The sequence below is a fragment of the Leptopilina heterotoma genome, unplaced genomic scaffold (assembly GCF_015476425.1).
Source record: "Leptopilina heterotoma isolate Lh14 unplaced genomic scaffold, ASM1547642v1 Lhet_135, whole genome shotgun sequence".
Classification (NCBI taxonomy): domain Eukaryota; kingdom Metazoa; phylum Arthropoda; class Insecta; order Hymenoptera; family Figitidae; genus Leptopilina; species Leptopilina heterotoma.
In genome coordinates, this window is record NW_025110854.1 from 3,678,250 (window position 1) to 3,966,607 (window position 288,358).

At 30.0% G+C, this 288,358-nt stretch overlaps 2 protein-coding genes across 4 annotated transcripts; one reads left to right on the plus strand and one right to left on the minus strand.

Moving 5' to 3' along the window:
• Positions 1–56,834: 56,834 nt before the first annotated feature.
• On the minus strand, positions 56,835–181,622 carry LOC122497674 (LIM/homeobox protein Lhx9-like). 3 transcript variants are annotated; one of them, XM_043604922.1, is made up of 7 exons: positions 181,384–181,622; positions 176,522–176,752; positions 170,982–171,295; positions 138,037–138,210; positions 137,227–137,453; positions 59,322–59,557; positions 56,835–57,318 (listed from the first exon to the last, which is right to left on the minus strand). In XM_043604922.1, the coding sequence occupies exons 3-7, from the start codon at positions 171,260–171,262 to the stop codon at positions 57,061–57,063; spliced, it is 1,176 nt and encodes a 391-aa protein (XP_043460857.1). In that variant the 5' UTR covers positions 171,263–171,295; positions 176,522–176,752; positions 181,384–181,622; the 3' UTR covers positions 56,835–57,060. The 3 variants fall into 3 exon arrangements, with proteins under 3 accessions (XP_043460857.1, XP_043460856.1, XP_043460858.1); XM_043604921.1 differs by lacking the exon at positions 181,384–181,622 and adding an exon at positions 180,853–181,176; XM_043604923.1 differs by lacking the exon at positions 181,384–181,622 and adding an exon at positions 180,853–181,176 and having other exon boundaries at positions 170,982–171,323.
• Positions 181,623–272,276: 90,654 nt separating this feature from the next.
• On the plus strand, positions 272,277–273,056 carry LOC122497641. Its single transcript, XM_043604883.1, has 3 exons — positions 272,277–272,354; positions 272,417–272,578; positions 272,838–273,056. Exons 1-3 carry the CDS (start codon positions 272,277–272,279, stop codon positions 273,054–273,056), a joined length of 459 nt encoding a protein of 152 aa, XP_043460818.1.
• Positions 273,057–288,358: the final 15,302 nt, after the last annotated feature.

The window sequence follows — 288,358 nt, forward strand, 5'->3', positions numbered from 1 at the left end:
TTTTTTTTTGAAAAAAAAATTAAAAAAAAAATTTTTTTTTAAAAAGTTTCTTAAATAAATTTTTTGTCGTCAGACTGTAATAATACACCAGGATACCAATTTCCAGCTTATTAGGTCAAATAATGTAAAAGTTAGGGAAAACAAATTTTTTTTTTTAATTTTTTAGTTTTTCCTTGACAACGCTATGGCCATCATTACATATCAAGTTCTCTATATTTTTCCTGTAATATTTGAGTAAAAATACACCAGCATGCAAAATTTCAGCCCTCCATGTCGAATAGTTTAGAAGTTAAGGGGGGGGGGGGGGAATGGTCACTTTTTATGCATTTTTGGCCAAAAATCTTGTTATTTCCTTGACAACGCTATGCCCATCACGTCCAATCACATTCGCTATATTTTTCCTGTAATCTACGAGTGAAAATACATATCTGGACCAAATTTGAGCTCTTTAGGTCAAATAGTTTAGCCGCTAGGGGGGGGGGGGGGACACGATTTTGCTACGGACAACAGAGTCTCACCAATAGGGTTCCGCCGATACACCGTAGGTGTACGGAACCCTAAAAATGAAATTAACTTTCCAATTAATTGGAAATTTTGTCAAATTTCATTGAATTTTAATTTATATTTCAAAAAATTTTATTGTTTACTTTTAAAAATTATTTTTAAATATAATTTATAATATTATGTACTATAAATAATTATGTTTAGGCCAAATAAACTACTTTTTTTATTTGCCCCGTCTTGAAATCCATGGAAGTGGGGTGACGGGCCAAATAATAAAAGTAACTTATTTGGCCCGCTGACGGGCCAAATAGACACTCCGAATTACGGACACTCCGAATTATAAAACAAATTTCTATCAACATTCCAAAGTACTACTAAAAATTTTGTTTTTCAACAGGGTTGTATGTATATAATTTGGAAAAACATACTTTTGTACTTTTTGAATATGGGAACAGAAATGGATCGGACACTAAACCAGAATGAAAGTTCTACGAGTGAAAATGTTACAAATTTTTCATCAAAGAAGGAAAATTCACCTTCAAATTTAAAAAGAAATTCAGTAATGAAAAAAATTGAAGAACTTAAAGACTTAGTTGATTCAAAAAAATTTACAGGCATTGTAACCTCCGAGGGAAAGGTGAATCCACCGTCTTCGAAAGTTTTTACTGAGTTGTCGAATGCCATGAGCAGTGAAAATAGAATGCAACCTAAGTATATTTACACAATTTTCTTAGAGAATCGTTTTAGTGTATATTCAGAGCTTCTGTCTTCTTTAAATATTGAAATTCCCATAACGAGAGAAGCTTCTGTCTGTGATACGACTTTAAACGATACAGTTACTCTTTGTGAATTTCGACTTGATGTTACTGAGATTTGGCCGTCTATGAAACCAGAAAATGTAATACACAAATTTAAAGATTCAGATAGACGAGTTCGAACATTACGGAGACAATGCTGGACCCATGTGCTTTATGAAGAAATTCAAAAAATGACTAATGTACCTTGTGCTTTCACTTTCAAAAATTCAAAAATTTCTGAAAGTTGCATTTTTGCAACAATTAATGCTACATGTTCTGAATATTCTTGTGAATTTGACGGGAAGATTATTGATGAACCACAAGAAGGAAATCCCTCACATTTACTTATATCAAGGAGTTGTAGAGGTTAATGGTAAAACTGTGCCAGTCTTTCAGATGTTGTCATCAGTTCAAACAACAGTTGCGATTCTCAATTTTTTACTTGAGTTTTTAAGAGTTGGTGCACTCAAAAATAGTAAATATCCTCTACCAAAAGAAGTGACGATCGATTTCGATAAAGCATTATTAGGTGCTTGTACTAGAGCTTATTGTTTAGGATTAAGTACAAGAAAATATTTAAATTTATGCTTTCAACAAATTATAAACGAAATAGTTGATAATTCCATCTGCATGATACGACTGGATATTTGCCATTTCACTAACATGATAGCAAAATGGAAATTTTATCCGAAACAACAGCCCGGAGTTCGCCTCACTTATATACGGTCGATGTGTTTGCTACGAAAGCAAAGATAACTTTAAGGACTTTCAAGAAATAGTCATTGCAATATTGGTGCTCTCTCTCGCTGAAAGCGGAAAAGCGGAAGTCTTGGATGCAATGCAAAGGAGTTTTTAAGGAAAAAAATTAAAGGTATCGATGAGCATATACCTCAAGAAATAATAAATAACCCTGAAAAATTTGAAAAGCTCGAAGAAATTGACTTAAAATTCAAACAAGATGACCGTGATGAGTATACCTCTCTGGAAGAGTGGATTGAAGGCATTTATAGGAAAGTTATAATGGACATTGAGAGTGAAGTTGTATTGGATGATGATGAAATCAACGGGTATAAATTACCAGCTATTTCAAAAAAAGTCAAAGATCTTCTGCCTTATTTTCCGCTTTTCAGTGAAATAATGCGCAAGTTACGAAACTTCGGGTCAATAAATGCGACGTCAGCTGCATCTGAATCTTTTTTTAATGATTTGAAAAATCGACAGTTCAGATCAATCGGTCTTCCATTATCCTTAGAAAAGTTTGTTATTGTGCATATACGAGAAATTACAAAATTATTGAAAGAGAGTGCTTCCGGTGCAATCAAAATTACTGAAGATGGAGAAATGCATCCTGTGGTCAAAAATTCTACAAGAAAAACGACAAGAAGAAAAGTGAATCACAATGAAAATGTACCTATTTCAAAAGAAATAAAAAAAAATCAGATAATGGATTAAATCAGAAATGTAATTTACAAGAACTCAATGACGAGCACAACTGGCGTAACAAAAATAAAAAAAAATTAGTCGTTGAAGAAGTTTTCACTGATACGTCATATGAAGAAATATCCAGTACATTGAACGACGATGAAGACAATGATGTATTACCAACTTCCATGGAAATTCCAAGTAATTTGAATCATGAATTCGATAATAATTCATCTACCTCAAATTGTGCAAACGAAGCAAATGTTAGTAGCTCAGATGATATTGTTAAAACGGTTAAGGAATACAAAGATTTTCAAAAATGACGCAAAAGATTTAAATCAAAGGGTGCGAATTATGGAAATCCTTGCCCTGAATTTGAACCATCTTTAAAAAGAACTACGTGGTTACCAGTTTTAAAAAACGTTCGTGAATATACTTGTGTCACCGTTTTGTCAAATACATGCGCCTTCGATAGCATATTGCATATTTTGAGTATGACTGTTACTGACCAAGAGCATTACAAGGAACTAGTTAATAATATCACTAGTGACATATTCGCTTGTGCCAAGATCTTAGCAGCTAATAAAGACGATTCAATGACTATGATAAAGAAGGAACGAGCTAGGATATTACGCTAATCTCCTGTAATAGCAACAGAAATTAAAGAATACGAGCGAGGAAAAAAAAAATCAATATATACAATTTTTAAAGTCAATTCACTCTGCAACTTGTACGAAATTATGGATAGCTTGTTCGACACGACGCCAAGTTACAGCATTGAAAGAAGTTGTAGCATTTGCAAAAGTTCTACAATTGACAAATTCTTTCATGCTCACATAGACTTGATAGCCTTAAGAGAATTGGGAAGGGAAAATTTAGAATATGTTCTGCAAGTGCCACCTAAACTTAAAAAGAAATTATGCTGCAACCAGGAAATTGATGCGAAAATATCATACGGACCAACACTTCTTATTTCAACTGACTTTGGAATGAGTGAAGAAGTACTTTTAACTGATATTCCAAATTTAATTTCAGTAGATTCGATAGAATACAAACTAGCCGGTTTGGTAGAGTATCAAGGAACATATGATATTCCTAACGTTCCGGGGCACTATGTTGCTTATGTTCAAATTGGAAGCCATTGGCTTCTGTATGACGATCTTCGGTCATCGGATGCTCCTCAGAGAATAGAAAATTGTAATAAAGTTGATCCACATGCACTTTTTTATGTTAAAGTACCTCCAAAAACGTAAGTTTAAGAAAAAAATTGATGTTTTATACATATATAACGCGAAGAATTTATTGTTTTTTATATTAAAAAGAAGTCGGAATTTTTTTGCTCTTACCCCCCGGAATTGAAGTTTGTAGGAAAAAAAATACCCCTGTTTTTTTTCTTCACAATAAAATAATATTAACCCGTGCCTCAAAGCCCCTTAAATTTTTTATGTATTTTAAATGAGAAAAAAACCATTTTTCGTAAATTTAATATAAAATCTAGAGAAAATTTTTTTTTCACTCGGTTAAGGATGTTTTTCTTCTAGAGTGTTTAAGTGATAAAATCCTTTTACATATTTAACAAATTTTTTATTTTTTTAGCTTTGAAAAATTTTCAAAAAACAAAAAAACGGTAATATATTATTTTTTATTACTTATTATAATTTTTTCTTATCTATTGTAATTCAATTGGCATTTATAAATCTATCAAATATTAAATTCATAAAACCATTGTATTACAATCAATGAGAAAAAATTATAATAACGAATAAAAAATAATAAATTACCGTTTTTTGCTTTTTTGAGAATTTTTCAAAAATAAAAAAAAATATTGAATATAAAAAATTTGTTAAATATGTAAAAGGATTTTATTCCTTAAACACTCAAGAAAAAAACATCTTAAACCAAGTGAAAAAAAATTTTTTCTTTAGATTTTATATTAAATTTACGAAAAATGGTTTTTTTCTCATTTAAAATACATAAGAAATTTGGGGGGCTTTGAGACACGGGTTAATATTATTTTATTATGAAGTAAAAAAACAGGGGTATTTTTTTCCTACAAACTTCAATCCTGGGGGGTGAGAGCAAAAAAATTCTGACTTTTTGTTTTTTGCACTGCAAAAAATGGCATCTCAAAATAAGACGTTTAGACGTTTATAAACGTCTTATGTAAATAAGCGTTTTATTTGAGCGTCTTAAATGAAAAACATAACCTCCAAATACATGCATTTTAGAAGGCAAATAAGACGCTTATAAACGTCTTAGAAGTGACCACGTAAACGTCTTAAACCAAGACGCTCTTTTTTTACAGTGTGGACCACCCTAATGAAACATACTGCATATATTTTATGGAAATATAAATTTATAGAAAAATTTCAAATATCAAACTAATTTTTTCAAGTTTCTAAAAATAGTTCAAGGTTGACACGTAACCTGGAAACCTGTAACTGTCAGGGAATTTTATAATAATTGAAAAAATCCGGATAAGTCAGGGAATTTTAATCGAAATCCTGGAAAATTGTTGTTTTCTAATTGTATTTAAATTTTTGAAATCTAATTTTACTTAAATCTTTTCAAATTAATTCAATTTTAAAAGAGTTGCGTTTTCGATTTTGATAATTAAATGAACTTGAAAAAATTTTTTCAAATTTTTTTTTTTCAATTCAAATTTTGTAAAATTTTAATTTTAAATGAATTTGATAAAAAATTTAAAAAAAAATTTTAATAACTAAAATTGTTCTAAAATTAGTTAAATTTTTTAATATATATATTTAATTGATTTTTTAAAATAATTTATAGAACGAACTTTAGTTAAAAACACTAAAACAAACTGAATTTCTGCAGTAATTAGACATTACTGCAAATATTCAATTATTTTTTAAAAGTAGTAAAATTCTTCTCAGAAATTCAATTATTTTATTTTATTTTTATTTATTCTTCAAGGAATTAAATTATTTTCAAAAGTATTAATGAATTTCTTTTGTAACAATTTAATTTTTTTTTAAATAATTATAATAAAATTCTTCACAGAAATTTAGTTAATTTCAAAAATTTGTCAAAATTCAATTATTTTCAATGTTTACTATTTTAAAAAAAATTCACAAAAGAATTAAATTATTGAAAAAGGAATTTTAATAAAATTAGTCTCAAGAATTCAATTATTTTCAAGAGTAATGAATTTTTCGTAAAAATCAACTTATGTTCAAAAATTTACTAAAATTTTAGTCAAACTTTCAATTATCTTAATAAATAATACAATTTTTTTACGAAATTCAATTATTTAAAAAAATTTTAATAAAATTCTTGGCAGAATTTGAATTATTTTTAATATATTTTATAAAATTTGTTTTATCAATTTTCTCGAAAACTGAAATTATTCTTAAAATTTTTATTAAAATTTGTTAAGAGAATTTAATTTTTATTTAAATTTTAAGAAATAATTAAATTTCCAAAAGGTTTTAAATTAAAATCTTTGAAAATTTGAATTTTCTATACTTTTAACGAACAATTCTGTAGAAATATATTTTTAAAAAATGTTTACTTGCTACTTTTTCACTGTAATTTCTTTAAAAATTATTTTCATCATTACGATTATTATTTTTAGAATTTTTAACTAAAATTCTTCTTTAAATCAATTAATTTTAATAATTTTCGAAAAAGTTCTTTAAAAATTTTAAATCCATTTGTTTACAGTATTGAATTTTATGAAATTTTAATTATTTGTAAATTCTTCAATTAAATATATAAGGAAATAAAAACTTAAAATTTTAACTAAAATTCATTTTAAAAATCAATTATCCGAAAATTCTACGAGAATTTAATTATTTAAATACAAACAAAGAGTGTTGTTTTAACACCAAATTTGGTGCTAGCAACACTTTTTCTCCAGTGGTGTTATTTTAACACAGCCAGGTATTATTTTAACACTACTGGGAGTTAAACGACATCATTGTCTACAATACCAATTTCAAATAACCAGCATCATATTACAACTTCTTTTTCTGTGTGTTAACTTCGTTGCAATTCTAATTGGAAATCTCGAATCAATAATTACAAAGACTAGAATTAAAAAAATAAATTATATCTAAACCAAATTACAAATTATATAAACCAAGGACCAAAATAAATTTATAATATTTTGTTAAATAATCAAATCATTTTTCAAAAAAGATAAATTTTCCATAAATACTTAATCCACAATTTTTTTTTAAAAAATCCGGGACCGAAGTTGCCGAAGAAAAATTTCGTGACTGAGTATTAATCGATTTCTTAGGAAAATTAAATTTAAATAAAAATTTCTTTTACTGATATTTATTGTGCTAGACTAGCACAACTCAGCACAACTTTTATTTTTTCGAAATTTCAATTTGTATAAAAATCAGGGACCAAAGTTGCTGAAGAATGTTTTCGTGATTGAGTATTAATCGATTTTTTAGGAAAATTAAATTTTAAAAAGAATTTCTTCCATTGATATTTATTGTGCTAGCCTAGCACAACCCAGCACAACTTTTATTTTTTTGAAATTTTAATTTTTATGAAAATCCGGGACTAAAGTTACCGGAGTAAATTTTCGTTATTGAGTAATGATCGATTTTTAAGAAAATTAAATTTAAAAAAAATTCTTCGATTGATAAACATTGTGCTAGACTAGCACAACCCAGCACAACTTTTATTTTTTCAAAATTTTAATTTTTATGAAAATCCGGGACCACAGTTGACAGAAAGTTTTCGTGATTGAGTATTGATCGATTTTTTAGGAAAATCAAATTTAAAAAAAATTCTTTAATTGGTATACATTGTGCCAGACTAGCACAACTCAGCACAACTTTTATTTTTTCGAAATTTTAATTTTTATGAAAATCTGAGACTAAATTGGCCGGTGTACGTTTTCGTTATTGAGTATTGATCGATTTTTTAGGAAAATCAAATTTAAAAAAAATTCTTTAATTGATATTTATTATGCTAGACTAGCACAACTCAGCACAACTTTCTTTTTTTCAAAATTTTAATTTTTATAAAAATCCGGGACCAAAGTTGACAGAGAAAGTTTTCGTGATTGAGTATTGATCGATTTTTTAGGAAAATCAAATTTAAAAAAAATTCTTTAATTGGTATACATTGTGCCAGACTAGCACAACTCAGCACAACTTTTATTTTTTCGAAATTTTAATTTTTATGAAAATCTGAGACTAAAGTTGCCGGTGTACGTTTTCGTTATTAAGTATTTATCGATTTTTTAGGAAAATCAAATTTAAAAAAAATTCTATAATTGATATTTATTGTGCTAGACTATCACAACTCAGCAAAACTCTTATTTTTTCCAAATTTTAATTTTTATGAAAATCTGGGACTAAAGTTGTCGGTGTAAATTTTCGTTACTGAGTATTGATCGATTTTTTAGGAAAATTAAATTAAAAAAAAATTTCTTTGATTGATTTCTATTGTGCTATACTAGCACAACTCAGCACAACTTTTATTTTTTCTAAATTTTAATTTTTATGAAAATCCGGGATCAAAGTTGCCCGAGAAAATTTTTGTTATTGAGTATTCATTAATTTTTGTTGAATATTAAATTAAAAAAATGTTCCCTGCTGGTACAACTCTTAAAATCTTCCTAGTTTTTGAAATTTCAATATTTTAAATAGCAGGTGCACAAGATTTTGCTGATATTTTGGGCCTTACGTGAACGTTTTTTTGGGTTTAAGTCGAAGAAATTTAATTTTAGAAAAAAATTTATAGAGGCTTTTTTACTTTACTCGTCTAGCACAATTTAGCACAACTTTTATTTTTGAGAAATTTTAAGTTTCATTTTTTTAAGTCGATTTTTAATTTTCGGATTTTTTCCTTAAATTTTTATTTTTTAAAAAAGTTTTGCAGCACAATGCTGAGGATTGTTAGAGGAACCCAGCACAAGTGAAGTTTTTTAAAAATTTAATGATTACAGTTTTGGGCCTTATAATTGTTTTTGTCGATTTTTGGAAGAAATATAAGTTTTTTCAAAAAACTTTTTGCGGCACAATTGAGCACAAACAAATAATTTAGTAATTTAGCACAAGTTTTGTTTTTTTTTATAATTTTTGTTTGCGGTTCCAACTTCCCGGACATATTCATCAGCTTAAACAAAACTGTTTAATAGTCTAAGAGGGAATAAGAGTATAAAAAATTAGAATGAGAAATTACTTTCTCATGTAATTGTTAAAAGAACGTGACAGTGTACAAAACACAAGTCAATGATAAAAGTGAATGTTACACAATTTGGTACTCAGTCCAGTTCTTTCGAAAAATCGACGCAGTGCACATAAAGATAGATATCTACAAGTTTCTCTCTCTCTCTCTCTCTCTCTCTCTTACCCTAATGGTCGTTCAAGTATCTAACCGTTTCACTTATTCTTACTACTCTGAACTATTATGCAGTGCAATTAAGTTAATTAAATTGTTAAATAATGCTTTGAGAATAATTAATTATACATTTCATTCAAGGTCAATTCATTATTATTTGTATAAACTCTATAAATGTTAATTTTACTGAATTTGTTATTGAGAAAAATTATTATAAAAGTATTAATTGAATATTATATTACACTCCAGTTTTCAATAACCGTATCAAGTTTAAACTAGTTGACATTATTATTTATTCAATATTATGAATATTGTTAACATGCATACTAATCCATATCTAATTTATTTCATTGGAAAGGGATGTCATTTAACTAAGAAATTTCCCCTATCGATTGCGATAGCCGAGAGGCTTAATGTAAAAGCGTGCATCTTATAGAATTATGCGAAATGAATTAATGTACTTTTTCTGGACTGAGTCCTATTTTTTCAATATTGACTCCCAGTTTTTCAAACTCCATTTTTCTTAGATTGAAATTGTGATAAATAAATTTATTGAACATGGACTAAAGAGTAATTAACAATTATAATTAACTAAAATTGTTAAATAATTAAAATGGAGGTTTATTTTATTTCCTATGAAAGTAATTAGTTAATAAAATAAAATGTTTGAATCTTTTGGCAGCCAAATGTTAAGGGATTATTTTTTCTTTGAATGAAAAAGGTGTTTGCTGGAGATATTCTTGCTTTTCGTGCAAATCAGCACTCACGTACACAAATATACGAATTTGTTCCGTATGGTTAGATACTGATGCAGGAAACATGGCCACCGTTCAGTTATCGGCTGATCGGAAGGTAAGGTCCCGAAAACCTTGGGTCCGTTCGACACTGCGATGCCAAATTAACTTCGAAATAACTTTGGTCCTCTAGGAACTAATAAATTCACAGCTTCCCTGTTTACAAAGTGAATCTCGAAATACCTTGGGGTGTCTTTTACCAGAGAGAAAGAGAGAAGATACATGTTTGAGCATTAAGGATCTTTTCGCTCAGTTGTGTTTTTTAATCATAATGTATAAATCTCTACTGTTCTTGAACTCTCTACTTTTGATAAGGATTATTATTGAATTAATGATATTTTTATTAATAATTATATTTCAATGGCTCTTAAATGAGAACATATTATTTGCGAGAGCAATTATAAAATGGCGTAACTCACGAAAACAAATTGAAAAAACAGTAATTATTCACCTGAAATATTTTTTAAGTTAATGTTTTAAAATTTTTGCATTCATTTTAAGCCAATATAAAAAACCAAATAAACAATTTTAATGATATAAAGTTAAATTTCCTACATCAAACAATTTTTTCTAGGTATTTGTTTTCGTGAGTTGCGTATTTTATGATTGCTCTTGCGAGTAATATATATTTTCATTTAGAAACCATCGATTTTTTCCACCTTTTTATTTATAATAATTTTACATTAAAACATTGTAAATTTTAGATTTAGTGATTTAACCTAAATAGATTATTTTAGCAAAATGAATAATGGACTTAAGATGAAATTTTCCAAAAACATAAATATTGAACAGTAAAAATGATCTTTTGTGAATCAAAAGTAAGAGATTTGGAGATTTTTGTTTTGATACAGAAACAGTTGAGAAAATCGTTTGACTTTATATACAAAGACGTGAAATTAGCGTATATTTTATCAGTTCTTTGTGGGAGAGAGGAAGAGGCAGGGAGTAAGAGAGATATAAATCAGAGCATTGTTTCACAATGAAGAAAAGATTTTTCGATTTAAATAAGTCGCCATTTTCAATTCACCTCGAATTCCGTCGCTATGGCGACCTTTGTCCAGTTCGTGCCCACAATGGCTACTATCTTTACCAAGACTATACAAAAAACGTAAAACAAGAATGGAAATCGTTCGCCGCAGGTCTCTCGAGGACATAAAAATCGTCTTGCTGAGGGGAGAGAAGGATTTTTATGACAAAAATTCTAAGTATTATTTTCTCGTCCATTGTTTCGTAATTTCTTATGTAGTTCAGCAAAATTAACAGAATTTCATGACAATAATTGTTTATTGCAAAAATTAACAAGTTTTCAATGTTTTTCTTATTTTCCAAGGCAAAAAATTCTGTTTTATTTACTTAAATATATATATATATATGAAAAAATCGTTTCTGGGCCACAAGCGGTCCAAGGAAGCTTAAGATTTAATTTTATCGAGTCAGTGAATCCGAAATTATTGTCAGATTTTAAAAATTCAAAATGATGGATTGAATATAGTGACAAAAAATTTTCAAAATTATCGTTTTTGTCTTAAAATGTTTACTTGGAGGGTTTTTGGAGTAACTAAATTTGAATTTAATGTGAGCTTTCAAAAATTTAAAATAGCGAATCTAATATGGTGGACTTGGAGGTTTTTAGAGTCGCCATCAGATTCGGAATTAGCGACCCCAAAACGTACGAATATCGAGTGATACTCGAATAGAAGTAGATTTAGAACTTTTTGTCGTCCAAAATGCCACACATATATATACAGTACGAAAACCTACCACGTCAGTCACATCCCATGAGTGGGAGTGAGACAGACTTATGCGATTCCCATACTTTCCTATGACTGACGGATAGCTTTTCTATATTCCAAGGACAATAGAAAAGGACTAATAAAAAAATTTGATCCTACAAACCACAAAATCTCTACACTAATAAATAATAATAACTATCAAATAATGTTTACGAAATTGGCTAAAATTAACAATGTGAAATTTTTATTTTACTGTAAGATTTGTAAAATTTTTGGCAAAGTTTAAGTAAAATTATTGTGAAATTAGCAAAAATAAGTCTCATGTTTACAAAGGTAATGATAAAGTTGACTTAACTCTGAAGTAATTAAAAACTTTTTTTCCCGTTGAGTTGAAAGTTATTTCCAACAAGTTTGAAAATCTACGTTGTCTGACACTTCCTATTTTTTCTACTTCGACCCTTTTGAATTGTAATTATATAAGAACTTACTATAAACTTAATTTTGTCTCTTACTTTTTTCTTGAAATATTGAATGAATAAAGCTGATTTTTTGTAAATGAGTCTAAAATATTGTCTTTAAATTTAGTTACTTTGAATCACTTTAAAATATGTACCTAGGTGAAAAGAAACTGAGGTTACGAGCCTCTATAATATATGCTATAAATGCTAAATTAGAGCTGATTTCGTGTATAACACCCTGATGCTTTAATGCATTCACTAAATAATTAAATTGAAATAGAAAAAGTAAAGGGGGGGAGTAAGGTCTAAACGGTGAAAAAAAGCATGTTTTTAAGAATTTTTTTTTGGTGATACGCAAAATGTTAATTTATTTTATCGCTTTGCATATAATATTGCAACAATTGAACAATATTTCTCTAAATTTTAATCTAAAAGTATTAAGAATTGATCGAGACAATGAGATTTTTCTTAGGTGACTCAAAAAAAAAATTGATTTGCGGTGTACGCTCTAACTCGCAACAGAATCATCCAAAACAAAAAAATCAAAGTGCATTTATTAAAGGAGATGTTTTTTGAGGTAACGCTGGGAGGAATTTTTTTTTCAATTACCAATTTTACAATAACAAATTAATCGATTTTTTATAGCGAAAATCGACTTTTTGGCTTTTAAGTGCTACAAGAAATCGAAAAAAAATCCTCCCATCGTTACCTCAAAAAACATCTTCTTTGGCAAGTGCACTTTGATATTTTGTTTTAGATGATTTTATTGCGAGTTAGAGTGTACACCGCAAATCAATTTTTTTTTTGAGGCGCCTGAGGAAAATCTCATTATCTCGCTTAATTCTTAATATTTTTAAATTAAAATTTAGAGAAATATTGTTCAAATGTTGCAATATTATATGCAAAGCGATAAAATGAATTAACTTTCTACGTATAGCCAAAAAAATGTTCTTAAAAACATGCTTTATTTTCACCGTTTAGACCTTACCCCTTCCACCCTTAAGAAACGTAGGTTAAATTTTAGCTTATTTTACTTAAATTCTTGAATTTTTCCTAAGTTTATTTCATCCCTATAGAATTATAATGCACCTTTGACGCCAAAAATTTCTTTTCGCGACTCTCTTTTCGAAAAAAATAGAAAACATGTTTTTGTATAAGGTTGAATTTTTTTTTAATCGATCCAAACCCTATACCTTCGTATAGAACGCTATCGACATCGACAACAGGGCCACGGGGCGATGGTGAATCCAGTCGCAGTGTGAGTTCACGTTTCGCGCTCTTTTTTCTCGGATTATCCAACCAGCGCATCGCTTATTCGTGTATCAACTTTTTTTCGATCTTTTTACTTTTTTTATTTTGTTGTGCGACGGACGCAGGGAAGATTCTTTGTTTGCGATGGTTTCTCCAGGAAGAATGGTAGTCGTTGTAGAGGTTCACACACAAACGTGTGGCGTAGAGACAAGGTGCCCTTTCCAGAAAACAATTATTTTTATTTTATTTCCAGTTAAAAACTGGCCAGTAAAAAATCTATCTCTTTTACTTTTTGAATCTTTTTATTTTTATTATATTTTCTTATACGGGAGAAATCGAATTTAAAAATTAGTTTAAAAATATTTTGTCTATTTTTTTATTTTGAATTCATTTTAAGTTTTTCAATATTTAGTCTCACTCCTCTCCCACTTACAAGCATTTATTGCAATTTTTTTAAGTTTTTATGATCTTTACCAATAGTACAGTAAACTTAACTGCTAATTTTGTAAATTTTGTTAAGTTTGTCAATTTTGGGAATAAAAAAGAGGAAAAGTTGAATGAGAAAAAAAATGTTACGAAACTGTTTTAGGCGATAGCCATTGGAACGGTTTTATGTGCGACAGGTTCGAAGAGACGACAAACTAAACGGGGGCCAACCTTAAGGTTGCGGTTAACTCCAACCTCTGTTCGCCGCATCGCATCGCATCGCGCGCGGAGACATTATTTACAACGAAGTCGACGGTAGACAATGCCGGGGCCAGCGGCCATCTTTCCTTCCTTTTCTGTACTCCATATGTAATAGCATCTGCTCCCGACGACCATCCCATCGCCATCGTCTCTCTTCCCATTGCCGATCTACCATACAACAAAACTTTAAAACAATATATATGCTGCACTTGGTTCTCCTCTCTATCATTATCATAAAACTCTTCTCTCAGGGAACACACGATCCCACGATTTTTTCTTCATTTCTCATTCAATCATTTAAATAAAATAGTTTCGTCCCGTTTTCTAAATATATGACGACGCTATTTATCCTGAAACTTGTCCTTCGATTGTTGCTTCAGATATTTATAAGTTGCGATGTCGATTTTTTCGTAAAAATGTTTTGTTGATTAAAAAAATTTTGATCTGGAAAATATAGTAATTAAATAGACAATTGTTAATGTTTTTTGGTTAAAATGTTACTGCGAAAATTACCAATAGGAAATTTTAGTCAAATAACTAAATTTTTTAAAACTGAAAGCAAAAAAATTTTGAAATATAGGTATGTCAATTTCTTTAAGTAGTTTTTCTGTTTTTATTGCCTACTAACCACTTCTAAATTATTTATTTTCGACTAATTCAATAGTGCTAATTCGTTCACCAAATGAATTAGTAGTAACCACTTTGAACTAATTTGTAGTCAAACAAATCTAATTGATTGCACCTAGTAAACTAATTATTCATTTAGTACGATTAATTAAGCCGCTGGAAAGTACAACCGCACATATAAAATTCTGACTGCCTTACTAATTCAATGGGTGTTAGAATTTTTTGAGTGGTTATATTTTCCGGAGACTCAATTGATAAGAATTTGCAGGCCAGTGTTTTGCATGAATCCGTAGAGCAGAGAATGAATTTGTGACCGAGGGTCATGTAATAATTAAACTTATCCTGGGGAGTTTAAACTTAAAAATCTTGACACTCCTAAGGTTAAGTTCTAAACAGAAGAGTGTCAACTTTTTCAAGTTTAAACTCCTCAGGGTAAGTTTAATTATCCTTCTTTCTCCGTGTAGAAATAGAAAGAAAATGTACCTTTACTAACCTATTACTGAAAAATTTTCATGATTCATAATCCCATAAAGAATTTTTCTACGAAACGTTTTGCTTCAAATTCTTGATTGCAAATTCAGAGAAGAAATTTCCCTGTAGTTAAAATAGATAAAAATTGTCATTTTGTTAAAAAAATCTTAATAAGTTACTTATATAATTACTAATTGGTAAATTTAATTAAATAATGATAAATTAATTGCAAAAAAAGAAGAATAAAATAAATTTCTGTTTCAGTGCGTGTATATATTGCGAACGCAACACTAAATCACTAAACAAATTTAAAACAGCGCGTACTGCTTCAAAAGCAACATAGAGAGGCCTTTTACTACATAACATTTTTATAAATAATTTATCATCTCGTTTCAGAAACAGCCATTTTTGTAGAATTCCAATATATATCAGAACTTGTTGGGTTTTGCACGTGTATACTTATGTAATTCATGTCTCGTCATTCCACTCATGTCTTAAAGGAAATTCTACTTATTTTATTGGATTGTCTCTCTCATGCGTTTTCATAAATGTAGATTCCGATGACGAGTTATATGGTTTATGGCAATTCTAGTGATCCAGTTTCACATGAAATGGACTCGTGTTCATTCAATGCACGTCTTTGCAAGTGAGGTTTTCCCGTTTTAAAAACATTTCGCATTTCTTATAATTCAACAACTGTCTTTATTTCATCTACTTGGCAATTATTATTTGTGCAAAAGAAAAATTGTCTTCTATGTATCTTATAGTATATATATATATATTTGATTCGAGAATATACCAGATTCGAAGGATATATTGAACGCATGATATCTCTCAGACGTGCTTGTAAACATTTTTTTTTAAATTACTTTATAAGAGTGGTGTTATGTGTACATTTCGATAAAAGTTATTTTGCATCTGAAGTGATTGTATAGAGAAAATATTGTGTCAATATAGACAGATAATCAAATATGCAGGAGGTCTTAATAATAAGGAAACGTCAGAAAATAATTTATTCAAAGCAAATAGTGCCGATTTTCTTGTGACTATATTAATGTTTGATTATGATTTCTTAGCAGAAGTTAAATATTTTAAGAATGCTTTTGTTTATGACATGCTCATGATGTCATTTATTGACGCATTTATTAATTCTTTACTTAATCCATATTTTCATTGTTGCTATTATGCAAGAAAATTCGTTTGATTTAGTACAATATCTTTTCATCGGAGTAATATTTAATTGGAGAATTTTTTCATTTCTTGCAAAGAATTCACTCCTTTAGGAGTTGTCAACAGACTAGGACTGGGATTATGGAAGCTAGCAATAACGATTTGTTAAAATTCGACGAATTTTGCTTTACAAAGGACAATAGACACTGATCTACGTCTTGACACCAAGGTACACCCGGATGACTAGGAGTCATCATCTTCAGAGAATTTTGTTTCCTCTCGAGAAATCATGCTACAAGAAGCAGTAATTCTCTGAAGGTGAGGTTCAAGTGGCTCCTAGACATCCGGGTCTAGCTTGGTGTAAATCTAGAATATGATTATTCGATGGAAACCAAAATTCCTTGAAGATAATGTTCAACTGACTCCTGCCCTGTAAAAAGAAAGGTACTAATTTAGTACCAATTTTGTACTGAAACGTTATTTAATTCTATTTTAATACTGAAATCATCTCTAATTTAAAACCTTTTTTTTACATTGTGGACATCAGGGTATACTTTGGTGTTAATCAAGAGGTATAATTATTCGAAGGAAACCAAAATTTCCTGAAGATGATGTTCAACTGACTCCTTGACATTCGGGTACACTTTAGTGTTAAACTATAACTATGATTATGCGATGAAAACCAAAATTCCCTGAAGATGATGTTCAACTGACTTCTAAGTATCCGGGTGTTCTTTAGTGTTAAGGGGACCCGCACCTGAATTTGACTGTATCAAGACAAAACATAATTTAAAACACTGTAACATTTAATATAATTAAAAATTCATAAAACCCATGCCCTTAAATGTAAAAGAGAGTGTAATAAACACAATGAAACAAGAACAATAAAAAAATATTGAAATTTGTGGAAGAAGAAGCAATTTTTAGTAAATTAAAATTTTTAGGTACTAATTTTAATTTACTAAAAATTGCTTCTTCTTCCACAAATTTCAATATTTTTTTATGGTTCTTGTTTCATTGTGTTTCTTAAACTCTCTTTTACATTTAAGGGCATGGGTTTTATAAATTTTTAATTATATCAAATGTTACAGTGTTTTAAATTATGTTTTGTATTGATACAGTCAAATTCAGGTGCGGGTCCCCTTAATATGGAAGAACCATTACTTGAGAGGAAACAAAATTCCCTGAAGATGACTCAAAATGAGTAATCGGCAACTTCATGTGACTCAAAATGAAAAAATGTCATGTTCTAGTTTTTTTGTGTGTTATGTTGTCAACAACTGTAGACAATGTATGTTGCGCCTTGCGCCGTATTTTTGTGTCTCGCATGTTTCGTGTTACATGGTTGCCATCCTTGTCAGTCAATTCACAAGTCTCTAACCTAAAAATTTGTTTTTCCTTTCTCATAAATACAATAAATCAAGTCCAAATATTAATGTTTTGACAAATGCAACGTATTTATTCATTATAAACAATTATTTTAATTCATATTTTTATGAATTATTCACAGTTATTTCAATGTTATTGTAATTTTATCATAAACTCAAAATGATACCCCTTCGACTCATTTTAAGTCTTTTCCCAAAAAACTAAGAATGAGTCAAAGGAGTATCATTTTTGTTGCACTTCAAAGTGAGTATCATATGCTACACGGAAAAAAAAAGTTCACGAATCTCTCGTGAACTAGTATATCACTTTTGGATGGGACACAAAATTCTTGAAAATCAACAAACACAGTTCGTCAAAATTTCATCAACTCCTTCACTAGAAACATAGTACGGTTTCCGAACTTTTCGTCAAAGTTAACGAAAAATTCGTGAACTTTTAAAAAATGCTAAAAACAAGAAAAAATAATTTCCAGACACTACTTTTTTATAGTATTTCACTTTATTTGATAACTTGACGCCTATTACGCACCCAACTACACAGAATACACAATTTTATCGCCATTAAAATTCGTAATTCGCTTCACGGGATTCGAACCTAGTACCTATACCCTGGCTGTTTTCGGCATGGTCATGGATCGCGATCCGGATCACAAAGTAACCAATCACAGCATAGGAAAAGTGATCTGGATCACGATCCATCGCGATCCATGACCATGCCGAAAACGGCCCCTATAACATAATATTTCTAACAACTAACCGCCACGGCTAAATCTAGATACACTGTCCTTCGACAAACAAAACGATTAGCTTTGTCTGCTGTAAAACTCAGGACCGTGCAAAGTAGAAAAAGTCCCTTATCGTAACTTTTAATTCATTTTATGAATTATTTGTTTCATAAAGGAAATTAGCAAACAAAAATATTCACTAAGTAATAAAAAACACTGATTCTAAATAATAACTTTCATCAAAGAATTTTCCCGAATGTAAACACCGATGACACCGACTGAATGATGAATGCTTGATCAGCCATATTTGATGCGCATTACGAACTGCGCATACTACTGACACTCGCGAGTTCACGATTTTTTCGTGAACTTGTACCTCTACTTTTGACGAACTACTCTTCATTAACAGTTCATCAAAAATTCATTAACTTTGTTTCAGTTTTTCGTTGACGTTTGCCATTTCTAATCAAAAGTGAATGAAAATTTTGAAATTTTGTGTCCCATCCAAAAGTGATATACTAGTTCACGAGAGATTCGTGAACTTTTTTTTTCCGTGTATGCGTCAGCGACAGTCAACGGGTTAACACCGCTGCAGTTTGATTTTAGTACAGAAACAACCACCTGAAAAATTGTTACTTGTTTTTGTCGATTTAATTGCACAATTGTATCAATGCAGTTATGTATATACTCTTCAAATCACTCATAGCTATATAGTAGGGGAGACCGGGGCGTAATGGCTAAGGGGCGTAATGAATAATTGTAATTTGTTTAAAAACCGTAAATCGTAATAATTTTGCACAATAGACAAGTTATTGTACTTGGTATACTGCAAGTTTGTCGGAAGTTTCATTAATATTTATTCATTATTGTAAGAAATATAGTAGAAAAACTATTTTTGACATACGAAAGTAACTTTTCAAAATTTTCGTTTTTTCGTTCTATTTTTTTCAAAAATAGATTTAAAAAAACTGAAATGAGGTTTCGATCTTGACACGTTTGTTTTTAAGGGACAATTCGAGATTTTTGATTCACACTTCCGGTATTGTTAAAAAAAACCAAATATTTGCCGAGTACCCTCGGGGCGTAATGGATAATTTTTCCCGGGGCGTGTTGGCTAATGCAATACGCTATTTATAAAGAGCAACCTACCATTTCGGCGAAGTTTAGGTTGGTTTCGCGGTTACTTGTCTGTTTTTATCAAAATTTTTAAGTTTTGGTCTAAAATTTACAAATAGTCAGGTTATTATTGAAAAAGCGAGAGGAGTAGTATTGATAAATAAAAATTGCACTCACGGAATACCCAGGAACCTTAATTTACAATATACAATAAGATTGGAAACTGTAGATAATAATTATAGCAATCATTATTCATTACGCCCCGGCTCGGGCCGTATTTTGGAGCTCTGCATTGCTCCAGAAAAACTGTTGTAGAATAAAAAGTAAGAGTCATATCGGGACGTTTGTAGTCTTAACCCTTTAACGCCCAAATGGACAAAATTTTGGCATGAAGTTTGAGGACTTATTTCGGTACTTAAAAATCAATAGAAAAATTCACGAATCATCATTTCTTATGTTTTCATATGCACTCTATCGAATGGCGTTAAAAAAAAAGTCAAAAATTTATAAACAAAAAAGTTATTAATGTTTTTTATAAAAAAAGTCCGATTTTTTTCCAATTTTTGTTTAATTTTTAATTTTTTCTACTATGAAATAGCGAAAAAATAATTCCAAATGTTACAAATAACGTGACATAGATATATAACCTAGAAGATAGGACTATAGAGAAAATTAAAAATTAAAATGGCGGCTCAAAAATGGAGTTTGAAGTTCAAATTTTTTTCAAAATTTGATTCGAAAGTACGAAATTGTTAAAAGTGTTTAGAACAGCTTGAAATTTGTTACTCGGGGGTTTTAGGGGTCGCTGATCACGAATCAGAAGTCCAATTTTCAAAATTCAAAATGGCGGATCCAATATGGCGGCTAATTTTTTTTAAAAACTAATTAAATTTGCTTGAAACTTGTTACTCGGGGGTTTTTGGGGTCGCTAATTATGAATATGAAATCCAATTTTTAAAATTCAAAATGGCGGATCTAATATGGCTGACAGATTTTTCAAAAATTTATTAGGTTAGCTTGAAATTTGTTTTTCGGGGGTTTTAGGGATCGCTGATCACGAATCAGAAGTCCAATTTTCAAAATTCAAAATGGCGGATCCAATATGGCGGACAATTTTTGTAAAAACTCATTAAATTTGCTTGAAACTTGTTACTCGGGGGTTTTTGGGGTCGCTTATTACGAATATAATATCCATTTTTTAAAATTTTAAATGGCGGATCTAATTTGGCCGACAAATTTTTAAAAACTCATTATATTAGCTTAAAATGTGTTACTTGGGGATTTTAGGGGTCGCTGATCACGAATCTGGAGTCCAATTTTCAAAATTTGAAGTGGCGGATCCAATATGGCTGACAATTTTTCTAAAAAATCATTAGATTCGCTTGAAACTTGTTACTCGAGGGTTTTTGGGGTCGCTGATTACGATTATAATGTCCAATTTTTAAAATTAAACATGGCCGCTTCAATATGACAGACAAATTTTCAGTTGAAATTTGATAATCACAATCTTTAGCCATTAAAATATTAAAAATATTTTTAATGTTTTCCAACTTTCACCGCGTAGAGGTAAACGTGAACTGATAAGTCTTTTTTTAAATTATTTTTTTTTCGATTTAATATATGATAAGTAAATTTAATCGAATTAAAACTATGAAAAATGATTTTTGAAAGGTTTTACAAGAGCTTCAAGCTGGAGATAAAAAAATTGTTTTTTTCAATTTGACCCTGAAATAAGTAATGATTAAAATAAAACATGCATTTCTATTTTTTTACCTTTAAATTCAAAAATTATAATAACAAATAAAAAGAAGAAAAATACATAAAAAAATAAAACAGTAAAAAAAATATATAAAATTTAAAAATAACAAAAAAGATTTTCCAGTTCACGTTTACCTCCACGTGGTGAAAGTTGGAAAACATTAAAAATATTTTAAGTATTTCAATGGCTAAAGAACGTGATTATCAAATTTCAACTGAAAATTTGTCGGCCATATTGGATCCCCATTTTAAATTTTAAAAATTGGATATTATATTCGTAATAAGCGACCCCAAAAACCCCCGAGTAACAAGTTTCAAGCAAATTTAATGAGTTTTTACAAAAATCGTCCGCCATATTGGATCCGCCATTTTAAATTTTGAAAATTGGACATCTGATTCGTGATCATCGACCCCTAAAACCCCAGAGTAACAAATTTCAAGCTAATCTAATGAATTTTTGAAAAATTTGTCGGTCATATTAGATCCGCCATTTTGAATTTTAAAAATTGGATTTCATATTCATAATCAGCGACCTCAAAAACCCCCGAGTAACAAGTTTCAAGCAAATTTAATTAGTTTTTTAAAAAAATTAGCCGCCATATTGGATCCGCCATTTTGAATTTTGAAAATTGGACTTCTGATTCGTGATCAGCGACCCCTAAAACCCCCGAGTAACAAATTTCAAGCTGATCTAAACACTTTTAACAATTTCGTACTTTCGAATCAAATTTTGAAAAAAATTTGAACTTCAAACTCCATTTTTGAGCCGCCATTTTAATTTTTAATTTTCTCTATAGTCCTATCTTCTAGGTTATATATCTATGTCACGTTATTTGTAACATTTGGAATTATTTTTTCGCTATTTCATAGTAGAAAAAATTGAAAATTAAACAAAAATTGGAAAAAAATCGGATTTTTTTTATAAAAAACATTAATAACTTTTTTGTTTATAAATTTTTGACTTTTTTTTTAACGCCATTCGATAGAGTGCATATGAAAACATAAGAAATGATGATTCGTGAATTTTTCTATTGATTTTTAAGTACCGAAATAAGTCCTCAAACTTCATGCCAAAATTTTGTCCATTTGGGCGTTAAAGGGTTAAACCTCCTACTGACACAAAAAATTAAAAATCATTTTTTTGTGTAAGACATTGAGCTAAGAAAAAGTGTGACCCACAATACCCCAATCTCCCCTACGACGAAGTGCAGATGCTGAGCTAATGTTCTCTCAGTGTACCTATGATACCGCAACGTGTTTCCGTAGCCGCGAGAGGCATTAAGACGGTGATTTTATGTAGTCTCGAAGGGTTCGAGTACTCACATAGGCAAATTTTCTTCTCGCAATTAACATTTTTTGAAAATGCAAAAAATTGTTCGGAAATTCAGCATGCAGTTCATCTTCAAAAGCTTTCAATAATATTTTAACCTTCTGCATGTTATTTAGGAATAATTCTTGAGCAAAGTTTTTCCGTGAAGTCAAAAATGCTGAAAATCTAAATACCTATTTATTTGAAGGAAAATAAATAAAAAACTTTTAAGGTATAAGAGTGTTCAACAAAACATCACTCAGCAGATGTAATCGATGCCTGTCCTAAGTTAGAATCTAGAATGATAGAGGATGAGAAAGGATATGGATAAAAGTGAATAGAATAGAAGGAACAAGAGAAAATTCCTGTAGGAATGGCGATGTCAATGATATCCACAGTGAGCTGAGGTAGAATTCTCTCTTTGCAATGGCGGTATGTATATATACACAAGTGGTACGAGAGATCAAAGAGAGTGGAGAGAAGAGCAGCTGGTCTCCTTATACCCTTCTTGTACCGTGGACACCACGCAACGCACAGTCACGGACCAGTCGTACGTTATATCGATGGAAAGAAAGGGGAATAGCGAGCAAACGATTGCCAGGCTGGAAATCAGCAGCGGGCAAAAGCATTGGCAGCCGCCCCAATAAAAACTCGAGCCTCTGTCTCCATCACCGACTCAACGAACGAACGACGATCGCTCTCAGAGTCTTGAAACAGCAGAAAACCGGGCGAGGTCCATGTTCCCAAGTTTGACAGAACAAAAGACTATCGACCAACCCCACCTCACTTCACCCCCTCCCCCTATTCCCTTTTTCTCTCTACATCTACTTTACTCACGTGTTGTACGTGAGCTCTCAACCTTTTTCCTTCTTTCTTTTCTGCCAAAATAACCTGTCCATACGTCTTTTCCCCCCTTTTATTTTCGAACGCGTGCGCATGGGACATTAATGGTGACGAAAGTCCAGCTACTCGGGAAGCCTTCCCCGTTTCGTTTAAAAATCCTCAAAGAGACACGACAAGATTCCAATGTGAAATTACAATTTGATTCGCAATTTTTGCTGTTTTGAGATTCTTGGAAAGAAAATAATTTGACTTTTGTTTTCTTTAAAATTGAAAAATAATTTAACATAATTTTTGTTCTGCTAAATATAATTGTGCCTAATACAATTGCAATCCAGTCGATATGATATATCAAACAAATTTTTTCTAATATTATTAAGAACCTTTCCCTAGTAGAAAGAACGACGCACAAAAAGTACATAAATTGGTTGCCGGTCAAATTTATTAATACTTATTTATTATTAATATTTTTTTTATCCCATATGCACAAAAATGGCGCTTTTAGATAGCTGACGACAGGGAGTAAAGTCACTCATTTGTTCGACCATATGAAAATGGTATCCATTTTCATATAAGTCGAACAAGTGACTGACTTATTCCCTGTCGTCTGCTATCTGAAATCGACACTTTTGTGCATTAGGAATTAAAAAAAACGTAAGTAACACGGAAATAAAGGCAGCCATTTGTTTACGTTGATTTTTGTGACACGAGTGGAGGTCTCGGGGCGTCCTCGTCCTCCACTCGTGTCACAAAAATCACCGTAAACAAATAGCTGCCTTTATACCCTTGTTGCTTAGTATACTATTCCTCTTACATATGGGCACTAAAGTTTTCTTTTCTAATTGGGAGGATTTTTCTTTTTTATATTTGCTAATAACTGTCACTTTTTAAACAGTTACCCAGTAAAAAAATAATTATTAGACAAGCAAATAGTAGTGTTAAGAAGTAACAAATAGATAATTGTACATTAAGAAAGAATGAAAATGACATGACATGACAAGTTGTTAATAAAGATGAAAAAAAGAGTTATGAAAAGTTCTACGTTATCAACAGTGGAATTTTATCCGTATACTGATAATTGTAGATAATGAAAAAATAAATTTAAAAATTCAAAATTTATAACTAATTAATAATAACAATAATACGATCAACAATAATAATTATTATTATTTTAATTTTTAAAATAGATTTTACTTCTCTTAAAATATTAATTTTTATTTTCTTTCAAAAATTAATTTTTATTCATAAAAATAATTCAATATTCGTATTATTAATATTATTACTAAATAATTACAATAATTTATAGTGAAGATATTAATTTGTTGTTTTTCTTTACAACAATGTTATAAAATTCAAACTAACGAACATCTACACTTCTGTTAACCCTCGGAACTACCTTCCGGCCTTAGATTTCGCAGATGAGATTTCCTTTTTGTCGCTTGCGCGACCCTGCCGTTCCACTCTTGTTCTTGCCCTATTTTCTCCGCGTCTAAGACAAAGTCTTCTTTGCTTCCTCTAGGGAAGTTTTGAAGACCTTGCAGCTTCTCCGCACTTGAAGCACGCTGACTTATCTACCGATTTACATTCTTTGCCTATATGGCCGTAATTCAGGCATTTATGGCATCACACAACCATAATTCTCTTCCTCACTGGACAGGACAAAAAGCCAACCCGTATATGGCCGAGATGTTTTAGCTTTACTGCATCTTTCTGTGTGGTTACTACAATAGAGAGCTTTACACCTCGCTTATTAGGTTCTAGGACCGTTACTTTTCTGCTTCCTATTGGCATTGTCAAAACTCTATCCATGGCCTCCTCGATATCTGCTGGCTCTGTAAGACAATCCAGATCGCGGATCTCCAAAGTAGTTTGCCGGTCCCCAATCTGCACCTTTCCTGGGTCACCAATCACTCATGTCACCTCATTAGTGAACGTCTTCCTATCAGAAGAACCTCAAAGTTTGATAAAGAGGTCTCCCTTCTAGGTGGGTCTAGCTCCCATACAGATTGTATGGCTATTCTCTGGATTCACTTCCTTACAGATCTTTCTCAGAACTGCTGCGAACGTCGAAACATCAGCCACCTTAACGATCATTGCTGACGTTCTCTCCGGACTTCCTTTTTTGTTTGTTTGGACTTTGGATTTTTTTGAAGATCCTTCATCCTTCTTTGAGATTTTAGTCAACTTTCGCTTCTGACCTTCCAAGACGACATTTCTTAACACAACAGCTTTAAAAAGGTCACGTCTAACTCTTCAATCTTGTCTTGTTTCCTCTGACCACGCCAATTGTTGGTAGCACCTCTCGTCTACTTTTTTGCAGCTGCGTGCTTTTCCTTGATCTCCTGTATGAGCATTGTTATACTTTTCAGTCCGTCCTTGATCGTCATATTGACGTTTTTCTGGAAATCTTGCTGACCTTTTCCTCCGTTCTTTGAATGCAAGCTGCTTCCTCCTCCCGAAGCTTTATAATTGGTCTCGATCTCTATTGCAGCAAGAAATGTCATTAGCCGAGGCATATTACTGAAGAAAAAAATGCCGTCCTCACGCTAACCGTTTGACGATCGGAACCAGTGAAAGATTACCCCGCAGGTACTCTTCCATGTTTTTACAATCGCTTAAACTTGATGTTTGTCCCGTATCATAAACATTACAGCATTGTTGAAGCATTGAAGCGACGTCTGAAGTATCCAGTGTTAGGTGAACTCGGAAGCTCAAACCTTGACGGATGATGTATCTCTCACAGGACCGAAAGTAAACTTAGGGTGCCGTGCTCACTGTGTAAACACCTTTTTTTAAAAACTTAGAATAATAATAACAATTATTGATAAATTATATTTATATCCTTCCATGTTTATTTTAGTAAGTTACAATAAATTAAATTAAATGATCATAGGGAAGGTTACACTAGAATAAATTTTTCAATTTTTTTTTATAAAAAGCGACATTTCGTCGGATTTGTTTTGCCGACCTCTTCAGGCTTAATAAATTAAAATCGATATGTTTTAATTTATTAAGTCTGAAAAGAGGTCGGCAAACCAGGTCTGACGAAACGTCGCTTTTTATAAAAAAAGAAAAATTGGAAAATTTATTCCAGTGTAACCTTTCCTATGATCATTTAATTTAATTTATTATAACTAACTAAAATAACTATTATTGTTATTGATCGTATTATTGTTATTATTATTAATTAGTTATAAATTTTTAATTTATTTTTTTCATTATCCACAAATATTGTCAGGTCACTAGAACTGTACAGCGAAGCACATTCAACATTTTCATAAGGATTTTACTATATACTTGTATTTTTCTTATTTTCCGCTTATTGTAAGAATTTTCATACTTTTTAAATTTACATTTATCTATTTCATTTAGTTCTTAACACTACTAAAGCAAAATTCATCTTTTTTAAAGCCCAAAAAAATTTCAGGATAATTGGACCTATAACAAAGGCTAATTGAACTACCAGTCCAATTCGACAAATGTAGCAAAGAGAATTGGACAGGTCAGGCCGCCTGTCCAATTCGTCATTTCGCTTGCTTAAGAATTCTTTTTTTACTGGGTATATTTTTTCTGTAATATTAACGTTAAAGTACACCAGTATGCCAAATTTTAGATCTCCATGTTAAATAGTTTAGAAGTTAAGGTGGGGAGAGATGGTCAATTTTTATTCATTTTTGGCCAAAAGTCGTATAAATTCCTTCACAACGCTATGACCATCACCACCAATTACATTCGTTATATTTTTCCTGTAATCTACGTGTGTAAATGGATAATATCTATATTAAATTTGAGCTGTCTAGGTTAAATAATTTAGCCGCTAAGGGAGAAAAACTGTCCAGAAACTTGTATAAATCTAGTAGACCCATAACAAATTTCCACCTACTAGGGTTGTATATAATTCGGTAATTATTTTCTTACACTCTGGTAACAGAATGCACTCTACGCGACTCTTACAAAGATAAATGAAGAGACAAAGAATTTGATTGGAACTAATGATTATTGCCCGAGAAAGTACTTTGTGCTTATTCAAGTCGAAAAAGCGATTCGTTAAAATAAATTTTCGCTATTTACACTCCAATTAATTGCAGCTGAGGAACAAGGACTCTCAATTCTCAATTTCACGCAAGAAGGCGTGTGCTGGAATACCGGACTCTCCTTCTCGAGAGATGGTTGACAGCATTAAAAACTGGACCAATTTTCAGTAATTTGTACACAGTAAAACTGTGCGTGAATGTGCACGCACGTATTAGCGGCATGACGGCCTTTAGAGAATATGCAACGTGTAACATTGCATATATCAACAAGCGATTCCATGTCAAACGACGAATACACACTAAAAAAAGTCTTACTTTCAGCCTATTTTTGAGGCTGAATTTCAGGTGTAAACGGAGTCAGCCCCGTTAGACAAGGACAGACTTATGTGAAATACATGGGCTGAATTTAAGGTGTAAACGGAGTCAGACTTTTTTTTTCCTGTGTATAAATTAAAAAAAGTTTAGGTGGAAATTTGAGATAAAAAACGAATCAGAACTAAAATTTTAGGTTATAGGACCCACAGTTCAAGATGCCAATATAATTAAGAATAACTTTAAACTCTAAACTACAATTTGCAGGTCAAAAGACTAACGTAACTTTAATTTGTACACAAAAAATCAAGGATCAAATTTTCAACATAACTTACTCATAATAGGTTCAGTTCAACTGTCTAGAGTTAATTAAGGTTTTTATTATAATTATGAGTTTTTTAAAAATTAATTATAGTAATTATTATAAGTATATCCATACATTATAAAAAGATATCGCTCCGCATAAAAAAATGTTGGCTTAAGTCTTAGAAGAGTTTTTAGCTTCAAACAAGTCTGCACTAAAAAAAATATGTTTTTGTTACTGACATATGCAATTATGGCTAATTCTCACATATTGTATTGGTGGATATGGTACAGGCATATAGTATTTCTGTTTCCACCATACGCAGTATGTAGACTAGCAATCTGTATGTGAGAGACAGTAATATGTATGTGAAGAACACCAATACTGTATTTGAAGAACAGCAATACTGTATGTTTATTTCAAAGAAAAGTCCTAACCAAACTCGTACGTCAGAATTAACAATATCATTTTTTTCAATTTGAAGCCTTAAGTGAACTTTGGACGAGTACTTTTGTGCAAGTGACTGACCAGAAAATCTGATCATAATAGTGATAAGAATTTCTTTCCAGACACTGGCCAGTCACTGATTTGAAGAATTATTTAAGATATTCCACCTAGAAAATCTGGTCCACCACTGATCAGAAAAACTTGCCGAATCCTATTAAAAGAATTATTCTAGATTTTTCCAAATCTGTAGCCAGAAAATCTTGAGACTATCAAAAAAAGAAACTGCGAACACAGAAACTGACCAGTTACTATAAGGAAAAAACAAAGCACCAGTCCCAAACTACTAAAAATTAGTAAAAAATGTTACTAATTCAAATTGGTAAACGAATCCGCACTAATTCAGATTTAGAGAGTAACCAGTGACTGCTAAAGTAGCGCGTTACATTTCCAATCATATTCCTGCTAATTATATAATATATTAATTATATAATTAAGAGAGTAAAATAAGAAAACACGTGTAATTTTTTAGTTTCCATTTATTTATGATACATTTTAGTTTCATTTTATTTATCAAAATTATTAACGTGCTTGTTTATTATATTATAATAAACCGGGTGAATTATTTACAAAGAATTATAATTTTATAGGGGAATTTAGTTTGATATCAGAGCACTCATACGATACAATAATGATGATCATTATTATTGTTTATAAGCTACTCTAAATAATCATGTATATTAATATAATACATGTATATATATTCGATAATTAAACTGTGCGAATTACACGAATTGATTATTTTGTATTTTGAATTTAATCATTTTTTCTTTATTTAAATGCAAATCATTTTTCCTATTTATTCTGAGTTATTATTTTACCATTTTTTTAAAACTTTCTATGTAGGTATGCTTATAATATTACGATTCACTCAAATAAAACACTATTAAACACAAGTGCATTAGTAATGTCAAAAAATTAAGGATTAAAAAATGTAATGAGCAAGGAAATAAAATCTTTTTAATTAAATAATAAATTTCAAAAGTTGAATTTCAGATGCTCATTTAAAGAAGAATAACAAAAAATTATTGTTTAAATGTAACATTTAATTGAATTAACAAAATAGTTTATTCAATAAATCAACTACTTCACTTAATAAACTAAATATTAAATTAATAAATAAAGCGTGTGATCTAGTAAATAAAAACTTTTATTGGAATAAAAGTTAGATCGTTTAGATCCAGTAAATCAAACATTTTGGTTGATTTGACGAATTATTTTATTAATTTAACAAAACAAATTTGCTATTTGAAATTTATTCAGTTAGTAACACTAGATTTATTCTGACTAGAAAATTTTCGTTGTGAGCAGGTTGTGAGTTGCAGTTTTACAATAATGAAACTTTGAACAGAAAAAAGAAAGAAAAAAAATGACAATAAATTTTGACAATTAATCCGTGATGTTTTTATAAACATTTCTCATCATTCTGGCCCTTCATTAAACAAGGTAAACGGATGCTCTTGCGTGTTACTTAACGAGGCTTAGCTAATTAACGTAAAATTTCATCGGTCATGGAAGACTCTCCTTTACACGTATTATATTCCACTAGTTCATTTAGCATAAAACGAAATATTAGTTTTCTCTGAGTTCTTTAAATTCATTTAAAAAATTTCAATTTAACTTTTTAAATACCTCTAGCAAATTTTTTCCCTACCTATTATTTTTCCCTCTCTATTTCAGTGCACGAGAAAATTAGTATTAAAAATTTTTTTTTTAAATTATAATAAAAAAATTTAACAGGAAATAATTATATACACCATTTTTATACTGCGCTAAAAATGTAAAACTCTTATATTAAGTACGAAAAATGCAAAGCATGGGTATGACACCTGTTTTAAGAGACAGAATAAAAAAATAAAAATATCGAAAATCCATAAAAATTGAAATATTTCGTTCATAATATTAATGTAGGAAATAAAAAATTGCGACACTGACAGCGAAATTTATTAAAGCGAAAAAGAAAAAAAGGGTAAAACGTGAAGAAGTCATATTATGCATGTTCGAAAAATATGAGACAGATATTTATCGTATTCGATGTGTGAGAGTGTATATCGATTACGTGAGAGGCTCTAATGCAACTCTTTTTCTCTCTTCCTCTCGTCGTATATGCAAAGAGGTGATATTTCGACGTTAGCTCTGACCATTGTATCTTGAGTTCATTAAATATTAACGAGAGTCTCAATTTCTTCATTTCGTTGATGAGTCGCCGCGCGCCATCCTAACCCGCATATAGATTGAAAATTAACTTATATGAGCGCCGACAAAATATACGGCATGCGGCCCTGAGACCATATACTGGTTGCACTTATAATACCAGCTACTCGCATATACATATAGCCTACAATTTACACGGTGCCCCAATGTGGGCATAAGCTGAGTAAATGACTTACCTTCTTATATATATATATATGTCTAGTGTCTTCCATAACCTCAACTTCTACTAATACTTCTACTAATTTGATGCTAATTTGATGCTAATTACCAGTCAGTTATATATATATATATATATATATATATATATATATATATATATATATATATTCTTCTCTCTTTTTTCTCCCTCTTTCTTTTGCTTGTTGCTTTTTCTCCAATTTTCGTTTCTTATAAATTCTTAAAAGTTAGAAAAAAATTACCTGGAATTGCACAGTGGGCCAGTACGCATTCAAAAGCGGACACTTTAGAATTATAAATTTTACATATAATAACCTAAATATATAGTATTTTATGTAACTTTTTGTAGAATTTTATAGTTATTTGGCAAATATTACAGCGGTGATTGTATGTTTGTTGTAAAGTTTGATTAAAAAATTTAAAGGACTCTGCCGACTAAAATATTTATTTTTATATAAATTATTATTTTTTTACTTTTAAATTATATGTATTATTATGAAAAATATTTATAATCAGCGACTCCAAAAACCACAGAGTAACGTTTTTCGAGTAAATTAGATTAATTTTTAACATTCGCCTCGGCCATACTGAAGCCGACATTTTGAATTTTGAAAAACTGATATTGGATTCGTAATCAGCGACCCCGAAAACCCTCCAGTAACGAGTTTCAAGTGAATCCGATTAAATTTTGAGTTTTGGTCGCTTTTGTCTACCTCCTGGCCCACTGTGAATTTACAACATTTTTTGTATAGGGTAAGTCTGGGGGAGATGGACATATTTTTTTTAAAGGATTGTAAAAATTATAAAAAAACGTTTCTTGTCTTAACTTTTATTGATAATTAAACATTGAACACTTAATAACTTTAAAATGACGAAAAATAAAATATTTTCATAGAAACAATCTTAAAATTTACATTTCTCTCCCGGAATGTCCGGGTCAGATGGCCAGTACTTATAATTTTTGGCTTTTAACTTAAACATAATTTTTAATCGTTAACACTACTTTCCTCTTTTTCTGGTCGCATTTTGAACATTTTTAATGCAAGCAGTTTTTATATAGTCAAAAGTGTCGAATACTATCTTCAATCAATATCGTTTGGTTGTAACTTTCGGCACAACCTACGAATAGATCTTCATCTCTGGTGTCAATTGGATCAATTATTTTGTTATCAGAAGTTTTTTAATTTGTTTTTCTGTAATATTTCTTGAATATCTAAAATTAACATAAATAATAACCCAATAATACATGATAGAAGTAAACATCAAAATATTAAATAAATAAAATAATTTCTCGTTAATTTTATGTTTATATCAAAGCGTAGGTTTTGTACTACTCAAGGAAATTTAAAATTAAAAATTATCTTAAAAAATATAGGGGAGATTGGGGTATTGTGGGTCACACTTTTTTTTAGCTCAATATCTTACACACAAAATATTTTTTTTCAAATTTTTTGTATTAATAGGAGGTATAAACTAACATATATCATAGTCAGTTTCCCAAAATTATTACTTACCTTAAAGAAATTTCAGTTTTACCAAAGAGTGCAATTTTATGACTTTTAAAAATGTTGGGGAATTGTGGGCCACTACCTAAATTGAGTTAAAAAAAGAATAACGATGAAATATATTTATTAAATGGTTAGAAATATTAAAAATGTTTAATTATTAGTTTAAAATTAGAAAAGAAAAAGTAAGAAAATAAAATTAATCGGAATCACAATTAATTAATTACAAATTTTTAATTAAACAGCTTTATCGCATGAATCGCAATGAAACGAATTTTTTTTGTTAAATTGATATAACTATGAGTGATTTTAATAATATGTACCTGCATTGCGCAATTAAATCGCCAAAAACAAGCAATAAATACTTCCCTAAAAAAGTGGCCCACAATTCCCCAAATGCTTCATTTTACAAAAAGCTTTGTATTATTTATTCATTTTAATTTGATGCAAAGTTTCTTTTAGGAGTCAAAGTACTAATGCCACACAATAATTTAAAAAATATTTTTCATAATTTATTCTTGAAAATCCTTGTAAAAACAATAAAAACATGAAGGCCCAAAATAAATATTTGAATGCAATTTTTTAGCTGATTTTTGTTTACGGTTTATAGGTAACTGTAAAGCGTAGGATGATCAATCTTATAAATATTATTAAATAATTGAGGTGGCCCACAATTCCCCAATCACTCCTAAATATAACAATAAGAAATCTAAATTTCTCAAATTTTTTTGGGACAATGCAAAAAAAAATTAAGAAGGATTCTACTTAAAATTTTATTATTTTTTAACAAATTATTGTTTACATTCATTATTAGTCACAAAAGGTTTAAGAATAACCAATAATAAGTGATATTTTTTTACAAATTTTGTAAAATATTTGAAATGGCCATATCTCTCCCGTATGGTCATCTCCCCCGAACCTACCCTACTGTAAGAAAGATGTTCTTCTGTTTTGTTAAGCAATTCTAAATTATACACGGAGAGAGAATATATGGGCAATTCTACGTCAGATTTCAGTTCACATTTTAAATTTGTCCAAAACAATTTTTTTTCATTCTTTAGTGAAAAAAAATGGATACGTATTTTTTTATTTTTTTTTTTTTGTAGCAAAATTTTCGAGTTACGAATTTTTGAAAATTTGGCTTTTGAAGTTTTGGAAAGTATACATTTTTTAAATAGCCTACAACTTGAAAATTATAGGATTTACAAAAATTTCGTTAGGACAAAAAAAGTTCAGTTTTTGTTTAACCCGTGGGTCGTGTTCACTATCACTCAAAATAAATATAATTTGTAAAAAAATTGATAGATATTTTTCTTTATATCGATATTATAAGACATAGTAAAGGGTCATTAATGATATTTTTTACAATAATTGAATAATTAGTTATAATTTAAATATATTATACTATTATTTGAAAAAGCATCAGATTCCGCTAGGCATTTTGGGACAATCATGTTGTATTTTCCTCAAACAGTTAAGGGGTTAACTTTTAATAAATACTGTTAAAAAAAATGCCAAGCAGTTTATATTGGTCTAACTGAGAGAATTTTAAAGACTAGAGTTAGTGAGCATAAAAATAATCTAAATAGAAATGTATACTATCATAATGTGATTTCGAAGCATAGGAAAGAAAATGATCATGACTTTGATTGGGAGAATGTCAATGTATTGCACATCGAGAAGAATAAAACCGGACAAGTACGAGTAGAACTTGTACTAAAACCGAGGGTTCCGTACCCACGTTTAAAACTTCTACTTTTTTGCTGAAAAAATATAAAGATCAACTCCAATATTTTTCGCTGTATTTTTTCTGTAATCTACAGGTGAAAATAAATAAATAATTAATTTTCATCTCTTCAGGTAAAAAACTGTGGGCGCTATAGTAAAAAACACGCATTTTTGACGAAATTTTTAAAAACTTTGAGTTTTTCGCTAAAAAAATATGAAGATAAAATTCAATCATGTTAGGTTTATTTTTCCTGAAATCTACACATGAAAATTCATAAAATAAACAAAACTATAGTCCAATAGGCCAAGAATTGTGAAACCCAAGGGGGGGGGTACACACTTTTTTCTAAAACGAAAAAAAATTTTAGTTTTTCGCAAAAAAAATATAAAGATGAACTCCAATAATTTTTTATGTATGTTTGTTGAAATCTGCACAAAAAAATAAATAAAAATGTATAACGCCAGTCCAGTAGACTAAGAATTGAAAGAACTACCATAGGTATAATTATTATCAAAAATTGGAAAAAAAATTTAGGTTTTCGCTCAAAACGCAATGAAGATCAATTCTAATCATTTCCACTATATTTTTCCTGTAATCTACACGTGAAAATACAAAAGTGTACCAATTTTCAGCTCTTTGGGTAAAAAACTGTTAGTGCTAGGGTGAAATACACGCTTTTTTGACGAAATTTTTAAAAACATTGAGTTTTTCGCTGAAAAAAATATGAAGATCAAATCCAATCATGTTCGCTATATTTTTCCTGAAATGTACACACGAAAATACATAAAATAAGCAAAACTGCAGTCCAATAGGCCAAGAATTGTGAAAACCAAGGGGGGGTACACACTCTTTTTTCTAAAACGAAAAAAAATTTTAGTTTTTCGCAAAAAAAATATGAAGATGAAGTCCAATAATTTTTTCTGTACGTTTGTTGAAATCTACACGAAAAAATAAATAAAAATGTATAACACCAGTCCACTAGATTAAGAATTGAGAGAACCACCAAGGGTTAAAGGATTTTCGAGCTTGCAAAAAGACATTTTAGTTTTTTGATGAAAACACCATGAAAATAAATTCTAATCACTTCCGCTATATTTTTCCTGTAATGGTGGGGGGGGGGTACATGGTCATTTTCCGTAACCGTTTTAATAGGGTTCCTACACGGAAAAAATCAGTCGCTGAAGTTTTCAGCTACTAATTAAAGACTCTCGGATATGAAAAAAAACTTTACGGACTTTTTGAAATACTCTTCGCTTTTAGCAGAAATTCTCTGAAAAAAGTTGAGGACTTTTTATAAACCTAGTAGCGGAAAATAGTCGTAGAATTATTGTAACACTTTGATAGAAATTTTCGTCGACGAGTCGCGGAAAATGATGCGCAGAAAAGATGCACAAACTCTCAGGCGGTAAACGTCACGTGAAATAATTTTGACTGACTTTGTTTACGTATTTTTTATTTTTATTTATTTTATTTCTATTTATTTTTTTTTATTTATTTTTATTTATTTTTATTTTTCTTTATTTATTTTTTATTTATTTATTTTATTTTTTTCTTAGCGATTTCAAATCAATTATTAAATATCAAAATTATAAAAAATAAAACAGTTTGTACAGGTATCATTACTTTTCAATAAGAAAGTGACTATTTTTATTTTCATTGGTATCGCGCACCTTTACGATGGAGGAGTTTGAAAATCCGGTAAGAAATTTAAAATAATTTATGACAATTAAATACCAACTTTAAATGAATATTTTTTTTCATAAAAAAATATAATCACTCTCGAGCTTATTTCTTTATAATTAAATTGTAAATAATACTTTTAATACGCACATTATAAATTTATAGAAATCGTAGAATTATATTTTAATATTTATTTACATATTTTATATTCAAAATTTTTTGGATTGTTTATTATGAATTATTATAATTTATTATTGATTATTATAATAATATAGAATATATCAAATCATATTATTCAAAATAATTAAAAACATAATAACATACAATAATATAAAATATAGGGGAGAGGTACGCACGTTGAGACGGGTTCTGTTTTTCAGTTATAATTTTTAAAAAACAAAATTTAGCGAAAAATTCGAAATGCTTTCTTAAAAGTATTGTCCAGGGCTACAACATTGCCAAAGAAAGTTATTTTTTTGGACAAAATTGAAAAATTTATAGCTGATTTTTTAATCATGTTATTTTTGACCAAAAAAAAAGTGGTACGCACGTTGAGACACCCATAGTAATTTATTTTAAATTGAAACAAAATGAATAATTACGTCAGATTCTAATTGTTTGTTGTTTATTTACTTATTTTGATGGTCTTAGCTTAAAGAAAAAAAATTAAAACATTAAAAATTAACTTAAAAAAATAATCAAAAAATAAAATTTTATTTTGCACAAAAATAATTAATCGAAATTTTTATATTCGCAATTTTGACAGGTGAAGAACATGTAAAACGCTTAAAAATTGTGGATTCAAAATCAATTTTAATGACAGTACTATTTTCACACCGTGAGCGTTTTAACCTGCGTACCCACAGTGTGTCTCAACGTGCAGACCTTGCCGATATTTTTTTAAAGCTTTGAAATTATTTGTAGATGTTAACGTATGTCTAAATTTTTGTCGGAACTTTAAAGTAGAACCAAAATTGATATGTAAATGTTATCCGCAATTTTTTCTGCCACTAAAAAATACATGGTAAATACACTAAACAGAAATTCTGAAAAAAACTTTTTTTAACTAAAAAATTGGTTCGCTCTAGTTCTACCGGAAAAAACAGGAGTTTTTGCGCTTTTTTTGAATAAAAAGTTTGGTATTAATGATACGACAAAATGCCAATAAAATTTTTGGTATAATCAGTTACACAGGTTATAATATCTTAGTGTCTCAACGTGCGGACCGTCTCAACGTGCGTACCTCTCCCCTAATTATTAATCGTTAAAGAAGTTTTTACAGCTTAATTAACAGAAGAAAATTTGTTTGGTTTAATTATTATTTTCATTAAATATTATAATTCTTCTATACATGTGATAAATTAAAAATAATAAAATGGAAATAAGTGTAAAATAGTCCTTAACGCATACTGAAATACTTTTTAAAATTCTAGAATATGTTGAGCAGAAATATTTGAGATTTATAATTTTCAAAATATTGCACTTTTTCTCGCAAGCGGTAAAGAAATATTTCATTTAATATATAAGGACGATGAAAAAGTAGATTTGTAGCGTGCGAAACTGCGAAAGCATAGGGTAATATGCGTGTTAGTTATTTAGTTTGACGTAGGAAATTAGTGTTTAAATAATGTTCGATTACATGTGATAAGTGTCGTGATTATGTATAAATGTACGAGTGTAATTAAATATAAGGCATAATAAGAATAAAATAAATAAGAACTGAAAGAATTTTTTTTTCATTAGTCAGCCGAATTTTTCATTTTCCGCGACTATCGATGAAAGTTTAGAATACTACAGAACAAGATTTCCGCGACTGTCGCCAAATCGTTCGCGCGCTGGCTGTGTTTTCATTTTCCGCGACTGACGCTGAAAGTTTCAAATCCTTTTTCTAAATTCTCTTCGAATGTAGTTTATTTTTTCTGCAACCTGTTAATATGATTTTTAAAACTCAGTGATTTTAAAAATTTAAATACTTTCCACTAAATCCGAGAGTCTTTTACAAAGTCGCGGAAAATTTCAGCAACTAATTTTTTCCGTGTACCGGGTACGGAACCCTAAAAAGAGGAGAGAATTGATGGAAATGCTCTACATTAAGAAAGAAGAGCAAAATTCGATTAATCTAAAGTCTGATATTTCTAACCTTAAAAAATCTTTGGAATGTGTTGTAGAATATTTGTAAATGTGTTTAAAATTCATATAATTTTTATAAACTTTTCAGAGGTTCTTAAAAAATAAAAATAAAGATTGTAAAAATGAGTTTTAAAATTTTTTTTTACTTATTAATTTTTAATTATTTTTTATTTATTATGATTTATTTTTTTTTATTTTTTTTATTTATTTTTTTTATTTATTATGATTTATAAATTCTAATGGTAAAATTTTTTAATTTCTAAATTTAAATTTGGCGCTTTTTGAGCAAAATTGAAATCAAATACAGAGGTTGGTTTATACTAACCTTTTCTTACTTTACAAAATTAACCTCTATGAATAGTTTTTTGTGTCTTGAGATTTTACAAATAACAAAATGTAATATTTTTTGAAAAGGGACTGTCCAAATTTGGGCACGTCCTTGTGTTTTTTATATTTCATAATTTAAAATTAAGTTTATGATTTTGAAAAACAGTTGGTGAGTACAAACTGTAATGATTGGGTTTTTATTTGCTGGGAATTCGCTCGCCGGATGGAGTCCGGGTTCCCTTAAATATTAATTAAATAAATAATTATCCATAGTTATTGGCATAAAGCGCCATCTATTGAGCTTAATTTGATTTCTGTGATTCTGAGTAAAGGTGTAGTCAATAACGAGTCGAGAATTAAACCTTCGAAAGAAAAGTATATTAATAAAATAATAATATACAAAAAATAATAAATAATTAGAAATAACAATAATAAAATAGAAAACATAGAAAATAATAATAATAATTCAAGTACGACGAAAATATAATAATGATCGAGAATCTAATCGAGAAATATTAATAACAATATAATTTCGAGACGCGAGTAAATTAACATTTACTAATCAAATAATTATTAACAATAAAAATAACTAAGATTGCGAGTAATAAAATATTCGAAACTAGTTTACATAGGTTTTCCTTTTGTCTGAAACTATCGCATACTATCGAGTTTATAATTCACGAAACTAGTCTAGAATTCGTTCCATAATCTATCGTGATCGACGCGACCAAGACGTGCACTCTGATGAAACTGAATATGCTCTTCGTTAAGGCAGAAACAAGACGCGAAAGATTTGTGAATTAAGAACTCAACGGTCGATTCCTTTTCCAGGGTGGTCCCTGAGGGAAGAAATCGTCTCCGTAGCTTAGCCTCAGGTGTAATAAGAGCTCCTATATACACCTGGGGGGCAGAGTATAGGAAAAGGAAAACTTTACCACGAGGTCCTCTCGTGAGAGCTCCCGCAGGGAGGTCCAAGTGGTAAAAGGGCTAGGGAGTGAGTTCGTAACCATCCTTCCCAAGGAGCTCCTTGAAGCATGTCAGGCTACGAACTGAGGAGTTTGAATCGTGTCGCGAGAAATAAGAGTTTTGCTCTGTCGCGGTACGAAGAGAGCGAGTGGTGGGGGGAGCGACTGCCGGCGGCGCGAATTACGTGCGCGTTCGCTACTCTCTCCTTGCAATCACGCAGAATACAACGACGATGGCTGTACTGTACAATGCATGCTATTTGCTATATTATAGCCCATCGTTACAAAACAAATCCAAACCTTGATCTTTGATCAAACATGTGTTTAATTTTTAGGTCATAATTGAAAAAATTAATTTTTTTTTGAAAATGATTTTATAAATTTATATTATTGTTAAAAGTTGTATTTGTTAACAGATTTGCACTTGAAGAGGGTACCCAATGTTGGTGCCGAAACGTTGTGCCAGACATGTGTATAAAATATAAAAGTATTGAGCATAATGATGTATATTTATTATCCAGTGTAATCCTGAATTTTAATTTTCTTCTTGAAAATAATTGTTAAAAAAATTTTTCTTAAAAAAATAAAAAATTTTTATAAACAAATTAATTTTTTTTAAATTTGGACGTTTTAAAAAATTTTTTTTTCAAAGAAAAACATAGCTAGCTGTCAATGATAAGATTAGTTTGCAAAATGTTTCAGAGTGGTCTTCTTGAATTTGATGGTTAAAATAAATTTTTAATTTTGGCGTGTAAGTTTTACGCGCGCTGCACTGTGCACGTTTTTTGAAATTTTTTGAAAAAATTAAAATTTTTCAACATCTATGCGATTGATTATTTATTATCGTAAGAAAAGCATACAGAAAATTTGGCAACAAAAAATTATAAAAAATGTGGAATTAGTTGAAATTTTTAAAAACTACTAGTAACATTTAAACCATTCAAAAATGACCATTTTTAGGGGTATCAAAATTTTTTTTACATTTTTCAGTTACCTGAAATCATATTACACTATAGAAAATTAATAAAAGTAATTTTTAACTGATTTACAATTTTTATTTATTTTTTAAAAAATTTGATTTTTCAAAAAAATTAAAATTTTTGAAAAATACAAAATTTTTGAAAATCCATATGATTGATTATTTAGAATTATGAAATAAGTATATATCAAAATCGGCAATGACAATTAATAAAAATTACAAGAGAAGTTCAAATTTTTATTTTTTGAAAATTTTGATATTTATTAAAAAAAAATTTTAACTAATTAATTTTTTTTAATTTTTACGCCTTAAATTGAGATTAAAACAAGACCAAGAGCGCTAATAAAAGTTAATTAGTTTTCGAGAAATTAATAAATTACAAAAAGCATGCAAAATCCAGTATTTTTTCTGTAGCTGACAGAATAGTCAACGAAAATTCTTTGATCAGGTGTCAGTCTTTTCATAATTTCATTAGCTTTCAGGAAAAAAATACGAAAAATTTTTGTCATTCTTATTTTCTACGTTTTAAGCATTTTTCCACTCATGAAAAAAGGGGCGTCCTGCGATACTCTCGGACGGTAGTGTACAATACACGGAGAAACTTTTGATTACAATAATTACTTTATTGTATTTCGATATTTCTAATAAAGCGTATTTTAAATACATAACTTTATTAGAATATTTTCACGAAGCTTTGCGAAATGTTAAGTTTTCAGCCGAAGACCAGAAAAAGTTAGACAAACTTTCGAGCGTCATCATCACCGTCTTCAAAATATTTTATTAAAGACAATTTATTAGTTCGTCAATTGGGTGCAGAAAGGTGCCAATTTAGACTATAGTCGTGAAAAACGTGCCGTTTCAAAAAACATTTGAGAAACCTGCCATTTCAGCTGAGATTTGAAAAACATGCCAACTCAGAATTGACGTTCTTTTTTTATTTTAGGTTGACACTTGTCAATACAGAAAAATTTGAAGCAAAGGTTATAAAGTTATACAAAAATGATTTTTCTAGTTGCATTTTGCATAATTGTTATTTTTCTGTGAAAAAGGAATATTTTTACTAATTTATTGAATTCATTTGTTGATTATTTATTATTTGATGGACAACTTCTTTCTTGTACCTAAAATAAAAAAAATGAAAGTCAATTCTGAGTTGGCATGTTTTCCAAATCTCAGCTTAAATGGCAGGTTTCTCAGATGTTTTTTGAAATTCTTTTCACGACTAGTCTGAATGGCACCTTTCTTAACTCAACCGATGAGTTATTGGTAATTAAACAATTGAACTCTATAATAATATTAGCTAAAATAACGCGCGTGTAGTTTCTGTTTCTCTTGTCAATGGATATTTAACAATAATGTCTATTAAAAATTATTATTTTCTTATAAAATAAAAAGAACTTATTATTATATAATCGGATTCGAGAATGACAAAATCCTGTTCAGAAATTCTAAATCTGATTCAGAAATTATTGTAGATGTGCTTTAAATAATAAAGTTATCAAAATTAAAAAAAATCATTTTTGAAATTTTCAAATCAGTAATTGTCGAATAATTAATAAGGGAAAGACTTGCAGGTTGCCACAGAAATTTGAAAACAATATCAGTTGCGTTTTTAATTATGACACTTCTAGAATAAAAAACATCACAAGTGCAAAAACCTGCAAGCCGAGACAACCTGCAAGCCTTTCCCCTAATTAATTAGGGTTTATTAATTTTTAAATGTTTTAAATAAACAGTGTTGAACCATTGTTTATTTTGTTTAATAAATCATTCGAGTCAAATAAATTCCCTAATGAATAGAAAAAGGGATTTATATCTCCGATATTTAAGGATGTCAATAAAAACAATATTGAAAACTACAGGCCAATAACTTTACTTAAATCAATATCAAAAATATTTGAAGGTCTTATTTGTGAGTCATTGTATCTTGCGGTTTCTAATATTATAATTGATGAGCAACATGGGTTTGTTCGTGGTCGCTCTACGATTACTAACCTCAGTATTTTCACAAATTTTCTGGAAACAAATTTAGAAAATGGACATCAGATTGATGCAATATACGCTGATTTTACGAAGGCCTTCGATACACTGTAAAAACAAAGTCTTCCTTTAAGTCCGAAATTTGTCTTTTTTCAAGGTGTAAACGGAAGTGGACCATGTTGGCTGAATGTCAGTAATGATTAGAAGTTTAAAAAGAATACTCCCCAATTGATACAAGTAAGGTGTTAAATGAACTGAAATTCAACTGTAAGCTAGTAAGAAGGCAAAAATTTAGCCAAACCATCTAGCTAAATTTCAGCCTTCTTACAAGCTTACAGTTGAATTTCAGTTTATTTAACACCTTACTTGTACAATTGGGGAGTCTTCCGTTTACACCTTGAAAAAGGACAAATTTCGAGCTTAAAGGCGGTGTCAAAATCGATGCGATTTTTCGATTGAAGCTCAATGCAAAAATCCAATCGACTTTGACACCGCCTTAAAGAAAGACTTTGTTTTTACAGTGTATGTTCATATTCTTGAATTTTATTAAAATAAACATATGTCACATTTAATTTCTTATAACAAACAACAATTATTAAAACTATCAGTGGAAATTTCTCTCTTTAAGATAAAGAATTAAATGCTAATGCACATATATATTAGGTGAAATTAAGATTATAAAATGTTTATAAACTTGTTTATAATCGAATTAAAATATTAACATACTAATAAAACTAAACTTTCTGTCTTAGATTCACCAATTATAAATAAATTTATGGACTTATATATTATTAATAAAACACGAGTCAAAAGTAAACCGGCGACGCGACGCGCTATTCAGACTTTTCACGTTTGCAAATTGCGTCCCTTGTGACGTCACAATCAACTTTTTCAGCCTCGCCAGACTTACAGTCAGCTGTTAGCGTACCTTATTAGAAGTTAATTTCATCCAACTTTTTATTAATACCATTGGATCTGAAATTAAGTCCGGTGTATTACAAATAAATTACAAACTGAGTTTTATTTAAGTAAGAGTACAAATAACTTTAATTTTCAGTTAGTTTTTATGATTAAATAAAGTTGATAGCTTAAGATAAGTCAAAAATTAAAACTAGCCACCATTAAATTTAAGACTTTGTTTTTACTGTGTAAATATTGACATGTGAAGTTTTACACATAAAAAAATACACTCTTGAAGTGCAAAAATAAAACTGTTTTAAGTTTTTTAAATATTTTTTTTTAATTAAAATAAATTATTGAAAAATATTTTTTAAAAGTGCGCTATTGATGAAATTTTTGGCATAGATGTTTTGAAACAAAAAATCCAAACAGTATTTGATTCAGCATGTTCATAGATATAGAGCAAAATCAATGGATTTTAAAAATTTTGATTTTAAAATATTTTCGGGGTCCAAAACGGTGAAAAAAACGATTTTTTATATTTTTTCGAAAAATGTCCACCATTTTGTCAATTTTGCAAAAAAAAAGAATCATATGATATGTGCTATAGCTATTATATGCTGAATCTAATACCGTTTGGATTTTTTGTTTCAGGACCATCCATGTCAAAAATTTCATCAACAGCGCACACCTACTTTCTTTTTATTAATATTTTTTATTAATTATTTTAAAATAAAAAACAATATTTAAAAAAATTTAAACAGTTTTTTTCTTGCACTTTGAGAGTGTATTTATTTTTGTGTAAAACCTCATATGTCAATATTTATAATTATTGAACCTGAAAAAAAGTTTACAAAAATAGCCCTTTTTAGCGCGTCTAAAGTGTGTAGACCCCTTAATGAAACTGCTAAGCTAGGAGTTAAAATTTTTTTAATTTTCTTAACATTGAATTAATAGCGCAAATAATAATTAAAATTTTGGAAAGTAAATAAATAAATTCTTTATCAGTTTAATAATTTTGTTTACAATAAACTTTCTTAATACTTAGTACCTAATTCGTTCGCTTAGCAAAATAATCTTTAGAAAGTATTGGTACTCAAATTAGTAAATTAAAAAAATTCTTTTCTTTAAATCTAATTTAGTTACCCTTTTATTTAATTTAATAATTATTATAATTTATTATAAATATAAATAAGTTATCTAGATTATTTAAATAATACTGCATACATATTGCTACAACTAGTTTAAATGCTTAACTAAAATTAGTAATCAGTTATCAACTAATAACAAATTATTGCTTTTAATTCTAATTTTAAAAAACGCTTACTAACCATCAAATAGAATCTGAAAAATATAAGTAGTTCTCAAAATATTAAAACGTCAAAAATTTAGTTAGTTAACAGTATAAAATTAAACAATTTTATTTTTTAATTAATGTCCATTTTAACAAAGTTTTCATATTAATTAAAAATACCGGTGATCCATAAGTTTGAATAAATAAGGAAGACAAAAAATATGAAAATTAAAATAGGTTCTTTGTTTTTTTTCACTATCGGCAGGGAATCGAATATTAATTTTAAAGTCCAATAAATTATAACCTCATAATTTGCAAGTTGAAGAAGATTCTGAGAGGTTAAACTTTTAAATATCACGGCAAAATCATTAATTCTATGACTCCATAAATCGATGATGGAAGCGTGTCATTGGATTTAATTTAATATCTACCTATTTATCATTTATATATACGAATATATACATAGTATATTTAGAAATATATATATTATACTAGCTGTCGTACCCGTCTTCGACGGGTTTTAGTTTCTACCAATACATTTAAGTTTCTACCAATCTGGAAAATCAGGAAATAGCTAGGGAATTTAATTTGACCGGAAAAAAATAATAATTAGTTACCATTATAGCTATTTTAGTAGGAAAATATTACTATTTGAATCAGTGATTGACTTTTTGTTATCAAATTAGTTATTTTAACCAATTCAAATGCAGAGAACAATATTTATCAATTTGTAGTACTTTAATTAATGTATTAAAAAAATTAAATTTTCCATACAGTTTTTGGAGTTATAGTAGAGTCTAATTTGAACTAATTGTATCGCAAGTAGACCCTACGTTACGACTGCTAAAACCTAACATAAGACCTAAATTTTAGGCTGAAAGTAGGGCTTAAATTTTGACTCGGGTCTGTTTTCATAAATATTATACATCAATAAAAATTGAAGTAAAAAGCAATTTTTTAAAAGCGAATTAATATAATGAAACTTTTTCTTAATTTGATAGGAAAATTCCCGGTTCGGCATATTCCCAGCTTTTTACAGTTTTTCCCGTTTGGTAGATACCCAGTTAAATGTATTAGTATAAACAGAAAACTGTACGACAGCAAGTAATACAATCTATATTTATATGAACTTAAGAAACAGTATTTTCATAAAATAAGTAAATTTTTATAGCCATTTGTAGATTTATTTATGGATAAAATCAAGTAAATTTAAATTTGACAAAAAAAAGATAAACCGTGAAAAGTTTGGACAAAGCAGGGAATTTTGTTAAACAAAAATAGACACCGTGTTAACTTTTGTCTTTACATTGCTCAAAACATCTCTTAAAGTTAAATCTAGAGTTAAAATGAAAAAACGTTTTAACATGTAAGTTTTTGCCTAGTGGCATAATATGCTTGTATTGTATCACAGGTGACTTACAATTCTTGACATCCTGCGAAATCATTTTAATCATAAAAAATTTCCATTTTCAATATTTCTGAACTTCTTGAAAATATTAGATTGATTTGATAAATAATTTTGAATTGCACTATTTTGACATCAAAATATTAATCAGAGACTCCAAAAATACTACTGAATTATACTTCATATAGTAATTAGTATCGATTTTTTGATATATTGAAAATTTTTTTATATTTCTTGTAGGATAGTATTTTTTGCAAAATTATGATAAAATCTGACTAAATAACATATAATATTCATTTTTAGAAAGTTTAAAAGCTATCCATTAAAAATTGTGAAATTTGGAAATTTTCCATTTTTCAAGTTTTTGAAAATATTTTTATATTTACATCTTAGTTGTAGAATAGTATTTTTTGAAAAATTATGCTAAAATGTGACCAAATAACATGTAATACTCAAATATAGAAAGTTTAAAAGCAATCCATAAAAAAATGTAAAATTTTGAAATTTTCGATTTTTTGAAAACATTTTTATACTTACATATTAGTTATAGGACTTTATTTTTTGCAAAGTTATGCTATAATGTGACTAAATAACATATAATACTCAAGTATATAAACTTCAAAAGCAATCCATGAAAAATAAAAAATTTTGAAATTTTCGATTTTTTGAATTTTTTGAAAAAATTGAATATCTCCCGCTCTAATTAATATTTTTTAAATCTGTAAATTTATAAACCTTCCTTGGGTCAATACCTAATAACCTACCAAGTTGGACTTAAATCGATTCACATGTTTTTGTGTGATTGGGGTACAAAGTTTTTGTGACAGACAAACATACATACATACATACATACATACATACATACATACATTAAATTTTTTAAGAACATTTTTGGAATCTCTGATGTCCATAATAACTAATCATGTTAACATTTTGAAGTTTTAAGCAATGTACAGACAGACATCTGATTTTATTAATAAGGATATACATGTACATATTGCGTATATACACATATATATTTTATATAATTATAACTATTTATTAAGCGATAATAATAGCGTAACACATTGATATATTCATACAATTTTACAAGATTGATTCATACTTTATAAAGTTGACATACATTTATAATTATTTCTGTGTAGGGGAGACTGGGGCGAAAAGTTAAATTTTGCATAAATGATTTTTTTTAGACAATATAATCCGCTTAGATGCAAATATTTATACATCAATATTGTAGGGCAACTTGTCCCCTACAACTTTCAATAAAAAAGTTTCTGATATTTTCGCATACAATACATGTTTTGTCCTTTTTTGAAAATTTTTTTTTTTACTTTTCGCCCCATGCTGGGGCGAAAAGTTACATGGCTGGAGCAAAAAGTTAAATTCCAATTTGAGCCTACTAAAACTATTTTCTGATAGGTAATAAGTAGTAGAAAAGTTAAAGTATACGTAAACAAGTAATTTAGTAAATAAAAGATCTTTGTTTATTTGACAAAAGCTTTAAAATAGTTGTAAAGTTAAAAAATTAAAAGGACCCCGCACAGAATACATTGAAAAAAAGTTTCGTTCAAATTTGTTTAAACTCTGTAGTTTTGTAGCTGATAATCTCCTGAACAAAAAATGCTAATGGCAAAATTCCCAAAAATCAATAGTATTTTAGCTACATGCTGATGAGCCTTAAAAAATAGGTCAAAAATAGCAAAGCTTGTTTAAGGCTTGGGAAGGCTTGGCAGTGGCTCAAGGCTCCATTATGGCTAAAGGTTTGATTGATTATTATGGCTCAAGGCTTGATCATACCTAAATGCTTGATTATGGATCAAGGCTTGATCATACCTAAATACTTGATTATAGATCAAGGCTTAGTAAATGGCTCAAGGCTCGATTACGGCTCAAGGCTTGATCATACCTAAATACTTGATTATAGATCAAGGCTTGGTAAATGGCTCAAGGCTGGATTATGGCTCAAGGCGTGATCATACCTAAAAGCTTGGTTATAGATCAAGGCTTGGTTATTACTCATGGCTTGATCATAGCAAAATCTTAAAAATTAAGGCTTGGTTATGGATCAAGGCTTGATTTTTGCTCAAAGCTTGGTTATGGATCAATGTTTGATTATGACTCAAATCGTGATTATCGATCGAGGCTTGATTATAGCTAAAAGCTTGATTTTGGATAAAGGTTTGATTATGGCTTATTGCCATGATCAAGCCTTGATCCATAATCAAGCTTTGAGTCACGATCAAGCCTTGAGCCATAACCAAGCCTTGATCTATAATCAAGCCTAGAGCCAAAATCAAGTCTTGATCCATAATCAAGTTTTGAGTCATTATCAAGACTTGAGCCATTACCAAGCCTTCCCATGGAGGCGCATGAAAAGTCTCCAATTTTTATTTCCCGAATCTTTATTTTATCGAAATTCTTCTTATCTAATAAGAATTAATTATAATTTCTTTTAATCGAAAGAATAATTGTCAAAAACATTATTTTTTTGTCTGACTAATTAACAGAATGTTTAATACTGCGAAAGAAAATTTTTTATAATCTTCAAATAACTGAATTATCATTTCTAAAAATTATTATTTTTTATATTTCTTATTTACACTAATATTTTCATTTTCGAAATGTCAATTTTGATAAATATTATTTCACAGATTTGTTAATAATTATAATAATTATATTCCCAAATTATTATTCAATATAGGGTAAGTGCGGGTATAGTCGGACAGTACTAGTAGTCGGACACTTTCGTGTTTTTTGACAAATAAATAATAATGCATTGTGATAATCGATTTAAAAAGTATACTAGACGAATGTGTGAAGTTTATATTTTATTAAAATAGTGTTATTTTCGAAAATAATTAAACAAGAAATATTTTATTTAATGTTTTAAAAATCATGGTGTCCGACTATAGATACAACCATTTTCGAGTAGCGCGATGAGTGGCACAAAGTTTTGTTGATAATTAATCATAAATATTAAAATTTATCGGGTTTAAATATTATATTAATAACTTCTAATATGCTTTAATTCCATTTTCCAGCAGATAGCAATTAAAAAATTATCTTTTTTACTTTATAAATTCAAAATATCTGACAGATGTCCGACTATAGAAGCAAGGGGAAAAAGTGTCCGACTACTAAAGCATTCGTAATTTTTTATTAAAATGTTTATATTTTATTAAATACTCAACTATTTGTAACAAATTTATATGATTTTTAATCCTGAAGAACTCCTTTAATTAATAATGTGCTTATAAACACAGTAGATATTTGCTATTTCAAGAAAAAAAGCATAATTTAAGATTATATCCTTAAGTGTCCGACTACTAGTGCATTTACCCTAATTCAAATATTACCGAATTACCAATTCTTAAAAAATTTATTGTTCCTAATAATATTTTTTTATAATGTGTAAATGTTCTAAATTCTAAAGTCTCTAAATTTTATTTTTTCGAAATATCATTTGTTATAAAACTTTTTTCTTATAAATGTTTTTCAAAATAATTTTAACTTTTTCGAATTAACATTACTCATAATTTTCTTTACTTCTAATCATTCTTCTTTATAATTACTATATTTTCTAACATGTATTTCTTCTAACTATAACTTTAACGAATTGTCACTTCTCATAATTATTATTATATCGAAATATTATTTTTCAAAATTTTTGTAATATCTGATAATTTTTCATACAAATTTTTTTATTGTATACCCAGGAAAAAAAAACCTATTAATCAGGCCTTCTAGTGAATCAGACATTTTAAGAATGCGGATTTAAGCGACTTGCTTTTAATCGGTTTCGGGAAATTTGAATCAGAATATTTTTCAGACATTTTTGAATCTGTGTTTTCCCATTGACTAAATTGTCAATTTTATACACCTGAATAGTCTACGTTGGAGAAAATAACCTTTAATTTTTCCAATAAGCATCTTCCAGTTAACAGCATAATAAAGCAAATGAGTAAAATTATTTTTGAAAGGGCAGTATGAAAATGTAAAGTTTAATAAGAATGTTTCGATACAGACTGAATCGTGTTAAATATTATTGAATAGGTACTATGAAAAAACGCGAATTGGAAGTGAAAGAAAAACTTTTGAAATCTATACCTAACCTAACGTTGTGCGGCTCTCTGTATATTATATCAAATGCATGTGGCTTCGGTTTGTGGCGTTTTTTGAAATACGGTTAATAATATAATAAATAATGTGCAATAGTGGACAATTATGGTATCGAGTGCTTAGATTCGTGAAAATTAAGTCAGCTTAGTAAAATATTTAAAGATATTGAACAATTTTTATTATTGAAATTGAAATCTACGACGTTTGATGAACATTTTTAGCACTTGAAGTGTTTGTATATTACAGTGCGAAAAAGTTTTCGGGTTCATAATACTTTTCATTTTTCTTCTTGTACATATTTAATAAAACATTTATTTTGAAAATAATTAACATTCGTTAATTTATTTTGAAAAATGGTATAATATTTATTTATCTGTAAACATTTTTATCATACATATACTATTCTCATTCGACGCCACCTCCGATTCATGTCACATTGTGAATCGGATAATAAAAAGTTTGTTATCCCGATTCAAATTATTGACGTCCTATTCAATAAGTAGTGCAAATAATCAGAATTAATCTGCCTTCGCCTTTTAAGAATGCGGATTCACTAGAGCTTTCGACCGATTCAAAACAAGCGAATAGGTTTTTGTTTCCTGGGTAATAACCAGTTTTTATAATTTTATTTTATTCGAATAATTATTTCGTATAATTTTTTTCTTACCGAAATTATATTTTAAATAATTTTGTTTAATCGATTTTTTATTTTTCCTAATATTCATTTTTCCAAATAATTCTTTTTGATAATTTTTATATTTCCTAATTCGTATTTTACATAACATACAATTTTTCTAAGATTCAAATTATCTAATTTATTATTTTCCTAACCTATAAATGTCATAATAAGAATTGCACCGAATAGTTATTACACCTACAGAAAATACGGTTTCGACGTTTCCCATCTCTGAACAATATGGCGCCAAATTTGAAAAAACTTTATTATTTTATTATTTAAAAATTATTAATTATTACAAATATTGTTTAAACCAATTAACTACGCTAAATATCATTAGAGAGATTGTTTTTAACAATATTTGTAATAATTAATATATGTTATATAATAAAATAATAAACTTTTTTCAAATTTGGCGCCATATTGTTCAGAGATGGGAAACGTCGAAACCGTATTTTCTGTAGGTGAAATAACTATTCGATGCAATTCTTATTATGACATTTATAGGTTAGGAAAATAATAAATTAGAGAATTTAAATCTTAGAAAAAATATATGTTATGTGAAATACGAATTAGGAAATATAAAAATTATGAAAAAGAATTATTTGGAAAAATGAATATTAGGAAAAATAAAAAATCGATTAAACAAAATTATTTAAAATATAATTTCGGTAAGAAAAAAATTATACGAAATAATTATTCGAATAAAATAAAATTATAAAAACTGGTTATTATACAATAAAAAAATTTGTATAAAAAATTATCAGATATTACAAAAATTTTGAAAAATAATATTTCGATATAATAATAATTATGAGAAGTGACAATTCGTTAAAGTTATAGTTAGAAGAAATACATGTTAGAAAATATAGTAATTATAAAGAAGAATGATTAGAAGTAAAGAAAATTATGAGTAATGTTAATTCGAAAAAGTTAAAATTATTTTGAAAAACATTTATAAGAAAAAAGTTTTATAACAAATGATATTTCGAAAAAATAAAATTTAGAGACTTTAGAATTTAGAACATTTACACATTATAAAAAAATATTATTAGGAACAATAAATTTTTTAAGAATTGGTAATTCGGTAATATTTGAATTATATTGAATAATAATTCGGGAATATAATTATTATAATTATTAACGAATTTGTAAAATAATATTTATCAAAATTGATATTTCGAAAATGAAAATATTAGTGTAAATAAGAAATATAAAAAATAATAATTTTTAGAAATGATAATTGAGTTATTTGAAGATTATAAAAAATTTTCTTTCGCACTATTAAACATTCTGTTAATTAGTCATTCAAAAAAATAATGTTTTTGACAATTATTCTTTCGATTAAAAGAAATTATAATTAATTCTTATTAGATAAAAAGAATTTCGATTAAATAAAGATTCGGAAAATAAAGATTGGACACTTTTCATGCGCCTCTTCCCATGCCTTGAGCAAGCTTTGCTATTTTTTATTATGGCCTTGACCCATAATCGAGCCTTGAGCCATTACCAAGCCTTGATCCATAACCAAGCGTTTAGCTATGATCAAGCCTTGAGGCATAAACCGTACAGCACAAGACATTCTATGGATATCTTACGGATATTCCAACAAATATCTTAAAAAAAGGAACTTTTGATATCCTGAGAATGTCTAGGGGATATTTATGGATATTTGTAGGACGTCCTGTGGATATATGTGGGACGTCGTACTTGTGTCCCAGTAATATCTCTAGGATATCTTTGGATATACTTTAAATTTCAATAAACAAATCTCGAAAAGTTGTCAAAACAGCTTGTCAACAAATGTATGTCACGAGATTAATATATCAGTGTTTTTGAACATTTGTTTTTGTTGCATGTTTAGGCAAGTAAATTGTTTTAAAAAAATTATTATACACATAGGATATTAATTTCTACTTGTATTGAATCGAGAGGATTCACATTTATTAATTCACAAAACTTATGAGACCTTTTAATCTTAAAGAAAATATTTTGTGTTTAACTATAAAGTTTACTCTCTTTTTGAACAATAGTAACTTGTCTCATGACTTGTAAATGTCTCATAAAAAGATTTATGTAAATTAATTTTAACCCGTTGACTGTCGCTGACGCATATATGCGCAAAACTAAACTGGCCAATAGTGTTTCATGCGACGCATATATGCGCAACTAAAAAAAAGTGATTAAAAACTTCTTAAATGTTCCTGAAACCGGTTACTCGGGGGTTTTCGAGGTCGCTGATTACGAATATAACATTTGTTTTCCAAAATTCAAAATGGCGGATCCAATATGGCGGACAACAAAATAAAAAATTGATCAGATTGACTTGAAACGTAGTACTCGGGGGTTTTTGGGGTCGGTGATTACGAATCTGACATCAGTTTTTTGAAATTCAAAATGGCGGATCCAAGATGGCGGAAATTTTTTCAAAATTCGTCGAATTTGTTGAAACTTGTTACTCGGGGGTTTTAAGGGTCGCTGATTACAAATCTAACATTAGTTTTCCAAAATTCAAAATGGCGGATCCAATGTGGCGGACAACGAAATAAAAAATTGATCAGATTGGTTTGAAACTGAATACTTGGGGATTTTCAGGGTCGCTGATTACGAATCTGTCATTATTTTTCTAGGGTATTTATCGAAATTCGATTTCACCAAAAATTATCATACTGATGTCATATTAACCAGTTTCAAACAAATTCAATAAAATTTAAAAAATTTTCCGCCATATTGAACCAGATATTTTGAATTTTGAAAAACTGATTTCAGATTCGTAATCAGCGACCCTGAAAATCCCCAAGTATTCAGTTTCAAGCCAATCTGATCAATTTTTTATTTCGTTGTCCGCCATATTGGATCCGCCATTTTGAATTTTGGAAAACTAATGTTAGATTCGTAATCAGCGACCCTTAAAACCCCCGAGTAACAAGTTTCAAGCAAATTCGACGAATTTTGAAAAAATTTCCGCCATCTTGGATCCGCCATTTTGAATTTCGAAAAACTGATGTCAGATTCGTAATCAGCGACCCCAGAAACCTTAGGGTACCAAGTTTCATAAAAGCCATTAAAATTTTTTTCAACACACTTTTGGCCCAAACAGTGGAAATCTCGTTGACAGCCAAGGGGTTAAATGTATTATATTAAATTGAATTAATTTTATCAGTTGATACAATGAAATATTTTTAGTAACATTTAATTTAAGTGTTTGACGCGTAACCTAACCTCTACATATAAATATTTTCAGAATTACCAAAAGTATACTCTAAAATATTTATTGTAGTACGTACTTGTTAAATTGCAATTATACATTTTTGAATTTATTAAAATATATTATATTGTTTTATTTGTAATTAGAACCTAATTTTGATATGTTTCAAGATTTTTTAGTATATGTTTATGGAGCGAATATCCCACAAATATCTACCATGGATATTTTAGGGATGTCTTAGATGAGGGAACCTTGAGCCATGATCAATCCTTGAGCCATAATCAAGCCTTGAGCCATTACCAAGCCTTCCCAAGCCTTGAGCAAGTTTTGCTATTTATGATTATGGCCTTGAGCCATAATTAAGCCTTCATCCTCAATCCAGCCTTAAGCCATAATCAAGCCGTTAGCCATAATCGAGCCTTGCTGCCTTGAGCCATAACCAAGTGTTGAGCCAAAATCAAGTCTTGATCCATAATCAAGCTTTGAGTCATAATCAAGCCTTGTTCCATAACCAAGCCTTGAGCCTTCAGGGGACCCATATAAGGATCTAAAAAAATCGCGATGAGAATAAATTCAAAAAATATACTTAAAAGTTGATATTTTCTTTTTCGAAAAAATTTTCAAAAGTAGGTTGAAAGAAAACTTTCAATATCGACACCACAAAAATAAACAGAATTGCACACAACTCCGGACATTTATTTAGGGTGATGACACCCTTCTATAATTAAAATTGCAATGCTCTAACTATTTTCGTTCGAAAGATAATGAATTTTAACGGTTTTGGCAGTTTAACTTTTCGCCCCAGTCTCCCCTATATAATTCAAAAATTTAGTTTTTAACAATCTCTCAGACCGAATAATTGCAAAATATTTAGTTCGAACATTCAATTTTTATGTTTTCATTTTATTTGACACTTTTTAGAGTTAACTTTAATAATAATTAATCAATTATAATTTTTAATTACAATTTAAATGTTTTAATTATAATTTTAATTATAATTTTTAAATAATAATAATAATAATAATTTTAATTATGTTTCGAGAATTTTCGAAATTGAAATTTATAAAAAAATTACAGAATAAAATTTTGTGCTTGAAATATATTAATATATTAATTATAATAATATATTTTAATAATTAATATATTTAATATTATTATTAATATATTTTATAATTTTAGTCATACATAATTTGTAAATAATATTATTATTTCCTTTCATTTGTGATACAAATAATAAATAATAATAATTATCTATAATATTTATTACTAGGTATAAAATGTAATTAATATAATATAATTACAAAATTATAAACTGCAAAGAAATAGCTTTCAATTAGGAATTAATAGAATGTCGATAATAAAATTGTTTTTTGCTTTTGATAGTAAAATGAATCATTTGTCACGAACAAAAATATTAGAAAATCGTTAAATTGCAACATCGAATAGGAAGATTATTAGTTTCTTTTAATACTTTTGCTAAAGCACTCAATCCTTGTGTATTATACTTTTTTTATCGATTTATATTCATTCGTTTTTTGTGCTTATTATAAAATTAGTTTCCAGTCTTAATTAATTTCCAACTAATTTTTAAACATTCGTAATAAATAATAAATCATAAAGAACTGAAAATGTCGTTGAATCTGAAAATTTTTTTCTATTCAAACTTAATCGTAAATATTTATCAAAGAAAGGATATATGTTATTTTTTTCATATATATTAATACTAATATTATTATTTACATAAATATTATAGAAAAATCTTGTGATTAATATATTATCAAGATTATTATTGGTAAAAATTCTAGAAAGAAAATTTACAAGTGGAATATTTTTTTGGCAAAATATACAAAGAGATAACTTAAGTGCATATATTTATTCATATTTATATAGATATATGTATAAATCACAGAAAGGGGTTGAAGGGGAGGGGTGTTTTTAAAAAAATATTTTCTCCTCAAAGTTTCTCCGAAGAGATGGAGATTAATGAGTTAATTGCTTTCGTGTTTGCAAAAAGAAGATTTTATCGATTGATGCAAGGAGTTTTTTACAGCAACCATCTGTGCACTTAAGATTGTTAATCTCAACGTGTTAGTATCAATTAGTCGTCTTTATTGTTAGTTACTCGCCCACGTATCTACAAAACGAGTAAAAGTGGAATAAGACCTTTTATAAACTTGTTTCAATATTTTACATTCCTCCCCCACTATTTCAATACATGTAAAACGCTAAAATGTAGAAATCATTTTTTTCTAAATTCTTAAATCAGAAAATATTTTTGCAAATAGAAATAATAAATGGCTGATTCGATACATTTTTTAAATAAGTTTTTATTTTAATTACCTATTTTTATGAACTGTTTTAAAATAAAATAAAATTTTTTTTATTTTTTAATAAAGGAATTAATGTTTAATGTAATTACTCTCTAAATCTGAATGTGTGAAATTTCACTTATTACGAGTTATAAGTCGTCTTCTCGATCAATAAGTGAATTTTTTACTTATTTTGAGTGTTTCACTTATTACAAGTGTATATATGCACTTATTGAACGAGAGAGCGGCTTATAACTTACAAATAAGTGAATTTTTACATATTCAGATTTAGAGAGTAATTTCGCAACAAATTGTATTCATTATTCATAAGTATTCACATCTTTGAATCTATTATTGTAATTTATTTAATTGATTAAAAAAAGTTTTTCTGGTCTTTTTCCTCTTCCTCGTATTTTTTATGCAAACTATTATCTAGAACTTTGGTAATTCGGATATGCTTGGAACTATTATTTTATTATCACTGATTCGACTTAAAAGCAATCTTATAAATATTTTCGGAGTTTTCTGAAAACTTTCATCACTGCAGCGAACTCTTTTCTACATTTTTCTGTATAATCGATCTTTTAAATTCCATGTAAAATAGCACAAAATTGAAAAATAAAATAAGAAATCTTTTTGTTAGAATTGAAAGAATTCGAATAAAACGAATATAAATGTTATCAATTTGCATAATTAGGAAAATTTCGAAATTACTTTTTAACTTTCAAGTCGTTTCTCTAAATCTTAAAACACTTTTCTTTGAACGTAATCTTTTTTTCTTTGGGTTTCGATTATGAAAATTTTAGCACTCAAGTGAAGAGTTTTGTAAGCACCGTTTTTTCTGTTTCTTTTTTTGACTACAATTAATCAAGATGATTTGACGTTGAACGAAAAGATTTCTCTTCCACTTGTTGTTGTCCTCGTCAGTAAAGATCAGAAAAAGATACCTGAGAAGAAACACCGGAATGTAAATGATGAAGTGCATGTAACTCCTCAATGGACGTTGATGGCATACTGTTGCTGTCGCCTAGAATACCGGAAGTTGATCCCACTCCTGGCGAGTCGACTCCAGTGCTCAACGACGCTGGAGTACCTGGACATACGACATTATTCGAACTGCTGTTACCCTCTTGACGCATTATGTTTCGTCTCCATTTCGCCCTCGCGTTTTGAAACCATACCTGAAATTCGAGAATTATATTTCTGGGACTCTAAAAAATTCAACTCCTTTCGTTTGAATTTCAGAGTGGAAAATAAAATTTGTAAATTAGATATGAATTTTGAGGGAAAACTCTCTAAATTTAAATATGTGAAAATTCACGTATTTGTAAGTTATAAGTCGCTCTCTCGTTCAATAAGTGCATATACACTTATAATAAGTGAAATTCCATTTATTATAGTGACAAAAATGTAATAAAAAAATGGTATTTAAAAAGAAATTAAAGGATAAAATGAAAAAGAACTTAAATTAAATAAGAAGATTAAAAAAGAAAGAGAATAGTTAAAAAATATTCCAAGAAAAAATCTTGTATGAAGGAAAGAAGCGTAAAAATCCAATTGAAATACGAAAAGAAGAGTCCAAAAATATTCCAAGGAAAAATTGTGTCCCAGGAAATAATAGCGTAAGAAAAATTTAAAGAGAAAATTATCCCAAAGAAAAGTTAAGCGACAAGAAAAAAGCATAAGAAAAATTCACTTACAATCACTTAATCCGAAAATATTAAAAGTTACCAGAAAAGCACAGAAGTTCCTGACAAAAGGGCGATTATTTAATTTCATTTCTACTTTCATTTTCATTCTCAGTTTCATTTTCACTTTCACATATTTTTATTTTCACTTTCATTTTCATTTTAACGATGACAAATTTATTTATTTTATTTTCACTTTTACTCTGAAAGATTTTTATTTCCACTCTCATTTATAATTTGCAATTTTTACTTTCACTTAAACAGAATTTTATTTTCACTTTCACATATTCATTAAAATTTTAAATGAATAGATTTAACATTTTAATGAATATGTGAAAGTGAAAATAAAATCAATTAATAATATCAACTATTAAAGTGAAAGCGAAATTAAATGTGAAAAAAATTTCTACTAAAGTGAAAATAAAATTGCAAAAAATAAAAGTGAAAATTACAGTGAAAGTGTAAATATATTAAAGATGAAAATTAAAGTGACAATAAAATTCTGTCAAACTGGAAGTGGAAATGAAAATAAAAATCCTTTAAAGTAAAAGTGAAAATGAAAATACAAATTTGTCAAAGAGGAAATGAGAGTGAAAGTGAAAATGAATGTTAAAATAAAAATCAACGTAAAAATGAAATTACGTAATCCACCCCCAATTGAAGTTTTACTATGAAAGTAAAAGCAACTCTATTTGTTTTTTCCGCGTAGAAGAAATTTTATTTAATATTTTTTTTATTTATTTGGTTTATACACCCGTCTTAAGCTTATCTAGCTATACAAGTGTATTTACATTTTCTCTTACATAATATTTCTTATATACATTTTCCTAATACTAAGTTTTGCGCCTACAGAGCGACTTGAAAATTAGGAGTACTCGCATTTGCCTGGACCACCCGTCTAATGGGTTTTCTCGCCAGTGGAGAGGGAAACTGTAGAAAACCTCTCCTGAGTACAACCGGTTTATCGACAGTCGAGATCTAATGGTGTGTACTGGACAATAATCGACGGTGCACATCATTATACCTCGACGTCAAACCTCCCGCTCAGATTGTCTCACGTGCCGTAAAAATACCAAGCCAAATGGGCGCGAACCAAGGGTACTATACCCTTGGTCCTTAAACGACCGCCAAGCGAGGCATCTATCCGACTGAGCTAATCTGTCGGATTAATTAATATTGAAAGAGAAAAGTAAAAAAAATTCTCAGAGGAAAATGTTTTTTCCAGAATAAAAGATTAAAATTCTGTCCTAAGAGAGAAAAGAATAAAAAAATTTTATTGAAAGGCGTTAAAATAGATTGAAAAACTGAAATTAATTCTATAAAATGAAAAATTACTGGATGTTTAAAAAATGTATTCACGTTGAGTTTAAACATATTATCAATTTATGTCAAAGAGTATTTTTTGTGCTCATCGTATATTTTCGAAGGACATAATTCTTAATCTGAAAAATTTCTTTTTCTCCTTGAATGTAGGTATTCTTTTTTTGCTAAATTACCTGAAGGACTCGCTTGGATAATCCAGTTTTTTGCGCCAACTGTTTGAGGTCTTTGGCGTCTGGATTTTGATTAATGGCAAAGTAACTTTTCATCGTTCGCAGTTGATGATGTTTAAAACTTGTTCGCATACGTTTGGTTCTTTGATTTTGGTGCACGGGTCCAGGAGATCCTACTGATGCATCATAAGCGGCCAATGACTCCATCGATGAAGAGAGTTCATTTGGATGAAGTAATTCTGCAAATTGTAAAAAGAATCAATTATTGTAGATATTTTTTATTAGTTTAATTTTATACCCTGTAAAAATGTATATATGATTTAAATATTATAAATAGAAATAAATGTTTATTTATGACAAATAATATTTATTTGCATTAAGGGCATTTGAACTGTTATGAAGTATTAATTTTGGAACACATGCTTTGCACAAATTGCGACTTCATAACTGTCCAAATTTCCTTTAAAGAAAATTGATCGATCTTTCCTTGTTGATGACAGTAAGCAGGATTGTTAATCAAAGTTTTAATAACAGATTTTTACTTTATTGTTATTAAAAATATTGTTTTTCTTCTCTTTTTTTTAACAGAGCATATTTTTCTGAAGAGGATAGCCGATCGGTTATCGATACGTCAAAATAAATGCGTATAGAAATAACCTAAACTTGATTTCGAAACTTTTCTTTTATTAAAACACCCTGTGCAGAAAATTTCACATTATTTGTTCCTGATTTCCGACCTAGCTCCGGTCCGATTTTCTGGTTTGGCTCCAGGTTAATAAATGGGAGTGTCCCCGGCCAGGGCCAGACCGGGTTGACCTTAGAAAATAGATCAGAAAAAATACTTGGTAAATTACTGTCAATGCGTTTGAGCAACTACAATAAATAAGTTCAATTTTTAACATTTTGAATATATTTGATTTATTTTATATTTGAATAGTTTATTTGAGATCGTTTCTTATTGACAGAAAATTGTACTTATTCTTCAATTGCAATTTTTACTCACTAAAAATGATTGAAACTAAAATAGTAAACATTTTACTATTAAAAAAATTTTGAAAAATTTTTTTCTTTGCAAAATAAGATTTTTAAAAATAAAATAACATGTACGGTATGTAGCGCTGAATCAAAATAATAATTTTCAAATATTGTTTATAGGGAGCGTTCACAAATAATGTCACGCAATTTTTCGGGATTTTAGACCCTCCCTCCCCCTGTCACGCAATTTCACATGTAAAAATACACTGTGTCACGTTTAGAAGAGTCCCCCCCTCCCCCCAAAAACGTGACATCATTACAACTGTACTAATGAAATATTTTGATCTATTGATCAACTGTTAATTTGTTCATTTGATATAATTATTCTAAGTTTCATATAAGTTTTTTCTAAATTTTAGTAAATTTTATATTAACCCTTAAAGCGCACACTTACGAATCCATCCTCAAACCGCACACTGGGTGTGCGACACCTGGGGACTTTAAAGGATAAGGTGTTAGTCTTTATCTCTATTTATGTACTTGTGTATGTTTACGTGTTTTTATGCCTGTAAAGGTTTTGAAGATCGACAACAAAGGATGACGAGTCAGTCTGACGTGAGCCCTTGCCAAATAGGAGAGACTGGGGTAAACCCGCTCACTAGCGATTTTACGCTATGAACTCAACTTAAGATGGAGATATTGGTACTGTGAATAGTACTTAACATTCAACTTATATTAACGAACTTTCGTTTAGTTTCATGAATTCAACATAGAATCAGAGGCGATCAAATGTTTTTAGAGCTGTCAGAAAAAAACGTATTTTGGATTTTTAAGTTTTTCGATAATTATTTTTGACTTTTTGAGTCTTAATTTATCTGGCAAATTTTTTTTGTTGCTATTGGATGTCCTTCTTCGAAGTACATATTATAGTTTTGTCTTATTTTAAAAAGATTTAATTGAATTTATTCTGAAATGTGAGAAATACACTCGGGGTAAAGTCGCTCACGTGAAGTCGGGGTAAAGCCGTTCACTTAGTTTTAAATTTAAAATTTAGAATAAAATAATTTCACGTATTATATTTTAACAATAACACAATTTATGACTTATTAAAACCAAAATTGTAACTGGGCGAATCTCTCAAAAAGAACAAATTCTAAATTGTAATTAAAAAAAAAAAGTTTTAAAAACATTAAAATGACTATTCCTATGAGAAGAGGAGGACTATAGTAAATCTCTAAAATATGTGGTTACGATCTTTATAAACATTATTGTTTAAAAAATAATTGTTTATTGTAAAATAATTGTTTAATTTTTAGTCGCAAATACAATGAGTGAATTGGCTTGAAAATGGTTACTCTAGGGTTTTCGAGGTCGCTGATTACGAATCTAAGGTCAGAATTCAAAAATTCAAAATGTCGGATCCAATATGGCGGTACAATTTGTAAAAATTGATTGGATTCTTCTCAAATTTGTTTTCTAGGGGATTTTGGGGTCGCTGATTACAAATCTGATGTTATTTTTTTTTAATTCAAAATGTCGGATAAAATATTTGAAAATTAATTGGATTCTCTTAAAACATGTTACTCGGGGGTTTTTGGGGTCGCTGATTACAAATCTGCGGTCATAATTCAAAAATTTTTAATGGCGGATCCAATATGGCGGTCAAATGTTTAAAAATTAATTTTATTTCGTCCGCCATTTTGGATCCGCCATTTTGAATTTTAAAAAACTAACATTAAATTCGTTATTAGCGACCCCAAAAACCCCCGAGTAACGTAATTTAAGCCATTTCACTAATTTCTGAAATATTTCGTCCGCCATTTTGGATCCGCCATTTCGAATTAAAAAAAACTAACATTAAAGTCGTAATCAGCGACCCAAAAAACCCCCGAGTAACGAAATTTAAGCCATTTCACTAATTTCTGAAATATTTCGTCCGCCATTTTGGATCCGCCATTTTGAATTAAAAAAAACTAACATTAAAGTCGTAATCAGCGACCCCAAAAACCCCCGAGTAACGAAATTTAAGCCATATCCCTAAATTCTAAAATATTTCGTCCGCCATTTTGGATCCGCCATTTTGAATTTAAAAAAAACTAACATTAAATTCGTAATCAGCGGCTCCGAAAGCCCCGGTAATGAGTTTTAAATTTATTTATCATTTATTTAGCAAAAAACGAAAAAAGTACTGTCGGTTACGGAATGGAGTTTTTGCTCCCTTGGACGACGCTTAAATTGATTACTTATATATTAAAAAATTTTCTAAACTTTGAATTAAAACGTTAAATGTCGTTAAGTTTTATAAAAATAAAAAATTATTCTAAGAATTATTAATAAAAATTTTCATTTACTTTCCAAAAAAAGGAAAAGCCACTGGCGGTAACGGAATGGAGTTTCTTTCTGTCGATGCCGACTACTCAACTGAAAATCTAATTTATATTGAATATTTTCTTTTTTTTATCCTAATTCGCACTGATCTTTAATCACACTAGTATTCTAAATACTATTTACCTCTGTATTGCTCCCCTAACATGTTTGTTTATCTTTAATATTTATATTTGTGACCGCTAACGGAATGGAGTTTTCAATGGCGCACAAAACTAATTTAATTCTAGAAAATAGAATTTGAAATATTTTGCCTTACCTTTTCCGGATTTAAGTAAAATAAAGAATAATTAATAAATATTACTAAACAAGAGATGAAATTAGATTTTAAATGGGAAGTAATATTCATTCTTTGAGTAAAATTAGCTTCATGCACGGTAACGGAATGGAGTTTTTGCACCATATGAATATGAATATTTCAGATAATATAAATTTTTTATTTTTTTTCACATATGACCTGATTAAATCGTGTTAAATACTATCATATGGCAGCTATTATTTTTATTAATTTTAAATATTTTTTAGAAAAATGTCTTGAACGTGTCATTTGTCCTTTTTGAGAGATTCACCCAACTACATTTCACTTTCTCTTAATAAAAGATAACACTATTTAAATCCATAGTTGTAATTCATTAAATCTATGTTCATTATTTATTAAACCAATTTCTTGTTTATAGAATTGTTTAGGGGAGAGTAGGCTACATTGAACCAGCGTCAACAGTGAACCACTTCAATTTTCTGAGAAATGACTGAGTGAAATTTTTTCTTATTTAATATATAAGTTAGTTTTACTGAAACAAACTATGTCCAAAAATTTCGGGCACGTAGGTTTATTATTTACAAAGAAAAACTAAAAAAACTGTTTTTCACGTACAAAACAAAAAATTTGGTGGAATTATAATGACGTTTTTTTATTGAAATAGGAAGTTTTAAAAATTAGTAAACTTGCGATTTATTTCGCTTAGGGTGTCAACTTCAATATTCCGATGTGATAAAGAACTTTAAATCTTACACAAATTTATTATAAACAATTTTTGTTGTGAATGTCATGTGAATACAGTGAGTGCGGCATCATTGAACCACCCGAAAAAGCAAAGAATTTTCAATTTTAAGAGTTGTAAAATTGTCTGCTCTACTAATTAGTAAGAAAAATACTGGAAGACATGCTTTCATCACAATTGTGAACGAGATAAACTCAAACTGTCACTTTACCTACCTAACCTGACATTAAAATACATTAATCTCCTATATTAACAAGTAATAACAATTAAATAACAATTTTCTATTTTTTTGAGTGGAAAATAAGATTTTTTACAATTTGTAAGTGGAAATATTATTTTTGAAGTAAATTGTAGTGTTTTATTAGAGGTGGTTCAATGTAGACACACATCCTTCAAAATAAGAAAAGTGTGACTTGTTAGAAAAAAATTAAATTTAATTATTTAATCATAATAATTTGTGTTTGTAACGTGTGTATTAACTAAAGGAGTACTTCAGCTTAATTTTGATACAAAAACCTGATCGAAATTAGTAAAATTTTATTAGTTCTTGGACTTTATAAAATACCCGGTTCAATGTAGCCTACCCTCCCCTATACAACTCATAAATTATCAATAATAAATCATACTTAAGACGGGAATAAGACGAATTTTAATATTTAAAAAATAAAACTGTTCCGTCTTGAAAAGATAAAGTGAGCGGGTTTACCCTGGAAAATTGTGATTTCGAAATTTGGTATATGTTTATTAAAAAGTTTCTCTAAGTAAAACTAAAAAAGATAAATCAAAAACTCTTTTTTATTTTTTCAGTAGAAATCATAAGCTTTAAAATGATATAAATTAACTTGGATTTAGAGAATAATTTCCTAGATTTTAGCCGATCTGAAAAAAGTGTGCGGGTTTACCCCAGTCTCCCCTATATATCATAATAATAGTTGACTTTTAATTAAATGATTTTTATATATTTTATTCCGTTTTGTATTACTTTAACCTAAATACCCTTAAAAACATCCCTTACAGTATCAGAAGTGGGATAATGCTCATAAAAGCCCTATTTTTTTGCAATTTGTCCATAATCGAAAACGGTATTGAATAATAGCGTCGAAAACCGAAGCCGCGAACATGTGTTGAGAATTTTTGATTTGTAACTTAGTGATTAACGAAGACTTGGAAATAAAGTTATAATTTTGGTTATTTCACTAGTCCAAATGATTTAGTGTTTCGCGATTACGCTTCTTGAAATTTCGAGCCATAAAAAGTTGAATTATATTCAATTTGAAGAGATGGATTTTCAGTTGAGGTTTCTGTTTGTGAAAAGAAATCTGATTTAAACTTCGGTACGTGCACTCGTTATTGGTGAACATTTTCGTCGATTGTGTAATAGTACATTTCGTAACAAGTGTGAACTGATGGCTTTTTTTAATCTCGCGCAAGTTACGAACGATACCCGTGCAGAAATTTTGACCGGGGCCAGATCGGGGCCAGATCGGGACAAACCGGGCCCCGATCTGGCAACCCGACCTGGCCCCGGTCTGGTTGAAACACTAAAACCGACCGGGGCCATGGCACTTTGCCCGATCTGTCCGCCCTGTCGGGACCCGGTCGGGGCCATGGGATTTCCCCCGATCTTTTCGCTACCCAGGTAGAAATCCAATACTGACTGCATTTTATTATATTAAAGCTCGTTATTTGATTATTAAAGCATGGGGAGTATTTACTTCAATATTAATAATTATTATTATTTTTGTAGTAAATAAACTTTTATGAATGTCATTAAAAATGTAAATAATTATTAGAATTGCTTTTATTGAACTAAGTTTTTAAAAAAAATATTTTTCTTATTTTCTTTCATTAATTTAGACAGACTATCTTATTTAAATTAATGCCTAATTTATTATTATTATTGTTAATAATTATTTAAACCTATACTTTATGTAACATTATTAAGAATTATACACAAAACACTTAAAACTAAGACGGAAAAATATCGCACGCACGGGGGATCGAACCCTAGACCTCGAGGACGCAAGTCAAATACACATACCGCAAAGCCACGCAAGCTTGGAAGCGACCTCGCTTAAACTTCCTTTTGAATCATGGGACCGTTATATACAGTATTATCATAATAAATTGACTGTATCATATTTATTTATAGAAAAATTATTAAAAATGTATGTTATATATATATATATAAATTAATATGTTTATCATAATAATATGGTAAAAATTATTAATTTAATTATTTATTCTCTATTATTTATAATTTAACTATTTTTTAAAATAATAAAAAAATTTTTATTATTAATAATTCACAATAATACTAAAAATTATTAATTAATAATAATTTATTTTTTTGCCTTAAACATGGAATTTCAATTTAAGTGTGAAAAATAATTGGTGCGTTTGTCCTATTGTTTTAAATTAAAGGAGAATAAATTCCTAAGACATCCCTCGAGGCCAATTTTTGAGTTTTTAATTGTTTATAATTTTTATTTTCAAATTTCAATCAAAGTTAACAAATTAACACAATTTTTTAAAAACGGACGTTTATTTTCTTATTCCGTTACTGCACATGCTCTAAATCAGTTCAAATTAATCCAATATTACCAGCAGACAATTAAAAACCTATAAAGTAATATATTTCAATTGTCATAAACAACATTAATTAACAAATAGTTAACTTTGATTCCTCTCCAATAAAAAATATTAATATGTCTTTTTTCTTATAATATAACTTATTTAAATATTTAATATTATATATCCGTGGTCTTTTAACATTATCCAAATAAAAAAGTAAACGTGAAAAAAAAATTTTTGGTGGAAAGGAACAAAAATTAACTATTTGTTAATTAATATTATTTGTAACCATTTAAATAAGTTATTTTTTAAACAAAAAGGACACATATTTTTAAAATGAACTTAAATTAAAAAGTAGATGTGAAAAAAATTTTTTTGGTGGACAGGAACGTAAGTTACATAACTATTTATTATTTAATATATTGTTTATAACAATTTAAATAAGTTATTTTTTAATCAAAAAGGACAAATATTCTTTAAATAGACTTAAATTAAAAAGAAAATGTGAAAAAAAATTTTTAGTGGAATAGGAATCAATGTTAACTATTTGTTAATTAATATTGTTTATAACAATTTAAATAAGTTATTTTATAATCAAAAAGGACAAATATTCTTTAAATGAACTTAAATTAAAAAGAAAAGGTGAAAAAAACATTTTTTAGTGGAAAGAAATCAAAGTTAACTATTTGTTAATTAATACTGTTTATAACAATTGATATAAATTACTTTCTGTTTTATTAATTGTGTGGTGGTCATATTGTATTAATTTGAACTGATTCAGATCATATGCAGCAACGGAATAAGAAAATAAGCCTCCTTTTTTGAAAAATTGTATTAATTTGTTAACTTTGATTGAAAATAAAAATTATAAACAATTAAGAACTAAAAAATTGACCTTAAGGGATGTCTTAAGAATTTATTTGCCTTTAATTTAAAATAAAGAATACTGAAACCGGTTAAGAATTGTAGGCTGTAGACAGTTTTGAACAGTAAATTGTAAAAAAAATCCCATTGTGCGCTGTTTGTAGATCCTTGGGCAAACCCGGCCTGGTCCTGGTCGGGGCCACGAAGTCGGGGCCAGATCATGAAAACCCGACCGGGGCCAGGGCGGTAATCGGGAACAAAAGTGGCGATTTCTGCACGGGTACTTTTTATAATAAAGTCCTAAAAATAGGTGTTAAAAACGAGCCCCCCGACTGCAAAAAAACCGACTTAAAAGATTAAGCACGGTGGTCTTCAAGCACTTTTAGGTTTACCTAAAATGAGTCAAAATTGTGCTAACGCAGTTTTATCTGGAATCGTTCTAAGATTCCAAATTTTCATTTCCGAAAATCGTAGCTGATTCTTTTTTTGAAAAAAACATATATATGGGCAATTCCACGTAAGATTTTAGTCGACCTCTAAAAATCGGTCAAAAATATTTTTTTTCTATTCTGTATCGAAAAAAACAGATATACGTATTTTTTTATTTTTGTTTCAATTGTCCAAATTTTCGAGATATGAATTTTCGAAATTTTGGACTTGTAATTGTAGACCTATATTCAGTAGCTTATAAATCCGAAAATATTGAGTTTAGGAAAAAGTTGTCAAACAACGAAAGTTTGAGTTTTCTTTCGACTTTTAAGAAATGTAAACGAAAAATTTTTTTAAAATTTTTTATTAAAAATTTTTTTTTATATATTTAAAAAAAAAATTTTTTTTATTAACAAATTAATTTTTTTTAACTTTAGGCCAGATTTTTTTTTTATTTTTTAAAAATTTATTTATACCTTATAATATAGTGGAAATTTTCCAAAAAGTCCCGAAATGGGCCTGATGTGTTAAATGAGTTTTAAAACATTTTCAAAAATCACTTGCAAGCATCACAGAGGGATTATTTTACAATTAACTTTTAAGAATGTCTACAGCGTATAATTTTATATCTATTTGAGTGTTTTTTGTCTTAAATTAAAGAGTCTACGCTGTAGTAAAAGTTAATTGTAAAATAATCCCTCTGTGATGCTTGCAAGTGATTTTTGAAAATGTTTTAAAACTTATTTAACACATCAAGGCCATTTCGGGATTTTTTGAAAAATCTACTCAATATTATGAGAAACAAATAAATTAAAAAAAAATAAAAAAATCCGGCCAAAAGTTAAAAAAATTAATTTGTTTATAAAAAAATGTTTTAAAAAATTTAAAAAAATTTTTTGTTTACATTTCTTAAAAGTCGAAAGAAAACTAAAACTTTCGTTTTTTGACAACTTTTTCTTAAACTCAATATTTTCGGATTTATAAGCTACTGAATATGGGTCTACAATTATTACAAGTCAAAATTTCGAAAATTCATAACTCGAAAATTTGGACAATTAAACAAAAATAAAATAAAAAATAATAATTATTTTATAAAAACAAAAATAAAATAAAAAATTATCACTCAAAAATAAAAAAATACGTATCTGTTTTTTTCGATACAGAATAGAACAAAATATTTTTGGCCGATTTTAAGAGGTTGACTAAAATCCTATTATAAAAAAACATTTCGCAGCCGCCGCAGAGTCAGGATTTCTAAGGGCCCCTTATAGTAGAGGGAACCTAGTAAAGGTTGGCCCACTGTTAAGGTAGGCCCACAGTCAGAAACAAGTTACATTTGACCTAAATTCAGGTCAATTTTAAGGGCAGTTTTAACCTACAGGTCAAAAATTGACAAGCTAATCCCTCAGCCTTCAAAATTTAAATCAATTTTAAAGGCAGATTTAACCTACAGGTAAAAAATTGACATACTAACCAATATGCCCTCAAAATTTAAGTCAATTTTAAGGGTAGCTTTGACTTAAAAGTCAAAAATTGATAAACTTATCGCTCTGCCCTCAAAATTTAGGTCAAATTTAAGGGCAGTTTTAACCTACAGGTCAAAAATTGACAAACAATTCCCTCTACCCTCAAAATTTAGGTCTATTTTAAAGGCAGATTTAACCTACAGGTCAAAAATTGACAAACTAATCCCTCTGCCCTTAAAATTTATGTCAATTTGAAGGACAGTTTTAATCTTCAGGTAAAAATTGACAAATAATTCCCTCTGCCCTCAAAATGTAGGTCAATTTTAAGGGTAGTTTTGACCTAAACGTCAAAAATTCACAAACAATTCTCTCTGACCTCAAAATGTAGGTCAATTTTAAGGGCAGTTTTAATCTACAGGTCAAAAATTGACAAACAATTCCCTCTGATCGCAAAATTTAGGTTAATTTTAAAGGCAGATTCAACCTGTAGGTCAAAAATTGACAAACTAATCCCTCTTCTCTTAAAATTTATGTCAATTTGAAGGACAGTTTTAACCTACAGGTAAAAAATTGAAAAACAATTCCCTCTGCCCTCAAAATGTAGGGCAATTTTAAGGGCCCAAAAAATTTAAGCATTTAAAAGGGTCTTCAAAATTTAGGTCAAATTTGACATATTTTTAGGGTTCCGTACACCATAGGTGTACTGACGGAACCCTTATGAAATCACTCGTGTGTCCGTCCCAGCCACGCAAAATGGGCTGTCCCCCCCTTAACTTTTACAAATCTTAACCTGGTGAGTTGAAATTATGTAGGGATCTTCAGTTTTAAGTGCAGATTACAGGAAAGATATAGCGAACCCGATTGACAAACATATTTGAGAAATAGGAGGAAAAGAAATTCAATTTTATCGAAAAAGTTGCAAAAAATGACCCTGTCCCCCCCCCTTAACTTTTACAAATCTCAACTTTATGAGCTGAAATTCGGTAGGGATCTTCAGTTTCAAGTGCAGATTACAAGAAAAATATAACGAACCCGATTGACGGACATATTTGCGAACTAGTGGGGAAAGAAATTCAATTTATTCGAAAAAATTGCAAAAAATGACCCTGTCCCCCCCTTAACTTTTACAAATCTTAACCTTATGAGCTGAAATTCGGTAGGGATCTTCAGTTTCAAGTGCAGATTACAGGAAAAATATAGCGAACCTGATTGACGGACATATTTGCGAACTAGAAGGGAAAGAAATTCAATTTTTTCGAAAAAATTGCAAAAAATGACCCTGTCCCCCCCTTAACTTTTACAAATCTTAACCTTATGAGCTGAAATTCGGTAGGGATCTTCAGTTTCAAGTGCAGATTACAGGAAAAATATAGCGAACCCGATTGACGGACATATTTGCGAACTAAGAGGGAAAGAAATTCAATTTTTTCGAAAAAATTGTAAAAAATGACCCTGTTCCTGCGGTTAACTTTTATAAATCTCAACCTAGTGAGCTGAAATTCGGTAGAGATCTTTATTTTTTAGTGAAAATTGAGGTAAAAATATAGCGAACCCGATTGACGGACATATTTGCGAACTAGGAGGGAAAGAAATTGAATTTTTACGAAAAAAATTGCAAAAAATGACACTTTTCTCTTCCCCTTTTGAACTTTTAGGAATCTTAATTTGATGAGCTATAATTCGGTAGGGATCTTCATTTTTAAGTGAAGATTAAGGTAAAAATATAGCGAACATGATTGTTTGAGATATTTGCGAAATTTAAGGGCAAGAATTTGAACTTTTTGAAAAAATTACAGTGTCACTAATTTAACTTTTATAAATTTCAATGTGGTGAGTTAAAATTCAGTTTGTATATTTTTTTTAAGTGTAAATAACAGAAAAATAAAGATAATGTGATTGGCGAAGATAAAAATAAAAATAAATATATATATGTGACGCTCCACGAGAAAAGGGACCTTATGACTTACAGACGAATTTTGCAGGAGAGGCATTTAAAGTGGAACCACTCTGATTGGTCAAGACGTTTCATTGAAAGTCAGTCCCACTACTCACTTCACATTGATAGTTATCCATGTTACACGAAGCGCATGAGTTGTACGTACATAACCTGTGTAGTTGTGTTAGAAAGTAGAGGGGCTGATTTTCTAAACAACCAGGTGTAAACACTCAAAAGGTTCATTTTTAAACATTGATAACAAAAAAACCTGTAAGTAGAAATTATTTTTGCCTTTTGTATATGAAAGAGCAACTCAAAAAGTACGAAATGATATAAATAACTCAAAATTAATTTTTTTGCAGCTAAGGTCCTTTTTCTCGTGGAGCGTCACATATATATATATATAAAATAAATTAAATAAATATATTATATATGTTAATATTAATCAATCATTTTTCTTATATATATATATATATATGGGTCAGAATTTCTCAAACGGATCACTTTAAAAAAAATAATTTTGTTTTTTATCTAAAATAATTTTTTTTTACTCCTCGTAGAGTAAAAAATAGACCCTGAAAATTTTAGAACAAAAAAAAATTTTTTGTGAATGTTATTAACAATTTAGTTTTTTTGCAGTCTTAAATTAAAAAATTTTTTTCTCGTAAACTATTTGACCGATTTAAAAATTACGATATGGGTTTTCTTCGTCATGAAACAGAGTATTTAAAAATAATTTTGTATTTTAAGAAACTTCATTTTTAATAGTTTTTTATATTAATTGTTTATAAAATGTTAATAACAAATTGTGTTCTGCGCCTCCAAAAAAAAAAAAAAAAATTGCCTAGTATTGCCCACATTCCCCTAAAAACAAAACCGTTTTGAAAAAAAATGTACGTTAATTACGAAAAAAGTTATTAAAAAATAACTGTGGCGGTGCACAGCGATTCATGACTCGCAAACATGGCTCTCATGGCACCTGTGTGCATTGGCGCTACACTGCATGTTTGTATACGCTGTATCAGTCTCAATATTTAAGAAAAAGCTAAAGTTTTGAATTATTAGTATATATATTTTTATTTATATAAAATTTCCGTTTAAATAAATTAATATTACAATATAATTTAACATTTTATATAGATACATTTGACATAAATGACAAAATAAACAAATCTCTTAATTATTAATATCAATAAATTTTTTACGAACTTGAACGATTTCAGCTTATTTTATCTTACTCTATATTTTACATTCAACAAATTCTTGAGAAGCAGAGAACATTCGACATAAAACGGTATTTTTGTCAACAAATTCAAAAGAATGAAACTGGCGGGTATTTTTGACTGCAATTGCATTTCGATATCTTTTTTGTAAAGATCTGTACTCTGCGTTGTATTCAGCTGTTGTCCCGAAAGCAAAATCGATTTTTTTAAAAAATCCTTGTGCCCATTGAAAAAAAATGTTAGGGGTGGTTATTTGATTTTCCACAGGACGCTGAAGGCTGGCTTTTTTTGCTAAACATTTTATTGACCCACCAATACCGTCGCAAGGGCCTTTGCCGTGTGAAGTGGCAAAGAAGTGCCATTCAACTGTTATTCCTAATGTTTCTTTGTAATTTGCAACGTTAGAAAAATTATATTTATTTTTATACTGAGACCCAGCTCCGTCTGAAAAAAATATTAATTTTCTAACATTTTGCTCCCCGTGAATGTTTTTTAAATATAAAATCATTTTTTTGTTAAACAAATTAACAGCAGTCGCGTCGTGTTTATTACATTCTGAAACAATCACAAAGTTGTGATGTTCCAGATTATTATTACGCCGGTAATATAAAACGTAGGGATGAATTGTCACTTGGTCATTATTCCAGTGATGAGCCTGAATAACATCTTGAATACAAAAAGTATAATTTTCAGCAAAGTCAAGCAATACGATAAATTCTCCCTGCCCAATTGAATTTTGTAATTGCTTCAAGTGATCGCCTTGTGAATTGGCAAGAAAATCATGCTTTTAAAGGATACATAATTCATCATCCAGAGTCTCAACGAAGTCTTTAATCGATTGCGTTTCAATAGATAGTTCAGCCCTAGAATTATATTAATATTAAATAATAATTAATAATATTCAGAGTGTCCTGCGCTCAGGAAAGTCATGGAAAAGTCAGGGAATTTCATTCAAAGTCTGGGAAATTTTTATAAATTTATAAAAAATTTTGTAATCTAACAAAACTAAAAAAACTCTGGTAGTAAATATTTATTTTATGAGTATACGATAATCTTTGTAAACAATTTTTTTTTGCATTAATAAAAAATAAAAGTAAAAATATAGCACATAAAAAAAATAAACAAGTTGTTCATTTTTGACCATTTAGCTTCCTTAATATATAAATAGATATTCGTGACGTAATTCAGGTACAAAATTTTAGCGTAATTTAATATTTAATATTAAATAAATGATAAAAAAAATACAAAATTTGAATTTGTGAAAAAGAAAAATATCTACTAATTTGAAAAATTTTGATAAAAAATATACTTTGTATACATCAATCGATTCGTTTTCTTGTCAGGAATGTAATTTTGAAAATAATTAATAAAAATATTAACAAATAAAAAAATTATTTCCAAAAATACAAAAAAAAATTTTTTTTGAAAAAATTTTATAAAAAATTCATCCATATAACCTTCTTTTGAAAAATTGAAAATCGTCACGAATGCAAAGCTTCCTCATGAGGAAGCAAAAAGAGATATTCAAAAAGTGAAATTATAAATAATAATAAATAAGAAACTATCCTTTTCTTAAACAAATTCTAAAAAATTTTCCAGTGTATTATAGTATAAAATAAAAATTTTTTACCTGTCGGTAGACTTCCACTGTGTGAAACTTATTTCCTGAATGTTACATTCATGAAATGATGTATATATTGAATCACGAAATGATTTAGTACCGGGGCAATTGCCACAAGTCGAAAAATAACAAGCTGGTGTTGGATTTTCGCAAATCATTTGTTTAAGAATAATAGTTTTTGTAAAATCACAACGACCCATTACATTTTTTAAAGCACCATTTATTGCATTTAATTTAAGCTTCATATTCTGATGTGTTTTACACACACAGACGTTATGGCTACCACTACATCCCATGGGAATGCAATTTCGTGGGCGAAGCTTGGTAAAAAGGGATAGACTTATTTTATTGTCAGGATATTTCAATGAAAATTTTTCATGAATGATTTTAATATCAAATAGCAATAATCGTTTTGGCACATATTCCTTTTTTCCATTTTTTACAATAGGAATACAATCTTTTTTGCCCGGCATAACTCGACTGCAATCATCTAAGGCGTAAAACTCTTCGACTTTTTCAATAATATCAGAAGAAATTGGACGACCTTTTTTCGACTGAGGTTGAGACCCGTAACCGGATGACTTCCTTAATTTTTTTGCCATTGAAGCCATTCTGCGAGAAACATTGAATTCATGTTGCATTTTTCGAATACTCCAGTCGCTTGGCAATGTAGTTAACAACATGATTTTTTCTCTTCTTGAAAGGGCTTTCGATATAGCAAGTCGAATGTCATTAATTTGCTTCGATTCTACGTCAGATGTTAACTTCCTTCTTTTAAACTTTACATTTGCCGCTTCATATGAAAGATCGCGTAATTCATTGTCAGAATCCGAACTATCACTTGAACTACTTTCGATTTTTTTATTCGCAGGAATGCTAGGTGCATGCACTGGTTTCGTCATTTTCTTCTTTCTAAACAATTGCCTACACGGATCACAAACATATTTTCCAACTAGCTTAGAGAAGACTGCACTCCAATTTTCGTTCACTTGTTTTAAATTTTTGTATACACGAGAATGATTTTTTTTCCCACATGGATTGCAACACTTATTAGGCTGAACCATTTTTAAGAAAAATACCCCTAAATTATTTCAAAAAATTTTCAATTTAAAATACTTCGCGATTTACTTTATAGGTAATGTCCTAACTATGTTAACCATTAAAAAGCTAAAAACACTGAACGAACGTTTCGCGATTCACTTGTTTTCTGGTAAAAACAAAAAAGCATCGATCTGAATCCTAGCCATGAAATTAGGAAAACCAAATATTATATATTAAAAAATATATAATATTGGAGTTTACATTGTAGTATGTTATGTTTAATTGATATTTATATAATTTATACATTTATGATATTGTAATTATTTAATTGCTTTCTTATATTATTTTGAACCAAAAAAAAAGAAAGTAGCATGCAACAAATATTTTCTGTCTTAAGACTTTTTGTTAAATGTGACATATAACTGCAATAATAAGTCACTTAAACATAAAGAAAACAAATTATTAATTAAATAATTTAAAACTTTAGCTTTCTCTTAAATATTGAGACTGATACAGAGTAGGGTAAACGTACCAATTGTCGAGGATGGTTCCTGTTGTCGAGTAAACAAACTTTGAATTTTATTTAAACAGTGTAGCACATTGTAAATGAAAAAAAGTAATAAATTTTAATTTTTTTATGCGTTATAAATGTGAAAAAATATATTAATATTATATAAACAAACAAATGAGACATTTTAGACAATATTTTTTGGTTATTACCATGGTAACATCGACAAATGGAACACCCTCGGCAATTGGTACACTTACCCTATACAAACATGCAGTGTAGCGCCAATGCACACAGGTGCCATGAGAGCCATGTTTGCGAGTCATGAATCGCTGTGCACCGCCACAGTTATTTTTTAATAACTTTTTTCGTAATTAACGTACATTTTTTTTCAAAACGGTTTTGTTTTCAGGGGAATGTGGGCAATACTAGGCAATTTTTTTTTTTTTTTTGGAGGCGCAGAACACAATTTGTTATTAACATTTTATAAACAATTAATATAAAAAACTATTAAAAATGAAGTTTCTTAAAATACAAAATTATTTTTAAATACTCTGTTTCATGACGAAGAAAACCCATATCGTAATTTTTAAATCGGTCAAATAGTTTACGAGAAAAAAATTTTTTAATTTAAGACTGCAAAAAAACTAAATTGTTAATAACATTCACAAAAAATTTTTTTTTGTTCTAAAATTTTCAGGGTCTATTTTTTACTCTACGAGGAGTAAAAAAAAATTATTTTAGATAAAAAACAAAATTATTTTTTTTAAAGTGATCCGTTTGAGAAATTCTGACCCATATATATATATATATATATATATATATATATATATATATATATATATATATATATATATATATATTTATAAAAAATGAGTTTAGTTTTGGTGTACGGAACCCTCGATCTTAGTGCGAGTGCAACTCGCACTTGTCCGATTTTTAACCTACATATCAAAAAAGCAAATTAAATAGGATTCTTCAAGAGGTCGTTACCTTATATTAAAATTTGACGAAATTTTTTACCTATAGGTTAAAAGAAGTTTGACCTAAATGTTAATAGTATGTTACAATCAATAAAAGATGTTATAAACTGACATGTATTTTTAAAAATTCTATTAAAATTTATTTTCTTTCAGAGAGTAAACATAACCTCAAACTTAGTTCAAAAGTTATGAGTGAGAGAGTGAAAATAAAACGTCAAAATTAGGTCAAAATAATAGGTGGGAAAGCAAACATAACTTTAAAATCAAAAAGAGTCAAAATATAAGTCAAAATTTAATCTAATTTTTCACATAAGGTTAAAAAAAGGTCAATAACGATTGTTCCATTACTTCAAAATCCATGTGTACTTTGTCATATACTTATTGTTATTTATTATGATGCATTCATATTAAAAAAACATTATTTAAAATTTATAAAAATTAAAATAAATATAAAAAATACAGATAGAGGGTTGTATGTAATTTATTATGATGCATTCATATAAGAAAACATTATTTTAAATTTATAAAAATTAAAATAAATATAAAAATAGAAATAGGGGGTTGGCGTCCGAAACCCGCAGGGGGTCAAAGCCCCCCTAGTAATATATATATATATATATATATATATATATATATATATATATGTTTTTTTCGAAAAAAGAATCAGCTACGATTTTCGGAAATGAAAATTTGGAATCTTGGGCTGATTCCAGATAAAACTGCGTTAGCACAATTTTGACTCATTTTAGGTAAACCTAAAAGTGCTTGAAGACCACCGTGTAAGGGGTTACACCACTTTGAAATTTTCAAACAATTGAAAAAAATTTTTTTTGGTTAAAATACTCCTTATGGTCACCAAAATGATATGTCATTAGTTATATATCGATATCTCAAGTAAAAAGACAATTTTCGAACTGTTCAAGCAGGGTCGCGCGCCAACGTTTACATTGTAATGAAAACTTTAAACGCGTTTTTCTCAAAACTGTATTTTAAAAATCGGTGGAAACTCTGGATGCCACAAATTTCAATCGATCCTCTTAGTTCTTTTTTTATTTTGTTTGTGATATAATTATCTAGCGAAATACGTACGGATTTTTCGAAATATTAATATTTAAGTTTTCTAGACAACTTTAAATAATGAAATTTAGGCAAAAATATGGACTTTTTCCTTCAAATCGATGCCATTTTGCGAAGAATAAATTTTTTTTAAAACGGATACGTATTTCGCTAGATTTTGAGCTACAGAAACTAAAGCATTTTTACTTTTTGGTCTAGCTTAATTCTGGACCGAGTTATAGTGTCCACCGTATGGCGATACATTTTTAAAGCACTTTAACATATCATCTGTCAAACCGACAATTTAAAAAAAAAGAAATTTATATATATTTTTTTGTAGTTCAAGAGTAGTACAATACCGTACTGTAATTTAATTTTCCTAAAAAAATTTCTATTCTTCAATAAAAATTGTTGAAAAAGCTTATGTTTTGAACGGGTCAAAGTGGTGTAACCCCTTAATTTTCATTGACAATTTAAAGGTAAACAATTCATTTCAGTATCAATGTTGAAAAACCTTTGGTGTCGCCTACAAGGAGAAGGGTACTTCGAGGGGCGAAGCCCCCCGTTCTTAAATAACCATCTCCAAATCATAGGCTCCAAATATTAATTATTCTGACAGTTGATAAAAAAAGTGAGGTTATGTTGAGAAAATGTTTTGACAATGATAGCGAAATCATAGAGATTTTTAGATTTCTAGCGAATCTTAGGTTGGTAGTGCTGTCTATAACTATTGCTATATATATCTACGCCTGAGCAAATGAGTTTATCGCGACGCGTTTTTGCAGTAGTCTTTGTGCTACTATTCTCGATAAAAACGTCGACTCATGCTGTCCTTCTCACTTAGTTCATCGCAGTCGTTACATTATTTTTCTTTTTCTTACTGTGGGGTAGTCTTATTTGCACTCCGTATGAATAAGAGCTCTTATGACGCTCTGTTCAAGAAAAGGCAGTTTTCTACTTATCTCCGGAGTACCAAAAAACGCCGTTTTTAAGACTGAGTTATAAAAAATGAATTTTTATATGTGACTTGCTGATAAAGTGAAGTCTTGAGAAGAAATATTGAAGATTTGTGTTGTGTATGGTGAAAATTTTTGCAATTTCGTTCAGCCATTTTGTATCAGAATTGTACAGTCATTCAAGTTTTCTTCTGACGTCTTATAATTTTGACGTATTGTGCTGTGATAGTGTTGTTCGTGTAATCATTCAAAGTTAAAATTATAAATCGTGAAGGAAAAGAAACTTTGTAAACACTCGTGTTGGACTAGTCTCGAGAACACTTGACCTTCTGATAGTTTTGTTGGAAACGTATATTTTCATTCGAAATCATGGTCTTGAAAGAGGCCCACTCATTCACTGTGGTTGAATTGAAGGATAATTACAGGCCTTGAGTTTGTCAACTGCTGGATCAAAGTTGGAGTTAATAAATCGATTGATGGACATAGACCGAGCAGGAGAATGGAGAAGAGTTATTGATGATGATGAACTAGATGATGATTCGACGAACAATTCACATGTAGAACGGCAAGATTCTGAATCTTCGCAAAGGGGAAAAGACCAGCAGAATAATCAAGATATAATGCAAAGAGAAATTAATCTTTTACAAAGAGAACAAGATTTGATGAAGAGGGAGTTAGAGTTGGCTCAAAGAGAGATTTCTCAGTTGCGAACGGGTAGCGATAAAGACTCTGTTACTACACAAAATTCTACTGTCCAAGGTTTTAGACATTCACAGGGTAACCTACGTGTAATCTCTGAGATGTTACCAGAGTTCACTGGGGCTCGCGATGATTTTTGGAGGTGGGAAAAGCAGCTGGAATTGTTGAGAACGTCTTACAACCTTGATGAAGACTCTTCACGATTGCTGATTGGTTTGAGATTGAGAAGTAGCGCACTGAAATGGTTCCACTCTACAGCAGAGCATTTGGAGATGACTTTAGTTAATTTGTTAGCAGAAATGCGCGCCATGTTTGATCATCGGCCTACCAAGTTGAAACTCAGACAACAATTTGAAAATCGAAAGTAGAAGGTCGGCGAAACGTTTATAGAATATTATAAAGATAAATTGATATTAGCAAACCGTACTAATACTCCTGAAGATGAGCTTGTCGATTATTTAATTGATGGAATTCCGGATCTACAGCTTCAAAATCAAGCCAGAATTCAGAATTTTAGTTCGAAGCTTCTACTTTTGAAAGGTTTTGAAAAAATAACATTGAGAGGTGAAAAGAAAAACAATATAGTGCCTCGCTCTCAGTCTGGTGGTAAGGACTCCAGTAAACCATCGTCAGGAGGGGGAACGGAGCTGTCTTCTTCTAGGATAAAGGTGGGGAAAAATCAGGAACGCGGGAGACTCGCACTTGCAATTATTGTAAGAAGCCGGGTCATTTGAAGTTTAATTGTCTATTTTTGCCAGCATCGAAAAAAGCATGTTACAAGTGTGGTAAAATCGGACATGCAATAAAGGATTGTCCCAAGAAATCAGCGCAGGTGACGAATGTGGAGAACAACGCATCAAGGAAGTCGCATATACATGAGTATCTTAGAAATGTTTTATATAGTATGCATGTTAATGGTAAAGTAGAAAATTTATATTTAGAAACTTTGATGGATACGGGAAGTTCTGTTAGTTTTATTAAATTAAATAACATATCTGGTGATATTATTCAACCAGCTAACGAATATTGTAATAAATTTTTTGGTATTAATAATAGTAGTTTGACAGTGTTAGGTATGGTTAAATTGGATATTGCGATTGACGGTAAACTCCCTGTATGTATGCGACTGCTTGTTGTACCTGATAATACAATGAGTTCTTCAGTAGTGTTGGGTAGAGATTGTTTAAAGAAACTTGGCCTTACGCTGAGAGAATTAGAAGATCCGATTGAAAGTCACATATTTGAAATAATGAATATCGATGTTGCATCGGTGGTTTGCGATAATGAAATTTTGTTTATTAATCCCAAGATACCCCAAGAAATTCAAAATAAACTTAATTATATTTTTAAAGAAAAGTATTTATATTCCGAACACTCAGATGAGCCAAAAATTCCTGGAGAAATTAAATTGACATTAATAGATTCGCAGCCATTTAACTGTCATCCTCGTAGATTGTCGTACGCGGAGAAACGTCGAGTCGAAGAAATTATTAAAGAATGGATAAGGAAGGGGGCTATCAGGCCGAGTAGTTCCGAATTCGCTTCGGCAATCGTGCTCGTGCGAAAGAAAAACGGGGAGATTAGAATATGTGTAGACTACCGCATTCTGAATAAAGTCACACTGCGAGACAATTTTCCCCTCCCTCTCATCGAGGATCAGCTTGACGTTCTCAACAGTAAGAAATATTTTACGATTCTCGATATGAAAGACGGGTTCCATCATTTTCGTGTCGCCGAAGACTCAATAAAATATACCTCGTTCGTTACTCCAACTGGGCAATACGAATTTTTAAAAATGCCTTTTGGGTTAAAAGGGGCCCTATCCGCTTTTCAACGTTGGATAACGGAAGTCTTAAAGAATTTATCGCGAGAGGTGACGTTGTTATTTATCTCGATGATATTTTGACAGCTACAAAATCCATTGAACATCATTTAGAAGTATCAGAGTCGATTTTTGAAGTACAGTAAACCGTCGTTAACACGAACTTGAAGGGACCGAAAATTTAGCAGTTCGTGTTAAAATAATTCGTGTTATCGAGGCATTCATAATAAATGACATAAAGTACCATAATTAATAATTTTGTTTTTAGGTCGATATTCGATTGTTTTTTTTACTCATTGCAATATAAACACTATTTCTTGTATTATTTGATAGAAATATGTTTTCATACTAATTGATCAAACGATTAATAGAATTATTACATTATCAAAAATATTTTAAGAGGTGGAAAAATAGGTGGAACAAAGAACTTTAAGTGAGATGTTAAACCAATTTGTACGCGTTAACCAAGCTAAGAACGAAATAAGGACCGCAAAAACTGTTCGAGTTTCGTGTTAACCGGGTTTTGTGTTAACCAAGGACGTCTCTATACAGTTTATATGCATTTCTGCCGGGACCGCAATTTTTGTTCGTGCTAAGAGAGAATTCGTGTTAACCGAGTACGCGTTAACGAGGGTTTACTGTATTAGTTTAAAATAAACTTCAATTGCGCTTAGTCAAATGTAAATTCTTATGTACAGAAATTCAATATCTGGGGTACAGAGTAACCGAAGAGGGTATACGCCCGACTAAAAAGGGGGGATAGAAGCAATCGAGAATTTTCCTGCTTCGCGTGATGTTAGAGGTGTCAAACGTTTTCTGGGAATGTGTTCCTATTTTAGGAAATTTATTGAAGGTTTCTCTATTTTAGCGATGCCTCTAACAGATCTGACGAGAAAGGAGGCTGATTTTAAATTTGTCGAGTTGGAATTGAATGTGTTTAATGCAATGAAATTAAAACTCGTTGATTCTCCTATTCTCGCTATTTATAGTCCTCACGATGAAACAGAGCTACACTGTGACGCGAGTTCTCATGGGTTTGACGCCGTGTTAATGCAAAGGAAATCAGATCGCAGGTTTCACCCTGTTTTTTATTTTTCGAAGCGGACCACCGATGCAGAATCGCGATATCATGGCTTCGAACTTGAAACTTTGTCAATTATTTATGCATTGCGTCGATTCAGAATTTATATGCAAGGAATAAAATTTCGAATTATTACCGATTGTAACTTATTGAAACTTACATTGAATAAGAGAGAGATAAATCAAAGAATAGCGCGTTGGGCATTAGAGTTTCAAAATTACGATTATGAGGTCGAACATAGAGCGGGTACACGAATGCAACATGTTGATGCATTGAGTCGTGCGGGTGACATTTTGGTTATTGAGGAAAATCCGTTTGAATTGAATCTTTCTCTTAGTCAAGGTAGGGATCAAGCGATAAAAAATTTGCGAGATGCTCTGGAAAAATCAGAACACAAATTTTTTGAAATGCGAAATGGCTTTCTGTGTCGTAAGGAAGGGAGGGAATTACTTTTTTATGTGCCTGAGGCTATGATTGTGCATGTGTTGAGAAAGTACCACGATGACATGGGACATTTATCCGTAGAAAAAACATTTACTGCGATTAAGGGTACATATTGGTTTCCAAAAATGACTGAAATTGTAAAGAATTACGTAAAAAATTGTTTAAAATGTATCGCTTATAATCCCGTCACAGGTAAGCAAGAGGGATTTCTCCACTCTATTCCAAAAGGAAATGAGCCATTTTCGATAATCCATATATAGATCATTTACGTCCTATGGAAAAAGCGCGCTTAATAAAAAAGTATATTTTGGTTGTTGAAGGCTCATTTACAAACTTGTAAAATTGTATGCAACGAAACCAACATCTTCCGATGAAGCAATTACAAGTTTTTAAAAGAAAATAATGTTAAGGGGGAGTGACACCTTTAACCCGAAAAAATAGTATATTACGATACTAGGCCAGAAAGTTGGATTTCCTGGCCGGCGTGATATATAATGCCGAGGCGAAGCCGAGGCTTTATATATCACGCTCGCTAGGGAATCCAAATTTCTGGCCGTGTGTCGTATACAATTTTTCTGTATCCCCAGCCGAAAGTACGTTAAATAATTATTGTTTGAATAATAAAATAGCTCAATAAGTTGCCCGCCCGACTTTTGCAAAGTCGAGGCGAAGCCGAGACTTAGCTGGTCGGGGCGGGCATGAAAAAAAAATTATAAGTAAAAAATAATTGTAAGTAAAATTTAAAAAATAGTAAACAAGAAATTTTCTTTTACAAATAAATATTTAATAATTAAAAAATAATAAAAGAAAATAAGAAATTTCATGCATTATTTTGATGACTGTCAGTTGTTTTTAAAACGTGAGCTCTGTATGTAACGTGTCTGTGTGGTTGCTATGCTAACATGTACGTGTGTTGAAATTCTTGTAACCAATCAGAGCGCTCGTTGGGTCTGTCGAGCCGGCCACAAAAGTCGCTATTCCCGGAGCCAAATCAGACCGGGAAGACAGTACTTTCGGCAAAGGGATACAGAAAAATTGATTTTATTTTTTTTGCTTAAACGATACTTTATGAGGTGTAGAATAGAAATTATATCATGAGAAGTAATTTCGAAGTTATTTTATGTGAAAAAAATCGAAATCTGTAAAAAGGTGACCAAGAGCGCTTCGAGGTCTTTTTAGCGCTATTAGCTATTTTTTCTTTTATCGTAGCAGCTCAAGAATACTGAAGACAGCTTCAAATTGCTCTAAGGGATGTAAATGAAGAAAAAATTAATGTAGAAAGTCACTTATATGGTGCAGATATCGTAGATTAACAGTCGTTTCATTTTTCATGTTTTCCCATTACATAAGTTTAAATGCGTTTTTCTCGAAATGACATTTTTCAAAACGGTGGGCAGTCTAGCCAGAACAGTTTTGATCAAATTGACTTCGGCCAAAGTTTTTTTGTTCGTCATTTACTAATGATTTTGAGTACGTAGCGGATTTTTTTTGGTTTGTTTGTTTTTTTTTGTCAATAATTATTTTGAAAAAATTTCGCTCTAAAAATCGACTTTTTTCGTCAAACAGCTGCCAAATACACAAAAATTAATATTTTTAAAATATCCTACGTGCTCGAAAGCTAAATCTATCACAGATTTAGAAAAACTTTGAGTTTTGGTTTTTGATTAAACGGTCTAACCAGAATATTGCCCACCGATTTACCCTGCATAGAAACGAGACCAACTTCGGCGCCCTCTGTAGGCAACAAATTGAAACTTTTTTTAAGTATAAATATATTTTCGCAAACTTAAAAAGTTAATAAATAAAGTCCTCGAAACCAAATTTTGTTTACTTTATTCCTGTGTCTTAAAAAAATTCATGAGAAACAGGTTCAAAAGGCACCTCAAAGGTGTCACTCCCCCTTAAACATGTATTGATTGCAACCGGCTCACCTAAGTCTAATAGTCAGGTGGAACGCGTCAATAGAGTTCTTGGTCCAATGTTGGGAAAATTGACAGATAACGACACGGGTAAATATTGGTACAAGGTACTGTCGAAAGTAAAATTTGCGCTTAATAATAACATTCATAAAGCTACAGGTGAAACACCTGCAAAACTTTTATTTGGAGTTAACGAAAGGTCAAAAACACCTAATGAAAAAAAAGATGATGTGGATGAGACTGTTGCGACCGGTACACGTGATTTAGAGACGATGCGCACGAGAGCGTCAGAAAAATTTGAAAAATTACAAAATTATGATCAAAGTTATTTTGATCGAAAAAGGAAAGAACCGAACAAGTATGAGATAGATGACTACGTAATGTTAAAGAATTTTGAGAGCACTCCCGGAGTCCCTCGAAAATTAATTCCTAAATATAAAGGTCCATACCGTGTCCTCCGTGTATTAAAAAATGACCGGTACGTTATCCCAGATATCGAAAACCATCAATTCAGACAAAAGCCATATACTGAAGTATGGGAAGTAGAGAATTTGAGGCCCTGGTGTGCTCCCGAAAATTCAGTACATCTTGATTCGACAGAGTAGGAAACGAGAGGGGAATTTGAGTGAATGTATGTTTGTGAAAATTTTTTTTTATTTATTTAATATTGTACTATTTAATGGTATTAAGTCTGGGACAGACTTGCGTCAGAACGGCCGAACTATAAGGTGTTAGTCTTATATCTCTATTTATGTACTTGTGTATGTTTACGTGTGTTTATGCCTGTAAAGGTTTTGAAGATCGACGACGAATGATGACGAGTCAGTCTGACGTGAGCTCTTGCTAAATATGTATCATAATAATAGTCGACTTTTAATGAAATGATTTTCATATATTTTATTCCGTTTTGTATTACTTCAACCTGAATACCCTTAAAAACATCCCTTACAAAAGTGTTTTTTTTTTTTTTTTTTATCATCCATTTGCAATTTTATCTTTTGACTGTTTACACTTAACATTAATTAAACATTTTTTTTAATATTGTTGTGCTGTTAATTCCGCTTTTATATTGAAATAGTTTTGAATTTTTAACTATTAACGCAGGATGACCGCAGAGAAAAGCAGAAAGTCGCATTAGCGACAGAGTTGGAGCGCCACCCTCGAAGGCTAAAGTCTTACGACAGTTCCGAGGGAGGGTAAAGGGCTCCAAAAGAAGGGTTACGGGTTTCGGTGGGTCGGGCTGGTAGTGGGTCGCCAGTGTATGAAATTTGATTTTTTATAGATTTATTTATTTATTTATTTATTTTTTTTTCCTTTTGTTTTATCATACCAACCCCACATAGCCTTGGAGTGCGGAATCCAAGGTATCTGTAGGCAGATTTCCCAAAATTTCCTAAGCAAAAAAAAAAAAAAAAACTTAATAATTAAAAAAAAGTTTTTTAAAACAACTGAAAGTGCCTTAACCTGAAAACTGAGTGTAAGACACCCAGAAATTTATCGCCGTCAACTTTATAAAGTGATCAAATATTTAAAGACACTTCGGAGACTAATGTCACTCACAGATAAAATTAAGTACAAAATGTACTATCCAATAGCGACACATGTTCAATTTTTACGAATTTAAACGATATATTAGAGTAAAAAGCTGGAATATGGGTGTCGCACACCCAGGGTGCGATTTAAGGGTTAAAATTTCTCTTTGTCGCATTTTTTCCCAAAATTGTAAAATACTTTTACAAAATTTAATATTTTTTCTCTTTTCGTGTATAAATCCTTGATATTTTTAGTAAGTCTTCAAATTTGAATCAAAAGCTTGAGACTGTTAGATATTAAATGTTAATTTTTCCACCATTTTTTTATAAGCAATGTTATGTAAAGGAAGCTCATTATGTATTAAAAAGTGTTGCAGGAAGAATAGTAAGTTAATTAGTTAATTAGTAAGTTTGTAAGTGGCTGAGTTAGTAAGTTACTTGGTAAGTTAGTAAGTTAGTTATTTAGTAGTAAGTTATGTAAGATAGTAAGTTAGTGAGTTAGTAAGTTAGTAAGTTAGTTACTTAGTAAGTTAGTAAGTTAGTGACTTAGTAAATTAGTAAGTTAGTAAGTTAGTAAGTAGGTTAGTAGGACAAGAATAGGTCAAATTTGAATTAAACTTTGACATCCTCTTTTAAGATGGATGATACTATTTTTCTATCTTACATCTTATTTTAAGATATTAAAAAAAACACATATTTACAGTGTACTTTTGTTTTGAGAAGAAAAGTTGAAAGGATATTAGAAGATGATTTTTCCTCTAAATATGAGATTACTTTTCTTAGGGTGCTTAAAGTAATTGAAGCCATGCAATTGTTTTAATGAGATTTCGGAATACTTTAACGATTTGTGAACAATGTCATAAATTATATATATATATATATATATTGATCGAGATTTTATACGGTGTTTAAAAAGCCTTCCCTTTCAAAGAAGAAATTGTCACCGTTTACAGAATCGAACTCTTTCTCTCGCTTCTGTGTATATGTGAAGACTTCTTAATCAGATTGAAGGAGAATGTGTCGAATGGTCCAGATTGAACTTGTATTGAAAAAATAGGGATCTTGTGGATAAGAAAAAGATTATTCTCACTTTAAATTCGATAAGAATGGTGAGAAGGAAAGGAAAAAAATTAAAAAATATAAAAAGAGTATAAACGAGAGTGGAAGTCACTTTGAATTTTCGTCGGTGATTCATCAATGATTACACGCGCGTCCTATCGAACGTTTTTGGTCAATTCTATCAAACAAGCGGATCTCGTTTAAAAGTGGGTATGAAACGAGATTTCATTCGCTTTTTTGTTTATATTTTATATCCAGCACACCTTTCACATCATTTATTATTCATCACCGTAACTTTATGTCGATTGCACATTATTTAAAAGACAAGATAATTGAAACACCTGTAGGAGATGAATATTTGATGAGGCAGTGGATATATTTCATTTATATTCAGCCAATTTGGTTTGTATATATTGCTTGGTAAAAACAGGCCAAATGCCAAACAATATGATCTGCAAGAAGATTTTTACTAGTATTTTAAGTGGAAAAAACGTGTTTAGTCAGACCGTGGGAGAAGGTAATTTCTTCTTGATTCCAAGCTAAAATTCACAACTGGCGTAGTACTGTGACTGCATACTGTTCGCCGTGGTTGAACCAGGACTGGAATTTGACCAAAATGATAACGCATTTCAGTACTGATTTGACATTATTGGCTTAGTACTCTCTAAATCTGAAATAGTAGTTTTCTACAAATTGCTAGTAGAATACGGGATAAAAAATCACAACCAAAAATATTATTTTCTTTTATAATGAGAAGTCAACCACGAAACCAATTTTTTTACCTGATGCCCCGCTGATCAAGTATTCAGGTCACCTAATTGAAAATGGAAAAGTGTACCCCTCACCGAGTAAGATTTAAGCGGTCGTCGAATTTGCTGAAGAGATAAATGTTAAGCAAGTACAAAGTTTCTTAGGCCATGCAGGCTATTTTAGAGAATTTGTGAAATCTTATTCTACGATTGTCAAGCCAATGAGTGATTTGTTGCAGAAGGATAAACCATTACCGTTTGGAGAAGAAGAGAAAAAAGCTTTTTCTAAATTAAAAACGATTTTGACAAAAGAACGTGCGTTGAAAATATTTCATCCTTCACATTAAGGGGTAACACTGCCCTAGAGTCAGAAAAAGAGACCTATATCTTTGATGATTTGTTTTGAGAAAATGGAAACTAGAATAGGATTTCTTTTTGGAGGGTTTATTTAATACATATTGAAGAGTAGAAAAAAAATTTTATTAAAAATTTTATAACAAAATGGCGGCGGTAAATTTCATAGTAAAAATCGACTATTTTTTTACGGCCGGAAAGGTTTCTTGAACAGTTTAAGTCCTAAAACATAAAACAAAGAAATTTTATAATCTATATAATATAAACTTGAAAAGTACATAGGATTTTTTTAATTGGATGTAAACTTTAATTTTTATAAACAATTTACTTTTTATTTTTTGTCGAAAAATTGATTATTTTACTAAAAAAGAGCACCATTTCTACAAAAATTGATATAAAAAAAAACTCCTATGTACTTTTCAAGTTTATATTATATAGATTATAAAATTTCTTTGTTTTCTGTTCCAGGACTTAAACTTTTCAAGAAACCTTTCCGGCCGTTTTGGTAAAGAAAAAAATAATCGATTTTTCCTATGCAATTTACCGCCGGCATTTTGTTATAACATTGTTAATAAAAATTTTTTTTCTACTCTTCAATATGTATTTAATAAACCCTCCAAAAAGAAATCCTATTCTTGTTCTTGTTACGCCTAACTAAAACTTGGTGTTGGATACAAGATTTGTAACAGTTGAAGTATATGATTGAACATCGAAAAGGTTCTCGAATGAAACACACTGATGAATTAAGTTGAAACGCAGTAATATCATAGGCTTTTCATTTGGAAAACTTACATTTGAATAAAACGTGAAAATAATTTAATTTCTTAATGTTCTTGTGTGCACCCAAAAAGTATATACATATGCTCATCTCTGGAAAGCTAGAAAGAAAGCGTGGTATAAGTGTCTTGCGTTTACGAGAGTTGAAGAGTGGGAAATTTTACGAATCTTGCAATGATGAGACACGACTATATTAGGTTCATGACGTCTAAGATTATAAGTTTTACGGTTCTCTTCCTGAGTTTTAAGAATCTGCTGCTTGGCTTTTTCCCTAAGTTCATCGCGATCGTTAATAAATTGAGATTCAAATGTTTCTTTAAGGATCTCCCACAGCAACAAGTCTTTTTGGTCCTCATTTTTACGCATATCAACAATTCGATGGGAGTGGTGTTGGTACTACGTGATATATAGAATTCAACATCTGTTGTAAAGGTTCACGTACAAGTACCATTTTGTTGGCTCATTAATTGATAGTTTCGTCAGTGTTGGAATGATTGTTCTATTTATTCTCTCGATTTGGTCATTGGCTCTGGGAAGACCCGTCGTCATTTTCGAGTTCTTTATGCTTCCTTCTTCGCAGTATTGCTTCAACTCCAGAAGTAAATGCGGTTCCTTTATCGGTAATTATTTGAAAAGGATTTCTAAACGTGTGTTTCTGCAAATCTAGTTTCGAAATTACTTCTCTCGTCGTCCAAGATCGGTAGGGTATAACCAAAGGAACTTCGTATAAGAATTAATATCAGCGAAAATATGATTATATTTTTTACTGGTCGACTCAAACGGTCCTAGATGATCGGCATGGTCGGTGTGTAGTGGAACATCTGGTTTAGTTTAGCCTTCTTTCTTATTTGCAAGTATGCACACCCAGATAGTTTGCAATCAACTTGTCATCTTTGGTTTTAGCATCTGGAATACAGTAGGCTAGTTTGATTAAATATTCGGTTCTTCTGGCAGAAAGGTGTTTTTTTATGGGTTAATTGAATTATTTCATTCTGCATACAATCCGGCACCAACAACAAATCAGATTCATTAGTAAAACGAAATAATAGTTCTCCTCTCAACTGATAACCACTCTGCTTCTTTTTGTTGGAAAAGCCTAGGATATTTTGGATTTCTTGGTCATCTGATTGGGCTTTTCTTATTCTCGCAGTTAAGTCGCCTTCGAAGATGTTCATTACTGCGTTTCGACTTAATTCATCAGTGTGTTTCATTCGAGAACCTTTTAAATGTTCAATCGTATACTACAAATGTTACAAATTTTGTATCCAACACCAAGTTTTAGGCGAGACGTCCTTTTTACTCATAGTCTTGTTGAAAGCAGCACAATCTGTGGCTATTTTAAATGTTATTCCATGCTGATAGACACGAAATTTTTTAATGGCATCGATAACAGCCAACACTTTTAAATGATAACTTTGGTAGTTACGTTCAACTAGTTGCGTCTTGCAACTCCAATAATGGACTGGATGAAAGCAGTTGTCTTCCGGTGATTTCTGCATTAAAATTATAGCTCCCAAACCGTCCTAGCAGGCGTCAGTATGCTGGCAGGATTACATGCTCATTTTGTATAAAATGTCGTGTGTACCTCGGACGCACGCATTTCTCGTCCTCGCTTGTTTACAGTATTCGGCTTCGCCTCGTACTGCAAAATCAAGCTCGGACGAGAAACTTGCGCTTTGCGTCCTCGTTGCACAATGTACTATTCTATAACACCTTGTGTCAAAAACTCGACTAAAGTGCCGTTTTTAACTTACTAGTGCTTCTGGGTTTCTGGGGAAAAGACTCAAAATGAGTAAAAGCGGTATAATTTTGGGTTTATGATAAAATTACAATAACATTGGAATAACTGGGAATAATTCATAAAAACATGTATTAAAATAATTGTATATAATGAATAAACACGTTGCACTTGTCAAAACATTAATACTTAAAATCGATTTATCGCATTTATAAGAAATAAAAAACAAATTTTTAGGTTAGATACTTGTGAGTTGACTGTCAGGGATGGCAACCATGTAACACGAAACATGCGAAACACAAAAAAAGTAACGGCGCAACGCGCAGCAAACATTTTTTTACAGTTGTTGCCAACATTACACAAAAAAAACAATATTTTTAAAAAGTTCGAGTATTGAGGTTATTTAAAATAATATTTAATTTTGTATAATGTAAAAATTGTATTGTTTATAAATATTTTTCACTTCTATTTTACAAATAGGAGCATATGCAATTTGTGTGTATTTTTCATGTATACGATAGAATAGGGGAGAGTGGGGCAAAATCGGGTAGGCGTGTCAAATGGGGTACCCCTGTTTTTCCATGATAGGTACTTTTAATTTTTTAATCCTCGATATATATCATTTATATTAATTTTGAAGACACTACAACAAAATTGTTTTTTGTTCTACCTGCACCTGGCGCAAAGTAACTGATTCTCGTCCGGGGTCAGGGAAGAGGGCACAAAAGTACTTTTACGCCCGCTTTTGCTCGTGCCCTCAATGCCATACTTTTCAAGCAGTTAGGACAAAAAATTAAGTTCACAACATGGGCGCAAACGTGATTACGACTCAAGCGAGATTTCGGGACCTCGGCGACACTTCCACTCCTTCGGCTTCGCCTCGGGCGCGAAATTGTGCCCCCTCGGTCCCTTAATTTCGCCATCGTCACAATCACCTATTTTGCGCCCTTGATACGAAAATAACTATTTTGAAAGTTATAGGGGAGATTCGGGTAGCCCCGGAAACTTAAGCTTTTTGGTGAATAATTTGTGTTCACATTTTTGGAATATTAATTAAATTTTCTTATGTCAAACAGAATGCTTCTTTCAACCTTTAGCATAAATTAATTTGTAAAATAATCAAACCTTTTAGGAAAAAAATATGCAATAATATGAGTATTAAAATCCCAACCTTCAACAATTTTTCGGGTAGCCCCACACATGCGCGAAAATATTTTATATTTTAATTATTGGACTTGATAAACTAATATCAAATTATATGTACAACAATGAAAATAGTCTACAAAGAACTCATTTTTATTTAACTTTGCACTGTCTTCTTGGCGCTTGAGAGACCAACAATATTCCGAAAGCATATTACAAGTGCTTTTTCCCTAAAAAAGTTTTTCAATAGTTATCAATTTCTGGTGGAATCTTTCGCCCTGTTCATCACTCATTTGTCCTAAATTTTCTGGAAAGAAATTTAAATAAGAATGTAAAAAGTGGATCTTGATGGACATGTTGCATCCCATTTCGCTGTATGCATTTAAAAATTCGTTTACAACATCCACATAATCATCACTCTTGTTATTTCCTAGGAAATTTTGACAAAAAAAAAACAAAACTATTCCAAGCTCTTTTTGGTACATCAGTCAATTTTGTTAGAAAAACCTTGTCTTTTATGACTTTCCGAATTTGTGGACCAGTAAATGTTCCTGAAAGTTTTTTAAAACATAATGTATTTTTGTATTAGAATACATCATAAAGTCAATTAAACATAATTGTTTATTTTCAAGAGTAAGCAGAAAATGCTAATTGTAAAACATAAATAAGGAGGGTAAAATTGCATTCTCTGCATGAATTAGCGGAATATTCAAAACGTTTTTTTCTCCAATTTTAAAAGATGTACGAGATGGCCACTCTATTCTTTGTTACCTATTAGCTGCGCGACTATCGGGTAAGGGTCCGTCAGAAAAATTACAATTTGCATGGGGTCTTCGGATTATTCTGTAATTTGGTGAAGTTGTTATATTTGATGACAAAAATAAGTGTACCAAAGGATTTTTAAAAATTTTCAAAATTGTAAAAGTTACGCAATTTTGAATTTTTTTATAATATTTTTTTTAAATGTGAATATTTCCGAAACAATTAAACGGATTTTAATGAAATTTAAATAGGTATGTTATACTTAAAATCATGTCCTTTCATAATTTTCGAAAAAAAAAATTTATTTTTTTTAAAAAATACAGTAAAAAATTTTTTGAATCGATTTATTAAGCACGGGACCGATTTTTTTTTGTATTTTTCGATATATAATAAAATATTCCTTATAATTTCACCTTTTATTTAAAAAAGAAAACGATGGAGACTTTAATAGTTTTAGAGATATTGCAATTTTTGTGGAAGCGCGACCACGTTTCAGTACCAGCGCAGTATCTTTTACACGGGACGCCTCACAGTGGGATTTTTTACACTTTACTTATCAAAATTTTCTAAAGCTTACAAATTTTATTGGATTTTGATCTTCTTGGTATATACTATACTATACTATACTATACTATACTATACTATACTATACTATACTATACTATACTATACTATACTATACTATACTATACTATACTGTACTGTACTATACTATACTATACTATACTGTACTATACTATACTATACTATACTATACTATACTATACTATACTGTACTGTACTGTACTGTACTGTACTGTACTGTACTGTACTGTACTGTACTATACTATACTATACTATACTATACTATACTATACTATACTATACTATACTATACTGTACTGTACTGTACTGTACTGTACTGTACTGTACTGTACTGTACTGTACTGTACTGTACTGTACTGTACTGTACTGTACTGTACTGTACTGTACTGTACTGTACTGTACTGTACTGTACTGTACTGTACTGTACTGTACTGTACTGTACTGTACTGTACTGTACTGTACTGTACTGTACTGTACTGTACTGTACTGTACTGTACTGTACTGTACTGTACTGTACTGTACTGTACTGTACTGTACTGTACTGTACTGTACTGTACTGTACTGTACTGTACTGTACTGTACTGTACTGTACTGTACTGTACTGTACTGTACTGTACTGTACTGTACTGTACTGTACTGTACTGTACTGTACTGTACTGTACTGTACTGTACTGTACTGTACTGTACTGTACTGTACTGTACTGTACTGTACTGTACTGTACTGTACTGTACTGTACTGTACTGTATACTATACTACTATACTATACTATACTATACTATACTATACTATACTATACTATACTATACTATACTATACTATACTATACTATACTATACTATACTATACTATACTATACTATACTATACTATACTATACTATACTATACTATACTATACTATACTATACTATACTATACTATACTATACTATACTATACTATACTATACTATACTATACTATACTATACTATACTATACTATACTATACTATACTATACTATACTATACTATACTATACTATACTAGCTAAAGTACTACTATAGTAGTACTATACTAACTACAGTACTACTATAGTAGTTCTATACTAACTATAGTACTATAGTAGTACTATACTAACTATAATAGTATTATAGTAGTACTATATATATAGTACTACTAGTACTATAGTAGTACTATACTAACTACAGTACTACTATAGTAGTTCTATACTAACTATAGTACTATAGTAGTACTATACTAACTATAATAGTATTATAGTAGTACTATATATATAGTACTACTAGTACTATAGTAGTACTATACTAACTATAATAGTTCTATAGTAGTACTATACTAACTATAATAGTACTATAGTAGAACTATACTAACTATAATAGTTCTATAGTAGTACTATACTAACTATAATAGTACTATAGTAGTACTATACTAACTGTAATAGTTCTATAGTAGTATTATACTAACTATAATAGTTCTATAGTAGTACTATACTAACTGTAATAGTTCTATAGTAGTACTATACTAACTATAATAGTTCTATAGTTGAACCATAGTAGTACTATACTAACTATAATAGTACTATACTAACTATAGTAGTATACTAACTATAATAGTACTATACTAACTACAATAGTACTATAGTAGTAGTACAATAGTTAGTATAGTACTTTACAGAATAGTATAGTAAGCTACAGTATAATAGAGTTGAAATCACTCTCGTTTACCACTTCTTATACAATATACAAATGTATACATAGGTATATAATCATTAAAAAGACCCAACAGTGCGTAAAAGTAATTTCAGTGCGTAAAAGTAACTTTTACGCACTGTTCAGAAAAGTGACACTTTACAGACAGTTTTCCGTGTGTAAAATTCAACTTTAGAGGTTAGTGTTGCAAAAAAATATTTACAGCGTTGGAAAGATCTGTTTTTCAACTTCAGAACAAAACAAATTAATTAAAATCGGTCAAAAAATAAGAAAGTTAACAGGTTTTTTGTGGATTAACCCGTTGACTGTCGCTGACTAAACTGGCCAAAAGTGTTCATGACGCATATATGCGCAACTCAAAAAAGGTGCTTAAAAACTTCTTAAATGTTCCTGAAACCGGTTACTCGGGGATTTTCGAGGTCACTAATTACGAATATGACATTCGTTTTCCAAAATTCAAAATGTCGGATCCAAGATGGCGGAAATTTTTCAAAATTTGTCGAATTTGCTTGAAACTTGTTACTCGGGGGTTTTAAGGGTCGCTGATTACGAATCTAACATTAGTTTTCCAAAATTTAAAATGACGAATCCAATATGGCGGACGACAAAATAAAAAATTAATTATAATGGTTTGAAACGGAATACTCGGGGGTTTTTAGGGTCGCTGATTACGAATCTGATATTAGTTTTTCAGGGTATTTAACGAAATTTGATTTCACCAAAAATTATTATACTGATGTCAGATTAACCAGTTTCGAACAAATTCAATAAATTTTAAAAAAATTTCCGCCATATTGAACCAGATATTTTGAATTTTGAAAAACTGATTTTATATTCGTAATCAGCGACCCTGAAAATCCCCAAGTATTCAGTTTGAAGCCAATGTGATCAATTTTTTATTTCGTTGTCCGCCATATTGGATCCGCCATTTTGAATTTTGGAAAACTAATGTTAGATTCGTAATCAGCGACCCTTAAAACCCCTGAGAAACAAGTTTCAAGCAAATTCGACAAATTTTGAAAAAAATTCCGCCATCTTGGATCCGCCATTTTGAATTTCGAAAAACTGATGTCAGATTCGTAATCAGCGACCCCAGAAACCTTGATACCTAGGGTATCAAGTATTATAAAAATCCATTAAAAATTTTTTCAACACACTTTTGGCACAAACAGTGGGAATCTTGTTGACAGCCAAGGGGTTAACTCCTAAAAAACGGTATTTTAGCTCTAAAATAAAATTTTGAGGGTGTTTAGACAATTTAAAATATACCATTTTGCTCAGTTTTTCAAGCCCTACAACCTCCACTAGGTCCGATAGGAAGTTTTTGAAGTCATATTTTTTTGTAACACAGTGTATCTAATGAGTGTTTAACTGTGTAATCTAGTTAAATTATTATTTAATTGATCTTACTTAAAAAAATCAAATTAATAATAAAATATTATTTATAATTTACAATAAAAAATAATTAATAATTTTTCTAAAAATTAAAAAAAAAATTGAAACAGAATTTTCACTGGCATTGGATTATCAAGAAACTGCTGCAAGTTTAGTGTTACGGTACATAAAGAAAAATAACAAAACTTGTTATAAATATCATAGTAAATTTACCGTAAATTATCTAATAAATTTTCATAAATTACCTCTAAAATATCCATAAATTACCATAAGTTACCGACGTTTAATTTTTTAGTTCTAATTTGTGTTAAAAATATTTTTATAAACTATCGTCAAAATCTTTATAAATTATCGCATAAATTTCCATAAATTACCGCGAAAATTTCAATAAATTACCACAAATTACCGACGTTAAATTTTTTATTTCTCGTTTGTGTTTTACATAGTTTTATAAATTATCGTCAAAACGTTTATAAATTACCGCGAAAATTTACATAAATTACCGTAAATCACCGACGTTAAATTTTTTAGTTCACGTTTGTGTTTTACATAGTTTCCATTAATTACCTTGAAAATTTCCATAAATTACTGAAATAATGTTTAATTGAGATTCAGGCTACAATAATTTTATAATTTACCGCAACAATTTTTATAAATAACTATAATTTTCATAAATTATTAGAATAAAACACCTTCTTACACAAAAAAACTGTCCAACTAGTGAATTTGATAATTGTTATAGTTGTTTACAACAAATTTAATTCATTTTTCAGTAATAATTCTGCGAGGAACCTTCTTGTTCTCTTAGTAAACATAAATTACAAATTTAAACGGGATTCTCTTTATAAAGTTTTTTTCTAAACAAAAAACTTTAAAAACTATTTTTTGAATGTTTTACAATTTTTTATACCTACACATTTATCTTAAAAAATCGAAAAATGATGTGTTTTTGGACAATCTTCTCACGTACAAAAAAATTATGTGGAAGAAATGTTAAATTTCAGAGATTTGTTGTCTAGTTTTTTAGATAAAGAATTTAGATGGTTGTTGATATCTTAAAATCGGTTAGGTAGATTTCAAGAAATGTATCTGGCTAGTCTCTTTAGACCAGTATCGCTCGCCGCAGCCTAGAAGTAGCAGAATAAAATATTTTAATTATATAAAAATCCTGACTAGAATCAGAGCTTGGTCTGGCTAGACAATCCAGAACAGACAAAAATAGCTACGGTCTGGCTTGTAGCTAAGCAGCACCAGAACTGGTTCAAATCAGATCTTTTAGACTTGCGAAGCTAGACGCTTTCTAGTTTGCGCCAGGCTTGACTCTAGACGTTCCAGAAGATTTTTCTACACGGGAAGTTCACGAAAAAATCGTGAACTATTGCATTGCGACTTTCAGTAGTATGCGCAGTTCGTAATGCGCATCAAATATGGCTGATAAAGCATTCATTATTCAGTCGATGTTTACATTCGGACAAAGACCAGTCTTTGATTTATGTTATTATTTAGAACCAGTGTAAAATATTTGTTCGTAAGTGTATTATTTCGTGTATTTAGTGAATATTTTTGTGGGCTAATTTCGTTTGTTTAACAAATAATTCATAAATTGAATTAAATGCTACGATTAAGGGTCTTTTGCTACTTTGTACGGTCCTGAGCTCTACAGCTGTCTAAAGCTAATTGTGTCGTTTGTCGAAGTAGTGTATCTAGATTTATCCGTGGCGGTTAGTTGTTAGAACAATAATGTTATAGGGTGTAGGTACTATGGTTCGAATCCCGAGAAGCGAATTGCGAATTTTAATGGCGATAAAATGATGTATTCTATGTGTGGTTGATGCGTATAGGTTTGTGTGTGTTTGAAATAGTGTGTAGTTCTCAAATCAAATGAAATACTATTTAAAAAATGGTGTCTGAAAATTATTTTTTATTGTTTTTAAAATTTTTTGAAAGTTCACGAATGCTTCGTTAACTGTCACGAAAAATTCGATAACTGTACTATGTTTCTAGTGAAGAAGTTCATAAAATTTTGACGAATAGTGTGTTTGTTGATTTTGAAGAACTTTGTGTCCCACCTAAAAGTGATGTACTAGTTCACGAGAGATCCGTGAACTATTTCATTCCGTGTATGTGTACACCAAAGTGTGGAAAAATCCATTTTTATAATTTATCTTTGACGTTGATTTCAACGCTAATCTTCATTATTGGTCGTTGGGAGGTGGTGAGAGAGAGACCCATCATCACGAAACACTAAATCAGTCTTTCCACACCTGTACGCAGCAATTTATAACAACGCCGGAAGGAGTGGGCGAGGTCAAATATGTTTTACTGACAACCAATAAGCACCAGTCATTAAGGTGTCATTAATAATGTGCTCTTTTCGTTTCTCTCTTCCACTCACTCTCTATTCTCCAGTTTTTAATTATTTACATTTTTAAGTCAAATTGATTTTTTTAAATTGGCTAAATATAAAAAAATAGGGGAGATTAGGGAATTGAGGGCCACCTCAATTATTTAATAATATTTATAAGTTTCATCGCCCAATTTTTTTTTATTTTTTTTTGTTCGTCCAAAGTAAATTTTTCATTAGCATTTAATTATTTTACAACGCTTTACAATTACCTATAAACCGTAAATAAAAATCACCTGAAAAATAGCATTCAAATATTTATTTTGGGCCTTCATGTTTTTATGGTTTTTACAAGGATTTTTAAGAATAAATTATTGAAAATATTTTTTTAATTTTTGTGTGGCATTGGTACTTTGACTCCAAAAAGAAATTTTGCATGAAATTAAAATGAATAAATAATACAAAGCTTTTTGTAAAATGAAACATTTCCCCAAATGTTTCCCCAATTGTGGTCCACTTTTTTAAGGGAAGTATTTATTGCTTATTTTTAGCGATATAATTGCACAATACAGGTACATATTATTAAAATCACTCATAGCTATAGTAATTTAAAAAAAACAATTCGATTCATTGCGATAAATCTTTTAATTGTTTTTTAATTTATAAAGGTAAGTCCTGAGAAGATGGCCATAGTTTTTTTAAGGCACTGTAAAAATTATAAAAAGCAATTTTTGTATAAACTTTTATTGATAATTAAACAATATAGACTTAACCTTAAAGTAACGAAAAATAAAATAAAATATTTTCATAGAAACAATCTTAAAATTTACATTTCTTGAAAAGTGCATTTAGCCACCTCTCCCGGAATGTCCAAGAGAGATGGCGAATACATATAATTTTTTACTTATAACTTAAACTTAATTTTTAATCGTTCAAATTACTTTTCTCTTATTCTGGTCATATTTTGAACATTTATCATGGGATTCAGTGCAGTTTTCGTGTAGCCAAGAATTTCAAATACTGCATTGAATCCAATCTTCAATTAATGTCGTTTGATTGTATCTTTCGACTCAACCTACAAATAGATCTCCATCTCTGCGGTGTCAATTAGATCAATTATTTTGTTCTCAGACATTTTTATTTTGTTTTTCTTTAATATTTCTTAACATTCTAACATTCTAACATTAACATAAAAAATTTTAAATAAAAGTCATTAATGGTCATCTCACCCAATAATACTTGACGAAAGTTTAAAAGTTTTCGTTTCATTCTCCTTTACTATAAATTGACAAAAGTAAAAATCAAAATATTACATAAATAAAATAATTTTTTCTTACATTTTTTGTTTATATCGGAGGGTGGGTTATGCACTACTCAATAAAACTTAAAATTGAAAATTATGTTAAAAAATAACAATATAGCAATAAGAAATCTGAAATTCTCAAATTATTCTAGACCCATGCAAAAAAAATGTAGAAGGATTACATTTACATTTTCATTATTTTTCAACAATTCCCAATGGGAAATTTACAACTGGCGTAGTACTGCGCCAGCACTGGCAGCACTGGCGGCAAGGCTGAGAGCCAGCACTGGCATGGCACTGGGATGATAACGCCGTCTGGCGCTGCCGAAGTACTGTCTGTCAGTGCTGTCAGACAGCGCTGGCGCAGCACTGGACCAGTGCTGGCTGAGAATATTGCCGCAATAAATGCCGTATTGTTATTAATTAGTCGTAAATTAATAATTATAAATAATTTAACAACAAAATGGTAAATAATATTAATAAATAGTTATTATTCATAAAATATTTCTCTTCTTAAAGAAATTGTATTAAAGATGGAGACTAACAATGGATATAGTAAATGAAGTAGAAAAAAATTGTTTATAACATTTAAAAATTTAATAATAATCAATTACAGTAAGTGTGCATTAGATTTTTATATTTTAGTACCTAACGATTGGAATCTAGAAATATCGCAAACCTATGAAAATAAACAAAATTGCTGACGAGGGGAATCGAACCGACGACCTACGGACTAACAGACTAACGCTCTAACCACTATGCTAACGACACATGTGTACAGTAAAGTATTAATATCTCAGTATCATTCAGACATACAATTATTGAGTCAAAGATGAGAAAAAAATAGGGATACGTTAGAAATAGTAAATTGAAATAAAATAAATTAAACTAAATTTTTAAAAATTAAATTACTTTACTTATTGCATTTAACATTTTACGTAATTCTTAAATTAGGTGGTAATTTTTAAATAATTTTTTATTCATAGTAAGAAGTATAATAGTATTTTAATAGGAACCAAATTATTATTGAGATTAAAGTTTAAATTTTGTTTATAATTTTAATTTGTTTAAATAATTTATTATTTACAAAATTAGACAATTGTGTTAAATTGTTATTATTAAATTTAATAAGAATAAAAAATGAACAACTGAAAAGTAAAATATTAATTTTTTCAATAAATTTATATTTATAAACATTCATAAACTTTTTTTATAATTTTTTTCAAGTTTATGTCAAAAAAGCAATGTTGGCAAAGAGCGTTGTGAACAATTTTTCTATACTCAGCCAGCACTTGCCGCCGTGGCTTGTCCAAGCTTTGGCGAAACAAAAATTCTGTACTGCGCCAGCACTAATTGTCGAGGCTCGGCAATTGTTTGAGTACTAAGCCAGTGGTGAACATCGGCACTACACTGGCATTTCCCATTGGGTTTGTTGTTTACATATATTAGTAGTCACAAAAGGTTGAAGAATAACCCATAATAAGTAACATTTCTTTATAAATTCTGTAAAATATTTTAACTCGCCATCTCTCCCACATGACCATCTCCCACGGACTTACTTTATCTCTATGTATTTTTTTGTTTAAAATGAAGAAAAAAATGTAAAATTTTTCATTTATATCGCATTTGCAAGTAAGCAATTTAAAGAGAAGAAGAAGAAAAGTAAACAATCGATTGGTGAATTTCTTTGAAAACTGTTTGCTTGGAACAAAGGCGAAATCGATTTTATAAATAAAATGGCGGAACGTCGAACAGGCCGAGCAGTAGTGGAGAAATTCTGTTTTCAATGTAAAACCCAAGGGACATTGTATGCGAATTTCACGCGGGAATATAGATGGCCACCCAACGACGCCGCGATGCGACCAATGGGACCGCGGTTTTCTTTTGCCGCAGTCGCGCGGTAAGAAGAATCAATCTAATAAATAACGTGGCGGTGGATAACCATTGAATTCAATTGAGAAAACAAGTTTCAAGCAAGACCAAAAGCAAGACCCCAAGTCAAAGCCGCGTCGTCAACCGTTACAGTTTATAGCGGCAACCAAACTTACATTCTGCCTGCGTAAAGAGCGCGCGATGAGAGACGATTTCTCGGCGCTTCTCTCTCTCTCCCTAAAGAGAATATTGATATCGAACATTGTAAAAGTGTACCTTATGATTCTAGCCAACGATTATATTGTTAGACAATTGTATGGAAACCAAAAAGCATCTTGAAATTCTTGTATGTATTTTCATGTCTCTATACACCGAAAAAAATTATTCTATTAAATATTAGAATAGTTTATAATTAAATTTAGTACAGTGAAACCTCGATTATCAAAACCAATTTGAACTTGGGTAAAAATCACAGACTACCCGATACTATCGATGTTTTACTTTCGATATATCGATGTTTTGCATTATCGATGTTTTTTTTGTTAAATTCTAATAAATATTTCTTTTTTTTATTATAATAAAGAATCCTACTTCTTGTTTGTATTTATAATCTCATACAACAAGAATTTAATAAATTTTGAAAAAATATTCCATGTTTTGTACCTATATATAGTTATTTGAAACCACCTGCCCTGGGGCACTTTCTCAGAAAATACGATATAATTTCTTTTAAAAATTGTTCTCTCCGCTATTATCATAATTTCCTCAAAGCTAAGTGTATACAAAGAAGAATTCTAATGCTTTGTTGAAACGGTTTATTAGTTTGGTTCTTTGTAAACAGTCAATTTCAAAAAGGTTCCCCATTTTGCCCCACTGTCTCCTACTCTAAATCAGAATTAGTAAAAATTTTGACTTATTTCAATTAGTGCACAACTTTTTACTGTAGATCAGTTAAATTTTACATACAAATTGATAAAACAAATCATTTTATTAATTATTTAGAAAAATTTATCTAATTTGCAGCAAAATATGAGGTAGGAGAGACCGGGGTATAATGGCTCACTTTTCAACTTTTGTTATTTAACTTCGTTATTCTAGCATTAATTAAAATTTTATAACATGGAAAACTTAACCCAATATCTAAGCTTTCAATTAAAAAAAATACGTCCTAATATCACTAATACCTTCTTTTCTAGAACAATTTTTTTGGAGAAGTGCAAGGTGAGCCATTACGCCCCGGCCCGGGTCGTATTGAATCAGGAATGAAATTATAATTTAGAACATGAAATATTATTATAATATTCACAATTTTAGTTTCTACTGTATATTTATAATAAACAATATTGAAAATGAAACGTATTTCATTTAAACTTTAAACATTTTCGTGAAATAATCAAATTTTATAAAGTTGGAGCGAAATACAAACTACATTTATTTAAAAAATCTATTCTCCAATTTTTTTTTAATAAAATGTTATCATTTGTACTTATTAATACTCTCTAAATCTGAATCAGTGAAATTTGACTGAGAATCAGTGACTCTATTCTCGCGATTTGAATCAGTGGAATTTCACTGAAAATCAGTTAAAAATAACTGAAATTTCAGTCATTTTCCACTGATTCGACAATTAAAAAACTACTGAAAATTTCTGTCACACATATGGAAAATTTCAGTTATTTTTTAATTGACAAATCAGTGAAAAATGACTGAAATTTCAATTATTTTTAACTTCAGTGAAATTTCACTGATTCAAATCGCGAGAATAGAGTCACTGATTCTCAGTCAAATTTCATTGATTCAGTTTTAAAGAGTATATAAATTACAAGAAATTAAACTTGACAGGGTTATTTTATTAAAATTTTAAAATTAATAGGTTTCTCTTAGCAAAATAAACGAGCCAATACGCCCCGGGCAAAGTGATCCATTACGCCCCGGAAGTATTTATTGAATATTTGGTTATTTTTTATCAATACTGTAAGTATTAGACGAAAATTGTCAATTGTTCCTTAAAAACAAATGTTCTAAGCTCAAAACTTGATTTTCAAACAATTTTACAACTATTTTTGAAAAAGATATAACAAAAAAATAAACACTTTGAAAATTTACTTTCAAGCGTCAAAATCACTTTTTCTACCATATTTTCAACAATAATAAATTAATAACAATGAAACTTGGTACAAAATTACAGTACCAAGTACATTATTTTGAGCGGAAACCAAAATTACTGACATATCACTTTTGAATAAATTGAAATAATCGAGGTTCCACTGTATAACTATTTTTCAAATAAGAATGTATTCATAATTTTAGAGAATAGTTTTTTTAAAGTTATATTAATGACTACCAAAAAGTAGTAAAAATAACTAAGAACGTAGTTTAAAGTTATTTTTGAAATTTAACTACGAATTTAAGACAACTGAACTACTATTTTCAAATTATATGCAATATTCAAATAAAGAAAAAAAAGTTCTAGTAAATTTTTACTTGTTTGGATCAAAAAATTTTTACTTCACTTTCCACATGTGGCACAAAAGTGAGTCGACTTAAGAAATAAAAGTCAATTGCTCTTAAAATTAAGACCTAAAATATTTCTTGGATTACCTTCTTTTCGATTTTATTGCAAACAAAAACATGTGCGCTCCAAAAGTTTTATTTATTATAGGAACAGCAATTTGGAGGCAATTTTGTATCCCTTTAATTATAATAACGATATTATTTGTCAATTGAAATATTTTTCAGCTTATTGGTATGCTAACTTAATTGAAAATAAAGGGGGAAAGCTGATATAAAAAATCGCTTGTGCGAGAGAAATTATTGATATTATTTTAATATTTTAATAACACTAATAAGATGTGGTATTTTCTTAATACTAATTCTTTTTCGTATTATTTTTTTTAATACAAACATCTTTTTGAATTTTAATTATAGTTAAATGTAATTAATTTAATAGCAAAAAGTGATTTATTAATTCAAATATTAAATAAAAATGATATTTCTTTTATAACTTTCATCCCGGATTTTTCGGATTAATTTTTTCAGTGTATTTCAGTAAAATATTTAGTTCAGAATAATTAAAAATCTAATTCATTTTTAGATTTTTCCGGAAACTAAATAAATTCAGTTGTAACTAATTCGATTAGCCAAATTTTACTAATTTTTATACTAGAAATTCATTACATTTTTTAATAATAATTTTTTATTTATAATTACTAAAACAAAATGTAAGTCAAAATTTAAGTCCGACAAAAATCAACTTTTTCTACTGGAAAATTAAAATTCCGATTTACAAAAGTTTTACTGTTAGGAAGGCTATTTTTGCATAATAGTTATTCCAAATTAAAACTAAAACTTTTCCTACTGAAACAATAACTAAATTCAAAAACAGATCAAAACAATTTTAATTCGGAACAATTCAACTCTTAAATACTAATTTTTTCCACTGAAGTAACAATTATTCGATCTCAAAACTATGTCTGACTTAACCAAACTTCTTCTTCTTAAAACAATAATAAAATTCGAGCAAAAAGAAAATAATTCTAATTTGTACTATTTTGACTGTAACAAGCATAGAATTTTCCAATGCTCTCTAAATCTGAATTGACGGAATACTACTGCTAAATATTAAAATGTGACTAATTCTTAGTCATTTTCATGGGCGACTTCCCAAGCAAAAATTGACAACTGGCGCAGCACTGCGACAGTACTGACGAAAGTTATAAATAAAGTAATAAACAATTAGAAATATAAAAAAATGTATTATTTAAAAGCAGATAAGATTGTGTTCAGTGATTTTAAAATTGGGATTAGATTGGTGCAAAACTGGAGTAGGTGTTATGATATTATGGATACTCCAAAAAGATAATGTAAATTAATTTGTAGGCAAGGTTTTGGCGGCAGCGTAATCATCCTGACATAAACAGAATGGGTTGGAGAGAGAAATGAAGATTTATTAACATCAGTATCTGTCCTTCATTGAGCTCGAGCGCAAGAGAGAGACCTACTGTTGCTAATATATCGTTATCTTTTTCTATCAAACGGACGCCTCTATTCCAACTCTATTTATATTATCTCTACACGGAGAAAAAGGAATAGTTGACATATCCAGATACATGGATATCACAGCCATATTATATTGAAAAATACGGGATATCCATAGTTAAGGTTGCTGCATCCATATTCTATGGCTGGCTGTATATTGTTGGAGCAGCAAAAGACCTATGGTTGGGTGATCCATAGTAATGGAAATGGGAAACAAAAAATTGGAATCACTCAATTAATTAAATTCAATGTCACTTGAGATATTTTATACACATTTTTGTTAATTAATACACACCACTTATTGAATAACCGCATATTAACGAAATAAATTATTAACCGATGGAGGGAGGACACGAACCCTAGACCTAACGCATACCAAACACTAACGCTATCCACTACACTATACACACAACTACAATATTTGAGCATATAATATTCCTTATATACTCTACACATATTTTATGAAAATGAATTTACATAAACACTAATAGACAATAACGATAATAAATAATGAACAATTATAACACTATTTATACACAATAAACTCACAACGCGATTATATAGACGTGACAGGAAACCGACGCGACGGACAAATTGAGACGACCATTTTTAAATGGATGCCATGATAATGAATTGCGCGCAACATGTATCGAAATTTTGAACTAACTATGGATCTCCCAACCAAAGATTATATGGATGAGGCAGCCATATGTGAAAATCCATAGCATAAATTGTAAGCCCAACCATGCCTATGGATGTCACATCCATATTTGATTCAACAATATAATATGGCTCCCTCATCCATTGAATATGGAATGTGCTTCCATTCTGAAAGTTGTCTCTTCCATTGAATTGGATAACACACCAATATTCTGCTCAACAATATTTTTATAGATATCTCTTCCAGACCTTTTCTTTCCGTGTATGGGATATTCAGACCGGCAAAGGTTAAACAAATAATTAAGTTATCGCAACCAAGAATTACGACTGACTGAAACAAAGTTTTTAGTTACCTCGACCAAACTATTTGATTGTTATTACCATAATTTGGTTAGAAACATCAATATTTTCAACCAAATAATGGTTACTACCATTAAATCTTTTTTCTCAGTAAAATACAGTGTCTGACTGAAACTGACATTTTCTCCTAAAAAGCAATAACACTAGCACCTCAATTTAGCGGTCGGCTGGAAGGTAGACCACTAAATTGAGTATGACGACACAACATCAGAGGCAAGTTTTTATTGGTATGCCGGACTTTATTCGTATATACGCTGCTTAAAGCAGGCGAAGTTTCTGCGAAAAGGCAGTAAACAAGCGCTAAATTTAGAACCACTAAATCGAGGTTGTATTGATTTGAATTCGAAGTCAAAAACAAAATAATCTCAATTTGTGCCATTTTCACTATTGCGAACGTGACTTATTTCTCAACAGAAACAGTAATTAATTCAAATCAAAACACAATGTCTGACTGAAAACAGCCTTTATATACTAAAACCAAAAGTTAAAGAATTTTCAATATCTGACTGAAACTGATGACGCTAATCAATAATGTAAGTAAACCAAATTCGTTCTTATTGTCACAGATGAAATTAGAGTTAAAAAAATTGGTCTATTTGATATTATAGATATAGAGCGTTTTTTGGGGATAGTTTTAAAAGGTTGAATTGAATCAATTGGTTCTTAAGAATGAGATTACAATTTGTCGATGGAAAAAGAATAAAAATAATCGGTAAGTCTGCTTAGTGGGGAAAAAAGGAGGTAAAGAGGATTTTATATTCTCTATGTATGAGTATTAGTGGTCTCGCGGCCATTCTGGTCTCAGAGACCACGTATTGGTTGCGGCGGCATTCTTTTCCGGGAGAGAACGGCCAATCGATGCATCTCGGTGCCGATACCCATCTGTCACTGTCTGCAACTTCACCGACTTCTTCCTTTCTTTTAATTTTTTTCCCATCCGAATTTGTTTTATTTATTTTTGTCATCTTTGTTCGCATACACCCAAAGAGAGAGAGTAAGAGACACCTATGTATATAAACCAAAGTTATCCCTTTTTCTGTACCCGCGATTTTAAACTTTCTTCCAATCGGCGATTTATTTGTAACAAGCCGCTTTTTTTATTTTATTATATCACTTTCAACTTGAATTATTTTTACTCTTAATTTTAAATTAATTTTATTTTAATTTAACTTAATTTTATTTTTATTTAATTTTAATTTTATTTAAATTGTGTTAATTCTAATTTTAATTTTATTTCACTTTGCTATTAATACTTTAAATATTTTCTTCAAAAATTTTGGTTAAAATTTCCTGTTAAGAACAAGTAAAATAATGGAAAAATTATTTTAAATAGCAGCTGTTTTAAAATTTGTTTAAATGAAAATTTTTTATTTTAATTTTACAAATGTTCGATCACATATTAATCAAATATTTATTTCATTCTAGCAATTAATTTTTTGCCTTGAAATTCCTGAGAGTGGAATTTAATCTTCATTCGAAATAAAATAATCATCACAATTATCAATTTTAAAATAAGAAACATTTTCTTCACATTTTCAATATTTTATACAACTCAGGCGTATTATGGTCACTTTATCTACCTGTACAGGCGCGTACTAAGTTTCCCCTTATAACACAGCAGTCAATAAAGTAACCATTATAGCCCTAGGGAGATAAAGGGTATATTATTGACCGCTCCCAGGTCAATAAAGTACCATTTATCTCCCTAGGGCTATAATTGTTACTTTATTGATCAGCTGAGTTATATGGGAGAACTTAACATGCACCGGTACAGGTAGCATAGAGTAACCATAATACACCTTTGTTGTATAAAGCAAAGTATGGAACAAGGGAGGTAACCTCGTTTTTCAATATTGTGCTAGGTACATAAACTTGGACGTACCTCCCTTGTTACATAATGTACTATTAATTCCAAACAATTTCATTAATATTTATTCAAACATCTAGAATTCAATTATAAACATACAACAATTACATGTAATTTGATATTTACTCTGCTTGTAGTATTATATTGAAATATTGTTTTCTAGTCAGTTACTCCATTAAAAAAATGAAAAATTGACGAAAATGGAGTCACATTTTTGTTTTGCTGAAAGAAACGAAGAATTTTGTAGATGTGAAAAAGTGTTGCTCTCACAAGGACATCACAAAAATTTGATCGTGAAAATTGTCAAGTTGAATAAAAGACGTAACAAAACTTTATTTATGATGAAGAGAGAATGTGGTTGGCATGGGAACGACGAACGATGGCCGTTGAATAGTTTTGGTTCGAGAGCTCTCTTTGGTGAGGCGCAAAAAGTCGACCAATTATATATAAAAACAATAAAACAGAAATAGTCCTGCTGTTATGCGAGTTGCGCATAACTTCTCTCATCTCATCGTTTCCAAAAGAGGGGAGGGGGTAAGGGACGAACAAAACTCTTGAGGACGATTTTATAGCTGTTGGTCGTAAATTCCTTCTGGCAGCCTCGGTGATCTTTTCTCTAATTGTACCCCGATTATAAAATGACGCTAGGGACATAACGTGATCTCAGCTCGCGTCTGCACTCAAAGTTGAGTACAGCAAAAAATGTTATTCTTCTTTTATTTCCACATTATATATATATATATATATATATATATATATATATAGACGTTTTATTCGATATAGCGCTGAGTATTGTTTCTTAAACGCAAATGTCAGTTAAACGACAAATTTTTCTTAATGACTATTTCTGTTTTTTTGCAGCTTTTCGTTTAAAAAAATAATCGAATACGATACTTTTAAGACTGTCTTTTAAAATCACTTTTAGAAAATAATTAAATATTTGTGAATATGTATTTACAAATACTTTTAAAAATAATTTTGAAAAAATGTGAATAAATCCTTTTCTCATTTAGCGAAAGAATTGAGAAAAAAAATGATAAAAAAGGTATTATTTTGTTTTTGGAGTTTCGATTTCAATAAGCATGGACGAATATTTGTTTTGCCTTCTCAAGAAGCAGAGCATACAATCATTGCTTGGCAAATAACGTCGTTTCCAACCTGACGAGTGGGAGCAAATCGTTCAATGTTTGATTTGAATTCGACTGTGTTCGCAGGCTTAGAATCAACATTTAAAAGCCTTTCGTTTGCCACCCGGCCAATTATACACTTTTGCTTCTCTTCAGGCCAGCACCCGTTTTCTTTTCGTCCCACACCGTATCCCCCCTCTCTCTGCAATTTTATAAACGACCCCCTCTTTTGTACCAATTACGTTCTATTTGCTCTTTGGAGACGACGAATTAAACGATTAATTATTTAAGTACCGTTTAAAAAAATACTCAGTTTGTATTATTAATTATAAAAATTTACACCTTTTTAAATGTCACAACAAATTTTTTTTAATAGTTTTATTTTTAAACAAAAAGTACGAAAAGTTTCCATCTCTGAAATATTAATATTCATTAATTTATTTATTTAGTTTACTTAATTAATTTAATTAAATATTATAAATTAATTAACTCAACTACTTCACTGGCAAGGCGTTCCAAGCGCAATGGTGTTCCTAATCAAACTTAATTTTTGAAGTGAGTAGGTACATTAGGGGAGACCGGGGAGAAAAATAACAAAAATCAGTTTTTTCATTATAGCGTTCAAACTATTTAACGAATAATTTTTGTTAATACCATAATTGAAAGCTTGGACTTCCACCTGTTAAATAAAATTTGTATTAGACATTTAGATTAAATAACCAGTTCACAGCTTGACTTTTTCACGACCTCTGCATTTGTTACTTTCCTCCTAACCCCCAAGGAAGAAAGTAACAGCACATAGGAGGAAAGTAACATTATGGAATTATGGTTAATATTACAATTTGAAGATTATTATGAATTTAAATTATTTTTATTATTAACTTAGAAAAATACAAAGATAGTTTAAGTACAAATTGTACACATTTAGCACGAATTTAATACATATTTAACACATGTTCGTACATTAAAGTCTTATAGATATTATCTTCTTATAAATATCATAAATAAAGCATGTAATTTTAAAAGTAATCGTACGTAACAAAAATACTAAGTCTGTAGTTCAATTTAAATTAATAATAATTAATAATAAAGTAATAGCTTTCACCACTTAAGGGGTAACACCACTCTGGAGGCAGAAATAGAGAATCATTTTTGATAATTTCTTTTGGGAAAATGAAAAAAGGAATAGGATTTCATTTTGGAAGGTTTGTTAAATACATATTAAAGTGTAGTAAAAATATTGTTATTAAAAATTTTATAACAAAATGGCGGCGATAAATTTTATTATATCCAAAATATCCGGACAATTATTTTAAAAAGTTTAAGTCCTGGAACAGTAAGCAAAAAAATTTCATGATCTATATAATATAAACTTTGGTAGTAAGGGAAGTGTTCCGGTTGTGGGCACCCTTTTGTTTTTGCCTCATAACATTTGTCCATGTGCATATTATACACGGAAAGAAAAGGTCTGGAAGAGATATCCATAAAAATATTGTTGAGCAGAATATTGTTGTGTTATCCAATTCAATGGAAGAGACAACTTTCAGAATGGAAGCACATTCCATATTGAATGGATGAGGGAGCCATATTATATTGTTGAATCAAATATGGATGTGACATTTAAAGGCATGGTTGGGCTTACAATTCATGCTATGGATTTTCACATATGGCTGCCTCATCCATATAAACTTTGGTTGGGAGATCCATAGTTAGTTCAAAATTTCGATACATGTTGCGCGCAATTCATTATCATGGCATCCATTTAAAAATGGTCGTCTCAATTTGACCGTCGCGTCGGTTTCCTGTCACGTCTATATAATCGCGTTGTGAGTTTATTGTGTATAAATAGTGTTATAATTGTTTATTATTTATTATCGTTATTGTTTATTAGTGTTTATGTAAATTAATTTTCATGAAATATGTGTAGAGTATATAAGGAATATTATATGCTCAAATATTGTAGTTGTTTGTATATATCAAATTCGACAGTGCTGAAATGTCCAGAATATTCAATTTAAGAAAGGATGGACTTGAAACGACTATATTTAAATAAAATTGAGAAACTTATAAATTATTTTAGCTTGAAATTTGTAAAGTTAATAATTTTTATTTATATTGTAAACGAGTCAATCTCGGGAGGGAGTGTTGAAATATTGTATATTCGCGCCTAATATCTCGCTTGACTCTAACAGTAGTTGATTCTACGCCACTGCCGTGTGCGCACGCACTCCTTCTTCTTCTCAATATCGCTTCGACCGTCAACGAGCTCTTAATAAACGACCGATTTCATCCGTATTTGTGTATTATTATTGACTACATCCTGCTCTAAATAATCTGCATGCCAACAGGTTTGCATAAATGTTTCAATTTTTGTTTGATCATCTTTAGTGAATCGTTCTAATGTGAACAAATTGTCATATTTTGTTACAGAAAGAATCAATTTTAGATCCGCAGGAATAAGAATGGATTCCTCCTCCAAACTGCTCCACAAATTATCCATTTCCTGCAGATAAATAGAATTAATCAAATTAATTTTTTTCATTTGAAAAGTTTTTTATTTTAATATTAATTGAATTTGTTGATCTTTTGGAGGTTTCTAGGGTCCTTTCGTTTATATATGCGTGATGAAAATACAATAAAATGTTTTTTTATAAGGTTAGTTTTCTAAATATTGATATTTGATATTTGAAGCCGCGCGTCGAAGAGGGATTTAACCTTGCAATGTTAATTTCGAGAAAAATTAAAAAATATTTTTTATATTTTTATTTTATTTTTATTTATTCCCACTTCATTTATTCACATGGTAAATTCAGTCGCGCTTGTCAAACTTTGCTTTTACCAATTTTTAACAAATATTCACTGCTTCTTATCTAAATCGGTATTTTTACATTCCATCACAATTGTGCTTTCAATTTATAATGTGTACTCTGCTCATGTGATTTTAATTTTAATGCTAAAATAAGACCGTATTCGGCGGATGAAAAAAAGATTGAGTCAAACGTCCCAATACGGTTTTTACTCGAATCCGTATTGGCTCAGAGCTTCACTCAATTCCTAAACGCTCCACTCAATACTTCTTTTTTTACTGGGTACTTTAGCACAAACTAATCGTTTATTATTATTTTTTTTACTATCGAAATAATAAATATTATTTTCGAGACATATCGTTTAAATTATTGCTGCATTTATAATCGGACTTTCTTATGGTTGAAGAAATAATTTGGTGAATTATATTTTTCTACCAAGGTGAAAATATTATTAGGCATTGACGGAATAATGATTTGATTTAACATACTTACATTTCGGTTCCGATGTTCTGTGAAATCAATTTTTAGTTCTCGATTCGTACTTGTTTGTGTCTTTCGTTGTTGAGTTTTTAAACTGTCATTTTATAATCAAATTGTTTTAATAGTTGACTGTCGTTACTTTTTTTGTAAAAGTGTTTACCATAATATTATTACAAGATCATTTAAATAAATCAAAATTAACATTTTCGTCATAATATTTAATTTTGAAAACTGCCTCTCATTATTGGCTGAATCAGTAACACTTAGGCTTATTATTTGAGCCTCTTACCGGTAATACCTCTTTGTTTTCCTAACGTTTTTTTTTTAATTTAATTTTTTTTTTAATTTTTTAATGAGCGACAGTCGTCATAGACGGATGGCAGTCTTATAAAAAGTAAAGCTTTGACATTCGTAAAAATATTGTTTTTGAATTCTTGATTCTTTCAAGAGCAATCGTTTTTCTTTTTGTGACTTATATCATTTACTTGAACATTTCGTTTTGTTTAAGTTTCAAGTAATTTAAAATAATTACTATCACTTTAAAATCCAAAGGATTTTTGTAAACTGACAGTATTCGATTTGTTTTGGTCCAAAATTATAGAATTTTAAAAACAATTAATACTTTATTCGTTATTAAATTAAAAAAAGTTTCGTCTGTTTTTCATTATTTAAACCTTTTAAAACAAAGAATTGTTTTTCTTCTCTTCTCGTTATTTTTTGTTTTTATAATTAGAAATAAGTTTCTCACGTCGATCAAAAAGAAAATTTATAGAATCTCATTTCGTATCATATTTAATTAATTATATTTGTTTTAGTTACACTCGTTAAATTTTATTTCGCATCGTTTGTTTAGTTTACTTAATGTTTCGTTTTTATCGTAAGTATAGAAAATTATCATACAATGAACTATACTTATTCCATTTATGAGAATTTCTTGCAATTTAAGTTCGTTTTTTTATTTATTGTTAAAAAGAATTTTAAGAAAATAACTGTCGTATTTAAAATATGAAACAAATCTATCGTCTGTAATTTATCCGCCAACAACTCGTAAAAATACACATAAGGTTATAGATTAATTTAAAGTTTAATTATTTATTCGTTAACAATTAAATTAACTATAAAATTATAAAATAATTATAATTTATTGAAACCATTATTCATTATTAAATTATTAATACTATACTGTCGTTACTAATTCGCTAATAAAAATTTATTTTAAGTTTTCTCTGAAGCGAATTCATGGAAAGATCAGTCATTTGGTTTAAAGTTATTATTAGTAATTGTCGTTTAATTTTTCGTTAACAATTCGTTTAGTTTTGTATTTTTTAAATTTATTTATTTTTTTAATTTCGTCTGAATTAAAGGAACAGTCATTATCTTAGAGTACTGGACAAATAGATTTATCTATAATTCTAAGTCGCTTTAGCTATTCATCATCGTTCATTCGTTGCTGAATCTGTAGTTTTATTTTTGTTATGCATCGTCAAGGTCATATAAAAAAGGGGGTAAGATTCAGTCAATTGGAGTCAGCTTTATCGTTTATATTCAAACTGTTATTTATTATTAAAAATTAACAAATATCCTTTCGTTATTGCCTGATTTACCGCCTTTTTCGTCTCTGATTGATTGTCAATACTGCCTTTCAACTGATCGTGATCACCATCGTCTTTATTAACAATACTTTCGTTTTTTATAAATTTATATTGCATATCATTTAAATTATGAACATTCGTTTTTTAATTTTTCTTTATTATTTACTGTCATCATATGAAGGGTGGCATGACAAAAGGGGTCAAGCAACAATTTCATGTTTTTACAGGAATCGAAAATAACACATTTAAAAATTTTTCTGATCATTAAAGAAAGATCTAAAAAAACAGTTTAGAGATATTATTTCGCTTTACCAGTAGAAATACAATTTATGAAGATAAACCTACATATTAGAGAAAAAAATAAGTAAAAGTGGACCATTTTGGGGTTACGTCAAATGTGCATATTTTCTTATAAAATTAATTGTTAAAAAAAATATACAGTTTAAAGAAAAACTGAAAAATTAGTTTTTTAATATTAAATTAACGAATTGAATGCAAAAAAGTTTGCTTCAAAAAAACTGTTTGTTTTCAAGAAAATTGTTAATTAAATGTTAACTTTTGAAAGTAAACAGTACATAAATTTTCAAAAGCAAACTACAAACAGGAATATTTAAAAATTAACAGAAGAATAATATTTAAATTATTGAAAATTAGGTAAAGAATAAAACTATTTCTAAATAGACAAAAAAAAATTTAGCGAAATTTAATATATATTAAATTATATCAAAAAGAAAGCAATATTTTTAACCATATTAACCTATTCATAATAATATTCATTTCTTTTGTTTTTAACCGAATTGCATTGCAAGTAAAAATTTAGGCTATTTTTCATTCTTATTTTTATTAAAAACGAGTTTAAAAAACAATTTACAAAAAAAAATACTTTTACAGAACTGTGCAAATGAATTTACTTGATTTTTTTTATGAAAAAATCTCAATTTCGAAAAATTGTTGCTTGACCCCTTTTGTCATGCCACCCTTCATATTAACTTTCGTATTTACTGTCTTCCTATTATATAACATTGTTTAATTTATAAAAATTATTAATTTTTATTATTATAATTTAATTAACAATCGTCTCTACTGTCGTTATAACACATGTCGTTTTATACTTTGTTGTTATAACCCCCTTTGACAGTGTTGTCTATGAATAACAGTCGTTACTAATTGTCTCAGTTTCGTTCTGAGAGATCAAAATGTCAATCATTTCGTTAATCAATTTTCTTCGTAGTAGCTGCTTCTAGGACCTCTACTTTCTTCTGGTGACACATTTACCAGACAAATTAAAAAGTTTATATAGAATAGTCATTTAAATTTATGTTGTCGACAACCACCTCGTACAGTCGTTAGATATTAATAAATCGTATACACAGTCGTTATTCGCATACTGTCGTAAACAATATGTTTTCTATTCGTTTACCAATCGTTTATCACCTGTAGAAATTATAAAGTCATTTATAACATTCTGAATTATCGAAACAATTTGTTTCCTTGATTGAATCAGAAAATAAATTTTCTATCAACCTTCTCGCATATTCAGACTAATTATTTGTGGTATGATCCACTGGGTTTGAAATTCCCAATGCTATTGGACGTCGCCGCCAACTGGATTTGACCCTTTTTCCACACTTATCTATTCGTTTTGTAATGTCCAATTCGCTGTTCAAGTGAATGGTACCTTAAAAACAAATTGTTAATTATATTTCAAAATAAACATTCGTTGTTTGTCAAAAACTAGAAAAACTATCATTAAATATTTTTCGTGCTTCAAAATTGTCTGCTCCTAAACCATAAAAACAGAACACATGCTAAAATGATTTGGAACTGATTCGTTTTTCCAACCCTCGTTACTATCGATTGTTACGAAAAATAAACCTAGTTGTTTCAGTTTAGTGGGAATGAACACAACTCCGTCCAAAAAGAAACAACCCAGAAAAACGGTTTCATGTGTCTTAAAATTTTATAAATGAAATATAAAGAGTTTATAATAACACATTGTCATTAAATACTGTCATTCTGAAGAAAACAAAACTTTTCGTTAAAAAATAACCTCTAGTTTAAATCTGGTTCTTCGTTCGTTGAGCGTTTTATTTTTAACGGCGTCAAATAATAAATTAAATAAATACTTAAATATTTATTTATAAAGTACTTTTTGATAAACTATATAGTTATAATAAAATTGATAGAATATAGAAACATACATTTATTAAAATGTATAGTCGTTAAATGTGTATTCTGTCACATTTTAATTCTTTTCTATACAAAAGAATTTTTAACACAGTTGAACAGTCGTAATATTTTCTAACTAAAACATCGTTTTGTATACATGTATATTATTTCATCTCAAAATTATTTGTGCACTATATTTTATGTTTAGAGATGTTGATGTATCGATACATTTTATATTTTCAAAAATTTTATTATAAATAATTAACTGGTTATTAAATTCTTAAACAGTCGTAAATGAACTATATTTATTATAGCATTAGTTAAATAGTTTAAAAATGACCAAAATTAGAATTAAACAGATATTTGAAAATAAAATGAATAGTAATTAAAATATTACTATTAGGTTGAATTTTTTTTAGGTTAACTCTTGCAATCGTTAAAAATAAACTTTTTCACATACCGTTTAATTTGAGGTTAGAATTGTGATTTGATTTATTCACAAAACATTCCTCATTAAAACAGTGATTAACCAGAGTTAAACCATATATTAATTTTAATATTAAAACAGTCATTTCCTGTATAATTCAACACCAAAACGTTCATATTTATTTGATTCTGAAAATAAAAATACTGTCATTTTTTCATATCCAATAATCGTTCAATAACAGATCTGTTTAAACATTTCAAAATAATGTTATGCATGCAAATGTGTAAATCGTGTAATTTGTGTAAAAACTTGCAAGTTAGATGTAAAACGTTTTACTTACTCAAACTAATCGTTTTTTACCTTTCAGTGTATGTTACGGTCAAAAATTCGCTTTTGATTTTCACTTGGCTTTTAAGTTGATACCCATTTTCCTTTGTCAAACTATTCTTTATTTTTATTACCTCCGTAGACACAATCGTTATATATATATATATATATATTTTAATTTTAATCTAAATTCATTTCGTTAACAGTCGTCGAAGAAATTAGTTTTCTGGAATTTTCATTCTCCTTCGTAAACAAAATGCTTTAGCCACAGTCGTCTCGTGCCGTAGCAAAAATCATTCGTTTGGTTACATATTTTCTTCTTTAAAGGGCCTTTTTGAAAAATCCTTTCTGTCTTAAACACTTCGTTTCCAATCGTTAGAACACTTTTTATAGTCCTGAGCATACACTGTATCACAATGGCTTCCGCGCGACAAGTCCATGCACGCCGTACGCGACGAACCGACTTTTCGTTAATTTTACCGAAAACTACATCCAGCGCAGTTAAATCATGCCTGGGCCCATAACCTGTTGGCATGCAGATTATTTAGAGCAGGATGTAGTCAATAATAATACACAAATACGGATGAAATCGGTCGTTTATTAAGAGCTCGTTGGCGATCGAGACGTTCACGGTCGAAGCGATATCGAGAAGAAGGAGTGCGTGCGCACACGGCAGTGACGTAGAATCAACTACTGTTAGAGTCAAGCGAGATATTAGGCGCGAATATACAATATTTCAACAAAACCACTCTGCATTTAATTATTAAAAAAGAGGATCGAGAATAGTATATTTCGTAACGAGTGCGAGCAGTTGTCAATTTTTGAATGAGCACTTTTTTTGGAACAAACTGTAGGCGAAGCGAAGCTTCGTTTACAGTTTGTTCAAAAAAAAAGTGCTCGTTCAAAAATTGGCAACTGCTAGAACTAGTTACGAACGATATTTTTCATAACAAGGTGCAAAAAAGTGCCCTTTTTTGCACCGCGTTATGAAAAAATTCTACAATTATTGCTGGATTGTGCTAAGACTAATGCCGATAAAAACCCAAATGGAAGACGTTATGGTACTGTTCTGAATTAACTTTCGTTTCTCATTTATTCGATTAGCGGACTATCTATTTATAAAACTCTTTCAGCGAATTTATGTTTGCCTTCAATTTCGACTGTTAGGAAGCAAGTTTATGGCAATAAGGTTTTAACTAAAGGTGAATTTCGTATAAAGGAGTTAAAACTATTTCTTCAAGAAAGGCATTATCCACTTAAAGTGCATATCTCTAAAGACGCCACTCGAGTTAACGGACGCATTCAATATCATTCGGCCACAAATCAAGTTGTTGGTTTCACTCTTCCTTTAGATTCGGACGGGATTCCTCTGGTAGGTTCATATTCTGCTAGTTCTGCTGAAAATATGTGTAGTTACTTCGATGAATGTGATAAAAGCAATTACGTGTACTGCATAATAGCTCAACCAGTCTGTGATAACGCATCAGTATTCTTTTTAGCTATGTTCGGCACTAATAATAAGTTTACTGCATCCCAAGTTCTTAAAAGGTGGCAATGGATGGAAAGAAAATTGAAAGAAGAGGATATTGAGATAGTCGGCTTTTCTTCGGATGGGGACACACGACTTTTAAAAGCAATGAGTTTTCGCGGATATTACACCTTTACCTACAAAATCATGGAAGTGGTTTCAAGCTGATCAGCTAGTAAAGTGTTTACATATTCAGGACCACATTCATATTGGAACGAAACTCAAAAGTAGACTTCTCAAACCGTCAGTAATTTTGCCTCTTGGCAAGAAATGTGTAGTTTCTAGTGGCCATCTTGTAGAGTTAATACAAACTACAAGTAAAGATCAACATGAACTCTGTTTCACGGACATTAATCCAACTGACAAAATGAATTTTTGAGCAGTTCAAAAAATGAGTGACAAAAAAGTTATTTAGATATGATACGTGAAGTCATGGAAGCTTATATTTCGCCTGAACTTAAACCTTTGGAACGAATTAAATTGATCTGGGAATGGATTTTTTTTTAAGATTGTGGAGAACGTGGATTTTGGATCACGATGACTACACACTGAACAACAACTTTATCACATCAAATACATATTATTGCTTTGAAATAAATGCTCATTGCTTAATTCAAGCAATAATTAAATTTCGAGAAGAAGAAAAGCCTAGTTTATTTTTGCCTTGGTTGATGTCCAGTCAGCCTTGTGAACAGACTTTTAGAAAATTAAGGTCAACAACAGCTTCTCATTGTGGTGTAGTTTCGTTTTCAATTTTAGACCTGCAGAATCATTTTAGAAGAATCGATTTGTTATCATCAACGTTCTTTAAAACTGGAAAATGAATTTTCTTTTCCAAGACATCATAAAGCTTTTAAGATTTCTGATGTAACATCTCACATTCCTACAGTCCTACCTGAAAACATCGAAATTGAAAACTCAGTACAAGTTGCTCTCGCTCGTGCTGTTAAAAGAGCACATAATTTTGGTTTAATTAAAAATCCAAATAAAGCTACTGTTCCAAAACCTGATTTGCGTGTAAAACCATCAACTGAAGTAAATGTAAACGTAATGGATGATATTTACATTGAAGAAGACGGCGATGAAAATTATATCAATGATGCTGATGATCATCAAGAAACGGATGGCGATTGTGATAATATCCAGAAAATCGATAATGAGCTGGATCAAGAGGAGGATTTGGATGATGTTATTGAGGATATATTCATTGTGTCGTCTGGTGGTTTGGGTGTCAAAACTTTTAACGACGCAAATATTAATGTTAGTAGTCCATTTGTTAGAGTATCGGATGGTAAAGGCAACCCTGCTATTATTAAAAAGCAAACTTTATTATGGTTAAGAAGTACTGGAAATTTGAAGATTAGTTCGGATAGACTTCAGCGAATTCAAACAACACATGTAAGTCATTCAACAATGTCGTGGAATAAAGGACTCTCTTCAGCACAAAAAGAAGATTTTATTTTAATTGGAGATTGGTTTGCCTTGAAATCGGAATATGATTCTTTAGTTATTGGCCGAATCCTTGCTTTTAGCTATCTTTCCGGAACAAGTAAAAAAAATCAACAATACTCTAAAACATCTGCTCCAGTAATTGCTCCAAAACAAAATGCGCGAGGTTTAGGTTGTTTGTGTTCATGGTTTACCATAGGAAAAAACCAAATATTAAATGTTAAAAACATGGATGCTCACGGTTATTATAATATAGAAAATTATATTTGTTCAGTTCCTCGTCCAAAGTTAGAAAAAAGTAAGTTACTTTTATCATGTTCTTTAAAAGAAATTTCAAAACATTTGAAATGATATTTTTTTATTTACGTTTTAAAAAAGAGAAATTATCAAGAAAATTATTATTGTCGTTTTTATGTAAAAAATATTTAATTATTTATTTCTCTACGTGTTATTGTAAAGTCTTTATTTAAAATAATAATTTTATATAGTCGTGTTGTAAATTCTAAATATAAGAAACTGTAATTCAACGTGTAATATTTTTGCTAATAAAGCTTAATACTGAATAATATAAGAGTAATAAATAATAATAACGCAAAGATACTAATATTTGAATGAGGGAATATTTTGGAAATAATAGGTAATACTTGGTAATACTGAAAATGTTCGGTAATAATGATAATAAGTGGAATAGGGAGTCAAGTGTACACTATTTTTACTAGTAAATTCCCCCTCGCATGCAAGTGTAAAAAAAACAAGGTACTCTGTAATTCGAAATGTCATAATACAAATCCATGTTGCAATAAGTAATTGTAATTAATTTTAATTAATTGTTTACACTAAATAACAAATTTTAATTTCCTCAATGAATATATTAAATACTGAAAATAATAAATTTTACTATTTTATACATTATAAAATAATTCAATTATTTCCTTTAAATTTTTGATTCTCAATATTGCCCAAAGCGACTTGGGCACTCCGCAGTTTGCCCGCACTCCGGACTTTGTCCACAACATATATACTGCAGGGTGCGATTGAAGAGTTTACGAATTTTTCGTATTTTATTATAGTAAATGAGCGTGGGGTAATGGGAACTTTTAAATTTCACGTACGTAGAGGAATTAAAATTCGCTGCAAGTGGAAACTCTTCGACAACCCTTGTTTATGTCATACGAAAACAAACGATCCCATACTTGACAAATTTTTAGTAAAGACAAGGGAAATAGTTTTTTTTTGAGTTTTCCTTGTTAAATGAAAAATATTTTCAAACATCACAATAAGTAGTTAAAATTGTAGTATTCAGTAGCTATGTTTTGTCATTATATTATAGGTGAATACGCGTAGATATGTATGTTACTGTGAAAACCCGAAGAACAAGCAATTCGTGTCGAAAATAAAGACGAAAATTCCTTTGAAGTTTTTCAAAATATTCTATTTTTTCGAGTTATTAATAAATAAAAACCATCCAATGAGGCTCATTATTATCAAATTTACAATTTGCCTAATTCGGCTTCTGCATTTCACGAAATAACTAGTTATTTCGCGAAATCACTAACATTTTCAGGTATTATCCAAATTTCTTGGCGATCCATATGAATTTCTAAATTGTCTGGTCTTCGGGGTTCGCCGGTAACATATCCCATGTAGAAATTAAAAATAGGATTTAGTAAGGCCCTGAATAGACGCCCTTTCGTTTAGTGAAGCGCAAACTAGGAAAATACTAATTTTACTAGTTTAGTGACCCATATAATTTCGTCACGCTTGTAATATCAGGTGATGATGTAGAAAGATAGAGAGATAGATTCATAGAAAAAGGGCATTCTTGTCAGAGCCTTATTGAAATACTTAATAGGGGCATGAATAGACCCAGTTAAATTCCCCTATTTGGAAAAAGAAGGCATTCTAGTCAGGCCCTATTATCATCTATCTAGTCATTACTAGTGTGGTTGGCGTCACTAATTCCTCATCAGTGCCCTTTTTCAAATAAGGCTTCAAATAATTTTTGATTCAGATAACCTGGCGAGGCTGTTGAACGTTCGGCGCCGTATGTAGTTAAGATACAGCTGCCATTTTTAATTTTTTTAAAAATATAAATATGTAAAAAGTTGATATAAGTTAAAAGTCAGTTTTTGGATATACTTATGTAGGTAATATTTAAATAAAAAAACCGCAATTCCAAAAATATTTCCGTATATGAAAAATATTTATTATCGTATCAAGGGCGCAAAGTAGGTGATTGCGACGATGGCGAGATGAAGGGACCGAGGGGACATTTTCGCGCCCGAGGCGAGAGGAAGTGCTCTTGGTTATACACCAGAGTCTTGGAAAAAGACGAGGTTTGTGTTTATTCCGAAGGTCGGTCGATCAGGTTATACTGACGCCAAGAACTTCAGACCAATCAGTTTAAGTTCTTTTATGTTGAAAGCTGCAGAGAAACCGGTAGATAATTTTATTAGACAGGAGTGTCTAAAAAATTATCGTCTACATCCGGGACAACATGCTTATAGAGCAAGTTTCTCAGTTGAAACAGCCCTACATTGTGCAGTAGGTAGAACAGAGGGACACATTGACAGTGGTGGCTATGAAGTTGGCACCTTTCTTGATATTGAGAGTGACTCCTCTAATACCTCTACCACAGTTATCTGTATGCAGCCAGAAAGCAAGGCGTGTCTGAGCCGCTAATTAAGTGGATCAATAGCACTATGCTTAGTGGCAGATGAGTTGATTAGAAATCTCAAAAACCAGGGATATTATGCGCAAAGTAATGCCGTTGATTTCCTTATAATTATAACCCTTAAACTGCACCCTAGGTGTGCGACATCCATATTCTAGCTTTTTACTCTAATATCTCGTTTAAATTCGTAAAAATTAAACATGTGTTGATATTAGATGGTACATTTTGTACTTAACTTTATGTTCCGTGAGTGACATTAATATCCCAAGTGTCTTTGCGTATTTGATAACTTTATGAAGTTGACGGCGAAAAATTTCTGCTTGTCTGATACCCAGTTTTTGGTTTAAGATAATTTCAGTAGTTTTAAAAAACTCTTTTTTAATTATTAAGATTAAATAAATCATTATGAAACCTATTTTCCTTCAACGAAGAAAAAGAAAGAACCGAGTTTAAAGAAACCGATATTTTATGGAAAAGAAATTTCTTCTTCCGAATCGGCTAAGTATCTGGGAGTAATCCTGGATAAAAAGCTGAGTTGGAAAGAACATTTTGAATATCAGTATAAAAGGTTCTGTACTGCTTCTTGGGCGTGAAGAAGGGCGATAGGGTCATCCTGGGGACTAAGACCTAATATGGTCAACTAGCTCTAACAGATGATATTAAAACTCAGGTTTCTTCACGCGGTGGTTGTTTGGTGGTCTAGGACTCAACTTATAACAAATAACATATAACAAAAAGAGAAACTGGACCAACTCCAAGCAATGGTCTTTTAGGGTATTAGAGGGGCTCTAAAGACCACGTCAACAGGGAATGACGTAGCATACTAGGTGAGTTGGGTTCAGTAAATTAACTTTCATTGATCTGGGTACTGGATCACTCGGGAATTAACCCCTTGGCTGTCAACGAGATTTCCACTGTTTGGGCCAAAAGTGTGTTGAAAAAAATTTTAATGGATTTTTATGAAACTTGGTACCCTAAGGTTTCTGGGGTCGCTGATTACGAATCTGACATCAGTTTTTCGAAATTCAAAATGGCGGATCCAAAATGGAGGAAATTTTTTCAAAATTCGTCGAATTTGCTTGAAACTTGTTACTCGGGGGTTTTAAGGGTCGCTGATTACGAATCTAACATTAGTTTTCCAAAATTCAAAATGGCGGATCCAATATGGCGGACAACGAAATAAAAAATGGGGATTTTCAGGGTCGCTGATTACAAATCTGAAATCAGTTTTTCAAAATTCAAAATATCTGGTTCAATATGGCGGAAAATTTTTTAAAATTTATTGAATTTGTTTGAATCTGGTTAATATGACATCAGTATGATAATTTTTGGTGAAATCGAATTTCGATAAATACCCTAGAAAAATAATGACAGATTCGTAATCAGCGACCCTGAAAATCCCCAAGTATTCAGTTTCAAACCAATCTGATCAATTTTTTATTTCGTTGTCCGCCACATTGGATCCGCCATTTTGAATTTTGGAAAACTAATGTTAGATTCGTAATCAGCGACCCTTAAAACCCCCGAGTAACAAGTTTCAACAAATTCGACGAATTTTGAAAAAATTTCCGCCATCTTGGATCCGCCATTTTGATTTTCGAAAAACTGATGTCAGATTCGTAATCACCGACCCCAAAAACCCCCGACTACTACGTTTAAAGTCAATCTGATCAATTTTTTATTTTGTTGTCCGCCATATTGGATCCGCCATTTTGAATTTTGGAAAACAAATGTTATATTCGTAATCAGCGACCTCGAAAACCCCCCGAGTAACCGGTTTCAGGAACATTTAAGAAGTTTTTAATCACTTTTTTTTAGTTGCGGATATATGCGTCATGAAACACTATTGGCCAGTTTAGTTTTGCGCATATATGCGTCAGCGACAGTCAACGGGTTAAAGGAAATGAAAAAGTTGACGTATTGTCAAAAACTGGTTCCGAGACGGCATTGCACAGTGGGCCAGGATCGTCGAATTTTGGCCAAAAATACAATTTTTCAACTTTCAAATATGCACAAAAGAATTTATCCACAGTATTTAATAGTAAATAAGGAATTTATTGCATAAAGGATTTGTTAAATAATAAAAAATTGTGTCTTCTAGAACTATTTAAAGTTTAACATTTAAGATAAAATAATGAAATGTTTTTGATTGAAATACTTAATATATCTAGAAATAAATTAATTATTTTTGTATAAGTACTTATTTTTTCTCATCAACAGATATATTGAAGTAAAAATACCTAAATTTACTTTAAAAAAATAAAATTTATTAAAATGTAGCTCCATTGAAGTTAACAAATAGTGGATTTTTCAATCGAGTGCCGACTTTCAGTTAGTCGAGCTCCTCCGAGCCGCATAATATTTGGGAAAAAAAGTTATAGAACGATTACTTAGCATGTCTACTTTGACGCCAATATGTGCCATTTTGCGCCTTTTCATATTTTTTCAAAATAACAACTATATTGCAATAAACATATAAATATATGCAATAAATATATAAAGACAATTTTCGAAATTAATCAATTATAGTGAACAGTGGTATTTAACGGTTTTTTGTGCCGCTGATTACGAATCTGATGTCAGATTTCAAAAATTCAAAATGGCGGATCCAATATGGCGGACATAAAAATTTTAAAATCCATAAATTTGAATTAAACATAGGTATCTATGGGTTCTTTGGGTCGCTGATTACGAATCTGAAGTCAGATTTCAAAAATTCAAAATGGCGGATCCAATATGGTGGACATAAAAATTTTAAAATCAATAAATTTGAATTAAACATAGGTATCTATGGGTTTTTTGGGTCGCTGATTACGAATCTGATGTCAGATTTCAAAAAATCAAAATGGCGGTCATAAAAAATTTTAAATTAATCAATTTCAATGAAACATAGTAAGGCACTCATAATACGGTAAAAATAAACGTTGGCCCATACTGACGTTGCGTCTGTATATTTGATATAATACGGTAAAGCGACATTACTGATAGCACATCAAAGGCAGGTAAGTTCTAAAGCAACATTTCTGGATAATATTTTCATTAAATTTTTTGTCAGGTAAGTGATCTTTCTTTTTACATTTTATTATGTTTTTTGAATGAAATTCAAATAACATGACGACATTTACAAAACGTGAAATTTTAAAAAACATTACAGACGGTGATAAAGATTCTGCTGTGCACTATATTTTAAATAAATTAAATATTGACATAGAAACTCTTGAATCTGATGATCTTAATACCTTAAGAAGATCTGTTACAACATTGTTAAGTAGGAAAAAAGATAAACTTGCTGCTGCAAATAGAAAAACTGAAAGATTCGAAAAACAAAGCAAGGAGTGGCTAGATTCTACATTTGTTGTTCCTAATTTAAGGGAAAAATGTCAAACATTCTCTAGAAAACGTGGGCGTCCAACTGTTGATTACTCTGATATGTCGAATCGATCTAAACGACGAGAGATTGCGAATATAAGTAATTATCTCAAAAATGACCCATTTAAGATTCTACAGGCAGGATGTTATGCTGCAAAGAAAAATAAAATGCTTGATTTAAAAGGAATTCTCAATAAGATTGTATCGAATCACGAAAATATTGCTGACATGAAGCAATCCTTGCAGGCTTGTAAGATTAGAGTTAAGTCTGCAGAAGAAGCTCTTTCTTTTCTTTTAGATAATAATCTTTCGAAGGAAGTGTATACAAATCTACGTTTAGCGACAAAATCAAGCGGTGCTGACATATGGCCACCTTACAATGTTGTAAGAGAAGCTAAAATCAATTGCAGACCACCAGAAGAATACATTCATGTTAGTGAAAATGAAGTTCACTGTGATCTTCAAGCACTTTTGCATCATACTGCTTCTAGAATTGTCAACATGCAAAAAGAAGTAATAATCCAAAGTGCACGAAATGTTAAAAGCACTAATATTAATGCTGTATTTATTTTTAGTTGGGGGTTTGATGGAAGTACGGGATTTTCATCTTACAAACAACGGTTCTCTAATTCCAATGAAGAAAATGGTTCAAACATTAGTGATTCGAGCTTATTTGCTACAACGTGCATCCCACTAAGATTAATTACATCGACTGGAATAATATTGTGGAATAATTCAACAACTCAATCTGTCAGGTTTTGTCGACCTATTTCTCTTAAGTGGCTTAAAGAAACAAAAGAAACCACTCTGGCACAAAAAAAATTCATAGACGATCAATTTGAAGAACTAGAATCATTTGAAATTAAAGTAGAAGATTGTTGCCTTCAGGTTCATTTCTCCTTGCATTTAACTCTAATCGACGGTAAAGTTTTAAATGCAATCACTGGTACTAAATCAGCACAGTCTTGCCCAATTTGCCATGCTACTCCCACACAATTCAATGATCTCACAAAAGACATAACAAATGATTTTATGGCGAATGCTAATGCATTGCAGTATGGAATCAGTCCATTGCATGCATGGATAAGATTATTTGAATTGTGTGTGAATATCTCAAAGAAACTTGAAATTAAAAAGTGGCAAGCAAGAAGTACAACGGATAAGGAAATATGTGCGCGTCGAAAAACCAAACTTCAAGATGTTTTGTGGAACAGACTTGGGTTAAAGGTAGATATACCTAAAGCTGGAGGAAGTGGCTCTACAAACGATGGCAACACAGCTCGTCGTGCCTTTCAAAACCCGGAGCTATTTGCAGAATGTTTGGGTCTTAATCCAATGTTGATTCGTAATTTTTCGACAATTTTGATTGCTTTATCTTGTCATCTACCAATAGATCCAGATAAATTTGATGAACTCTGCGATTTAACTACTAATCTTTATGTTCAAGATTACGCTTGGTATTACATGAGCGCTACACTACATAAAATCCTAAAGCATGGTGGTACGATAATTAGGACTAGTGTGTTACCAGTCGGTATGCTTGCGGAAGAGGCATCAGAATCGCGAAATAAAAACTACAAAAATTTTAGAGAAAGTCACAGTCGAAAATTTAGTCGTGAAGCTACTCTAGAAGATGTTTTCCTTCGATCAATGGACACATCTGATCCATATATTTCCACCTTGAGCCTTCGAACAAGATTAAATAAAAAGAAAAAGTTACCTCTTCCAGTAGAAGTAGCTGCATTGCTTAAATCTCCAGAAATTTCTAGTGGGAACTTTAATTATGAAAATGAAAATGATGATGATGATGCTGATGATGATGATGATAGTAGCGACCTTACAGGCCTCAACCAATTCTATGCAAATTTGGACAATTTAGAAATTAGCAATGATGAATCAGATTAACTAAGCTGCTTTGAAGCACTTTTATTTTTCTTACATTAAAAACAGTTATCAGCGCAAAAAATGAAAAAAGAGTAAAAAATTTAAAAAAAAATTAAAAAAATAAAAAAACCAAAAAAATAAAAAAACCAAAAAAATTAAAAAAATTTTAAAAATCTAAAAAAAAATACAAAATGGGATCTTTACCTGTAACCTCCTCGTGGTAGATTCTGGAAACTACAGTACGTTTTATTTTTGTAGGCTAATAACAGGAAAATTTTGTTTATTTTCTTAATTTTATACACACTAGTTTTGTAATCACCAAACTTAAAAACTCCCAAGCAACAAATTGTAGGCGAATCTCATCCAATCTAAAATCCACTTGAATTCTTACATCAGATTCGTAATCAGCGACCGAAAAAACCCATAGATACCTATGTTTAATTCAAATTTATTGATTTTAAAATTTTATGTCTGCCATATTGGATCCGCCATTTTGAATTTTTGAAATCTGACATCAGATTCGTAATCAGCGACCCAAAAAACCCATAGATACCTATGTTTAATTCAAATTTATTGATTTTAAAATTTTATGTCCGCCATATTGGATCCGCCATTTTGAATTTTTGAAATCTGACATCAGATTCGTAATTAGCGACCCAAAGAACCCATAGATACCTATGTTTAATTCAAATTTATTGATTTTAAAATTTTATGTCCGCCATATTGGATCCGCCATTTTGAATTTTTGAAATCTGACTTCAGATTCGTAATCAGCGACCCAAAAAACCTTTAGATACTTATGCTTCATTGAAATTGATTCATATAAAAAAATTTATGTCCGCCATATTGGATCCGCCATTTTGAATTTTTGAAATCTGACTTCAGATTCGTAATCAGCGACCCCAAAAACTGTAGGTAGCATACTTTTTATTCGTAAATATCTTGTATTTTTTAAAATAATGATTTTTGGCCAAAAATCGACGATCCTGGCCCACTGTGCATTGATAGTTCGTAAACCAGCAGTGGCAATAATGCCGTGCTTGGTTAAAGGAGCCAAAGACAGTTGGGGTCAAAGGGAACATGACACGTATTGGACAAAAATTGAGGTAGGAAGGCAAGTTAAGACTCTGTTGGGGCTAGTACTCAAGGTATCTCCTGAAACTGGATTACCATCAGCACAAAATAGGTAGACATGTTTCACTTACATGCAGCTTGTATGAGACACGCAATGAAACTGCGACTCACATATTATCTGAATTCCCAGCGTTGACTAGATGAAGCGCTATCTAGCTGGGTTCAAGCAATTATTGACCCTGAGCAGGTAAGCAACTTATCGGTAGAAGAGATACTGGACCACTGGATCACATTTAATTTTTTTTACTAGACATGTGTTTTTCAGTGACAGTTTCTGTTGAAACGTTAAAACTCAGAAAAGAGCTTTTGTTTAAAAATCTTGGTTGACTCTTGGTTAGATATGTAATGTGAAAAAGTGTAAAGTGATTTTTTTTATTTATCTACAATACGAACTGTCACTGAAAACCACATATTTAATAAAAAAATTGAAATGCAGTGAAAGTCGAAGTCAAATCAACATGGGTTCTAACCTGGGTGCCTACTTTCGATTATGGAAAATCCAGTTCGAGTTCGGTTATTAGATTAGAATAAATTTACTTATTTTTTTAGTTCAAGTGAGATGCTAAATTGGTTTGTAAAAAAATTTAAGAATACATTGAAATATTTTATTATTCTTCCCAAGATTTACGAAAATCTAATATAAGATGAAAAAAAAGAAAAGGAATAAGGGGTTGGTAAGGGAAGCTGCCTAGTAAATTATATAATGTATTGGAAATTGAGAGAATTAATCACAATTAAAGCAGAAAAATTCACTTTGTTACTTAAAATTTTATTCTTTACTTAGGATTACATTACTGTATGTGGGCAGCTCCATACGAAAAGCAAATGGTGGATCACCGATTTTTCTTAAAGTTTGTAATTTTGTAGTACTTGGGGTACTAAATAACTGTGCCAAACAGTTTTGCAAAAAAAAATTTTTTTTGCAAGATATTTAGATTTGAAAAATCGGAAACTGAAAAAAATGACTTTTTTTGAGAATTTTTATTTCGAAAACTATTGATTCTACAAGAAAAAGTCATTTATTCAAAATTGTAGAGAAAATGTCAATCTTTTATAATATTTAAAAAAAAGTTAAGAAAAATTAATTTTTCAATACTTTGTTTAAACAATAATTTTTTATTGTTAAAAAAAAGAGCAAAGGACATCATGGAATATTCTAGAAAAATAATTTTCTCAAAATTTGAACCTTCCTTAATAAGTGGTTAAATTTTTAAAGAAGTGATTTTTGGTGTTTTTGAGAAAAAAATTTTTGAAGTTTGCGCTACGAGTTTTTGTGCGTTGCGCTAACTAAGCAGCGCCTATATCAGTGTATTTTAAAAGATAATATGACCTTTACTGCTCGCCTCTAATACATTTAATAATTATATACGTATATATATTATTATTATAAACAGTTTAACAATATATTTTTAACTTTTTTATAAACATTATTTTCCTTTTTTAACCCATTAATACCCATAAGCACAGGAACGCAGGTATAAAAAGTAACTATTGGGATCCTGGCATAGGATCTAATAATAATTTTTAACGTTAAAAATTAAAAAAAAATTATTTTAAACAATTTGTTATAAACAAATGAAGAAAAATTATTTTTCATAAAAAACTGATAGCGCCATTCGATTCGACGCAAAAAACTACTACGAGAACGTATATTACATAATTTTCAAAAAAGGAAATATTGTTGCAAAAATGTTATAAACAATTAGCCTGCATTTATACTGTATGAGATAGAAGGATCTATATATTCTATCTCGTACAGTATAAATGCAGGCTAATTGTTTATAACATTTTTACAACAATATGTCTTTTTTCTTAAATTATGTAATATACGTTCTCGTAGTAGTTTTTTGCGTCGAATCGAATGGCGCTATCAGTTTTTTATGAAAATTAATTTTTCTTCATTTGTTTATAACAAATTGTTAAAAAAAATTTTTTTTTAATTTTTAACGTTAAAAATTATTATTAGACCCTATGCCAGGATCCCAATAGTTACTTTTTATACCTGCGTTCCTGTGCTTATGGGTATTAATGGGTTAAAAAAGGAAAATAATGTTTATAAAAAAGTTAAAAATATATTGTTAAACTGTTTATAATAATAATATATATACGTATATAATTATTAAATGTATTAGAGGCGAGCAGTAAAGGTCATATTATCTTTTAAAATACACTGATATAGGCGCTGCTTAGTTAGCGCAACGCACAAAAACTCGTAGCGCAAACTTCAAAAATTTTTTTCTCAAAAACACCAAAAATCACTTCTTTAAAAATTTAACCACTTATTAAGGAAGGTTCAAATTTTGAGAAAATTATTTTTCTAGAATATTCCATGATGTCCTTTATGTGAATATATGTGAATATATGTGAACATGAGACTTCTGTCTCTTAATTCTAATGTAAACAATGTGTCGAGGAGGACAGACTTTGATACAAGGAACATGATAGTTTTACCCTACAGTAAAGACTTATCTTGTTTTTTTAAGAATGTTTATAATGCTTTTGGCATCGGGGTGGTTTTCTCCTACGAAAAAGATCCTTACAATTGTTTTATTAAGAATAAGGATTTAACACCTTTCGACCTGAAATCGCATGTTGTATATAGTATTCCGTGCGAGTGTGGTAGTGTATACATTGGTCAGACTGAGAGATATTTGAAAGATCGGGTGAAAGAGCATATGAGAGATTGTGAACGTGACCATCAAAAATCAGCGCTTGTTAAACACTCCCATGAGAATGACCATCTTTTTCAATTTAAAAACGTTAAAATTTTAAAAACAGAGAGGAGCTACACCCGTAGAACTTTCAAAGAAATGTTCCAAATAGTAAAAAATACCAATTCAGTAAATTTGAGAACTGATACCAAGTCACTCAATGACATTTATAGAAATGTAATTTTAAATACAAACAAATTATAAAATTTTCCAACCAAATGTAATTTTTTTAAAAAATCTTTTTTTGAATCTTCTCGTGAGAGTGTAACGCACCCTATATTCCGTGCGTAAAGGTTGCATGAATGAAATCTGTTTTACCAACCAAACACATGCACTATATTCGCGTTTTTAAAAAAAGTTTGTAAAGAAAATCATCTGCCAACATGTGACTTAAAAAAATGAGGGAGTTTTTCTTCCTCTATTTATTGTTATGTTTCGTTTGTTTAATTTGTAATAGTTTTTGTCGTTGGCGGTCACTCATGTTTTTCGTTGGAGGAGAGTTTTTTTATGATTATGTACAATATCTGTTTTTTACTCGTGTTTTGGTAAGTTTTTGAGGTTAACTCTTATAAGATTCGCATATTTTTGTGAAGGGAGGATTTTACAATCTTTTTCCTTTTTTCGCAGATTTATTATCTGAGGAGGCTCTGCGTCGCGGAGCGAAAGCTCATTTTTATATTATATTATTATTTACGATCAGACGAATAAAATTGACACAAAATACATCTTTGACTAATAAAAAATTATTGTTTAAACAAAGTATTGAAAAATTAATTTTTCTTAACTTTTTTTTAAATATTATAAAAGATTGACATTTTCTCTACAATTTTGAATAAATAACTTTTTCTTGTAGAATCAATAGTTTTCGAAATAAAAATTCTCAAAAAAAGTCATTTTTTTCATTTTCCGATTTTTCAAATCTAAAAATCTTGCAAAAAAAATTTTTTTTTGCAAAACTGTTTGGCACAGTTATTTAGTACCCCAAGTACTACAAAATTACAAACTTTAAGAAAAATCGGTGATCCACCATTTGCTTTTCGTAGGGAACTGCCCATGTATGACTGGACAGTGCGAATGTTAGAATGTATTAAAAATTACTTGAGAATTAAAATTACTTATTGTTCTTAAAACTATTTTTATTTTAATTTACTAAATATACTGTTTTTGTAAAAAAAAATTCCAAAAAATGATAAAATGATATTGTTTCCTCCATGAGGAAGTAAAAAGTTCATGTAATGATCATCACCCATGTTGCATACAGGATATTCCCTCAGCACTAAATCCTATTCTTGCAAAACTTTTTTTAATAAATAATCTTGACTATAGAGGTATAGAATTAGATTCTTGAATCACTATCCGAATTTTTGATGAGCCTAGATTGTATTGATAATCTTTTTGAAGTTTTATTTGTAATGCAGATTCACCTGAGTATACCGAGAACAACAGTTTATGCAGTTTTTATTGATTTTAAGAAAACCTTCCCCTCTATTTCGTACTATCTTTTGTGAAGAAAACTACATGATCTGGACTTTAGTGTGATATTTTGTCGGACTCCCCTGTGAAATTATCTGAGAAATGAGAAATACTAGTTTTATAATGCCAAGAAAACTATTTTTCCGGAAACACTGCTAAAAACTAGAATTGTTATCTTTACAAAATTAAGAAATGTTTCTGTTAATAGATTTTTTAAGACTGTCGGTTATTTAGGTATTTTATTTTGAAGTTACTGCTTTTTCTTCTAGTGGGTCGATAAATTCCGTTTAATCTATAATGGGGGGTATTTTGACTACTGTCCAGTTTTTGGGGATCGATTCTTGGAATTCTTACCAAAAGCTTCTCAATAGCTTGGCTCTTAGCACATTATCTAACGAGGTCCAAATTTGGGGAATAAGTCACCTGGATAGAATAGAGTATTCAGGTCTCCTTCAAAAAGAAACCGTTGCTTCTGTCGACTCATACTCTGATTTTTGATATTAGGTTAGAGACAGATACTGTTTATGCTGCATATGGTAAAGAACCCAATATTCGATCAGGATCTTGTAAAATCAAAGTAATATCTCGTGTGGAAATTGACCGACTTCGCCTTATTTGAAGAAGGGCACTGACTAGAATGCCTTCTTTTTCTAAATAGGGAAATCTAACTGGGTCTATTTATGCCCCTATTAAATATTTCAATCAGGCATTGATTAGAATGCCCTTTTTGTGTAAACAGGGAAATCTATCTGGTATCTATTTATGCCCCTATTAGGTATTTTAATTAATTTTAAATTTCATTGACAAATCCCAATTTCTTAATAATAAGCAATTAAATAAATGAGAAAAATAGTTCTAAATACATATTAAAATACTATTTAAAATATGAAAACTAGTTGGGCAAAAATATTTGAGATTTTTAAATTTCAAAATATTGCACTATTTCTCGCAAGCGCTAAAGAAATGTTCTGTTTAGCATATAAGGACGATGAGAAAGTAGATTCATATCGTGCGAGTTTGTGTTAAGATAGTGACAGGTCGATTTGTCAAAACAGTGTTGTTTACATGTGCGTTTGTTCAGAGACTTGTTAAGTGTTACTGGCACAATATTGCACCAGTCGTAAATTTTTTCTTGGGTATTTAAAAAAAATAATGAGGCGCTAAAGAGGCCCTGTAGTTAAATCCCCACATTCTGCTTTTCTATTCAGGCAGTGACAGGGCGATCTAGTTGGAACCTTTCTATCTTTCCACATCACCTAATATTTCAAGCGTGACGAAGTTAGACGGTTCCTGACTAATTTTCTTAGTTTCCGCCTCACTAAACAAAAGGGCGTCTATTCAGGGCCTTAATAAATCCTATTTTCAATTTCTACACGGGATGGCTATTTTGTTTAATAGACTGCAAGTGAGTAATTATTTTAATAAATTTATTTTTAGTGGTGTAGTAGAGGTTTTAAACGGTTTATTTTAGAAGTTGAATTTAAATTATATATTTTTTGAGGGTATTAGGAAACTAATAGTTATCAATCGCGCGTAGCCATTAAAATTACATGTAAAATACATGTAATGTACTGTATCAGGTACCAATAGTTGATCAGTGTTTGCTATAAATAAAAGTAATTAAAGTTTTACATTCTCATAAAAATGAGAAGATCTTGGATTTGTGCGATTTTGAGTATTGTCTAATTCCGGTAAATCTCCACGTTTCATGACCCCCTAATGACAAAAAACGGCTTTTAGAGAAGTGTCTTTCTGTAAAAAATTTTGTCTCGACGATAACTTGAGTAAATCTTTACGATCAGATCGAAAAACGGCTTAATTGTTTTTGAGGCATTTGAGAAATCTTAAAATTAACATTCGTTTATAAATTATAAGTCATTCAAAGCATTATTATTTAATTTCAACAATTCATATTCATTTAACTGACAACGTGTTTTTGAATCAATTTGCTTGTTGCTGTTGCGATTGAAGAAAAATATTTTTACAAAAGAAGCAAATTTTTTATACTTAGGGTAAGTCCATGACATTTTTTTAAGACGGAAAAATACAATTTTTATTACATATTGTATAATATATTTCTTAAAAAGAAAAATGCATGCCGAAAGATATACCTATTTGTTTGAATAATTGTATTTAATTCAAACATATATTCTGTTTTGCTTTAAACAGAAAATATGTTTAAAAATGTTATATTTGATTCAAACTTAAGAGTTGATTATAAATAATTTGAAATCAACCATAACTTATTTTTGAATTAAATATATTATTTGTTTAAATGAACCAAAAAATATGTTTCAATTAGACATAAATATGTTTGACTGTATAGCAAAGATATTTTAAGTTTGATTGAAAAAAAATTTGTTTAAAACAAATAAATGGATTTCTCAGTGTAGAATGAGAGTCTTTCCCACATTCTATCTAATTAACCGGCATGTGCTCATTTGCATGACTCTTTTTTATCTTAACAAGATTTGAACCTTTTCTTTGCTGTGATTGTTGTTTTGGCGATAAGCAATTTTGTTGACCACGATTTTATTTCATTGAATTATTGTATATTTTGGTCATACTCGAAGGCTTTTTCTCACTTGTTAAATGTTAATAATTGTGTTATAAAGCAAACGTATATGAGGCATTCCATTTCAAAACGACCCCCTTCGTAAACAATTGCCAATGTAAGACAATTTTTAAATGAATATTTCTTCCATTCTGTAGAACCAAATTACTTTTTATATTAGTGATTTCGAAAGTAGAATTTCTGAACTTTCTGATAATAAAAATATATATTTTTTTAATAATTTAATTTAAATAGAAAATTGAGTTTAAAAGTTAAACTTTGAAAAATCTCAAAACACGTTACCTCCGATTTTAATAAATTTAATATCAAACGAAAGCTTGAATATTCTTCTTTTTATTTATCAAACGATAATAATGGACATTTCAGTGGATTTTGAGAAAATAATTAAATTTTACAAACATTTAGAAGGTTATATTGAGAAAACCATTTATTAAGTATAGGGCGGCATTTGTTTTTCCCAATTTATGCATAATAACCTTCTAAATGTCTGTAAAATTTAATTATTTTCTCAAAATCCACTGAAATGTCCATTATTATCGTTTGATAAATAAAAAGAACAATATTCAAGCTTTCGTTTGATATGAATTTTATTAAAATCGGAGGTAACGGGTTTTGAGATTTTTCAAAGTTTAACTTTTAAACTCAATTTTCTATTTAAAATAAATTATTAAAAAAATGTATTTTTTTCTTATTAGAAAGTTCAGAAATTCTACTTTCGAAATCACTAATATAAAAAGTAATTTGGTTCTACAGAATGGAAGAAATATTCATTTAAAAATAGTCTTACATTGGCAATTGTTTACGAAGGGGGTCGTTTTGAAATGGAATGCCTCATATATTAAATAAATAATAATAATTATTAATATTATGTATTATAATAGTTAATCAGTGTTTCTTATGCAAATTTTATTAAATTATATTTCGGTAAATAATTACTAAAAAAGTGTTAGTCTCACCTAAAGCGCCGGCTGCAAGTCTCATCGTTAAATCTGAACCGGTGACTTCGGAAAGTTTTCTTTTTCTTGGACGGCCCTTTTGAGTTGACCCACTTGATGCAATGGGACTTTGCTCAGCTGTACTGTAATAGCCCGGAAGAGGTGACACCTCCGGGGAACCGATGTCTTCGACACTGCCTGACGTACTTCCGTAATCCGTAGAGCAGCAAATTAACTCGTAATGAGGTCTTTGAGAAAACAAATTGATCATTAATACCATATTAGCCTCCAACTAATGAAATTCTTAATTATAATTTATAATAATTTTATTTACTTTTTCAATTTTTATTTCATAATTTTTTATTTTATATTAATAAATATACATATAATATTATCAATTATAATAAGTAATAATTTAATCACTTTACAAATTAAATTATTACTTATTATTATTTATAGTAACAATGCTTCTGTATTTTTAACTTGTCAATGTGAATTGACCATCGAACAAAAAAGTAAAATTTTATTGCATAGGAAAAATGTTTATTAATTTGAATTATTAAATGACGTCACTCTCTTACAGATTTAAAGAATATGAAAATTTATTTTTTCAATTAAACAACAGGAAAGAAAAAGGGAAAAAATGGAATAAACTAAGGTTTTTTTTTATTTAGAGGTTCTTCAATAAAGTTCGAAGACGAAGGGAAATTCGTTGTGATTTGACGTGTGTGTTATAGGTCCTTGTTAGGAAATCTCGTTTTGTAAATATAAAACACTTGAATACGAACAATAGATGATATGTTTGGGATATATCGATTATTGGATTCTCACCTACAGTAAACGAGGCCCTCCTTCTGTCCAAAATGGTCGCCTTTGTTAAGAGGGGTGCCACACGATGCGCACGTGAAACAAGCCACGTGATAAACTAGATCTCGTGCTCGCATCACCAATTCCGAAGCGGAAATGCCAGCTTGACATCGGGAACATCTCGAAACAGCAAAGAGTCTGCAATTTTCAGTCTTTTCAATTTTTACATAAAAGTAATATGACTCCATTTTTCTTTTTTTCTATCTTGGTAATTTACTTACAATTCAAATTTAAATATTGCTATTTATTAATTTCATTTTTATTATTCTTAAAAATGTTTTTAATTACTTTTTAAATTTTATTTATTTTGTTATACATACGTTACTTTCTAAATATTAATCAGTGAAAAGTCGTGCACTAATTTAAAGATGTAGAAAATCTCTACTAATTATAGTAGGTAGTTGAACATTTATAATAATTTCAGTCATTTTTACTAAAATTTTAATAAAGAGAAAATTAAAACTAAAAAATAGAAAAATTTTATTAAAAATTCGTGCAAATTATAATTAATTTTAATTTATGACTTTTTCATAAATATAATTCTCTTGAGAATGAAAAGGAGAACAGAAACAATTTTTTTCGTGCGCAGAATTTTAATCAGAGTGAGAAAACGAAAAATGACAATTTCAATGTATAATTTAGTATATTTTTTAATTTCCTATTTGTTTTTTTTTCCTTTGTCATTGTAATTTTAAGTCGAATACGATTAACCCACACCGGGTATTTCATTATTCCATCAAAGCGTATCTCCATCCAGAGCTCATTGTTTCTTTTTAGCATGTAATTAATTACAAACTTCTTTGATACAACTTTAATGACGTCTTAATTTCGTTGATGATAATTAACGATCTGTAAGGCCCTAGATTGACCACGAGAGTTCTTTCCCTTCCATCCACTGGCGACATAAATATATATACACATATATATATAACACAAGTTTTAATAGAGTTCGCTGGACATGCGACGTGTGTTTTAATGCGAGTCACAGAAATTGTTTCTTTTTTTTCTTATAAAAGGAAATCGTGTATAAATCTTAATCTTATAATATAACAACACCAGGACCCTTGATTAATGTGCATGCAATGCTTTTATAAAGTGAATATAAAATTCTTCTCTTCATGCTGTGCGCAAATATCCGGGAGAGACTTCCCACATTTCAATAGAGTCTCCTAGTCTACCCAAAAATGGCAGACAATGCCGATTTCTTCGTGGATACATTTTCATATGCATGTCGATACTGTAAGTGAGTGAAAGAGTTGGGGAAGTAAAAAGAGAGAAATAGAGGGAGAAAGAGAGAAAATATGAAAGATAATACAAAGAAAGAAGAGTGAATAGAAAAAGATCGTCATTAAGAAAGAGAAAGGAGTACAAACAAAGAAATGGAGAAAAAAAATGAGAAAAACTTGTATTATAGGGAAGGGTGGTGGGTTGGAAAGAGGATGAGGAGGGGAGGAGTGAGGAAAGTTAGTTTGAAATTCTATCGGGAGCGCGAGATCAAGATAAATCATAGACAAGGCGAAGGAAAGGAGCATGCACTGCTCTCTTGTATATTGCAGTGGTTAGTGAAACGCAAAACTTAAAAACAAAGGGATTGCCTGGACCTGTATCTAGCGTCGTTGCATCGTATTGTTGCATATTGCATGCCACGGTCGTTGTTTTCTCCCCTAACGAACCAGAACTTACAATGATACCGCACGCTTCCTTCCCTCTCGCGTTTGAATATCGTGTAGGCAACTGGCCACCATCGTATATTTATATAAATTTATTCTTTCAATATATACCACGATTTATCGATCTTCGATATTACACCCTACACAAATTAAACATATATATTTTTTTTATTATTACAATAGTACTTCTTTATTACAAATTTTACTATTTTTTTCTAGACCTATTCTTTTTATTTTATACTTTAAGCTTTAATCTTTTTTATGCAATTATTTTAAATTTGGAAGAAGTTTTCGAGGTCTGGGTTATGAATCTGACAGTGGTTTTTAAAAATTCAAAATATCGGATTCAATATCATAATAATTGTAAGATGGATATCGTATACACGGAGAAAAATGGAAAAATGATTTATGCAGTCAGTGTAGTACTCCTTTATAGAAAAATATGTGACAGGTACACACTATAGTATTAGAAGTTTCATAGTTGAACACTTTGGGACTCAACACAAGTTATCCTATTCATCAGCTTAAACAAGACTGTTTATATAGTCTAAGAGGGAATAAGAGTATAACAAATTGGAATGAGAAATTACTTTCTCATGTAATTGTTAAAAGAACGCGGCAGTGTACAAAACACAAATCAATAATAGAAGCGAATATTGAACAAATAGTACTCAGTCCAGTTCTTTCAAAAAATGAACGCCGTGCACATAAAGTAGATACCTACTCGAAAACCACAAGTTATTCTCTCTCTCTCACACTAATGGTCGTTCACTTATCTTACCGTTTCACTTACTCTTACTACTCTCAACTATTATGCAGTGCAGTTAAGTTCATTAAATTATTAAATATTGCTGTGAGAATAATTAATTATACATTTCATTCAAGGTCAATTCACTATTTTGTACACGGAAAAAAAAGAATAATCAAATTTACCATGAGGAGTGTCAAACTTGAAAAAGGTTAAGAAAAAATTAATGTTTTTTATTTATTTATTATTAAATTCTAATAACCGTATAAAATTTAAACTAGTTGACAATATTATTTATTCAATATTATGAATACCCAGTGAGAAATTGCCAATAGACTTTAATCGGTCCAATATCGGTCCAATATTGGTTGCCGTGCTGGGCGCCGATTGACTCCCAATATTGGACCAATATGGGCTGATGCTTGGGATGTAACGGGTTCGCCAAGCATCGGTTGTTAATATTGGTCCAATATTGGCCGAATATTGGCAACCAAGAGAAAAAAATTTTTTAAATAAATTTTTTTATTTAAATAATAATAATAAAAAATTAATGTTTATAATTTTTGTTGAATATATTTATTTGTTTAATTATTTATTTTTAATAATTCATGTAAATAATAAATAATTTATTATTTATAAATTATAATTATTTAAAAATGCAGCAGCTATTAGGAAATAGCATTCTGCAAAAAAATTCTATCATTGAAAAATCAATGATAGGCGAGAGATATCTGCGTCATTAAATAGATTCGCAGATGATAGGCAAGAGATATCCGCGTCATTAAACAGATTCGCAGATATACTCTGGTCTCGCGACGAATCTCTCGATACTTATATACACTGGAGTCGCCGTGTCAGTTGCGAGAACGGTTACAGCGTCCCTCTTGCGGCAGAGATAAGAATTTTCACGTAAACTGCTAAATCGCTTTACCGACGGCCTTATTATACCCGCAGTTTACGTGACAATTCTTATCTCTGCCGAAAGAGGGACGCTGTAACCGTTCTCGCAACTGACACGGCGACTCCAGTGTATATAAGTATCGAGAGATTCGTCGCGAGACCAGAGTATATCTGCGAATCTGTTTAATGACGCGGATATCTTTCGCCTATCATTGATTTTTCAATGATAGAATTTTTTTGCAGAATGCTATTTCGATTATTTTCTAATAGTTGCTGCATTTTTAAATAATTATAATTTATAAATAATAAATTATTTATTATTTACATGAATTATTAAAAATAAATAATTAAACAAATAAATATATTCAACAAAAATTATAAACATTAATTTTTTATTATTATTATTAAATTAAAAAAATTTATTTAAAAAAGCTTTTTTCTCTTGGTTGCCAATATTCGGCCAATATTGGACCAATATTAACAACCGATGCTTGGCGAACCCGTTACATCCCAAGCATCAGCCCATATTGGTCCAATATTGGGAGCCTTTATTGGACCGATGATTGGTCTCTTGGCTCCCAATATTGGACCGATATTGGACCGGTAAGAAATTTCTCACTGGGTATTGTTGACATCCATACTTACATTAATTACAAAGTAAAATCGACGCATATTCTAATTTATTTCATTGGTAAGGGATGTTTCTTAAATAGGAAATTTCCCCCATCGATTGCGTAGCCGAGAGGCTTAATGTAAAAGCGTGCGATTTATAATTATGCGTATATTTAGTTGTATAGTTAGGTAGATGTTCAATCCCGTATGATTGTAAGATTTTCCGATGCATTTAGTTGTTAATTGTAAGTATGAAGATGTGGGAAGAATAAAACTTGTGAATTAAGGAATATGAATATATAAAGAGTGCATTTAACATATTTTCTTTTTTTTAATGATTGGTTACTGTTTTTTTTTATATAAAATTGACGAAGTGAATACAAGGAAACACTCGTTTCGCGTCGGCCATTTATTTTGACAGGTTCCGCGCCTGCGTTCCTTTATTGTGAAAATTTCGAAGTAGAGGACTGAGTCCAGTTTCTCTACTATGCACACTGCAGCGCGCCTTATAATCTTCGCCTGTGTTTGAATGCCCTTTACAGTGACATTTGGAACTAAGGCCTTCTATACACTATATGGGAGAGTGGGGCAAGACGGGGTACCGGCCTTATTTAACAAACGAATTAACCAATCGCGATTATATTTTACATAATACTGCGCCGAGACGATAGTTTCATGTTTACAAAACCTAAAAGCCATGAGAACAAATCTTTTATCTGTTTTACTAAAAAAACTGTTTTTGACGATTTTCTTGTCATTTTTTCACTTTTTTTAGGAGGTGTTTATTACTTAATAATAACAGTTAATGAACTGTATTAATTTTTTTCTAACTGGCAAGGGTTACAGAAGAAGGGAAGCATATGTTTTTTTCTTTGTTGAATCGTAAATTGTATAGTAATTAATCGTTTTATTCAATTTCGTAAGTGCGGGCAAGATGGGGTAGGGGAGAGTGGGTCAAGACGGGGTTCACAAATTAAGCAAAAAAAAAAAAAGAGAAATAAGAGAAGTTAAGAAAACTACTAAAATCAAGACTTAATAAAATAAGAGTGACCAAAAAGAAAAAAGCTTGTCAGGTTAAATCATCAATTAGCGATGGTAAAGTGGAAAATACACCTTGTCTCTATTGTAATGGTTATTATTTAGACTCAGATGAAGACTGGGCTGCTTTTTTTGTCTGCGGCTAATGGGCTCACTGCAGTTATGCCATGAAGATGAAGATGCAACTTTTACTTGTGAAATTTGTCGACAGAAATTGGTTGCTTTCTTGAGTACCCCATCTTACCCCTACGGGTACCCCATCTTACCCGCCGGTGGGGCAAGATGGGGAGATTTGCAATTTTTTCAATATTATTAATTATAAGCTTTTTTAAGAAACAGATGGCCTTTGTACGCCTTTTTTACGAAACACTGATTCCCAAAGATGATAATTAAAAATAATAATAAAGTATATATTCGATAATTTTCGTTTTTTTGCGCTTTAAACCTTAAGGACCCCGTCTTGACCCACTCTCCCCTACGCAATACATTAAGATGCTTGATGGAAATGAATTAATGTACTTTTACTGGACTGAGTCCTGTTTTTTCAATATTGACTCCCAGTTTTTCAAACTCCATTTTTCTCCGTGTAGTTATAAAATAATTTTTTATAAAATCAAATTTAGTTCAATATTAGCTGGTGAATTTACATTTTATAGTTTATTAAATTTAATAAACCGTGATATAAACAGCTTATTATCTCGAATATTATAATCGGCACACTTGTCTAATTTATTTTTTTCTAACCTTTACAACCCATAGATGAATGACAAAAAATCCCTAACATAAAAAAAAATTGCTAAAAAGTTATCGCTTTAAAAATTTGATTTTATGCGAGTTACGTCAAGAATTTCTCAATTTCTACAATTGTAATGAAGAAATCAGTAGCATAAATCTTTAATTTGGACTAACAATAATTTTTTTTATATCTCATAGTCGTGAAATTGTATTAGCAAATGTATAGAAATGTGGATTAACAATATGGAAGCCTTTTATGGCACAGATATCTTATTACCCAATTTCCCAAGCAAAAATTGACAACTGGCGCAGTACTGCGCCAGTACTGGCAGAGTACTGGCCGCCATGGTTGAACCAGTACTGGCATTTGACCGAAATGATAACGCTTTTCAGTACTGGTTCGATGTTACTGGCGCAGTACTGACAGCCAGTACTGTTTTAGTACTGGCGCAGTACTGGTTCAGTACTGGTTTAGTACCCGTGTAGAAAAATCTTCTGGCGCTGGCCTGAATCAGACCAGACCGTCTATTTTCCAATCTAGTGGAAAATTTATTAAAATTCAATATTAATATAATAAAAAAAAATTAATTTATATTTGCAAACATGTAATAATCTCCAACTTTTAACTTTTAATCAAATTAATGTTTACAACGCAGAATAAACGCAAACCTATAACGAAATAAAATTTGCCATTGTGGGGAATCGAACCTACGACCTACGGACTTCTAGCCTAATACTCTAACCACTACCCTATCGAAACTACAGGATAATAAATTTTAATTTTCGACACCTTTTACACTTACAATTAATAAAGAGCGTTTAACTGCGTAATTAAGTTAAATTATTATTTAATTGAACTAAATTCAAAAAAACCAAATAAGTAAATTACCTAATAAATTTCCATAAATTACCTCTAAAATATCCATAAATTACCATAAATTACCGATATTAAATATTTTAGGTCTAATTTGTGTTTTACATATTTTAATATATTATCGTATAAATTTCCATAAATTACCATAAATTACCAACGTTAAATTTTTTAGTTAAAAATTTATCGTCAAAATTTTCATAAATTATCTCATAAATTTCCATAAATTACCGCGAAAATTTCCATAAATTACCATTTACCGATGTTAATTTTGTTAGTTCTCGTTTGTGTTTTAAATAGTTTTATAAACTATCATCAAAATGTTGATAGATTACCGCATAAATTTCCATAAATTACCGTAAAATTTCCATAAATGACTGAAATCCAAAATTTTAATGATAGTTTTTGCTTTACATGTCTTTACTATATTATTGCGAAAATTTCTATAAATTACCGCAAAAATTTCCATAAATTGCTAAAATAAAAGTTTTTAATTGTAACTTATGTGGAACATATCTTTACGAATTATTGCGAAAGTTTCTATAAATTACCGCATAAATTTCCATTAATTAGTTCCTAACTGACTATTGTCAGTTTGCCGTGTTAGCAATACTGGCACAGTACTGGCGTAGTACTGGTTTGCCAGTGTTGTTTTCGCAATACTGGCACAGTACTGGCATACCAGTCTTAATGGGCAGTACTGGCGTAGTACAGAAATTTTAATGAAACCAGTACTGAACCAGTACTGGCAAGCCAACTGCTGGCATGCCAGTACTGGTGCAATACTGCGCCAGTTGTGAATACTGGCATTTGACAGAAATTTTTGCTTGGGTTGTCCCCATTTCGTGAGATTTCCCTATATATTACAGGCATTATGATAAAATAACGGACACACTATAATTACAAAAACGTTTAGTTTAAATTATAAATTTTACATACTTATTTATAAGAGTAACATAACAAGTATATATTTGATGCTCTATAACGTAAGTAAAAAAAAACCTTATTACACGGAGAAAAATGGAAAAATGATTTATGCAGTCAGTGTAGTACTCCTTTATAGAATAATATGTGACAGGTACACACTATAGTATTAGAAGTTTCATAGCTGAACAGTTTGGGACTCAACACAAGTTATCCCATTCATCAGCTTAAACAAGACTGTTTATATAGTCTAAGAGGGAATAAGAGTATAAAAAATTGGAATGAGAAATTTCTTTCTCATGTAATTGTTAAAAGAACGCGGCAGTGTACAAAACACAAGTCAATAATAGAAGCGAATATTGAACAAATAGTACTCAGTCCAGTTCTTTCGAAAAATGAACGCCGTGCACATAAAGTAGATACCTACTCGAAAACCACAAGTTATTCTCTCTCTCTCACACTAATGGTCGTTCACTTATCTTACCGTTTCACTTACTCTTACTACTCTCAACTATTATGCAGTGCAGTTAAGTTCATTAAATTATTATATATTGCTGTGAGAATAATTAATTATACATTTCATTCAAGGTCAATTCACTATTTTGTACACGAAAAAAAGAATAATCAAATTTACCATGAGGACTGTCAAACTTAAAAAAGGTTTTAAGGTTATTAAGAAAAAATTAATGTTTTTTATTTATTTATTATTAAATTCTAATAACCGTATCAAATTTAAACTAGTTGACAATATTATTTATTCAATATTATGAATATTGTTGACATCCATACTTACATTAATTACAAAGTAAAATCGACGCATATTCTAATTTATTTCATTGGTAAGGGATGTTTCTTAAATAGGAAATTTCCCCCATCGATTGCGTAGCCGAGAGGCTTAATGTAAAAGCGTGCGATTTATAATTATGCGTATATTTAGTTGTATGGTTAGGTAGGTGTTCAATCCCGTAGTATTGTAAGATTTTCCGATGCATTTAGTTGTTAATTGTAAGTATGAAGATGTGGGAAGAATAAAACTTGTGAATTAATGAATATGAATATATAAAGAGTGCATTTAACATATTTTTCTTTTTTTTTTAATGATTGGTTATTGTTTTCTTTATATAAAATTGACGAAGTGAATACAAGGAAACACTCGTTTCGCGTCGGCCATTTATTTTGACAGGCTCCGCGCCTGCGTTCTCTTATTGTGAAAATTTCGACGTAGGGGACTGAGTTCAGTTTCTCTACTATATGCACACTGCAGCGCGCCTTATAATCTTCGCCTGTGTTTCAATGCTCTTTACAGTGACATTTGGAACTAAGACCCTCTATCCACTATACGCAACACCCTAAGATGCTTGATGGAAATGAATTAATGTACTTTTACTGGACTGAGTCCAGTTTTTTCAATATTGACTCCCAGTTTTTCAAACTCTATTTTTCTCAGTGATACTGTTGACATTAATGTAGTATAAAATTCTATGATATATTTACCCAGCAAACAATAGATCTTATGTAACCATTTTTTTTGTATAATGTAAAATTTGTAAAGTTTTCAATAATAATTATAAAGGGAGAGAGAGAGAGAGAGACTTGTCCTTAATATAAAAGAATTTTTGAAAATTCACGACATTATTCAAGCATGTGCCGGTATGAATTTCTTTCACCCTCTAGTGTTGAAAAAATATGCAAGGGACGAGTTTACCTAGAATTAATGCAAAATCCATGCTCCTGTTCTGCGCGGTTTACCTTCTCTCAACAAACCATTTCAGTATTTATTGAGGTAGTATCGAATTTGCATAGGAGCGTCACTTATGCTCCATGGACCACACAAAATGTCTACTAATGGGCATCTGCTCTTGGTCCTATCTACGGATCTTAAATTCCGTCCGTATGGCGAACGCAAAGACATGGACGACTATGAGTTACCATAATGGCCCGCATTGACTTTACCTGCAATGCATATTTCCTTTAATATTGCTCTCATTTTTCTCTGGGACATTTCTTCTTCTTTTTTATTCTTTCTCCTCCTCTTGCTTCTTATTTTCTGTTTCTTGCGCATTTTTTTCTCTTTTTACTTCGCAGAGAAACACTCTGAACATTATTTCACACATTTCCTTAATTTATTATTTATATGTCAAGGTTGTTTTATATATTCCAGAGTTTAAAAAATATGAATACACCCGAGTCGAACTTTTAGACCTGCTTAACTCCTTAAAACTGAGGGTTTGTAAGGATGTAATAGGATGAAAGCAGAGTTTATTTGCATTGCAAGCTAACTCTGATTACCTCCTGCAAACCCCTGGTTAGCGACAAATTTAGATGGTAAAAGGAGGAAAGCAGGTGTTCCTAAAACCTTATTAAATACTGCTTGACCCTTACTTACAGAATTCTTTCCTCTCCCAAAACCCTGGAAAAACTGCTCATAGCATATTTGAGATCATTTTTAACTAATTTTTATAATAACTTTAATTATTAATAAATGGCATTATTATTTAATGATTTTTACTTTTTTTAAATTTAATCGTGACCAATAGCGAATTTATAAATAATGTTAGTATATATGTGAGGATTAATACATATCCATTTATATATAAAAAAAAATTTTTTAAATTAAATATTTGTTAATTAAATTATTTAACGGTGTATATAATGATTAAATTGCATACTTATAACTATACAATACAGAAAAATCGGAATAAACGCAAACCTACGAAATAAATAAAATCTAACGCACGCGAGACTTGAACCTATACGACCTACGAACTACGGACTACGAAACTAACGCCCTAACCACTATGCTACGGAACCTAACTGAACACAGACGCTTTATTTTCAGTGACTTGTTGAGTTATTGGCTTTGGTGATTCAATAAAGCATTTATTGACACTAATACACTACAGCAAATAAATAAATTGTTTAATAATAATAACCTACTTTAACCCTAGAAGGAGTACGTTAATTTACTCACCCTTTAAGGAGTAACTGGGGTGTCCCGACACCCCACGCTTTAAACTTGTTTTATAAGATTTATATTTGACGTAAAAAAAAATTTGTTATAATGAATTGATTGGTTTTTTAGTAAGGAATACAATAATATTATTCATATTTTAATAAATTAAAAAAATTTTGATAAAAAACCATAAAACCCCAAAAAAAACACCAAAAAATTGCAAAATTGACTTTTTTCACAAAAAACGTTGTAGTTTCTTAAAAATTTGACTAATTTAAAAACTATTTTAGGTTTTTAAAGTTAAATAGATACACTTTTAGGAAAAAAATTAGTTTTTGTATTACTTCCAAAAAACATAATTATTTGAACATCTGAAGTGAAAGAAATTAAAGACAATTGACGAATAGTGAAAATCATAAAAATGAACTATAAAATGGACTTAAACAATTAATATTTATTAAAAATGGTGTTATAGATTTAAAATTTTACAAACTTAATATATCTGAATATATTAACATTAAAATTAATAACTTATGAAATGATTCTGTAAATTAATATTTAATCAAAGTTTTAAATAACAATTCTTAATACCTCTAATATATGTTAAAATATTATTAATAATATAGAATTTATAATTTAAATTTGACTGTCATATACTACATTTTTCTGTATTAGAATTTAATGTCTGACTGTAGAGAGAGCACAGAAATTTTTAATAAATCTAAACTCAAATTTCATAAGTTGTTACAAATACAGAATGTCTATTTTTCATAAAAATAAAATTTTTGTATAAAAATGTTTCTTTTTTATAAAATACAACTTTTTCATGCATAACCTATCAATTTATACTTTAACAGATGATTTTAACTGATTAAAAACGATTTTTTAAAAAAATTTGAATTTACTTATCCTGACAATTTTTCTAACGTTAGGGAGTAACTGGGGTGCCCAGACACCCCAGACATATTTTAACAGGAGATAGAGCTCTTCCTAGAGCAAAACTTTTGGCGGCACATACAGGTGTCAAAAGATAGAGGTTTAAACTAAATTATCATAACGAGTTTTGAGCGTAAAAAAATTATTGGTTAAGCCATGGGAATACTTTGAATTTTGCTTGGGGTGTCCAGACACCCCAGTTACTCCTTCTAGGGTTAAACATTCATAAATTAATATTTTTATTATTAAAAAAAAATGTCAAAACATTTCAGTTAAAAATAATATTTATAAATTAATAATAAAAAAGTACATGTTTCGGTAACCTATTCGCAGTTTGAAGTTAGTTGTTGTTTACATTTTTGTTTTTAATTTTTTTTTAATTTTTCTTTTCAAATATTTTCAATTTTAAAATTAATGTATTGAAAATCTTCGAATTGTTGCAAAGAATTTTATCAAAAAATTTGATAATAATAGAATTCCTTCAAAGAATTTCTTTATTTAGAAAAATAACTAAATTCTCGCGAAGAATTTTATTAATATTTTTAAAAATCCTAATTAAATTCTTTTGAAAAATTTCTTTGAATTTTTTTTAAACTAATGGAGTTTCTTTAATAATTTTAATTGAAAATTTCGAAAGCAATTGGGTCAAAATAAGTGAAACCGGCCACTTGAAAAATTTTTGTCCCCGAATTTAAAGTTATCTATGGTTTTTGATAGATATATGAGTAAACTTTTACCCGCTAAAATATTTTTCAAAAATTTTATTTATTTTGAAAGTTATCAGGTGTTAAACTTTTAGGTTAGTTTTTATTCTTTTCATTATTACTCCGAAACGAATGAAGATAATTTCAATTTTTTTTTGGAAATTAAAGCTAAAAGTCTGTAGTTTAAAGTGCAACTGAAAAAATTGCTGTATAATAAAAATTTCTAATTGTTATTAACAATTATTTTAAACAATTGCGATTTAAAGTATGTTCTCAATGTCGGAAAAAAATCAAACTATACTCATGTGATGCGCAAAACTCTAACGAGTAAATTAAAAAAAAAAAAGTGAGTAACCTCTAAAATTACAGAAGTTATGCATATTTTTCTGACGACGCGCGGGAATTAACTGATTCGCAAACTCTCGAGCGCGCGGGAATACGCCCGCGCCCGCCGCACTGCTCACATTTGTGTTTTCAAACAATTTATGTTTACAGAGAAGGAAAATTAATTAAAATATTATTTTCTTACTGAATAATTTATTAATATTTTTACTTTTGGAGTAATTATATACATAAAAACCATTTTGTATGTACTCATAAACTGCTTTGCAGTTTTTATGCTTTGATAAAAAACTTTTTTCGTGGGTCTGATATTCTTGAATCGTACAAAAATCGAAATTGATATTGTTTGTGTAGAATTTCATCAAAAATTTTTTTAAATAATTGGATTTCTAAATAAAATAATTGAATCATTTGTCACTTCTACAAAATTCAGTTTTTATTAGTATTTTAACTAAAATTTCTTCTATAAATCCGCTATTTTTAATAATTTATTATTTCTTAAAATTGTATTCCCATAAAGAATTTTATTAACAAATTTTTAAATAATTGAATTCTTTGAACGAGTTTTAATAAAATGTTTAAGAATAATTACATTTTTCGAGGAATTCGATTATAATTGTACACGGAGAAAAATATAAAGTAACTTTTACTACTTTTATAGTAAAACATTTCTGATAACTTTTACTACTTTCGGAATAAATTTACTCCGAAAGTAGTAAAAATTATCAGAAATATTTTACTATAAAAGTAGTAAAAGTTAGTTTAAAAATATTTCAAAATTATTTGAATTTTGAAAAGAGTTGCTCTCTAAATCTGAATTAGTAGAATTCTACTAAGGAATAGTAAAATTTGACTTATTTTTAGTAGTTTTCATGGACGACTTTTCCCCTTTTCAATTAGTAGAATATTACTAATTCTTAGTAAAATTTTACTAATGTTTTAGTAGAAATTCACTAATTAAAAGTCACTCATTTCACTAAATGAATTAGTAAAACTGTTTTATCGACTATTAATAAAACAGTTCTACTAATTGTTAGTAGAAATCTACTAATCAATTAGTAAAATTCACTATTTGTTAGTAATATATTACTAAATCATTTGGTGGACGACTTTTCGCCATTTCATTAGTAACTTTCTACTAATTCAGATTTAGAGAGTGCGTTTACAATTTTCATAAATAGATGAACTTACAAATGATTGCAAAAATTCAATTATGATAAAAATTTTTTTTAAATTATTCCTTCTCTGTAAACATAAATTGTTTGAAAACACAAGTGTGAGCAGTGCGGCGGGAGCGGGCGCGGGCGTATTCCCGCGCGCTCGAGAGTTTGCGAATCAGTTAATTCCCGCGCGTCGTCAGAAAAATATGCATAACCTCTGTAATTTTAGAGGTTACTCACTTTTTTTTTTTTTAATTTACTCGTTAGAGTTTTGCGCATCACATGAGTATAGTTTGATTTTTTTCCGACATTGAGAACATACTTTAAATCGCAATTGTTTAAAATAATTGTTAATAACAATTAGAAATTTTTATTATACAGCAATTTTTTCAGTTGCACTTTAAACTACAGACTTTTAGCTTTAATTTCCAAAAAAAAATTGAAATTATCTTTATTCGTTTCGGAGTAATAATGAAAAGAATAAAAACTAACCTAAAAGTTTAACACCTGATAACTTTCGAAATAAATAAAATTTTTGAAAAATATTTTAGCGGGTAAAAGTTTACTCATATATCTATCAAAAACCATAGATAACTTTAAATTCGGGGACAAAAATTTTTCAAGTGGCCGGTTTCACTTATTTTGACCCAATTGCATTTTATGAAGAAGAATTTTATTAAAATTGTATTGAAAATAATTGATTTCTTGCGAAGAACTTTACTATTTATCAAAATAATTGAAAGGTTTCGATGAATTTATTAAAATTTTAAGAAATAATTAAATTGTTATGAAGAATTTTATAGAAATATTTAAAAATCATGAAATTTTTTTGAAAAATTCAATTAAAGTTGTTTCGAAAATAATTGAATTTCTTTAAAGAATTTTATTAAAATTAAGTATATTCAAAATAATTGAATTACTTTTTGGAAATAATATTCTTTCAATTCTTTTGACGAATATATTTAAAAATTGCATTTTGATATCTAGTAATTTAATTTTTATATAGAATTTTTTAAAAATATTATGAGAATAAAGAATTTGTTTTTAGAGAATTTTAAATTCTTGTTGAAATTAAATTTTATATAAATTTTTAAAAATAATTAAATTCTTTCGTTTAATTTTATTTTAATTGGATGAATGATTATTTAATTCCTGCAAAGAATTTTATTATTTATAAAAATAGTTGAATTATTTCGAAGAATTTATTAAAGTTTAAGAAATTAATTGCAATTTATGAAAATATTTAAAATATTTGAATTCATCTAAGGAATTCAATTAAAATTGTTTTGAAAATAATTGAATTCCTGCAAAGAATTTTACTATTTATAAAATTAATTGAATTCTTGCGAAGTATTTTACTATTTATAAAAATAATTGAATTTTTTCGAAGGATTTATTAAAATTTTAGAAATTAATTGAATTCTTTCGTGAAATTTTCAAAATAAAAATTTTGTAATTTGCATAACAATAATAAGTTGTATATCTCGTTCCGCGCGTAACATTTGCTATTGTAAGAATGTAGTAGAAGCAATACAGGGTTTAAGGTTCAATTAGGACTTAAAAAGGAGTTGCCAGAGTTAAATAGAACTTACGCAGGAGGAAAAAAACACCAAGGGTTTGTTAGGTGCAGGTTAGGATTAAATTATACTTACCAGGAGGTAACCAGGTCTAAAAGTTCGACTCGGGCAATGATAAAGTCTAATAAATTAATAATAATAATAGGGTATTTTTTACTGCAGGAAATCCACTTATTATCTCATAGCAATTTATCTCGCTTAGAGAGGTTTATGAATTAATATTGTCTTTGTTAATTAATTTATTGAATAAATTTATACAATAAATAAATTTTACAATGTGTGAATTAAACTTAAATATTTTGATTTTCCTGTAAGTAGATATTTTGACAAGGTCCTGGCCGGGTCCAGACCGGGCTTTCTTAAACCGGGGTGAAACAATAAAACTGGCCGGAGCCATGACACAAAACCCGTACCACTACCAAAAGACTATCTTTAATAGAGCACTTTTAAAATTGAATTTAAATTAATAAAAATACTCCATAAATGTACAATGTAAAAAATAATGATTTTAAAAAAGAATTTCTTTATCTCTTAACTGGTTTTAAGCGTTCTGTATAAAACAAATAATTTCATGTTGCATTTTCTATAATTAAAAACATTAAATTAGAATATGTCAAAAGAAGTTGCCTTTAATTTTGTTGAAAATTGTATTAGAAAATATTAGATTCTTTAGTTTCTACAAGCTAAAGATTAGTGTAGGCTTTTAAATCGATTCAGAGAAAAAAAATTAAATTACAAAATAGTTTTTATTGAACTTTTGTGTTTTAATTTTTTTCCTAATCTACTTAAAAGCTCTAAACGCGATAGTCTTTTGGTAGTGGAATGGTTTGAAATGAAATGTCCCATGAACTAAAGCTTTACATAAGCGTTGAAAAAAATTATAATCTTTTTACGCACATAAGATAAAAAATACCCTATGAATAGAAAATTTTCGGATTGGAAAAAAAATTCCAGAGTTTTTCGGTGTTTAACTTAATTCTCGCACTGAAAATAATGTTTAGGCGTTCCACCTAAACGTATCGCTGGATGTCGTGTTGCTGAAAGTTTAACTAAAACTGTTAGAAATATGGCTGCCTGTGTTAGAATCGCTGATTACGAATCCAATTTCAGATTTTGAAAATTCAAAATAGCGGATCCAATATGGTTAATGAAATTTTCTAAAATTCATCGGATTCATTTGAAACTTGTTATTAAAGGGTTTTCGCTGATTACGAAAAACTTTGAAACGATAATAAATACAAAATTTTTCCCCGCAGTCAGCTGTTAAGTATACACGGAGAAAAAATGTAGGTTATACCACTCGGAGACCCCGGGTAAAACTATACTTGACCGACACAGGCGTTAACATAACCTCTGATACCCAAGTCAGCACAATTTGACAGCCGGGAAGTTTTGGCTTATCTGCCTCAAGAAGTGTCAATGGCTGGATCGATATCAGTAGTAAATTGACTGAGGAAAACTAAAGACGCAACTGGAGAGCCAAGTAAAAACGGCCTGGCTCTCCGGTTACAACTACTTGACTTCATAAAATTATCATGACGACTCAAAAGAAAGCAGTTACAACTTTTTTTTTCTCTCCGTGTGCTACGTTACTTACGACCCCAGAGTTTACCACGTGGAGGTATGCGGTCGGATTTTACACTCCTTTAGTTATTTTGTTTTATATATATATTTTTTTGTTCTTATATTGGATCCGCCATTTTCAAAACTGATATTACATTTTTAATCTACGACATCAATAAATCCCAAGTAACAACTTTTAAGTAAATCTGATAAATTTTTTAAAATAGCGCCAGCCATGTTCGAACCATCACATTGTATTTTAAAAATCTGATGCTAGATTCGTAATCAGCGACCCCGAAAACCCCCGAGTAACGAGTTCTAAATGAATCGGAAGAGTTTTTGAAAATGTCGTCCGCTATATTGGATCCGCCATTTTGAATTTTTAAAACCTGAAATCGGATTCGTAATCAGCGACCTTGAAACTCCCCGAGTAAAAAGTTTGAAGTGAATCCGATGAATTTTAGAAAATGTCGTCCGCCATATTGGATCCGCCATTTTGAATTTTCAAAATCTGATATCAGATTTGTAATCAGCGACCCCGAAAACCCCTGAGTAACAAGTTTCAAGTGAATCCGATGAATTTTTGAAAATGTCCGCCATATTGGATCCGCCATTTTGAATTTTCAAAATCTGATATCGGATTCGTAATCAGCGACCCCGAAAACCCCTGAGTATCAATTTGTGGACAAATTTGTGTGTTTTTGTAGCTAAAAATCTGCTTGCGTCTATACACGTCATCGACAGTTTGAGCCCACCTGCTCCATAATGACGTGTATACACGTCATCGACTGCCAAGGGGTTAATTAAACAGTAGGAGAGTTAATATATGGTCAAAAATTAAAAATGGCACTAAATTAGAAATTAATGATTTTATCGCATTAATTAAATCGATTTTATAGCATTAAATTTTGCTTATATAATTCTTTTCGTTGTTATGATTGAAAATTTTATTTATAAATTCATGGAACTCCAATGGATTCCCTTTATCACCATCTTATCACATATGCAAATTTAGTAATGGAAGATCTTGAAAACAATGTTTTAAGTAAATTAGATTTTAAACATAAAACGCGCATGTAAATTACATATTAACTTTAATTTATAGATAATATATGATTAGCCGGAAATATTTTTAAATAAACATATTATTAAACGTATAGTGTACCAAAAAATAGAAGAAAATAATAATCAAAATTAAAAAGTTGAATCATTTAGGGACAATAATATTCTAGTTGTATAAAATATGCAAAAAGCATAAAATGAAAGCAGCTTTTGAATAAAATAATAATAATCGAGATATTTACCGGTCTTGGTAAAAGAATGCATGAACGTAAATATTCCATGTTTATAGATAAAAATATATCAACTCTAGTTCATAATGCTCATAAAGAAAACCACAAATTTGACTTCGAAAATTACCGAAATTTTCTTGAGATGTAGGGTAGCGTGGGGTAATACGCACGGAGAGACCCACATTTGTAAAAATTACTAAAAATGGTTGCAATGACCGGAAATAAGGGGACTTTTAGCATAATGTACTACAGAATTAGATAAATTTACAAAAGAAATAGATAAATTTGCTACATTGAAATAGCAAGTTTTAATATTTTGTGTAAGAGTTGTAAATGTAGCAAAAATTGATTATAGTTTTCTCTAATTTAATTAGACAAAGTCTGACAAATGAAAACATTTTCCACTAAAACCTACTATCCACTGTAGTAATTTTTGGTGAACAAATGTGGCTAGCGAGTGCAGTCATATGGCGCCTGCATTTCTATTGGTTGCTAACTTCGTCAATCTCCGTAAATGAGCCGATGACATCCGATCATTGACAGTGACTATGTTTCGCGTATGTAAAATAAATTTGGATATTATCTACAATAATTAAATATAAAGTGAAACGTAGGTCGTTCGTTATCTCAGAAATTGACCATTATAAATTAATAAATTTTGCATTTATTCCTGTCCCAAGAACTATGTCTTATAATAAGTTGTTAAAAGTAAACTGCTTTCTCGTAAGAGCTGTAAATTTTCATCATTCAATATATAAGGAAACAAAAATGTATACTTTCAGTAAAATTCGTTGTCGTGCGTGCAGTTGTGTATTAGTGTAGTAATTAACCGCGTCTATACATATAAGTGAAATAAACATGTGTGTGTCTTCAAATATTTATCCAACAAATATATAAGTGTGACTTCATTAGTCAAGAATTGACGGGAAACCGGCGACAAAAATCCGTATTTTTTCTTTCACTCTTTCTTTCTGCATTTACAAACGACTATAGTAATTTTACGTACACAATATTTCTGAGTTTACTACAGTTGTTTGTAACTATTGGGCGAAATAGTAAGAAACTTTGTTAATTTGGTGAACATTTGTCGGATTAGTGACTTAGTGTAGAAAATAGTAAAAAATACAAAAAGTCCCCTTATTTCCGGTGGTTGCAATGTGAAAATAGTAAATTCTTGTGTGATTTTATACAAAAATTAGTAACCTCGGTCTCTCCGTGTAGGAGTGCGCGGGTAATGAGAGCTTTTAAATTTCACGTACTTAGGGGAATTAAAATTCGCTACAATGCCTGGAAACTCTTTGACAACCCTTGTTTATGTAATACGAAAACAAACGATACTACTTGACAAATTTTTAGTAAAGATAAGGGAAAATGTTTTTTTTGAGTTTTCGTTGTTAAATCTATCTATCTTTCTATCTATCTATCTATATATATATAAAATCAGACTTTTGTCTGTACATTGCTCAGAACTTTAAATTTCGCACATAATTATTCGTTTTAGGCATCAAGGATTCCAAATATACCAATAAAAAATTTCGTGTATGTATGTATGTATGTATGTGTGTGTGTCGGTATGTCACAGAATCTTTGTTCGCGCATCACTTAAAAACGGCTGAACCATTTGAAACCAAATTTGGCAGAATGTTAGACCTTGGGCCAAGGAAGGTTTATAAATTTACAGATTTAAAAAATATTAATTAGAACGGGAGATATTCAATTTTTTCAAAAAATTAAAAATTTTCAAATTTTACATTTGTTTAAAAAATGCTTTCAAACTTTCTATAATTGAGTATAACATGTTATTTAGTCACATTTTAGAATAGTTTTGCCAAAAATAATGTCCTATAACTAAGATGTAAGTATAAAATTTTTTTTTAAAAATTTAAAAAATCGAAATTTTTCAAATTTTATATTTTTTAATGAATTGCTTTTAAACACTGTATAATTGAGTATTACATGTTATTTAGTCACATTTTAGCATAATTTTGCACAAAAAATGATATGACTAAGATGTAAGTATAAAAATATTTTTGATATCAAAAAATCGAAAAAATTATAATTGTTATTAATTACTATCAAGTTTAATTCAGTAGTATTTTTGGGGTCTCTGGTTAAGATTTTGACGTCAAAATAATGCAATTCATAATTATTTATCCAATTCATTCAATATTCTTTAATTGAAAGAACTTCAGAAACTTTAAAAATGGAGATGTTTTATGATAAATATTTTATGAAAAAAAAATTATATCACAGGATGTCAAGAATTGTTAGTCACCTGTGATACGATACTATCATTATGCTAATGGGTAAAAGCTTAGGTGGTAGAAAATTACGTTATTTTACTTTTAGATTAAACTTCTAAAGATGTTTTGAGCAATGTAAAGACAAAAGTTAAGCAGGGTCTCTATGTTTGTTTAAAAAACTTCCCGGCGTTGTGCAAATTTTACCCGGTTTATTTTTTTAAACAAATTTAAATTTACTTGATTTTAAGTTTTATCCATAAATAAATCTGCAGATGGCTACAAAAATTGACTTATTTTATGAAAATACTCTTTTTTAAGAAAATATGTTATGTACTAGTCTTTGACGGGATTTAGTTTCTACCGTAATAGATTTGACAAAAGTGTCTACTAATTGCGCGGGGAAACTGATAAATAGCCGGGAATAATGAACTTATTCAATAAATAGTGATATTTTTCTAACGAAATAGTTAATGGTAACTAATTATTAGTTTTTCCCAGTCAAATTTAATTCCCGGCTATTTCCCGGTTGGTAGACACCCTATCAAATGTATTAGCAGAAACTAAAACCCATCGAAGACGGGTCCGACAGCTAGTTCAAAACATTCCAAATATCACAATAAGTACCCAGATAGCCAAGCGTACTAATCATTATTTTTTAGTACAGCGTATTGGTATCGTACTCATATTGTACTAGCACGAAATAATAAGATATGTACATACCAGTAAGATACTAGTATAATAACGGTATGTCATACGGATAGAATTATGAAATTGCCAAAGTACTCCGTACGAGTATAACACTAAGTACAATACCAGTACGCCGAACTAATTGGGATTTTAGGTTATGAATTTACAATGCTTCTCCGCCATTATCTGTACGATATACCACACTGCAAAAACTGGTATCTCACTCGTGTCTTAAAATGAGTTGCTTTAAGTGTTTAAACCATTGAGATACAAAATCTGTTTTATATTGAGACATTTAATTTCATCTCGTGTCTCATTTTAAGACATTAAAGGTAACTCAATGCGTATAAGACACGTAAAACGTCTTCTTAGTGTGAGACGGATACTCGAAACACATTTCGTGTCTCAAAATGCATTGCTAAATGTGTACACGCATAGAAAGGGTTTGCTGTGGCAGCGAACATTTTGCTGCCACAGCAAACCTTGTTCGTTGAAATAGGGACAGCGAACAAGTTCGCTGTGAGATCAAACAAGTTCGCTATGACAGCAAACTCGCATAAATTTTTACTAATGTTTGCTGTCACAGCTAACATGTTCGCTGCCACTGCAAACTTCTTAGCTGTAGTAGCTAATTTTCAGAGATTTTACAGCAAACATCTGTTTACTGCTGCAGCTAATTTCTTTTTTTCCGTGTAAGACACTTTGAAACGTCTTAAAATGAGACACATATCTGTTTCAAATATGTGGACTAAGACATCTTATGTGTTTCAAATATGGGACAAAACGTCTCAAAATGAGACACTTGTTTTTGCAGTGCAGTACAGTACCTGGTACAGTGCGAAGGTACATGGCTGGTACAGTAATAGTACGCTGGTTATCTGGGTATAGTTAAGATTGTATTTTTCAGTTATGTTTTGTCATTACGTATATTATAATAGGTGAATATATGTAGATATGTATGTACATGTATAAAAATAGAGGTAATAAAATTTGTTTATGTTTTTATCCAAATTGTGCTCCGTGCAGAAATTTTGACCGGGCCCTGCCAGAGTAAAATTGTTTACTATAATTCAAATTTTTACACTTTTACTAATTCAAATTTAGAGAGAAAACCATTAGAAAATTATTATTCTGTTTCAGCTATTTTTATTAATAAGTAGATAATTAATAATCGCATTTGAAGAAAAAGTAGAATTTTCTGTCAACAAGAAACGATTTGCATGACATAACCTTAAATTTCACAAACACTTCTTATTAACAAATATAATGAATTTTTATTCAAATAAACCTTTTAATTATTCAAAATGTTAAAAATTAAACTATTTTTAAGAATTGTTTAAAAAATGGAAACAGTTTACGAAGTTTTTTTCTCATTTGTTTTTTTGGGCCAACCCGATTTGGCCCTGACTTGGGTAATGGGAGAAAATGTTTTTTTTAAATTTTCCTTTTTCAAATTTACTTACTTTTTTAAGTTTTTAATTAACCCTTAAAGTACACACTGAGTACAGATCGCCCAGGTGTTTTGTTCAAATGCGTTCCATTCATGAAAACATGTCATTGTTTATTGTTAAATATTTTTTAACAAATTAATTTCATATCAACAAAACTATATTTTTCATATTCCTTATAACATTTCCTATCGATTAAAAAAAATCGACTGAATTTCATCAATTTGAGACAAAAATATAAGGTTTCAAAGTATTGCAGGGTACAAAACCTTTATCATTTACTAATTATTAATTCTTATAATTGAGCATCTTAATCAGTCAATTCTAACTCTGACCGTTTTTGTTTTAATTGTTCGTTTAAATTATTTGTCATTACTTTATAGATAAATGATTAAAATATAGTACACTGGAACGCCGGCGACCCTCGGACACCGCCTTGGCGGATTTTTTGGGTTTTGATTTGCGATTTTCTTTGCCCTGCTTCGTTAAAGGTATTTAAATAAAATCTACTGTAGGTAGACCTATTCGATTCATTAATAAAAACAAAAATATTTGAAATTATTGTTTTCTTATCAATTATTATTAATATTTAAAAATAAGAATCTGCATTTTCGTAAGAAATAAAAACAAGTAAAGAATGACAATATTAATTCGTATTGGAAGCTTTTAACTGTGAATGTAAAATTTTGTAAATTGAAAGTTTTGCGAATTTTTGCATCTGATAGCGGCGATCTTTGTTTTTGATCTGAAGAATATGTCGAGAAGCTGCGCGCCCCATAGTGAGAGAATTGTGATTTTGGTCCTGGCAAATATATGAAAGGAATAAAAACTCACCGAGGGGCGTCCAGCACTTTGAGATCAACCTCAAAAATGCTTCTTGACGTAACCGAGCCACCGGAATTGGTGACCGTAATTAAATATTTGCCAACCGGTCTCAAGATATGTACATAAACACATTATAGATGAAGTTATAAATTAAATACCAAATATTATAATTTTACATCATTCATATAATTATAAAATTGTACATGTATAATTTATATTTTCATTTTCTTTATTATAATTTTTTACTCATACGGAAAAAATTTCATTCATTTAACTAAATTATAAAATTATCCAATTTTATTTGTTGTTCCAATAAAACATTTTTGTTAATTCACCTAAAAATCTGGTTCACTTTAATAAATATGTATTATATTTTTTGGTTATCCGAAAGAAAATTTTTATTTAAAGGTGTTTGTTGCGTTTTACCAAATTAGGGTTTTAAATTAAGAATATTGTACATTTTTAACAGAATATGACTGTTAGGTCTTCAATGTTAATGTTTCGATCAGTCATTTCTTAAAATATTCCATAAATTAAGCCAGTGTGCCGTTTGGAGTGCCGTCTCAACTGATAATTAAAATAATAATAATAATAAACTGAAGCCGAGGTTATGCCTCTTGTGAATAAAAGAACTCTCGAGATAAAAGGACTTGACGAAACAGCGACAAGTGAAGACGTTGTTTCTGCCGTGAGGACAAAGCTGGAAAAGCCTGACCTGGACATAGAGTGCAGACTTTTGCCACGTTTTAGTGGCACAAAAGTGGCGTTGGTCCGCCTGACTGAAGCGGAGAGCGATTCTCTGCTAAAAGTGGGCAAAATAAAAGTAGGATGGATAAATGCTGCAGTCAGAAAGCATTTAGAGGTAGCAAGATGCCAAAAGTGTCTTGTTTACGGACACGTGACTCGAAATTGCAAGGGCCCCGACAGAACTAAAAGCTGTCGGAGATGCGGCGGTGAGGGTCATATCGCAAAGAATTGCTCTGTCAAACAGCCTAAGTGTTTGACGTGCTCTGACTTGGCTAAGACAGACGTACTTCATGTCGCCGGAAAAGGCTCTTGTCCGGTTTACAGAGAAGAGTTGCAGAGACTTAAAAAGGCAAATCCTTAAAACTTCTGCAGGTCAACCTGCACACGTGCAGAGAGGCACAGGCCCTTCTGACGCAGACAGCCAGGGAAAAGGGTATCGACATTCTGTTCTGCAGCGAGCAATACAGAAAAATCGACCTAGGTTCCTGGTATCAAGATAAGTCGGGTAGGGCAGCTGTCCAGGTGTGCAATCCCGAACTGAGGGTTGACAGATACCTGGAGACGAGCAGTGGATTTGTCTGGGTGGAAGTTGGAGACATACGAATGTATAGCTGCTACTTTTCGCCTAATGATCCACTGACGGACTTCGAAGCCGACATGGAAGAACTCGAATCGAGCCTTAGAGAATCCAGGTTGAATGTACTTGTCACTGGCGATTTTAATGCTAAGTCGCCGGAGTAGGGCGAGTCAAGGTTCGATAAAAGAGGCAAAGTGATCGGAGAAATGGTCTCCAGAAACAGTTTAATTACTGTGAACCGGGGAGGAGCTTGGACGTTCAGGAGGGGTGCAATCGGATCCATCATTGATCTTACGATAGCATCAACTCCCTTATTCAAACGCATAAGCGACTGGCGAGTCTCTGAGGAGTATACCGCAAGTGACCATCAGTATATCGAGTTTTCGGTCTCAGTGGGAGACACAGGAGGAGGCAAAAGACAGGAAGTTCCGTGTCGAAAGTGCCCCTCATGGATTGTGAAGAAAATCGATAAGGAGAAATTTGTCCGTTCCCTAGAAGAAGCCCGCCTTATTAAGGAATCGGGATGGGTGAAGAGGCCGAATACCCTGGATGCCGAGGTGCGAGCGGTAAGGAAAGTCATCACCACAGCTTGCGATGCATCTATGCTGCGTCGTAAGCGAACCCCTTCACGGAAAAGCTCGGTGCACTGGTGGTCTGATGCGCTGGCCTCCTTGCGGAAAGCGTGCTTCAAAGCTAGAAGGAATTATACCCGTTCTAAGGGAGATCCTTTGCTAAAGGAAGTATTTAAGGAGGCCAAGAAAAGCCTGAAAAAAGAGATTCGAGCGTCACAACGCCGTTGCTGGAAAGACCTAATTGATGATGTCGAGAAGGACCCATGGGGTCTGGCTTTTAAAATCGTTACTAAGAAATTAGGAACGAGGCAAAAGACCCCCGGCCTGGACAATCCCGATTGGGTCAGAAGGATTATAAGAGCTCTATTTCCTCCTGCAGAACAGTGGGTTAGGAAGGACTGGAGTACCTGCGAAGTCGGTGAGGAGGAACTCTTCACTCTTACAGAATTTAGAAATGCAGGTAGAAGATTGAAAACAGGCAAGGCGCCTGGAATCGATGGGATAAGTAACGAGATCCTAAAATTGGTTATCGACACTTCACCCCAGATTCTGCTCCGATGTTTCAATCTTTGCCTTGAGAAAGGAGAGTTCTTCCGCGACTGGAAGCGGCAGAGGCTAGTCCTCTTAAGAAAAGGTGAAAAACCTCTGGATAAAGTCTCGTCGTACAGGCCTATTTGCCTGTTAGATACGATGGGTAAACTTCTAGAGGATATGGTTCTGCAGAGAATGCAAACCCATTTGACCGGAGAGAATAGTCTATCCGATTACCAATTTGGTTTCCGCAAAGGCAGGTCCACGGTTGATGCCATTCAGGCAGTTGTGGACATAGCCAAACGGGAAAAAACAAATTGGGACCAAAGAAGAAGAAGGGCTTCTGCGCATTGGTGGCTATTGACATACGTAACGCGTTTAACTCCGCACGATGGAAAGATCTCGATGATGGAGAAGAGAATACCGCCCTACTTGTTGCGGATAATGAATGATTATCTTATCGACAGGTGGGTAATATATGAGGGGGACAACTGGACTCTGAAGAAAGAGATGCAAAGTGGTGCCCCCCAAGGCTCGAGGGTGGGACCATTCGTGTGGAATGTATCCTATGATAACTTCCTGCGAATGGGTCTACCTGAAGGCGCGGTCATCATCGGCTTTGCGGTCGATGCGTTGGTCGTGTGCTCAGCCGAAAGCGAGGAAGCCCTTGGGACATTGGTGAACGAATGTCTGCGGCGAGTTAAAAGCTGGTTGGATGCCAGAGGTCTTTAAATGGCCTTGGATAAAACCGAAGCTCTGCTCGTCACAGACAGACGTGGTTATAGTTTCCCACGAATCGTGATAGACGAATTCGAGGTCAAGTGGAGTAAACATATTAAGTATTTAGGAGTGGAGCTCGATGGAAGGTTAAACTTCCATTACCATATAGCGACGGCCTTGAATAAGGCGATAAAGTGTGCGTCAGACTTGGCACGACTTATGCCAAACGTTCGCGGACCACGTGAAAGGAAAAGGAGACTGATGGTTAGTGTTGCCCACGCTAAGCTGTTTTACGCAGCAGCAGTATCGTCTCTGCATATAAGACGGTCTCGACGAGTGCTGTGCAAGTCCTTGCAAGTGTCCCGCCGGCAGATCTTATGGCAAGGGAAAGGGAGGAAGTATTTCTTCTTTTTAAAAGAAGAAATAATCCCGAGTACCCAGAGGAAGAAAGACCTAGCAAGGACCGCATCCGCAAATACGCGAGAAACAGACTTATCGAGACATGGCAGGACAGATGGGATGGGGAGGAAAAGGGCAGATGGACCTATCGTCTGATTCCAACACTCACCACCTGGATAAACCGAAAGCATGGAGAAGTCTCCTATTATCTGACTCAGGCGCTCACAGGTCACGGGTGTTTTAACTCGTACCTGTGCCGCTTTAAATTACGCGAGGACGAGGTGTGTGCATATTGCCAGTTCCCTGAGGACAACGCGGAGCACACCCTCTTCTCATGCAAGAAATGGGACTTGGAGAGGCAGGCCATGTTCGAAGGTGTAAACAGTCAAGTTTCACCGGAGAACATGGTATCGCTGATGACCCAGTCAGAGGAGAATTGGCGGCAAGTCGAGAACTTCATAATCTCGGTTATGTCGAGGAAGGATCTCGACGGCCGCAAAAAAGCGTAATTTAAACAGCTTTTAATTTGTTTGTTTGTTTTTTTATTAATTTATTTTGTGATTTACTTGTCCTTTTACATTTTTTAATTTGTTTTATGTTTTCAATATTATATACGCGTTTTTTTTCTTTTTTTTATATATCCGTTTGCAATTTTATCTTTTGACTGTTTACACTTAATTAAACATTTGTTTTTTTTTATTACTGTTGTGCTGTTAATTCCGCTTTTATATTGAAATAGTTTTAAACTTTTAACTATGGACACAGGAAAACCGCAAGAGAGAAGAAGAAGGTCGCATTAGCGACAGAGTTGGAGCGCCACCCTCGATGGCTAAAGTCATACGACAGTTCCGAGGGAGGGTAAAGGGCTCCAGAAGAAGGGTTACGGGTTTTAGTGGGTCGGGCTGGTAGTAGGTCGCCAGTTTATTAAATTTACTATAATATATATATTTATTTTTTTTTTTTTTTATATTTCCTTTTGTTTTATCATACCAACCCCACTTAACCTTGGAGTGCGGAATCCAAGGTATCTGTAGGCAGATTTCCCAAAAGTCCCTAAGCAAAAAAAAAATATATAATAATTATAATAATAATAATAATAATATTTAATTTTATTAAAACTTTTTTTTTTATTTTATTTATTTTTTAATAATTTTAAAACTTTTGCATCCTACGCTGTCCTTCCTCATCTATATAATATAAAATCAGACTTTTGTCTGTACATTGCTCACAACTTTAAATTTCGCACATAATTATTCGTTTTAGGCATCAAGGATTCCAAATATATCAAAAAAAAAATAAAAAATTTCGTGTATGTATGTATGTATGTATGTATGTGTGTCGGTATGTCACAGAATCTTTGTTCGCGCATCACTTAAAAACGGCTGAACCATTTGAAACCAAATTTGGCAGAATGTTAGACCTTGGGCCAAGGAAGGTTTATAAATTTACAGATTTGAAAAATATTAATTAGAACGGAAGATATTCAATTTTTTCGAAAAATTCAAAAATCAAAAATTTTCAAATTTTACATTTTTTTAAAAAATGCTTTCATACTTTCTATAATTGAGTATAACTTGTTATTTAGTCACATTTTAGAATAGTTTTGCCAAAAATAATGTCCTATAACTAAGATGTAAGTATAAAATTTTTTTTAAAAAATTCAAAAAATCGAAATTTTTCAAATTTTTTATTTTTTAATGAATTGCTTTTAAACTCTCTATAATTGAGTATTACATGTTATTTAGTCACATTTTAGCATAATTTTTAAAAAATAATATCTTATAACTAAGATTAAAGTATAAAAATGTTTTCAAAAAATTTTAAAAATCACAAATTTTACATGTTTTGATGATTTGCTTTTAAACTCTGTATAATTGAGTGTTACATGTAATTTAGTCATATTTTAGCATAATTTTGCACAAAAAATGATATGACTAAGATGTAAGTATAAAAATACTTTCCATATCAAAAAATCGAAAAAATTATAATTGTTATTAATTACTATCAAGTTTAATTCAGTAGTATTTTTGGGGTTATTTTTATTTTATGAAAATAGTCTTTTTTAAGAAAATATGTTATATACCAGTACCAGTCTTTGACGGGATTTAGTTTACCATAATAGAATTGACAGAGTGTCTACCAATTGCGCGGGGAAACCGATAAATAGCCGGGAGTTTAATTTGACCAGGAAAAACCGGGAATTTTCTTATCAAATTAAAAAAGTTTTATTATATTAATTTGATTTTAAAAACTGCTTTTTACTTTAATTTTTATTGTCTAATTGTCTAATTGTGACACAATTATTTATAATTAGACTCTTCTTTGACTCCAAAAGCTGGTTGTAATTTAGGATTAATTTTTAATACATTAATTGCAGTACTACAAACGCACAAAGTACTACAAGTTGCCAAATACTGTTCCTGAATATCAAATTTGATAGAAAAAAATCTGTCACTGATTGAAATAGTAATATTTTCCTCACGAAATAGTTAATGGTAACTAATTATTAGTTTTTCCCAGTAAAATTTAATTCCCGGCTATTTCCCGGTTGGTAGAAACCCTATCAAATGTATTAGCCGAAACTAAAACCCGTCGAAGACGGGTCCGACAGCTAGTTATATAATATTTTCTCTCTAAATCTGAATAAGTGAAATTTTCACTTTTTTCATGTGTGAACCTTTTTCTCACTTATTAATAAGTAGAATCTACTTATACATAAGTGGAATATTCACTTTTTTATGTGTGAACTTGTCTTCACTTATCAATAAGTGAAATCCCCACTTATGTATAAGTGAAATATTTAGTTAAAAAGAAATTCATCTGCGCATTATATTACAATTTATTATTTATACCAACTTTTAAAAGTTTAAAAACAATGTTTTTATCATTTCAGTTATTATATTAGAAATTTTTTATTTTCTTTAATTATAAAAATTGTCATTTAAAATTTAATAAATTTTTAAAAAAATATTCGGTTAAATATTATATTAACAGTAATCTAATAACTAACTTTTTATTTACTAAGTATTTATATACATATTATATAATAAGAGAAATCTTAAACAAAACGTTAAAGTAGAACACAATAAACTAACTCTTTATAAGTATCACCCAATAATTTTCTATGAGTATAAGGCAACTTATTAAGTGGCATTGTAATGTTTCTCGTTGATCATAAAAGTTAAGCGACATTGCTTGCAGTTAATATTAGGATGGGTGACCGTTTGGGAATTTAGCTTAAAAAAGTTGAAAAATTGACATGTTTATAAGTTTCAGACTGATAATGAGAAGAGAAGAGATTGTTAAATAGTTGATAGTAAATAAATATTTTTTTTATATAATATTGATCCTGATTATTTATTTACATTCACTTCTTAATGTCTGAGTATTCACTTATCTCATAATTGAATATTCACTTATTCATAAGTGAATGTAATTTACTTATTCATAAGTGAATATAATTCACTTATTTCATGTGTGAATATTCACTTATTCTACGTGGAAGAGTTTTGAAACATGGAATAAGTGAATATTCACTTAAAATAAGTGAAATTTCTCTTATTTAGATAATGTAGGAAATTATTTGCTGATGAAGAATTTTAATTAAGGAAGATTTCGACTATATCAGCAATTAGTGACATCTATTAGAAGTCAATTAAACTCTTTGGTTTAGAGTCAGGTGTTATTCTTAAGATAATTATTCCGATATGGTTGTCGGTAAATAATTATATTTTTTGAATTTAATTTTTGATCTGAAAAAATAAGCTGCGTGAACGACTGCACTGTGCATCTGTGAGGACTCGAACCCCAGTTAATAGCTGCCTTTCGCGGGACTAACGCCTACCAATGCACCATGCCAACACAGCCTGGACGTTCACGTTTCTTATAATCTCAGATCAAGCCCATACACTAGTCGAAGAGCTGTATAGTTAATGTAGGAAATTATTTGCTGATGAAGAATTTTAATTAAGGAAGATTTCGACTATATCAGCAATTAGTGACATCTATTAGAAGTCAATTAAACTCTTTGGTTTAGAGTCAGGTGTTATTCTTAAGATAATTATTCCGATATGGTTGTCGGTAAATAATTATATTTTTTGAATTTAATTTTTGATCTGAAAAAATAAGCTGCGTGAACGACTGCACTGTGCATCTGTGAGGACTCGAACCCCAGTTAATAGCTGCCTTTCGCGGGACTAACGCCTACCAATGCACCATGCCAACACAGCCTGGACGTTCACGTTTCTTATAATCTCAGATCAAGCCCATACACTAGTCGAAGAGCTGTATAGTTAATGTAGGAAATTATTTGCTGATGAAGAATTTTAATTAAGGAAGATTTCGACTATAATATAATTATCTTAAGAATAACACCTGACTCTAAACCAAAGAGTTTAATTGACTTCTAATAGATGTCACTAATTGCTGATATAGTCGAAATCTTCCTTAATTAAAATTCTTCATCAGCAAATAATTTCCTACATTAACTATACAGCTCTTCGACTAGTGTATGGGCTTGATCTGAGATTATAAGAAACGTGAACGTCCAGGCTGTGTTGGCATGGTGCATTGGTAGGCGTTAGTCCCGCGAAAGGCAGCTATTAACTGGGGTTCGAGTCCTCACAGATGCACAGTGCAGTCGTTCACGCAGCTTATTTTTTCAGATCAAAAATTAAATTCAAAAAATATAATTATTTACCGACAACCATATCGGAATAATTATCTTAAGAATAACACCTGACTCTAAACCAAAGAGTTTAATTGACTTCTAATAGATGTCACTAATTGCTGATATAGTCGAAATCTTCCTTAATTAAAATTCTTCATCAGCAAATAATTTCCTACATTAACTATACAGCTCTTCGACTAGTGTATGGGCTTGATCTGAGATTATAAGAAACGTGAACGTCCAGGCTGTGTTGGCATGGTGCATTGGTAGGCGTTAGTCCCGCGAAAGGCAGCTATTAACTGGGGTTCGAGTCCTCACAGATGCACAGTGCAGTCGTTCACGCAGCTTATTTTTTCAGATCAAAAATTAAATTCAAAAAATATAATTATTTACCGACAACCATATCGGAATAATTATCTTAAGAATAACACCTGACTCTAAACCAAAGAGTTTAATTGACTTCTAATAGATGTCACTAATTGCTGATATAGTCGAAATCTTCCTTAATTAAAATTCTTCATCAGCAAATAATTTCCTACATTAACTATACAGCTCTTCGACTAGTGTATGGGCTTGATCTGAGATTATAAGAAACGTGAACGTCCAGGCTGTGTTGGCATGGTGCATTGGTAGGCGTTAGTCCCGCGAAAGGCAGCTATTAACTGGGGTTCGAGTCCTCACAGATGCACAGTGCAGTCGTTCACGCAGCTTATTTTTTCAGATCAAAAATTAAATTCAAAAAATATAATTATTTACCGACAACCATATCGGAATAATTATCTTAAGAATAACACCTGACTCTAAACCAAAGAGTTTAATTGACTTCTAATAGATGTCACTAATTGCTGATATAGTCGAAATCTTCCTTAATTATAATTCTCTTATTTAGATTTAGAGAGTTCAAGTTATTCACAGAAAAGTAGTTTAATTGATTTAATATTTTAAAAGAAAAATGATCGAAAAATTAAGATTGAAGATCTAACAATCACAGGCTGTTTAATATAATTTGATCTACACAATTCACAAATTTGTTTTAGAAAACCAAATTACTTAATTAATTTCATTTAACTATATTTTTGTTATTCTAAAGAACAAAATATTTGTTTAAACAAATTTAATTGAATCCATAATAACGTGTATGGTTTATGCAAATAAAAATGATGAATTAAAATTTGGTTGAATTAAACAAACTTTCTGTAAACTGTATAACAATGCGTTTATTTATTTTTTTAATAAAGAAAAACATTTTTATATATTTTAAGATATTTTTTTTCTTTAAATTTTTTTGAAGAGAAAAAAGAAAGTTGAGATGTTTTGAAATAGAAAATATGATACATATGCAAGGTATGAATTAAAAAATGTTGTGGTTTATGTTGTCGACGATTTTAATTGACGAGAAGGAAGTATATATTACATATATACATGTTTATGAGAGGGGAAAAAAGATGTGCGAGAAAGATACGAACCGATAGTAATCTTCTTTGCAATAAATGTTGCCGTCTCTGGCGAAACAAGTCAACTCGGTAGCCAATGGAACCCGGCAATGGCAGCATCTTAAGCAACCGCAATGCCAAGCACGATCTGCAGCTCTTAGGTACCATCTTTCTGCTATCTCCTTTCCGCATCCACCGCAGCCAAGTGAACCACCTTCCGGACTTGTTCTATCGCCGCTTCCAATTTGACGATTGCCGACGGCACCATCCCCAGGCGGGGGTGTTGTACCACCACAACCCACTTCCTTTAGCATCGCTTCTCCTTACTCTGCTTTCTTGTCCGCATCCTAAGAATGGTTTCATTTTTCTTCATTCCTTTTTGCAAATAATTCATTTACTTTTTTTAGAAAAGCTTTTCCTTAATACTTTTAAATTTCTGAAAATTTCATTTCTATTATACACTGAGAAAAAAGAGGACGCATTACAGCACATTTTCGATCCATGTTGCGCGACTCAACCCTGAATTCTTCTACACACTTTCTGGGGCGTGCGCACGCCCCAAAGAGCGTGTAATACGCTTCAAATACAGCTCGCCTCGACTCAGAGGTCCGCTGCAAGCCCCAGAAAAGTGTCTAGCAGAACACAGGGTTGAGTTGCGCAACATGAATCGAAAATGTGCTGCAACGCGCCCTCTTTTTTCTCAGTGTAGTTACAAAAACTTGTTTATTTGTATATATTTTTCTCAAGTGATACACTTTCCAGTAGAAAAGTTTTTCTTTAGTCGCCAGACATAATTCAATGATGAAATTATCTATCTCTCGTGTAAAATTACTTTTCTTTATACTTAAGAGTAAAAATTCAGTAATATATTACTGAAATAAATAAGAAAAAATGAAAAACAGATTAACATTCAGTTGAAATAAAATAAAGACAAAATATACTGTAATAGGTACTAAATAAAGTAATTTATTTAATTTAATTTATAGAAGTAGAAATTTTTTCTTCTCTCCTCTAAGAGTTCATTTGAGAAAACAAGAAAGAAACATTAAAGAGTGTATGAATATACATACGTATTTCTAAGTAGTGTAGGAAAGAAGGCAGTGACTGAACACACGAGAATCTATGAATGAAAAGGATTCCCTCTTGTTAATGCCAGAATATGTCAGGGTAGTAAATCAGTACCGAATCGAGCCGGTAGCTAATTAGTAGGAGGACCTTGCAAACGATGCGATGGTAGGTTGTTGTGTACCCTACTCGAGTCAGTGTCCATTACATTTACGAGCCACCACGTGGTTTCCGCGAGTGTTATACGAAGTGACGTTGTCTTAATCACTGTATATATTATATCTATATATACTTCCATTCAAATAATCAATTAATGGGACAATTAAGACATCTGATTTGAAGAAAAATATTTATTCCAAAATTAAAGTGACAAATTTGTTTTTATATTAATATTTTATTTTCTCCAATGAAAAAATTCTTTTAATATAATTTCCTGCCTGGAATGATTCATCGGAAAATGTATCTCCTCCTGATGATTCTTTCGGAATAATTTCTGTCGGTCTATTAGGAACATATTAATTGGATTTCTAAAAAGATTTTATTAGTTTTATTTCTATTAGATTCGAAATGACATTGGATTTTTGACGGGATTTCATTAAACTACTGACAGGATTCAATATAATTTTCATTAAGAGGGAAATTCCAACGGAATTTTATGAAATTTCCGACGGGAATGGAGGGGGAAATGTTTAGAAAACAAACATGTTCTTAGAGATTTTTAGAATACTCAGTATCTATACATAAAAATATCTACAGTAAAAAGTTGTGCATTAATTGAAATTAGTTAAAAAGTTTTATTAATTCATTTTTAGAGTATATACTCGTGCAGAAAATGCCCCACTTTGCCCTATTTAAAACAGGGTTCTGGTCGGGGCCTGGACAGTTTTCCCTATTAATTTTTTTTTTAAATAAAGTTTTTAGAATTCCTTTTTGTTGTAGAAGCTATTATCAATGAAAGGCAATCATTATTTTAGTTATTTAATAATTTTTTTATTTTAGGGGTTTGACTAGAATTCCTAGCCAGAACCCCAGGTAGGGTGTTTATTAGATTTTAGATAAGGTACTGATCAGGGCCTCGACAGTTTTCCTTGTTTAAATAAAGTGTAAAAAAATTAAATCTCTAAAATTACTTTTAATAAAAAATAATGAACAATTGAAGAATACAATTAAAGAGAGTAATTATACTATCGTTTTAATAATTCTTTTATTTTGTGGGTTTGACCAGAAATTCTGGCCAAAACCCTAAGTGGGGTGTTCACTAGATATGAAATATGGCTCTGATCAGGGCCTCGACAGTTTTCCTCGTTTTAAAAGCATGTAAATAAATTTAATTTTTTAAAATTAACTTTTTTAATACAGTTATTTAAGTTAAAAAGCGTGTTCTTTTAAAACACTTTATAAAATAATAATGGTAATATATTTAAAAAACGAAAATACATATAATTTTATTTTCCTTTAAGTACAATATTATAATAAAGTTTATTTATTAATAAAAACAACTAAATTATAAATAACGAATAATAATAGTTATTAAATAATTAATTATTATACATTTATTTAAAAATAAAAATAATGAATTTAAAAAATAATAATTAATAAACAATTATTAACGAATTATACTTAATGAATTTTAATAATTTATTAATTTGTAGGATTGAATTTATCATTTGGTTTGTATATATATTATATTATTTTAATAATAATAATTATTTTATATTATATTAGCTTAAAGTGAGAAAATGATTCGGAGAGATTGTTAAATTTAACACCTTCAATATTTAATAACTATTTTTTAAACATAATTAATAAATTTGAATAAAATATTTATTTATTACTTATACATTTGAAAACAGAAATTATAACCTTTATTAATATTATAAAATTATGGAGGCAGAAAGGAGCGACAACCTCCAAAAGAAAAATGAATTACAGTCGGGTCCCCATACTGTTACATTTCCAGAAATTTCCCACTCCTCCAGACTCAGCTCTGTTATGTGCTCAAAGTATGCCTACTGCGCAACTTTCAGGAACGTAAATATATACACCTCAAGTTTGGCCTAGAAGTATATGCCCTCTTTTCTTTGGGCTTAAGAATACGGCCCTGAAAATTGGTGACGTAACGTGACGTCACCTAACACTTCTGAATTTGGAGGTTATGCAAAAACATAACACTACTGAGGACATAACAGTTTGGAATCTAACAGTATGGGGACCTGACTGTAATCATAAAACCAAAAATTATATTTTTCAAAAATTTTTAAGTTTTTCTATTCTTGAAATTATATTATTTTTATCATTTTTACTTTTAAATTAGTCAAAATGACTATAATACCTCATTATGTTATGTACCTATAAATATGTTGTGTTCATTATGTTTCTAATATAATAATATTTTTAATTACAGTAATTTTATTGTAATTTCTTTTGAATAAAATTAACCTCACAAAATAGGGCAATTTTAAGAAAAACTGACGAGCCCCTGACCAGTTTTTCCCTAAGTAGGGCATTGGTCGGGAACAGCGTCACTCACTAGTCGGGCCTGGTCATTTTCTCTACCCAGAGCCACACCAGCGATCGGGAAAACTGTCCAGTACCCTATCAGGCCCACATTTTAATTTCTGCACGGGTTACAATATACAATAAGATTGGAAACTGTAGATAATAATTAGCAATCATTATTCATTACGCCCCGGCTCGGGCTGTATTGCTCCAGAAAAACTGTTGTAGAATAAAAAGTAAGAGTCATATCGGGACGTTTGTAGTCTTAAAAGAAAGGTGAGATACCAGAGAAACTTTTCTGGGAGATAAACATTCAATTAGAACAAAAATGTCCGAGTAAAATAACAAAGAGTGGAAAGTTAGCCATTACGCCCCGGTCTCCCCTAAGTCCGGGGGAGATGGCCATAGTTTTTTAAAAGCACTGTAAAAATTAAAAAAAAGCAATTTTTGTCAAAACTTTTATTGATAATTAAACATTGAACACTTAACTTTAAAGTACCAAAAAAAAAATATTTTCATTGTCCGAATGAGATGGCCACATGTATGCGGGAGAAATGGCCAATACTTATAATTTTTTACATTTAGCTTAAACTTAATTTTAATCTTTCAAATTACTTTTTTCTTATTTTCTGTTGTTCACATTTTGAACATTTATCATGGAATTCAGTGCAGTTTTCATGTAGCCAAAAATTTCAAATACTGCACTTAGTCCAATTTCAATCAATGTCGTTTGATTGTAACTTTCGCATAAACCTACAAAAATATCACTACTCAATAAAACTTAAAATTAAAAAATATGTTCACAGAAAAAAAGATAGTATAAATTTTGTTGCGGGAAATTTTAACCAATGCTAATTCACATAGAAAGTGGCGCCCTCACTTAGGTGAAAATTTGTTGCAGCGAATATTTACCCCAAAATCAGGTTAAAATTTAAACTTTGTTTTTCTAGTGTTAAAAATAACAATAAGCAATAAGAAATATAAAATTCTCAAATTATTTTAGACCCATGCAAAAAAATGTAGAAGGATTACACTAACATTTTCATTATTTTCCAACAATTTATTGTTTACATTTATTAGTAGTCACAAAAGGTTGAAGAATAACCCATAATAAGTGATATTTCTTTACAAATTCTGCAAAATATTTGAACTGGTCATCTCCCTGGACTTACCCTAATTGTTAGTGAGCTTTACTAATTGCTTAGTAGAATTCTACTATCAATGAGTAGAACTGTTTTATTAATAGTCGATAAAACAGTTTCATTAATTCATTTAGTAAAATAAGTAACTTTCAATTAGTCAAATTCTACTAAAACATTAGTAATATTTTACTAAAAATTATTAATATTCTACTAATTGAAAAGGGAAAATTATATTAAATTAGTTAATTAATTAATTTTAATTAGTTTATTATTATTATTAGTCGTCCATGAAAACTACTAAAAATTTGTAAAATTTTACTATTTCTTAGTAGAATTTTACTAATACAGATTTAGAGAGTAGTCAAAAATCGGAGAAATTTACACCAAAAAGATTGAAAAATTGTTTTTTCAATCTCACAAGTGTAAATGTTTGCATTTCATTGGATTAAAGTTTTTAATCTATCCAATGAAATGAAAACATTCACACTTTTCGAGATTGAAACTATATTATTTTCAATCTTTTGGTGTAAGGTTCGAGTCTTATTTTTAACAGAGTAAATTATACTAGATCGATAGGAAGAGAAAAAATGGAAGACAATGAAAAGAAGGAAAAAGTAGTAGTATTAGTAGAGAGTAGGAGGGGTAGAATGAAAGGATGATAAAAAGATTGAAAAGAAAAAAATATATATAAGAATGAAGAGGGGAAAGAAGAAGAAGAGTCTTGAGAAGAAAAGACACGGCAAGGAAAGTAGGACGCCCCTGGTCTTTCGGCTTATGTCACGAGGATCCCCGTCACACTATCTTCGTCTGAGAAATTTTAATGATCGCCTTCTTCTCTCGACTCTTCTCTGCGCTTCTTTTACCTACCTGGATTCGATTCTCAGCCAGTTGGAAGCTTCAGAGGCGAATTCCGTTGGTCCACGATTGTGAATTGCAGCGAAAGCCTGCTGCTGCTGCTGCTACTCTCCTCGATGGGTCTTCCTTCTAGACTTTTCGATATGAAATCCTTCCTGTTACGATTCGTGTTCTATTATTACTGTAGTACTTCTTTTTTCCGTAACACAACCCACAAACATTAGATGACTTGACAAAATACTTCTGAAAATAAAAATTATATTTCTCATATTAATATTTTTGTCCAACATTTTTGGGTTTAGAATAAGTCAATATATCCTGAAACTATGAGTGTAGACTGCGAAAGTAAAGTCTTGAAACATACAAATAGTAGGGTTTTTTTCTTAAATTCAATCCACTTTGAGGCTCATAATAAAAGTAAAATTAGTTTTCTAATCTGAATCTGAAGCAGTAGTTTATAAGTGATTAAAAATTGATATCATACCTGATTTGTTAAAACACAAAGAACATAAATAATCGCGTCAGTAATGCAGTGTGTCGTGCGTGCGTGTTAGGTTAATGATAGAATAGGTATACAAGCGAGTGAACAAATTTTCTACATTAGATAAAATTAAAACTAATATAATTTTAATTTATATATACATAGTTATAATTAATACTAATAACAAATCTCTTAAAGGATCCGTTTATTTTACACTTCTGGGGTAGCAGCTAGTTTTACTTGCTAGTTTCCGACTAGATATTCTAGACTTTTACCCGATTTGACGACCGTTATGAAAGTAGTTGGGTTCCAACTATTTTCCCTAATCAGTTCCCCACTACAGAAAGGGACTTCTGACTAGAACCCCATCAAACTCCAATTTTAATTTCTTCATGGGTTGTTTATAATGTTAAAAATTGAAATGTTTTAATGACTTATTTAACATTGATGACAGTGAACTAAGATTATTTTCATGCATCTCTTTCTTGAATAACGGTGGTAATTTCTACATGGAGGTAGATGAGCAAATTGAAAATTTTATCTCAGTTTGGAAATATTCTTTCTTTTTCTGTTTGGCCTGATGAGGGTGGTCAACTTTGGCCAACGGAACATTGCTATTTTTGATGTTAGACATTGAATTTTTTATTCAATTTTACTTTTTCATGATCATTTTTATTTTGCTTTACTTATTCATTCATGAAAGGATTTAACTCTAATCATTTTTCAACTTTCGTTAATTAACTAGGTAATAAGATACCTTATAGAAGGAAGAAAATCTTACTTTAAGATAAGAATACTTAAAACTAGAGTGAACTTCTTATCAATATGCTTTTGATTCAAAATTCACATGCGTCATAGATTAAATGTCATAATTTAGATAAATGTAACAATTCTATCTTTCATTCTTGTCCACCTACTGCAATGTAATGTAAATTGAAAATAGATAAATAAATAATTAAATAATTAAATACACAAATAAAATTAAGCAGTTTATTGCACCGGGCCTTGGCCTGGGAGCTCGGCAATCGGGCTTTGTGCCATGGCCCCAATCGGTTTTATTGTTTCACCCCGGTTTGGAGATGCCCAGTCTGGATCCGGCTAGGGCCCTGTCAAGTTTCTACACGGGACTGTTAACTTGAAAGTATTAAATTGTAATGAAGTCATACCAAAAATGTGGATCTAAACATAAATTGATTTAAATATTTGTTATCAATTTGATACTTTTAAGATAACTATATGTTGTCATATATTTTAAAATTATCAACATTTCAACATGTTGACAATCGCTGTAAAAACTATTCCGGAAAATTTATGAAAACTGTCTTGATAATCTTGTATCTTAAATGTAACTTAATCTATACGTTTTACTTATAATGAAATAGGCTAGTTTTAAATCATTTTTGTTTTCAGACGTATAAAGGGTTGCAGACTTTGTTTTTTCTGTGTATGTTAATCTGAATTTCACAAGTAGATTAGATCTATAAGCATTTTATTTTCACACAATTTAAAGATTAAATTAAAAAATACTCTTACTTTTAAGAGTGAATTATAACTTTACCTTTATTTTAAAATAAGATTTTTCTTTTAATGTAAAACTTTTTAAAATTGAGACACAAAAGGGTCTAAATTCTGTAGTTTTTTGCAAATTGAAATTTAAGCAAAATTTGTTATTATTTTTTTAAGAAACCATAGAGTTTAAAGATAAAAAATAAAAGACTTTATGTTTCCTGTGAAAGAGCTTTTTATTAGGAATTAAGCTTTTTAATTACACGGAGAGACCCACATTTGTAAAAATTACTAAAAATGATTGCAATGACCGGAAATAAGGGGACTTTTAGCATAATGTACTACAGAATTAGATAAATTTACAAAAGAAATAGATAAATTTGCTACATTGAAATAGCAAGTTTTAATATTTTGTGTAAGAGTTGTAAATGTAGCAAAAATTGATTATAGTTTTCTCTAATTTAATTAGACAAAGTCTGACAAATGAAAACATTTTCCACTAAAACCTACTATCCACTGTAGTAATTTTTGGTGAGCAAGTGTGGCTAGCGAGTGCAGTCATATGGCGCCTGCATTTCTATTGGTTGCTAACTTCGTCAATCTCCGTAAATGAGCCGATGACATCCGATCATTGACAGTGACTATGTTTCGCGTATATGTAAAATAAATTTGGATATTATCTACAATAATTAAATATAAAGTGAAACGTAGGTCGTTCGTTATCTCAGAAATTGACCATTATAAATTAATAAATTTTGCATTTATTCCTGTCCCAAGAACTATGTCTTATAATAAGTTGTTAAAAGTAAACTGCTTTCTCGTAAGTGCTGTAAATTTTCATCATTCAATATATAAGGAAACAAAGATGTATACTTTCAGTGAAATTCGTTGTCGTGCGTGCAGTTGTGTATTAGTGTAGTAATTAACCGCGTCTATACATATAAGTGAAATAAACATGTGTGTGTCTTCAAATATTTATCCAACAAATATATAAGTGTGACTTCATTAGTCAAGAATTGACGGGAAACCGGCGACAAAAATCCGTATTTTTTCTTTCACTCTTTCTTTCTGCATTTACAAACGACTATAGTAATTTTACGTACACAATATTTCTGAGTTTACTACAGTTGTTTGTAACTATTGGGCGAAATAGTAAGAAAATTTGTTAATTTGGTGAACATTTGTCGGATTAGTGACTTAGTGTAGAAAATAGTAAAAAATACAAAAAGTCCCCTTATTTCCGGTGGTTGCAATGTGAAAATAGTAAATTCTAGTGTGATTTTATACAAAAATTAGTAACCTCGGTCTCTCCGTGTAAGCTTGTTATTATTCTTTGCTACTATTTTTTATATTTATGATGATTAAAAATCAAATAGAAAAAAAGCTTTTTTGTACTATAAGTAATTGCACTTTATTTATGAATCTTATTTTCTAGTGCTTTTTGAAGAATTATTTTATGTACGAAGAAACAATTGCTACCGTCGGCAGAATAATATTATGTGCTTGATACTTAATTGTAATATGTTTTCAATTAATTTATTTTAATTTCAGTAAATTAAGGCAAATTATTTTGCATTCTTTCATTTAATTTTTATTCCATATTAATTAATGAAATTTTATTACAAATATTAATTTTCTTAGTATTTTACTATGTTTTCATTGTTTTTTTTATTACTACTTTATAACTATTTACTGTTGATTTTAATAATAATATAATTTACTATTGTTTTTATTATTATACTATTAATGTTATTGTTATTATTATTATTACTGAATAGTAGTTCAAATAATATAATAATTGTCAAAATATCATTGTTATATAATAGTATAATAGAAGTGTATTATAAATATAATATAAATACTCAAAATAATAGTAGATGTGGTTTTTTTAATATTAGAATTTGAACTCTTGCCAGCTCTTCAATTAAAAAGTGTCGGTGTACATACCTTTCATCATCATTAGATTTTCAATTCATGTCGAACTAGACTTTATAAGTATCAAACAATTTTGATTTATAAAAAAATAGACTTGTATCTATTTTTTATTTATCATAGCCAGAAAATTTTGATCGCTCAACCGAAATATTATTGTTACGGAAGCTGAATGTTAGAAGCATTAATTGAATAATTTTGGAAAAGACATTGTACAAAATAAAAAAAGTAAATGAGGAAAAATTGAATTAACCAAAAACAAATAAAGTTTATTTTAATTTTTACTTGATTCATTATTGTCTGATTTATTTTGGTCTTTGTTATATTCTATAATATTTGGTTGATTCAGTCAAATTTATTTTCTGCGGAGAAAAAAACTGCAGAGTAAAAAGTCATTTTCATTTAGGAAAAAAATTCCCCTTACACAAAAATTATCCCAACGAATACAGATTCCGACAATAATTTCAAAGCACAATGATCCTTCATTTAGTTAAATCTTCGAATTTTGGTGCATGAGGATCTTTCTCTTTTTCTGGTTGTATATATATATATATATATATATACATAAATAGACGTCTGGTTAAAAGAGCAAAAACATAAAGCATCCTCTCATCAATAAAATGAAGGTCTTCGAGTCACGTAAATCGCAAATCACCGATATCTTCTTGCCTCTTTTCCGGTCATCGGGAGAAGTTCATTTACCGCACGCGACAAGAAGATGGAGCAGGGTAGGCACGATCGCGTGGCATTTGATTCACGTATACAGAAAGGCCAACTCGAATCAGTAAGAGCAACAACAGCAGCAGCACCACCACCAGACACCACCACCACCACCACCACCATCAGTTTTATAGTAGCGCGCAACTCGTTCGTTGTTTTATATATATATATATATATATATATATGTATTGGTGCGGAGAGTAATTAGCGAGAATACAAAATGCTGAACGCGTACCGGTCCTCTGCTCTCGAGTTCAGGACGATCGGCCGGAGCCAGTGACGCGATAGCTGGAACAGTATGAAGGTATCATCGCTGGAAATCGATATGTTAACTTGAAACGAAGCACATCACGAGAAAAAGGGGGTAAACAAAAAAACGGAGAAGAAGAAGAAGAAGGAAACAAATAAACAAACAAATTTCGCCGAACGTTGAATCTAAAACGCCGCTGATATGACGAAGACGAGTTTGGAACGTGAAAGCGTCCCCCCGGTGTTTTAGTCGTCGAGCTAGAGAGGCAGGAACGCGGCACAGACGTCAGGAAGGAAGAAAAGAGGGATGGCTGGTGGAGCGCCGGTAGTGTTCAGAGAGAGAGAGAGAGAGGTTGGAGGGGAGGGGTTTTGCTAAAGCAATGATCAAGGGATGGGGACGTAGGGGCATCCCCGACGCCAGGCGTTTGCGCTCTTGTGAATATTCCCATACCCCTTGATTGCATACGTGTGTGTGTGTGTCTGTGAACGAAATCCTCAACCGCACGTCACGACGCCCTCCGCATCCCTCTCGAATCTACCACATCTGACGCTTGCTGCATCAGATTTCAACTATATTCGTGCATCTCAAGAAAATAGTTAAATCCAGGGAATTGGATATTCGCTCGATGGGAATCGGATTACATGAGTTTGCCATTTCCCCTGGCATGGCGCAGTACTGGTCCAATATTACATCGTTATTACAACGCTGAATTTGTAAGGAGTAAAATTAAGAGGGTTGAAATTTTACTCCTCAGCATTAACTCTGAGAAGAGTTCACTTTTACTACCTCACAACTTCTAATTCTTCTTCTTCAGGAAAAACACAGTCAGAAACCGTTTACATCTTAAAACCAAAATGATTGAAAAGTATAGCGTATTTTTAACCTTAAAACTAGATGAAGTCATTACTATATATAGATTAAGTCAATGTTAGGACTTAAAACAATACTTTCAAGGCTAAAATGCGCAGTCAAAAATGTTTCTAATTATGTAAACGGTTTTAGTCAAAAGCGTACTGAAAGTAAGATTTATTTTTGACAGTGTATAATTCGGAAAATGTTACTCTCTCCGAAGGCTGATTGATTGACTTTAACTTCCAAACTTTTCTATATATAGTTAAATGCGGTATTATAGTATTCTATACTGTGAATTTGTTGAGTGTAGGAGTAAAATATAATAATTTTATAGTCAACTTTCCAGAATTTCTACAGAACCTAGTAATCATGAAAAATCGTGTAATTTTTAAAAGTTCTCTGAAAATCGTGGAAAAGGTAGAACTTTTAAAAGTTTATAAATTTTTCAAGTGTTCTTTTAATAATTTCGAAAATATTCAGATTTATTTTTAAAAAATTTGAAACTCGACTTGAGTTACCTTTAAATTAAAAATTAAATTAATTTTCAAAAATTTAAAGTTAATTTGATAATAATTCTTTAATGCTAATTCCTAATTATAGTATTATTTTAACTCTGAAATGATTTTACGACATGTCCAATAAAAAATTGTCAAAAAAATGTACACCGAAAAAATATAGAAAGATTTTAGTCAATATTTTGGATTTTGAAGTAAGCCTTACATATAATAGTTGAACATAACCCAATGGGATATGACATTGTAGAGCTAATGCCTACCACCGACTTGCCTAATGTGCAACCGAGCCTCGACAATTAGTGCTGGTGCAGTACAGAATTTTTGTCTCCCCAAAATTCAGACAAGTCTCGGCGTCAAGTACTGGCTGAGTATAGCAAATTTTTTTTCATAACGCGGTGCAGAAAAGGGCACTTTTTTGCACCTTGTTATGAAAAATATCGTTCATAACTAGTGCTAGCAGTTGCCAATTTTTGAACGAGCACTTTTTTGGAACTTTTTTTGGAACTTAGCGAAGCTTTGCTTCGCCTACAGTTTGTTTCAAAAAAAGTGCTCATTCAAAAATTGACAACTGCTCGCACTCGTTACGAAATATACTATTATACAATTCTCTTTGGCAACATTGCTTTTTATTTCATATACTTGAAAGAAATAGTAAAAAAAATTATGAATGTTTATAAATGTAAGTTAATTGAAAAAAGTTAGTATATATGTATGATTAGTACAGTAAAATTTTAAATAAAATAAGTGACGTTATTTAATTTAATAATTAAAAATTTAGATTAATTTATATTATTTACATTTATTATTTCTAACTTATCCCTACTTTTTTCTCATCTTTGATTCAATAATTGTAAGTCTCAGTGATACTGAGAAATGGAAACTTTACTGCACACACGCGTCGTTAACATATAGTGGTTAGAGCATAGTGTCTACACGGAAAAAATTTTGGGTGACGGGCCGTTCCAAGTAGACTGACAATTTACGAATGCGATACGACTCTAGTTTGGAGGAGCCGCATTTCCAACTCGGGCGTGCTGAGCGCCCAAGATGCGGCTATTGCAGTCTCAAGGTTTTGAGTCTCAAATCTTGGGTGTTCAGTGACACCGACATAGGAACGCAGATTTTCCGAACTGAGATCGCAGCACATCCAAACTATAGTTCCTCCACTTTCCGACGATTGGGATTGCACGGTACTCAACATTTCTTCAGTGTATAGGTCTGTAGGCTCCTATTTCCTCATACGCAATTTTGTTTATTTTAAAGTTCATGTTTATCGGAGTTGGGAGTAAAAATTTCAGAGCTAAAAGTTAAGTCAAATTTTATAGCCTTTCGGAGTTAAAATTTATAATTAAAATCTATTACTATTTTTTTATAGTAAAATTTGGTAAAATTCATCTAAAATAAGTTATAATTTGTGTTAACTCTTTCCGGAGTTAATGTAAATGTCAAAAAGAGTTAAAATCCCCCACTTATATCAAATCTGTAAGAGTAAATTCGTACTTTTATAATTATTATCAGATTTTAACTAATTTAATGTCTACTAATTACTACTTAACCAATTTTTTTTCACTAATTAGATAAAAAAATTTATCTCTGCTAGCTTTCGACCAAATAATTTCCAATGAAGGATGCAAAAATTTTTTCTCATTGATAAAAAAATATATGCATAATTAATTATTATTCTTGTCCCGTCCCGTGTGGAAATTGCCCGACTTCGCCTTATTTGAAAAAGGGCACTGATGAGGATTTAGTGAGGCCAACCACACTAGTACTGTCTAGATAGGTGGTAATAGGGCACTGACTAGAATGCTTTCATTTTCCAAATAGGAAAATCTAACTAGATCTATTTATGCCCCTATTAAGTATTTAAATTAATTATTAATTTCATTGAAAAATCCTAATTTCTAAATAATAAGCAATGAAATTAATCAGAAAAATAGTTCTAAACGCATATTAAAATACTATTTAAAATATAAAAACTATTTGAGCAAAAATATTTGCTATTTTTAAATTTCAAAATATTGCACTTTTTCTCACAAGTGGTAAAGAAATGTTCTGTTTAGTATATAAGGACGATGAGAAAGTAGATTCATAGCGTGCGAGTTAGTGTTAGGTATGCGTTAGTGTTAGTGTTAAGTTAGTCATAGGTTGATTGGTCGAAACAGTGTTGTTTACATGTGTGTTTGTTCAGTAACTTGTTCAGTATTACTGGCGCAATATTACGCCTGTCGTAAATTTTTGCTTTGGTATTTAGAAAAACTAATGAGGCGCTAAAGAGGCCCTCTAGTTAAATCCCCACATTGTGTTTTTCTATTCAGGCAGTGACAAGGCAATCTAGTTAGAACCTCTCTATCTTTACACATCATCACCTGATATTTCAAGCGTGACGAAGTTAGGCGGGACCTGACTAATTTTCCTAGTTTGCGCCTTACTAAACGAAAGGACGTCTATTCAGGGCCTTACTAAGTCCTATTTTCAATTTCTACACGGGGTTGTTTATTACACACTTTTAAAATCTACAATTATAATATCAGCTTGAATTGCAATCTATTCCTCTCAAAATAATAATAATAATTATAATAATTACTAAGGAAACAAAATTTTTAAATAGAAAATATAAAACTTTGAAAAAAATTGTCTAACAATATTAATAAAACTAAAAATGGGAAAATATTAAAAAAAGAAAAAATACTGTGACTGAAGTGACACTAAAGGAAGAGGGAGCGCATGTGTCTGTGAAGGAGTGAGAGAAGGTAAAAATATACGCGGGGTAAAGCGCGACCTCGTCTGTAAGCTAGGCGCGGCCTTTCAGCCTCCCGCTCGATAGGAGTCTGATGTTCAGCCAATGGAAGAACGGTTCATGATAAAGCCGTTAGCCGATTGGTTGCAGCTGAAGCTCCCTACTGACAACGAGATGAGACAAGGAGAGAGAAACAAGTTTGCAGCATCCGCGTTCACAAACATACTATATACATATATGTGTACCGAGAATGCGAGTCATCTGGTGGTAGAATTTGAAAACTGGGATAAATTACAATATCTACTTAAATCTCACACTGCTGAACTACACTTTTTCCATTCCTCTCAATTGAGATATATTTTTAGTGTGAAATTCACACTTTACTAATTATCGAGTTTTGCGAGAGTTTTTCTTTACATTTTTTAATACATTTTCATCATAATGAGAAATTACTTTCTTAATTTTTTGTTTTTTGAATTACATATATAGAGCCAATGATTTACTTTCCGATTTTGTATAACTCTATAAGAGTGAAATGTAGAGTCTTTTAATTCCTTAACTACTTTCATAACGGTCGTCAGATCGGGTACTAGTCTAAAATATCTAGTAGGGGACTAGTAGGTAAACCTATCTGCTACCCCACTAGTAAATAAGAGGATCCTCTTAGAATGAATTAGTATTATTTATAACTATATCTAAATGAAAATTATATTAGTTTTAATAATATCTCGTGTATAGAAAATTTGAGTTGGGTTCTGACAAGGTCCCAAAATTTATGTGTATAAATTTAAAGTTCGCTCGCTTGTATATCCTATCATTAACCTAACACGCTCGCACGACACACTGTATTACCGACGCGATGTCACAGGTATTCCGAACCACTCTTATATACTAGCTTCTCACTTTCTTCTGCGCTTGTGAGAATCGTTATCAAAGAATATTCTGTTTTAATTAATCATTTTTTTACAAAATGTCTTCTTTAAATATTACCTACTATTTCTGCATGCTTAAGGTAAATTTTTAAATTAACAAAGAATGACACGTAGGTAAATTTCTACATAATTATATATTTACGAGTTGAAAGTATCTCTCAAGAAAAAGTAGGAAAAAAATGCCATCGTGGGACTTGTATAGACAATCAGTGACTGACTGTTTGCTTCTGCAATTAGTAAAAAGTAACTGATTGTCAGTCAAAAAATAACTGATTATTAGTCAAAATTAACTGAAAAATTAGTTAAATTTGATTAATTGAATCAGTCAAAAAAAGTGTTAAAATATTGGTTATATTTTTACTTTCTAAAGCATATTATTTTATTACATATAACAATAATGGGAGTGAAAATATCTCGGTTAAGAAATTGTTCTTACATTATTACATTAGAATATTATTATTTTTACACTAATTATTGTTTCTATCAAAAGTCATTACACTTTTTCAGTGAGTATATTGATCTTCTTCAGTAATTTACATTAATTATTTTCACGCCAAAAAAACTGGGTTCATTTTGGTTGCAGCTCAAAATGATGAGTTACATTTCCCACTCATTTTGAGTTCAGTTTTTTTTCTCTGTTCAGTTAGGATTGAGACCCAGTCGAGTAAGTGAAAATTAATAACAATTTATTTATACAGGTTTACAAATGTGTTTACAAAATGTGACTCATTGTGAGCTGCATTTAGTATCTCTCGAGGTATTTCTCTTCCTTCAATATTTGCAACAATAATGCAAACAGTAAAATTAAGTTAAGCGTTAAAGGTACTAAAATCACTAATCAATGGTTTCTGGAGTCACTGATTTTCACTCCAATGTCAGTTTTCAAAATCTCAAAATGGCGGATACAATATGACGGACAAGTTTTTTAAAAATCGATCAAATTCGTTACTCGGGAGTTTTCGGGGTCGCTGATTACGAATCAATTATTAAAAAACTCGTCCACCAAATTGAATCCACCATTTTGAAATTTCGAAATATGATATCGGATTCGTAATCAACAACCCTGAAAATCGCCGAGTAATAAATTTGAGACGAATTTGATCCATTTTTAAAAAACTTAGTCGTCATATTGGATCCGACATTTTGAAATTTCTAAATCTGACATTGGATTCAATGTAAGCGACTCCAGAAACGCTTGATTAGTGATTTTAGTAACTTTAGCACTTAATTTTATTGTTTGCATTTTTGCTGCAAATGTTAAAGGGATAGATACCTCAAGAGAAACTAAAAAAAATAGTTTCGTTCACTAAATCTAGTGTAGAATTGTCATTTTTAATCCAATCAAGGTCCACAATGGCTCACAATTTTTGTAATGAAATATACTATCAATAAAATATTTAAAACCTCAACATTTTTACTGTTTGATGTGAAAAAAATTAGGAGAAGTTACTAAAGTGTCTAAAAATCATCAAAATTTTCATAAAATTTTATTTTTTATGGACTGTATTATTTTCAATTTTTATTGAATTTTATTCTATGACCAATGGAACGAAAGGTAATTTAATTACCTTTAGAACGGTACCTTATTTATTATATTTTGAGAAGATGATTTTCCTACAAGTAAGTTTGAGTATCGTCACACCTCGAAAATGCAAAATTTGCTGGTTACAGCAAAACTACACGAGGGAAAGAGATTAAAACTATGATGAGTCCAAATTCCTGAAAGGAGCCACCCAAAACCTTTTAATTTTCTTTTTCGTAGTAATGTGGTTATTTTAATAGTATTTTATATAAAAAATCATATTACCAAAGGATTTCGTAAAAAAAATTTTTGTTAATGTTATTAACTATTGAAAATTTTGAACGTATTTAATTAAAAAATGAATTTCTCAAAAACTTATTGATCGATTTTAATGTTTCAAGTTGCATTTTATTTGTCTTAAAATGAAGTATAACTGACATTATTTTCAAATAAAAATATTTAATTTTAGTGAAAAAAGCAATTGTTTATTTATAAACAATTAAAAATAAATAGTGTTCTGGATGATTTTTTAAGTTGAAAAAATTACTAAAATGTTCTTTATAAACCAGTGAAAAATATCCAGTTAAAAAAAAAGGCACAAAGTTTTAAATTGTTTAAACTTAAGCATTTGTACCGCGGTGCAGGGCGCGACTCTGGTCCTTATTGAGCGTACCGCGCGCGTGACTTGAGAAACACGTTCGTATTTTCTTACAGTATAAGGACTCTGCTTCTAAAACACTGCTTTTACCACTTTTATCCAAATGTTTAATTTTTTTGCTAAAATTATTACACACATACGGACACAGTATTTTCAACCAAAACATTACAGTCGTAAAGATAAAATTTGGATTGCTTTATTGTTTCTTTAATTGGAAAAAATTAATTTTATATTCTTATATACTCACTCACGATTTATTTTCTTGTAGGAATTAAAGTACACGTTCGGTCCTGATATTTTTAAATAAATATAAACCGATCAAAAATATTTTTTCTGCAAAACATAGAAATAAGTAACATTAAAATTTTTCATACCCGTATACTAATAACTTTTTCTAATGAATAGTTTAAAAAAATATTTAAATCCAATTTGAATTTTAATTCTTGTCCTCACATTAATTTATTGTAAATGTCTCAAAATAATAAACAATAAAAACCAAAATTGTACCGGTATTACTGTAATTTTTTTAGTGGAAAATACTTGTACTGTAAATGTGTAATAATAATCCATATTTTCTTACTCAGAGAAATTGAAACAAATAGCTTTCTTCACATAACCACTGCCTACAGTTAATTTTAAAATACAAAATTTTTAATAATTTATTTTCATTATAATGTTCTTATATGTAAGGTGTTCTGTTTGGAATGAAACTCTACCAAATTATTAAACGTGATTTAAAGGTTATGGTGATTTTTCTATAAAAAAATATAAAAATTATAATTCGTCTTGGTTATTTTAAAAAGTATTTAAATTAAAAATTCGTTTTTAGTAAATTATTTTCATAAATTTAAAAGTGTCATGTTGATTTGTGAGGTTCTCAAAATATTAACTTCAAGTTTATTTACATTTTTTTTAAATTGATTATCAGATTTTGAAAACTTGATCCTCAATGAAAAATTTTAACAAACTACGTAAAACATATGTATTTAATAATCAATAAGAAGAATAAATTAAATATTCAATTAAAAAAAATTAATTAAAAAATTATTTAAATAAATGAAGTGTTTAAGAAGCGCAGTCCTTACAGAGCGAGCAGGAACGAAAACACGCGCGCGGTACGCTCAATAAGGACCATAGTCGCGCCCTGCACCGCGGTACAAATGCTTAAGTTTAAACAATTTAAAAAATTCGTGCCATTTTTTTTCAACGGGATATTTTTCACTGGTTTATAAAGAACATTTTAGTAATTTTTTTAACTTAAAAAATTATCCAGAACACTATTTATTTTTAATTGTTTATAAATAAACAATTGCTTTTTTCACTAAAATCAAATATTTTTATTTAAAAATAATGTCAGTTATACTTCATTTCAAGACAAATAAAATGCAACTTGAAACATTAAAATCGATAAATAAGTTTTTGAGAAATTCATTTTTTAATTAAATACGTTCAAAATTTTCAATAGTTAATAACATTAACAAAAAATTTTTTTTACGAAATCCTTTGGTAATATGATTTCTTATATAAAATACTATTAAAATAACCACATTACTACGAAAAAGAAAATTAAAAGGTTTTGGGTGGCTCCTTTCAGGAATTCTGACTCTGATATTTTTATTCAAAAAACACCTATTAATAGAAAAAAAATGTTTTATTCGATTGGAAATTTTACTGTAAACGATGTTAACATCGAAATTTCCTTCTGGGCATAAAAAGATTTTTAAAAATAATAAAAAGAAAAAGTTAAAGACCATTTAACAAGTGTAAATGAAATCTACTGTACATTTGATGATCGTTGATGCAAATGAATGCGTTTAGAGTTTATATATAAACAAATACAGCAAACGCACACGTATATGTGAAATCACCAGAATCACACAGTAGTAGACGTCTGGCATCCTGCTGCCTGGGCCGTTGAGTCCGGATAGACGTTAGCGATAAACGTGCGTTAACGCGGAAATTAACCGTTATATCTTTGCACTTATTTACCCGCGTAGACTGTGAGATAAGTTATCCTGACTCACGGGATATTTTACATATATTGCAAATAGGAGTTTGTGATGCGATGTAGAAGGAAACTCCCGGTAAAAGAACCGTATAGTCGCGCAGAGAAATAATGGGGCTATGATTTTATCTCTTTCTTTCTTCCTCTCTTGCGCTTTATACACATATATAACCAAAAAGACATTCGTTGAAAATCAATAAGCCGCGCGCGGCCTCGCATAATATACAGTAGGTATCGGTGATCTTTATTCCTCAATTGAATTTTTTCCCTTTTTCCGCTCCTCGGAATCAATAAAGATATCACTTACACTACTATACTGTCAAGAGGTAAAAAGCAGAAAAAAACAGTCCTCGTATTTCTCATTGGATAAAATTGATCCAGAGCGAGAGAACAACATTTTTTCTGTTCTTCGATTGAATTCGATGCTCGTTAAAATTGCAGGTGTACTTTTTATGTATGTATAGGCAATGAATGAAAGGTTGTAAAGTTGTGAAATTTTTATTTCCGATCAATTAATAATTAATAAATTAGTTGAGTCGCACTTTTTTTGTGTAGATTTTAGTATCCCCAAGTCGAAATTTAAGTCCTCCTTTCAGCCTGAAATGTAGGGTTTACTTAGGTTTTGGCATATTCATAATGAAGGGTCTGACTCCAATGCAATTAGTTCGAATTGGACCCTCCTTTGACTCCCAAAAACTGTCGGAAAACAATTTGAAAAACAATTTTGGATTAATTTGCCAATCACTGATGTGTTTTATTAAACACATAAGATTCTAGTTTTACTCATTTCAGGTGCTTCCATTTAGTCTGAGGAAATCCTCAAATTTTTCTCTTTCTAGTTGCAGGGTCTAGGAGTATAAACGTAGGGTATTCCAAGTTTGAACTAGACCCTGCTTTATTCCTCCAATTGGAAGATTGGGAAATTTCCAACAGTTTTCGGAGTCAAAGGAGGGTGTAATTCGAACTGTAGACAGCACAGACATGAGGTTAAAATGATTACTACCCAATGAAAAATTTCCCTATTAGTACCATTGCTGACAATTAGTGCAGTACCGCACCAACCTTGTCTGCCGACAGTAAAGGAAGTCCAGTACTGCGCCAACATTGGGAAAAAATTAAAATTACTTTGTGAGGAAATTAATTTTATTGAATTATAATAATTATGTTACTTCTCAGAAGGAGACCAGTACAGATATTTTGAAATATTTCCTGATTTATTAACAAAGCAGAAGGCTTTGAGCTAAGAGAGCAGGCTAAGGAAAGTAATATACTTTAAATAAGATAATTTGTTATTTATTAATTTTTACAATACACAGTTCTCTCGTAAAAATTCTCAGGTGAAGACTTTCCTCGAGGTCAGGTTAACTCCACTGAAAGCAGAATTTATTAACCCTCAGTTTTAAAGGATAAAGACAATATAAAAATGAGAAATATTTTCACGTACCACACTGTAACAAATTTGGGGAATATTCACTTACTTTTTATGATGAATATTACACATTTTTTGGGAAAAGTACTTTTCCCCAAAAAATTGGTGAATATCTCTTAAAATTTGGTGAAAATTTTACAAAATCCTATAATGAATATAATTTTCCCCAAAAAGTTGAAGAATTTTCTCCAGATTTTAATAAATTCTTGTTTAGAATTGGGGAATATTCACTTACTTTTTGGGGAAAAACATATTCAACAAAATATTAAAGAATTTTCACCAACTTTTTATTTAATTGAAATATTTTTTATTTGATTTAATATGTAATCAAATATTTTCCACTGAATGCTAAAAAAGTCATCCAAGCTTCTTAAATTAAGTTTTTAGAGAAATAATTTATACAGAGAATATTTATTGTCTTTAAACTTATAATAATTAACATTTTTTAATAAAATTGCATAATACATCCAATTTTTTTTTTAAAATAGAATTAAAACTTGTGGATTAACATAATATTATAAAGTTAGAAAAAAAATACTTTTTGTGCATTTTTATTCACAAAAAATATATTCTTATTTCATTGTAAAATTGAATAAGTTTCAAAAATTAGTTATGTATAATATATACTGTAAAATATTTTCGTTCTGAAGAAAAAATATATGATGTTTAAGGCAAGAATTTTCGCTTTTTAGAAAATATGTTCAACATGTGGTTTATCTTAGGATGACCAAAGTAGGTAAACAGGGAGCGTTCTAACTCAAGATCCCTGCACCGACATGTTACCGACACTTTTAGCCCAGACTCAAACCACTTAGCCAAGACTCAAACCCTTGTGGGGGGGGATATTCAGACTGTTATGCTTAGCTGGATATGACGTCATACTTCCTAGAATTTTCGGGGGGGGATATTGAGATCATGATGCGAATGTGATTCTTGGAATTTATCTAATTTCTTGGAATTATAAAACAATCCTAGAATTTGATGACACATTATCATTGGTATTTCCTGTTTTTGTTTTTTTACAGGGTGCATTCTTTAACGATGACGCATAATTTCTTTGTTTTTCGCAAAATAGGGTTGATGACTCAGAGTTTTGGAATTTTTTATTGATGACTCATTTCCTGTTTTTGTTTTTTACATGGTGCATTCTTTAACGATGACGCATAATTTCTTTGTTTTTCGCAAAATAGGGTTGATGACTCAGAGTTTTGGAATTTTTTATTGATGACTCATTTCCTGTTTTTGTTTTTACAGGGTGCATTCTTTAACGATGACACATAATCTCTTTGTTTTTCGCAAAATAGGGTTGATGACTCATTATCATTGGTATTTCCTGTTTTTGTTTTTTACCACAATTCTAAGAAAACCATAATTAACTTGAAATCAAATTAGTCATAATCTGTGTATATAAAGAAGGCAATTTTTCTTATCAAAACCATTCCTGCAGTTTAAGTTGTTCAATCAACATATCAGAATTTCATCGTGAAATTCAAGTGCGCTTAAAAAATCTCGTTTTTAAAAAAAATCGCTATAGTTAAAAGTTTAATTTTAGTCTGATCGGAGTTAATCATTGTAGTGAAAAAAATTGACATTTAATACAAGTGATAAAAATGAATTTAGATAAATTAAATGCAGCAAGTAAAGTTATGGAAACTGATAAAAGCTCTAACTATTGTAAAGATTTTGTGAAAATTATGAACAATGCTTTTAAAACATTAAGTAAAAAAACTACAACAGAGGAATTAAATTTTTGGATAAATAATAGTGTAAAAAACATTAGATTACTGAATAAATTGTTAAGAAATGGATCTGTGTCATGTGGAGAGAAAAAAAAGATTTTGTTAACTATTGGACTATTGAAAGCAAATAGCAGAAAGTTTAAGAAACTAAGAAGAACAGGAACTGGTTTATTTAAAAAGGATGAGAGATGGATCAGGTGGGAAGAATTAGAGAATGCTTTCGAGAATAGAATTAGAACAGGTGTTGTTATTAATTTGAAACATAAAAATATGGACAGTTTTCTCAGTGATGCAAAGAAAATGATTATTTCTCGATTAAAAAATGCATTTAAAAAGGTAGGAAACATGAAAGTTAATGTTGTTCTTGCGGCAAATTATACTGTTTTAGAAGAAGGTGAGGAAATTGAAGATATTAAATATTTTAATACTAGAAATTCAAAAATTTTAGAATCAACAAACTTTGATGAATGGTTTGATCATAAAATTCGTGAAAAACTTTTTGTTAAGATTGATGATTTTCAACAAAAAAAGTCAGGTTGGTCTTTAAATGAAATTATAAATTTAAGTGTTAATATAAATAAATATGTCCCTCTTGCGGCTGGATACTCAACATTTATAAGAATGCCAAAATTTATAATTGATAAAAGAGCTGTTATTAATGTTATAAATAATGACAAACATTGTTTTTTATGGTCCATCATTGCACAACGTTATCAAGTTGTAAAGAATAAGGAACGTACAAGTTCATATCCTCACTTTAAAGATACTGATTTAAAGTTTGATGATTTTGAATTCCCCATTTCTCTCAGCGATATTCCAAAATTTGAAAAATTAAACAATTTAAGTATTAATGTTTACGGAATTGATAAAAGCAGTAATAAAAAGAATGAAATTGTTCCACTTTATTTAAGTAAAAACAAATCAGATGAACCTACTTATCACTTATTAATGATTGAAAATACAGAACTTGATTTAGACGATGGCTCCTGACGCAAATTATAGTGAAAGAGCTGCAGCTTACGCAATAACAAATGCAATGAAGGTCAAATCAAAATTTGGTATGGGAATCAAGTCAAAAGAAAATATGAAGAAAAAGAGGGAAAATAAAAAATCAACGTTGAGGAAGATTGTAACCGCAGCTAAAAAATCTATGAAATTGGATACAAATGCCCAGTCTACTATTAAATCAGCACTTGAAGGTGCACGTTTGGCAGTTAAAATTGCTGGTGGCAGGCGAAAAATTAATAAACCTCGAGTTTTACCGATACCTTCTAAAGTGGGAGGAATTTTACCTTTTCTTATTCCTTTGTTTGCGGGTTTAAGTGCAACAGGGGCTCTAGCAGGGGGAGCAGCTGGCATAGCTAAAGCTGTAAATGATGCAAATTCTGCAAAACGTCAACTAGAGGAAAGCAAGCGACACAATCAAACAATGGAGTCTATTGCCTTAGGAAAAGGGCTCTATTTAAAACCATATAGGACAGGTCTAGGGTTACACCTTAAACCTTATAAAGCAGGACAAGGATGCAAGTCAAAAAACTTGAAGTAAAGCTACCTCACCGAGCCCTAACCGACTTAGATTTACTTAAATTTGCAAAGCTTTTAAAAATTCCATATTTTCGAGGAGTTTTTATGCGAAATGAACTACCTATGCGTGGTCCTAAAGAAACTGAATTTGCAATTATTAATCTAGATGATAAAAATGGTTCCGGTACACATTGGTGTGCATATAAAAAGAATAAAGATAAAATCGTATATTTTGATAGCTTCGGTAATCTTCGACCACCTTCGGATCTTGTTAAATATTTTGGTGTTGGTAGCATAAAATATAATCATAAACGATATCAAAACTATAATACATATGTATGCGGACATTTATGTCTTAAATTTTTATGTAAACAATTGAATATTCCTGATTTGTATACTCTGCATATAAATAAATGATATTCTTAGTTTAAACGTTAGTTATTACTTTGACCTCATCATGGACGATTCACTTATTTTAACGTTGTCTGGAAATTCTTCCATCTTAGAATCTCAATTTTTTCCACCAATAGAGTTGTCTAATTTTAAAAATTATGCTCTTGGTCTTGTTGAATTTTTAACTTTTAATTCTATTCCTAATATAGATGTTGGAAAGAATAAATTTTACGTAGGAAATGAAGAAATTATTATACCCACAGGAAGTAATGAAGTTAGTGATATTGATCAAGTTTTGCATTTAATTTTAAAAAATAAAGGAATTAATTTTAGAATCAAACCAAACAATAATACATTGAAATGTACAGTTTATTGTGATAAAGAAATTAATTTTAAACCCAATGATTCTATAGGTAGTTTGTTAGGATTTTCTCCTCGCAAATTAAAAGCTCAAGAATACCATGAGTCTGATCAACCAGTGTCAATCATTAAAATAAATTCATTAAGAGTAGAATGTAATATAACAACGGGAGCATACATCAATGGTGAAAAAGTGCATACAATTCATGAATTTTTTCCTATTGTTCCACCAGGATATAAAATAGTGGAAGTACCAAATCACGTCATTTACTTGCCAGTCGCTGTCAAGACAATAGACTATATTCAGTTGCGAATTGTAGACCAAGACGGAAATTTAGTTAATTTTCGAGGGGAAACTTTAACAATAAGGCTTCATATTAAATCCTTAAAATAATGGGTATTGTTTTTAATAATAGAAAAAGGATTGGTTTTGGTTATAAAATTAAGACACCATGCCAGAAGCAAATCAGTCGTCGGCGAATCTTGAAGAGATTAACACCTCAGAACCTGCAACTACTGAAAAATCTCGGTCTAAGGATTGTAAAAAAAGGAAGAGAGTAAAAAAGAGATTTAAGGTTATTTTTACTTGTATTTGTGCCTTTGTATTTCAACGTATTATTTTTTGCTATGGAAGGGAAAATTTTAAATATTGATTCACCAGTAATTTTTGATGAATCTATTGCTCATTATGAAGTTCATGCGCAACAACCATACACCTCATCAACATACAACAATAGTGACGAAATCCGCATCACGGTACAGAATCAGGATCATTGCTTATTTCCAAGCAAAAGCTCGATTCACATCACTGGAAAACTTGTGAAACCTGATGGAACAGCTCTAGAGCGTACAAATTTAATTTCTAATGGCATATGTCATTTATTTGAAGAAGCAAAGTATGAACTTAATGGTGTAGAAATTGATAAAAATAAAAATGTTGGTCTTACAAGTTTAATGAAAAATTATATTTCTTTCGATGCTAGTCAAAATAAATTTCTTGAAAATGTTGGCTGGTTAGAATTTACCAATAAACCAACCTTAACAAATGCGCAAGGTTATTTTGATGTTTGTATTCCTCTGAGTATGATTTTTGGTTTTGCTGAAGATTACCAAAAAGTTATTATTAACGCTAAACATGAGCTTATTTTAATCAGATCAAGAACTGATGCTAACGCAGTGTTGCAAGTAGCACCTTTAGAAGAGTTTAAAATTGTCATTGAAAAAATTGAATGGTTATTACCATACATAAAATTATCAGATGCTCGAAAGTTTAAATTATTAAAATATATTGAAAAAGATCCATCTATTCCAATAAGTTTTAGAACTTGGGAATTGTATGAATATCCTTTATTACCAATTACTCCTAAGCATATTTGGAGTGTAAAAACTTCAAGTCAATTAGAGAAACCTAGATTTATTGTATTAGGGTTTCAGAGAAACAGAAAAAATAATACAGTTCAAAACTCTAGTTATTTTGATCATTGTAATTTATCTGATGTAAAATTATTTTTAAATTCACAATGTTATCCTTATGGCAACATGAATCTGAATATTGGTAGAAATCAGTACTCTACTTTATATGAAATGTTTACAAATTTTCAAGCATCTTATTATAGTAAAGAGTCTCAACCAATTTTATCAAAAAAAGAATTTTTACAATATGCTCCTTTAGTTGTAGTAAATTGTTCAAAACAAAATGAGTCTTTAAAAAGTGGACCAGTTGATATCCGCTTAGAATTTGAATCAAAAGAAAATTTTCCCGCCAATACTTCAGCTTATTGCTTAGTTTTGCATGACCGCATCGTTGAATATAAACCAATCAGTGGAATTGTCAAAAAAATTGTTTAACTTTAAGCTTATATATATTTAACTCTTTACGCGTAATGAGATTAGTTGATTTAAAAATGCAGTACTTGATGGATGTGCAAGGATTCAAATTGCCAATTAATAAATTTGTTTTAAAAGAATTAGCTATAGTTTCTGTAAATAATGATTCAATACCAATAAATATGGTTTTCCAACCTCCTTGTCCATGGAATTGCGTCACAAACAAATATAAATGTATCAATCGTTGGTTAGAAAATAATTTCCATGGTATTCGTTGGAATGCTGGTGATGTACCGTACGTTTATTTAAAAGAAATTTTAGAAAATGTGTTTAAAGAAGCAAAGACAATTTATGTTAAAGGTTTAGAGAAGAAAAAATTGTTAAAAAGCTTAATCGATGAAAAATATTGTATTGAAATTATCGACATAAGTGATTTAAATTGTCCTTCATTAAAAAAGTTAAACGTTGAAACATGTATTAAAACTTGTTCAAAACATTTAATCAACAAGAAAACTTTTACTTGTGCTCTTCAGAATGTTATAAACTTAAAAACTTGGTTCTGCAAAAACTGTAATATTTGAGTATTTAAGTTGAAAATGTATTCTATTTTTTTCCTCAATAAAATTATAAAATATCAATTGCACTGTAATTATTATTTCTAACCTAGCCTTATTGTTTTCAGGAATAAGAAACGACATTTATTTTAAATACATTTATTTATTTAAACATATTTATTATAATAAATTACAATTTCTTAAGTATAATTTATTGTAAAAATTGTATAAAGCAAATAGTAGAGAATTAATACAAACTACATTTTAAATAAATATTTACATTTTATACATCAATTTCATCTATTTCCATTGGATTATGCTGTTGGTAACCCCAAGGAAAAGTGTCAGTTTTCCCTGGTATCAAAATTCTTTTATCATCCTGCCAACTTAGAGCAATTTTATTTTGTTTGACAGTGAATACTTCATGTTTTTTGCTGCGTATAAAGTGCTGAGATCGGATCAGGTTTTCATTTTCATTGACAGTATGCTTAAAATCATCGAATTCTATTTTTTTTAAAGTTGAATATTTTACCCCTTTTGCTTTCTTTTTAGCTTCCTCATCACCCCATAACTTAAATGCGTATAGTTTTGATCTTAAACCTATAAATTCATCTACAATTTTACCGTTATTTTCGTCTTTCATAAGACCCAAGATTTTTTTATTTGCAAGTGGTATATTATAAATGTTGTTTTCAGGATAATCGGATGTATCGAATTTATGTAAATCTCTTTTAATATAATCATAAAAATTTGGTACTGTAATATGATAAACAAGACTGTCAGTATCTGTGTAGAGTAATTTTGCAGAATCACTGAAAGTCTCTTTAATGTAATTGTAATGAAAGTCATATGTTATTATTTTTGATATGTCTAAAATAGTGAATCCTATGTAAATTTGTTTGTTAAAGTATACCTTTGTTTTATTCATCTCAATAATAACCATATCTTTATCAAATATGGTGCAACTATGAAAGTTTGGTTGAGCAATTAAATTTTTCGCGCAATACCTTCCCTCCCATTTTGTTATTAATCTAACATCTTTGTGTTTTCTAACGGAAAAAATACGGAATTGTTCATTAGCTTGCAAAAATTCTTCTCAAATTCATTACTCGATTTTTTTCTAAGCTCGGTATTTAAATCAATGTAGGGTTTTAACCACTGCTTTTGCTTAAATTTTAAAACTCTATGTATTTTAGTTAATTTTATTCCCAAAGATAAATATAGCTTTAAATTTCTATAGTGAATTGTATAGTTCTTCTTTGGTAATAAATTTGGAATTAATTTAGGAATTGTACATTTTGGGAGAGGAGGTATGAAATGTTCAGGACATAAGGGCAAGTCTTTATGTGAATCATGAAGTTGAGTTGGATAATCTAAATCTACTTCAAGAATATATCCTTCAGGAGAATCATCTGGAATATTTAGGAAAAAGTCATTACTATAATTTTCAAACCATTCAAAATCTGTATATAGCAAACTTTCGCTCATAGAAGCACCATACTGATTATTTATATCGAAATACATGATATAAGATTCTGGTATTAAGGGATTAAAATCTTTTTCCATAAATCTATTATTAGCTTTCGCGTATCTGTTGGAGCATTGTGAAACACCACCTCTTATTCCCTTTTCAATAAAAAGCAACATTTCTACATCTGTCAACAAATCAAGTTTTATGTCTGTGTACTTAAGCATAGCGTCAAATGCCAGTCCTGGGGCAGTATAGTAATGTAACGCGTCCAAGTTATAAGTTGTAAAGCATGTTTTTCTAAAATTTTCAAAAATCTCGGCAAGTAGTAGAACGTCAGTCTGTAAGTACAAGTCAGAGTATTCTCCTATTGTTTTTAAATTAAACGTTTTCTATACATTACAAGCATGTTCATAGTCTTCGTCTGAAATATGAGCGTCATTTAATTTAGAGTAGAAAGAGTCTTTTACTGGCAATTGACCTTCTTCTAATTTTTCCCAGCTACTAACATATTCGTAAGGAAATATTCCTTTTCTTGTCAATAAATTAAACTCGTCCATATTTTTACAATACTTTTTAGTAATTTTTTTCTCATCATTTTCAAGATAGGAGGATAATTTGTCTAAACTGCTTGGCATAAATCTAAATGAATCAAGAATTTTTAATACTACTTTGGTACCCTTCGCATATTTTGAAAATGAAATGTACTTTTCTTTGTTTATTGGTAACAGTTTCATTTCACCCTCAAAAGACGTTGCTAAAGCTTTAATAATGAAATGTGCATCATATCCTGACAAGTTGTGAAAAATTATGGGAACAACATGCGAATCTTTATAATTTACATTGCAACTCTGATGTGCCGGACCACGATATTTTCCCGTGAAATGACAATGATCGCGGTGTTTAATGTCATCATTTTCAAAAGGTTTTTCACAAATATGACAAACTGTTGCTGTATCAAATTGAATTTGTTGTAAAATAGTTAAATTTTCCATTGGAATAATATTTGTAAAATAAGTATTTGCTTTTTCAGCCAATTGTTTTAATTCAGCCATGAACCAATCAACACAATCTGGACCTCGATATGATTTAAATTCTGAAAGAGATTCGTTAAAATTGCAATGTACATAGAAAGCAAAACTTGTCGGGATATGTTTTTGGTATGTTTATGTGTTTGTGTTTGTACTTGCTATAGGTTCTAAGAGACTTTCAGTGTCAGCATACACGACAAAGGGGACATTTTCTTTATTTCTGTAATTTTTAAATTTTAAAATTTTATGCTCTTTATTAGGCAAAATTACTCGACACATGTTTATTTTATCACAATCAATTTTATAATTATTAAATGATTTTTCATATTTAAAATGACATAAACATCTATCACAAAGTAACGTTCGATTATGATCTTTTGTTATTTGTGAACTTATTAAACGAGATAAATTATTAATTAATGCAAAATGATAAACTTTGTTATTTTGAAAATTATTATCATCATCATCGTCTAAATCAAGTTCTGTATTTTCAATCATTAATAAGTGATAAGTAGGTTTGTCTGATTTGTTTTTACTTAAATAAAATGGAACAATTTCATTCTTCTTATTACTGCTTTTATCAATTCCATAAACATTAATACTCAAATTGTTTAATTTTTCAAATTTTGGAATATCGCTGAGAGAAATAGGGAATTCAAAATCATCAAACTTTAAATCAGTATCCTCAAAGTGAGGATATGAACTTGTACGTTCTTTATTCTTTTCAGCTGGATAACGTTGTGCAATGATGGACCATAAAAAACAGTGTTTGTCATTATTTATAACATTAATAACAGCTCTTTTATCAATTATAAATTTTGACATTCTTATAAAAGTTGAGTATCCAGCCGCAAGAGGGACATATTTATTTATATTAACACTTAAATTTATAATTTCATTTAAAGACCAACCTGACTTTTTTGTTGAAAATCATCAATCTTAACAAAAAGTTTTTCACGAATTTTATGATCAAACCATTCATCAAAATTTGTTTATTCTAAAATTTTTGAATTTCTAGTATTGAAATATTTAATATCTTCAATTTCCTCACCTTCTTCTAAAACAGTATAATTTGCCGCAAGAACAACATTAACTTTCATGTTTCCCACCTTTTTAAATGCATTTTTTAATCGAGAAATAATCATTTTCTTTGCATCACTTAGAAAACTGTCTATATTTTTATGTTTTAAATTAATAACTACACCTGTTCTAATTCTATTCTCGAAAGCATTCTCTAATTCTTCCCACCTGATCCATCTCTCATCCTTTTTAAATAAACCAGTTCCTGTTCTTCTTAGTTTCTTAAACTTTCTGCTATTTGCTTTCAATAGTCCAATAGTTGACAAAATCTTTTTTTTCTCTCCACATGACACAGATCCATTTTTTAACAATTTATTCAGTAATTTAATGTTTTTTACAATATTATTTATCCAAAAATTTAATTCCTCTGTTGTAGTTTTTTTACTTAATGTTTTAAAAGCATTGTTCATAATTTTCACAAAATCTTTACAATAGTTAGAGCTTTTATCAGTTTCCATAACTTTAATTGCTGCATTTAATTTATCCAAATTCATTTTTATCACTTGTATTGAAACTGTCAATTTTTTTCACTACAATGATTAACTCCGATCAGACCAAAGTTGAACTTTTAACTATAGCGATTTTTTTTAAAACGAGATTTTTTAAGCGCACTTGAATTTCACGACTTTGTTCTGCTAATATGTTCATCAACCAACTTAAACTGCAGGAATGATTTCGTTTATAAAAATTGCCCTCTTTATATACACAAATTATGACTAATTTGATTTCAAGTTAATTATGGTTTTCTTAGAATTGTGGTAAAAAAACAAAAACAGGAAATACTAATGATAATGAGTCATCAATAAAAAATTCCAAAACTCTGAGTCATCAACCTCTATTTTGCGAAAAACAAAGAAATTATGTGTCATCGTTAAAAAATGCACCCTGTAAAAAACAAAAGCAGGAAATACCAATCATTATGAGTCATCAATAAAAAAATCCAAAACTATGAGTCATCAACCTCTATTTTGCAAAAAACAAAGAAATTATGTGTCATCGTTAAAGAATGCACCATGTAAAAAACAAAAACAGGAAATAGCAATGATAATGAGTCATCAATCCCATTTTGCGAAAAACAAAGAAATTATGTGTCTTCGTTAAAAAATGCACCCAAAAAATAGGAAATACCAATAAAAAATTCCAAAATTCTGAGTCATCAACCCCTATGGAAAATTCAAGGATTGTTTTATAATATGAAGTTATAATTCCAAGAAATTTGATAAATTCCAAGAATCACGATCTCAATATCCCCCCCCCAAATTCTTGGAAGTATGACGTCATATCCAGCTCAGCATAACAGTCTGAATATCCCCCCCCCTAATGGTTTGAGTCTGGGCTAAAGTGTCGGTAACATGTCGGTGCAGGGATTTTGAGTTAGAACGCTCCCTGCCTATCTACTGACCAACTATATTGGTCTCTTGTTAACCGACAGATTAGCTCGGTCGTATAATTGCCTGGCTCGGTGGGCGGACCAAGGGTACTTGGTTCGCGCCCATTAGCCTGGGATTTTTCCGGCACGTGAGATAATCTGAGCGGGAGGTTTGACGTCGAAGTATAATGATGTGCACCGTCGATTATTGTCCGGTACACACCATTAGAATTCGACTGTCGATAAACCGGTTGTACTCGGAGAGGTTTTCTACAGTTTCTCTCTCCACTGGCGAGAAAATCCATTAGACGGGTGGTCCAGGCAAATGCGAGTACTCCTAATTTTCAAGTCGCGCTCTGTAGGCGCAAAAATTTAGTATTAAGAAATGTTTGTAAGGAATGTTCTACGGTTGTAAAAACACTTGTATAGCCAAGATTGTAGGCTTAAGATGGGTGTATAAACAAACAAATAAATAAAAAAAATACTGGTCTCTTGTTGCAAAAGGGTCTATTTTATGAGTTTTTCTGTGCCTGTTTTTACATTCTCATCACATGAGAAAGTATTTAGTTTTGGTCGAAAATTGACTTTTGCTAATTTTATGAAATATTTACGTTTTGGGGTCCCCTGAACCCGAAAAACATGGTCCGGCGAGTCCGTCTGTCTGTCTGTATGTATGTCCGTCTGTAGACCAAAATGTTGTTGACACAATAACTTTTGAAAATCTTATCTGATCGTTTTTAAATTTAACACACCTTAAGTTGGTGTAAAAATAAAGGTTAAGTTCGTTAACCAGCCATTTTTGTTGAAAACTACAGAAACTACAGTAGTTTCAAAATTTTGAAAACTCAATTTTTTCAAATTTCAAAATTTTTAACTTTATATTATTTTATATTAGGAAAATACAAACAACTTTTCTCTATAACATTTTTTAATAATTTTTTTTTTTAAGTTTTTGGGCCAGACCAACTTAATATCACAACATGTTTTGTCAGTATTCAGACAATATTGGTTTCTTTATTAGAAAAATGAAATTTTTTTGGCTGGAGTTTAAGTGTGACTGACGTGTTTAGTTGTGAAGATGACAAGGTGACGAGCCCGATGCTGAATACTTCCTAAAAATGATTTAAAGATTTACTAAATTATTTATTTATTATTATAAATTATTTATTTTATTTACTTTTATTTTTTACTTTTTTTTAAACTTTGTAGTATTATTTACTATAAAATTTTAAAATTAATTGTGTAAAGGTTTACATGTCCCACTTTATTGAATGTTTAGCCTGAAACTTTTCTAAAAATTAAAGTTATTTTTTCATGTAAATCTATTATAGACGAAAATTCAGCAAACCATGTTTCTGCGAAGAAAGTAAGTAATTAGGAATAATTTCATACTTTTAATTAGCAGGACTAAAAATTTTTTTAAAAGTGTACTTAATCTTGCAATCATCAGCAAACAAATATATGTGATGAGAATGTTATCCTTAAAGTCGTAGTAACTTAATAAGAAAAAAAGTTTGATAAAACATATAGTAGGAAAAAGAAAAAAAAGTTTTATAAAACATATAATAGGAAAAAGGATCAAGAACGCAAGTAATGCTCAATTCCCGCGGACGACTGCGAGCGAAGCGAGCTATTTGCGCGCGAAGCGCGACGACCAATATTTCGTGCGCCCCGTGGCGCGCTGAAACTTGCGAGCGAAGCGAGCCCTCCGCGCGAAGCGCGAATGAGAATGTGTCTGCCCGAAGGGCGGGCAGATTTTTTTCATATAGTTTCATAGAGATAGAATGGTTTGGGATTAAAAAGTGTAGAAGACATATTTAGAAATTTCACATATTTTCTACGAAATTTCCAAATGTCAGCATTCGCAGCGTCAGTCGCTCTTAAGCATTTGCTGGAGTCGAATCTAAATCGCTCGTGCTAACAATATTTTTGTGTGTAAGTGAAGATTTAAGATTGTGAATAATTTCTGAATTATCTTCAAGAATACATATTAGTCAGGTAAATAATATTTAACAATAATAAGTTAATAGCAATAAATACTTTGCACTCCCTTAATCGTAATGAGTGAAATAGAATATAGGACTAATTTTTTATTTAATTAATCTTCTAAAAACTTTTCAGAATGTTATTGGATATTAATCTCACAAAAGGACGAAAAAGGTGGATGAAAAAGGCAAGAAGAAATACTATTAGTGATGCAAAATCAGGCCGATTGATATAAATACATAATAGATTTTAATGGAAATTTTTGTACTTTAAAAATTATTTTGTCTTGTATATTATAAGAAAATAAAATAATATTGTATTACATTATTTATATATTATTCTTATATATAACAATGTATTATAATGTAAGATTACTTTAAATAATGCAACTAGTAAAAAATATATCAGTTTTCATCTAAACAAGTAGTTTCATTTTTAAGTATAAATATGTACACGGAGAAAATTTGTTCCTTACATTTTACAGAATTTTTTAATTAAGTTGGGATATAGTGGCATAATCGTAATTTTTAATAATTTTTCAATTATTTTTTCAGCAACAATATTTGAAATTTAATGTGATATCTTTATTCCTTACAAGATAGTACGTAAAAGTTAAAAAAAATTTAACCTGAACGTTTAATATAATCTAAATGAGTACCTCCTTGATGGGCACTGACGTTTCAGAAATAGTTCGGTAAAACTTTCTTGACTTGCCTAAAGTGTTAGTTTTCAGGAATAGTTCGGTAAAACTTCCTTGACTTGCCTAAAGTGTTAATTTTCTGGATTGAAATACTTTATTTTAAGTGTCCCACAGTCAAATGAAAGACTTCCACACTAATAGTTGATTTTTTCAACTTATTTATAATTAATTAATAATCATTTAATTATTATTTAAATTAAAATACAATTAAACCCGTGTAGAAATTGCCATATTATGGCCTACACAATGATCAAAAGATCTGGCCCCGATTTGGGCCATGGTTAAATTTCTACACGGGTAGTTATATGCACTGAAATTTAAGACTGCTCTTCCCAAAAAATATATCTGTGGCTTTTAAAATCATGATTTTTACAGAAGACGAGTAGTGGGTGGCAGCTCGGTCTATATGGGTGATTCTCCTGAAAGGGACCACTTCACGTGTCTCCAACATGAGGTTCATTATTTAAATTAATTTTTCATTAATATTTTATCAAGTTTAAATTTTTTGAAAAATTTATTTATAATCTACGAAAATTTATCTATCTTTACATAATCTTCTATTGCTTATATTTAAAGTTCTTCCTATTTAAAAAACATATTTAATTTTGTTATCGAATTTTGGTTAAACAGAATGTATATTTTATAATTATATTTTAACGTAATTAAATAATTTCAACATATTTATGATATATATCAAATTAAAGTTCAGAATATAACGATTATTTTTTACGTACATTTACTTTAAATAAGATAAAAAAAGTTATTAAAATTATTAATTAAAATAGTATTATCAATGAGAGTAAAAATTAAATTCATCTCCGAAGCCTCGTTTTCTATATAATAACATCATATTTTTCAACGTTTTAAACACAATATGTAGTCTATGTGAAAATATTTGATGACTAAAACCAAAAATATTGTTTAAAAAATTGTAATATTTTTTAAATTAGAAAAAACGAGAATTTTTTCATTACCCATTATCAATTCATCTCCGAAGCCTTTTTTTATATTTGATAGGCGTTTTCTTTTGTTTTTAATTTTTTAATCATTGTTTTGAAATATTTAACCCTCAAATTAAATTATTAATTTAATAAAAATAAAATATACAAGCAAAAAGTGCAATAAATTAAAACATAACAATTTATTATTTAAAAAAAAATATTCCTACCGAGTTTTTTTTACAAAATAATTAAATTAAAAGTTATAATTAATTATACTTAACCTCTAGAACACATGATAATAAAATGTTCCTGGAGGTCTTATTTCTCAAAATTAATTTTGCGCAACTTATATTTTTATCTTTAAACATTTTCTACACTTATTTATGAAAAAAAGTAACAAAAAAAGAATAATTTGATTTTTTGGAAATTCAACCAAAAAAGGGTCCCTTTCAGGAGAATCACCCATATAGATACATATAGTGGTAGACCTATGCATGTTAGATTTTTTTTGCACTCTTTTATAATCCACAAGAATTTTTCAAAAATATCCAAAATTATCAAAATACACTCGACTCTCGGATCTTTTGCATTCAGATCTTTTACACTCTCGAGTCTTTTGCAATTTTTCTCCCGCACCTTTTACATTAAATAAATAAATGACTATCAGAGTGTCAAAATATTTATTTCACGATAACTTAGGTTAACTAAAGTGAATTACAGCAGCTGCTCCATTATGTGATTAAAATTACATTAAAATTTCAATTACTATAAATGTAAATATTAAAACTAAAACATAAATAATGTCATTAATTTATATATTTGGTTATACATATTGTTTTGTTTTGCGTTACCATGGCATTTGTTTTGGTAAAAGATATGAGAGGATTTGGTCCCATAAGTGCAAAAGATCCGAGAGTCGAGTGTACACTAAAAGAAATTATTCGTGGTTAATGTGAGAACTGTGGCTAATACAACTAAATTGTATTGTTGAATTTGTTACTGTGATACGATATCACTATTTTAGCCATTCTATTTTGTTTGCTTCGAATACGTCTGCGTACTACGCTTTTCACAAACGCACTTAACCCATTAACGCCCAAATGTCCAAAATTTTTGACTGAATTTCAAGGTAAGAATTTTTATCCTAAATGATTAGACTTTTAAAAACCCTTCGGTACTAGGGGGTATTGAGGTCCGCTCTTTTAGAATCCGGGGTCTAAAAAGCATTTCGACCATCAGGGAAACCAATATGGCGCCCAAAATGGAGAAAATACCGAAAAAATAGTAAGGTTTTTTTTGAAACACGCTTTTCACAACAATAAGATTTTTTTGAGCGGGTCTCATGTATGCTATAGGTGGATAAAATAGTTGTACTTTCGAACTGTGTACTTGACAACTTGAAAATTCAAGATGGCGTATCCAAAATGGCAGAAAAATCAGAGAAAAATACTTGATAAATAGCAAATGCATCATCAATATTCAAAACTTGATTTAAATCATTTGAAAATTACTTCTCGGGGGTTTTCGGGGTCGCTGATTACGAATATGAAGTTCAATTTTTAAAATTCAAAATGGCGGATCCAATATGGCGGACAAAATTTTTTTAAAATAGATAAAATTGCATGAAATTACTCACTCGGCGTTTTCGGGGTTGCTGATTACGAATATGAAGTTTAATTTTAATAATTCAAAATGGCGGTTCCAATATGGCGGATAAAAATTTTTGAAAATCGATAAAATTGCATGAAATTGTTCACTAGGGGTTTTCGGGGTCGCTGATTACGAATATGAAGTTCAATTTTTAAAATTCAAAATGGCGGATCCAATATGGCGGATAAAATCTTTTTAAAATAGATAAAATTGCATGGAATTACTTACTCGGGGGTTTTCGGGGTCGCTGATTACGAATTTTAAAAGTGCAATTTTAAAAATTGAATACTACAAATTCATAAATTTCTAGTTGTTTTGTAGATTTTATTTTGTTTGTTACCGTCACGTTTTTCTGGAGTTGCCCAACTCTCACTCCGTGGAGTACGACAAAGTTTCTTAACTTTGTCTTCATTTTTAAAAAAATTTTTGAACAATTTTTAAATATTTTTTTGTATTTTTTAATTTTTTAATTTTGTTGTACGGTGTTGTGGGGTGATGTGCAACGTTTTTTTTCGTTGGACGAAAAACATGTCAAATATTTAAATTTTTAAATATTTCAAAATTGAATGACTTAGAGGAATTATAATAGAATATTTCTGCATTATTAGATTTTAAGAATTTTAAATTTTTCCTACAAATTTTTCGCTTTTTCAAAAACGTCTGTTTTTGCATTTTCCAAAAAAGTTGGGGTGATGTGCAACACCAGTAAAATTCACGTATGTAATGCATAAATATCGATGAAAATCTCTTTATTTATTAATTTTAGGCTTTTTCAATGTAATAACTAATCGAAATCTGCCAAAAAAAATTTACTAAGGTATAGTTGACCTGTAAAAAGTGGAGATTTCACCAAAGAAAACAAATTTTTTTTTGTTTAATTTTTTATTTATTCATAACTGAATAATCGTATATTATATTAAAATGTTTCCTTCGTCCACAAAATTTTTCGTTCAACGTTTTCAGCAATATACACTAATTTTCACTTAAAAATCCATTTTAAGACGATTTTAAGGGTTTTTTTTTTAAAAAAACTTTTTGAAAAAAAATTTTTTTTACATCCCCTTCCAAGCTTGAAAAATTGATAATGCTCGGCTCGAAAAATGAAAAGCTCGAAAATACCCGCTCGAGCTTCGGGTTTCGAGCTTTTTGCACACCACTAATATTTATATATGAGGCATTTTACGTGAAATGTCCTAAGTTGAAATTTCAACTTCTTGAAAAAAATTGAAACTCGAGGAATTTGTTGTTCTATCAAGTAGAAATGTGACCCAAAAAATATTTTTGATTTTTTCGAAAAATTGGAGAGGGTAGAGGGGGGTCAATTTGACCAATTTTGCCAACATCGGCTACTTTGTGAATTTTTTCTGAACATACTTGTAATGGGAAAAATTTTTTAGAATATGTTTCTGAAAGGTTTTTTCGTCCTCTTTCCAATGGTGTATTTTATTTTTTAATAGGCAACTAAAGGTTGCCTCGTTTAAATATGTCATTTACTATTTCTCTACAAATTATAACTATTTCACCACTTCTCGGCAAACTGTTCTTGAAAAAGTCGGGAACTGTTCAAGAAAATCGAAAAGTTAGGCAAATGCAAGAAAAAATGGATTCTGCTTCCCCCCTCCCACTTCCCCTCCTTGACACGTCCGCACACACACACACACACACACATTTATCCTTGAAGATCACATACAATTTTTATTTTTTATTAAGTTTCTGAAATAGAAAAAACCATATGAGAGAAAAATCGACGGCGGCTGGAACAGAACTCGCGTACCCGAGGAATAGAAGTCCGGCGTCTTATCCACGTGAGCTAAACAGGAGCGTTAAATACCTCAGCATAAAATAAATATATAAGGCACGCAAGTCTTACTGACGTTGAGACTGGTGCGCACAGTTTCTGCGCACCAAGATTCCTTGACGAGTTCCCGAAAATTTCAGAAACAGTTGCGGCCAGTGCCATGGACTTTACATGAGAAAGAAATGAAAAAAAGACTATTGGACTATTTACAGCGTTTTCTAATACAGTTCCCGAATTTCTTTCAAACATTCATTGATTACCATTGAATGTTCGACGCTAGTTCAGAGCTGTTACCACGTATCCAAGAGTTAGGAAATAATTCCTGAAATATCTGGGAACTTTTTTTTTCCGTGTATTTTAAAAATTTACCCTAATTTTTGATAATTTATATTTAATTTTCAATTTCCCAAAAATCGGTCCGTTTTTTTTTAAAATAAATTATTGCAAACGAAAGCTGAGGTTTTTTCCTATCGGCATGTAAATTTTTAGAATGCCCTTTTTTTTTGTTTTTGAGTTATTGAATTTCAAAGAATAAATTGCGGCGCGCTGCGTCGCGGTTGCACTGAGCCGCGTGGCAACCCATGGCAACCGGCGTGAGACGAGGCGCCCGGGACGCTGCGCGCCGCAATTTATTCTTTGAAATTCAATAACTCAAAAACAAAAAAAAGGGCATTCTGAAAATTTACATGCCGATAGGAAAAAACCTCAGCTTTCGTTTGCAATAATTTATTTAAAAAAAAACGGACCGATTTTTGGGAAATTGAAAATTAAATATAAATTATCAAAAATTAGGGTAAATTTTTAAAATATTAAAAAATAAAATACACCATTGGAAAGAGGACGAAAAAACCTTTCAGAAACATATTCTAAAAAATTTTTCCCATTACAAGTATGTTCAGAAAAAATTCACAAAGTAGCCGATGTTGGCAAAATTGGTTAAATTGACCCCCCTCTACCCCCTCCAATTTTTCGAAAAAATCAAAAATATTTTTTGGGTCACATTTCTACTTGATAGAACAACAAATTCCTCGAGTTTCAATTTTTTTCAAGAAGTTGAAATTTCAACTTAGGACATTTCACGTAAAATGCCTCATATATATATATATATATATATATATATATATATATATATATATATATATATATATATATATATATATATATATATATATATATATATATATATATACTATTTACTATATTATGTTTTATAATCTAATAATACTGAGCATTACGATTTAATTATTTTTACTTTGAGAAATAATTCTCTTAATGTAAAATTAGGATTTTTTATGTTTAATTTAGTTTATTTTGTATTTTAATATTAAGTTTTTTAGATGTTTGTAAAACGGCTAGTACTTTTGTCTCTTGTTAGCCCACTCACAGGTTTAAAAAATCTCCCCTTCCAAGGGACAGATTTTTTATGCACACGTTTAGTGGGTATAAAAGGCGACGAAGATACACAGTCGTTCAGTCGATTCCCCGCCGTCAAGTCCTCCGCCTTAACTTGTATCTCTGGAAAAGTCAAAATAAAGTACAAGAAACTCGAACTTCTATGTGTAGTTCTTTTCCCCTTCTCCTGTAGCCACTCTAGTCTTAGACTACTTCCCTCTCTCCTCCTGTACTCGCCGTCTTGTACGCTGGTTTTCTCCATCCTCGCTACGCTCGTCGTCCTGTACGCGGGTTCTCTCTCTCTCTCTCTCTCTCTCTCTCTCTCTCTCTCTCTCTCTCTCTCTCTCTCTCTCTCTCTCCTACAGTCCTACCTAGCCTCGCTTGTCGTCTTGAACGCAGGCATTCTCTCTACACACCTACCACACTCGTCGTCCTGAACGCGGGTTTCCTAAAATGCTTGTCGTCTCGAACGCAGGCATCCTTTCTTATTCCTACCCTCGCTCGTCGTCTTGAACGCGGGCATTTTCCTACCTCCTGTTCACGCTCGTCGTCCTGAACGCGGTTTTTCCTCTCCACATCCTAACCTCGCTCGTCGTCCTGAACGCGGGTTTTCCTTTCCACTTCCTAACCTCGCTCGTCGTCATGAACGCGGGCCTTCTTTCTACATCCTAACCTCGCTCGTCGTCTTGAACGCGGGACCTAAACTTTCTCATTCCTTTTCCATATAATGGCCTAAACAATTCACTTAACAAATTCATTAATTAATTATTTGAATAGAATAAATAAACAGAGTAAAAAATTATTCATTACAAATACCAGATATTAAATATCATATTATTTAATATTAGGTATAAAATATCCAATATTTCCAACTATTTTACTTTTAAAACTTAAGGGTAGCTTCTTTGCCCGGTCCCATCCCTTTATACGGTGACCGGTAACAATATTTCTTTTTAAATAACTTCATTCTTAAAAAACAATCATACAATTATTGTTATTTATAAATTATTTATTGAATAATTTTATTTTTAAATATTTCAATATTAATTGCCATTTAAAAGAATTGAGTTTACAATTTTCAAAAATAGATGAACTTCAAAAGGCTTTAATTTGAAATTTCATAAACTTTCAATTTTTAATGAATGTAATTAGAAACTTTAAAAAACTTAGATTTTTTCAAAATGTTAATAGTTCAAATTCTTCTTGAAATTAGTTAAATTTATTAATATATCGTCGGTTGGGTGCAAAAAGATGCCAATTCAGACTAATTAACAAATAGAAATTTTTTTTATACAAAATTTTTATTTTCACACAAATTTATGTTTATTTAAGTAATATATGTCGATTTTGGTAAAAATAATTTGAATTTAACAATTACCATTGTTATGAACAATTACATAAACAATAATCAAGTTTCTTTGACATTTGTAAACATTTTATGCATTTTTGAAACATAAAATGTTTATATAATATGTACATTCTTTCAAAAACTTTAAAAATTTATTAGCACAAACAATTACATTTGTTATAAACAAATTATTTACTTTTTAAACAAATAAATGGCTTATTTCGGCAAAAAGAAAAATTATTTTTCTTATGTTAACGAGTTTAAAGTCATGTAAAGCTCTACTTGATTATTGATAACTAGATTATTGTTCATGTAATTGTTAATAACAATGGTAATTGTTAAATTTCAAATAATTTTTACCAAAATCGACATATATTACTTAAATAAACATAAATTTGTGTGAAAAAAAAAATTTTTTTACAAAAAAAATTTCTATTTGTTAAGTAACATTGTTTGCAACAATTTAAATAAATTGTATTATACATTATTATTTGTCTGGTGGTCATGCTGGACTAATTTAAATTGATTCCAATCATCTGCAACGAAAAAATAAAAAAATTAACATGATTTTTTCTAAAAATATTGTAAATTATTAACTTTGAATAACAAAAAAAAATATAAACAATTTAAAATTCAAAAATTGGTTTAGAGGAATCTCTTAGAAATTTTATTCCCTTCAATTTAAGACCAAATCCATTAAAATCCGATAAAATTTGTAGATTCCAGACAATTTTAAACAGTAAATTGTAAAAAATACCAATGTGCGCGGGGCGAGTTTAACGTCATATAAAGCCCTACACGGCTGCAGTTTTTAATTAATAACTTTTTTCTAATTGAGGCTTATTTTTTTCGAAACGGTTTTACACTCGGAGACATTTAAGGAATAGAATAAAATTTTAATTTTTTTGTTAGGACGTAAAGAACATATTTGTTTATGAACATTTTATAAACAAATTATATAAAAAATTATAAAAAACAAAAAAATTTAAAAACAAAAAATATATTCAAATAGTACAATCAAAGACGAAAAAACCCATATTTTAATTTTAAAATCCGTCAACTGGAACTCGAGAAAAAATTTGTTAATGAAGCAGTACTAAAAAATTCAATTGTTAATAACTTTTGATTTAGATCAGTCAAACGAAGTTTCTTATAAAAAGCGTATAAAAAACAAAATTTATTTGTGAATCATATCTTTGAAAAAAAATTTTAATTTTCCAATTTCAAATATTATTTTATTATAAATCATGAAAAATACCTGCATATTTTCTATTTGTCAAACAATATTTTCTAAAGAAAAAAAACAAAACCATACGCAAAAGTCAAACTTCAGGTGTGGACAAACAGAATGAATGAATTATTGATTATTATATTTAATAATAAGTAATATTATATTTAATTATTGCATATTTTTACTTAAGTAATTCATATTTGGTACAAATAACTGTTTATTTGATGCTATAAAATAAAATATTTATGTTCAGTAAACATTTACTTATCTCAAATAAATAAAAACAAATAATTATAAATACAACCGAGCGAGCGTTAGCGAGTAAGGATATGTCGCTAGTAAGGAATATAATTAAAGGAAAATAACAAATAATTTTTTATTCATCATGTGAATCGCAGTTATGGCACGTAAAAAGTAGTTACGTCCACCCCAAAAAAAGTGTTGCACATCACCCCAAATATGATATTTTGCGAAAAATGATTTGTACGCAATACAATGCAATGGAAACACAAAATATAAACAGATATTTAAAAACACTTAAAAAAGCAACAATAAGCACATTTTTATCTATAAAATAAATTAAAACCCTTCACGAAACGACTAGAAATGTAAAGCGCGAGAAATATTTCCTTCCCGAGAAATTTAAGTGAACTTACGTACAGCAAACCTGGCTGCGAGCTGTTTCGTGAGTTTTATATCATAAACAAGCTACTGAGGATGCAAAAAAATGGCAATACTCAATATCGAACTATAGATCAGAAATCGGCGGTGTTGCAATTTTATCTATTTAAAAAAAAATTTATCCGCCATGTTGGATTCGCCATTTTTAATTTTTAAAATTAAACTTCATATTCGTAATCAGCGACCCCAAAAACCCCCGAGTGAGTAATTTCATGCAATTTTATTGATTTTAAAAAAATTTTATCCGCCATATTGGATCCGCCATTTTGAATTTTAAAAATTGAACTTCATATTCGTAATCAGCGACCCCAAAAACCCCCGAGTGAGTAATTTCATGCAATTTTATCGATTTTCAAAAATTTTTATCCGCCATATTGGATCCGCCATTTTGAATTTTTAAAATTAAAATTCATATTCGTAATCAGCGACCCCGAAAACCCCCGAGAAGTAATTTTCAGATGATTTAAATCAAGTTTTGAATATTGATGATGCATTTGCTATTTATCAAGTATTTTGCTCTGATTTTTCTGCCATTTTGGATCCGCCATCTTGAATTTTCAAGTTGTCAAGTACACAGTTCGAAAGTACAACTTTTTTATCCACCTATAGCATACATGAGACCCGCTCAAAAAAATCTTATTGTTGTGAAAAGCGTGTTTAAAAAAAAACCTTACTATTTTTTCGGTATTTTCTCCATTTTGGGCGCCATATTGGTTTCCCTGATGGTCGAAATGCTTTTTTGACCCCGGATTCTGAAAGAGCGGACCTCAATACCCCTTAGTACTGAAGGGTTTTTAAAAGTCTAATCATTTAGGATAAAAATTATTACCTTGAACTTCAGTCAAAAATTTTGGACATTTGGGCGTTAATGGGTTAACCATCTGTTTTACATACGAAAGCTGGGTTTTTAATACTGACACTCAGTATTGTTGAATCAGACAGAAAACAGAATAGGCAAAACTGACATAAAAATTGTAGTAATGTGAAGAGAAGAAATCACAGAGTTACAATTAAATATGATTGATAATGTCATTTATAAATTTTTGAAACAGAATTATAATTTATACATGTATTGATAATATTTTCAATTTAAAATATAGATAAAATAAATGTTTCCTCTAAATAACTTTGTCAGCCAAAGTAGTACTTATGCTTTTCAAAATTGTGTTTATTGTTATTATAATGCGTTTGGATAAAATAAAAAGACATTATTTCCAAGTTAGTAAGAATTTCCTAACCAAACTTTTATTGTTGATAATGTCAAAGTATTTCTTTCAGTGTGGGGACGATTTTTTAAAAAAATTATAAAGTTGATTTTCTCAAAAACCCCACCTATATATTTTTTCGTGATTTTTTATCAACATCGTCTTGCTATTAGAAATATAATATGTGAAATTCAGATTCGCTTAACTATTTTTACAGTAAATAAAAATTAAAAACGAAAAAAAAAATTTTTCTTATAAAAATCTATATATGTAAATTAAAAAAAACATACAATGAAATTAATTTTAAATCAATATTAAATGTTTTACTTATATTTGAAAAAACAGTATTAAACAAATTCAATTCTCTGCATTCAAATTTGCAATAAATAATTTGTGTTTTGCGGTTCTGGTCAAATAGATTGTAATTATAATAATAACAATAGACATTTAAAAAAAATTTCATTCACTGCAATGTTAGCTCTGTTACAGGGTGTCTACTAAAAATATGACTTAAAATTCAGGACATTTTCAGGACAGATTTCTCATTTTTCCAAGAAATTTATATGTGTAATATTATTTCATATTACGATTAAAATCATTTAAATTAACTTACTTGAACAAAAATATTTATTTTATTATAAAAAGATTTAAAATTCTATATTGTAGATGCCAGTTTCTATCTAATCAAACGACAAATTAAAATTATTTTTTGATGGATCAAAAAAATTATTTTTTTTAATTTGAGTAAAATTTTCAAATTTCCAGGACTTCACAAACTAGTAGACACCCTGTGATATTGCAGTGAATCAAATTTATTTTGATTGTTTATTGTTTTTATAATATTACAATCTTTTTGACCAGAACCGCAAAACACGAATTATTTATTTTAAATTCGAATGCAGAGAATTGAAATTGTTTAATAGTATTTTTTAAAATTTAAGTAAAACATTTAATATTGATTTAAAATTAATTTCGTTGTAGGTTTTTATTAATTTATGTACATAGATTTTTATAAGAGGAAATTATTTTTTCTTTTTTAATTTTTATCTACTGTAAAAATAGTTTAGCGAATCTGATTTTTACATATTATATTTTTAATAGCAAGACGATGTTGATAAAAGATCACCAAAAAATATAAAGGTGCGGGGTTTTTGAGAAAATCAACTTTATAATTTTTTTTAATAATTTTGAATATTTTTGAAAAATTCTTGTGGATTATAAAAGAGAGCAAAAAAACATTTGAATTCTCAAAGAAATCCTTAACAGTATAATTAGGCCAAAAGTTATATAGATTTGAAAAAATGGAGTATTTTTTTAAAAAAAGTCAATAACTTTCAAGTACTGATAACTTCAAGGGAAATTTTTTTTCACAAATCGAGAAAACACGTGTCTCATAATTTCTTATGAAAAACAACATATTTAATTTCCGTATCATTCGGTAATGTTGAGTGGAGAATCTGCCTGATTTGAAATGGAACCCGCCGTGTCACGTTTAGTAACAATATTTATATTGTTCACAATAATAATATAACATAATAATTAGATATAAAACATAAATAATAATTAATAACAACAAATTATTAATAAAAAATTATTAAAGTACTGTTATTAAATCATTGGTAAATAAAAAAATTTATAATATCTTAAATTATAAGATTACTATAATTTTTTTTAATTATTATTAAATAACTTAAACTTTATTGCTTGTTTAAACGTTTCTTTGAATACTGATTGAGAGACAATAAGATACCAAGAAGTTAAAATTTGTCTGTATATAGTGGTTAGAGAGTTAGTCTATAAGTCCATAAGTTGTAGGTTTGATTCCCCCCATTGCTTAGGATTTTATTTATATTCTAAATTTGCGTTTTCAGAAGTTTTAAATATTAATTGAATCAGGATTTTAAAATTTTAATTTAATGTTTACTAATAAATTGCTGCGTATTATTATTTCTTTATTAGTGTAAATTATTTTTCTTTATTAACAGATCATCCATTAGTAGGTACTGCTCCAGTGCTGGCTGTGAATATTACTGCAATAAATACCGCATTGTTATTTATAGTTGTAAATTAATAATTATAAATAATTTAACAACAAAGGAAAAATAATAATAAATAGTTATTATTCATAAAATATTTCTCTTCTTAATTTAATTGTATTAAAGTTGAAGGCTAACAATGGATATAGTAAATAAAGTAGAACAAAATTGTTTATAACATTTAAAAATTATATAATAGGAAATTACAGTAAGTGCGAGCTAGATTTTTTAATTTTAGTAATTAATATTTTTTAATTAATTATTGGAATCTAGAAATAACGCAAACCTATGAAAATAAACAAAATTGCGCATCATTTGTCCATCAACTGACATGTCATCTAGTAGTATATTTGACAACATTTTTATATTTATTTTCGTTTAAATTACGATTAAATGAATATTTAAGCACTACGTATAATAATTAAGTATTAATAAAATTTTTTACCATATGTACCGTAAAATATTTTCATTTTTAAAATATAAATCGTGTAAAGTATTTTGTTCTTTTGAAATGTTTAGCACATCTGGTTTGTTTCAAGATAACCAGCTAAGGGTTTTACCTTGCAAGAGATATAAGTTTCAAAATATTTTTCTAAACTATAGGTGCGAAAATTTCCGATTAAAGTGGGAAATACTTATAATAAAATGGGAAAAAATTACGACTATAATTAGGAAATAATTCCTTTAAGTTTCAAATATTTTTTCAAACGAGATAAAAAAGTTTCCGATCATAATTGGAAATATTTCCTAAAAAAGACATGGAAAACATTTAAAACACAAGTAGGAAATAATTCCTTCAAATTTAGTGGAAACATTTCTAAGTCGTGTTTCGACACTGTCCTAACTTTTTGTAACAATTTCCGAAAAATTGTCTACAGTGAAGCGATGCTCTGTAGTAAAATACAGATGCTGTCAAGAAATCTGTTATAGTAACCCTGCAGGACCAATGTTAGAAGGTTTTTCTCCTGTACGAGGCAGCAGCTTTCCCACATTCCCAAGTAGAAATGTAATACTGGCATAGTACTGATCTTGTACTGACTGCCAGTATTGCAGTACTGACTCCAGTACTAAGTCAGTACTGGGAAAACCCTGGCTGGTAACGCTGTCCAGTACTGATTTTTACCGGCGGTCAGTATAAGCTCCTTATTTAATTATTAAAGCATGGGGAGTAATTTATTGAATACTAATAATTTTTTTTTTTTTTTTTTTTTTTTTTTTTTTTTTTTTTTTTTTGCTTAGGGAATTTTGGGAAATCTGTTTACAGATACCTTGGATTCCGCACTCCAAGGTTATGTGGGGTTGGTAAAATAAAAAAAAAGGGAATTTAAAAAAAAGGATAAATAAATAAATGTTATAATAAATTTAATAAACTGGCGACCTACTACCAGCCCGACCCACTAAAACCCGTAACCCTTCTTTTGGAGCCCTTTACCCTCCCTCGGAACTGTCGTAAGACTTTAGCCTTCGAGGGAGGCGCTCCAACTCTATCGCTGCTGCGACTTTGTTTATTAATTAATTATTAGAATTCCTTTTATTAAAATAAGTTTTAAAAAAATATTTTCTTATTTTTTCATTATTTATTTAAATCTTATTTATTTAAATTAATGACTAAATTATTATTATTACTGGTTATTAATTATTTAAACTTATACTTTATGTAACACTGTTAAGAATTATACACAAAACACTTAAAACTAAGACGGAAAAATATCGCACGCACGGGGGACCGAACCCTAGACCTCGAGGACGCAAGTCGAATACACATACCGCATAGCCACGCAAGCTCGGGAGTTATCTCGCATAAACTTCCTTTTGAATTGTGGGACCGATATATACAGTGCTTTAATAATAAATCCACTGCATATTATATTTATTTCAAAAAAAATTATTATACATATATCTTTATATACATTTTATCAAGTCATTATGTAGTAATTAATAGATACATCATAATAATATGGTAAAAATTATTAATATAATTATTTATAAATTATTTATAATCTAATTATTTATTAAAATAATAATAAAAAAAAATTTATTTAAGAAAAATTTTTGTTAAATAAATAAATAAAAATATATATACAGCTTTAAAAAATAAAATTTTTTTTATTATTAATAATACGTAATAATTCTAAAAATAATTAATTAATAATAATTTATTATTATATTATTAAAATATATCTATTAGTTAATAATAAATTAATAAAATGTTTGATATTATTGTTGATGAATAATGTTTTTACAAATCTTTGCAAATATTTTAATTGTTAATAAATCAAACGATGTTTAATGTTTAATTACATTATAACAAATTTTGATTGTTTTTTTAACTCCTTCGCAGTACTGATTTAGTGTTAAGCCAGTTTTCTGTCAGTACTGATTTTAGAACTTTTCTAACTCCGACATAGTACTGATTCGGTTTTGGAGTCAGTATACTCCCAGTACTGATCGGGTTCCGAAAGTCAGTACCGACGGTCAGTACTGAGTCAGTACCATGTCGGTGTTTAACTCCGTCCTAACTCCGGACATTTCTACTTGGGTTAGTGTTGTAAAGTCACCATAAGTCTGCTATACTTTTGTGGGATATTGGCCTATTTTATTTTCGTACTTAAGTAACTATAGAAGAGATAGATAGAATCCCGTTGGGAGTTAAATAATCCTATTTTTCACAATATATATATACAACACCTCAAAATGTTGAAATTCAGTTCACCCTGGAACAAGTTCGTGATTCTGGAAAGATGTATTCTATATGCAGAAGCAGCAGCATTGCGAAAAGGACGTGCGCACATATCGGACATGGATCTTTATCTGTTTGTTGGCAATATTCTGCCATCTTGGTATTATACCCTCTCCGTGGGGCAGTGTTTCGGGTCAGGTACGAGTTGCTGTGCAGATTATCTGATGTAAACGCGCGAATATCTTGCCAGCTTCCGGCGCCCAACCCGTGATTACAGCGTCGATCGTCTGCAAATGATACTGAAAAATGTTATAGCCGCGATCCTCCTTGAGTGTCGAACATTTTTTTTTTCACTCAGAATCAAAAAAATCGAATTATTCTTTCAAAGGTTGTAAGTTTAAAAAAATGTTCTGAAAAATTATCGCAATAAATTGTGAGGATTTAAAAAGCGTTGCAGATTAAATTAACATCAGAAATAACTAAAATAATTCATTTTGATGTTATTTTTACTACACTGAAAAAAATATATTTATGGTACTGTCATAAATATGACCAATTCTCACATATTATATTGGTGGATATGGAACAGCCATACAGTATTGCTGTTTCAGCTATATACACAGTGTAGAACAGCCATATGTATGTGAGAGACAGTAATATGTATGTGAAGGACACCAATGCTGTATTTTAAGAACAGCAATACAGTATTTCTGTTTCAGCTATACGTCCTAACCATACTCGTATGTCAAAATTGACATTATCATTTTTTTAAGTGTAGGGGAGAGTGGGGCAAGACGGGGTAGCGGGTAAGACGGGGTACCGGCCCTATTTAACAAACGAATTAACCAATCGCGATTATATTTTACATAATACTGCACCGAAACGATAGTTTCTTGTTTATAAAACCTAAAAGCCATGAGAACAAATCTTTTATCTGTTTTACTAAAAAAACTGTTTTTGACGATTTTCTTGTCATTTTTTCACTTTTTTTAGGAGGTGTTTATTACTTAATAATAACAGTTAATGAACTGTATTATTTTTTTTCTAACTGGCAAGGGTTACAGAACAAGGGAAGCATATGTTTTTTTTTGTTGAATCGTAAATTGTAGTAATTAACCTTTTTCTTCAATTTCGTAGGTGGGGTCAAGATGGGGTAGGAGAGAGTGGGGCAAGACGGGGTTCACACATCGAGCGAAAGAAAAGAGAAATAAGAGAAGTTAAGAAAACTACTTAAATCAAGACTGAATAAAATAAAAGTGGCCAAAAAGAAAAAAGTTTGTCAGGTTAAATCATCAATTAGCGATGGTAAAGTGGAAAATACACCTTGTCTCTATTGCAATGGTTATTATTTAGACTCAAATGAAGGCTGGGCTGCTTATTCTGTCTGCGGCTAATGGGCTCTGAGCAGTTGTGCCGGTGTCGATGTCAAAGATAAAAATGCAACCTTTACTTGTAAAATTTGTCGACAGAAATAGGTTGTTTTTTTAGTACCCCATCTTACCCGCCGGTGGGGTAAGATGGGGAGATTTGCAATTTTTTCAATATTATTAATTATAAGCTTTTTTAAGAAACAGATGGCCTTTGTACTCCTTTTTTACGAAAGACTGATTCCCAAAGATGATAATTAAAAAAAATAATAAAGTATATATTCGATAATTTTCGTTTTTTTGCGCTTTAAACCTTAAGTACCCCGTCTTTCCCCACTCTCCCCTATGCATGTTATTTTACTTCAAATCAAAACCAAGTCAACAATTTTTTAAAATTCGTCGAATTTAGCTTCACCAGGACAATAGATACTGGTCTTCGAGTTAACACCGAGGTACATCAGGATGTCTAGGACAATCTTGGTTTCTCTCGAGTAATTGTGCTTGCAGAATAACACTAAAGAACACCTGGATGTCATCGCATAATCATAGCTCTAGATTGACACTCAGGTACCCGGGATGTCTGGGAGACAATTGAATATCATCTTCAGAGAATTTTGATTTCAACAAGGTACACCTGGATGTCCAGAAATTATAGTCAAACATCATCATCAGAAAATTTTGTTTTGCATCGAATAATCAGAGCTCTAGATTAACACCAAGCCAGAACTGAATGTCGAAAAGTCATTTGAACATTATCATCAGGGAATTTTGTCTTTTATCATACAATCGTCACTCCAAATGAACATCAAGGTACACCCTGATGTCCAGGAAACAATAATTCTCTGAAGATGAAGTTCATGTGACTCCTAGACATGCGAGTGCCTAGGCTTGGTGTCTTAGCTTGGTGTTAATCTAGAGCTATAATTATTCAATGAAAAACAAAATTCCATGAAGATGATGTTCAACTGACTTCTGGACATCCAGGTATACTTTTAGTGTTAATCTAGAGCTATGATTATGCGATGGCATCCGGATGTTCTTTAGTGTTAATCTGTAAGCAGAATAACACTCTCTCAACCAATTAGGTACTCTAGAGAAACCAAAACTTCCTGAAGATGAATTCTTAATTCTGTCAAATAAAATTCTAATAAATGACTTTTCTAGTTTATCCATGCACTTCAATTAAACAAATTGTTTAAACGATTTCGACTATTTTTATTATACATAATAGGAATAAATTGAATCATTCCATTAGGTCTACCTTTTGTCGATTTCCACTCAGATAATTAAATTAATCATTACATATGATAGAATACAGTAAATAAATTACATATGTTAATTAAATAATTAACCTGTTTTTATATGTGATTTAAATCATTTATTACATCTTATTCAATAATCAGAAATCGTGAAATCTTGAATTGTTTGTCACAGTTTTATTTCTTTCTTTTTGTTTCAAACGTTTTGCCTCAATTACTTATGGGAAACCATGTAGGCCGTCATGTAAATGGCTATATATTACAAATTATCTTATTCCGAAATAATAAGTGATAATAACTATGAAGTAGTGTAAATAGACTTGGTGAGCAAACAGACTTGTGCGCCGCATGTCATGCAGCGAATGTAGTATTATATAGCTCACTGAATCACAGGTGGAATTATATTCTCAGCAACTCCATAAATTATTAATTCCGTTTGAAGAACTACTTTTTAACAAGTCAGTGCGCAATTATCCTATGAACAAAAAAATATTAATAAACGATTTTTGAAATTTTTATTTCATATACATTATTCTACTATAGGTATCTGTATTCTCACCATTATCAGTATGTTATACCAGTACAGTATACCTGGTACAGTTTGTAGGTACGTGACTGGTACATTACTAGTACCCTGGTTGTATAGGTATTTATATATGAATAATGAATTCTGTATATATATATAATGAATTTTTCCAGTGTTTCTATATATTTACAAATCAATTAATGTATTTTAATGACACAGACTTTTTTCCCCATAATGTTTTCTTTTCTTTCGACTCATTAATTACTCTCATGGTGGTCTGCTGCAATATCCAATAATAAATACAATGTATTCTATGAGTGTTAGAAAACTTTTTTACACGGAGAAAATTTGTTCCTTATACTTTACCGAATTTTTCAATAAAATTAAGATATAGTGGAATAATCGTAATCTCTCTTATTATATTAAGATAGAGAACGACCGACCGACTCACATCTCTTTCTATTCTGTCTAACATCTATTAAGGTATTTGTCGCGTAAATTCGTTTTCGTCAGAATTTTTTTAAATTTCACATAATTATTCTTTGGATATTTATCTACAAAATAAGGCCTATTAAAATAAAATTGACCGTCTGTAAGTCTCAAAAAATGAAATCAAAGTTTCGATTTTTAACATGTACGGTATAGGAAAACCATATGAAAACCACAGATTTTTAATTTTTGCACTTATACTAATCGTCAGATTTTTTAGAAAAACTAAAGTTTTATTTATTGAACCAAAATGAACTTTTATAAAAAAAATGAAAATTTTTCACCGTCTTGTTTAAAAGATATTTAACATCAAACTTAAAAAATTATTTTAACATTTACTGTAAATGACAGGTGAATTCGTAAACGTGGCAATAGCGCTTGTTAAATACTACAGCTTATCTGCTACTTTTGGCGCGAAATTTTAAAGACGGCCATACGCCAAACTTGCGACGTTGCCACGATCGTTTTTCATGCGAGAGGTTATGAATATACATTGAGAACATCTGTGTGTCAAACTGTACGTCCGCAAAAGTTTTTCGGAAACTCGCATTCATAATATATCGTTTCATAAGTACAGTCAACGGATACAAACTTTTGACAGTGACCAGTCGCGCGACAAATACCTTAAAATACTTCACTCACACACATGTCCAAAAAACATTTAACCATGTATGTTACACATATACACTAAACACATACATGTCATGTCACGCATGCGCAGTAGTATTCCATCAATGTCACGCATGAGCAGTAGTATTCCATCAATGGCACGCATGCGCAGTAGTGTTTTATGAATATCACACATGCGCAGTAGTGTTTTATCAATGTCAGGCATGCGCGCAAATCACCCACACATGTATACTCACACATATACACTAATCACATGTACATGTATACTGACACATGTACATAAATTACATACAAATGTATACTGACTCATATGCAGATATAAACTCCTACATATACACAAATCACATATATAGATTTAATAAACGATTGATAATATAAATTGTTGAATTTTTAAGGTTCGTTGATGCACGTAGTGTCTGTTGAAATTTTTTTAAATATACGTAAATACCTCACCTCAAAATGACTTATATTTCTGTAAGTGTAATTTTCAACTGATTTTTAGTAAAATTATTTGTTTGACAGAAATTTACAATAATAAATAAAACACAATAAAATAACAATCAGTGAAGAATGGCCGATCTTTTAGTACTTTTCAACTTTTCACTTTTTAAAAATACAAAATGGCGAATCCAGGTGAGCGGACGAAAATGAAAGATTTAGTAAGAGAATACGTAAAAATAACATTTCATATAATGTACAATGAGAATTTTTTAAAATGTCACTTCATAATTTTTGTCTTATTACAATGATTTTAAATAAAATAATTTATATTTTTATAAATATTAATAATTTTTTACATTTTCTAACCACTATAAGGTTTTAATTTTGTAAATGTTCAAACTCTAGTTTAGAAAGAAAAATTTATAATATTATTATACGACTATATTGTCTAGACTTGCAAAAACCCAAAGTCTAGACAAATTTTTCATAAAAATATTGTTACAATATATATTGTAGCAATATTTGTGACGGTGACGTGCGTAAGAATGTAACATTGTGTCATGTACATGCACCGACAAAATTTTGGTTTTGCTTATATACTTTGTAATTTGATAGTGTTTAGGGTCCTAAATAAGTGTGCCAAAAAGTTTTACAAAATTTTTAATATTTTGCAAGATATTTGCAAGGGAGAGTTCATAAATGATGTCACGTTTTTTGGGGGAAGTAGAGGGTCTCTACTAAACCCCGTGTAGAAAAATCTTCTGGCGCTGGCCTGATTCAGACCAGACCGTCTATTTTCCAAACTAGTGGCTGGCCTAAAACACTGGTCAGTGGCTAGCCAAAAGTGTAACGCTAGAAACGGTCAACCACAGAATAGACAGGCTATTCAGACGGTCTAGCCAGGCGCTAGCCAACCGCAAAATAGATATTTACTGTTTTCTAAATATAATAAAGCAGCCCTCCAACATCGTTTATTAAACGAAACATATCAGAAATTTATTTAAATTCAATGTTAATATAATAAAAAAAATTAATTTGTATTTGCAAACAAGTAATAATCATCAACTTTTAACTTTCAATCTAATTAATGTTTACGACACAGAATAAACGCAAACCTATAACTAAATAAAATTTGACATTGCGGGGAATCGAACCTACGACCTACGGACTTCTAGCCTAACACTCTAACCACTACTCTATCGAAGCTACAAGAAAATAAGTTTTAATTTTCGACACCTTTTACACTTACAATTAATAAAGAGTGTTTAACTGTGTAATCACAAAACTACTGCAAGTTTCGTGTTATGGTACATAAAGAAAAATAACAAAACTTGTTATGAACTACATCATAGTAAATTTACCGTAAATTACCTAATAAATTTCCATAAATTACCTCTAAAATATCCATAAATTATTACCATAAATTACCGACGTTAAATTTTTAGTTCTAATTTGTGTTTTACATAATTTAACCTATTAACGCCCAAATGTACAAAATTTTTGACTGAAGTTCAAGGTAATAATTTTTATCCCAAATGATTAGACTTTTAAAAACCCTTCAGTACTAAGGGGTATTGAGGTCCGCTCTTTCAGAATCCGGGGTCAAAAAAGCATTTTTCTTGTAGCTTCGATAGAGTAGTGGTTAGAGTGTTAGGCTAGAAGTCCGTAGGTCGTAGGTTCGATTCCCCGCAATGTCAAATTTTATTTAGTTATAGGTTTGCGTTTATTTTGTGTCGTAAACATTAATTTGATTGAAAGTTAAAAGTTGATGATTGTTACTTGTTTGCAAATACAAATTAATTTTTTTAATTATATTAACATTGAATTTAATTAAATTTCTGATATGTTTCGTTTAATAAACGATGTTGGAGGGCTGCTTTATTATACAGTACGGTCGCGCTAATCCGACACCTGGTTAATCCGACACTCCTTGTAATTGTTATTTACTCATTTTATATAAATATGTAGTGCTCAAATAAACAAATTGAAATAAAGAATGATTATATAAAGATTATAACTATGGATGTACAAGTCTAAATGTCAGATTACAGAGTATATGTTGAAAAATTTGTCCGAACTACAGAGGTTTGTTTAAGTACTCTGTAATCCGGACAAATCGCTAATTCGACATTTTCGTGCAAAGCAAATGTCGGATTAACGCGACCGTACTGTATTTAGAAAACAGTAAATATCTATCTTGCGCTTGGCTAGCGCCTGTCTAGACCGTCTGAATAGCCTGTCTATTCTGTGGCTGACCGTTTCTAGCGTTACACTTTTGGTTAGCCACTGACCAGTGTTTCAGGCCAGCCATTAGTTTGGAAAATAGACGGTCTGGTCTGACTCATGCCAGCGCCAGAAGATTTTTCTACACGGGAATGAGCAAAGTGATTCGGAAGTGTAAAAGTAGTGTAAAATTTAAGTTTTAAAAGGAAACTTATTTTTTTCCTACTACTTTGGACATTGAAATTGATTGTCTTAGTTTAATTAAGTGATAATTTTGACTAAAAAAAATTGTGGTATCTGCCATAAAAAGTTGCATGTCACCATGAGTGGTGACTTTATAACCATGAGTGGACTGCCTGTTTTTTATATTTTTAATGTCAGTTTACCATTTTTATGGAAATTAATTGACAATAAATTGGTTTGAAACTATGTTTTATGTTCTTTATTAATTTTTTAGTGATTTTGATGTGATATGTGCCAAAATTATTAAAAATGGTTTCACTTGTAAACATTTCGACACAATCATGGTCTGAAGCTGCATAAACATAAATTTTGTTTCAATATATCAGAAATATTAAATACATTAAAGAATTTAGAATAACTTTTACAATTTTTTAGGAGTGGTCCACTCAAGTTTACCCTTTTTTCATTCCTTAAAAATTAGTTATTTTTTTAAAGTCAATTGTTTTTTCCAAATAAAAAAAAATCAAAGCTATTATGGTATAAACACTTATCTAGGGATCTAAACTAAAGCTTGGAATAGAAACCTCTGATTAATTTACTTAAATAAAGAATTTTTTGGAAAAAAAGATTAGGCGGTCCACTCAAGTTGACATTACCCTATATTTCTCTTGAATTAAAAAATTTTATTTTTTATTTGAATTAGTCATAAAATTCTTGAAACAAATCATTCTTTTGTTTCCTTTAACAAAGTTTTTACTTAATTCAACGCTCATATAAAAAAATATGCTAAGGACATCATGGAGTTTCCTAAAAAAATTATTTTCTCAAAATTTAAACCTTCCTTATAATAAGTGGTTAAATTTTTAAAGAAGTGCTTTTTGATGTTTTTGAGAAAAAAATTTTTGAAGTTTGCGCTACGAGTTTTTGTGCTTTGCGCTAACTAAGCAGCGCCTATATCAGTGTATTTTAAAAGATGATATGACCTTTACTGCTCGATTCTAATACATTTATTAATTATATACGTATATATTATTATTATAAACAGTTTAACAATATATTTTTAACTTTTTTAAAAAAACATTATTTTTCTTTTTTAACCTATTAATGCCCATGCACTGAGAAAACTGGAGGATTGGACTAAACATTTGGAGGGACTAATTGTTCATATTTGAGAGTTGACTATTGGAAAACAATCTAAATATTCAAATACACTATTGACAGATATTCGTGCCATTTCTCTTGGAGGGAAAATGAGTTTATAACAGAGGACCAAATTAATCATCTTGAGACATACCTTCCTTATCCGGCGCGAAATGAATAAATATGGCAACCTAACCTATAAATTAAATACATATATAAAATGTCACAAAAATAAGTACGCGCGCATCAGATCGTACACATTTTCTGCGCAACTTTTAACCCTCAGATATAATGGGAGAGAATATACAAGTAGATTTCCATTATCAATTTAAAATTTATTTTAGAAGGACTATTTAACTCTCTTCATAAGCCGAGGGGGTATTTACTGGTTGAAAACGTGTACACTCCAATACACTTATTACGATAAAATTACACTTATTACCAAGTATTACAGGTCAATACAGAGATATGTCTAGGTATTACACCCACGTAATAACGTACTATTACGCCCTATTACGCGATTTTACACGACTATTACAAGAAGAGTGTACATTCCAATACGGGAGTATATACCCCCTCGTCAAAAGCAAAGGAAACATACACTTTTTGAACCTCTGAATTTGACTCTCCAGTTTTCTCAGTGTGGGCACAGGAACGCATATATAAAAAGTAACTATTGGGATCCTGGCATAGGGTCTAATGATAATTTTTGACGTTAAAAATTTAAAAAAAGAATTTTTTTTTAAAACAATTTGTTATAAACAAAAAAGAAAAATTGATTTTCATAAAAAACTGATAGCGCCATTCGATTCGACGCAAAAAACTACTACGAGAACGTATATTACATAATTTAAAAAAAGACATTTTGTTGTAAAAATGTTATAAACAATTAGCCTGCATTTATACTGTATGAGGAAGAAGGATCGTTTTTGAAGTTAAAAATTTTTTTAAACAAAATTAGTTTAATTTGGAGAGTTTTTGACGTTAAAAATTTTTTAAATTAAATTTTTACCTGAAAAACGATCCTTCTACCTCATACAGTATAAATGCAGGCTAATTGTTTATAACATTTTTACAACAATATATATTTTTTAAAAAATTATGTAATATACGTTGTCGTAGCAGTTTTTTGCGTCGAATAGAATGGCGCTATCAGTTTTTTATGAAAATCAATTTTTCTTCATTCGTTTATAACAAATTGTTTAAAAAAAATTTTTTTTTTAAATTTTTAACGTCAAAAATTATCATAAGACCCTATGCTAGGATCCCAATAGTTACTTTTTATATCTGCGTTCCTGTGCCCATGGGCATTATAATGGGTTAAAAAAGAAAAATAATGTTTATAAAAAAGTTAAAAATATATTGTTCAACTGTTTATAATAATAATATATACGTATATAATTAATAAATGTATTAGAATCGAGCAGTAAAGGTCATATCTTTTTTTAAAATACACTGATATAGGCGCTGCTTAGTTAGCGCAAAGCACAAAAACTCGTAGCGCAAACTTCAAAAATTTTTTTCTCAAAAACATCAAAAATCACTTCTTTAAAAATTTAACCACTTATTAAGGAAGGTTCAAATTTTGAGAAAATAATTTTTCTAGAAAATTCCATGATGTCCTTTGCTTTTTTTTAACAATAAAAAATTATTGTTTAAACAAATTATTGAAAAATTAATTTTTCTTAACTTTTTTTTAATATTATAAAAAATTTACATTTTCTCTACAATTTTGAATAAATGATTTTTTCTTGTAGAATCAATAGTTTTCGAAATAAAAATTCTCAAAAAAGTCATTTTTTTCAGTTTCCAATTTTTCAAATCTAAATATCTTGCAAAAAAAATTCTTTTTTGCAAAACTGTTTGGGACAGTTATTTAGTACCCCAAGTACTACAAAATTCCAAACTTTAAGAAAAATCGGTGATCCACCATTTGCTTTTCGTATGGAACTGCCCGTCAAGAAATTATTAGCATTGAACAGAATTCTTGAATTAACAAGTCAGTATTTGTCGGAACCGCATCTAACCGCATGTTGATAATTTTCTAAGATCCCTTAATTTAAATAAACTATTCTATAAGCTTTTCAATTGAAAATTCCTATAAAACATTAAAACTATGAAGCGATACAATCTCATGAGAGATTGACTCCTGGAAAATGTTACCGGTCCGACTTCAAAGTATTTCCAAAATTTAATTATTTTCGTGTTCTCAATATTCGGCTAAGAGTGGGGCTTGGCGGGTTGAATCGCGGGGTCGATGAAAAGTGCGATTGATTAATTTATTAATTGACTTTCGCAATTCATCGACACGGGATCAACAGCGGCTACGCTCTCACGTGCCGGCCGAGGACACGGAAGGTAGTTTTTTTCTTAAATTCAAATTTATTTAAAAATTCAGTTTATTATTTTTTGTTTTGTAAAATATGTGTTTCTTTTTGTGTTAAATATAAAGTGTGGCCGTTAATGACCATTGGATACGGATTTAATAAAATGAAGATATTTATTTATAATATTGGACGAATATGGTGACTTGGAAGTCGGAACCGGTCGGGAAACCAAAATCTTCCTCAACAGAACGAGTATTCTTTGCCAACTGTTGGGTGACTCGTAAGTGCACGACCGTAATTAATAAAGTGGCCCTGGAGATTTCAGGTGCACAAATTTATAAATTTTGATAATTAAAATTAAATTATTATTTAAAAATGTCTATGTCTGATGGTATAAAAGAAAGAGAGTGATTTTAGTCGTGTGATGAATTGCGAATTATTCTTTTTAATTATTTTGTTTATTAATTTATTATTTTGATTGATTTCTTTTTAAATATTGTTATTTGGATGTGCGTATGTTTGTGTGTCTATTTGTCATTTTATTTTCTATACTTGTATAAATCCCTGACGTCAGGCCTATTTGAATTAAACTTTTGACGGAAATATACATTTTATTTCTTTTTGTAAATTATTTGTGTGTTTATTAATCGAGTATTTTGTATTTTGTGCAATTTCATTGTTTTATTTTATTATTTTAAATTCTTTGTTTTATAATTTTTATTGTTTTTGTATTTTGTATTGTCGCGGTTTTTATTTATTTTCATGAAAAAAGAAAATCGTTACATTTTGGCGCCCGAACAGGGACCAGACGCGTGCCCAACTTTTTTATTGTATTCTATAAATTTGAAAAATTTTATTGTTTATTTGAACGTTTAGAAAATATTTGAAAACTTATAAATTTTGTATAATGATTATTTTCTGTAATTATATAACGGTAAAATGAATGTATGATTTTTGTGTATATGAATGAGCAATTTGTATTATTTTCGATTGAAACAATAGCGCTGACAAAGACAGAAGTAAAACAAAGAGAAGGTGACAAATGTAATTAGCAAATTTTATTTTTGATTTCTGAACTTAAATTATTTTGACAATTTTGAAAATGAATGTGAACAACGAAATATTTATTGGAATGATTTTGCGAAAATTAAATAAAAATAATGATTGTTGTCGAGATTGTGCCAATCGAGTATTCGAAACTCTCAATGATGCATTTAAAACTTTTAATTTTAATTTTGAAAAATTTGATTTAGGAGAATTTGAAAATCCGCATTATTTTCTTGAACGTATTGATAAATTCTTTGTTTTGAATAGAATTTCTATAAATGAGCAGTTAACTATTTTGAAATATTTATTGCACGGCAAGGTGAAAACTTGGTTTCACATACAACAATCTCCGTTTATTGATATAAACGACTTTAAAATTAAATTTTTAAATTATTTCTTTTCAATTCCGATTCAAGTTAACTTTAAATTAAAATGGTATTCACGACGTTTCATTCCCAAAAGGGGAAATTTGCAGTCTTATTTTATGAATCAGATCTATGAAGCACAATATTTGTTTTCGGAAATGGATATTGGTGAAATTTTCTATAGAATAATTCAGCAGATGCCTAATCGCGTAAAGGATGTATTGGTAACTGTTGATTATTTAAATTTTGATAAAATTTTACAGTCTTTGGTAAATTTAGATTTGATTTATCAAGATAAACAAAATGCTCGAAACAATGAATGCAAAGATTTTTTAAATTATGCACCTCCTTTGATGCCTTTGTCATGCATGGATTTTGGGAAATTGGAGCAATCAACTAAAAATTTGAATATTAATGATAATGATGGTAGTAGTCAAGAAAGTTTAAGGGGGATCGATAAAAATGCTGTTTATAGGGGGATTGAATTTACAAATTTTGATTCGACAATCAGTCTCACTGAGCATGTTTGTGAAAAAGACTTTGTAAATAACACAAAATTATATAATATTGATGATTTTGATTTTCAAATGAATATTAATTCTTGTAATAATTCGATGAACGATAGTGGAATTGATTTAGAGATCGAAGAATCTCAAATTAATCAAAGTCAGGAAAATTCTAGGGATGAAGTTCGGGGTCAGACGACAGATGATCTGAATTCCACTTCGGAAGAATATTCTCCTGAAAGAAAGAATATAATAAACGATAAATTTTGTGATTTTTATAATGAAAAATTTTGTACTGAGAAATTGTTTGATTATTTTTGTTTGTGTAAAAAATGTTGTTTGACATGAATTCAGCCTCGAGTTTAACAGCTAATAAAGATTTTAAATTTCGATTGATTGCTTCAAGAGATTTAGAACCTGACAAGGATGTTAAAGGAGAGTGAAGGGTGTTGTTTCTTATGAATGTATTTTTGTATAATTAAATTTTTATGATTTTATTTGTGGATTTAAATTTAATATAATTATGGTAATTATATTACCCTAAAAAAAAGTCGTGCTCTAATCTGAAAGTTGCAACAAATTATGGTTCAGAGTTATATTTTGACAATTAATTTTGTATATGGTTCAGGCAGGTTCCATTGCAAGATTGTTCGAGAAATATACACTGCCATTTGTGCAAGTAAGAAATTATCAGTTCTGCCAGCTGTCATTTCGTTTTGGAGTTAGTAGTATCGATACATTTATTGTTATGAATATTTACTTTTGAATTTGATTTTTAATATGTTTAAAAAAAAAATGATGAATGATTTGTGTTTATTTTTTATTTTTGTGGATTTTTATTATGTTTAATATTTACCATCTTATATTTAAGGATTTATGTTTGTTTACAGTTGACATGAGTATTCGATTGGTATATCTATATAAAAAAAAGGAACAGAAAATGTTGAAATTTATTTATATTTATTAAAATGAACCTCATGATGAATTTGATATTATGTAATTCCGAATTATTTTGTAATTGTCATGAGATTTTTGTGTAATTTTTATGTGTGTGAGTTAATGATTTAATTGTTTTACTTGATTAATTGAAAAAGAATCAAGTAAAAGGGGGATAATGAAGCGATACAATCTCATGAGAGATTGACTCCTGGAAAATGTTACCGGTCCGACTTCAAAGTATTTCCAAAATTTAATTATTTTCGTGTTCTCAATATTCGGCTAAGAGTGGGGCTTGGCGGGTTGAATCGCGGGGTCGATGAAAAGTGCGATTGATTAATTTATTAATTGACTTTCGCAATTCATCGACACGGGATCAACAGCGGCTACGCTCTCACGTGCCGGCCGAGGACACGGAAGGTAGTTTTTTTCTTAAATTCAAATTTATTTAAAAATTCAGTTTATTATTTTTTGTTTTGTAAAATATGTGTTTCTTTTTGTGTTAAATATAAAGTGTGGCCGTTAATGACCATTGGATACGGATTTAATAAAATGAAGATATTTATTTATAATATTGGACGAATATGGTGACTTGGAAGTCGGAACCGGTCGGGAAACCAAAATCTTCCTCAACAGAACGAGTATTCTTTGCCAACTGTTGGGTGACTCGTAAGTGCACGACCGTAATTAATAAAGTGGCCCTGGAGATTTCAGGTGCACAAATTTATAAATTTTGATAATTAAAATTAAATTATTATTTAAAAATGTCTATGTCTGATGGTATAAAAGAAAGAGAGTGATTTTAGTCGTGTGATGAATTGCGAATTATTCTTTTTAATTATTTTGTTTATTAATTTATTATTTTGATTGATTTCTTTTTAAATATTGTTATTTGGATGTGCGTATGTTTGTGTGTCTATTTGTCATTTTATTTTCTATACTTGTATAAATCCCTGACGTCAGGCCTATTTGAATTAAACTTTTGACGGAAATATACATTTTATTTCTTTTTGTAAATTATTTGTGTGTTTATTAATCGAGTATTTTGTATTTTGTGCAATTTCATTGTTTTATTTTATTATTTTAAATTCTTTGTTTTATAATTTTTATTGTTTTTGTATTTTGTATTGTCGCGGTTTTTATTTATTTTCATGAAAAAAGAAAATCGTTACAACTATCGAACCTAACCTCAAAAACACATCTAAGATTATAAACAAACAAATTATACCATACACAGCACAATAAAAATTATGTAAGCTCATGAAAGTTACAACTTAGGTGTTTCTATGACTGCTGATTACGAATCCGGTGTTAGTTTATCAAAATTCAAAATGGCGGATCCAATATGGCGAACAATATAATAAAAATTTGTTTTGATTGGCTTGAAAATCGTTACTCGGGGGTTTTCGGGGTCGCTGATGACGAATCCCATGTCGGTTTCTAAAAATTCAAAATAGCGGATCCAATATGGCGGTTTTTAATATTTTAAAGATTATTTTAAATTTATTACTCGCGGTTTTTCGGGACCTTTGATAACGAATCCTATATCAATTTTTATACACGCTAAAAAAAGTTCTACTAAAGTAGAGATAACAATCACTATAATAGCTATAAGTTTCACTGATTTGGCTCCATCGATAATCCATTTTCGTTGATTTAGCGAAAATGATATTTCTTGCGTTATCTTTTGAAAACAACGTAACCTCAAAATAACACTTGAATGAAAACATTTTTAAATTAATATTCAAAGCGTTTATTCAAATTCTATTAATTATATTTTTTATATTATAACTAATAAAATGTAAAATTAGTAAATTAATACGTATTTAGAGGTAAGAAATGTAAATTTGACATTTGTGATTTTAGAGAAATTTCTATGAGAATGGTAAACTGTCAAATATTTCCAATATGGCTGACCAGTGAAATTCATTTTCTGTATATCAGAATTAGTTATCATTGAATTAGTTGAATAGATTCTTTATGTTATTTATTTTTGAAATTAGCTGTTCCCCACAGTAAAAATTTTTTTCCGTGTAAGACTTTAAGATTATAAAAATTGATATAGGATTCGTTATCAAAGGTCCCGGAAAACCGCGAGTAATAAATTTAAAATAATCTTTAAAATATTAAAAACCGCCATATTGGATCCGCCATTTTGAATTTTTAGAAACCGACATGGGATTCGTCATCAGCGATCCCGAAAACCCCCGAGTAACGATTTTCAAGCCAATCAAAACAAATTTTAATTATATTGTTCGCCATATTGGATCCGCCATTTTGAATTTTGATAAACTAACACCGGATTCGTAATCAGCAGTCATAGAAACACCTAAGTTGTAACTTTCATGAGCTTACCTTTTTTTTATTGCGCTGTGTATGGTATAATTTGTTTGTTTGGAATCTTAGATGTGTTTTTGAGGTTAGGTTCGATAGATTTAATGTTTTATAAGAATTTTCAATTGAAAAGCTTATAGAATAGTTTATTTAAATTAAGGGATCTTAGAAAATTATCAACATGCGGTTAGATTCAATTTTGATAAATCAAAAGTGACAATTTTAACGATTTTAGGGTATTTTTTGAGGTTAGGGCGAAACCAGGACCCATTGGCCAAATTCTGAGGGCGGATTCGGATTCAGCGCATCGAAATACATCGGAATACATATGTCTCGACCCCAGATCAAAACACTTTATTTTTTTTTGTGTGGCTGTGTAATTTATTTGTATTGAGAAAATATTTCTTTTATTGAAATCTATAAATTTTCTCAAATCAAGAAAATATTTTCTAGGTCAGAGAACATATTTTCTTGATTTGATACATAAATGATTTTGAATTAATATATTCTGCATTTCTTACATGCTACTTAATTTCTTGATCGAACTCCATATTTTCTTAGATCAAGAATATCTGTTTTTCTCACAAAATAAATGTTTTTTTCATCTAAATCTTGAAATGCTTGAACGAACGTTACAAAAAATTGAATGAATAAAATAAAATAATTCAATTGACTATATATATTCTTAGAACAAGAAAATATTTTATTCATTTAATACATTTCATATTTCGTACAAGACGATTAACTTCTTGGTCGAGTCCCATATTTTCTTGGATCAAGAATATATGTTCTTCTCCCAAATATACTATGTCAAGAAAATCGTTTTCTTGAATCAATACTATAATAGTCTTGGCCGTATTCAATCCCACGATTTGCTTCAATCAAGAAAAATTTTCTTGGTTCAATACTTTTTTTCAGTGTGCAGTAAATATTTACTTAGTTTAAATAAATAAAAATAAATAAGTAAAAACAAATAAGTTTAAATACAACCGAACGAGCGTTAGCGAGTGAGGTATATGTCGCTAGTTTTTAAAAATTTCTAAATTATTTTTTCAGTATCAATATTTAAAATTTAATGTGATATCTTTATTCCTTATAAGATAGTACTGTAAAAGTATAAAAAAAATTTAAACTGAACGTTTAATATAAATTAAGTAAATACCTCCTTGATGGGCACTGACGTTTCAGGAATAGTTCGGTAAAACTTTCTTGACTTGCCTAAAGTGTTGGTTTTCAGAAATAGTTCGGTAAAACTTCCTTGACTTGCCTAAAGTGTTAATTTTCTGGATTGAAATACTTTATTTTAAGTGTCCCACAGTCAAATGAAAGACTTCCACACTAATAGTTGATTTTTTCAACTTATTTATAATTAATTAATAATCATTTAATTATTAATGAAATTAAAATTCGATTAATTAATTATTATTGTTTATACTCCTGCCCTATTGGCCTTACGCACTTCGACAAGAGTCCCCGAGAAATACTTTTTTTGGATTAAGCATAACCATTCTACATAAATTTTCTATATATTAACCTAATTTGCGTCTACAGCCGACTTTATTAGGAGTACTCGCATTACGCCTGGACCACCCGTCAATGGGTTTTCTCGCCAGAGAAGAGGGAAACTGTAGAAAACCTCTCTGAGTACAACCGGTCAATCGACAGTCGAGTTCTAATGGTGTGTACCGGACAATAATCGACGGTGCACATCATTATACCTCGACGTCAAACCTCCCGCTCAGATTGTCTCACGTGCCGGAAAAATACCAAGCCAAGTGGGCGCGAACCAAGGGTACTTATACCCTTGGTCCTTTAACGACCACCAACGCCAGGCATCTATCCGACTGAGCCAATCTGTCGGTTGATTAATTAATTATGTTAAACACTTATTAATTGTCAAATATGTAATAAATGTTTTTAAATCACCCGAGTCGAACTTTTAGACCTGCTTACCTCCTGGTAAGTATAATTTAACTCTAACCTGCACCTAACAAACCCTTGGTGTTTTTTTCCTCCTGCGTAAGTTCTATTTAACTCTGACAACTCCTTTTTAAGTCCTAATTGAACCTTAAACCCTGTATTGCTTCTACCACATTCTTACGCAATAGGAAATGTTACGCGCGGTACAAGATATTCAACTTATTATTGTTTTGCAAATTACAAAATTTTTTATTTTGAAAATTTCATGAAAGAATTCAATTATTTTCTAAAATTTTAATAAATCCTTCGAAAAAATTCAATTATTTTTATAAATAGTAAAATTCTTCCGAAGAATTCAATTAATTTTATAAATAGTAAAATTCTTTGCAGGAATTCAATTATTTTCAAAACAACTTTAATTGAATTCCTTAGATGAATTCAAATATTTTAATATATTTTCATAAATTGCAATTATTTTCTTAAACTTTAATAAATTCTTCGAAATAATTCAACTATTTTTATAAATACTAAAACTCTTTGCAAGAATTAAATAATTATTAACCCAATTAAAATAAAATTAAACGAAAGAATTTAATTATTTTCAAAAATTCCCATAAAATTTAGTTTCAACAAGAATTTAAAATTTTTGAAAAACAATTTAATTGTTCTTAAAATATTTTAAAAAAATTCTATATAAGAATTAAATTACTAGCTCAATACAATTTTTGAATATATTCGTCAAAAGAATTGAAATAATTCTATTATTTTCGAAAAGTAATTAAAATTCTTATGATGAATTCAATTATTTTGAATATACTTAATTTTAATAAAATTCTTTAAAGAAATTCAATTATTTTCGAAACAACTTTAATTGAATTTTTCGAAAAAATTTCATGATTTTTAAATATTTCTATAAAATTCTTCATAAACAATTTAATTATTTCTTAAAATTTTAATAAATTTTTCGCAAGAAATCACTTATTTTCAATACAATTTTAATAAAATTCTTCTTCATAAAATTCAATTGCTTTCGAAATTTTCAATTAAAATTATTAAAGAAACTCCATTAGTTTAAAAAAAAATTCAAAGAAATTTTCCAAAAAAATTTAATTAGGATTTTTAAAAATATTAATAAAATTCTTTGCGAGAATTTAGTTATTTTTCTAAATAAAGAAATTCTTTGAAGGAATATTCTATTATTATCAAATTTTTTGATAAAATTCTTTGCAACAATTCGAAGATTTTCAATACATTAATATTAAAATTGAAAATATTTGAAAAGAAAAATTAAAAAAAGATTAAGAAACCAAAATGTAAACAACAATTAACTTCAAACTGCGAATAGGTTACCGAAACATGTACTTTTTATTATTAATTTATAAATATTATTTTTAACTGAAATGTTTTGACATTTTTTTAAATAATAAAAATATTAATTTATGAATGTTTAATGGTTATTATTATTAAACAATTTATTTATTTGCTGTAGTGTATTAGTGTCAATTAATGCTTTATTGAATCACTCAACAAGTCACTGAAAATAAAGCGTCTGTGTTCAGTTAGGTTCCGTAGCATAGTGGTTAGGGCGTTAGTTTCGTAGTCCGTAGTTCGTAGGTTCAAGTCTCGCGTGCGTTAGATTTTATTTATTTCGTAGGTTTGCGTTTATTCCGATTTTTCTGTATTGTATAGGTATAAGTATGCAATTTAATGATTATATACACCGTTAAATAATTTAATTAACAAATATTAAATTAAAATTTTTTTTTATATATAAATGGATATGTATTAATCCCCACATATATACTAACATTATTTATGAATTCGCTATTGGTCATGATTAAATTTAAAAAAGTAAAAATCATTAAATAATAATGTCATTTATTAATAATTGAACTTATTATAAAAATTAGTTAATAATAATCTAAAATATGCTATGAGCAGTTTTTCCAGGGTTTTTGGAGAGGAAAGAATTCTGTAAGTAAGGGTCAAGCAGTATTTAATAAGGTTCAAGAAACACCTGCTTTCCCCCTTTTACCATCTAAATTTGTCGCTAACCAGGGGTTTGCAGGAGGTAATCAGAGTTAACTTGCAATGCAAATAAACTCTGCTTTCATCCTATTACATCCTTACAAACCCTCAGTTTTAAGGAGGTAAGCAGGTCTAAAAGTTCGACTCGGGCATACAAAAAGAATATATAAAACGGCAATAACATACTTATTTTTAAGCAAGAAGTAAGTAAACAAGAGGAAATTAAGTAAACAATTATACATAAGTAAGTAAGCAAAGAAGTAAGCAAATAAGTAGGTAAGAAAGTAAGCAAGGAGAAAATAACTTGCTTGCTTACTAGCTTACTTCCTTATTTGCATACTTACTTGCTTACTTTTTTACTTACTTATTTGCTTACTTGCTTATTTTCTTCCTCCTTACTTACTTCCCTATTTGCTTACTTCCTTATTTCCTTCTTGCTTACTTACTTTCTTATTTGCTTACTTTTTGCAGCTACTTATTTGCTTATTTCCTTCCTGCTTACTTATTTCCTTATTTGCCTACTTTCTTATTTCCTTCTTGCTTACTTACGTCCTTATTTGCTTACTTACTTGCTTATTTCCTTTTTGCTTTTGAATACCTGACAATTATTATTTAATATTTTAGAAAGATTAATTTGCTATTAATTAATTTAATAATTTAAAACTTGCCCTGTTATTCAAAATATGTATATTTTTAAATTTTGACCCAAAAATGTGAGAATAATAAGGATTTTGATAAATTATTGTTTTATTCCATTAAATACAAATTTAAACATTTTTCTTTATAACAATAAAAACATAATTTAAAAATATTTCATAAATTGACCTTAAATATGGTTAGAAATGATTCATTAATACAGATAATTTTTAATTTCGTACAACGATAGTTTATTAATTTGAATCTTTCTCACAAGCGGTGAAATAAAATTGAGATTAATATATAAGGACAGTTGAAACTTTCTGAAGCAATAATGTAAAGCGTGCGATGTATGTATTAGTGTATGCGTTTAGAATGTACTGTAGGCAGGTGTATCAATTAGTATTTGTTCGTAAACAATTGTAGGGGGTTTAGGTAGTGATTGAAGTAGGTAAATTGAGATTTACGGCAGTATTAATATAGATCTACTGAAGTAAATGTATTTTCATGGGACTAGTGCTTAGTTTTGTTCCTTAGTAACAGGGGAGTTTCTGTGTCTGCAAGTTCTTTTTTTGATAGTTTCAAGATTTTCTGTCTAGAGATTTGCAAAATTTAAAATATTTTTTTAATAAGATTTGGCAAGTTTTTCTGTTCAATGATAGACCAGTTTTTCTAGGTGAAATCTTAAATAATTCTTCAAATCAGTGACTGGACAGTGTCTGGAAAGAAATTCTTATCACAATTATGATAAGAGTTTCTGATTAGTGACTTGACAGAAGTACTGTTCAGAAAGGGGGATTTTTTCTGTCCAGTCACTTTTCAGGACTGGCAGATTGTCTTTGTAAGTAAAACTCGCTCTTGAGTAAAATTTCATTCATAGAGTAACGAGCTCTTTATTTCGAAAATTTGGTAATATGTTCGCCTTTGAAAAACAAAAACTAACAGATTTACTTACGCATATATTACTGTTTTAATCTAATTTAACGGAAGGCATATTTGTATGGTGCCTTGGCGAAATTTCAGAAAAAAGAACTTTCATAGGTCCAGGGTAAAAAGATGGGATGTTTTTAATTCTTTTGGAAGGGTCGTGCTCGACTACCTGTCAGAGAAGACCAAAAATAAGTCAACTTGTGTAAGTTTTTCGATGTATTTTATACCCGCGCTCGTTGATTTGTACGATTTTTTAAGCACGCAAACTATTTTGTATAAGCTTTTATCAAGTATTTCTTTATTTGCATTCAAGAATTTCTATTTTTTTGAAAAGAAAAATCGGACAAACCGTAAATAAAACCGAGGGTTCCGTAAAAAACCTTTAGTTTTTCGCTGAAGAAAATGTAAAGATCATCTCCAATCCTTTTCGATATATTTTTTTATAATCTACACAATAAAATAAATAAAAATGCCCAACGCTAGTTCCACTAAGTTAAGGCGTACTTGCGTTTGCGAAGGCAAAAAATAGGCCCCACTTTCCTGTTTTTTAGTCATTTTACTTGAAAGATTAAAAACTTTTTTTGCACCTTAAAATACAGTATTAAAACTACAAAAAAAAATTGTTTGGTTTTTCACTGTTATTTACGATTCTTAAAGGGCGCCTGAAATGGTGGTCTCAAATTCGTAAGAGTTTGCAGTGCCCCCGATAGAGCCGCTCCTGACAGTCTAAAATCACTTAACGGAAGTCTCTTCTTAAAGATACTTAAATATTCAGTTCATTAACTAATCATTACACAGGCACACAAAAAAATAAAAAAGTCAAAACCCAGAGGTCACACCCCCCTATCCCCATGTTTTTGAGGTCGCTGAAACCGAATATGACCATTAATAATTTTTTTCATCGGCCATTTTCCCGCTACCACCCCCTTACACCTGCTCCCGGGGGTTGGAATTTCAGTTTAAAAAAAAGTGGAGTTGGGTGTCTATTCCTATGTTTTTTGGGACGCTAAAACCAAAAAAGACTACCAAAAACAAATTCTTCCCTCCCTTAACCCCCTACAACCCCCTTAAAAACCCCAGGGTGAGGGGTCGAAATTCGAATTTTCACGAAAAGTCGAATACGGTGTCTAAACCTACGTTTCTTGGGTCGCTGAAACAAAAAAAGACTACCAAAATTAAATCCTTTTCACCCTCAACCCCCTACAACCCTCTGCAATAATTTTTGATAATTAATATTTAATTTTCAATTTCCCAAAAATCGATCCGTTTTATTTGAAAAAAATTATTGCAGAGGGTTGTAGGGGGTTGAGGGTGGAAAGGATTTGATTTTGGTAGTCTTTTTTGGTTTCAGCGACCCAAAAAACGTAGGTTTAGACACCGTAATCGACTTTTTGTGAAAATTCGAATTTCGACCCCTCACCCTGGGGTTGTAGGAGGTTAAGGGAGGGAAGAATTTGTTTTTGGTAGTCTTTTTTGGTTTTAGCGACCCAAAAAACATAGGAATAGACACCCTACTCCACTTTTTTTAAAACTGAAATTCCAACCCCCGGGAGCAGGTGTAAGGGGGTGGTAGCGGGAAAATGGCCGATGAAAAAAATTTTTAATGGTCATATTCGGTTTCAGCGATCCCAAAAACATGGGGATAGGGGGGTGTCACCTCTAGGTTTTGACTTTTTTTTGTGTGTCTGTGTTATCATAGTTAAAATTAATAAAATAAGGTAAAATTGTCAGGTCCGTGGTATAATTTTTTTAAAATTTTGTTCTGAAATTGTTACGTGATCAAATATTGAGACTATCTATTGAGTACTTTGTAGGCCAAATTTAACTAGATGTTTTACATATAAAAATATTTTTATTATAATGATATTCTACGTACACGAGCACTTTTTTCATGTTTTAAATTGTTAATTAATTTGTTTCTACAAATGTTAACGAAATCATGATTTTATCACTCAATTTTATTTTTAATTGACTTCTACTGGCATTATTTTGAAGTGCGAACATTGAAAAGAAAATATTTATTTATTTATTTACGTGCTCTAACTGTGACACACATGTTAGGACCGTGACACAATGTCAGGTCCGTCGTATGTCACTTTTGCGTTTTTCATCGTAATTTTAAAAATATTCAAGATCTCGTAGTTTCCTTTTAAACATATACTTCAATAACAAAAATGTACACCGAAAAAAATCTCAATGGTATTATTAACTATGACCCTATAGTTAATCTTAACCTAGTAAAAGTAATAAGGATTCCTAATCATTATGGTTAGGATCGCTAGGTTGATTCAACAAATTCAAGCCTGGCAAAAAAAACCCTGCAAATCCTAGTCAAATTGACTAGGATTTTAGTAATTTTGCCTATTTCCATAATGCGCACGCGTCTGCTTCTGTTCTGTCAGTGTTTACCTCTATATCTTTCGCGTCATTTATCGTGATTTCGTAAAACGATTTTTTATCATTACTCGCGTCTATTTTTTGTACATAAAATGGAGTTCTTACATACATCAAAATTGCTGGTTTCTTGGAACCTCTAGAAATATAGATAGTCCGCGTTTTAGAAAGTAAACTATTTAATTATATTAGTCAATTCTTTCAGATTTTTTTGGTTAGGTTTCAATATAAATCGTCAAAATTTTTACACACGTGGTGACAACATTTTTACTATTTTAATCGCGCAGTGTGTTTGAAAATTTACCTTTGCAATAATTTGTGTATTTAAATTTATTTTCATTTAAATGGCATAAATAATTAAAAATAAATAGTTTTTGACAAGTGTATAAAATTGTGTACTTGAAATGTATAAAACATCATCTGCTTAAGTATTGTATTTTGACTCGAAAATCTAGTGTCTATTAAAAAATTAAAATACCAAGTCGTGTTTAGTGTAGTGGTTATCGTTCCGGGTTTCAAAGTGCCGCGTATTCGTTAGGTTTAGGTGTTCGCGTCCCCCCTGCGTCAAATTTTTATTTCATAAGTTTAAATTAATTCCAATAAGGTATATAAATTTAAAAATTAAAAAGTAAAATATAAATATGTTTAATAAAATAATTAATTATTTTTTTTTAATATATTTACTTTTTCTCTTTTATTGGATAATAAGAATTTGATTAAGAATTTCAAATAATTATGATACACAGTGTAAATCTAATATTATTATCCTAGTCATTTTGACTATTTTTTCCTGATTGCATCGACTAATTTTCCTGGTCACTTTAACTATGCTTGAATCTTATTACTTTGACCAGGATTCTATAGTTGGCTCCTCTCGTAACTAGGAAACCTAGTCAATTCCTGGTATACGGGTCCTAGGCATTTTTTTCGGTGTACTGAAATATGTATAATGAATGTCAAATTTGGTTTAGTATTTTATCGGAAAAACATCTTATTAAAAAAATGAGTTATTTGAAAATCACCCATATGAGTTTACTTTTTTCTGGGTGTTGAAACAATTTCATATTTATAAGAAATATTGTTGGTTTACATTAACATTTTAATTTTTAGTGGTAAATGCACACAATCTGATATTGTTAACACAATTGAGGCTCCGGATCTTAAAAGGGCACACGCGCGAACACACGGCAAATAATTTGGCCCCTGGAGATAAAATTTTGAAGTTGTTCAAAATGAATTTTAAATTATTGTTCCTTATACATAATTTCAAGGCGAAACTTTTTTTCTAATAAAAATTTTTTATATAATTTCTCGTTTTCACGTAAATTGAAAAAAACGTGATTTTTTAAGTTAAGAAATTTTAATGAATTTTTGACTTCAACTCGTGACTACTTCGTTAAATATTAATATTTTTCCACAAAATTTACACACAATATTCTTCAAACTATTCCAAGAGTGAAACAATATTTGGAAATTTAAAAAAAAATTGTATGTCAAAGTAAATAATTATTTAAATAATTTTGTCGGAAAAATGATTCTCCTATTTTCAATTGAAAAAGTTGAGTGACGAATTTTCGTTTTCGGAAAACTTTCAGCGACAAAAATGTTCATTAATATGTTAGGAAGTTTTTTGGAAAATATCTCGCTATTTGATAATAAATTAAAGACAATAGAGCAATTTTAACATCGTCGCGCTCTGCTGTAAAATTGCGGCGTGGCGGCACACGTGTAGCATGGCCGCCATTACAAGACCAATGTATATATAGTTAGACATTGTTTACGTTTACAGCAGAGCGCGACGATGTTAAAATTGCTCTATTGTCTTTAATTTATTATCAAATAGCGAGATATTTTCCAAAAAACTTCCTAACATATTAATGAACATTTTTGTCGCTGAAAGTTTTCCGAAAACGAAAATTCGTCACTCAACTTTTTCAATTGAAAATAGGAGAATCATTTTTCCGACAAAATTATTTAAATAATTATTTACTTTGACATACAATTTTTTTTAAATTTCCAAATATTGTTTCACTTTTGGAATAGTTTGAAGAATATTGTGTATAAATTTCGTGGAAAAATATTAATATTTAACGAAGTAGTCACGAGTTGAAGTCAAAAATTCATTAAAATTTCTTAACTCAAAAAATCACGTTTTTTTCAATTTACGTGAAAACGAGAAATTATATGAAAAATTTTTATTAAAAAAAAAGTTTCGCCTTGAAATTCTGTACAAGAAACAATAATTTAAAATTCATTTTGAACAACTTCAAAATTTTATCTCCAGGGGCCAACTTATTTGCCGTGTGTTCGCGCGTGTGCCCTTTTAAGATCCGGAGCCTCAATTATGCAAAGGGCTAAAATCAAAGCTACTTTCTGTTTAAGTATTGATAACAAGTAATTATAAATATGTATAGTAATATTATGAATGTTTAGTTTGTAATTATTTAAATACGAAACACAATACTTAAATAGCGTCTTCTTTAATTTTCAATTATTATAGCAATCAGAAATGTAATTAAAATTAAAATTATGGGGTATTATTAAATATAAATTATCAATATAAATGATTATACTATTTTTCATTTTAAAATCTAGTCTGTTGTAAATGATCATTTCCACGATTTATAAAATTATGTTAATGAATAAAAAAAGTAAATTTCCGTCAAATGATCATCAGATAATGTGTGTTTACTTTTTTCGAGAATGATGACTTATCTGGGTTAGATTGATTGGAAGATAGAAAAATTCGTGAAGCGTGTAAAGGGACGTCAATTACTTAGCGCGAGAAGGAGACTTTCTTTTCGTCACATACACATAAACACACATAAATAAACGGTGCGGTGTTAATTTTTTTCTTCTCATAGCGAGAGAACCATGAGCATTAATGTCGTTTATAAGGTTGTGTACGATAAACATATATACTGAAAGAATTGGGCACATAACTAAACGCACGTATGTATTACGAATGCGAGCATTATGCGGGCACGAGAGTAATGGATCGTAGAGAGTTTTATGGTGTTGGTGAACGAGGTTGACGTAGATAAATTGTACGTTTCTCCACGGGAGACGTTGTGCGCCTGGTGATCTACGGGACCGACAGAACACCGCCAATCGGGCAAACACTAGTCAAGGAAGCATCAGGAAATGTATATCTAACCTCGTTGCGCGCCTTAACGTCGATTTTGTCTTTCAAGCAGAATGTATATAAGAGATAACCAAATTTAACCACGACTTCATGCTGAGAACAATTTACTTGTAAACTAGATGCACAGAAACTGACTTATATACAATGAAAGGAAAAAAACTCGGTAAATGTGCGGTTAAAGATTTTCAAATAGTGATAGCGTTGCAAATATATAACAGAAAATTGTGTAATTTTTCCTTAAGGAGATAAAAGGCATTTTTAATGACAATTTTAAGGGCGAAATTTATAAAAAAAATTACAATAGAATTGTTACTATTTTATTGTATTAAAAAATATAATTTTTTTGGCCTGATCCTGAGAAGGGGTTGCCTCCGAAGGGGTCATATAAAAGCTACATAAGACACTTTTTTGGAAATTTGAACCCCCTCTCTCATGGCCCAGGTCGTTTTCATTGTTTCATCGAGGTCGGGGCCAGGTCAGATTTCCCGATCTGGCCCCAACCAGGACCCGGTAAAAATTTCTACACGGGTTGATTTTTATCAAGTTAAAATCAATTTTTAGTAAAGTTATCCCGTACTAGCTGTCGGACCCGTCTTCGATGGGTTTTAGTTTCTGCTAATACATTTGATAGGGTGTCTACCAACCGGGAAATAGCCGGGAATTAAATTTGACTCGAAAAAACTAATAATTAGTTACCATTAACTATTTCGTTAGAAAAATATCACTATTTATTGAATAAGTTCATTATTCTCGGCTATTTATCAGTTTCCCCGCGCAATTAGTAGACACTTTTGTCAAATCTATTACGGTAGAAACTAAATCCCGTCAAAGACTAGTACATAACATATTTTCTTAAAAAAGAGTATTTTCATAAAATAAGTCAATTTTTGTAGCCATCTGAAGATTTATTTATGGATAAAACTTAAAATCAAGTAAATTTAAATTTGTTTAAAAAAATAAACCGGGTAAAATTTGGACAACGCCGGGAAGTTTTTTAAACAAACATAGAGACCCTGCTTAACTTTTGTCTTTACATTGCTCAAAACATCTTTAGAAGTTTAATCTAAAAGTAAAATAACGTAATTTTCTACCACCTAAGCTTTTACCCATTAGCATAATGATAGTATCGTATCACAGGTGACTAACAATTCTTGACATCCTGTGATATAATTTTTTTTCATAAAATATTTATCATAAAACATCTGCATTTTTAAAGTTTCTGAAGTTCTCTCAATTAAAGAATATTGAATGAATTGGATAAATAATTATGAATTGCATTATTTTGACGTCAAAATGTTAATCAGAGACCCCAAAAATACTACTGAATTAAACTTGATAGTAATTAATAACAATTATAATTTTTTCGATTTTTTGATATCGAAAATATTTTTATACTTACATCTTAGTCATATCATTTTTTGTGCAAAATTATGCTAAAATGTGACTAAATAACATGTAATACTCAATTATACAGTGTTTAAAAGCAATTTATTAAAAAATGTAAACTTTGTAAATTTGCGATTTTTAAAATTTTTTGAAAACATTTTTATACTTAAATCTTAGTTATAGGACATTATTTTTTGCAAAATTATGCTAAAATTTGACTAAATAACATGTAATACTTAATTATAGATAGTTTAAAAGCAGTCAATTAAAAAATATAAAATTTGGAAATTTGCGATTTTTTGAATTTTTCGAAATCATTTTTATACTTACGTCTTAGTTATAGGACAGTACTTTTTTAAAAATTATGCTAAAATTTGACTAAATAACATGTAATACTCAATTATAGAGAGTTTAAAAGCAATTTATTAAAAAATATAAAATTTGAAAAATTTCGATTTTTTGAATTTTTTAAAAAAAATTTTATACTTACATCTTAGTTATAGGACATTATTTTTGGCAAACCTATTCTAAAATGTGACTAAATAACAAGTTATACTCAATTATAGAAAGTTTGAAAGCATTTTTTAAAAAAATGTAAAATTTGAAAATTTTTGATTTTTGAATTTTTCGAAAAAATTGAATATCTCCCGTTCTAATTAATATTTTTCAAATCTGTAAATTTATAAACCTTCCTTGGCCCAAGGTCTAACATTATGCCAAATTTGGTTTCAAATGATTTAGCCGTTTTTAAGTGATGCGCGAACAAAGATTCTGTGACATACCGACACACATACATACATACATACATACACGAAATTTTTTATTGGTATATTTGGAATCCTTGATGCCTAAAACGAATAATTATGTGCGAAATTTAAAGTTCTGAGCAATGTACAGACAAAAGTCTGATTTTATATATATATATATATATATAGATAGATAGAAATTTTGACAGGGCCTTACGAGGCCAGATTAGAAAATCTGGCTTGGACCCGACCCAGTTGAAATAATGAAACCGACTGGGAATTAGTTCAATAGTTAAAATTACTATACCAAGTATATTTACTTTTACTTACAATTAGTACAACTAGTCGAAACTGTCATTAACCCCTTCACTGCACTGTGAGTGACCTCTATAGAGGCAAAAAATGTCGTACATCACCAGACCATCTTAAAAAAATAACTGCACATATTATAATATAAATCTTAGTAAGTATTATAAGGTTTAAGCCAGTAAACGTAAAAGAATAATAGATTGAAATTTTCTGGGTTTATGATTAAAAAATTAAGACAAATTAACTCGGACACTGCATTAGTGAAAAAATATTCAAATGCTGTTTGTATTTGGATGATAGGCGTTTATTAGAGGCTGCTTTTTTGTTAAATCTGAAATGTAGGAAAGAATGGTGGATGGAATAGATTTTCATTGGTGAACGGAAGAGAGGACATTGCATTTGCAGGTTGTTGTATCCATTTCAAAGCGGCGTGCAGCCTCGGACCTTGACATGACAGCGACACAGTCAAGGAAGAAACGTATAACGATAGTATCTGCGGACTCCTTCATCGGGAGCCTGCCAGCCTTGGCTAGTAGATCCTATCATCGGCTCATCAACTTGTGTCTTCTCTATTCAACCAATCCTCTCACACAAGTGCCCACTGACAGCTCCTTTCTATTTTTCAATGAGTGCCCTACAAGCCCCGCTGGCACAAGCTCCACAAGTCTCCAGTTGGTCGCCCTTTGAGGAACTACGCAATATACAAACTTCCGTCCCTTCTTTTTCTCTATTTCTTCTTTTCTTTCTCACACTTTCTTTTGGTTTTTTCTCCTTTTTTTCTTCCTCGTGGAGGAAGCTTTATAGTCCTTTAATTTTTTTTATTGTTCTTTATGTATACCTAAAGTGACCATATGGAAATAGTGTCAATGCGGGACACCCGCTTATTTATATGATTTAGTAAACAAAAAAAAAAGGTCATTTGTCACAAGAAGAAAGAATCAGGGAATTTGTAGGAGTCAATTGGAGCGGAATTGAAACAAAGGCGCGTCTTAAGACATTTACATATTTATATTATGCTTATTTTGTAACATTGAATCACATATGTTTCTGTCGATTGAATTTTTCTTAAAATATCACGAAGTCTATCTCTCTCACACTTATATTTTTCCGGGATATGCAGGACATTTTATGTCAAATGCGGGACGTTTTGCGGGACGCTAGCCTTTGCGGGACAAAGGGGAAAAATCCGAGACAGTCCCGCACAATCCGGGACGTATGGTCACTTTATGTATACCCCATTTTGGGTATACTCTCTAGCCATAGTCAAGGGAAACTACGGAAAACCTTAACTGAGTACACTGAAAGAATATGGGGTAGGCTGCAGGCTTTACATGAGTGCTCCTAGCCCCAAGCTCGCAGTTAACCTCAAAAAGGCGAGAATCTACTCCCGAAATATAAGCAGCAACTCCTCAGGGGCAGCTGCTCACCTTTCGGGAGTAGATGCTAGCTTTTTTGAGGTGAGCTGCGAGCCCTGTGCAAGGGGCACTTATTTCGGACATGAAAAGCCAGCAGCCTGCCTAAAATTCTTTCAGTGTACAGCCGATTTATCGACGCCGAGTCTTGGATGTATAAATTCGAAGTCTCGAATATTACACAACCAAATCCTCGACGTTCAAATCTCCCGCTCAGATTATCTCACGTGCCGGAAAAATCCCAGGCTGATGGGCGCGAACCAAGTACCCTTGGTCCTAAGCGTCCGCCGAGCGAGGCATTTATCCGACTGAGCTAATCTGTCGGTCTTGTAGTCCTTTAATTTATAAAATTTTTAAAAATAATTTAAACTTATTTGTCTCTATATATTATGAATGTATTAAGTATATGAGATCCTGAACAAATGTTTGGATAGATTTTTAAAAATTCTCAGAAAAAAATTTTTGTTGACTTTTATCAAACAATTCATTTTTTAAAATAATTTTTTTATTTTGAATATTGAAGTTAATATATAATAAAATCTTGTTCTTTAGATCAAGGCGAATCGATTTGTCTATATTATTGAATTGGAAATTATAATAGAATTAATCATAATTAAAGCTGAAAAATTCACTTTTTTATTAAAAATTACACAGGTCAACAAAAAAAGACTTACTTTTTTTATGAGATAGAGGAATGGTTTCCTATGTATTTTTGGACGCTGAACACGATCCCGACTTCCAAATTTGCCCATCACGTCAGGATTTTGAGAAAAGTGGGGGTAAAGACCCCAAAAACGCTTTTTCAGGATTTTCAACATTTCTTTTCTCTTTAACCTGACGTGCTAGAGACTTCCACAAGGTCTTAAATTAAAGCTTGCAATGTGCAATACAAGACCAATATCCATAAAATTAAAAAAAAATTAAAATTCTTTTCAAAAAATGGGGTTGAAGACACCAAAAATTTGTGTTTTTGGATTGCTTTAATACTGCCGTCCAGTTTAAAAAAGGCACTATCTACATATTTTATGAAAAATGAGTTTTTTATACCGTTGGATTCGTAATGAAAAGACGAATCTAATAGTCGTATTCGTAATTGAAAATTTTAATTAGATTAGAAGATAATTAGCGGTTAATTAAACTATCTACAGAGACTTTCGAGAAATATTTTTTAAAGTGTCACTATCTGCAGAAGAAGACGACCTATCTACAAAATTTTCAGGATTTTCAACCCACTTGACCCCTGAAATCCTGATTCACGAGCACTATGTACATTAGGGTGGTTCTTATTTTGGAAAAGTTGGAATTTCTTAGGTCGCCGGCCGGAATTTGAATTAAAATGTGAAAAAAATGAGATACCCAAAAGAACAGCCCATTTGATAAATTTTAACCCGTGCCGCAAAAGGGTTAAAGTTTAAATGGGGTTTAACATGGGTTTGGTGCACTTCTGCAAACTTTGTATTATAACTTTTACATTTTTTAAAAATTTGACTTGGGTCTAAGTATTCCCATAGTTTTTCGTACGCTGAACACGAATATGATGTAAAAAATAACTTTTGACAGCTACCAGTTGTCAAAAAAGCTGTCAAATTTTGAAGATGAGAATTTTCACGACTTTTACATTAATTTCTACGAATAAAAAAGTTTCTTGTGAATATTTCAGTTTATATTTAGCAAATTTATACCCTTTGACAGTTGCCATCTGTCAAATGAGTCGTCAACTTTTATAAAAATCAGTTTTCAAAGAGTTTTAAATGAATTATCAAAAAAACGGTTCTGTAGGTAAATTTAGTTCATATATAGGTATTTAATATATTTTGGCAGTTGACAGCTGTCAATTTAGTAGTCAACTTCTATTAAATAGGATTTTTAAGACGTTCCCAATTACTTCTTATAAATTTTAAAATTTATAAAAAATTATTTCCTCCTCAAAATAATTTTTAAAAAAATTAAACTTAAAAACATATATGTATTAGACAAATTAATACAAAATATAATTTTTTAATTAATTAATTAAATTATGAAAATCAAATATGTAAATACATATAATAAGTTGTACCCAAGTGGCATGTAATAATTAATATTTTTATACTACATATATTTTAAAGTTTATTTGTCTTTAAAAAATTATTTTTAGAAAAAAATATTCATTTAGCAATTTTCGAAGTTTTTTGTGATAATTGATTTATAAAACTCTTTGAAATCTGATTTCTATAAAAGTTGACAACTCATTTGACAGCTGGCAACTGTCAAAGGGTATAAAATTGCTAAATATAAACTGAAATATTCACAAGAAACCTTTTTATTCGTAGAAATTAATGTAAAAGTCGAGAAAATTCTCATCTTCAAAATTTGACAGCTTTTTTGACAACTGGTAGCTGTCAAAAGTTATTTTTGACATCATATTCGTGTTCAGCGTACGAAAAACTATGGGAATACATAGACCCAAGTCAAATTTTTAAAAAATGTAAAAGTTATAATACAAAGTTTGCAGAAGTACACCAAACCCATGTTAAACCCCATTTAAACTTTAACCCTTTTGCGGCACGGGATAAAATTTATCAAATGGGCTTTTCTTTTGGGAATCTCATTTTTTTCACATTTTAATTCGAATTCCGGCCGGCGACCTAAGAAATTCCAACTTTTCCAAAATAAGAACCACCCTAATGTACATAGGTTAGTCAGTAAACTGGTCTCAAAAGTCACAAAAGTAGAGAACTATGTACATAGTGACGTTTATCGTACCTACATATTTTTCTCGAACTTTGGTTAACTTTCCGCGAGAGAGAGCACTATCTACAAGTTTAATTATGCAAATAAAATAAAAATAATACAATAATTTGCAAATAAAGCTTTTATTTTGTATTAACACATATATTTAATGCAAATTAAAAGCAATTTTAATTATTCTTTTTGTAAAGTTAACATTTAATTTAATAAAAATTTCATGCAGAACATAATAATCAAATAAAATAAAGTTATAACTTATAATGGTAAATAAAATTTATGTATTGAGGGGCTGATAGTAAAAATGGTTTAAAATAATAACGGGAGCAAAAGTAGAATAAGTGACTTAGAAGCAAAAACAGATTAAAATGATTGTGTAATTTCTTGATAAATTTATTATAATAATTACAAAATATTAATTCAAATAAAATAAGTTTTTTTATTATTGACAATATTTTTTAAGCATTAATATAATTAATTTATCAAGAAATTACATAATCACTTTCACCCGTTTTGGCTCTCAAGACACTTATTCTACTTTTGCTTCCATTATTATTATTATAAACCATTTTTACTATCAGCCCCTCTATTGTTCGTCATTTTTCGTTCGGTATTTTCAAAATTAAAAAATATAATATAATTATAAATAAAATAAAATATAAAATAATAATAAAAATATAACAGAAATAAAGGATTGTGTTAGAAAATAATGTAGATGGTGACGCCTTAAACAGGAAAGTGGACCGACAAAGTAATTTTAAACGTATACTATCTACCACATAGTGCACTTTTCATGTATTCTCCATAATTTTTGGATAAAAAATGTGCACTATCTACAGTTTTATTAATAAATAATTAAAATTAATTATTTTTTTTGCACCAATGAAAAGAGCGTGTACGAATTAGTCAAGAACATAAGTTTGTTTACAAAATTTTTAATTTTATTAAGAGATCCAGATGCAAACGCGTTTCCTTCAATATCTCCGATTGAGCTAAAATGAAAGATAGTGACTTTTTTAAAAAGGACGGCAGAATAGACTTCTTGCAATCGCTTGGATTCGCTTGAAAATGGGTACTTGGGGTTTTTGGGGTCGCTGATTACGAATCCGATATTTGTTTGCAAAAATTTAAAACGGCGAAACCAAGATGGCAAATGTAAAAATTAAGAATTGCTTTGATTCGCTTGAAAATTGTTATTTCAGGGTTTTTGGGGTCGCTGATTACGAATCCGCCATTTTTAATTTTTGGAAACTAGTATCGGATTCGTAATCAGCGACCCCAAAAACCCCAAGTAACCATTTTCAAGCGAATCCAAGCAATTGCAAAAAGTCTATTAAAGCAATCCAAAAACACAAATTTTTGGTGTCTTCAATCCCATTTTTTGAAAAAAATTTTAATTTTTTTTTTATTTTATGAATATTGGTCTTTTGTGCACATTACAAGCTTTAATTTAAGACCTGGTGGAAGTCTCTAGCACGTCAGGTTAAAGAGGAAAAAAATGTTGAAAATCCTGAAAAAGCGTTTTTGGGGTCTTTACCCCCACTTTTCTCAAAATCCTGACGTGATAGGCAATTTTGGAAGTCGGGATCGTGTTCAGCGTCCAAAAATACATAGGAAACCATTCCGCTATCTCATAAAAAAAGTAAGTCTTTTTTTGTTGACCTGTGTTATTATTATATCCATCAAGCATTAGTTAATAAATTGTTTTTTTAATGTAAATTGCTTCTTCCAGGAGACAAATATTTTTCCTGATCGTAAAGAGGAAGCAAAATGTTCATGTAATGAACATTTACAACTTGTTCTTCTTGCTTCCCCTCTTTTTATTGTTTTCTTTTTTTTCTTTCTCTGTATTATATATATTATATCTCCCAAACAAGATTTCGTGACTCGACGAGAATGCGCTAAATCGTATGAAAGGTCGATCTCCTTCTAAAATCTTCTTTAGCTTATAAGTATACCAACAACATGACTATCTATTTAGCTCCTGAAGAATTTCACTGCTCCTTGATGTTGATGATGATAATGATGAAAAGTATTTTCGTTGGGTGACATAAACCAAACTGAATCTCTGAAAAATAAAATTTCTATGCCTGATGAATACTAATTTTCATCTTAATTCTTTATCTTTGTACTAGAAAACTGTTAATAAATAACTCAAGTTATAATCTTCAGTAGTTACAGGGCCTTACGAACTCTTCAAAAAAAGAGAAAAATAATGTGAACGATTGAAAATTAAGTTAAAGTCAAAAATTATAAGTATAATTGTCCATCTCTCCCAAACATTTCTAAAGACATGGCCAAATGCACTTTTTAAAAAATGTAAATTTTAAGATTGTTTCTATCAAAATGTTTTATTTGATTTTTTTTGTTATTTTAAAGTTAAGTGTTCAATGTTTAATTATTATCAATAAAAGTTTAGACAAAAATCGCTTTTTATAATTTTTACATTACTTTAAAAAAAACTATGTCTATCTCCCCCGAACTAACTCTATGCTTACACGGAGAAAAATGTCTGGATAAATTTTACTGAAACTTCGATAAAAGTTGGACAGAGAGTCTTTTCGGGGATCTAGAACGTGTGGAAGAAAGAGACTACAACGCGGATCAGTAAAATCTACTTAGAAGGAGTTTACACCGTAAGCCTTAAATATAAGCCTCCGCGCGCATAAACGGATATACCTCCAGGAGCATATATTTGCGCCTGCGCGAACACGTGGTCAAGGCAAACTCTTTCACAACACAGCTGCAGGCAAACACTTTGCGCAGACGCAAGTATATCCTCATGGAGGCATATCCGTTTATGCTCGCGGAGGCTTATATTTAAGGCTTACGGTGTAAACTCCTTCTATGAAGGAGTTTAACAAACTCCTTAAACTCCTTCTTAGTTTAAGTATTATTGTACTAAGTTGCGTTGTAGTAATTTTACTCCGTGAAATAAAATCATTTGCAGCAAGCTTAAGGCAATCTTTTAGTATTTAATCTTGTTGTAAGCTTGGGTCAATCTTACTGTAATATTGCTTACCAGGCAATCCCGAGTCGAAATTTAAAATCTCCTTTCAGCCTAAGATGTAGAGTTTATTTAGGTTTTAGCAGTCGTAACATAGGGTCCAATTTAAATACAATGTATTTCGAATTAGACCCTTCACAGTAAAAAGAAAGTCTTATTTTAAGGCAGGAAAGCAACCTTAAATTAAGACGCAACATTTTTAAGGCAGTCAAAGCTGAATTTAAGCAATGGATTTTGTATGATTTAACATTAGAGCACACAGTGCTGAATTTAAGTCTGATCTTAAATTAAGATTTACTTTTTACTGTGTTCTTTGCCTCCAAAAACTGGCTGAAATTTCTTAATCTTCCATTTGAAGCACCAAAACAGGGTCTAGTTCGAACTTATATACCCTAACCTTGCGTAGCCTATACATTCATACTCCTAGACCCTACATTCTGAAAAGCAATTTTGGTTTAATTTTTAATACATTAATTGGAGAACTACAAGCGCAGAAAGTAGTAGAAATTGACAAATACTGACATGTTTTATTAAACACATAAAATTGCAGTTTTACTCATCCCAAGTGCTTCAATTTAGTCTGAGGAAATCTTCAAATTTTTCTCTTTCAAATTACAGGGTCTAGGAGTTTGAAAGTAGGGTATACCAAGTTCCAACTGGACCCTGCTTTATTACTCGACTCCAAATGGAAGTTTGAGAAATTTCCGACAATTTTTGGAGTCAAAGAAGGGTCTAATTTAGAGGTGTGCAAAAATTCGAATTTTACATGGGTTCGAAATTCGAACCGAATCGAACCCATGTTAATTCTTATGGAGAGAATCGAATTTTTGAAATTTGCACAACTCTAGTCTAATTCGATCTAATTGCATTGGAATCAGACTCTACGTTACGAATGTTAAAACCTAAATAAACCCTTCATATTGGGCTGAAGTTAGGGTTTAAATTTCGACTCGGGATATTGCAGCAAGATAGGTTCCATGCTATCTGGGAACGTATGATACATGTACAACAGTCACATTGTATTTGGCAATTCACAGTCTTAATGTAGTTACTGTGTATGGAGCATTTACGATATACCCAGAAATCAGTGACGTAAAAAACAAGGAGAAAGTTCTCGATAAATCGACAATCATTTTTCAGAATAAGATGGTACGCCGCGCCAGTGTGAATGTAAGAGTGAAACACATGTTTGTAAATCATATTTTGCTTTAGGTGTACGATGAGGTAGTGTTAAGTAGGCAATGAACAGTAGTTATGGTCTATATTCTCTTTCATTGAGATTCTGGCCAAGATAAAGACGGAAGCTCAAATAAATCGCTCTACCGCCGGATGTTCAACACCGAGTAAACTTCCAGAAGATTAATGAGAATTTCGCTTGTGGGATATACCATCTTCGCGTATATACATATACATGTAATATATTTATACATATAAATTAAAACCGATTACAGATTAGGTCCATACATTTGTTTAAATATGATTCCCACATAATTTTACTGAGCAAAAATTAATTACAATTTATCTTGCGGCTGCGCACACAATATAAGAGAAGAAATATTTGCGGAATTGTGAGGATTTCTTTTATAACGCGAACGTGCAAGGAGAAATCTTATACTCAATCCACTTTCAATTTATATATATATATATATATATATATATATATATATATATATATATATATTAGTTTTTATTCTAAAATTTCTTTTCTTAACTTGTTGCTGCGAAAAATAATAATTAGAAAGTTAAATATTAAAATATACCTAATAAGTCAAAGAAGTCCTCTGGGACCCAAATTATACGTTGGTGTTTAATCTGAAGTTTAACAATAGTATAGTTGACAGTATATTTAACAATGAGGAATCTTGTATATATATTTTTTCAAATTTAGTATAAAAATTTAGGATATAGTCAAATTTTATAGTTGAAATTTACTAAACAGTTCAGTAATCGTTCATATTTTACATAAAATCGTTTTAAAAACATTTACACTTAATTAGTTTTTTAAATCTTTAAAAACTGTTTTAGGTATCGTTAAACTCTTTTAAAAATATGCATTTAAACTTATGTTTATATTTATACTTTAATTGAAAATTTATACATTCTTATTGAAATAAAAAAAATCAACCAATTCACACAATTTTAATAAAGAAATCGAGAAAATTGTGCACTCTACAATTTTTTACTTTTAATAAAAGTAAAATGGAAAAAAAATTAAATGCCAACGTCAAAGAGAAAAAGATAAGATAAGTATTTTGTTGATTCTCACGTTGTCCTGGAGGAGAATGAGATTTGTTCATATAAAGAGGATTGCTTTACGATCGTTGCTTATAATATAGGTAAAATGCTTGCCATTTGTTGACGGGACTCACTTTGCAAGGAAACGAAATGCAACCGGTCATTTGCTACCTGGTCTCACTGTGTGAATCCGCGCCAACAACACATTTTTTTGCGAAAATAAAAAAAGGAAAAGAGAAAAAAAAATTATTCGACTCGCGTGTAAATGTGGTAGACACATGAGACCGTGTAATGTGTGGCCTTTGTGACGGAATTTTGATAACGACAAGGAGCGCCACGGGATATCCCGCTCTCGACTCTAACTACGCTTTCAGAGACGCGCGAGACTTACTTCTCATAAAATGCACAGTTTTATGGTAATGCTCACGTTTCCAACATTACAACGTGTTGCATCGAGTCAGTTTTCAAAGCTTATTCTAAGAAAGTTTCATGAGCTGTATATACATGTATATATACTTTTTTTTCATTTTTCAAAAAGCAAATTTTTCGATTGTTATTCAAAGAAAAATTATTATTGAAAATTAATTTTATGCATTACTTTATATTGTATTGGATTTATGCGATCTTAATTATTCCCTAATATTCTGGCGTTAGGAGTATTCCTAATGACAAATATGGATAAAAAAGTAAATTTTAATTTATCAACTTGAAATTTTGAATACATTTTTAGTCGATTAAAATAAATCCTTATTTCATTGGTCAGACCATTTCATTCTGGTATTTGACCGAAATGATAAAGCTTTTCAGTACTGGTTTGATATTACTGGTACAGTACTGGCAGCCATTACTAATTCAGTACTGGTTAATTTTAAATTTATTTCTAATTCTATTGCTAATACCAGTCACAATCAAAATAACCAACTTGAAGGAGAGAATGGTACTTTCTTAATCAAAACTATTAAAAATTTTAACTAATTTTTTAAATTTTTTGATGCAAATTAGTTAAGTTTTGCTAATTACTTACCTAATAAAATGATTTTCTTTCTGAATTTATTCATAAAATTGTACTGATCTGCAGTAAAAAGTTGTGCACTAATTGAAATCAGTCAGAATTTTGAGGTAGAAAATAGCTCGCTTATTTAAAATGCTTAATGTAAGAAATTTGTAAACAATAAAAAAGAATAATATTTACCTCCAAGATTAAAATAATTTTTTTATGTTTAGAAATAATATTTTCTAATGACTAGTAATTTTACTAAATTATTACAACCTTATAATATTTAATAAGAATAATTTTGAAATTTTTCTACAGAAAAGGTATTTATTTGTTATTATTATTAATCAATTTTGATTAGAAAGAGCAGGTTTTTTCAGTTTAGTACATATATTCCTTTAAATTTTTGCCTGCTGCGCCCGAATTCAAAGTCAGAAATGTCAGATTGGCTCAAAATTTGGAGTTAAACTCAAAAAACTGCTCGAAAAACAAACTATAATCAAAGAGGAACATTTTTTTGTCCGAGACACTGCCCTAGTGTATTGACTTATTTAAGATGTTTTAGCCAATCTGACAATTCTAACTTCGAATTTGGATTCAACAGGAAATCATATATAGGTATGGGAATACAATAGTATAGTGTCATAGCGAAAAATTTTCTATTCTTGAATTTAATAAATTAGTTTTTTGAGTATAACTTAAAAACAACAACCAATCTGACAATTATTTTGACTTCTGGATTATTAAATCCAGAAGAATATTTATTCATTTAAAAAAAGTTCGATTAAGTTTAGCTACTGTAATGCGTAATTTGATAGTTCATGTGATACTCAACAATTATACATATATACAGTTTACTTAATGAAACATATACATACATACATATATATATTTTCTTTGTCAAGGATAATATGGAGTCAAATGGATATTAGTTTAACGTGTTATAAGCGAATTTTATTCGCGTATCGTTGCGGTAGGTAAAGAAAATTTTAATGACATAAAAATAATACACTTTATGAACTTATGAAGCAATATAATAATCCAGCGTTCTTATTTCAACATATTATACCTTTTTAACCCATATGAAACTAAAGTATTGAAATATTTAATTACAGTCGTTTTTCAACTCAACGTGCACATATTATAGCTTAATCGAATTATTTAGTCATTTGCTCCAACTTAGACTCGATCATTAAAATGTCAACAGTAATAATATCCAAAGGATAATAATTTGCAAAAAAGTGATAATAATTATCAGAAGTTTTTTCTCTTTTTTTGAAAATTATTAATAAATTCATATTATTCTTGAATATTAATTATTGAAAAACGGTAGTTTATGCAACATTAAATTTATTAAACTTTTCCTCATTACATTCAATATTTTCTATCTTATATTTTATTGATTTTACAATAATATTAATATTTTTATTTGATTTTATTATTTTTGTAGTTTTATTTTTATATTGTTATTGTAAAGCTTATTATTTTTTTGATTTATTAAATTATTATTCTTTCGAATTTATTAGAGGAGAATAAAATCGATGATTTTCGTTTAGAGAGGAATCGTATATCTTAATTTTTTATCTCCATCGAAAATTTTAAACTTGTCTTCACCTTTATTTCTTTTTCTGTTCTTTGCAGTCGAAAACGAAAGTGACATAGGTTTCATCGATGGGGAAGCTCGGATAGGTCGTAAATGGAAGCGACACGTTCGAGAAGTGGCTTCTGATGAAAACTGATAATATGAAAAATGGACCTAACACGATTCACTTCGCGTTACATCATTCGCTTTTTAGTCTCTCGTTCGTCATTCGAACGTGGGCGTTTTTACAAGCGCAGCGCAACAAAAAAATTATGACAAGGGATATCTAATAAAAATTCATCAATTTTCTTAGAGAAAAAAAGAAAAATGAAAAATATGTTTAAAAAAATTGAAAACAAAACAAGTTATTCGAAAAAATATATTTAATTTCTTATTTTTCTTTATGTAAAAATAGTACAAAATTATTATACAGGGTGAGACTTAAGCTTAAATTCTGTATTTTGAAGCAAAATATTTGAAACAAAAGTTGTTAAAATATTGTTAAGTAGAACAAAATTTTAGGTTAGGTACGTTTAAAATTTTTTTTTAATGGAAATTAGAGGTTGCACTCTCGAAGTGCAAGAAAAAAAGTTTTAATTTTATTGTAAATATTTTTTGTTATTTAAAAATAATTATTATTGATAAATATTTTTAAAAAGTGCGCTGTTGATGATATTTTTGGCATGGATTATGGTTTGAAGCAAAAAATCCAAATGGTATAGATTCAGCATGTTCATAGCTATAGCGCATATCAAAGGATTTTAAAAATTTTGATTTTAAATATTGTTTTGTGGCCCATAACCATTTTTTCAACTTTGCATAAAAAATCGTATGATATGCGTTATTGCTATGAACATGCTCAATCTTATACTGTTTGGATTTTTTGTTTTAGGACCTTCCATGCTAAAAATTTCATCAACAGCGCACAACCACTTTCTTTTTATTAATATTTATAAATAAAAAACAATATTTAAAAAAATTAAAACAGTTTTTTTCTTGCACTTTGAGTGTGTATTTATTTATGTGCCAAACCTCACTTGTCAATATTTATAATTTAAACTTGAAAAAAAAATTACAAAAATAGCCTTTTTAGCGCGTTTAAAGTGGGTAGACCCATTTATATAAACCACTGATGTTTAAATGTTTATTACATGCCTTTCTGTTTTAAACTTTAAAATTACAAAAATTTTCATAAATTGAAATATTATTTTCTAAGTTCAACATGGACTTAGAAAATGCTAAAGATAAAAGTTATTGGAATTTTTCTAAGTTAAATTCGTTTCATTGCCAAGTAAGATTGTAAACTATAGTTTAAAGAGTTTCATAATACCTGTACCTGTCTTCAACAGCTGAGGTGCTTAAGGGCATTAGACTTCCTTTGAGATGTCTTTTAACCGTCTTTTGGACATCTTTTGGACAAGACATAGGTTATCTTGTAGATGACAATTCATAGAACTTGTCTTTATTATGACTCAGAGACATTGCCATCATTGTCCCTGGATGTCCGTGGACAAAAAGGGGCATCTTTAAGACGTCTTTTAGACTTCCTGTGCCCACTGGGAGCCGTTCGCAGTCTAGTGAAAACATTTTTTTTGATCCACAAACTGTCAAAAAAAAGATTCTAAAAAAATTTAATTAAGATATTGTCGGTTGGGTGAAGAAAGGTGGCAATGCAGACTAGTCGTAAAAAACGTGCCGTTTCAAAAAACATTTGAGAAACCTGCCATATAAGCTGAGATTTGAAAAACCCAACTCAGAATTGACTTTCATTTTTTCTATTTTAGGTTCACCCTTGGCAGTACAAAACAAATTTAAAGCAAAGGTTATAAAGTTATACAAAAATGATTTTTCTAGTTGCATTTTGCATAATTGTTATTTTTCTTTGCAAAAGGAATATTTTTATTAATTTATTGAATTAATTTGTTGATTATTTATTATTTGATGGACAACTTCTTTCTTGTATGTACCTAAAATAAAACAAATGAACGTCAATTCTGAGTTGGCATGTTTTCTAAATCTCAGCTCAAATGGCAGGTTTCTCAAATGTTTTTTGAAACGGCACGTTTTTCACGACTAATTTTCAATATTTTTGTTTGACATATTGGATCTACTATTTAAAATTTTTGAAATTTGACTTTAAATTAGTCAAACTTTTGATTCTCTTTTGCTTCTCTTAAACTGTAAGTTTTCGAGAATCAAGAGAACCAAAAGAGAATTTTATTGTATACGTAATTTTGCTTCTCTTTTTATTCTCCTTTCGGAAATCTCTCTATCTGCATTTTAGAGAAGCAAAAGAGAATCAAATTGATTCTCGATTACTCCTTGAAATTCTCTATTTTTATTTTCTATGATCCTCCATTGATTCTTTAACTCTTTGAAGCATAGTGACACTCCTGAGTGTCATTTTTCTCTCCACTTTTTAAGCACTATTTCATTTGTTTCAATGACAAAAAGCATACTACAAGTGTTAGAGAACATTCCTTTCTATAACAAAGAAGAAGAAAAAAATTTTTTGTTGATAAAGTAAATGTTATAAATAAATATACTTTAAAAAAGCGTTTCTTTACAATAAATGTAATTGTGTCTAACCAACAATATAAAATACTTTGAAGATCATGTCTAGACAGTTTTTGTGATCGCTGATTACGAATCCGGGGTCAGTTTTTAAAAATTCAATATGGCGGATCCAATATGGCTTGAAACTTATTACTCGGGGGTTTTTGGTGTCACTGATTACGAAAATGAAGTCAGATTTAGAAAATTCAAAATGTCGGGTCCAATATGGCGGACTTATTTTTTAAAAATCGAACAGATTCGCTTCAATCTTGTTACTCGGTGGTTTTTAGGGTCTCTCAATACAAATCTGGAATCAGATTTTCAAAATTCATAATGGCGGACGAATTTTTTAAAATTAATCGAATTCACTTAAAACTTATTATTTGGGGGTTTCTGGGCTTACTAATTATAAATATGAATTCAGTTTTTGAAAACATAAAATGTCTGATGCATTTTAGACTACAAATTCTTAAAAATTTATTTGATTTATATGAATCTTGGTAGCTGTGGATTTTTTAGTATCCCTAATTGCAAATTCTTAATTAATATATTTTAAATTTTGAAAATCTGACACCATATTCGTAATCAGCGACCCTCAAAACCTCCGAGTAACAAGTGTCGGAATATTTTAATTTAAACACTACGCGAATCAAACTCTTAACCCTTTAACGCCAGGACGGACGCTTTTTTGAATCATTTTCAACGTTAATTATTTTGGTTATTAGACATGTAGAAAATTTTCGGAATAACATTTTCTGACGTATTTTTTATCGCTCTTTCAAAATCTGTTATCAAAATTGCAAAAACCAAAAATTCCTAAAAGTTATGGCCATTTTTGGAAAAAAATCCAAATTTTTGACATTTTTGATTCAAAAATGTTTTTTTTATGTTAGCAGTAACCAGAAAAATTCTTTACCAAAAAATATCGCGACCACAATATCCAAGCTTCAAAGTTATGGACCATACAATTGAATATTTCAAGATGGCGGATTTAAAATGGCGACAAAAGAATTTTTTTCTCCAAAATTGACACCCTGTGGACTTTTTTTTAATTCTTCTTTTATCTTCAAGACAAATAGTACCTAAATGTTTTTTGGGTCGCTGATTACGAATAAGATGTCAGTTTTCAAAAATTCAAAATGGCGGATCCAATATGGTGGACGAATTTCTAAAAAATTATCAGATTCACTTGAAACTTGTTACTCGAGGGTTTTTGGGGTCGCTGATTACGAATCTCAAGTCATATTTCAGAAATTCAAAATGGCGGATCCAACATGGCGGCTATTTTTTTCAAAATTTATCGGATTTGCATAAAACCTGTTACTTGGGGGTTTTTGGGGTCGCTGAAAACTAATATGAAATCAGATTTTAAAAATTCAAAATGGTGGATAATTTCTTACTTCATTCATCAAGCTGAATGAATTGTCTATCAGTTAGTCTTTGCAGTCAGTTGTTTTACAACAACATTGAATTGCATTTCCTTTAGAAAGTATATGTGACCCCATCTGAGAAAGGGACCTTATGGCCAAAAAATCGATTTTTTTATTTTGACGGGGTCTTACACTTTAAGCTCCTTAAAATGTTATGCAGGTAGTCCTGGGTTAAAACAGAAATTTTTGCAATTCTTTAAACAAATAAAATATTTTTACTTCAAAACAATTTTTTAATGAAAATATACTCAATGAAAATAATTTTTAGATATTTTCGCTTAAAATAAAAAATTTGAATGAAAAACTTTAAACGCATTTTACTCAAAAAGTTGAGTTTGTTTATAATGTCCCTTTTCTCGGACGCGGTCACATATTGTTTCTTACTTTATTGACAACAGCAGAAAGACATAGTTTCTCATACAGCTGCATTGGATTGACTATTATTCAGCATCATTTTATTATATTTATTTTTAACATTTTTAGAACATCCACCAAATATCAGTTCTTTTATAACTTTGAAGCTTGGATATTGTGGTCGCGATATTTTATGGTAAAGAATTTTTCTGGTTACTGCTAACATGAAAAAAAAATCATTTTTGAATCAAAAATGTCAAAAATCTGTATTTTTTCCAAAGAAATGGCCACAACTTTTAGGAATTTTTGTTTTTTGCAATTTTGATGACAGATTCTGAAAGAGCGATAAAAAATACGTCAGAAAATGTTATTCCGAAAATTTTCTACATGTCTAATAACCAAAATAATTAACGTTGAAAGTGATTCAAAAAAGCGTCCGTCCCGGCGTTAAAGGGTTAATATAGAGGACACTAGTTACTCCCGTGTGACAACAATCGTTAGTTCATGGCTACGCTTCGTATAGAATAGAAGTCGCTTGACGATAATTTACTTTTCTAATAAATCTCATTACTGTGTATTTGCTGGGTGTTTACGTTTATTTAATCATATCGACAACAGGTTATGGGCCCAGGTACGCCTAAAATTCTACATGCACGCGATTAGTTTTCGTAAAGCTATAAAACGGTAAACGTAGTGACGATTATTTTTTAGAGGTAAGCGTGCTTTCGGAGAGACGGGAAAAATGAGGGTGTTTTCGACGTCGTCGGTCGTACCGGTCAGTTGCCACATAAAGGTGCTCAAACTGTTAATTTGAGATTATTTAGTTTAACCTAAATAGTAAGGTTCGAGGTCCTTACAAAGGACAACTATGATACCTGGAAGCTCCAGATGCGTGCTCTCCTAATTAAAAATTATGCGTGGGGTACGCAAGCGGAACAGTCGTGAAAAAAGAAGTTCCTGCCCAAAACCCAGACCCAGCGACACAAGAAGCTGCAAATCTGTGGACGGACGCCGATCTAAAAGCATAATCGGATATTGTGCTCGCGATTAGCCCATCGGAGATCAGGCTCATTAAAGATTGTGTTACAACTCGAGAGATATGGGTAACATTAGAAAACACCTACCAGTCTAAGGGACCTGCGAGAAAAGCGTCATTTCTCAACCCGCTAATGTCCTTGAAAATGAAAAATGGCGAAGACGTTAGGCAGCATTCACAGTCCTTTCTCGAAATCCTTGACAAGTTGGCAGAACTGGATATATCGATTAACAAAGATTTGTTAGCCATCATGTTTTTGCGAAGTCTACCGGAGGACTACGAAAACTTCCGATGCGCCATATCTTCACAGGACGAGCTGCCATCGCTTAAAACACTTCGAATCAAAGTCATCGAAGAATCAGAAGCGAGATAAGAGACGAATCAAAGATTGTCACATAACGCGATGCTTGCTACGAAACTCGAGAATAAAAAGGACAGTGTGATAAGATCGGATTCGAAGATGAAATGTTACAACGGAAAAAAAAGACACCGAGCGCGAAACTGTCTAAGCGGGAAAAATCCCAGTGTGCACGTTCCGGCACAATTCAGGAACCGTTCTGTAACTGTTCTTTATTTCTATTAACTGTAACAGAACAGTTCCAGAACGTGCACACTGGGATTCGTCTAACCAATCTGCAAGTGTCACCGAGGATATAAGTATTCTTATAAAGCCGGAATCATCGATAAACTCCTTGGAAGACTGGCACAGGCGGATAAGTCATCTAAATGTCCAATATCTACGGGATGCTATCAAGGAAGCACGGTGGTCTTCAAGCACTTTTAGGTTTACCTAAAATGAGTCAAAATTGTGCTAACGCAGTTTTATCTGGAATCGGCCCAAGATTCCAAATTTTCATTTCCGAAAATCGTAGCTGATTCTTTTTTCGAAAAAAAACATATATATATATATTACTAGGGGGGCTCTGACCCCCTGCGGGCTTCGCATGCCAACCCCCTATTTCTATTTTTATATTTATTTTAATTTTAATTTTTATAAATTTAAAATAATGTTTTCTTATATGAATGCATCATAATAAATTACATACAACCCCCTATCTGTATTTTTTATATTTATTTTAATTTTTATAAATTTTAAATAATGTTTTTTTAATATGAATGCATCATAATAAATTACAATAAGTATATGACAAAGTACACATGGATTTTTAAGTAATGGAACAATCGTTATTGACCTTTTTTTAACCTTATGTGAAAAATTAGATTAAATTTTGACTCTTTTTAATTTTAAAGTTATGTTTGCTTTCCCACCTATTATTTTGACCTAATTTTAACGTTTTATTTTTACTCTCTCACCTATAACTTTTGAACTAAGTTTGAGGTTATGTTTACCCTCTGAAAGAAAATAAATTTTAATAGAATTTTTAAAAATAGATGTCAGTTTATAACATCTTTTATTGATTAAAACATACTATTAAAATTTAGGTCAAACTTCTTTTAACCTATATAAGTAAAAAATTTCGTCAAATTTTAATATAAGGTAACGACCTCTTGAAGAATCCTAATTAATTTGCTTTTTTGATATGTAGGTTAAAAAATATGTCAAATTTGACTTAAATTTTGAAGACCCTTTTAACTGCTTAAATTTTGGGCCCTTAAAATTGACCTACATTTTGAGGGCAGAGGGAATTGTTTTTCAATTTTTTACCTGTAGGTTAAAACTGTCCTTCAAATTGACATAAATTTTAAGAGAAGAGGGATTAGTTTGTCAATTTTTGACCTGCAGGTTGAATCTGCCTTTAAAATTAACCTAAATTTTGCGATCAGAGGGAATTGTTTGTCAATTTTTGACCTGTAGATTAAAACTGCCCTTAAAATTGACCTACATTTTGAGGTCAGAGAAAATTGTTTGTGAATTTTTGACGTTTAGGTCAAAACTGCCCTTAAAATTGACCTACATTTTGAGGGCAGAGGGAATTATTTGTCAATTTTTACCTGAAGATTAAAACTGCCCTTTAAATTGACATAAATTTTAAGGGCAGAGGGATTAGTTTGTCAATTTTTGACCTGTAGGTTAAATCTGCCTTTAAAATGGACCTAAATTTTGAGGGTAGAGGGAATTGTTTGTCAATTTTTGACCTGTAGGTTAAAACTGCCCTTAAATTTGACCTAAATTTTGAGGGCAGAGCGATAAGTTTATCAATTTTTGACTTTTAAGTCAAAACTACCCTTAAAATTGACTTAAATTTTGAGGGCATATTAGTTAGTATGTCAATTTTTTACCTGTAGGTTAAATCTGCCTTTAAAATTGATTTAAATTTTAAAGGCTGAGGGATTAGTTTGTCAATTTTTGACCTGTAGGTTAAAACTGCCCTTAAAATTGACCTGAATTTAGGTCAAATGTAACTTGTTTCTGACTATGGGCCTACCTTAACAGTGGGCCAACCTTGACTATGTTCCCTCTACTATAAGGGGCCCTTAGAAATCCTGACTCTGCGGCGGCTGCGAAATGTTTTTATATAATAGGATTTTAGTCAACCTCTTAAAATCGGCCAAAAATATTTTTTTCTATTCTGTATCGAAAAAAACAGATGCGTATTTTTTTAATTTTGTTTAATTGTCCAAATTTTCGAGTTATGAATTTTCGAAATTTTGGACTTGTAATAATTGTAGACCCATATTCAGTAGCTTATAAATCCGAAAATATTGAGTTTAAGAAAAAGTTGTCAAAAAACGAAAGTTTTAGTTTTCTTTCGACTTTTAAGAAATGTAAACAAAATTTTTTTTTAAATTTTTTAAAACATTTTTTTATAAACAAATTAATTTTTTTAACTTTAGGCCGGATTTTTTTTTATTTTTCTAAAATTTATTTGTTCCTCATAATATTGAGAAGATTTTTCAAAAAAAAACCCGAAATGGCCTTGATGTGTTAAATGAGTTTTAAAACATTTTCAAAAATCACTTGCAAGCATCACAGAGGGATTATTTTACAATTAACTTTTAAAAATGTCTACAGCGTAGACTCTTTAATTTAAGACAAAAAACACTCAAATAGATATAAAATTATACGCTGTAGACATTTTTAAAAGTTAATTGTAAAATAATCCCTCTGTGATGCTTGCAAGTGATTTTTGAAAATGTTTTAAAACTCATTTAACACATCAGGCCCATTTCGGGACTTTTTGGAAAATTTCCACTATATTATAAGGTATAAATAAATTTTAAAAAAATAAAAAAAAAATCTGGCCTAAAGTTAAAAAAAATTAATTTGTTAATAAAAAAATTTTTTTTTAAATATACAAAAAATTTTTAATAAAAAATTTTTAAAAAATTTTTTGTTTACATTTCTTAAAAGTCGAAAGAAAACTTAAACTTTCGTTGTTTGACAACTTTTTCCTAAACTCAATATTTTCGGATTTATAAGCTACTGAATATAGGTCTACAATTACAAGTCCAAAATTTCGAAAATTTATATCTCGAAAATTTGGACAATTGAAACAAAAATAAAAAAATACGTATATCTGTTTTTTTCGATACAGAATAGAAAAAAAATATTTTTGACCGATTTATAGAGGTCGACTAAAATCTCACGTGGAATTGCCCATATATATGTTTTTTTCAAAAAAAGAATCAGCCACGATTTTCGGAAATGGAAATTTGGAATCTTAGAACGATTCCAGATAAAACTGCGTTAGCACAATTTTGACTCATTTTAAGTAAACCAAAAGTGCTTGAAGACCACCGTGGAAGGAAATATTCAAGGTATTAAAGTCAACAACGTAAACGAAGAATTCGAGTGCAGCACGTGTGCCCTAGGAAAAATGTGTCGGATCCCATTTCCCAAGGAATCAAACAGAATGACAAGTGTAGGGATTCAATTCACACGGACATTTGTGGTCTCATGCGTGTTCTTTCTCATGGGAAAAAGGGATATTTTCTCACTTTCATCGACGATTCGTCTGGATGGTGCGAGGTCAGATTCTTATGTCGAAAAAGCGAAGTTCCCGAAGAATTTGACAAATTTCAAGCACTGATGGAAACGCAAGAAGGGAAGAGAATCAAAGCACTACAATCTGATAATGGCAGAGAGTATGACAATCACACCCTGAACGAGATACTCCTAAAACACGCAATCCTGAGACGACTTACTGCTCCATACAATTCACAGCAAAATGGTGTCTCGGAACGTCGAAATCGAACCCTCATAGAGACAGCAAGATGCTTGTTGATTGAATCAGGATTTCTTGATGCATTTTGGGCAGAGGCTGTTAACACAGCGAATTTCATAAGAATCAGGTCACCGTCTAGAAAATTAGGAGGAAAAACGCCGTTTTATATAACCACGTTATCGAGAAGGGATTTTTCTTGGACACAGTGCGGAGTCAAAGGCATACAGAGTATGGGTGAACTCTGAGAAGAAAGTAATAATTTCGAGAGACGTCAGATTCACCGACAGACTCGGTGGCACGCCAGATCCAAAATCTGGAGACGTCTTTCTAATTGACGAGATTCCTCGAGAGCAGTCATCACAAACACACATCAGTCTGGCACAAACATCTAGACAAAGAACTCCGAAAATTGAGAGCTAGATCAACTAACTCGGACCCATGTGTATATTTAAAATTTGAAGACAAAGAATTAATAATTATCGTTATTTACGTGGACGATTTGTTGATCATGTGTCAGGATGACGAGAAAATTCCGAAACTTACGAGCAGTCTATCAAAAGCTTTAGAAATGAGAAACATCGGTGATGTAAAACGCTGTCTCGGGGTGGATTTCAATACGAGTGATCATGGAATACTTATCAATCACAGGACGTACATCACCAGTCTTCTTTAACGCTTTGGAATGACGGAGTGAAATCCGGTTTGAACACCACTCGATCCGGGTACACAATTAACCAAGGACAAAGTTTGGAAAGAGTCGAAAGGGAAAATTCCGCCTTATTGAGAGCTGGTTGGATGCCTGTTCTACATGTCAGTTTCAACACGCCCGGATTTGTCTCGCACGGCTTGCGTTCTCAGCCAGTTTAACGATTGTTTTGGGAATAAACTCTGGAACGCAGCAAAGCGGGTATTAAGATACCTGAAAGGTACAATTGATCTTGGTATTTTTTACAGGCATGGTGGCAGAAAAATCAACGGGTATGTGGATGCCGATTGGGGAGATTCCATTATCGACAGGAAGTCATACACAGTCAACGTGTTTCTTTTGAGTGAAGGTGCCATCGTGTAGGATTCCAGGAAGCAGCCGACCGTCGCACAATCCAGTACCGAGGCCGAGTACATGGCCATGGAAAAAGCGGCTAAAGAAATTATTTACCTTTGGCGATTTCTTTTGGAGCTTGGAGTATCTGATGCTAACTCGATCGAATTACAAGTGGATAATATGAGTGCTCAAAAATTGGCAGCTAATCCCGCTTTTACAAGAAAAATGTATGCTTCAAAGGGTTAATCAACATTTTTTAGATATCCCTGCATTGGTATAATATTTTAGACTTCTCTATATAATTGTTAATAATGTTGTTCAGTATTTTGCGAAAAAAATATTCGACAAATTATCAATGTAATGATTATGTTGATTCACAGTTTTTATAATAACGCCATAATAATAGCCAACTTTCAAACTAATTTAATTGGCTCATAGTCCTAAAAATTAATTGTCTGTTGAAGAGAATTTTAGAGAACTACACTGTAAAAACAGTGTCTCAATGTAAGACGTTTTTGTCCTCAAATGTTTCAAAACTGGGGACAAAACGTCTTACATTGAGACACTTGTTTTTACAGTGTAAAAGGAAAAATTATATTTAAGAAAAAGATAATTATGAAGAAGCAAAAAAATATCAAATGAGAATCAAGAGAAGCAAAAGTGTATCAAAAAAGGATCAAGAGAATAAAAGAGAATCAATAGAGAACCAAAGGAGAACCAAATATGCAAAAGTTAAAAAAATTGTAAAAAAAATTTGATTGTAAAATACAATCAACTCTTGATAAGACAAACTCGAAGGGAAACCGAAAAAACTTTGAGTTATTGAAAAGTTTGAGTTATCAAATGTTAATAATGCTTATAAGGAATGAACGGGACCCAAGAATTACTTTGACTTACCGAAAAATTTGATTTATCGCGCTTTGTCTTATCGAGAGTTGACTGTATGTAATTGTATATTATTGAACGTAGAATATTTTAAGCTTTCGAATAGTATATTTGCTAATTTTCTGACATTTGTTTTTACAGAAAAATCGTGATTTAAACATTTGTAGGTATGCTTTTGGGCCATGCACGTGGACCCGTACCGATAAATAGTTGTGCGAAAGTTTAATAGACTTTTTCTTGAGTTTGTGGAATAAGTACTACTGTCTTTGTGTATAGAGGTGCTTTCTTTTATGCGTGACAGCCCTGGTAAAAAATTTGGACTAATTCCGGATTAAATACGGATAGATTAGATCCGAAACAAGTATGGAACAATTCGAAATCTATATGCCAAAAATTCGGAATTTGTCTACAACAATCCAAATTATGTTCGATCAAACGCTCTATTCGCTTGCCAGTTCTGGGCCATTATTCAGTCATAATGGTTTTCGCACTTAGGGCATTATTTAAAAATTTTAAGCATTATCTTTTTACTTTCCTTAAAATTTTGATTTTTCTTTATTAATTAAAATTAATAATCATCAAGAAAATTACTTTGAATGTAATTGGTTAAATTCCAATAAATACTGAATATGGAAAACTTATAAAGGTACTGAAGAACACGTCGAAGACGGGTATCGCAGCTAGTATGTAAAAAGTCCAAAACAATCCGGATTTAATCCATGATTAAATCCTTAACCGACCAATTATGAACGGTTAAATTGACATTAATTATTAAATAAATTTTAATTGGAGTAAGTGAAAATAAGTCTGGTATAGGTAATAAGGAATTTGTAAATATATTCAATCCATAGACAGTCGAAAACAATCCATATTCAATCCAATTCAATGACTTAATCCGGATTCAATACAGTCAAAGAAAAGTGAGGTTAAGGTTAAATCTTAATACGATATCAATCTAAAAGAATTAAAAATCTTTATGCAAAGTATCCGGTTAGAATTTATCACAACCTGGACTTCATCCAGTTAAAAAACAATTTTTATTAAATTCGGATAAATTCAAACTATAATTATAATTTCGTATGACAAAAACCTGGCCATAGCCAGATTAATTCCGGACTTAATTCACTGGTTAAACCAACCAGATTACTTCTGCATTTACTAGTTGCATATGATCTGACGAACTTCGGACTAAACCTGACTAATTACGGATTCAATAGTTATAAAAAACTGTATTGAGTTCAAACTTAATTCAGGGTGAAAAACTCCTTAATAAACCGTACTCTTGCGGACAAATTCCGGATTCAGGGTATTTACGTATGATAAATAAAATATTTACTTCTGCAGTCAATTTGTTTTTACAAATTTACTAGTATTATAAGTTCTTTTTTCAATATTATAATTAATACTGATGTGTGTTAGTTTTTTTGTCATTTCTTTTCGTGGCACTTCATAAATTCTATTATGAATTTGAAATCCCATGCGGGCGTGGTATAGCGGTTAGTGTAATCTCGGCACTTCGCTTTCCAACTGTTTTATAGCAATTGGGGTGGGGAAGAGTCGAAGAGGGGATATGGTTACAATTGCATTGAAAAGATCCGATGCATGGCGGTTAAACATAGTCGACAGTTACAGGGATGCAATCGGTGAAATTTCACATGGGATTGAAACAAATAGATTTGATATAGTGAAGCTTTTTTATCTTAAGGAAATATTCTTCTAGCTTTCTTTTTTTTTGTTAAAATGTATGTAGTTAGTTTTCGCCTCAGGGTGTTTCTGGATGAAGAGAAATATAAATAATGTTAAATGTGTTTTTATGTGGTAAACTGAAAAAAAAAAGTTTATGTGTGTATATATATATATATATATTTATATATATATGAAAGAGTTTGTCGAGGTGTTGGCTTTGAAAGCCCGTTTTCGATGCAGAATTGTCCTAAATTTTTGCAAAACGTTTTTGTTCATTTTTTTTGCGTTGTACCAGATTTTATATTGTTGTTTAAAAATAAATGAAAAAAAAGCGGTTAGTGTATTTGATTTCGGTGCGTTATAATGTTAGATAAGTGTAGGTTCGAATCCCCAAGCGTTAGAAATTTTAAGTTAATGTTAATAAAATTGCGATAGGTATATCGAAAAATATGTTGAATGTACAATAAAATAATAATAATCAATATGTATAACTTGTATAATTATTAAATTATTTTTTTATTAACATTCACTAAATTGTCTGGACTAATTTTATTGTTTCGGATTAATTCCGGATTCACTAGTTAAAATTAACAGATTTATTTCGGACTTCATCGAACTAACTCCGGATTCACTAGTTATTCACAAACCGTATAGAATTCGGATTTATTCAGATTAATTTTGGGTGACAAAAACATGCCCATAAACCGCACTGTTTCGGACAAATTTCGGATTAGTCCGAAATCTGTCCGGTTTTTTAACCAGGGCAGTACACTTCCCGTGCAGAAATCGCCACTTTTGTTCCCGATTACCGCCCTGGCCCCGGTCGGGTTTTCATGATCTGGCCCCGACTTCGTGGCCCCGACCAGGACCAGGCCGGGTTTGCCCAAGGATCTACAAACAGCGCACAATGGGATTTTTTTAACAATTTATTGTTCAAAACTGTCTACAGCCTACAATTCTTAACCGGTTTCAGTATTCTTTATTTTAAATTAAAGGCGAATAAATTCTTAAGACATCCCTTAAGGTCAATTTTTTAGTTCTTAATTGTTTATAATTTTTATTTTCAATCAAAGTTAACAAATTAATACAATTTTTCAAAAAAGGAGGCTTATTTTCTTATTCCGTTGCTGCATATGATCTGAATCAGTTCAAATTAATACAATATGACCACCACACAATTAATAAAACAGAAAGTAATTTATATCAATTGTTATAAACAATATTAATTAACAAATAGTTAACTTTGATTTCTCTCCACTAAAAAATGTTTTTTTCACCTTTTCTTTTTAATTTAAGTTCATTTAAAGAATATTTGTCCTTTTTGATTATAAAATAACTTATTTAAATTGTTATAAACAATATTAATTAACAAATTGTTAACATTGATTCCTATTCCACTAAAAATTTTTTTTCACATTTTCTTTTTAATTTAAGTCTATTTAAAGAATATTTGTCCTTTTTGATTAAGAAATAACTTATTTTATTATTGTTATATTATAAGCAAAAAAGACATATATTCTTTAAAAGAACCTAAGTAAAAAAGAAAATTTGTAACAAAAATTTTTTGATGGACAGGATCATAAGTTAAATATTTGTTAATTAATATTGTTTATAACAATTTAAATAAGTTATTTTTTAATCATAAAGGAAAAATATTCTTCAAATGAACTAAAATTAAAAAGAAAATGTGAGAAAAATATTTTTTATTGGAGAGGAATCAAAGTTAACTATTTGTTAATTAATGTTGTTTATGACAATTGAAATATATTACTTTATGGGTTTTTAATTGTCTGCTGGTAATATTGGATTAATTTGAACTGATTTAGAGCATGTGCAGTAACGGAATAAGAAAATAAACATCCGTTTTTAAAAAATTGTGTTAATTTGTTAACTTTGATTGAAATTTGAAAATAAAAATTATAAACAATTAAAAACTCAAAAATTGGCCTCGAGGGATGTCTTAAGAATTTATTCTCCTTTAATTTAAGATAATAGGACAAACGCACCAATTGTCGAGGGTGAACCATTTGTCAATGTTATCATGATGATAGCCAAAAATATTGGCTAAAATGTTAAATTTATTTGTGGTTATAATATTAACATATTATTTTTGACATTTATAACTCTTAAAAACTCTTAATTATTTTTCACACTTAAATTAAAATTCCATGTTTAAGGCAAAAAATAAATTATTATTAATTAATAATTTTTAGTATTATTGTAAATTATTAATAATAAAAAAATTTTTATTATTTTAAAAAATAGTTAAATTATAAATAATAGAGAATAAATAATTAAATTAATAATTTTTACCATATTTTTATGATAAACATATTAATTTATATATATATATATATATATATATATATATATATATATATATATATATAACATACATTTTTAATAATTTTTCTATAAATAAATATGATACAGTCAATTTATTATGATAGCACTGTATATAACGGTCTCATGATTCAAAAGGAAGTTTAAGCGAGGTCGCTTCCAAGCTTGCGTGGCTATGCGGTATCTGTATTCGACTTGCGTCCTCGAGGTCTAGGGTTCGATCCCCCGTGCGTGCGATATTTTTCCGTCTTAGTTTTAAGTGTTTTGTATATAATTCTTAATAATGTTACATAAAGTATAGGTTTAAATAATTATTAACAATAATAATAATAAATTAGGCATTAATTTAAATAAGATAGTCTGTCTAAATTAATAATGAAAGAAAATAAAAAAAATATTTTTTTTAAAAACTTAGTTCAATAAAAGCAATTCTAATAATTATTTACATTTTTAATGACACTCATAAAAGTTTATTTACTACAAAAATATTAATAATAATTATTAATATTGAAGTAAATACTCCCCATGCTTTAATAATCAAATAACGAGCTTTAATATAATAAAATGCAGTCAGTATTGGATTTCTACCTGGGTAGCGAAAAGATCGGAGGAAATCCCATGGCCCCGACCGGGTCCCGATAGGGTGGCCAGATCGGGCAAAGTGTCATGGCCCCGGTCGGTTTTAGTGTTTCAACCAGGCCGGGGCCAGGTCGGGTTGCCAGATCGGGGCCCGGTTTGTCCCGATCTGGCCCCGGTCAAAATTTCTGCACGGGTTCTATTTACAAAAATTTACTGATGTCCGGGAAAGTCAGACGAGAGGAGTTGTAGTACGAAAAGGTGGCACACTTTGCACATGATATGGTCATGACCGTTGGGTCTCCTTATACTACTCCATGGGGTCAAATTTGGAGTTTTTTGAGGTTATCTCAAAACCCTGACGTGATGGGGTTAAATGGACTTCAGATCCTGTTTCAGCCACCCTAAAAACATAAATTAGTCACTGTCTGACCTAAAGCTCAGAGCATCAAGTTTTTTTTTGTGTGCCAGTGTTATTTGTTGTTTTTGTTCCTGTTAAAACACTGTCAGCGACCATTTTAAATTAAAGACTCTAAGGTCCGGTTTCGCAACTGTTTTAACCAGTGTAAGTCGGTGAACTCAGTCAAATTACATTACCTACTAAATCAAGTTTACCGACTTAAACTATTCGGTTAAAAGAAGTTGAGGGACCGACTGTTAGTGAATTGCTGGTGACTAGAGATGATAAGGCGTTTTAATGTATCTGCTGAAGCTAATTATCTACACTGCAAAAACTGGTATCTCACTCGTGTCTTAAAATGAGTTGCTTTAAGTGTTTAAACCATTGAGATACAAAATCTGTTTTATATTGAGACATTTAATTTTATCTCGTGTCTCATTTTAAGACATTAAAGGTAACTCAATGCGTATAAGACACGTAAAACGTCTTCTTAGTGTGAGACGGATACTCGAAACACATTTCGTGTCTCAAAATGCATTGCTAAATGTGTAAGACACTTTGAAACGTCTTAAAATGAGACACATATCTGTTTCAAATATGTGGACTAAGACATCTTATGTGTTTCAAATATGGGACAAAACGTCTCAAAATGAGACACTTGTTTTTGCAGTGTAGCGCGGATAAATGAAAACTGAAAAAATAAAATATTGTAAACTATGTAGTACGCTTGGGATTCACCATAACAAAAACGAAGCGCACGTGTAGCGACGCATTCGTGGCCAGGTAATCGGACATTTAATTTCATTCTCGCTTTGGTGATAGTAGAAGGTGCATCACGCCATAGAATTCAAAAGTTAAAAATTGTAAAATTAGTTAAATTAATAGTGCCATGTCAGGACGAGGAAGCCTCCGGGGCCGTTGGCGCGTAGACGGCGAGTCTCAGTGACTTTTTATTGTTGTTATCTCAACAGATTTGCAAATATATATTTATTGTTTAAAATTTGATTTTGTTAAATTCTTAAAATTCAGCCTTCTGCTGAATAAATCAATTGCTGAATTGAAATTAGAGTTTAAAGTGAAATAAATGGAATAAAATTATAATTAATAATTAAATTTATTGATTATAATTAATTAATGTCTTATCTCCTTACCCCTCCCTCTCCGCGGTTTGTTAGGCATTTTCCTAACAATTTCTGAATTAATCTGGCAAATGTTTAAAATTAAATAAATTATTCTTTTGGATATTTTCGCGTAAAATATCCTGATTCTAAAAATAAAGTATTTTCTTCTAAATTTAATATTTGAGACTCCGGATCTTAAAAGGGCACTTTTACCATTTAAAATCAATGCTGAAAGTGCCCTCTTAAGATCAGAAGCCTTATTTGTGAATTCAAAGTGTAGATAACGTTCATTTCTACCCTCTTGTCATTGGTCAAGCGACCTTATTGTCAATTTGATTAAATAAAAGTAAAGAATAGATTAAAATCACAGAATAAAATTCTAAATTGTTTACAAGTCTTAAAATAGATATAAAAAATATAGTTAAAATAATAAACAACGTTATAATATATATATATATATTAGGGTGGTTCTTATTTTGGAAAAGTTGGAATTTCTTAGGTCGCCGGCCGGAATTCGAATTAAAATGTGAAAAAAATGAGATTCCCAAAAGAAAAGCCCATTTGATAAATTTTATCCCGTGCCGCAAAAGGGTTAAAGTTTAAATGGGGTTTAACATGGGTTTGGTGTACTTCTGCAAACTTTGTATTATAACTTTTACATTTTTTAAAAATTTGACTTGGGTCTATGTATTCCCATAGTTTTTCGTACGCTGAACACGAATATGATGTCAAAAATAACTTTTGACAGCTACCAGTTGTCAAAAAAGCTGTCAAATTTTGAAGATGAGAATTTTCTCGACTTTTACATTAATTTCTACGAATAAAAAGGTTTCTTGTGAATATTTCAGTTTATATTTAGCAATTTTATACCCTTTGACAGTTGCCAGCTGTCAAATGAGTTGTCAACTTTTATAGAAATCAGATTTCAAAGAGTTTTATAAATCAATTATCACAAAAAACTTCGAAAATTGCTAAATGAATATTTTTTTCTAAAAATAATTTTTTAAAGACAAATAAACTTTAAAATATATGTAGTATAAAAATATTAATTATTACATGCCACTTGGGTACAACTTATTATATGTACAGTAGAACGTACGAATGCCTTCCCCCTGAAGTTGCTGCAGAAAAATGATAATTTATTGTCAAACTTGAGTTTCTATATCCCATGCCTAAAAAATTGACGTGTGTTTTGATGTCATCGTTGGTCATCGTTGTAAACATTAAACAGTTTAATGTTTACCATTACATTAAAGTTAAAAATACATTAAAATTTTTAAAAAATGGTAATGAATGGTGAAAAAAAGTTAGTGATTAAAGTGAGGTGACAAATATTTTTATATTGGTAAGTAAAAAAAATGTTTTGTAATAAGAAAACAAATCTAAAAAGTGGTTATGTTAAAAAAAAAAAGAATTTTACATAAAGCTTCTTTTAATTCATTGATTCAATAAATAATTTAAATATGGAAACAAATTAAATAATTAGTTATTAAAAAAATATAAATATAAACTAGGAAATTTTTTTTTCAATTCATAACCTTTAAAAATAATAGAATGAAAATTTTTATTAAATAAATTTTTATAACTTTTTCTGCATTGAATATTTTTATCTTTTTTTAAAAATAAGAATCAATTTCTCGTGTTTTACACTAATCAATAATGTTTCTCTTTTTCATTGAGAAATTTTTTTGATATACGGAAAATTAAATTAAATCTGTTTTGATAAAAAAATAAAAATTACTATTAGAATGAAATTAAATTAATAATTAAATTGCTCTATTAGAAATTGCTATTTTTAAATTAGCTTTCACTATTTTTGAAAAAAATTTCTTTAATAAAAATTCGAAAATTTTTCCTCAAAAGTAGTAAAATTTAATCTGTAAATAATAATTTTTTAATAATAAATTGTAGAACGCTGGAATTTGTTTTTATTCTATTAAAATATTCTTTTCTTATTTTTATTTAAATAACAAAAAAAATTTCAGCATCAGTATAAAAGTTTCATGAAGCGGCCGAATTAATTGATCATAGGAAAATTGTATAAAGAAAACAATGTAGGGACAATTTTCATCATTGCATCAACAATTTTCCAAAAATGAAGCACTACCTATTCGTGGCACGCGAGGTTGTCAAATGCGAAAAATGCGTTGTCCTTGGTTTTCAATCCTGGGCGAAGCACGTACCCTAGAACAATTGGAACGAAATGATGGCGAATTGTCTCTTCTGCAAAGTAAGCTTTTCATAATTTTTTCTTAAGTGTTTAAATTTTTAATTTCTCTCATCGGATCTTACCTTCATCCTGTCAGATTTTCAAATTTCATAATCATTTCTTCTAATTGATTGCATTTTTTTAAAACAGAGGAGAATGCCATCATTGATGGGAGAAACATTTCCCCGCACCAAATCGGAACCGAATGTGTTATATAACTGGTGATTTGCACCAGACTCAGAGTGTAGCTGAAATTGAGTTGATCTGGCGGTGGTTCGAGCACTTCATTGAAGAACGGAATTTCAGAGAAGAATCGAAATGAAATTGGAATTTAAATTAACATGCCGCAAAAGTGAAAAGAACAATAAATTCGCCATTAGTGACTCTGACGTAGGACTCTCAAGACGAGTCACTTTTGAAATTTGCAAGATTTTTTAATAAAAAATAAATTTTTGGGACCAAGAAAATGATTTTTAAATGACATTTTTATCAATTTTTCGCATATAAATCTAAGTGCCCCTGGAGACGAAAGTTCAAATGAGTTCTTTGGCTTGCTGATTATTTGCCTGCTCGATTTTATCTCTCAAGACGAATCACTTTTGATATTTGCAAGAGTTTTTAATGAAAAATAAATTTGTGGGACCAAGAAAATGATTTTTAAATGTCATTTTTATCAATTTTTCGCTATAAATCTAAGTGTCCCAGGAGTCGTAAGTTGAAATGAGTTCTTTTACTTTTTGATGAATGTTCTGCTCGATTTCATCTTTCAAGACGAATCACTTTTGACATTTGCAAGATTTTTTAATAAAAAATAAATTTTTGGGACCAAAAAAATTATTTTTATTTGTTTTTTTTTTTCAATTTTTCGCTATAAATGTAAGTGTTCCAGGAGACGTTAGTTGAAGTGAGTTCTTTAGCTTGCTAATTATTTGCTTGCTCGATATCATCTTTCAAGTCGAGTCACTTTTGAGATTTGCAAGAGTTTTTAATAAATAATAAATTTTTGAGACCAAAAAAATGATTTTTATTTGTCTTTTTTTCAATTTTTCACTTAAAATGTAAGTTTCCCAGGAGACGTAATTTAAAATGAGTTCTTTGGCTTGCTGATTATTTGGCTGCTCGATTTAATCTCTCAAGACGAATCACTTTTGACATTTTTAAGATTTTTTAATAAAAAATAAATTTTTGGGACCAAGAAAATGATTTTTAAATGTTGTTTTTATCAATTTTTCGCTATAAATCTAAGTGTCCCTGGAGACGAAAGTTCAAATGAGTTCTTTGGCTTACTGATTATTTGCCTGCTCAATTACATCTCTCAAGACGAATCACTTTTGACATTTTTAAGATTTTTTAATAAAAAATAAATTTTTGGGACCAAGAAAATGATTTTTAAATGTTATTTTTATCAATTTTTCACTATAAATCTAAGTGTACCTGGAGACGACAGTTGAAATGAGTTCTTTGGCTTGCTGATATTTTGCCTGCTCGATTTCATCTCTCAAGACGAATCACTTTTGACATTTGCAAGATTTTTTAATAAAAAATACATTTTTGGGAGCAAGAAAATGATTTTTAAATGTCATTTTTATCAATTTTTCGCTATAAATCTAAGTGTCCCTGGAGACGAAAGTTCAAATGAGTTCTTTGGCTTACTGATTATTTGCCTGCTCAATTACATCTCTCAAGACGAATCACTTTTGATATTTGCAAGAGTTTTTAATGAAAAATAAATTTGTGGAACCAAAAAAATGATTTTTATTTGTCTTTTTTTTCAATTTTTCACTTGAAATGTAAGTTTCCCAGGAGACGTAATTTAAAATAAGTTCTTTGGCTTGCTGATTATTTGGCTGCTCGATTTCATCTCTCAAGACGAATCACTTTTGACATTTTTAAGATTTTTTAATAAAAAATAAATTTTTGGGACCAAGAAAATGATTTTTAAATGTTGTTTTTATCAATTTTTCGCTATAAGTCTAAGTGTCCCTGGAGACGAAAGTTCAAATGAGTTCTTTGGCTTACTGATTATTTGCCTGCTCAATTACATCTCTCAAGACGAATCACTTTTGACATTTTTAAGATTTTTTAATAAAAAATAAATTTTTGGGACCAAGAAAATGATTTTTAAATGTTATTTTTATCAATTTTTCACTATAAATCTAAGTGTACCTGGAGACGACAGTTGAAATGAGTTCTTTGGCTTGCTGATATTTTGCCTGCTCGATTTCATCTCTCAAGACGAATCACTTTTGACATTTTTAAGATTTTTTAATAAAAAATAAATTTTTGGGACCAAGGAAATGATTTTTAAATGTTATTTTTATCAATTTTTCACTATAAATCTAAGTGTACCTGGAGACGACAGTTGAAATGAGTTCTTTGGCTTGCTGATATTTTGCCTGCTCGATTTCATCTCTCAAGACGAATCACTTTTGACATTTTTAAGATTTTTTAATAAAAAATAAATTTTTGGGACCAAAAAAATTATTTTTATTTGTTTTTTTTTTCAATTTTTCGCTATAAATGTAAGTGTTCCAGGAGACGTTAGTTGAAGTGAGTTCTTTAGCTTGCTAATTATTTGCTTGCTCGATATCATCTTTCAAGTCGAGTCACTTTTGAGATTTGCAAGAGTTTTTAATAAATAATAAATTTTTGAGACCAAAAAAATGATTTTTATTTGTCTTTTTTTCAATTTTTCACTTAAAATGTAAGTTTCCCAGGAGACGTAATTTAAAATGAGTTCTTTGGCTTGCTGATTATTTGGCTGCTCGATTTAATCTCTCAAGACGAATCACTTTTGACATTTTTAAGATTTTTTAATAAAAAATAAATTTTTGGGACCAAGAAAATGATTTTTAAATGTTGTTTTTATCAATTTTTCGCTATAAATCTAAGTGTCCCTGGAGACGAAAGTTCAAATGAGTTCTTTGGCTTACTGATTATTTGCCTGCTCAATTACATCTCTCAAGACGAATCACTTTTGACATTTTTAAGATTTTTTAATAAAAAATAAATTTTTGGGACCAAAAAAATGATTTTTATTTGTCTTTTTTTTTAATTTTTCACTTAAAATGTAAGTTTCCCAGGAGACGTAATTTAAAATAAGTTTTTTGGCTTGCTGATTATTTGCCGGCTCGATTACATCTCTCAAGACAAATCACTTTTGATATTTGCAAGAGTTTTTAATGAAAAATAAATTTGTGGGACCAAAAAAATGATTTTTATTTGTCTTTTTTTTCAATTTTTCACTTAAAATGTAAGTTTCCCAGGAGACGTAATTTAAAATAAGTTTTTTGGCTTGCTGATTATTTGCCGGCTCGATTACATCTCTCAAGACAAATCACTTTTGATATTTGAAAGAGTTTTTAATAAAAAATAAATTTTTGGGACCAAGAAAATGATTTTTAAATGTCATTTTTACCAATTTTTCGCTATAAATCTAAGTGTCCCTGGAGACGAAAGTTCAAATGAGTTCTTTGGCTTGCTGATTATTTGCCTGCTCGATTTTATCTCTCAAGACGAATCACTTTTGATATTTGCAAGATTTTTTAATAAAAAATAAATTTTTGGGACCAAGAAAATGATTTTTAAATGTCATTTTTATCAATTTTTCGCTATAAATCTAAGTGTCCCAGGAGTCGTAAGTTGAAATGAGTTCTTTGGCTTACTGATTATTTGCCTGCTCAATTACATCTCTCAAGACAAATCACTTTTGATATTTGCAAGAGTTTTTAATAAAAAATAAATTTTTGGGAGCAAGAAAATGATTTTTAAATGTCATTTTTATCAATTTTTCACTATAAATCTAAGTGTCCTTGGAGACGAAAGTTCAAATAAGTTCTTTGGCTTGCTGATTTTTTGCCTGCTCGATTTCATCGCTCAAGACGAATCACTTTTGACATTTGCAAGATTTTTTAATAAAAAATAAATTTTTGGGACCAAGAAAATGATTTTTAAATGTCATTTTTATCAATTTTTCGCTATAAATCTAAGTGTCCCAGGAGTCGTAAGTTGAAATGAGTTCTTTTACTTTTTGATGAATGTTCTGCTCGATTTCATCTCTTAAGACGAATCACTTTTGAGATTTGCAAGAATTGTTAATGTAAACTAAATTTTTTGGACCAATAAAATGATATTTAAAAGCCTTTTTTCAATTATCCGCTATAAATTTGTCCATGGAGACGAAAGTTGAAATGAATTCTTTGGTTTTGTGATTAATTCCCAGCTTTTTATGAAACTCGACTCGGCCTGAGCTCGGCATGAATAGTGAAATGCTCGAAAATACTCGATCGAGCTTCGAGCTTTTTGCACACCTCTAATTTTTTTATAAAATTTCCGCTCACTTTTCGGTACGAATTCCGCTAGTAATTCGTGTTTATTACTAGCGGATTTTTATACAAAATTATTTAAAAATTTCTTTTGGAATTGCGAATGGAAATACGGATGTAACATCTACTGAAAATTTTTTTAGAACAATTTCCCCTCTCTTTTCCGTATGAATTCCGTTAGTACTTCGTATGTATTATTACAAATTTTTAATTTTGAATTCAATTCATTGGTAATGCACACAAATTTCTAGCAGAATTCGTACGGAAAAGAGAGCGGAAATTGTTCAAAAAAATTTTTCAGCAGATATTACGTACGGATTTCCATTTGCAAATCCAAGCGGAATTTTTGCAAAAATTTGAATAAAAATCCACTAGTAATACGCACGAAGTACTTGAGGAATTGGAACCGAAAAGTGGACGACAATTTATCCAAAAATATTTTTAGCTGATATTACTTACGGAATTCCATTCGCAATTCCTAACGGAATTTTTCAAATGTTAAATAAAAATTCTTTATCATTTCACATGAAATTCGTACGAAAAAGTGACCAGAAAATCTTTTAAAAAAAATATTGGATCCGCCATTTTGAATTTTGAAAAACTAACATCAGATTTGTTATCAGCGAACGCGAAAACTCCCGAGTAACTAGCTTTAAGCGAAATAGATTAATTATTAACTTTATCGTCGGCCATATTAGATCCGTCATTTTGAATTTTAAAAAACTAACATGGGATTCGTTAATCAGCGAACACGGAAACCCCCGAGTAACGAGTTTATTTATTTACTTTTATTGAAAGTTTATTTTTTTCAATATTTGCGGTGCGTCCAATAATTGTGTGAGAAAAGCAAACAAAGCAGTTTCACCGATTTGAGCAATTTTTGAAAAGAACCCGTTCTTTCATATCGCCTTTTTCTCTGAGATCAAGTCACCTAAACTCTTTCCCGAGAACCTTCTGCGCAGTCCAAAGATCATGAAAAATGATGGTTCGGAGCTAAACGAATAACGCTTTTTTAGTATGATTTCTGAGCGAATTCAGTATGTTTTCATACTAAAAACTCACGACAGAGGGCATTCGAAGCGCATTAAATATTTCAATACCATTTAATGCAAAAATTTCTCTTAGTGCAGGTTTAAGTGGTTTAACATCCGACTTTTTAAAAAGTAGGATATATTTATCTTATAATAAAACTATTTTTTCTAAATGCAAATATTATTTAATACGTAATTGACTTTTAACTATTTCAATTATTGTATTATTTCCTTTTTTATTAGTAAGGTTAACTAACTAGAAGATGTCTGTTACAATATTTATTAGTTATTGGCATAACAGAAATAAGTTTCCCTCACTAATAAAATGCTAACTGCGACAACCTAACTTTCTACAAAAATAAATTGTATCTCTAACCATCGAATTAGCCGCAGTATAGTTTACTAACCAAAATGGTATTTCTATCCATTTTATTAGTTGCCTTGACTACTTCGTTGTCTCAGTGTAAGAGAGAAAATCAATTAGAGTGAAAGAGACAGTAAATTCAAATTTCTACCCGCGTGGTAATGAAAAAATTAGCAAATTCAACTTTGGTTAAAATATGGGCAAAGTATAGCAGGAAAAAAATCGATTTTTTTTCTACCATACTTTGCCCATGTTTTTGCTAAATTTGAAAATAGTAATTTTTTCATTATCAAAAATAGGAATAAATCGATTTTTTTCTCCCATACTTTGCCCATGTTTTTGCCAAAGTTGAAAATAGTAATTTTTTCATTACCAAAAATAGGAATAAATCGATTTTTCTTTCTCCCATACTTTGCCCATGTTTTTGCCAAAGTTGAAAATAGTAATTTTATCGTTACTAAAAATAGGAAAAAATCGATATTTTTTCTCTTATACTTTGCCCATGTTTTTGCCAAATTTGAAAATAGTATTTTTTCATTACCAAAAATGTTGAAAAATCGATTTTTTTTCTCCCATACTTTGCCCATGCTTTTGCCAAAGTTGATAAT

What these genes read in the sequence shown, in the direction of transcription:
- LOC122497674 (XM_043604922.1), bottom strand. Translation starts at nt 171,262, where the DNA reads ATGCTAAAGGAAGTGGGTTGTGGTGGTACAACACCCCCGCCTGGGGAT. An exon ending in TGCAAAGAAGATTACTATCG is followed by an intron (nt 138,211 to 170,981) that starts GTTCGTATCTTT and finishes TGAAAATTGCAG; the next exon opens with ACTCTTTGCTGTTTCGAGAT. An exon ending in GAGGGCCTCGTTTACTGTAG is followed by an intron (nt 137,454 to 138,036) that starts GTGAGAATCCAA and finishes GTTTTCTCAAAG; the next exon opens with ACCTCATTACGAGTTAATTT.
- LOC122497641 (XM_043604883.1), top strand. Translation starts at nt 272,277, where the DNA reads ATGTGTCAGGATGACGAGAAAATTCCGAAACTTACGAGCAGTCTATCA. An exon ending in AAATGAGAAACATCGGTGAT is followed by an intron (nt 272,355 to 272,416) that starts GTAAAACGCTGT and finishes TATCAATCACAG; the next exon opens with GACGTACATCACCAGTCTTC. An exon ending in GTTGGATGCCTGTTCTACAT is followed by an intron (nt 272,579 to 272,837) that starts GTCAGTTTCAAC and finishes GCCATCGTGTAG; the next exon opens with GATTCCAGGAAGCAGCCGAC.